This window comes from Pinus tabuliformis, chromosome J, assembly GCF_031772625.1.
Source record: "Pinus tabuliformis cultivar Carrire ecotype Pingquan chromosome J, CPIR1, whole genome shotgun sequence".
Lineage (NCBI taxonomy): Eukaryota > Viridiplantae > Streptophyta > Pinopsida > Pinales > Pinaceae > Pinus > Pinus tabuliformis.
Genome location: NC_142295.1, coordinates 172,727,091 through 173,015,448, shown reverse-complemented (window position 1 = coordinate 173,015,448; position 288,358 = coordinate 172,727,091). Strand labels below are relative to the sequence as shown.

The 288,358-nt window shown below is 39.7% G+C and overlaps 2 protein-coding genes across 10 annotated transcripts; one reads left to right on the top strand and one right to left on the bottom strand.

Moving 5' to 3' along the window:
• The first annotated feature begins 7,682 nt into the window (after positions 1-7,682).
• Positions 7,683-15,163, top strand: LOC149226224 (uncharacterized). 4 transcript variants are annotated; one of them, XM_089377453.1, is made up of 12 exons: positions 7,684-8,284; positions 8,382-8,426; positions 9,252-9,540; positions 9,780-10,221; positions 10,320-10,380; positions 11,936-12,022; positions 12,160-12,216; positions 12,482-12,720; positions 12,830-13,236; positions 13,393-13,504; positions 13,777-13,939; positions 14,883-15,163. In XM_089377453.1, the coding sequence occupies exons 1-6, from the start codon at positions 8,051-8,053 to the stop codon at positions 11,954-11,956; spliced, it is 1,092 nt and encodes a 363-aa protein (XP_089233579.1). In that variant the 5' UTR covers positions 7,684-8,050; the 3' UTR covers positions 11,957-12,022; positions 12,160-12,216; positions 12,482-12,720; positions 12,830-13,236; positions 13,393-13,504; positions 13,777-13,939; positions 14,883-15,163. The 4 variants fall into 4 exon arrangements, with proteins under 4 accessions (XP_089233577.1, XP_089233579.1, XP_089233578.1 ...); XM_089377452.1 differs by lacking the exon at positions 14,883-15,163 and having other exon boundaries at positions 13,777-14,364; XM_089377451.1 differs by lacking the exons at positions 11,936-12,022; positions 12,160-12,216; positions 12,482-12,720; ... (2 more) ...; positions 13,777-13,939; positions 14,883-15,163 and having other exon boundaries at positions 7,683-8,284; positions 10,320-10,758.
• A 46,372-nt stretch (positions 15,164-61,535) lies between these two features.
• On the bottom strand, positions 61,536-241,940 carry LOC149226223 (uncharacterized). 6 transcript variants are annotated; one of them, XM_089375240.1, is made up of 7 exons: positions 241,662-241,934; positions 239,949-240,120; positions 175,161-175,315; positions 141,062-141,132; positions 137,969-138,181; positions 61,996-62,206; positions 61,536-61,775 (listed from the first exon to the last, which is right to left on the bottom strand). In XM_089375240.1, the coding sequence occupies exons 4-7, from the start codon at positions 141,080-141,082 to the stop codon at positions 61,540-61,542; spliced, it is 681 nt and encodes a 226-aa protein (XP_089231366.1). In that variant the 5' UTR covers positions 141,083-141,132; positions 175,161-175,315; positions 239,949-240,120; positions 241,662-241,934; the 3' UTR covers positions 61,536-61,539. The 6 variants fall into 6 exon arrangements, with proteins under 6 accessions (XP_089231366.1, XP_089231363.1, XP_089231362.1 ...); XM_089375237.1 differs by lacking the exon at positions 141,062-141,132 and having other exon boundaries at positions 175,161-175,306; positions 241,662-241,940; XM_089375236.1 differs by lacking the exon at positions 141,062-141,132 and having other exon boundaries at positions 241,662-241,938.
• Positions 241,941-288,358: the final 46,418 nt, after the last annotated feature.

Sequence of the window (288,358 nt, the reverse complement as noted above, 5' to 3'; positions counted from 1 at the left end):
TCAAGAGATGAGTTTTCATTCCTACTCAACCTCTGCTCATGTGTTATCAGTGATGCATGTAGCTCATCAATTGAATAGTTTGAGAGATCCTTTGTCTCTTCGATGGTGGTGACTATGGCATCAAACCTTGAGGGTAAGACCCTCAATATTTTCTCCACTATTCTTCTATCTTCAATTGTTTCTCCATGAGTTCTCATTTGTGTGATTACACCAATCACATGAGTGAAGAATGATTCAATGTTGTCTGATTCCTTCATGTTCAAGTTTTCAAAATCCTTTCTCAACATTTGCAATTTTGCTGTCTTCACTCTCTCCATGCCTTGATAGGTTGTCTTGAGGGTTTGCCATGCTTCATTGGCTGTCTTAGCTGCTGCTAACCTTGGAAACATACTCTGGTCTACTGCTAGATACAACAACACACGGGCTTTTGAATCTTTCTTCCTATTACTCTTCAGCAGATCTCTCTCTGCTGGAGTTAATCTATTAAACTCAGTTTCATCTGCTGGTTCTTCAAAACCATCTTCAACTATTTCCCATAAGTCTTGAGAGGCAAACAAGGCTGTCATGGTTATTGCCCAATAATCATAGTTTTTCCCATTAAACTGTGGGAGCTGGGTGTTAAACATACCCATACTTGTGCTTGCCATTCCTTGCATCTTGAACTATGGTTTTAAATCCTTGACTGTGATTTAAAAAAAAAAAAAAACAATTGACTGTCTTCAGCAATAACAAGAGAAATGCTTTTGGGGAATACCTGAATCCTTCGCTGTCTGAGTCTTCTGTCTGCCTGAGAAGTTTTGCTGCAGCAACAACCTTCTCCCTTCAGCTTCTTTAACTTCTTTAAAGAGCCTAAGCCAGCTCTGATACCACTGTTGGGTATTTTTGAATGGAGAAAATACCAAAAACCAACAAACTAACCACCACAGAGACAATGCTCTGTTTCCTCTGTCCAGGATCTTTACACAGGGAAGCTTTTAAAACAAATTGACTCAGAAGACAACACAGTCACAAAACATTTCTATTAATTAAAACAAACATTTTGTTACATATTTCTTCCTCTGTGCAAAGAGGGAATCACAAAAAAAACTCTGCTGCTCTCACAGATTTTCCACTGCTGTGGATATTACAAAACCAATTTAATGGTGCTCATGTGTTTTTAACAATACCCCATAACCATTACAGTCCTGTTTTCAAAAGACATCTCGCACTGCTGTGCGTTCTATACATATCTATGATATCCCGCACTGCTGTGCGTTCAAAACATACCACAAAAAAAATACACCACGCGCAAGCACGATACACATACAAAACTAATTCACGTTGGCTTACATAACAACGTATAAAAAAATATATGAAAAACATATAAAAAAAATATAAAAACATATGCCCATAACATATTAAAAGTCCTCCACCAAAAAACTACGACAAACATTAAACTCCATTGAATTCCTCCTACGGCGGTCAATGTATAAATTTTTTTTACTCCACGCAGAAACTTGATTTGACGCGGGCGGAGGGCAACTTCGGAAATCGACGGCTGAGATCGGGCGCCCTGATCACTTGGCTGATTCAACGAGGTTCGCACACCAACCTCGGGAAAACAAAACTGTCTTTAACCTCCGGGGAGCGGGCGGTTTTGTCGTTTGTACAAGGGACGCGTGGCACCATTTGATTGTGTCGGGGCCCCTCCGGCGGGTACAGCCTTTTGCCAAAGGCGGTGCGGGGAGACCGGGGCGGTTTTCCAAAAACCACCGCGCTGTTGAAATTAATAATTTAACAAAATCTATCCAAGAAATACTCAAATTGCAAGAAATGTTGTTCAGCGGTAACGTCATTGCTTTCTCCAGAAAAATTTGGCAGAAACTTGAAACTTTTTGAAGGATAATCCTGACGAATTGTGGGTAGTTTCAGGGGTTTAAAGATTTCCCTGGTTTGGAGCTGAAAAATAGTAAATTGCTTGATTGGCAAAGCAGTGACTGCCAAAGATGATGAATCATCTTCTTTATAATCATACTGTTACTGATTATCTTCAAGAATGGTAATGAAACAATCACTTCTCTTCTGAGATTCAAGAGATAAAGTTGTCCCAAGATCAACGATACAAGAAGGGTAGTCCTCTTTTTTCAACAAAGAATGTGCTTGATGAGTCTCACAATCTTCTAAAAATATAAAGGAGGAAAAAATCTTTTTGATATGAAAGGGAAAGTGAACTATAGAGCTGATAATAAAAAATAGAAATTCCTTGGAAACCTCAAAGTTGATACCTGGATTTTCCATGTTGTTTCCTCGTTTTATTGTGGGAAAAATAACTTCGTGTCTACATTCCCCGACAACAATAACAAAAAAATGTTGTTCCTTAGGAGACAGTACCTGGCTGTGGGGAACCAGTGCCCGAGACATTTAAAAAATCAATAAAACTTTTAGAAATCGTTGCCGGAGGGACAGGCCATGAATTCTGCAATGAATTCACTAATTCAAGAAACACAGTAGTTGAACCAGAATGGCGAGAAACAATTATTGCTGCAAAGCCTTAACTTAAAGATGTATAGTAGAAAGTGAAGGAGACATAGTTTTGGCATAGGCAATTAAGAATCTGTGCTTCAACTTTGTAGAGAGAATAGTGGATGGAGAAAGAAAATATGAATGAGTTTTTGGAACGATGTATAGTAGAAAATGAAGGAGACATAGTTTTGACATAGGCAATTAAGAATCTGTGCTTCAACTTTGTAGAGAGAATAGTGGATGGAGAAAGAAAATATGAATGAGTTTTTAGAATGTGGAGCACTCATTAAGGGTTTCAAACTTAAAACACATGAGTACAAAAATAAATTCCCGAGTTTAAATTGGAACATCCTGATCATACATTATTCCAAGGAGAAAAAATAGACATGAAATCACAGAGATTGAAAAAAAACAATGCTTGTAGCCATACTCACTACTGGGATCTAAATGAATTCTATTACTGAATTCATAAGAGACTTCTTCATTACAAAATAATAATAACTCCCTATGATTCCAACCTCCGAACCCCGTCCAAACCTAATCCCTGGGCCTCTTTGTCTAACTGAACTAACTCATTCTTGAAACGGTTTAAAGAACTACTTGTCTCTTTTTGTTAAAAGGTTTTTAAACAAATTTAAATTACAAAAAATAATTTTAACATATATATATATATACCCCGCCTCCTTTACAAATAAAAACCCCGCCTCCTTTACAAGTTAGAAGAGGAATATCAACTCGGCCTGGAGTATGCCGTAAAACTGCTTCTGCTTGGCTAAGAGCTCGTCTTCCTCGGACGTAAGGAAACAGGTTAACGGCCCAAGACCCAGAGGCATCTGGCAGGAGTGAAAGCCTGCTCCCTTACGGACCACCAGCGGGTTATTACAGGTGGCGTGGTTTTCCTTGATAACAGTGATGAGTCAAACCGACATTCGCGGATAGCAGCCAGAGATGGCTGTCCTCACTGTTGGTTTGACACCTGAGTTTGATAGGTTTTGCCACCTTCGGAAAAAAAAAAAAAAAGAAAAAAAGAAAGAAAAGAAGAAAGAAGAAGAGGAATATCAACACATTTCGGGTCCCACTGTTGTACTTATGCATACAGTTACAAAGCCACATATGATTCCTGAAAACCAATTACTGCCTATGGGACCACTTGTAGCAGTTTTTGGAGATGATGAGAGTGCTGCCGTAATGATTAATAGCCATCGATTTTCTAGATGGGTGGTTTGAGAATACTGCCTTGCCGGGGTTCCTGACTAGTTAACCTTTGGGCAGTTCGTGCCACCTGGAAACCATTGATTCTAGGCATAAGCACTATTGATCGTTCATCTTCATAGAAAATCTTTAGCTGTGATCTTTTACAATTTTGGAGACATTTCATCTACCATGGTATTCCAATGATATGTAACAAACCTGCTACAGGAAGGTAGGTGCAGTTTCGAAGAACTACAACTGAAGTTTTCACCCCTGCGCTCTGTAGCAGCGAGAGAATTTTGAATCCTCCAACAATGTAATCATTACGATATAAATATATAAGAGACATGAAATGTGGAATTTTCCAAGTGTGGTGAGCACCTTGCATTTTTCATTTATCAATAAGATAAACCTATGTGACAAATCGTACGAGTAATAGAGGATATATATATGAATAATGTTAAAACAACGCAGAGCCCGATTTCACACATTATCACTTCATTCCAGCTCGAATAAGATGCCATGATAGTCGATGCTCACTTTCGAAGTTGATTGGATGTTCTTATTTGCATTTATTTTCTGTCATTTTGTGCATGCAGGATTGTTTTAGCTTGCACGAGGAATAATGTGAGCCGTCAATTTCCTTGAGCAATTCAGTTTTTTTCAAGCGCCGTGCAATTGGTATATCATCTTCATCCTTAAGTATTTTGGCCGAGAAACTTCTCTTAGAGCACCGATTTGCTGCATAAACATGAAACATGTGCCATGTATTGCTGAGAGGTTGACATTCACATGGTGATTTTTTTTTTTTCACTGAATTCAATTTGCGTTCTCAAGCATGGAAGACAACTCAATACATAACTATACATATAGAAATGATGAGGGAGTGTAGCCACTAGAATATTGGGATCTACAAACTTATACTGCGATGTCATCCATATTTCTTTATTTTGAAGTTAAAAATTTTGGCCGTCCATCTAGTTTATTTAGAAACAAAAGATAATTTGTTGTTTCTAAAGATAATTTGTTGCAGACATTTTACCAATGCTAGGCATATACCTTCTGGAAGAAATTGTGACATCTCTTAAACTGCTTTGAATTTCCCGCAAAAAAGTTAATTGGGGCTATTCTGCACAAAATCCATATCCCGAAGTTTTGAAATTCGTCTTCATGTGTTCAAAACGTACATTTTAAATCCGCTGTCTTAAAACCCTACGTTTTTTTACTAGAGGTCAACGTACTTCCAACTCTAATATTTTTCCAAAGAGCAATCTTTATTAAAGAAAAGTATTGCAGTGAGAATTGTAGTGTTCACAAAGTTCCATGGAATTGAATTCTGGACAATTTACATTTTCTCGAAAATACCATGGTCTCACAATTTTTTTTAGTTGCTGGCAATATTGAAGCAAAGGGATCTGTGACCATATACCATAATCTAATCAAGATAATAGTATTCAAGGACTGATAATGTTCCCAGTGAAATGAAACATGCACACCATACTCCTCTTGTGTAGCTTTGATGTAGATCAAAGATATGTCCAAAATGGCAGAGTATCAATTCTTTCCAGCCCATAGAAACTCCACATCTGAGTACTTATTGTGTTCATTTTAATACTTTCACCAACTTCAAAATTTGTGGACTTGCACTTCTATCTGAAAACAATATACATATCTCATAAGCAAAATGAATAACCCACTTTCTAGTAATTTCAATGCTCATATCACCAACAAAGCACAATCACAATCTGCCTTTACAATTACTGCACTCTGTATTTTTGGTAGCTTTAGTAGTTATTCCAATATCTAGTTTGTGGATGAGAAAACTATCTTTCAATAATGCTCCAAGCTCTTGTTACGAATAATGAGATGTTGGCTTCAATTCCAAATGCATGTTTTTTTGCTTGCAAGGGAACACATAACTTGAAGAGAAACACACATTTTTTTTTAAATATCCCTGGTTTATACTTAAGGACTTCGTTCTTTCCAGCTGGAAAAATTTAGCTACAACAGCTGCCTCCAACCGGGGGCAACGTTTTTCCTGCAAAGCGCTGAGAACAACGGGCCAATAGCCTTCTCTATTGGGCTATGGAGTCAATTTTCTGAAAATCTTGAGAAATGAAATCTCCCAGAAAACCTTATTCACTAGAAAAACAATCCTTATTCATAAACTGAAGCACTGTATCAAAACATTTGTAATTGTAAATTAGATGCTCATAGAATTAACTTATTTATATACAAATCTTTAGCATTTACAAGCCAACTCCTTGGAAACAAATTTCCAACATAACCATGATAATTTTTGAGTTTAATTTCGGAGTATCCACAGTAATAAACATATTTTGTCAACGTTTCAAATCCCAACAGGGATCCATAATCAGCATTCAAAAATTGCCCTGATCCCTATTGGTATTTGAAACGTTGACAAAATATGTTTATTACTGTGGATACTCCGAAATTAAACTCAAAAGAAATGAACCACAAAATCTGTCTTAAATCTAACCATGATAACTTCTGAGTGTTGGAACCTATGTTGCACGGGTCCTGAACCCAGGGGTGGGGTTCTCGAACCCGTCCCACGTTCTGGGTGCTGGAACGGGTACCTCTGAGAGAAACCCTAAAGAACCCGGTTCTTCATGTAAGACCCTGAGACTTCGCAAACACAAATCGGGTTCTTTTCATGCATTGGGTACGACGAACCCCGAAAACGGGTGCTTGGCGGGTTCGTGTTTTTATTTTTATTTTTCCTCAATTGAAGATCATGGAACCTAAACGATGTGAGTTGACCCTTTATTATCACTGGTCGCAAGTGATTTGGCTCTGTTTTCCATTAGCGACAAGAACCCACGGCTTACATTTGGCTCCATTTCCGCAGCGGTGAGCACACCCACAACGTCGAGACTCCATTCTCCTAGCAGTGACCACGGCATCAATTTTGCATTCACAACAATGACCATAGGTTGCAGAAGAATCCAGACAGCGGCACCAACAACGACGAGGTGTTTAAGATTTACAGTTTGGGGGCAGCGTTACAACAAGAACGCAGGTATTTTTCAATTTTTGTTTTAGCATTTTTCCATTCTGGAGCATATAAAATTAAATATCAGTCCATCTCTGTGAGTTTGTAAGATTTAGTTCACTGAGGAGTTTCACAAACAGTTGGTAGGCAGTGTACTGTAGGTGTCTCTTTTACAACTTCGAATAAGAATGTCATGAATAGTGATAAACATACAAGAGAGGAGTGTTTGAGAAATGCCGATAGCCTGATATCCACTTCATATTAAATTTAAATGCATCCCCATCTCTAATACATACACTTAAGCAATAAAAGGAGGACTGAGATTCAAAATATCAGTGAATAATAGAAGATGTGACAGCTGTAGATGTATGTACAGGGCCAGAAAACCAACAACAAGACAATTTATTAATTTAAGGTTCAACAGAGGTTAAAACATGTATTCTTCCCTCAAAGTACCAAAATACCAGCAGTCCACTCATGTACAACGCTGAGATACTCGTGATTCTTCTAGCAGAGAAACCATTTACGATTTCACCTTCAAATGCCTTGGTACACTTACCAATTGACACACAGGTTCATCCACTAAGAAAGGGAAATTCGGCCTTCTGTAAATCAGTAATTCAACCTCTTCATTTAATTCAAAAAATTGTGCTCAACCCACCACTGAAATGAAATTTAAATTATAAATATTTTATTTTTCTGGTTTTAAGTTGGAAAATATATAAATTCATATAATATAATTTATAAAATAAAAATTATATATTTAGGCCGATAGGCCTTTCTTTGAAAGGGACCTTTCGTCGTCCTACTCCTTCTGACGCTGACACCTGGCGAAATTCGTCTCTGTTCAGGAAACTACTATAGGTTGACACCTGGCGAACTTAGTCTTCGTTCAGGAAACGACTACCTCAGACACCTGCCGCTCTTCGTCTTTGTTCAGGAATATCGGCCTCATCCATCCCCTGGACGCCTTCCCTTACAATCTTTTCTGAGCTGCTGGAGATCCGTTATCCGTTTCTTGACAGAGACTATCAGTTTCTTGACAGAGACGAAAGAAAGGGCCTGGATTTGTATAATAGATGGGATTTGAGCATCGGATTTACGTTAGATGACGATGTCGTGCCTGGCAGATCCGAAGGGTTTATTTTTGGCTGCTATTTGATATCAGAGTTCTGTTTTTGCAGGGTTGGGGTGTAGCCGTTTTAACAGGGGTCCCTCGTTCAGACGCAGTCTTTAAAACGAATCCTGTAAACTTTCTGAGCGAGAAAACGTTGAAAGGAACCTTCTTTGGAAATTATAAGCCTCGTACTGATTTGCCAGGCCTTGTAGAGATGTATTTGAATGGGGTACCTGCTGTTACTTTGGTTTGGTATTTGGATTGGAATAGCGATGAAGAAGCGGTACCAGGAGAGTCCTCCTCGGCATCACGCGAATGAGAGTGATGGCGGTTCCAACTCCAAGAAGAGGCAGAAGCAGCAGCAGCAGCCCTCCAATGGAAGAATTAGGCTCCCACCAACCAATTCAAAGCAGGCATCTTTTGAAGATTCATCTCTCAAATCAGCAACCCCAAGGGCGGTTAGTAGATTCAACTGCTCTCGTATTGTGTTTTTTTGGTCTCTCAGCTTTGTTATTCATTGAATACAGCATTAAACCGTTTTCTTGTATTTTGCAGAAGTCCAGCAATCACAGTAAGCACAGGGCTGCCAAAATAGCCAAGGTGTGCTTTGCCTTACTTTAACTACATTTGATTTTTGATTGTTCTTATCAAACATTTGCTTAGTGTATTGGGGCATTCGTGGATGATAGGGGAAAGGATTGAAATTTTAACTTTCATCCATTTACACAATAAAAATCATGTATTTGCATTGAAAGTGACTGCTAATGAACTTGATTGGAAGGACTAAAACTGGATGTCGGGGTGTAGACAACCAATCTACATTTTGTGCACAAAGATAATTTAATTTCTTCTTCCTTCTTGACAAAGAAACCCAGCAAATAGGCTTGTGCAGTGAACTGTTATAATCCCCACCCAACGGTTCATACTGGTCAAGGGAATCAAGTCTAGCAAATGATAAGTCCTAATGAGGTAATCAATGTTTTGGATTAATACTCCTTTAGCAACATAAAAAATTCCAGATTTTGAAGACTGATCAGTTACCAAAATTAGAGGAGATGCCCAAAATATTTCCTTATTTAATTATGAGCTGTTAAACTCATAGAAGCATAACAGTTGAGACAAAAGCAACACAGGATTAAGTTGAATATTGGTGGGACTGGAGGTTACACACGTGATACTCTGCGTAACACATAGAACTTGCTTTTGTTTGTACAAATGTTGACAATTTTATGGATCCTCCAGTAGAGAGGCATGAGTGATGTCGATATTCCTTTGCATCATAGGTGGATACTCAACAACTGGGAACCTGCCTTTTTACCTGCTTGGGGGATCTCAAGCTTACCATGATTTGTTCTACTACTAAAAGATGGTATGCCTGTCGCTCATGATCATGCTTGTATGCTAAGGTTTGATTAATGCATGCAGATATCCCCATCAAAGCAGGAAGTGGAAGTTGCAGAAACTTTATATGATCTTGCAAGGATGTTTGTAAATCAAGCAAGACCTAATGAGCCAATTCGTGAAGTTAAGGTGGATCCAAAGCTAGAGTGGCAGCCTGAGGTGAAACCTGAACCAGCAAGTGCTACTTCATTATTTCCTGCATCTGATGCAACATCAGCTCAATCTATACAGCACGCTCCATCATCTGGTCTTGGACCATCTGTTGCTGCTGCCAGCTCCCCATCATCAACTCAGACTCCTGTTCACTCAGGAGGTATGATTTTGATGCTTATTCCTGTAGATACTGAATCCACATTGTGAAGACAATTCTTTCTTAATCTACAATTAATTGAATTAGGTTATAATCCCAGCTTAATTCCCATGCTCTGTGGTCCCAACACTGCAAGTGCGGACTTGATACATTCAAAGCTATGTTTTAGCTGTGTTATTTTACTTCCAAAATCTTCTTTCATTTCACTTAACTACTTTCATTTCACTTAACTATATTGGCAGCACCCAAAAAGAAACAGCCACATGGCTCAAAGGTGAAGGTTGGGGGAAAACCAGTGGCATCAACTGCTACTAGCCCATGCATATCGGCCACTTCATTGGGAGTTGCTACAGAGTTTGTTGATGCCAAACAAGTTCAGCAACAGACACAGTCTACCGAAATACCTTCAGCAGGATCAATAGTAGTCCCAGAGATATCATTGGCAACTGGCTCCTCTACCTCAACTGCTGTGCCAGTATCATCTTTGCCAACTAAACAATTGCAAACGGTGGACAATAACTCTGCAACGAGTGATAAAAAATCATATAGAATTGAAGTCAGTGGCCATGCACTGGTGGACAACACAAGTACCAAAGAATCTGTAGCTGTTGCTGACAAGAGCGAGGATGTTGTTGGGAGCTCTGTTGCCAGAGAAGACATGACTAAAGTTGAAAATGAGGAAAGGTAAGTTTAATTTCTGGCCTTTGTAATTCTGAATATGTTGGTCTAGCATAAATGCCACTGATGTGCTATTCTAACAATGTTATCCATGTTGCTCACAGATCAATGCCATCACCCCCAGTTGAAGTTGCTTGTACTACAAAAGTTGAAATTGATTTGATGGTAAGCTTTAGGGTAGTCGCTTTTGCAACTTACGGATATATTCATGTGTGTTGGAAGTTAAATGGGCAGTCCTAAATGGGTTGCTTGTGTTTAATTTAAGAAAGGCCGGGAACAATCTTGTAGCTTCTGATCATGTATTATCTATTTTGAATTCTTTTTTGGACATATTGTACACATAATTGTGTCCAACCTGGATATTGAATTGTATTTATGTGACGATGGCTGTCTTTGGCTTCTTTGCTATTAGAAATAGCTGTTTTGATCACTTTTTTCATGAGAGTTAAAAGTTGTATGGTTTATTCGTTATTTTACAGGTCCTTGCAATTTTCTTTTACAGTTCCCTGCATGCATCTGCCCTTTTTTCTTAAAAGAATGTTCAAAATTAATTTTTGTAATTCTCAAAATTTCTATGATGTGTTGTACCAATCAATTTAAGTGTCATAGTTACACTTTCATTTGAGGGAAAAACTTTTTTTTTGTGATTTTTCCAAATTGTTGAAATGTTCATCTTTTTTTCTTTTAAAAATAGAAATATTGAGAAAATAAATTAAAAATATGTAACTACATATATGTAATTTTTTATTTCTAAGAAATATAGTGAAAATATATATATATATATATATATACTCTCACATGAAAATAGTGGCTGTAAATATCATTCCAATTAAAATTGGACAAAAAAATTTCACACGTTTTCTTCTTCACTCTAAACTTTCTATCATCGAGGGATCTGTTCTGTTTATATCAGCTTATAACTATTTCATGATAGCGGATATATTTTAGAGATTGAATTATATATTTTCAAAATTCAATCAATATAAACAAATCAAATAGTTGAATTTTGCAATATCAATAAATTGACTTTTCTTATATCTATAAAATGAGCACTTGATTTCTAAGGCGGTGGAGGCCTTTTATGAACTGGACGTGGATTCCATGAGGGCGGCGTCTCGGATGGAGAAGTTTAGTCATCTGCCAGAGGTCCATGATAATAATGACTGGAACTGCAATACTCCTGGGCATCCTCTACTATTTTGCAGATCCAGTATTGATTGCCATAGGGCAGAGTAAAGAAATCTCTGCTGCAGGAGGTATTTTTGCCAAAGGTCTTATTCCTCAGTTGTTTGCTTTTGCCCTCAATTGCCCCATGCAGAGGTTTTTGCAGGCTCAGAACATAGTGGCCCCTATTGCCTATATTGCTGTTGGGACATGTCTATTCCATACATTGATCACGTGGGTGGCAGTAGACAAGCTAGGATTTGGCCTGCTAGGGATAGCCTAATAGTGAGTTTGACTTGGTGGGTTCTGGTCATTACTACTGCCTTGTATATATTCTATAGCCCATACTGCAGGCATACATGGACGGGCTTCACCTTGAAGGCCTTCACAGGACTCTGGTCATACTTCAAGTTAACTCTGGCATTGGCTGTTATGCTAACGTATGCCTTAATACTCTTTGGAAGATACACAAACTATCTAAATTATATCTGGGTGTTTACATAATAGCTTAGCCTGTTTTGACAAGTTTTGTTTTGTTCCACACCTGATTTTGCAGTTTGGAAATATGGTACATTGAAGTATTGGTGCTTGTATCGGGTTGGCTGCCAAATGCAGAGGTCGCTCTGGATTCCATTTCTGTTTGGTATGAGACTTTCCCATTTAAAGCTAACTAATTTAAAGCCAAATACAAGCTCCATGCCTATGCATTGTCCCAACTTTGTTAGATAGCTATGCCAGTTAATATATCTCTAACGTGCCAGGTTTTGAACATATATGCAGCATGAATTATTACAACTGGGAGTTGATGGCAATGTTGGGTCTCAGTACAGCTGCAAGGTATACATTTATGATTTATAGTAATATATTGTTTTATTGGGGCATTTTTATGGCTATTGCAGATTTTGGGAATATCTTTAAATCTGACCATCGCCAGAGGGGTCAAACAATTGACCCCTCTCCTGGAGGTAGGATTCTCCAATATTGGGCAAAACTGCAATTCACATAAATTCAGCGGTTTTATATAGCATGGTATACCTTTTTTTTCCCATTTGCTGTATCTAGAAATTGGTTTTCTTTATTGTGGTATTTATATTATTTGCAGTATAAGAGTGGGTAATGAGCTGGGAGCCAGGAGACCTAAAACTGCAAGATTTTCAGTTATAGTTGTGGTGGTCACTTGCTTCATAATAAGTGTCATACTTGCCATTGGGATTCTGATACTGAAGAAAGAACTCGCCATGGCATTCACAAGCACCAGTGTGGTTATACGCGCAGTCTATGCATTGATACCTCTACTTGCAATATCTGTTCTCTTGAATGGCACCCAACCTATTCTCTCAGGTTGGAATTTTCAGTATCAACAATTTATTTGCAGCAGAAAGCTGGTAGTTGATGTTTGCTATATTTAGGTTATATTTTCGTTGACATCATAAAGGTATTGTGATTGCAGGGGTGGCAATTGGATGTGGATGGCAAGCTGTGGTGGCATATGTGTTACTTTCATGCTACGATGTATATAGCTCTTTACCTGATCTATTCATTGGCAGGTGGGCTCAATAACTGTTCCAGAAGTTATTGAAAATGCATCGTCAAACCAAGATAATGATAATCATGAACCAGTACCCAAAGCTAAGAATACCGAAATTTACGATGAAACTAAGGAATCTATTGTAGAGACAGGGCATGAGCAATGCAAAGATTGGTATACTCAAAATAACAATGAGAAAGTTGGGGAGACGGGAGAACCAACAGATTATTTGAGCAAGAGGGAAAAGGAGGATGTGGATAAACAAATGCTGGAGGGAGCTGCCAAAAAAGCTGTGGAAGATTTAATGGATCAGACAGTAGATGGATCTGGTAGGTGGAATGCATTTCAATAAAATTGAAATGGATTCTGTAACTTAATATATCTGCTCTTTTTAAGTTGCTAGCGGGGATTCACTTATTTTCCTTAATTGCTTTTGTTTCAATGCATATTTATTGTTTCTGTCATTTCTTGTGCTGTATAAACAGATTTAGCTTTATTGCCTTCCATGACAACCAGAACAGAAAGTAGCGCTACAAGTCTACCACTATCCGTTTCTTTGGGTGTCACTGGCTGGCCTGGCGGGGTTCCTTCATCAGGGTATTTGCACAAAACTTTGGTTGCCTGTTTAGTGTCTAGAGAAATTTTGATATGCTGCATCAAAGCAGGGTATATTCACATTTTATTTGAAATCTTTCACAGGTATCACTCACTTGCAAACCATAATTGTAGATAATACTGTGTGGTCATATTTCCCAGTTTTTTTTTTTTTTTTTGTCCGTACCATGACGGGAGCAATCTATGCTTATCATATCTAATTAGAGTTATAATTACGGTTTTAATCTTTCCTTCCTTGATTGTTAAATTTGCAGGAGCTTGAACTGGATAAATTTGTTACAGACAAGGTTTCTTTTGCTGACATCAACAAGGCATTTGATCACATGCTTAAAGGAGAGGGTCTGAGAACTGTAATTAAAGTCATCCAGGATTAGTGACAAATATGAACACAGTTGGAATATCTCCAATGTTATGAAGGCATGCTGAACTATTTCAAACTGTTATGTGATTAATGTCGTGGCTTTTATGTGTAACTATGGTATGCAATTAAAGTCCTGGAAAGCATGTAAACAGTTATAATAATTTTAGGTTAAGTATGATGTTTAAGTTTTGACACTGCTTCCAAAACAGCCATCCAAAAGGTCATTACTATAATAGCTTGATTAGAAATAGATTGAATGAGAAGGTCCAGATGGGGTATTCAATCATCTCCATCCATCTGTTCTGCATCCTCAGTGCTTACTTGAACAATATATCAGCCTTCATATTTATCCCTTGCAGACATGCTGAAAAGATAATGACATGGAATTTTTCCTTGCTTCTCTGATTCCGTCCAATGATGGGCCAGCTGCAAATTTTCCTGATTGAAATTTCCATTTGACCTCTCTGCAATGTGTTTGGAATCTCTTATCACCTGTAGACAATTTAAACCTTTCTCTATTGCTATTTTCAGAATCTACCAAAAAGCATAAAGTTCTGCTCTGTTGTTTGATCCATCTCCTACAGCTCTGCTTTGAAACTGATCTCGTAATTGTCTCTTAAAGTAATGCCTCATGATCCACAATCGCTGGGATTACCTTGACAAGCGTCGTTGAAATAACTCCACACTATTGTTATATATCTATTCTTGTGTCAAACTTGATTAGGAATAACATCTTTGTTTTGAATTCTTTTCATTTCTTGCTAGCCAAATAGCTTAAGTCACTGTACAAGGACAGTCTGATGCCCACATGTAGTTAATACAGAATGTATTTTGAAAACTAGGATTTAGCTTTGTAGTGCTTGAATCATCATTTCATGTTGGTTTTCATTTGTTAGTAGCCAGATCATTTCTCTTACAATATGATTGTAATATCTTTTGTTTCTCTTACAATATGATTGTAATATCTTTTGTTTCTCTTCTGTGGGAAATTTTGTACAGGAGTTCAAACAATGTATATAAATAGAAAGATGCAGAAAATGACAGTCAAATTTTGTACTCAGAATTATGACAAGAAAGCCCCTGCTGGGTTTGTGAGGAAAGAGAGCTTCAACACCAGTTCTGTCTCCAACCGCCAAGATGATCAGTGCGCTACTAACATGTTTAGTGAAGAATTTCTGCTATTCTCTTGTAATCTATAGGCCCCCAAAGCTCCTCATAGATGAGAATATTTGCAGGATGTTAATATTGTTGTAAGTTTGTAGTAGTTGTGGAATGACTTACTTTTGTGCTGCTTCTCATCTTCAACAACAAGAGTTTCTGTGGTGAATAAGCAGAATCCATGTCCTGCCTTGTGAAGCAGCTCTCCACTGTGATAGCGTTCTTTGTAATGTCTCTGATAAATCCTTTAGACTTCTATTTCATTCTGTAATATGATGGGATTCACTCTACAAGATTAGGGCATTCACTCTACAGAGTCCATGTCATACCTTCTGAATCAGCTCTCCACTTATGTTAATTTTCTCTGTAATGACCCTAATAAATCCTATATAATGAGATTTCATTTTGTAATATGATGGGATTTCACTCTACAAGATTGGTTTCAGTTTTACTTGTATTGTGGTATATGAAATTTCTCAGTTTTACTTGTAATAGGATGGGATTTCATTCTGTAATATCATGGGATTTCCCTCTGCAATATTTGCTACTAAATTTTACAATTCCAAATTAATAATCCTATCGGCCTCTCTTTGTACCTTTTGGGACAATTGCTAGTTATATATCTATCTATATATATACCCGAAGAACAACCCACGCACCTTATTTCAAAAAGTAACGTCCCCGTCCCCCAACCCAAGTTTCTTGACAACATAGGTTGGAACGCACACCATTCTGCCCCTGAATTTTGAGAATAAATATTGCTTTATATAATAAAGCATCTGGAGGAAATGAAATTGATACATACCTCCCTATAAATAGTGGTTGTTTAGTATATAAAGTTGCCATACAATTAGTTACAGGATCATGAAAACTATGAGAGTAGAAAATATCATTTTGATCAGTAGTTTCAAAATTTCCCGTGAATTTTGTAGTAGTTGGCTCCTTAGCGCAACCTAATAAAATGATTTTTGCCTCAGAGATGTGGCTGCGGCTCTTTGTTCAATGGATCACATTCTTTTGTTGAAGGAAAATTAACCTAAAAATAAAATTTTGAAAAATCTGACACATTCTTTTTTCCAGCAAATTGGTAGTATGATAAATGGATAGGAGAGGCCAAAATATTTTTACTGCTGTCAGTGAAATGTCCTGTACAAATTGACCCAGTGCCACATCTTCAATAAGAGAATTTTCAAGATACAGCCTGTCAAGACCATTCATCATTTCATGAGCAGAGTCTGCACATGTAAAAACATTTTTCTCGTGAAAATTTTTTGACTCCTTGGAGAAATTTGATTTGTTAATTATAAGATTAGAGGAAGAAGAAGGATTTGAAGATAACAAATTCTCATTTTTAAACCCATGGAAACTCAAATCTGATGGTGGTTGTTCAGATCCCTTCTTCTGCTGGCTTGTTTACAGATTTGAACGCAAATTTTGACATGGAAGCTTCCCACAAGCCCATAGATTATCCTCAATCTCTTGTGGATAGATAAACATCTGCTCCATAGTGCAAGGCTTCCTCTCCTTAAGATAAAAAGCCAAGTCAATAGGATGAGCCTTTGAATAGTACACCATGGCAACAACATTAGGAGGTTGAATTTCTTTTGACATATTGAAATAAAGTTTCTGAAACCTCTTATTAAATTCAATGACTGATTCATTGCTCTCCCTCTATATAGAATGTAATTCTAAGAGATGTTTGTCATACAACTTGTCCTCTCCCCAATATCTAAGAAGATGTCCCTAAAATCCTGCCATGAAGTTATTGAACTGGTCTTTAAATGCTGAAAACATTGTTGAGCATCCTGCTTTAACCAATGGCAGAACATCCTTAGAGCCGCATCTTCATAAGTTATTTCAAATCTATCCAAGAAATATTCAAATGGCAAGAAATGTTGTTCAGCGGTAACGTCATTGCTTTCTCCAGGAAAATTTGGCAGAAACTTGAAACTTTTTGAAGGATAATCATGACGAATTGTGGGTAGTTTCAGGGGTTTAAAACCTGGTTTTGAGCTGAAATTGCTTGATTGGCAAAGCGGTGACTGCCAAAGATGATGAATCATCTTCTTTATAATCATACTGTGACTGATTATCTTCAGGAATTGTAATGAAACGATCACTTTTCTTCTGAGATTCAAGAGATAAAGTTGTCCCAAGATCAATGACACAAGAAGGGAAGTCTTCTTTTTTCGACAAAGAATGTGCTTGATGAGTCTCACAATCTTCTAAGAATATAAAGTAGGAAACAATCTTTTTGATATGAAAGGGAAAGTGAACCATAACACTGATAATAAAAAATAGAAATTCCTTGAAAACCTCAAAGTCTGATCCCTGGATTTTCCATGTTGTTTCCTCATTTTATTGTCAGCAAAATTTCTTATCCAATAAAGCCTTCTTCAATGGAGTCGCCAGGGGAATAATAAGAAGCCAATTTTACATCTAAATCTTGTTCACCACCAAGAAATAGATATTAATACCTAGGGAAAAATAATTTCGTGTCTATGTTTCCCGACAACGATGCCAAAAAAATGTTGTTCCTCACGAGACAGTTCCTCGTTGTGGGGAACCATTGCCCGAGACATTTAGAAAATCAATAAAACATCTAGAAATTGTTCCCGGAGGGACTAATTCAAGAAACACAGTTGTTGAACCAGAATGCCCAGAAACAACTATTGCTGTGAAGCCTTAAATTAAAGATGTATAGCAGAAAGTGAAGGAGACATAGTTTTGACATAGGCAATTAAGAATTTGTGCTTCAACTTTGTAGAGAGAATAGTGGATGGAGAAGGAAAATATGAATGAGTTTTTGGAACATGGTGCGCTCATCAAGGGTTTCAAACTTAAAACACATGAGTACAAAAGTAAATTCACGAGTTTAAATTGGAACATCCTACTGCACCATACATTATTCCAAAGAGGAAAAATAGACATAGAATCACAAAGATTCAAAGAAAACAATACTTGTAGCCATACTCACTGCTGGAATCAAAATGAATTCTATCACTGAGTTCATGAGAGACTTCTTCATTACAAAATAATCACGACGACTCCCTGTACTTCCAACCTCCGAACCCCATCAAAATCTAATTCGTAGGCCTTTGCCTAACTGATTCTTGAAACCGTTTAAAGAATTGCTGGTCTCTTTTTGTTAAAAGGTTTTTGAAACAATTTTAAATTACAAAAAATCATTTTAACATATATATATATATAATATGTTAAAAAAAAAAACACCCTTGCAAATAAAGACCCCGCCTCCTTGACAAGTTAGAAGAGGGCGGGCCTGAAGTATGCCCTAAAACTGCTTCTGCTTGGCTAAGAGCTCGTCTTCCTCGGACGTAAGGAAACAGGTTAACGGCCCAAGACCCAGAGGCATCTGGCAGGAGTGAAAGCCTGCTCCCTTACGGACCACCAGCGGGTTATTTCAGGTGGCGTGGTTTTCCTTGATAACAGTGATGTGTCAACTGACATTTGCGGATAGCAGCCAGAGATGGCTGTCCTCACTGTTGGTTTGACAAACTGAGTTTGATAGGTTTTTCCACCTTTTGAAAAAAAAAAAGAAAAAAAAGAAAAGAAGAAGTAGGTTAGAAGAGGAATATCAACACATTTCGGCTCCCACTGTTGTACTTAGGCATACATTTACAAAGCCACATATGATTCCTGAAAACCAATTACTGCCTATGGGACCTCGTGTAGCGGTTTTTGGAGATGATGAGGGTGCTGCCGTAATGATTAATAACCATCAATTTTTTAGATGGGTGGTTTGAGAATACTGCCTTGCGGGGGCTCCTGACTTGTTAACCTTTGGGCAGTTCGTGCCACCAGGAAACCATTGATTCTGGGCATAAGCACTATTGATCGTTCATCTTCATAGAAAATCTTTAGCTGTGATCTGTTACAATTTTGGAGGTATTTCATCTACCATGGTATTCCAATGATATGTAACAAAACCTGCCAGAGGAAGGTAGGTGCAGTTTCGAATAACCACAACTGAAGTTTTCACCCCTGCGCTCTGTAGCAGGGAGAGAATTTTGAACCTGTGTGACAAATCGTTCAATGGATTTCGTTGGTTGGATATATATATCAATAATGTTAAAACAACGCAGAGCCCGATTTCACACATTATCACTTCATTCCAACTCGAATAAGATTCCATGATAGTCGATGCTCGCTTTCGAAGTTGATTGGATGTTCTTATTTGCATTTATTTTCTGTCATTTTGTGCATGCAGGATTGTTTTAGCTTGGACGAGGAATAATGTGAGCCGTCAATTTCCATGAGCAATTCAGTTTTTTTTCAAGCGCCCTGCAATTGGAATATCATCTTCATCCTTAAGTATTTTGGTCGAGAAACTTCTCTTAGAGCACCGATTTGCTACATAAACATGAAACATGTGCCATGTATTGCTGAGAGGTTGACATTCACATGGTGATTTTTATTTTTATTTTTTTTAATATTTCATTGCATTGAATTTGCGTTCTCAAGCATGGAAGACAACTCAATACATAACTATTTTTTTTATTTTTATTTTTATTTTTTTTAATATTTCACTGAATTGAATTTGCGTTCTCAAGCATGGAAGACAACTCAATACATAACTATACATATAGAAATGATGAGTGAGTGTAGCCACTGGAATATTGGGATCTATAAACTTATACTGCGATGTCATCCATATTTCTTTATTTTGAAGTTAAAAATTTTAGCCATCCATCTGGTTTATTTAGAAACAAAAGTTAATTTGTTGCAGATATTTTACCAATGCTAGGCATATACCTTCTGGAAGAACTTGTGAGATCTCTTAAACTGCTTTGAATTTCCCCCAAAAAAGTCAATTGGGGCTATTCTGCACAAAATCCATATCACGAAATTTTGAAATTCATCTTCATGTGTTCAAAACGTACATTTTAAATCCGCTGTCTGAAAACCCTACGTTTTTTTACCAGAGGTCAACGTACTTCCAACTATAATATTTTTCCAAAGAGCAATCTTTATTAAAGACAAGTATTGCAGTGAGAATTGTACTATTCACAAAGTTCCATGGAATTGTATTCTGGACAGTTTACATTTTCTGGAAAATACCATGGTCTGACAATTTTTTTTAGTTGCTGGCAATATTGAAGCAAAGGGATCTGTGACCATATACCATAATCTAATCAAGATAATAGTATTCAAGGACTGATAATGTTCCCAGTGAAATGAGACATGCACACCATACTCTTCTTGTGTAGCTTTGATGTAGTTCAAGGATATGTCCAAAATGGCAGAGTATCAGTTCTTTCCAGCCCATAGAAACTCCACATATGAGTATTTTTTATGTTCATTTTAATACTTTCAACAACTTCAAAATTTGTGGACTTGCACTTCTATCCGAAAACAATATACATATCTCATAAGGAAAATGAATAACCCACTCTCTAGTAATTTCAATGCTCATATCACCAACAAAGCACAATTTGCCTTTACTATTACTGCACTCTGTATATTTGGTAGCTTTCGTAGTTATTCCAATATATAGTTTGTGGATGAGAAAACTGTCTTTCAATAATGCTCCAAGCTCTTGCTACAGATAATGAGATAATGAGATGTTGGCTTCAATTCCAAATACACGTTTTTTTCTTGCAAGGGAACACATAACTTGAAGAGCACCACACATTTGTTTTTAAATATCCCTGGTTTATACTTAAGGACTTAGTTCTTTCCAGCTGGAAAAATTTAGCTACAACATTTGGCTCCAATTGAGGGCAACGTTTTTCCTGCAAAGCGCTGAGAACAACGGGCCAATAGCCTTCTCTATTGGGCTATGGAGTCAATTTTCTGAAAAATCTTGAGAAATGAAATCTCCCAGAAAACCTTATTCATAAACTGAAGCACTGTGTCAAAACATTTGTAATTGTAAATTAAATGCTCATAGAATGAACTTATTTATATACAAATTTTTAGCATTTATACGTCAACTCCTTGTCATTAGGTGGAAACAAATTTCTAACATAACCATGGTAACTTTTGAGTTTAATTTGGGAGTATCCACAGTAATAAACATATTTTGTCAACGTTTCAAATCCCAACAAGGATCCATCATCAAGACCATTTTTTATCAGCATTCAAAAATTGTTCTGATGATGAATCCCTATTGGGATTTGAAACATTGACAAAATATGTTTATCACTGTGGATACTCCAAAATTAAACTCAAAAAAAATGAACCAGAAATGTCTTAAATCCAACCATGATAACTTGTGAATGTTGGAACTTCCCAAACCCAGAGGTGGGGTTCTCGAACCCGTCCCATGTTTCGAGTGCTGAAACGGGTACCTCTAAGAAGAACCCTAAAGAACCCGGTTCTTCAGGTAAGAACCCGAGACTTCACAAACACAAATCAGGTTCTTTTCCTGCATTGGGTACGGCGAACCTCGAAAACGGGTGCTTGGCGGGTTCGTCGGAGGCACGGGGAGTAATTTTTTTTTTTTAAACCATAGAACCTAAACGAATGTGACTTGACCCATTATTATCACTGGTCGCAAGTCATTTGGCTCTGTTTTTCGTGAGCGGAAAGAACCCACGACTTCCATTTAGCTCCATTTCTGCAGCGGTGAGCACACCTACAACGTCCAGACTCCATTCTCCCAGCAGGGACCACGGCATCAATTTTGCATTCACAACAATGACCACAGGTTGCAGAAGAATCCAGACAACGGCACGAACAACGACGAGGTGTTTAAACTTTACAGTTTGGGGGCAGCGTTACAGCAAGAAGGCGGATATTTTTCAATTTTTGTTTTAGCATTTTGCCATTCTGGAGCATATAAAATTAAATATCAGTCCATCCCTCTGAGTTTGTAAGATTTAGTTCACTGAGGAGTTTCACAAACAGTTTGTAGGCAGTGTACTGTTGGTGTCTCTTTTACAACTTCGAATAAAAATGTCATGAAATAAACATACAAGAGAGGAGTGTTTGAGAAATGCCGATAGCCTCATATCCACTTCATATTAAATTTAAATGCATGCCCATCTCTAATACATACACTTCAGCAATAAAAGGAGGACTGAGATTCAAAATATCTGTGAATAATAGAAGATGTTACCGCTGTAAATGTATGTACAGGGCCAGAAAACCAACAACAAGACAATTTATTAATTTAAGCTTCAACAGAGGTTAAAACATGTATTCTTCCCTCAAAGTACCAAAATACCAGCAGTCCACTTATGTACAATGCTGAGATAACTCGTGATTCTTCTAGCAGAGAAACCATTTACAATTTCACCTTCAAATGCCTTGGTACACTTACCGATTGACACACCGGTTCATCCACTAAGAAAGGGAAATTCGACCTTCTGTAAATGAGTAATTCAACCTCTTCATTTAATTCTGAAAATTGTGCTCAGCCCACCACTAAAATGAAGTTTAAATCATAAATATTTTATTTTTCTGGTTTTAAGTCGGAAAATATACAAATTCATATATAATATAATTTATTAAATAAATTTATTAAATTATATATATAGGACGAACACCACGCACTCTGTTTCAAAAAGTGACGTCCTCGTCCCCGAACCCAAGTTTCCTGGCAACATAGGTTGGAACGCACACCATTATGCCCCTGAATTTTGAGAATGAATATTGCTTTATATAATAACCAATCTAGAGGAAATGAAATTGATACATACCTCCCTATAAATGGTGGTTGTCTAGTATATAAAGTTGCTATACAATTATCTACAGGATCATGAAAACTATGAGAGCAGAAAATATCATTTTGATCAGTAGTTTCAAAATTTCCCGTGAATTTTGCAGTAGTTGGCTCTTTAGCGCAACCTAATAAAATGATTTTTGCCTCAGAGATGTGGCTGCACAACTCTTTGTTCAATGGATCACATTCTTTTGTTGAAGGAAAAGTAAATAAAATTTTGAAAAATCTGGCACATTCTTTTCTCCAACAAATTGGTAATATGATAAATGAATATCAGAGGCCAAAATATTTTTACTGCTGTCAGTGAAATGTCCTATACAAATTGACCCAGTGCCACATCTTCAATAATAGAATTTTCAATATACATCATGTCAAGACCATTCATCATTTCATGAGCAGAGCCTGCACATGTAAAAACATCTTGCTCGTGAAAATTTTCCGACTCCTTGAAGAAAACTGATTTGTTGATTATAAGATTAGAGGAAGAAGAAGGATTTGAAGATAACACATTCTCATTTTTAAACACATGGAAACTCAAATCTGAGAGTTGTTGTTCAGATCCCTTCTTCTGCTGGTTTAACACATGGAAACTCAAATCTGAGAGTTGTTGTTCAGATCCCTTCTTCTGCTGGTTTGTTTCCAGATTTGAACGCAAATTTTTACATGGAAGCTTCCCACAAGCCCATAGATTATCCTCGATCTCTTGTGCATAGATAAACATCTGCTCCATAGTGCAAGGCTTCCTCTCCTTAAGATAAAAAGCCAAGTCAATAGGATGAGCCTTTGAATAGTACACCATGGCAACAACATCAGGAGGTTGAATTTCTTTTGGCACGCTCAAAAAGTTTCTGAAACCTCCTATTAAATTCATTGACTGATTCACTGCTCTCCCTCTATATAGAATGTAATTCTAAGAGATGTTTGTCATATGACTTGTGCTCTCCCCAATATCCAAGGAAGATGTCCCTAAAATCCTGCCATGAAGTTATTGAACTAGTCTTTACAAGCTGAAAACATTGTTGAGCATCCTGCTTTAACGAATGACAGAACATCCTTAGAGCCACATCTTCATAAGTTATTTCAAATCTATCCAAGAAATACTCAAATTGCAAAACATGTTGTTCAGCTGTAACGTCATTGCTTTCTCTAGAAAAATTTGGCAGAAACTTGAAACCTTTTGAAGGATAATCATGACGAATTGTGGGTAGTTTAAGGGGTTTAAAGATTTCCCTGGTTTTGAGCTGAAAAATAATAAATTGCTTGATTGGCAAAGCGGTGGCTGCCAAAGATGATGAATCATCTTCTTTATAATCATACTGTGACTGATTATATTCAGGAATTGTAATGAAACAATCACTTCTCTTTTGAGATTCAAGAGATAAAGTTGTCCCAAGATCAATGATACAAGAAGAAGGGAAGTCTTCTTTTTTCAACAAAGAATGTGTTTGACGAGTCTCACAATCTTCTGAGAATATAAAGCAGGAAACAATCTTTTTGATATGAAAGGGATAGTGAACCATAGAGCTGATAATAAAAAATAGAAATTCCTTCAAAACCTCAAAGTATGATACCTGGATTTTCCATGCTGTTTCCTCATTTTATTGTCAGCAAAATTTCTTATCCAATAAAGCCTTCGTTAGTGGAGTCGCCAGGTGAATAATAAGAAGCCAATTTTGTATCGAAATCTTGTTCACCACCAAGAAAATAGATATTAATACCCAAGGAAAATAACTTTGTGTCTACGTTCTTGTTCCTTAGGAGACAGTTCCTAGCTGTGGGGAATCATTGCCCGAGACATTTAAAAAATCAATAAAACGTTTAGAAATTGTTGCCGGAGGAATAGGCCATGAATTCTGCAATGAATTAACTAATTCAAGAAACATAGTAGTTGAACTAGAATGGCCAAAAACAATCATTGCTGCGAAGCCTTAAATTAAAGATGTATAGCAGAAAGTGAAGGAGACATAGTTTTGGCATAGGTAATTCAGAATCTTTGCTTCAACTTTGTAGAAAGAATAGTGGATGGAGAAGGAAAATATGAATGCGTTTTTGGAACGTGGAGCGCTCATTAAGGGTTTCAAACTTAAAACACATGAGTACAAAAGTAAATTCACAAGTTTAAATTGAAACATCCTGCTGCCTCATCATTATTCCAAAGAGGAAAAATAGACATGGAATCACAGAGATTGAAATAAAACAATGCTTGTAGCCATACTCACTGCTAGAATCAAAATGAATTCTATTACTGAGTTCATGAGAGACTTCTTCATTACAAAATAATCACGACTCCCTATACTTCCAACCTCCAAACCCCATCAAAATCTAATCCCTGGGCCTCTTTGCCTCACTGAACTAACTTATTCTTGAAACAATTTAAATAAGTATTTATCTCTTCTTGCTAAAAGGTTTTTGAAACAATTTTAAATTACAAAATGTAATTTTGATATATATATATATAAAATATGTTAAACAAGAAAAAGCCTTCCAAATAAAAACCCCGCCTCCTTTACAAGTTAGAAGAGGAATATCAACACATTTCGGGTCCCACTGTTGTACTTCTGCATACATTTACAAAGCCACATATGATTCCTGAAAACCAATTACTGCCTGTGGGATCACCTGTAGCGGTTTTTGGAGATGATGAGGGTGCTGCCGTAATGATTAATAGCCATTGATTTTTTAGATGGGTGGTTTGAGAAAACTACCTTGCGGGGTTTCCTGACTTGTTAACCTTTGGGCAGTTCGTGCCACCAGGAAACCATCGATTTTGGGCATAAGCACTATTGATCGTTCATCTGCATAGAAAATCTTTAGCTGTGATCTTTTACAATTTTGGAGTATTCACAAAGTTCCATGGAATTGAATTCTGGACAGTTTACATTTTCTGGAAAATACCATGGTCTGACAATTTTTTTTAGTTGCTGGAAATATTGAAGCAAAGGGATCTGTGACCATATACCATAATCTAATCAAGATAATAGTATTCAAGGACAGATAATGTTCCCAGTGAAATGAAACATGCACACCATACTCCTCATGCACACCATACTCCTCTTGTGTAGCTTTGATGTAGATCAAGGATATGTCCAAAATGGCAGAGTATCAATTCTTTCCAGCCCATAGAAACTCCACATCTGAGTACTTTTTGTGTTCATTTTAATACTTTCAACAACTTCAAAATTTGTGGACTTGCACTTCTATCTGAAAACTTGCACTTCTATCTGAAAACATTCAAGTGACTCTATTGATGCAAGACAAAAAGATGGATGATATCGTGCAGCTGCTCCAAGCGGGGGGATTGGGCATCAAGTTAGAGAAAGAACCAAAGGATGCACCGAAACAGTAAAAGTTGCAGCTGAGGCTTGGAGGTTTTTATATATGTTGCTGTTCTGTTGTTTTTTGCTTTGCATATTTAGATGTTACTGTCTCAGAAGGAAAACAATATACTGTTAGTAAAGATAGATGTATATTTAGCGTGGATAGATAGGTTGGTGACATACTTCTTCTGGATGGCTTTGAAAAATTTCAGATGGTAACGAAGCCCGGTTTCCCTTAAGGGTGGGTAGAGACCTGTCCTATTTTGTAATTTTCTTTTGGTTTTAGTAATGGAAAGTAGAGTACCACATTAGCTTACAAAAAAAACAATATACATATCTCATAAAGAAAATGAATAATCCACTCTCCAGTAATTTCAATGCTCATATCACCAACAAAGTGCAATCTGCCTTTACAATTACTGCACTCTCTATTTTTGGTAGCTTTAGTAGTTATTCCAATATCTAGTTTGTGGACGAGAAAAATGTCTTTCAATAATGCTCCAAGCTGTTGCTACGAATAATGAGATGTTGGCTTCAATTCCAAATACATGTTTTTTCCTTACAAGGGAACACATAACTTGAAGAACAACACATATTTTTTTTTAAATATCTCTGGTTTATACTTAAGGACTTCGTTCTTTCCAGGCTAAAAAATTTAGCTACAATATCTGGCTCCAACTGGGGGCAGTGCTTTGCCTGAAAAGCGCTGAGAGCAACGGGCCAGTAGCCTTCTCTGTTGGGCTATGGAGTCAATTTTCTGTAAATCTTGAGAAATGAAATCTCCTAGAAAACCTTTTTCACTGAACACACAATTCTTATTCATTCACTGAAGCACTGTATCAAAACTTTTGTAATTGTAAATTGGATGCTCATAGAATGAGCTTATTTATATACAAATCTTTAGTATTTACAAGCCATCTCCTTGTTATTAGGTGAAAACAAATTTCCAACATAACCATGATAACTTTTGAGTGCTGGACCGCACAACATTCTACCCGTGACTTTTAAGAATAAATATTGCTCTATATAATAACCAATCTGGAGGCAATGAAATTTATACATACCTCCCTATAAATAGTGGTTGTTCGGTATATAAAGTTTCTATACAATTAGCTACAGGATCATGAAAACTATGAGAGAAGAAAATATCATTTTGATGAGCAATTTCAAAATTCCCGTGAATTTTGTAGTAGTTGGCTCCTTAGCGCAACCTAATAAAATGGTTTTTTCCTCAGAGATGTGGCTGCACAACTCTTTGTTCAATGGATCACATTCTTCTGTTGAAGGAAAATTAACTTGAAAATAAAATTTTGAAAAATCTGGCACATTCCTTTCTCCAACAAATTGGTAATATGATAAATGAATATCATAGGCCAAAATATGAAATGTCCTGTACAAATTAAGCCAGTGCCACCATCTTCAATAATAGAATTTTCAAGATACATCATGTCAAGGCCATTCATTCATGAGCAGAGTCTGCACATGTAAGAACATCTTGCTGGCAAAAATTTTCTGACTCCTTGGAGAAAACTTATTTGTTAATTATAAGATTAGAGGAAGAAGAAGGATTTGAAGATAACACATTCTCATTTTTAAACACATGAAAACTCAAATCTGATGGTTGTTGTTCAGATCACTTCTTCTTCTGGTTTGTTTCCAGATTTGAACGCAAATTTTGCCCTGGAAGCTTCCCACAAGCCCATAGATTATCCTCGATCTCATGTGCGTAGATAAACATCTGCTCCATAGTGCAAGGCTTCCTCTCCTTGAGATAAAAAACCAATTCAATAGGATGAGCCTTTGAATAGTACACCATGGCAGTAACTTCAAGAGGTTGAATTTATTTTGGCATGCTGAAATAAAGTTTCTGAAACCTCCTATTAAATTCAATGATTGATTCACTGCTCTCCCTCTGTATAGTATGTAATTCTAAGAGATGTTTGTCATATGACTTGTACTCTCCCCAATATCTAAGGAAGATGTCCCGAAAATCCTGCCATGAAGTGATTGAACTAGTCTTTAAATGCTGAAACCATTGTTGAGCATCCCGCTTTAGCGAATGGCAAAACATCCTTAAAGCCACATCTTCATGAGTTATTTCAAATCTATCCAAGAAATACTCAAATTGCAAAACATGTTGTTCAACTGTAACATCATTGCTTTCTCCAGAAAAATTTCGTAGAAAATTGAAACTTTTTGAAGGATAATCATGATGAATTGTGGGTAGTTTCAAGGGTTTAAAGATTTCCCTGGTTTTGATTTGAAAAACAGTAAATTGCTTGATTGGCAAAGCAATGACTGCCAAAGATGATAAATCATCTTCTTTATGTTCATACTGTGACTGATTATCTTCAAGAATTGTAATGCAACAATCACTTCTCTTTTGAGATTCAAGAGATAAAGTTGTCCCAAGATCAATGATACATGAAGAAGGGAGGTATTCTTTTTTCAACAAAGAATGTGCTTGATGAGTTTCACAATCTTCTCAGAATATAAAGCAGGAAAAAAACTTTTTTATATGTAAGGGAAAGTGAACCACAAAGCTAATAATAAAAAATAGAAATTCCTTGAAAAACCTCAAAGTCTGATACCTGGATTTTCCATGTTGTTTCCTCATTTTATTGTCAACAAAATTTCTTATCCAATAAAGCCTTCATTAGTGGAGTCGCTAGGTGAATAATAAGCAACCAATTTTACATATAAATCTTGTTCACCACAAAGAAATAGATATTAATACCCAGGGAAAAATAAATTCGTGACACCATTCCATGTCAACGATGCCAAAAAAATGTTGTTCCTTAGGAGACAATTCCTCACTGTGGGGGAACCAGTGCTCGAGACATTTAAAAAATCAATAAAGGTGGGTGAAGGGACATGCCATGAATTCTGCAATGAACTACCTAATTCAAGAAACCTAGTATTTGAACCAGAATGGCCAGAAACAATGTGTGAAAATTCGATTACCCGAATCACCATTGCAACAACTGATTAAGTTCCTTGTATTTGTTAATCACTGAAAAAATTATTCACTGTTTCCTACAGTAAACATCTAAACTAATACTTTGCAGTCTTCACCAATTAAATTATAAGCGGAAACAAGAAAATGAGCAAGAAAGAAATACACAACACATTACACCCTCATTTGTGGACAAATGTCCCCAGAAAAACCCAATGCGGGAAAACCAGTGCAGCAGCTGAGGGTTTTATTATTAAGTAGTAGTAATTATGAGTACAATTCGTTGGATGCCCAACTGGCTATTCGATACAGAGAGAAACAAGGCAAAACAAATAGTGAGATGATCCCACCCTGTCACTGGAAGAACTGGTTTTGATCTCGCTGGAAAGGAGCCTCTGCGTAGAACTACATCAACCCCATGCAGTCTCTGCATCACCTCTGCTGGGACTGCACTACCTGTCCTTCTGATCCTTTGCTGGCTGGAAAATTAAGCTCTCAGCCTCTCGGTCTCACACCCTGACTCCCGACTTCTGAAACTTGATTTCCTCAGCAGGAATTTGATCTCCCTCTCAGGCTCTGTGCTGCCACAATGTAGCTCTGCGTGGCCCAATGTCAACCTCTTTGGACGTCATTCTGCCCTCTCTGCCTTGTACTCTCCGGCCCAGGAAAACTTCCCTCTGGATACTATCCCTGCCCCTCACTGCAAAATATCACTTCGAATTCCTCTTTTGGCAACTGCTGTGCTTCAGAAATTCGATCTTCTGATCTCCACTCGATGTATCTTCCAAATGCCCATCAAGCCTCCTCTTATAATCCTTCTGTTGATAACCAACGACCCAGATTAGATCCTAATCAATGGCTCAGATCATTTTGGCTTGATCCTCGTCTTCTTCTAGAAGTTTCACCCACAATTAGATTAATACCCTTTAATTATTTTAATTTCCTAAGTTTAGACTTAGGCAACCATTAAAAATAATTAATTATTTTAATAAAAATGTCTCTGGGTGGAATTTCCCAAAACAATTTCTGGGTATTGTGGAATACATGTGTCCAATCCTCCTTGCAAATTTTGAGGCTTAGAGCACATTCGATGCTAGCAGAAATCAACACTACCTCTTGGCAAGGAATGTGCTCTAGTAGTGCAACCTGCCAAAGTATCACCCTTCTCTATAACACCTCTCTCTACGCTGTTGATGTCTGACATCGCTGCACACCAACTACTACGCAAATGCTGCATCTGTACTGCTGCTGACAGTGCCACTAGCAACACTGCATCTGTACTGCAACTCCCTCTCAAATTTTGCATCCATGCTGCTGTTGGCACTGCCATTGCCAACACTGCATCTGCACTGCAACCTTCTCCAACTGTTGTTGCTACTGCATCAACAACGGAAAAGCATCCAAAATTATTGAACAGGTGTTCAACATGATGCATATGTTGTTGGAGTTCTAACTGCTGCTAGTCTCTGCATTGACCCTTTGAAGCCTCTGCGCTGCTGCTGACCTCTGCTTTGTGCCAACTGCACTGTTGCCAACTCTAGCTCTGCGCTGCTCAGTCTCTGGCGCTCCTAGCCACTGCAACTGTCACTCCGACACTCCTTTGCATCAACTGACATTGGTCCATCTTGCTACTACTGATTTGGGCTCCTGTAGCAAGGTATTGATCCGAGAGGTGGACTCCTCAAGGATCCTGCCCAACTGCAGTTCTTTCGAACTATAGTTCTATATCACCCCAACTCTGGGCGATCATGGAAAACTCCTCCTCCTCGCTCTGTGCGGATGCAACCTTTGGATCGTGGTTCTCATCCTTGTCCTTCTTCTTGAGAGGACATTGTGTAGCATAGTGACCAAGTTCGCCACACTAGAAGCACTTGATCTTCGAAATATCTTTCTTCTTCTTCTGCTACTCCTACTGCCCCTTAGATGCAGGGGCTGCATTCTCTTCCTCCTCCTTTGGCTTCATCCCACTGTTGCTGCTGCTACTATCAAGTTTGCACTTGAACAACTCTCTCCTCATCTCTTCCTGTTAAAGAGCGACCCACATTCCTTCCCAATCTAGAAATCTTTCTCTACCTAGGATACTCTGGACAAACACTTGCCACTCTTCTGAGAGTGAATTCAGGGCTAGCCTCACCATCTCAATAGGCTGAGGTGTTGAACCCACAGTTTCCAATGATTCTTGATTCTCCTGAAGCTTCGTAAGGAACAGATCAATGCGTTCCCCCTTTTGCATCTACGTGGATCTCATCTTCTGCTCTAAGTACATCTTCCGCTGCTCGAAAGATCCTTCGTATAGTGTGGCCAAAGCTTCCCACATTTTCCGAGTAGTATCCTTGTCGAAAATGTGACACACTACATGATCCCTCACTCCATCAAGGATCATCCTCTTGGCCTTCACTATCTCGGTCTTGTACTTCTTGAACGGATCTGGATCCGCGGGTACAACTACACACTATCGACGTAAGTTTTGAGCTCGTGCTCATCCAGAAGATATGATATCCTCGCCTTCCAGATCACATAGTTGGATGCTCCCTCCAATTGATCCTGATCTCACAACACATTTGCTGCCATCTCTTCCAATGAGTTGTCGAACTACCTGCTCTCTCCTCTGCGCAACACTGGGTTGGCCTACGCACTCCCTGCTGGAGTTAGTAGTACTGTTTCTCTCTACTGTTGCTCAACAATAGAGAAATCGAATTCCCTGGATAGGAATTCTCTGAGGAAGAAATTCCCTCAATAGTGTCTCCCTTCTTCCTTCTGATGATTTTATGCCCCAACAACCGCTGCAAAAAACTATGTCACACCAGAAAACTGCCTCTTTGCTGAAGCTGCTGTGTTGCTCCCTCTGACACTGGAAAACTTCGATTTGGAAGTCTTACCTCTCTGTCGACTCACTCAGAGAGAGACCTTCCTCGAAAATCTTTGTCCTCCTAGCTTGGACTGCGCAATCCCTCTGGGGATTTGATTTGCTACCTATGCAGCACTTCGACCCTCCTTCTCTTCAGCGCTAGGCTCTTCTAGCTCTGCTCTCTTGCTTCACCTATAGTTCTGATACCATGTGAAAATTCGATTACCCAAATCACCACTGCAACAACTGATTAAGTTCCTTCTATTTGTTAATTACTGAACAAATTATTTACTCTTTCCTACAGTAAACATCGAAACTAATACACTGCAACCTTCACCAATTAAATTATAAGTGGAAACAAGAAACTGAGCAAGGAAGAAATACACAACACATTACACCATTATTTTTGGACAAATGTCCCTAGAAAAATCCAATGCGGGAAAACTGATGCAACAACTGAGGGTTTTATTATTAAGTCGTAGTAATTCTGAGTACAATTCATTTGATGCCCAACTAACTATCCAATACAGAGAGAAACTGAGCAAAACAAATAGCGAGATGATCTCACCGTTTCACTGGAAGAATCAGCTCTGATCTCACTGGAAATGAGCCTTTGCGTCCCTTCTGCGTCAGCCTCTGCGCAGAACTGTGTCAACCCCACGTAGTCTCTGCATCACCTCTACTGGGACTGCGCTGCCCCTCCTTCTGATCCTCTGCTGGCTGGAAACTTCAACTCTCAGCCTCCCGGTCTCACACCCAGACTCCCGACTTTTGAAACTCGATTTCCTTAGTAGGAATTCGATCTCCCTCTCAGGATCTACGCTGTCACAACGTAGCTCTACGTGGCCCAGCATTAGCCTCTTTGGACATCGTTCTTCCCTCTCTGCCTTGTACTCTCCGGCCCAGGAAAACTTCCTTTCAGATACTGTCCCTACTCCTCACTGCAAAAGATCACTTTGTTAAAATTGGCAACTAGGGCCAAACTCCATGTGAGTCTACTTCTTTATGGCAGTTGATATTTTTCTTGGATTCCTCTCGTCGAGAGGTGTAGGATTGATCTAAAGATCATCCGATTCTGACACGTATTCATGGAGATATGAATTTATTTGTGTTATGTGACAATTCGTCAAGGTCGGCCAACAACCAAATTACCCCCCACTTATCCTCATCATTGCACTATAAATAGAATAGGTTTGCAAGTCATTTGAGACATACACTCACACCTCTTGTGATCTCTTCCTCTCCACTTGTTTGGGTTTTAGTGGAAGGAAGAGTCCCTAAGAGAATACACAACCCTAGAAGGTTTTCCCTAGCCCTAGACGTTGTCTAAAGAGATCTATATGCTGCCCTCATCTACATTCATGGAGGATGATTGTTACATTAGAGGAATCTTCGCTGCCCAAAAGGAGGCTCTTATAACGCAACAAGGAAAGGCTTCAATGCTGGTATGGAGGAGCCCTAACACTGCCCTAATAAAGAACCTAATGATGTCATGGAAGTGAACCTAACACAGTTATGGAAGCAGGTTTAACGCAAGCCCTAATTGCTGGCCTTAGTCCACTCTAATTCGCTGGAAAGAGGAGGTCTCTTCCACAAGTCAAATGAGGGTTCTATACAGCTAGAGGAGGATCCCTTCACGTTGTCCTAAAGGAGACCTTTATAAGCAGCAAGATAAACACTGCCAATGGATGCTCCAAAAGGAGCCCTAGCTGTAGTCTCTCACACAGTTAGACGCAGTCCTAATGAGAGGATATACCCTAGCTGTAGATATTAATGAGAGCTCTTCACTATCAATGAAGGAGCTCTAAGAACATTTTCCTAATGGAGGATGATCATCACATTGACCAGGAGGCTCCTACGCAGTCATAGGAGAATATTTATCACAGGTATGGAGATGACCTAGGGGCGGTCACAAACTCGGATGTATGGAACAGGTCTGGATACATTCTTGAAGCATGACAAGGAGCAGTATCCTATCTTGGCATATGTATAGACAACATCCCTGTAGGTGATGTCTTCTCACAATCATAATGAAGTGAAACATGGTGCAACATAGTGATGATGAAGTGCAGCATGGTGCAGCATAGTGATGATGAAGTGTAGCATGAAAGTGCAACATGAATGGTGCAACATAGTGATGATGAAGTGCAGCATGATGCAACATAGTGATGATGAAGTGTAGCATGAAAGTGCAACATGAATGGTGCAACATAGTGATGATGAAGTGCAGCATGATGGGTGCAACACAATGATGATTGGATGCAGTATGATGAGTGCAACATAGTGATGATGAACTGCAACATGATGGGTGCAGCACAATGATGATTGGATGCAGTATGATGAGTGCATCATAGTGTAATGAAGTGTAGCACAGTGATGGGTGGAACACAATGATGGGTGCAGCACAGTGATGGGTACAACATGGTGATGGAATCACCTGTGTTTAGATCTGCTACCTCATGTGTCATCTTCTTAGAGAAGATCTTTGTTCTTATTTTGAAAAGTCAAAATGCTGACTTCAGATGTATATGTACTATCTCTCTCTCTACTGAACTATTGAAGAACATAAGAAGAATTGATCAAGGGTTTCCCCACATTGGGGTTTGTCCCTGGCTAGCGCCACATCTTGTGTCCTCTTGTCTTGGCTTGTATTCTGCGATTTATGTATATGTTCTATCTGCATTTTACTATCATGCTAAATGTGATTGCTAATCTGGAATTTATATTAAGCTAACATGGAAAATTGAAGTAAATTTGCTCTCAGAATAGAACATACCTAAAATTAACACACTTTGAATTTCTCTTCCGGCAACTGCTGTGGTTCAAAAACGCGATCTTCTGATCTCCACTCGATGTATCTTTCAAATGCCCATCAAGCCTCATCTTATAATCCTTCTATTGATAACCAACGACCCAGATTAGATCCTAATCAATGGCTCAGATCATTTTGGCTTGATCCTCGTCTTCTTCTAGAAGTTTCACCCACAGTTAGATTAATACCCTTTAATTATTTTAATTTCCTAAGTTTAGACTTAGGCACCCATTAAAAATAATTCATTATTTTAATAAAACTGTCTCTGAGTAGAATTTCCCAAAACGATTTGTGGGTATTGTGGAATACATGTGTCTAAGCCTCCTTGCAAATTTTGAGGCTTAGAACACATCCGATGCTACTAGAAATCAACACAATCAGTGCTGCAAAGCCTTAAATTAAAGATGTATTGCAGAAAATGGAGACATAATTTTGGCATAGGCAATTAAGAATCTGTGCTTTAATTCTGTAGAGAGAATAGTGGATGGAGAAGGAAAAAATGAATGAGTTTTTTGAACGTGGAGCGCTCATTAAGGGTTTCAAACTTAAAACACGAGTACAAAAGTAAATTCACGAGTTTAAATTGGAACATCCTGCTGCATCATACATCATTCGAAAGATGAAAAATAGACATGGAATCACAGAGATTGAAAGAAAACAATGCTTGTAACCATACTCACTGCTGGAATCAAAATGATTTCTATCACTTAGTTAATGAAAGACTTCTTCATTACAAAATAATCATGACTCCTTGTACTTCCAACCTCCGAACCCCCTCAAAATCTAATTCCTGGGCTTTTATTTCTACCTCTTAGCCTAACTGAAATAACTAATTCTAGAAACAATTTAAAGAACTGCTTGTCTCTTTTTGTTAAAACGGTTTTTGAAACAATTTTAAATTACAAAAAGTAATTTTAACATTAATTATATATATATATATATATATATATAACAAAAAAAATGTTAGAGATAATGGAGAATATCTTAGAATAGTGAGTTGGTTCACAAGACCTCAGGATAGGAATTAGTTTCTATTTTTTAGGTTATGGTTCTAACTTCCCTAAATCTGTGATTACTATATATTGTGTAATGTACATGAGCAATGTAGAGCGTTCTGCAGAGCCAGACTCTCTTTCGTAGAGCTGACCAGTGGGTTTCATTTCATTTAATATACAACATTGCATTTTTATCATGGTATCAGAGCGTCAGGGCTGAGGAACCTGTATGCTGAGAGGAGGGTGCGACTAAACCGAAATCGTCGCAAGTTTTAGGAGAATAAACGCGACGATTGTGAAATCATACTTAACATCACCATCTTAGATATTAGGTGTATAACTGCGACGATGTCTCAGATAAGTGGTGTACATCTGCGACGACGTCTCAAATAAGTGGTGTACATCTGCGACGATCGTGTAAACAACAAAGAGGCTCCATGGAGGCCGAGAGAAGGCTGCATCCTGGAGAAGGCTGCAGAGGCTGAAAACATAAGGTTGTCTGGAGGCTGTGAAGGAAGCCACAGTGATCTGCGGGTGTGCTGTGAGATCAAACAACATTGAAGATCAATGATCTATCTTTGTCACAGATCTGGGGTAAATATAACATTTTTTTTACCTGTCAAATTTGTTTTAATCGCCAAGATGAATAATCAGATGTTTGAAGCATGCTTGAATGAGCATAACAAGCTCGATGGCTCCAATTATGCGAATTGGAAATTCAAGATGCAGACTCTGCTAGAAGTGCAGAGTGCTTGGACGATTGCAAATGGGGATGAACAGAAGCCAACAGCTGGATCCGCAACAGTCCTAGATTGGGAGAAGCGTGAGGGTAAAGCAAGGACGTTGTTGAAGATGTCAGTGAAACACTGCATCATACCACATATCAGAGAATGTAAATCAACAAGTGAAATTTGGGGAATTTTGAAGGATTTGTATGAGATCAGGAATACAAATCGTCTTTTGTTTCTAAAGAGCAAGATCTTATCCCTGAAGATGGAGGAGAATGAAACAATTGCTGCCTTCATAGCAAGGATCAAAGATCTGAAGAACAAATTGGCAGACATTGGTCATACAGTTGACGATACAGATCTTGTAACAATTACCATGAATGGTGTGACCGATGACTACCAAATGTTCATCACTAGGATAAATGCGAGAGAGAAAATCCCGAAGTTTGAAGAACTGACAGGAATACTGATGCAAGAAGAAGAAAGAAGATTGACTCTAAAGCCCCAGAGTGCTGATCTTGCATTGATGGCAAAAAAGAACTTCTACAAAGGAAAAGGAAATCCACAACAACAAAACGAAGGAAGCTCACAGAAAAGACCAAATTTGACCCAAGGTATGAATCCGAATAGAAACAACTCTGTAATTAAGTGTTTTTATTGCGGAAAACTGGGTCATATAGCTAGAGAGTGCAGGAAGAAGAAATATCATGAAGAACAACAGAAGCAGAAAAGACATGCAGGTCATCTCGCGAATGATAATCATGAGCGAAATTTCAGATTGTTCATGGCAGATCATGATGAGAATGTTGATGCAGACATCTGGTATGTAGATTCAGGAGCATCAACACATATGACAGGGAACAAGCAATGGTTTGAAGATTTTAAAGAAATCAACGACAGAGCACAAATCTACCTAGGTGATGATAGAAGTCATCAGATCAAAGGATGTGGGAAAATTTTTGTCATTTTACCTAATGGTAATATACGACAAATTTATAATGTTATGTATGTGCCCGGTATAACAAAGAACTTGATTTCTGTATCCATGATTACAGATCAAGATCTTAAAGTTGAATTTTTTAAATCTAACTGTTATATTAAAGATCTGCTAGATGGCATGAAGACAATTGCTACAGGAATCTGAACAGGAGGTCTGTACAAGTTGGATGTAAGACCTGCACCAGTTCGAGCCTTGACAGCTGCGAGTTTGACTACAGAAGAGCTATGGCATTAGAGATTTGGTCATATCAATTACAATGATTTGCTGTTACTACAGAAGAAGGAAATGGTAAGAGATCTTCCTATGCTAAAGTAAGTACATAATGATTGTGATGCGTGTACATTAGGAAAAATGCATAGAGAAGAATTCCCTGTTCGAGTAGAAAAGAAACAGAGGGATATACTTGAATTAGTGCATATAGACCTGTGTGGACCCATGCAAACAAAATCATTAGGAGGTGCACTATATTTTTTATTGTTTATTGATGACTGCACAAAGTTTTCTTGGGTATATTTCTTGAGTAAGAAGAGTCACACATTTGAATACTTTAAGCAGTTCAAAAACATGATTGAAAGGCAAACAGGGAAACAGATAAAAATTCTCTGGTCCGATCAAGGGGGAGAATACATGAAAGATGAGCTTATCGGGTATTGTAAAGACCATGGAATATTGCAGCAGTTCACAATACCCCATACTCCACAGCAAAATGGAGTAACTGAAAGAAAGAACAGAACACTGGTGGAATGTGCTAGGAGCATGTTGAAAGGTAAGAATCTTTCGAATGGTTTTTGGGTTGAAGCATTGAATACTGCAGTTTATTTGAAAAATAGGAGTCCTACAAAGAGTCTTGAGTTTAAAACTCCTTATGAAGCATTATATGGATTTAAGCCTATAGTAAAACACTTAAGAGTATTTGGATCTAAAGCATTTGCCCATATTCCAAAGGAAGATAGAAGAAAACTAGATTCGAAAGCCATCAAATGTACTTTTATAGGGTAGTGTTCACAATATAAAGCTTATAGATTATTTAATCCCTCTACTCACAAGATTTTTGTTAGTAGAGATGTCATATTCCATGAGCAGGATCATGAAGAATCTGATAAGCACAATGAGGAATGGGATATTCCGTACTTGGTGGAAGAAGAAGCAGAAAACAATCAGGATCAGCAACAGACAAAAGCAGAAGATGAACAGCAACAGCAACAACAACAGCAACAACAACAACAGCAACAACAACAACAGCAACAGGAAGAAAATAATGATCAAACAAGGTTTGAAGCTACCCCACCTCTTAGGAGATCAGGTAGGAAAGCTCAATTGCCTGCAAGATATAGGGAAAATGCTTTTATAACTAGTATGATGAATGTGGTTGAACCTTCTAGTTATAAAGAAGCAAATGAATGTAGAGAATGGAAAACAACCATGGAACAGGAATATGAATCAATAATCAGGAACAACACTTGGGAACTAGTTGAACTTCCTAAAGGAAAACAAACCATAGGTTGTAAATGGTTATACAAACCGAAGATTAATGCAGATGGAACCATAGAAAAATTAAAAGCTAGATTGGTAGCAAAGGGGTATTCATAAAAAGAAGGTATAAACTATGAAGAAACCTTCGCCCCTATAGCTAAACTAAACACTATCAGAATGTTAATTGCTTTAGCTACTAAGAAACATTGGATGATACACCAACTAGATGTAAAGTCTGCATTTTTAAATGGAGAACTAAAAGAGGAGGTTTATTTAGAGCAACCTGAAGGGTTTTTCCAGAAAGGGAAAGAACATTTAGTCTGTAGATTGAAGAAAGCACTTTATGGACTAAAGCAAGCACCTAGGTCTTGGTATGAAAAGATTGATTCATTTTTTCTACAATTTGGCTACAACAGAAGCAAAAATGACCCTAATCTTTACACCATGCAAGATGAACAAGGGCGCATAGTGATGATTTCTCTGTATGTAGATGATTTGATCATTATAGGTGATGCTACATATCTGATCAAAGAAATCAAGCAACATAAGTCACAAGTATTCGAAATGAAACACCTTGGTGAATTAAGATACTGTTTGGGTCTTGAAATCTGGAGAGAAACAGGAAAAACATTTCTATCCCAAGGAAAGTATGTCAAAGGCTGGTTAGAGAGATTTAGGATGGATCAGTGTTAGCCTGCAGCAATACCATTACAACAGAACATCAAAATACAGAGTGAAGATGGCTCAAAGGAGGCAGATGCGACACTTTACAAACCACTGGTTGGGAGTCTAATCTACCTAACCACCACTAGACCAAATTTGGCTTATGCAGTCAGTGTGCTAAGCCAATATATGTCCAAGCCACTTGAAAGCCATTGGAATGCAGCAAAAAGTGTTTTGAGGTATCTACAAGGTACTGTAGATTACGGTATTATTTATATTGATTCTTCTGATGTTAGATTGACAGGATTTGCAGATTCAGATTGCTCTGGAAATGTAGACGATCGCAGATCCATAACAAGTTATGCATTCAACATTGGATCCGGGGTGATCACATGGAGTAGCAAGAAGCAAAACACAGTTTCCTTGTCTTCAGCAGAAGCAAAGTATCAAGCTATGTGCACAACAACATGTGAGGCAGTTTGGTTGCGGACACTTCTCTAAGATGTTGGGGAAGAACAGAAAGAGGCAACAATGATCAAGTGCAGAGTTCAATCAAACTTGCCAATAATCCTGTGTTTCATAAAAACACTAAACACATTGATACATAGTTCCACTTTGTCAGGCAGAAAGTGCAATCAAAAGAAATCCATTTGGTATATTGTAATACATGTGATAATGTCGCAGACATTTTCACTAAGCCTCTTGGAAAAATCAAGTTTGAAATGTTTAGGGAGATGTTAGGCATATTTGTGAACCCCTTCTCCATTAAGGGGGAGTGTTAGAGATAATGGAGAATATCTTATAATAGTGAATTGATTCACAAAACCTCAGGATAGGAATTAGTTTCTATTTTTTAGGTTATGTTTCTAACTTCCCTAAATATGTGATTACTATATACTGTGTAATGTACATGAGCAATATAGAGCGTTTTGCATAGTCAGACTCTCTTGGTTCAAACTCTCTTTGGTAGAATTGACCAGTGGGTTTCATTTCATTTAATATACAACATTGCATTTTTATAAAAAAAAAAGACCTTGCAAATAAAAACCCCGCCTCCTTTACAAGTTAGAAAAGGAATATCAACACATTTCAGGTCCCACTATTGTACTTATGCATACACTAACAAAGCCGCATATGATTCCTGAAAACCTAGCGGTTTCTGGAGATGAGGAGGGCGCTGTTGTAATGATTAATAGCCATTGATATTTTAGATGGGTGGTTTGAGAAAACTGCCTTGCGGGGGCTCTCGACTTGTTAACCTTTGGGCAGTTCGTGCAACCAAGAAACCATTGATTCTGGGCATAAACACTATTGATCGTTCATCTTCATACAAAATATTTAGCTGATATTTGACAATTTTGGAGATGTTTCATCTACCATGGCATTCCAATGATATGTAACAAAACCTGCTAGAGGAAGGTAGGTGCAATTTCGAAGAACTACAACTAAAGTTTTCACCCCTGCGCTCTATAGCAGTGAGAGCATTTTGAATCCTCCAACAATGTAATCATTACGATATAAATATATAAGAGACATGAAATATGGAATTTTCCAACTCTGGCGAGCACCTTGCATTTTTCATTTATGAATAAGATAAATCGTTCGATGGATTTCATTTGTTTTAATAAGTCTTCTGAGTAATAGAGGATATATACATGAAGAATGTTAAAACAACGCAGAGCCCGATTTCACAGATTATCACTTCATTCCAGCTCGAATAAGATGCCATGATAGTCGATGCTCACTTTCGAAGTTGATTGGATGTTCTTATTTGCATTTATTTTCTGTCAATTTTTGCATGCAGGATTGTTTTAACTTGGACGAGGAATAATGTGAGCCGTTGATTTCCTTGAGAAATTCAATTTTCTTCAAGCACTGTGCAATTGGAATATCATCTTCATCGTTAAGTATTCTGGCCGAGAAACTTCTCTTAGAGCACCGATTTGCTGCATAAACATGAAAAATGTGCCACGCATCGCTGAGAGGTTGACATTCACATGGTGACTTTTTTTTCTAATTTCCCACTGAATTCGATTTGCGTTTTCAAGCATGGAAGACAATTCAATACATAACTATACATATTTTGGCACGTGAGTGCACGATGTGGTGGTTGGGGCGGTTGGCTTTCGCACCCCAGCCGCGTTCGATTCCGGAGGCCATTTCCGCGATTTGTATATCTGCTGGCTTCGGCCACATATGTTGTATGTTGATGATGCTCTTCACGCTTCGGCGATATGTATATCTGTTGGCTTCGGCCACATATGTTGTATGTTGATTCTTCAGAGGGGATCTCTCCCACTGAAAAAAGAAGAAGTATGTTGTATGTTGGTGATGCTCTTCACGCTTCGGCCATATGTATATCTGTTGGCTTCAGCCACATATGTTGTATGTTGATTCTTCAGCGGGGATCTCCCCCACTGAAAAAAAAAAGAAGAAGAAATCATGAGTGAGTGTAGCCACTGGAATATTGGGATCTACAAACTTATACCATGACGTCATCCAGATTTATTTAATTTGAAGTTAAAAGTTTTGACCGTCCATCTAGTTTATTTAGAAACAAAAGTTAATTTGTTGCGGACGTTTTACCAATGCTAGGCATATATCTTCCGAAAGAACTGGCGAGATCTCTGAAACTGCTTCGAATTTTTGGAAATTTCTAACGTTGAAGTCAATTGGGGCTATTCTGCACAAAACCCAGATCGCAAAATTTTGAAATTCGTCTTCATGTGTTCAAAATGTACATTTTAACTATGTTGTCTGAAAACCCTGCGTTTTTTTACCAGAGGTCAACAAACCTCCAACTCCAATACTTTTCCAAAGAGTAATCTTTATTAAAGACAAGTATTGCAGTGAGAATTGTAGTATTCACAAAGTTCCATGGAATTGAATTCTGGATAGTTTACATTTTCTGGAAAATACCACGGTCTAGCAATTTTTTTTAGTTGCTGGCAATATTGAAGCAAAGGGATCTGTGACCATATACCATAATCTAATCAAGATAATAGTATTCAAGGACTGATAATGTTCTCAGTGAAATGAAACATGCACAACATCCTCCTCTTGTGTAGTTTTGATGTAGATAAAGGATATGTCCAAAATGAGAGTATCAATTCTTTCCAACCCATAGAAACTCCACAGAAACTCCACATTTGATTACTTTTTGTGTTCATTTTAATACTTTCAATAACTTCAAAATTTGTGGACTTGCACTTCTATCTGAAAACAATATATATCTCATAAGGAAAATGAATAACCCACTCTCCAGTGATTTCAATGCTCATATCACCAACAAAGCGCAATCTGCCTTCACAATTAGTGCACTCTTTGTTTTTGGTAGTTTTAGTAGTTATTCCAATATCTAGTTTGTGGATGAGAACAGTGTCTTTCAATAATGCTCCAAGTTGTTGCTACTAATAATGAGATGTTGGCTTCAATTCCAAATACATGTTTTTTCCTTGCAAGGGAACACATAACTTGAAGAGAAACACACATTTTTTTTAAATATCCTTGGTTTATACTTAAGGACTTCATTCTTTCCCGCTGGCAAAATTTAGCTACAACACACCCCTTTTCTCTTTACACTATGTGAGTAAGAATAAGGTGTGATGTTTCGATTTAGTGTTTTTTGGTGCAGATCTTAATTATTGTTTAGAAATTATTTTAAAACTTTTCATGTTTAATTGATGGGTTTCTCACTATTCCCATTATGGATTAATTAATGCATATGATTAAAGAATAAAAGTATATGTAGTAAATTGAGATCCATGTTATTGAATTAAATTATGTGCATTTTGGCTACATGAAAGAAAGGAATAAGCATTAAGTAGCGGCCATATGAGTTTTGGTTGTAGAGGTTTATTTGGTGGTCATATTCTACCACCTTGCTTTAGAGATCTAGAAGGAAGATTGATTACCATTTCCTTATAAAATCTAAACATTTGCATTAATTGTTAAATTCCCTTGATATTTGAGTATGTTTGAAAAACATACATTAAGATATTTAATAATAATATCAAAGTTCAAATAATAAACCATTTAAAACAAAATAGTCTAAAAATTGAATAAACAACTCTTAGAAATCAAACAAACTATACAAACACAATATCAAAGAGACCACATCAAAATCAATCACTTTTACTAAAAATTCTAACCACACCTAGAATAAGTAATCTCCCCAAAGAGGGGAGAGGTGCAGGAGAGGTGTTTGGGGAGAGATGTTGTAGCCCTAAATTCTTCTAAAATGAGGCAATAGATATAATTCAAGTTAAGATAAAGCTTATAACACCTCTTTAAAGAGACCACATTAAAATCAATCATTTTAATTGAGAAACATAGTCACACTTTGAAAAACGAGTCCCCCAAAAGGGGGAGAGATGTAGTAGCCCTAAATATTTCTAAAATAAGGTAATAGATATAGTTTAAGCCAAGATAATTGTAAGGAATGTGTTATATTCTTTGCAAGGTTAGCTCCATGTTGTATGTTGTGCTAAGAGGGTCGTAGGGGCGCTAGTGCCTACCAATTATTATTTTTTTGGTATTTTTTGACCAATGGTTTTTAACCCATTTAATCTATTGATCGTAAACTATTGTGGATATTCCACTAGACAGTTCGTCACAACAAATCTGATAAAATATACTTAAAAATCCAGGATCTACACTATTACAATTTTATTTCTCTTTATATTTATAAATTTGTAGATTACTGTTAATAACATATGCATGTGAACTAAAACTATGTAGAAAATAGAGAACAAAGAAATAAAATCTCTCACACACATTTTGGCACAAGATATGACTTGGGAAACCCTTTCGAAAGAAAAACCTAGCTGGAAGGTGAGGTTTCTTTGCTCTCTTTCTTTGAATAGAAAATATCTACGAGTACAAAGAAGTATGGCCTATGGCCTGTGGCTACTACAATGCACAAATCCTCTTTTTGTGCTCTATCTCCTATCCCTCTCAGCTATTTTTGCTCAACTATGGAACAAATGCACTCGAAAGAATGAAACCTCTTTTCCTCCTTCGGAATTACATTCCTCGAGCCAATATTCTTAACACATTGATTAAACTCATCTGCTTTCTTTAATTAAGTTTTAACTAACATAATCATGTTTTAACAAAAGGATTAGCATTTAATCCCATGCATACATGATTCACTAGATATACATAGAAGACAAATTATTTCAATTACTTCGGTCATTTAATCAATTCAATGAAACTTTTAATAGACCACTGTCTATTCTTTGCACAACTTGTGATCTGGTTAAACTTTTTTAGAGGGCTATGATTATTAATTAACTACGCATGAACACATAGGTTCTCATTACTATACAAGAAGAGTTGTTGTCCATCTATTAGAGGTTGCTAATCCTCTGAACAAATTAAGTTACTATATTCATAAGCCATCCCTACAAAAAAAGAGAGCATAAACACAATTTCTCATATCAATCATGAACATAATGTTGAACAACACAATACAAACATTCATTAAAAATCATGGACACACAAGATCTCATACTAGTAATAAGTATAGCATTAAATATCACAGTTCATGATTCAAATATACAACTGTAATATACTTATTTGTATATCTTAAGTTGGCTAGAAACTGAAGGAGAGACTTCCACTTTCCACCCAACCTTAGGCTAAGTACACAACTTTCTTGCAATCGACCACCCCCGAGCTGGATCCAGTGTCTTAGGAAATGCTTTCTCAGGGAATTCACACCAAAGGCTTGGTTAAACACTCAAAATATGGAGCCCATTGTCCAAGTGGTTTATCAACTGCCCTCTAATAGCAAGCACCAAGGTGGTTTATTAGTTGTACCTACAGCAAGCACCAGGGTGGTTTATTAGTTGTACCTAAAGCAAGCACCAGGGTGGTTTATTAGTTATTTCCTAGCAGTAAGCACCACAATGACTCTTTCCTCTAAGTTCATTCATAGGGGTTCACCCAAGGTTCAAATGGGGTATTGCTCAGTCTCAAGAGTTGGAATCCATTGTCCAAGTGGTTTATCAGTGTCTTTTTATAACAAAGACCACAAAGGTCTGATGTCCACTATCCATGTGGTTTATCAGCTACTCAACAAGAAACACAATGACCCAAAACTCCCTGTCTAGGGGGTTTATCAGCTATATAACAAGCACCACAGTGATTCAATCATTAGGGAAATTTTGAGGTCTAAAATGGGCCTCCTAAGAAAAATGTACAACCAAAATAAACTTTATAATAACCAATAGGATTCAAGATGATGACGTCAACCATGGGGGATGATACACCATTTTTGGAGTAAAAAAGTAAAAATATTAAAAAATAATAAAATAATAAAACTACTTTTTCAACTTGTATTTTAAAATTATCTCCCTAAGGTTTTACTCAAATTTCGAATGGGAGTACTCGTTGGATGAAAAATTTAATTCCTCATCTGAGTACGCATGTTGCATACTTTCGATGGACCCTGCTACATGAATTCACATTTTTTCATGTATTTCTCATTTTTCGTGTAGCAGGGTCCATCGAAAGTATGCAACACGGGTACTCCTTGGGAATCAAATTATGCATCCAATGAGTGTTTCCTCTCAAAATTTGAGTAAACCCATAGGGAGATAGATAAGTTGAAAATACGAGTTAAAAAAATAGTTTTTTCTTTTTTCCCTCTAAAATTTGATTATGTAATCAAATATTATTTTATTATTTCCACTGTTATTTTATATTTTCCTTAGGAGGCCCATTTTAGACCTCAAAAGTCCCCTAATGCTTCTAATGAGCCTCCCAATGATCCACACAAATTTATATACACAGTCTAGTTGCCTCACATAGTTCATAGGGGATTCTCCCACAATTCACAAGAATTTAACCCATGGTTTAGATGGGGTATTGCTCAACCTCAAGAGTTGGAATCCAATGTCCAGGTGGTTTATTAGCTATACAACAAGCACCATAGTGATTCAGTCTTCCATTGAGCCTCTCATTGATCCACATAGGCTTATACAACACAGTTTGGTGGCCTCGCACACAGTTCACAAGGGATTTACGTAATCTGTCTTCTACAACCATTGCCCAACAACTTCCACGCACTCCAGCAATCAACTATAGCACTCAAAAGGGAGAAAAAATATGTCGAGGAGAAAACTTGGGTGATCTTGATCCAACATCCTTTTGCATGTTTGAGAGGCCATGAGATCTTTTATGCCCTAGGGGGAAGGGCACCCTCTATTTTCCTCCACCGCCTCCAATAACATCTCATAAATTGACTGTTAGTAAGTGGTTCAACCAAGTCCGAAAATAATAGTTCATTAACTTCAACATTTAAGTTTAGGGCTGATTTTGTGGCTTTCCAAGAAAGAAACCTCCATCAGACATTGGGGTTCCTAAAGGTTGTCCTCTCCTTTGCTCGACAATCATAATGTTTAAAACACATTGTATCAGCTAGACATGGTTCTTGTGCCCACACTAGCATTACAGTCACATTTTTGAATTACCGGAAAAGAAATTGGACTAAATGTGAGGGTTGTCATAAACCCCACCCCCTTAAAGGAAACTGTCCTCAGTGTTATATAAATTGAAACAAAAACTGAGCTTTAGAATTAAAAATTATTAGATCAATCTATACATTAAACAAAAATGGGTAAAGATCTCTCATTTGGTCTTCAAATTCCCAGGTAGCTTCATTGGGTCTAAAGTGTTTCTATTGCATTGTGACTTGTTCTATTACTCAATTTCGGAGCATAGCCTGTCTTCGGTCTAGGATGCACAATGGTTCAGGTTGAAATTCTCCCTCGGATTCCACCTGTATCACAAACCAATCAATCACATGATTAGTGTCACATACATACTTTTTAAGCAAAGAAATATGAAATACATTGTGTGCTTTCATTGTGGGTGGCAAGGCCAGTCTATAAGCTATTGGTCCCACTCTTTCCAAAATTTGAAACGATCCACAAAATCTAGGTGCTAATTTAGCACATGACCCCACTTTTAGTGAGATCTTCCTTGGTCTAATGTGGAGATATACATACTCTCCCACTTGGAATTCTTTTTGCATTCTTTGCTGCTCAACATAACTCTTTTGCCTATCCTAGGCTACTTTCAACTTTTGCTTGATATTAATCACTTCTTGCTCCATTTCTCTCAACATGTCAGGTCCAAGTACCACCCTATTCACTGGGTCATCCCAACTAATGGGAATATTGCATTTCTACCATACAATGCCTAAAAAGGACTCATCTTCAATGACTCTTGGTACCCATTGTTGTATGCAAATTCAATTAATGGTAGGAATTCTTCTCACCTCTTTGGTTGATGCATGGCATGCATCCTCAACATGTCTTCTAGGATATTGTTTACCCTTTCAATTTGACTATCTATCTGAATATGATAGGCTGTGCTAAAAGCTAGTTGAGTCTCAAAGCAGCTCAGGAACAAATTCCCACCTTTGGACAATCTTCCACTTCAAGGAGGAAGACCCCTACTAGCCCCTGGAAGAATTTAATTTGGTTAAGGAAAAATATATTTTAATATGGAAACCCCCATGTGCACAAAAAGGACAGGTCGACCCAAAAGAGAATTTGGACACCCTTGGATGGCTATAAATACAAGTAAAGTGACTCTCATTCGGGGATCATCAATCATTCTTGTTTCTTTGTTTTTGAGATTGGTTCGCTCAGGTCTGAAATTGCAAGATTCGAAGCTCGCACATGAGATTAGGTTTTTTGGTTCTCAACTGCAGGGATGCAAGCCTTGAGTGTGGTTGGAGGGTTTCAGCCGCATGCACATCTCTCTCTCCGTGCAGTTGGAACCTAGGGTTTGACTTTGACAGTTGATCGCATGCTTTTGAATTGGGGTTTTCATTATTAGCATTGATGGGTTCATCTCTTGGATGCTGTTTAGTTTTGTGATTGAAGATATGGATCATTGTACTCTCTCTTTGCTGAAACATTCAATGACAAGCTAATAAGAAGAAGAATTTGAAAGAGTTTCCCCCCTTGTGGGGATTTGCCCTGGTCTCTGACCAATCATGGTGTCTCTCTGTGAATGTTTTTATTCTATTGTTCCTTTATGTTCCACTGCATTGATGGTGATATTGTTCTTACCATATAGTTGCATATGTTGTTGAATAATGTTATAATATTGTTTGGTGAATTTAATATGTAAATAATGAAATGCAATTAACTGAAGCAAAGAGCAATATAGCCCTAAGAAAAATTAACACGGAATCAGAGCTAGGCTGGAGAAAAGTCATTGAAGATCACCCATGTTAAGACACCATTGATGAGAGCAAGAGAAGATGGAGGAGACCTAAAAGAATACTAGGGTTTGAAGGAAACCCTAAGCAATTTGGTTATTAGGATTTGATGGATATCATGAGGTTAGGGTTTAGAAGAAACCCTAGGATAAGATAAAGGCTTGAGTTTTGCAATCTAGAAACCCTAGCGTGATCAATGAGGAATTGTTCTAGCATAACCCTAGTTGGGCTAAGTCTCAATTAAGCCTTGGTTATTGATTAAGTCGATGGATATATTGAAGGAAACATTATTATATGGATAATGGACGGTAATGACTCTTGAACACTAGTTCAAGAGGGAGATGATCACTTCTCGTTAGAGATAAGTACCTTTCAGATTTATGTTATTTCTTTGTGACACTATTCTTGTTTTGATTATTGCTTATACTTCCTACATATTTGAGTATTTGAATACTTCTAACCTCTAGATGAAATGTGATAAGCAGATCCCTCTTGAGGATCATCTAAGGTGCAAAAAAAGAGAACTAGTACAAAAGAAGGTACCTGATGAAAAGGTTTCAAAGTAGCATTCAGAAATCATGATATGCAAGTAAGAGCTATAAGTTTCACAAGTATCTAAAGACTACAAGGTATGTATGGTGTATTGTTTCAATGTTGTGATTCAACTACAAGATTAGAAGGCATGTTAAGCCCTAAGGTATGATGAGAATATCACCTTCATAAATGACTCATGCATATATTGGTGTACTTGGCATTTGGCAAGTATCTTACATTTTAGACATGATGAATTTCGTAGATGCATTGATTTTGATATATTGTGACTTGATACTATTGTTAATGCTTGAGATAAGCATGGTAACCTTGGTGATAAGAGTGTAACGATAAGATTGATACTCATGATCTTCTTGATGATCTTGTTTAGTTTTTGATAAGCTCGAAAAATATGAATGGATGCCCCGACTTGATAAAAAAGTGATGTTACTATGATTTTTGTAGTAAGATGATAAACTTGTCACCTACCCGAATTATATGACACTAACCCTTGATGAAAATTTGATGTCATATGTGATGATGAAGTAACTGATGCTAAAATCTTATGACTATGATGCATATAGTTTAATTTCATGATCCAACAGTTATGCTAATGCATGGCAGTATTATGATAGATTGGTTGATGTCTTTATTAATGATGACTAAAATGGCTTCCCATTTAGAGGGAGATACTTTTCATGAGATTTTAACACCTATTAATATTTGAAAAGAAGAAACTTGACTATAGAAGGAAAAATTTTGGTCATGAATAAATATCTGATGTTGTGGAAAAGTTTTGTCAAGTTTTGATTTGAGCAAAGAAGGTTTCTCCTAGTCCAAGCCCCAACCGCTAGGAGAAAGGCTTAAGAGTGTGGTTATAAGCTTCCCAACCGCTCAAAAGAAGGCCTATGGGTGCGGTTGAGCCTGTAAGACACAAAAATTAAAATCTTATGCACAAAACCAGGAGCGCACCATGAGTATGTCAGACCTACATACATGGAACAAATGATGGAGAGTTTTATGAGCAGAGAAGTTTTTAAGATCTACATAATGTTTGACTTATTATAGAGAATGTGAATGTCTTGGCTAATCTTATGTTTGCAAGTGATTTAAATATGCATATCAATATGTTTTTTGCCTTAACTTGATCACTTGAGCTAGTATATGGCAATATTTGGTAACAATTGCAAGGGTTTGACAAAATTTGGCTTATTGGCTTGACAATTCATATATATTGTTTGGCTTTTGGATTGATTGAAGTCACAGTGATAACAAGTTAGGTTTTTTAATCAGATTTGGTTCTTGATAATGGTGATTTGCCTTGATGTGGAATAACAATGCTATGTAGACATAATTGATTATGTATTGGCATCATTGGCATTTGGCACATTAATTGAAGTGTAAACAGTTGTGATTCAATATGTAGTGAATTTAATTACAAAAATCTCATAATGAATGGATGGAATTTATACGACTTATCCTTGATGTATATAGTTCATATCATGATTATGTGGAATTTGAATGGCCTGATGAAGTTTGATATTGCTAGATGACAGTTGCTAACAAAACAAATAGATAAGGTTGTAACCTGGTATTTGGGTGTGAGCTCTTCTTGACACCTGGTCCGAAGAGTTTGTGATATTGGCAAAAAAATTTATGGCTTTGATATTAGTTTTGGTTTGATAAACATACTTAATTAATTTGTTTAAGGCTGAGTATATTGGTTTGGCCAATATTATGTTTACAGAAAGCATTGTATGATTTGAAGCAAGCTTCTCGAACCTGGCATGTTCGCATTGACAATTATCTAGTGAAGCCTGGAAGATGTGTCGATTCGAATCTCTCCTTCAAAAGTGGTCCAACATATGCCTTTGATTTTGGTTTTATATGCTGACAATTTATTCTTGACAGGTAATGAACCTCTGATGATCAAAGTAAGAGAGAGTTGGCCTCTGAAAGTTAGAGATGAAGAATCTTGGCATGATGAATGATTTTATGGGATTAGTAGTTTGGAAAAATAAAAGATGTCGTAAAGTTATTTAGCATGATGGAATACAAATCCTTGGACACCCCAATGGAATTAAATTTCAAGAAGTTATGCAAAGTTATTGTTGAACCTGACTTGGCAACCAACAGTTGATTGAAGCATTGATGTTCCTTGTAACACCCATCTAGACATATGTTGTGCAGAGAACACCTTGAATCAATTCATGATTAAGTCACTTCATACACATTGGGTTGCCACCATGCACATTTTTTATATTTGCATGGAACGATCAATCTTGGTTTGAGATATACTTCTAGGGATGTATGACTGCACAGATACACTAATGATGATTGGGCTGGAAAACATTATTGACAAAAAGAGCACATTTGGATGTTGCTTTAGCTTGGGATTTGCCATGACATTTTGATGAGTAGGAAATAGAAGTTCATAGCTTTAAGCACGACCGAGGTTGAGTACATTTTTTCGATAGCATGGGTAGCTATGGGGAAATTTGGATAAGGAATCTCTTTGGAGAGTTGTTTGCACAAGGTCTGGATGAGACTGATAAACTGCGACAATAAAAATGGGATATGATTGGCAAATAATCACGTATATAGCTAGGACTGAGATATTTTTCATAGATTGAGATAGTACTACTGTATGAGACAAGCTTAGGTTTGTGGTTGCTGCCTCTGTGAGAGGGAGGATGAATAAGGTATCATTTTGTGACATGTATTTATTCTAACCTAAGTTGCACGAAACGGGGAAACGGGTACGAGTTTCCGAAACCGGAAGCGATACGAAACGCGACCTCCCCAAATTTTGGAAACGGGGAAACGCGAATATATATATATATTGAAAATATTTAAATATATATATATATATATATATATATATATATATATATATATATATATATGTGCAATCATAAAGCATAAATGATACATTATAATTTATTACACTTAAACATTACGATTTAATTTACATCACATTTACTCATGAATGATCACATAATGAAAATAAAAATATCGGAATATCCAAAAGCAACCTTTATTATATATCCAAATCTCAAAATCAACCTTTATTTATATTAATATATGAGGCTGCAAGTACAATAAAGACTATAAGGTTGCAAGAGAGAGATCCAAATCAAGATTTTCTGCATCCACATCCCATTCTTCAGAAGGACCACTATTGTATTGGGAGTCTCCTCCTACATAGTCGAACAACCTTAGTGCTGACTTGATTAAATACACGTTTCATACCCTAGTACCCTACATGATCTTGATTATTGAGAGTTTCCCCTGCATAGAGAGCTTGGTTCTCTTGATTAAATACAAGTTCCATACCCTAGTACATGATAAAATCCAATGGAAACATTGCAATCCTCCAATCCTGAAATCCTGAAAAACAAACAAGTCTGCTGGATTTTGAGTGAGATCTAAAATTCTACTTTCTCCATATGAAATCCAATGAGGGCGAAACCACTCTCAAACATCCTGAGTCATTTCATGGTAATGTTAAAAATTTAAGTAAAAGGATGAAAATGAAAAATAAAGGAGAATATCACTTTTACTTTAAGAATTTAACATTACCATGAATTGCATATCCCTAAATTCTAGAACATCCTGGAAACCCTAAAAAAATTTAAAAACAAATTAAAAAAAAAAAATTAAAAAACAACTGTTTTTTTGGGGAAACGTGGCCCGTACGGCCTGGAAACGCGTTTCCGGCCGTACGGCCACGTTTCCGTTTCGGGAAACGTGGCCGTACGGCTGGAAACGCGTTTCCAGGCCGTACGGTACGGGGAAACGCGTTTCGTTTCGTTTCCCCTGGGGAAACGACCCCTAGGGCCACGTTTCCTGCAACTTAGATTCTAACATAATATCCTGCATGAACATGAAAACATAGGATTGCTGCTCATTGTAATATATGAGGCAATGTGATTGAGCTATCCAATGAGTTGTTTAAGCTAGTACTAGATATGAGCACATTGATATGTTTCCGATCTACAGAGAGCAGGGCTAATCGAGGACATTGAGCCAACTCTTCCCCATTGTTTGAGCTCTCAGGGCGAGGAATTGAGATGTAGGGCTCCTAGGGTTGAGGGATCTCAAGACAATAGGGTATTGCCCTTATTTGTCACCCATAGTGTGGAAGATGTTGCTCCCCTATCTTGGTCTATGCAAAGTATACCCCAATTGGCATTTGTCTTTCCCACCCATTTGGCCAATGGGTGTTGGCTGCTTGAGTTAGGCGTGATCCTTACTTCTTATGGTAAGTGGCATCCCGCTCCAGCTAGAGGTGCAGGTGTTCTACTACATGACTCTTGAGGTTCATTGTTGGGAAGATCAATAGGCAATAGGATGGATGATACATTGTATCTCGCCTATTCCCTGACATAGGGTGGAAGACGTATGCTCCCCTATGAGATGACTTGGGGTGAGAGTGTCCCATAGGACCTTCCCCACTGTCATAGACATGAGGTGAGAGTGTCCCATAAGACCTTCCTCATTGTCATTAGATTCTGGGTTGAGATGTGCTCCCTGATGTGGTTCTAGGTTGAGCAGGGCTCCCTAATGATAAGCTCTCTGATGTTTCCTAGGTAGTAGCATTGAGCTCCCCGCTGGCAGTGATTCCGAGTGGTAGCAGTGGCTCCCCGATGAATAGAGGGTGGTAGCTTGGACTCCCCTCTGATGTCAAATTCTTCTTCTTTTAGATTCGAGAGTGTTCATCATATGAGCAGATACAAGCAGAGATAAGAAGAGATAAGCAAAGATGAGCAGAGATGATCCGAGATATGCAGTGACAACGTTTGTTGACGAGATAGATGTGATTGGACATATGTTGCAGACGGTAATTTCTCCCTAGCTGAGAGGGAGTGTTAATTTTGGCAGCTCAGGGACAAATTCCCTTCTTTGGACAATCTTCTTCTTCAAGGAAGACCTCTACTAGCCCTTGGAAGAATTTAATTTGGTTAAGGAAAACTATATTTTAATATGGAAACCCCTATGTGCACAAAAAGGACAAGTCGGCCCAAAAGAGAAATTGGACATCCTTAGATGGCTATAAATACAAGTCAAGTAACCCTCATTTGGAAATCATCAATCATTCTTGTTTCTTTGTTTTGGCTCACACAAGTCTGAGGTTGGTTTGCAGAAATTGGTTCTCTCAAGTCCGAAATTGCAAGGTCTAAAGCTTGCACGTGTGATTAGGGTTTTTAGTTCTCTGCCACAGGGATGCTACAAGATATTTTTGGTTGCAACCCCAAGCACATAAGCCTATTAGTGAAGTTGAAGCGTTTCAGCTACACGCACATCTCTCTTTGAGTACAGTTGGAACCTAGGGCTTGATTTTGATAGTTGATTGCAAATTCCGACAGTTGATGATAGTTGACCACAAGCTTTTGAATCCAGGTTTTGATTATTAGCATTGTTGGGTTCATCCCTTGATGTTGTTTAGTTGATTTTGCTAGATAGTTTTGTGGTTGAAGATATGGATCATTGTACTCTCTCTTTGTTGAAACATTCAATGAAAATATAATAAGAAGAAGAATTTGAAAGGGTTTTCCCCCTTGTGGGGTTTTGCCCTAGTCTCCAACAAATCTTGGTGTGTCTATGTGTGAATGCTTTTCTTCTATTGTTTCTTTATGTTCCACTACATTGATGATAATATTGTTCTTTCTATATAGTAGCATATGTTGCTGAATAATGTTATGATGTTGTGGGGTGAATTCAATATGTAAATAATGAAACACAATTATCTAAAGCAAAGAACAATATAGCCCTAAGAAAAATTAACAAATGGTAGGAATTCTTCTCACCTCTTCAAGTGATGCATGACATGCATCCTCAACATGCCTTCTAGGATATTGTTTACCCTTTTAGTTTGACCATCTGTCTGAAGATGATAGGTTGTGCTAAAAGCTAGCTAAGTCTCAAAGCCTGCAAACAATGCTTTCCAAAATTTGAAGTGAACTTGGCACCCCAATTTGAAATGATATTTTTGAATATGCCATGCAATATGAATATTTCTTTCATAAAAAATTGAGCTATGCCAATAGCTTTGTGGGTGGAATTAACAACTATAAAGTGAGTTGTCTTTCTCGATTTTTCCACTACCACCATAATGGCATCATGTTGTTTGGATGTCTTTAGCGATCCTGTGATGAAGTCCATTGATGTGACTTCCCATTTCCACTCAGGGATCGGATTGGCTGTAGTAATCTTATTGTATGTTTGCATTCTACTTTGACTTGTTGGCATTCCAAGCACTTGACAATATATTCTACTATTTTCTTCTTCATTCCTGGCCAATAATATAATTTATTTACGGTTGCTATCATTTTCTAATAAACAAGATGACCTAAATAAGGTCTTTTGTGAAACCCATCCATTATGAGTTTCTTCAATTTGGTCACAGAATACATACCATTTGCTTTTAAACAACAACATATCATCATCAGTTAGCTTGTACTTCTTGCTTATTGTTCCCTCTAGTTCTTGTTGTAAGCATTCCTTCACATATTGCAAATGCTCATCATGTGGCAATGCTTCTTTAATCTTTTCTTTGGTGTCAATTTTGCAAGTTCTCATCGCTGCCGAGTGAGCTACTTGTAGACTTCTACTAAGTGCATCTGCTACTCGGCTTTCCCTGTCCTTAATATTCTTGATTTCAAAATCAAATTCACTAATCAAAGCCAACCACCTAGCTTGTATAACATTTGACTTAGGCAGATCAAACAAGTATCTTAGTCCTCCATAATATGGAATCAACACAAACCTTCTCTTAAGCAAGTAGTGCCTCCACATCTTCAGTGCATGCACAATTACTACTAGCTCCAAGTCATGAGTGACATAATTCCTCTCATGTTCCATTAGTTTCCTTAATTTGTAGCAAATTACATGTTCTTCTTGCGTCAAGACTCCACCTAGTCCTTCTTTGCAAGCATTTGTGCAAACTAAGAAATCCTTCTCTAGGTCTGCTATCCTTAAAATAGCTGCAAGTGTGAGCAAGTGCTTAAGTTGCTCAAAGCTAGTTGTGCACCCTAATGTCCATTAAAATTTTACTCATTTCTTCTGTAAAGTTGCGATTGGATGTCCAATCTTTGAAAAACCTTTTATGAACCATCGGTAATATCCGACCAATCCCATGAAGGATTTGACCTCCGTAACATTTCAGAGAGTGGGCCACTCCATTATGGCCCTGATCTTTTATGAATCTACAATTACTCCTTCCTTTGAGATGCCAAGTCCCAAATATTGTGCTTGTGATTGAAAGAAATCACATTTATTAAGTTTGGTATATAATTTGCATTCTCACAGTGATAGCAACATCACCTTCAGGTGCTTTTCATGTTCTCTAATATTTTAGTAAACCAAGATATCATCAACAAAGACGAGCATGAACTTGTCCAAATATTCGCTGAGAACATTATTCATCAGGGGCTAGGGCATTTGTGAGTCCAAATGGCACCACTACAGACTCACAGTGCCCATATCTCGTCCTAAAGGTTGTCTTATGAATGTCTTCATCTTTAATTATAAGTTGATTATAGCTAGATCTTAGATCTATCTTTGAAAACATAATGGCTCCTCTTAGTTGATTAAATAGATCAATGATTTTGGGCAATGGATATTTATTCTTCGTTGCAACGTTATTTAACTGCCTATAAACAATGCATAATCATGGTGTGCCATTCTTCTTTACAAACAACATCGAGGTTCCCCAAGGTGATACACTGGGTTTGATGTATCCTTTATCCAACGTTTCTTTTAGTTGCAATTTTAGTTGTACCAACTTTGGCGTGCTCATGCGATATGGGGTTTTAGAAAGTAGCACAAAACCGAGAATTAGTGCAATGGAGAAATCGATTTCCCTCTTGGGTGGCAATCTTGGCACTTCTTTCAGAAATATGTCGCTATATTGTTTCATAATTGGGTGATCATCAATTCTAAGTTCGTTGTTGTTTGTTACACTAGTTACTTGAATTATAAATAGGGCACACACTTTCCAGCGACATTTCTTCACTTGAAGTGCTGAAATTTGTCCTACTAAAAAAGCTTACTTATTCCCTACAATCTTTTTCCTCTCCTTCATCACTGAGGCATTCCAACAATTTACCATAATAGTCAACTTTGGTCCTGTGGGTCACCATCTAGTCCACGCCAATCAAGATATCATATGAACCCAATGACAAAATATTAAGTGTGGCTTTTGTGGGCATGCTACTTATTTCCAGGCAGCATGACTTCATCAAATCAGTCACTCTCTTTTTTACTCTCGTGGCTAGTTAACCCAACTACGATTTGGCATGTGGTTTCTTCTGCAAGGCACATGTCTCTACAATTTTGGAGCTACCATAATTGAAGTTAGAACTTGGATAAATTAAAATTGAAATGGGTTGATTGGAAACCATACCTTCCATTTCAATCACCGAGGCTTGATGATATGCTTCAGGGTTGCGGGGGAGCGCCCTCCCCCCCTCTTGCTCCCGCTCGCTCCAGAGCGCCTCGAGAGCGCACTCCCTAAAACAAAACACTCCCTGCCTTTTTGGGAGCGTTTAGCCTTTTTTGCAAAAAAAAAATTGCAATAATGTTCCAAATGCAATTTTTTTTCAAAGAAACAAATAAGTTTTGAGTGGGGCAGCTTAATGATCAAGCCTATGGCCCTAGTATTGATATGCGATTCATGGTAATGTTAAATTCTTAAAGTAAAAGTGACATTCTCCTTAATCTTCATTTTCATCATTTTACTTAAATTTTTAACATTACCATGATATGACTCAGGATGTTTGAGAGTGGTTCCGACCTCACTGGATTTCATATGGAGAAAGTAGAATTTTAGATTTCATTCAAAATCCAGCAGACTTATCAGTTTTTCAGGATTTCAGGATGGGGGGATTGCAATGTTTCCATTGAATTTTGTCATGTATTAGGGTATGGAATTTGTATTTAATCAAGAACACCAATCCCTCTATGTACCTTGATGTTAGTGACATTGGTTGTCGAATTCCTCTATCATGACCCTCCTAAAAATGTACGTATCACTCAAACAAAATCTTGACTTGACATGCTATGCTTTTTCTATCTTATGTTAATGCTTAGAGCGTGATATTAATGACAAAGATCCTGATTTTCCAACAAGACTTTAAAATTAGACATTTTTCGTGGTGGCAAGAGGCCCAAGCATAAGCAATAGATAATAGATTTATTTGTCTTTTCTAGTTTTTAGTAGTTTTTATAACTATTGACTCTTTCATATTTATTATGATATTTTTTTAAACAATATATGACAATTTAAGTTTGAAGTTGGCAATTATAACTCATTAGTAATGAATTATGAATATGATGCTTCATGAAAGTTGAAAGTTGTTTCATTTCATTTCATTTCATGTTAGATATTATTTGTTGTAATGGTTACACTTAGCTTACAAGTACAACTTTGGTGATCAATGATGATAAATGTTACATACTAAATTTTGAAAGCTTGAAACTTTAAGATTGATTAATCACGAGACTCAATATGTTGTATGTTACTAACTTGTGGACGTGGTTGATGAAGATTATAACTTTTAGAATCTAAATGATTGTTGTTATATGGTTCAATATATAATTTTATTTTATTTTTTTAGATATCTAATTCATCATTTTACATGTTTTTGTTGACATATATGTATCAAAATATAAAAAATATATATATTATAAAAAACGCTCCGGGATTCGCCCCCAAACCGGGATCTTCTGAAAATGTTGCTCTCGCTCCCGCTCTCGCTCCCAAGTAACACTGATCTGCTTACCTATTGTCCAATGCTGCATAAATATGAGGTATGCTTTGAGCCACATCAATCACTGTTGTTGCCTCTTGGACATTGTATAACTTGTTGCTACTCTATTGTATGTGAGGGCAATCTTTTAACATGTGATTCTCTCCACATCTCCAACACTGCAATGACTTCTTCCTGGGTTCCTCTGCCTCTTCCCTTGCCAATTTGATAGGCCAATCTCTATTTGCAACAGGGAAGTTCCGTTGGAACTCACTTTTAGTAAGTGTATTGAACTTGACACATTTTCCTGTTTGCTTGTACTCTAAGGGTTTCAAGAGCCAGGAAGCTAACCAATGAGAGTCCACCACCAAAACCCACACCAAATTTCTTCAGTTGTGCCTTCATATATTTCTTTCTAGTGTCCTTTTGTGTATTTGAGAGGTCACAGGCCTTTCTCTTCGATGCGCTAGGGGGAAGAGCACCATCTCTTTTCCTCCTCTGCCTCCAATCTCATCTCATAAATTGACTATCAACAAGTGGTTCAACCAGGTTTGCAAACAATAGTTCATTAACTTCACCATTTAGTTTTAGTGCTGGTTTCGTGGCTTTCCAAACGAGCAACCTCTATCAAACATTAGGGTTTCAAAAGGTTGTCCTCTCCTTCAATCGGCAATCATAATGTTTAAAACACATTGTATCAGCAAGTCGTGGCTCTTGTGCCCACACTGACATTACAGTCACATTTTTGAATTACAAAAAAAGAAATTGGGCTAAATGTGATTGTTGTCACATATGTTTACATACACAAACACAGTGTAGTTAAGGCAACACATACTTATACACACAGTGCATTGAATGCAATAAGAATTGTGGGACATTTACATATTTAGTTGTTCATTTCAGTTTTGAAAAATGAAAAACTCAGCAAGGGTCCACAAAACATCTTCTCGGAAACATCGGCAAAAAAATCAGCAAACTGTGGCACATATTAAAAAAATACAAAATATATTCATTTTTCAAAATCTGAAGACGGAAAAAAACATTAAAACTTTTTCGGGCCGAAAAAATCAGTTGGTTGGAAAAATTGTGATTTTTTGGGCGAAAAATCAGCGATTTTATCAACACTGGTTCATTTATTTATAAAAGAAACCACATAAATGCATACATGCAGTGCATTGACTGAAATGAGAATCATGGAACATTAACATATTTACGTGTTAATTTATTTATTTAAAACACAAAATAAAAACCGCGGAAATACTGAGGAATTGTGTACACAGTGCATTGAATGGAAATGTGTTCAAACCAATAAATTATTGTGAAAACCTTTCCAAATCTCAAACAAGGCATAGGCAAATTTTCGAAATATGAAAATTCTTAGTATATTATCTGTCCAACTGTAAAAAGGTGTTTTTTTTTTTTTAAACTGCCAAGCAATATAAAATTAATAACATCAACTCATTCAACCAATCATAAAATAGTAAATGAGATTACAATTCTTATAAACATTTTATAATTTAAATTTTTTCAATTTAAAATTAATTTTTCTGTGAACTTTGATAAACTGCATAAAAAATTTCCCATCAAAAATTTATGAAGTCGAAACAATAGGGCTAAGAAACGATTACAGTATACACTGCCGAGGTGATGGGGGAGTAATAAAAGGTCGGGAACAAAAGCCAGCACATTGATACTTTGAGATGTCCATGAAAGAAATTGCAAGGCATGCTTCTTGGTGATGGGCTGTACACGAGTATTCCAGTTGGCATTGGATTTGACGCAAACATTTCAGTGCATCTACACAAAAATAGTCTACGTACTTGTCTGATTATAATACACACACCGACAGAAGAAATCTACTCGACATTCATTCCCATGTCCAAATACGAAGATTTCTCCAGATAGTCAAATGAGAAGAAAAGATGCTTACCATGTTGCTATATATCCACTTAAAAGTCGCTAAACATGCACTAAATTAGCCGAATTAGATCAGTCTACCCTGTAACCAACACGTTATAGATGAATGGAAGATTGCAGGAGAAAGCAAATATTCAGCTTATGAAGTGAATACGGTCAATACATTTGACTATTAAGGAGACTTATCGATGCACTCTTGGGCGATTAGGTTGTGTAGTTGCTTTTAGGAATTTTTTTCTTTTTTATAAAGTGTTTGAGGTTTTGTACGGAAATGAAGTTGTCTGAGCCTGAAATGCTGGATTTGCATTTTCTTCTGTGGATACTGCATTTCCAAAAACAGTAACTGCCCTGAAATGTATCCAACGTCCAAGCTCAGTGGCATAAAACCCACTTCAAAAGCAAAACCGCGTTTCAGGGGTCCAGCCCAGACATTTCCAGTAACATGGAAAATTACATATGACGTATCGACAATAAGGATTTAGCACATTGGTTTTATTTCACAAAGAGACCACAACTTTTGTTCCAAGCAATAATTAGCATGTCACGAACAAACACTGCCCGAATTACAAAGAACTCCCTCAAGATGCAGATTTGGGCTTAGGAACAGAGGCAGGCACAGACTTATCTGGCTGTTTGTTTCTTAAATCAAGCAGACCCTTCTCCTTCATTTTGGGTTCAAACCGGAAGGTTTCTTTACAATTACGCTTTTTGTATTCAGCATCAAGCTGCACTTCTATTCTTCTAGCTACATTCTTCAGAATTTTTGCCTCGACAACCCCAGCACCAGCTTCTTGCAAATTCCGCTTTTCTTCATCTGAAAAATAAACATAAGAAACACCGCCTTCTTTTAACAGAATGCTTCTTACATCTTAATTGAGTTTTTCAGTTTAATTATTTCACCAAAGCTGTAAATAAGAGTTTGAACTGTATTAACACTACAAATGGATCGTTCATGGCCAAGAATGGGAAAATGATAATATAATCTCTTTTCTATGTTTGATCCTATTGATTCCACAAAAGAAACTGATAAATACCTGTCATCAAAACTTTGCAGTCTAGAGGATTTTCCCAAATGCTTTGTTGGGGACCATTGTCATTCCCACTTGGTACAAATCCATTCTCTGTTATCCACTTGTCCTTAATACACTCCAGAAGAACACGATTGGGCTGCTTTATATGCTGCACTTTGACAAAATGGCACTTTGACGGTACACGGGCAAAGTGAAGCCTCATACTCATGTATACCTATATGTCAATGTAGTAGTTTGCTTAGATAGTAGTAGGTATAGTACCGCTATTTTGTTAATTATAGCACCATATAAAAAGGTTCAGTAGTTCTACCACAAAATAGCATCCTAGAGACATACATATTAACTAATATCAGCAGCAATGGGAACATGGGATGACTAATAAACAGAATTTATGTTTGTTCCCTGAGCTTCACCAGCTCAGAAAATCTAATTAAAATTTTAATAATAATGACATTGCAACAGCTTAAATTTTCATTTGACTTTGCATTAGTAATAGATGAGTGACAAACTGACAAGCAAACACAAGAAAACAGTAGTTGCTAGGAAAAAAACTCATAGGAGATTAACAGTTGAGCAAGAGAGACAATGGACTACAACGTTCTCAGAACTTAACGGTCCAGAATGGTTCACACTGCCGAGGGGCTGAACTGATTGCTGAACCAGATCAACAGGTCAGTTCCATCCCAAGCTGGGAGGTTCATCCAGTCAGTTCAGCTGGCTGGTTCGCTGGCTGGTTTGACCAGTTCAGCTGGCTGGTTCGCTGGCTGGTTTGACCAGTTCAGCGGGCTGGTTTAGTGGGTTCAGCCTGTTCTGATTTGAAATGGGCCCCCAAAACTGTGTCCCACCCACACATCATCATGCTCAAAAAACTGAAAAAATCAAGCCAGAAAAAAGGTCTTGCATGCTATATACATTAGCAAACTTCATATATTTGATGTCTAACTGTTTGGATTCACATTGATGTCCATCAATATGTAATTTAAAAAATAAAACGCATATTTATGTATTTTTAGTCAACTGGTACTTCAACCCAGTTTTCTGAATGGTTATACTATGGTCTCAATCTAACCCTTGATTGATTTCAGTCCAATCCTGTTCTGAGCCTTGGCTGGTTCTGGTTCTAATATCATTGGTTACAACACTGTTTTAAGCCTGTAACTCTACAGGGTTTTCCCCCTTTCTTTGTTGATGTTAGTTATTACGGGTTTATAGCAATTGTTTAGAGTTTTCTATACTGTTTTTTTCGGAATTATTATATATATATTTGGCTACTATTAGTATTTCAGGGGTTTCAAGGCTGTTAGCATGTTTTTGCCTTGTCCATATCATATCAGGCACTAACCAGATAACCGTCCTTCCCAAGTTCCCACAAACTTTTTAAACAGTCATAAACCAAAACAGAAGAAATACAACAAACCAAAACTGTGAAATGCCAAGGGAAAAAGACCTTGTTTGGATTTGCTGTGAAAAGGTTCCGGTATCAGCTATCAAATGTGAATTTTGCCACAATCCTTATAGTGGCAGCATACACAGATTCAAATACCACCTTGCCCACATTCCCAGCTCTTGCCCCCAAGGCCCAATGGATATGGCTAACCATGGATATTGACAACAACAAATTATTTCACTAAGTGGGACGAAGCCATCCCTACGAAGTTTGCCACCAAGAAAGTTGTGATGGATTCTCTAGAAGATAAAATTATCACCAGGTTTGGAGCACCGGCGAAATCACAACTTATAATGTAAAGGCTTTCAGTTCAGCTGAGTTTTCGTCTTTTTGTTTCAAGTATGGCATTATCCTATCCCATTCATCCAACTATTACCCCCAAGGGAATGGTCTTGCTGAGTCTAGCAACAAGAACTTGATGACCATCATCAAGAAGATTGTGGGGGATAACAAGAAAGCATTGGATAGTAAAATCAAATCTGCATTGTGGGCAGATAGGATCACAAAGAAGAGTTCCACTGAGAAAAGCCCCTTTGAGCTTGTATATGGCCTTGATGTTACCCTACCAGTACATTTGAGATTTCCAGCATATCAGCACCTTCAAAATTTCACTTCAGATAAGGATGCGGTCCAACATAAGATTAATCAGATAGTCGAGTTAGATGAAAACAGGAGGAAGGCATTTGATCAAAGTTATAGGAATCAGGCAAAAGCGAAGAGGAATTTTGATAAGTCTTCTAGGCAGAGGTCACTGCAGAAGGGCGACATGATGTTGCTTTGGGACAGAAGGGAAAAGCCACAGAAGCATGGAAAATTTGACAGTTTGTGGCTTGGGCCATACATCATCAGGGATGTTGCTGGATAGAATTCATTTCACCTCAGTACACTTGACGGAGAACCACTTGATTTGCCTGCCAAAGGGCAAATGCTCAAAGTATTCTTTACTGAAGACACCTGATGCCCAAGGTGCACTTTGTAATGTATCTCTAACCTTGCTCACTTTACATATCTTGCTTTTCAATTTCAGCATTTTACTTATGCATTTCCTCTCAGTATATTTCTTCTTATACTCAGTGGATTTTTGATGATTTTCATATATCTAGTGCATGTGCTACTGATGCACTTTGTTGCGAGATGTCTTGATTGCAGATTCCAAGTTCTCGTATACTTTCCTGAAGATCTAGTACATGTCCCCATGTGAAGCCAAATGTTACCTGCTAAGTTGTACCTAACAAGATCTGTGGACCCTATTACCCACCTTTTTGTGGGTGATATCCCCAGAAGAATTTTTTTCTCCATGATGAGCCTCAACCGACAGCCCCTTGATGCCTCCTACTAGCTCCTTGTGCCATTTCTCTCTCACCTGAGCCAGCCATGTGGTCCTTCACCCACCTATATTGATTGTATGTTTAAAGGTGGGCCTCCCAAATCTAAAGGTATGTCTTGTCATTTGATAATTGAGTATTGGGTTTATTTATCATGGATACTTCTGGGTATGGATTGATGGGGGGATTTGGCGGAAAGAGTGGGCTTAGTTTGTACTCGTCTCCTTGATCTCTTTTGGTTGTTACCCTTGAATCTTAGTCCTGTGGGATCTCCTTTATTGACCATTCTAAGGTTGTACTACTTGAGAAACCTCGACTTTGGGTGTGTGGTCCCGCTCCTTTACCCACATACATTACTCCCTTCCCACTCATTATACCCCATTCATCATTTCTCCCACCTGGGCCCACATTCCCATTCTGGGTCCACATAGGGCAAGCCTCCCTATCCCCTTGCCCCCACCTTGGGTCAGGCCTAGAATGATGCCTCGGAGGTTGAAGCAACTAAAAAAAGGAAAAAAAAGCATAATTTGCCACATTTAAAAGAAAATTGTACCACAAAAATGCAAAAGATGATCGGGACAAAAATAATTAGCACGTGGGTAAAAGCCAATACATGAGCTCTACCCCAATCCATGGCCATCACCCCAGTTCCATAAGCCCTAGACGAGCATCCTTTATCATTCATGAACCCATGATTGTCCCAACCCCTAGAGGGCAATGAACCGCCCTACCTTGAAGGGGGTAATCACTACTATATCTTACAAATCATGCTCTTGTCCTTTGAGCCCCATGCAGTTAATTAAAGAAAATTCATAAAGGCCAAAAAGGGTGGAAAAGTCAAGGCCGGGGCACCTCATGTACCATGACTACTCCCTCCTATACATTACATACCCAGGTGTGGGCTTCCCCTTATCTAGCTACCCCTATGCCTCATTATGTGGCCCAAGAGTACCCCTCTCATTCCCTATTCCATCTCACTTATTTGTCACTTGTCACCCCCATTAGAGGGATGTACTTTGGACATACTATCCCCTCTAAGGGCTGAAACCACCTAATAAAGTACTTGGCTAACCCCTTCTGGAGCTTGGAGACACTAGCACATGCCAAAGCCCACTACAAAAAGGCATGCCATTATGAAGTGCCCACTTTGCTATCCATGATTTGTAAGCTCTTTTACCCGATTATTTTAATGACTGGTTGTAATGAAGCCTAGGGGACACATTGGATCTTATACAGGATTGCACGTGGTTTCCATTTGGGTTTGGTTTCCCTATATGGGATCCTAACCCCCAAAGGTCTACATTGGCACATGTAGGGTGTGCATAGAGAGCCATGGGCCTCCACAATAGCAAACAACACTCCACAAATTTGCATGGATGTTCAAAGACTACTAGTGATCCACTTTTGGGATGATGGTGATATGCCTGGCACACTATGCCCAACAGGCCCCCACAGGAGCCCCACACTCTTAACAAGTGCCCCAGGACTTGTATGATGTCATGGCAACATTCATCCCACCACTTGGACCCTTGCAGAGGATCTACAGGCCTCTCTGATTCATAAGGAGTCCCATGGGGTCATTTATGTGCCCTCAGACCCACTGGGAGCACCACAGGTCTACTACTTGGAGAACAAGGGGCCACCCCCTTGTCCATCATATTCCGAGGAATTTATTCCTCAATATGGCACTTCTAGATATTATTATGCCTTTGGAGGGCCCTACAACATGTACATATTATTATCGGCCCCTTGAGAGGCTTACTTTTACACTTGTGAGCTAGCTTGGTGGGCTTGTCACCAATAGGGGTTTTATTTGCACATTATTAGGGGCTAATGTAGGGCCATAGGCTAATTCGAATTTCTTAGTAGGCTATATATTTATGTTAGATACATTCATTTGTATCATCACTTGACTTGGGATCTCTCTAATCATAGAGACTTTCGCACTTTTTTCCTTGGTGGATTTTTTGGAGATGGATGAATTTTGATGTATGGATTTGGGCTATTTCTCTTGTCTTGGAGCTTTATTGAGAAAACGAAATGTTCGCTGGATATAATCTATAACGTTGTAAGTAAATTTTGATGCTATTATTCTTGTTGATGTATACTACTAAAATTAGGGCTAGTTGTTGCATTATTGAAATGTGGAATTGAGCATGTTTTAGCTAATTTAATGTATGGGCCAATGTTATATGAATGAAATGTCCTAGATATTTATTTATCTCAAGAAGCTTGCATCATTTGCTTTGAAGTATAAATGCTTGAAGGTCACTTTTATTTTCTTTGTCTCAACATTGGACGAAGTTGACTTTCTGGGCCTCCTTGATCAAGAAACCAAGTTCTTACTCATCATTATCCTTGACTCTATATCCCCAAGTGAACTAGGCACTAATCCCTCAAAAAGGGTGATCATTTCAACCCTCTTTTAACCATTTTCCCCTTTTTCCCCAAGTCTAGCCCCATTAGGTCACTGAGGGCATCAATTTCTCGAGAATTGACCCAAGGAAAAAATTCGATCTCCTATAGGGTACTTCGCTGGTGGGTTCCCTCCCTCTCCAAATTTGAGGCAATTCTAAGGGTGGAATCTCAAGCCCTAGCTCTAGGATCGAATTGTGCTTAGGCATCCCCAAGGCTAGATCTCAATAGGATCAATTCAACCTTTTGAAGAAAGTATTCTTGTTTGGTCCTTTCCCCTCACCTTGTCCAGAATAGAAACATCATTGGTTGCTACATTCCATCTCCGAACCTAGGCTAGGTCCACTTGGCCCCGTGTGGTCCCACTTCTCAATAAAGACTATTTGTCAAGGACCATTTGGGAATCCAAGTTTCCCAAGGATTATAAGCATTGAGAAACTTGTTCATAAGCCTATCCTTCCTCCCTTCCTCAACCCTCCAATCCTCACCCCTTATCCCTGGTGGACCAAGTCCCTTGCTTAAAGAGCAAGCAAGCTCCATTCTTCACTCCATCCTTGGGAAAGGGTTTTCAGGGTCACTTCTCACCTATCCATTGACATATACTTTACAAGTGAATCCCTACACTAACGAGACTCCTCCCATCAGTGAAAGTCCGTAAAGAGCAAGAAGACTTAGCTGTGGTGATAGTGGGCTAAGCCTCCACAATTGCCCTCTTAGGAACCCCTTTAGGTCCCCTGCTGGTCTGAATGGTAACATACCCCATGGCCCAATGTGCAGGGTACTCATCAATTTTTTTAGAAATTTAGAAGTTCGCAAGGCGCCTATGCCCTTTTGTCTCTCCTCTCTGTGCATTCTCTTTATCAAATTCCACGCGCATGTGGGGGAATTGTATAAAATGTTGTTAGCATGATGAATTTTATAGCAGGCTTAGGTGACTTGGGACCTGGTTAACAAGTGACTCTGCTCTAGAGTGTTTTTTTTCCACTTAGCTAATTATTCTCACTTTTCGGCGATGAATAACTAGCTGAGTTTTTTCACTAACACACCCCCAAAGCTGGAGCATGGCTTGATAATTGGGTCTTGGGTCTGTCATAATACCTAGAGTTGATGTATATTACCATGCTAGGTCATATCTAAAGTGTCGCGGAATTTGACTAGCTTTTTATAGGATTTTTTTAATTAATTAAAATTTCCCGCATGAAAGGTGTTGACCTCTCATGTGTCAACCACCCCTTCAGCAGAGTACAGAACAGTGAAAATTTTTGCAGATTTCATCATCATCTTCCTACTTCGGGCTTTTTGTTGTAATCCAAATTCTGTAGCGCTGTGGGCCATTATGTAAAAATGATTATGGTGTCTATAAAGCCATGTAACACATCTAGGTAAGCCTATGATTTTTACCAAAGAGTTTCACTCTAGGGAGTTTTTTTTCCTCCGCCAATTATTTGTGTTTTTCAACATTCTTAATTGGTTAGAGTTTTTCTCCCAAGCATGCCCCAAAGCTAGAGTGGGGCTTGATGGTAAGGCCTTAAGTGAGTCCTAGTATATCGAGTCTATGTAAATTGTCATACTAGATCATCTGTAAAGTGTCGCAAAATTTGGTTGAGTCTAAAGGTCATGTTTTTATTCCCCTTTTGTATGGGATTTTCTATGTAGTATATGATGTAACTATGTAAAAGGTGTTGTCTACAGGAATTCTAGGGGGTATGAGTACTTAATTTTACACCTCAACTCCTAAACTTTCTATCTAGACACACTTTGAGGGTGGAAAAATATGTCTAACCCCCTCTAGAGTCATTTTTATTATTATTAGAGTCCTTCACCCCTGTGAGCATCACCCGATGCAATGAGTGCTAAGTGAACAATTCAAAAATCATGAGAAATTAGTCAGTTACGACTACCTCTCATGGAAATGGTCATACGTTAATGACTTACTTAACGCAGTTGAATCCCAAAAAAACGATATCTAATATAATGCATTGCGTAAACCCCTAATACTTAAATTAGCTAGAAGTCAGTCAAAAATTAGAATGAGAGATAATAATTTTTTCTCCAAGTAGAAAAATAATTAAAAAGGGAATGTACACTTTCCAAAAAAGGGATCAAATTCAAAATGGGGAAAAGTCTCATTTCCAAAGCAAAAAAGGCCCACAAAAAATTTGTTGGACCAGAAGGAAAATACTTTCTCAAGAGAAATCATTTTTTTGGTCCAGGTGGTTATTTTGAATGAGGGAATTTCAAGAAAATTATTTTTGAAGATATTCCAGTTGTCCAAAACCACTCCAGGGTCAAAGATTTGTCCATCCAGCTCATCAATCAAGGAAATCGGATTTTTCTATGGATCTGCATAGCAACAATCAACGGTTTGAATTTTTCTAAGGAGAATCAAGCCATGGATCAAGTCAACTAGCCGTTTTTTTGACTTGGAGGCTCTCACACTCTCATTTTTCTATATAAGGAAGCTCTAGGCTCCTCATTTGGAATCATGAAAAATCCTGAGCTCTTGGCTAAGTGAAGCTCTACTATCCTTGTAATATTTTTTTCTAAGCAATATAATAAAAGTCTTTGGGGCAAAGCTATGGTGTTATTCTTCAGTGATATGGTATAATATTTTTGATCTATTGTGCTTAATGTTCTACTAGTGTTTTATATTGTTATTTCCATTAGCTCTTAAAGATTCATTGGTGTACAGTTACTTTGCATCATTGTTTAGATTTGGAGAAACACACTAGGTGGAGCAAATCTATTGGTTTTTGGTTAAACCCTTAGACTCCTCTATCATTGTGCTATCCAAATCTCTGTGGATCTAACAATTATCTTTCAAGTGTGTAGAAAATAATATTGTTCATCAAATCTTGGATACTTGGGGACATTCTCGGTTGAATTAACCAACTATTCAAGCATAGAAGCTGAAGAACCCATAGTGGGTCACTTGAAGACTTATCTTTCAAATCAATAAAAGGTGTTTTCCTTACCATTTGCTCTAGATCGAAATTTATCTATCTTTAAAAAATCTCTCAAATTATTTTTAGAGCTTTTAATGAATATATCTGCTATTGAAGAGCTTAATCTTGTAAATTTGTAAATAGATCTTGTATTTTATTTTGTAAATATTTACTAACCCTTGTAAAATAATATTTGTATATATATTTTTTTGGTTTGTGGCTTACAAAATTTTGTTAAAATTTTTTAGGCTAGCCGAAAGCCTTTTAGGACTTCATTTTGCTTCTGGTGTCATATATCTAAACCTTAACTTGTTTTGCAGAGAAAAATCAATTTGTCGAGGGGTTTTTTCAATCAAATTATTCACAAGAAATTCATCATTTGAAGGATAATATTTTTAAAGATCATTTGTTGGAAGAAGAGGCCATCTTTTAGTCCTTGATCTTAACACATTCACCTTGAAGGATAACCGAGAAAAATAATCAAATTTTTAAGGGCAGCCACAAGGGTTTCTATTTAGAAATTTTGTAAATAAATTTTTCTGATTTCTTTTGATAAGTTTTCCATTGCAGATCTGACTTGGGTTATAGATTGTTGCAGATCACACACACACACACACAGATACATATATATAATTTGGGCTCAGGATTTTATTTGCAATTGTTAAGCTAGCCGTTGATCATTCTAGCTCATTTTTGGCCTAGCCACAGGGCCTTTTAGGCCCTCGTCTTGTTTCAAATGTGAAGGTAACTAACCATTGGATTTTGCAGAAGAAAACAATACAACTTGAAGGTTTTATCCATCAAATTTTGGCTAGGAGTTAGCCTTTTAGGAGCTGATCTTTGGGGGCTATTTTTTGGAGACTAGCTGCAGACCCTATCTGACATGAAGTATATTCATTGGAGGGTTATCAAATTATTTTTGAGGTTAAAAGCTTTAAGAATTTGCAAATTTATCATAAAATTTTATAAATTTTATTTAAATTTTTTCCTAGCCTTTCTCCTAGTGCGATTGGGAGATCTTGAGGGTACTCATCAAGGTCATGGGATCCTGGAAGCTAAAAGCAAGTCATTTACCATCAAAGTTCATCATCTATTGACTTGTGGTTTAAGCATTGAGGATTTTTTGTGTCTCTAGGGTTTTATTTATCTTAGTAATTTTCCTCATGTTTTGAAGAACCTTTCCATTTGTCTAAGAGGGTTTCTTCTTCCTTTTGTAACATTAATAATAAATAGATCTTCTCCTTGAGGGAGCTTGGGATCTCAATCCCATGGTATCCCAGCTCCTTATTTAAAGAGAGACCTTTTCTTTCTCTTTCTCTTAGTCCTTAAATCTAACTTCCTAACTCATCTTGCATTGCATTGTTAGTTTAGATCTCATCTCTAAGTTGCATTCATTGACTATTTGATCTTTTGCATTTGGAATTGTCCTTGTCTTGGTTTCATTTGCAATTTAAAAATTTAAAGTAGTCTCTTTCTAATCATGTTAACAATCTCATTTTCCATCATTCACATATGCTTTCAATATAAAATTTTACTTGTTTCCATTATTTAATATAAGTAAAACATCTTTAAAAGCATTCCTTGTAAAAGGAATTGTGAGATATTGCTCTAACATCTAATCTAATTGCATCTCCCTTGTTTCACTAAGTAATCTTAAGAATTGCTTCATTGGAATCATAAGCTAATAATCTTGTGTTCTTAAGTGATCATTATAAATCTTGGTTATAAATTTTCTATTGAAGCATCTCATTATAATTGAATCTCATTAAAGCATTTGCATTTGCATCTTAGATCTAGATTGCATCTGAAATTTACCTCCAAGCATAAGCTTGGTTTATAGAAAGATAGGATAACCTTTTTCAAATCCAATTTGAGAAACTTGACCCTTAAACAAAGGTTAAAATGAGTTACCTTGCAGTTCTCTTGTGGCTGAGTCCTTGTAGGAACAAAGGCACTTGGGTTGCTAGAAGTCTTGGGTAGGTATCGTTAATGAAGCCTTAGCTTCCTTTCCCAGCAATTCTCCCAACAACCTTGTTCTAAGACAAGTTTTGATAATTGAGGAGAAGGCTCTCACCTTAGTCTAGGCATATAACTAAAATTAACCAAGACTTTGCATCTCACATAGATTAGTCTTGCACTCATTCATCTGACACTTCAATTGGTTATTGGAAATTGGAATTGTGGGCTAAATCAATTATTTTCTAGCAAGCTTTTCCTTATATTCTTGTACTTATCAATTTCATGTCCATTGCTCTTTATTGAAAGTACAAGTTTTCTTTCCTTGCAAGTTATATTTAAAGTCTTATTGCTCATAGTTTCAACTGCTTATAATCTCTTGATCTCTTGTACTAACATTCTCTTGCAGCATTGTCGATCTTGTAGCTTGATATCATTTTTTTACTTGCAAGTACTCTAATACATCTTTGAGCATTGTTATAAGGCACTGGTCTCTTATCTCTATATCTTGTTGAGTGTCACACTGATCTAATTGAATTTATCTTTAACATTCACATTTCTCAATAATAATCTTACTTGCTAATTCATCTTAAATCAAGTTATCTAGAGAGGTGATTGCCTTGTCCTTAGTCTCCTAGAGCTTGTTGTTCCAACAAGTTTTCCTTTTCCAATCATCTTTAGGGACTAACCCCCATTGCTTGTCTAGGAGACAACTTAAATGAAGTGAGTAAGAAATAGGTGATAGCCCCTACTCTATGTTAGTTTATGTAGCGTCGGATGTGTTCTAGCCACGAAATTTGGTGGAGAGGCTAGAATACATGAGAGCTCCAAAACCTAGAAACCATTTATGGAAATTCCACCTAGAGATGACTTAATTAGATTATTAACCAATTTTTAAATATTTTCTAAGTCTAAACTTACGGAATATGGTTAATTAATCATAATTAAGTCAAGGTGCGAATCTAGAAACTCACACGGATCGACTTCAAGATGATCCTAGCCACTGATTAAAATTTAATCTTGGTTATTGGTGCTCCAACAGTGGATTATAAGAGGAAATCGATGGGCACTTGGAGAAGATACACTAGCAGTTCATTTTTCTTGGTAGATCGATTTCTAAAGAGCAACAACAGTTGTCGGAGAGCCGGAGATTGAAGCAGAGACAGGAATCCAAAGGACATTTTCCATATTCGGAAAGGAACCAACAAGGGGCCAAGTTATTCCTAGTGAGGCAGCGTAGAGGACTGCACAGTTGCTTCAGTTGTTGGCATTATGATACAAGTGTTGTCCTTGATGGCAACTCACTCAGAGGTATGATACAGGTGATGGCAACTCAATCAGAGGACAAATCTTAGTACAGCAGGTCAAGAGAGAGATATACGCAGGTTAACCTTGATGAAAGTGCGTATACACGCGGGTGATAAGAACAAAAGGCGCGTATGCGTACACACGCAGGTTCACAGAAGGAAAGGCGCGTACATGTTGGAAAACTAAGTTTTGGTCCGCGGTATTTGATCCATGGTATTTTGGTATTGGTCCGTGGTATTTGGTCCGAAGTGTTGACCCCAGGTATTGGGTCCAAGGTATTGTTTCTACATGGTTTTGGACCATGGTATTGAGAGAAGCCTAAACCTATATAAGGAGAAGATCATTAGGCCAAGGGGTAAAGAGGAAGTAATGAATGTCTAATGAAGTGTGAAGATCTAGTATGTTGGTTATGGGTCTGTGATGCTTGGCTCGATCTGAATCAAGTTGGAAATGGCAGCGAAAGTATAAGTAATTATTTTTAGATCTGTATGCGGGTTCTCTCTGGTGAAAGCGCGTGTACACGCTATTTTGACACAGTCAAGTAGCGTATACACTATGAGATTTGATGTTTCAGGTTGTTGTTGGTTCTAGTGGTTGTTGCAGAGTTTTGGGCTCTGGTCTGTGTTCAGGTAACTGTATTTTGATGACAGGGTTTCAGTGATTTAGTATTGGGTGATTCAGAGATTGATGATGCAAGTATAAGTTGATGATTGTATTGCAGTGGTGATTATTTTGTATTTATGGATCCAGTATGAAAATTTATGAAACGTGGTCCCTGGAAGAAAAGAGAAGGTTGTAGCCTTCTGTAGGCCAGCACCTACGTACTAGTACTTCAGCTAGTACAAGAGCTAAGGGGGTTGTAGCTCCCTTCCAGGAGAGTCTGGAGAACGAGAGAAGGTTGTAGCCTTCTGCAGGTAGCAGCCTGCGTACTGGTATAAGACTGCACCAGTACAGAATCATTGTAAAAAGAAGTTTCTAATTAAAAGAAGATAGAGACGAATTGCAGCAGGTGGTTTTCACCCACATTGGGTTTCCACCTTATATCATGGTGTTCATGTGTGTTGCTTATGTGTGATGATCTGTTCTGTTATACTGCTCCTGTTTACAGTTCATATGGTTAATAATGTTCTGATGCACTCATTAAGGATCAACTAACTGAATCATAAGTTTACTTGATATATGCTTGTTACATTACACACAGTTGCGTATACACACGATTTGTCTTAACTGAAGTAGCGTATATGAATCTAAGTATGAAAATGAAAAAGTTATATTGATTTGATAATACTGATTCACCTCCCCCCCCCCCTCTCAGTATTATTTCCAACAATTGGTATCAGAGCCAGGTCCTTTAGAAGAAGCTTGATCGCTTGAAGGAAAGATCCATCAGAATGAGCAATCAAGAAAGAGAGGCATCCATCAGCCCACCAATCTTTGATGGGAGCAATTTTGTCCACTGGAAGATAAGAACCACAGCATATCTACAATCGCTTGGAACGGATGTTTGGGGAATCGTGGAAGGTGGATACACATATCCATCAGCAATTCCTACAGATACAACAGAGAGAAAGCAATATGAACTCAATGCCAAAGCTGTTACTGTCTTATTGGGAAGTTTGTCACAATCAGAATTTATGAAGGTCATGCATTTCAAATCAGCTAAAGAAATTTGGGACAAAATCATTCTAAGCTACAAAGGAGATGAACAGGTAAAACGAGCAAAGCTTCAAACTCTCAGAATACGGTATGAAAATCTTAAAATGCATAGTAATGAAAGCATAGCTAATTACTTTCTGCGTATAGATGAGATTGTCAATTGTATGAGGAATCTGGGTGAACAATTTAAGGAAGTTGTCTTAGTTGAAAAGGTTTTAAGATCCCTGTTTGCTAAATTTGATTCCAAAGTTTCTGCCATAGAAGAAAAGGAGGATCTGCAGAAAATCACTATGACGCAGCTTCACGGAATCTTAACTGCTTTTGAGATGAGAAAAGGAGGACCATCAGATATGAGAGAAGCTGCATTCGAAGTGTCAGCAAATGAATCAGGATACATTTCAGAAGGAGAAGATGAGGTAAATTTTGTCAAGAATCTTGAACGGGGATCTGGAAGGTTCAAAGGTAAGCTACCCTTCAAATGCTTTTCATGTGGTAGAGTTGGTCATTACGTTGCTAGATGTCCTCATAACAAAGGAAAGATGTCTGAAGAAGGTAATAGAAGTTATTATACCCATGTTAAAAGTAATGACTCATCCAATAGTGATGAAGACATTAGACTTCTCATGGCATATGAAAATAAGGACATAGAAACAGAAGAAGTTACCAGATTAAAGGAACAATTGGAGTCAGTAACCAGAGTAAGGGAGCAATTGCAGGATGTAGTAAAAGATCAGAGCATAACAATTCAGAGACTTGAATCGAAGATCCTCTCTCTAAAGGAAGATCTTAAAGAATCAAAGAAGCAAAATAGAGAAGCTCTTGAAGAACAAGAACATGAAGTAATCGAATTGGGGCAACAAGTGGAAGAAGGGAGAAAAGTTGAAGAAAACATAAGGAATCAGTATCTAGAAAAGGAAGAACAACATCAGGTTGAGGTAAATATCTTAAAAAGTAAATTAGAAGAAAAGGATAAACTGTTACGATTTCAAGATAGTACTAAGATTTTGGATGACATTCTCGGTAGTCAAAGATCCCCTACTATCAAAACTGGTCTTGGCTTTTATGAATCTGGTGAAGGTGAATCTAGCTCACAAGGTGAGGCAAGGAACTCTAATGAGAATTCTGAAATACCCAACAAGGAGATGAGAGGACAACCTCATCAACAGCCAAGGAAAGAAATTCCTCAAAGAAAATCCTTTACTCCTAACTATGGAAGTGATAGACGATTATTCCCTCCATTGAATAATGTTGAATGTTATGTATGTCATAATCTTGGACATGTTGCAGCCAGATGCAGAAGTAGAATGGTTCAAGACCGTCACATAAGATCATCACATTCCAGGTACTTCAAAGGATATTGTTTTGCTTGCAATATGTTTGGTCACAAAGCAATTGATTGCAATAGAAGGAACATAAAACATGTAAGATGTTATGCATGTAACAAGTTTGGACATAAAGCAAGGGAATGCAGGAGCAAAATTCAAACTCCAAAGCAAGAGGATTATACATCATCACAATTCCAGGTATTAAAGAAGACAAAATTAGAGACAGAAAGGTGTGACATAACTCAGTCAGCTGACATAACAGACACAGGGGAAACTGAAAGTGTAGACCTTCAGTATTCCGTCTTGCATACGCTGATATAATAGAGATAAGTCGCATATATACGCGATCTAGAGGCTGCAGAGTCACGTATATGAAGCTCAGAAGAAAAAGGCAGCAGAACAGACTCAGGAAATGGTTCGGACATGGTATATGATGGTTGGCACAGGCTCAGGGGGAGCATATACTTCAAATAATGCATTGTTGGCATTATGGTTAGAAGTCTTTGGTGATGATGCTTATGTGGCTAAATGATACATCTTGCTGTTTGATCAAAAGAATGTTATTGCAGGTTACAGAACTGGATGCTGATGCTTATGGTGCAGATCATATTTAGTGTATGATAGTGGCTAATGACTATCATGGTCTTGAATGGATTGCTGGTCTTTGTTATAAAGAACTTGCATGTGCTCAGGGGGAGCATGGACGGATTGGTACATCTTGGCATATACAAAGGGGGAGCCCAATCAGAGATTTCAGCAGGTACTCAGGGGAGTATGGACAGCAGAGGGAGAGAACTTCTTGGTCTGCCCTTTGCCCTTGATGTCAAAGGGGGAGAGTGACTTGGTGTGGTGGTTGCCATCAAGTCCAAAGGGGGAGATTGTTGGCATTATGATACAAGTGTTGTCCTTGATGGCAACTCACTCAGAGGTATGATACAGGTGATGGCAACTCAATCAGAGGATAGATCTTAGTACAACAGGTCAAGAGAGAGATATACGCAGGTTAACCTTGATGAAAGTGCGTATACACGCGGGTGATAAGAAAAAAGGCGCGTATGCGTACACACGCAAGTTCACAGAAGGAAAGGCGCGTACATGTTGGAAAACTAAGTTTTGGTCCGCGGTATTTGATCCATGGTATTTTGGTATTGGTCTGTGGTATTTGGTCCGAAGTGTTGACCCCAGGTATTGGGTCCAAGGTATTGTTTCTACATGGTTTTGGACCATGGTATTAAAAGAAGCCTAAACCTATATAAGGAGAAGATCATTAGGCCAAGGGGTAAAGAGGAAGTAATGAATGTCTAATGAAGTGTGAAGATCTAGTATGTTGGTTATGGGTCTGTGATGCTTGGCTCGATCTAAATCAAGTTGGAAATGGTAGCGAAGGTATACGTAATTATCTTTAGATCTGTACGCGGGTTCTCTCTGGTGAAAGCACGTGTACACGCAATTTTGACACAGTCAAGTAGCGTATACACTATGAGATTTGATGTTTCAGGTTATTGTTGGTTCTAGTGGCTGTTGTAGAGTTCTGGGCTCTAGTCTGTGTTCAGGTAACCGTATTTTGATGATAGGGTTTCAGTGATTCAGTATTGGGTGATTCAAAGATTGATGATGCAGGTATAAGTTGATGATTGTATTGCAGTGGTGATTATTTTGTATTTATGGATCCAGTATGAAAATTTATGAAATGTGGTCCCTGGAAGAAAATAGAAGGTTGTAGCCTTCTGTAGGCCAGCACCTACGTACTAGTACTTCAGCTAGTACAAGAGCTAAGGGGGTTGTAGCTCCCTTCCAGGAGAGTCTGGAGAACGAGAGAAGGTTGTAACCTTCTGCAGGTAGCAGCCTGCGTACTGGTATAAGACTGCACCAGTACAGAATCATTGTAAAAAGAAGTTTCTAATTAAAAGAAGATAGAGACAAATTGCAGCAGGTGGTTTTCACCCACATTGGGTTTCCACCTTATATCATGGTGTTCATGTGTGATGATTTGTTCTGTTACACTGCTCCTGTTTACAGTTCATACGGTTAATAATGTTCTGATGCACTCATTAAGGATCAACTAACTGAATCATAAGTTTACTTGATATACGCTTGTTGCATTACACACAGTTGCATATACACACGGTTTGTCTTAACTGAAGTAGTGTATATGAATTTGAGTATGAAAATGAAAAAGTTATATTGATTTGATAATACTGATTCACCCCCCCCCTCTCAGTATTATTTCCAACACATCAATTTCTAAAGAGCAACAACAATTGTCGGAGAGCCAAAGATTGAAGCAGAGACAGTATTCCGAAGGACATTTTCCATATCCGGAAAGGAACCAACAAGGGGCCGAGTTATTCCTAGTGAGGCAGCGTAGAGGACTGCACAGTTGCTTCAGAGAAGCAATTCGATTTAGCTGGAGAGAAATTTGTTTTCATTTCCAAAGGCCGGGAAGGGGGTCCAGAGTGCCGAAGAAGTGATTTCCTCAGCAAGACAGGTAGAACAACTTCATCATAGGCAGTTTAGAGGCTAAACATCATAAGGTATGCGTAAAGCAACACAGAGCATCTAGAAGGACGAGGCTCTGAAGAGAAGTTGTGCTGGGATTGCTTATGGAAGAAGGGTAATTCCCTCAAATAATTTTGCTCAGATTTTCTTGTTGTTTGGATTGCCAGTTGGGCATCCATAGATTGTACTTAGAATTTCACTGCTACATAATAATACAAACCCTCATTGCTGCACCGGTTTTCCCAAGTTGGGTTTCTCTGGGGACCACTGTCCAAAAATAACACTATCATTTTTATGTATGTGTGTGCTAGTATTTTCTCAGATTCCATCGCTATTTATTTTCCGTAAAATTTTATTTGTGAAGGTTGTAGTGTGTTCAATTCGATGTTTTCGTAGCAATAAACTGAATAATTAATCTATTAGTTAGAAGAATTAAAACCAATTGCTGCAATAGGATTTCAGTTTTGAAAATTTCACATGGTATCAGAGCACGAGTGATGAGTCGGCAAGCTCAAAAGCGGAGAACAGAATTTCGCTGCTCAGTGAGAGCAACAAGCCGAAATTCTTGAGGCAGCACAGTTCCTTGACAGGCAGGCCAAGTTGTTGGGGCAGGAATTCGATTTTCAGTTGCAGGGTTGTAGAAGAGTTGCCCGGGTTAGTGATTCCAGCAGTCAGAGGGAGCAACAACTCAGATTTCTGGTTAAACGCAGAGGGTTTTGCTACAGTTTGTAGTAGCAGAATCAACATCAAGTGGAAGAGAAAAGCACACACAACAAAGGGAAAATTTCTCTCAAGGAACTTCGAGTCTCAAAAGTACGATTTTTCTAAATAGATTGGGAGTAGCAGCTAGCAAATCTGTGCATTCCAGAAGGGAGTGCGAGTAGCAGCCAAGCAAAAGGAAAGAGACATTTTCGACAGTTTTTGAGATGGCCACAACAGGACATAGAGATCAAGATAGGTTGGAGGGTTCCTCCAACTATGTCATCTGGAAGGCCATGATGTCCTTCTTGTTGGATGAAGATAGCATGAAGCGCTACATAAATAGTGTTGTGCCAATTCCCCAAGATGCAGATCGGCTAAAACAATGCAAGAAGGAAATGGCGAAGGCGAAGCAGTCGATCCTGGATGGAGTCCGGGACCATATAGTTTCACACATAGCTGGCAAGGATACTACCAAAGAGATGTGGGATGCTCTCTCCACACTATATCAAGGTACTTTCAAGCAGCGGAAGATGTTCCTAGAAGAAAAGTTGAGATGCATCAGGATGCAGAAGGGGGAAGGCATAGATCCCTTCCTCACCAAGATTCAGGAGGTCTGAGACCAACTTGCAACTATTGGGGCAGCGCCTCAACCAACAAAGCTAGTGAGATTGGCATTGAACAATGTCTCTAAGGAGTGGCAAGTTTTTGTCCAAAGTATATTGGGCAGAGACAAGCTACCAGAATGGGACAGGATGTGGTCAGACTTGCAGCAGGAGGAGTTGAGGTGAACTCTGTTAAAGAGCTCCATCAGTGGCAGCAGTAATAGCGGATCGAAGGTGGTGAAGGAGGAGGAGAATGTGGCCCTCGCATCAAAGGGTCCCAGTCAGGGGCAGGGGGAACAGAGAAGGAAGAAGAAAGACCTGTCAAAGGTCAAGTGCTTCAGATGTGGTGAGCTCGGTCACTACAACATGCAGTGTCCTCTCAAGAAGAAAGACAAGTCAGAGAAGAAGAACCAACAGGCAGCGTCAGCTGAGATCGACAAGTTGTCCTCCAGGTTGGAGGAACACTTCGCGATGTTGGCAGCAATACCTCCAAGAGTGAAGTGGGGTGACCTAGAATTTTAGCCCCAGAGAGCTACAGAGATTGGGAAAGATCCTTGAGGTGTTCTCCTCATGGATCACTACCTTGCTATGGGGGCCCACTGTGTTCAGTAGCAGGATGGATCAGTGGCAGTTGATGCAATCAGTACCAGAGTGACAGTTGCAGACTAGTAGTAGTCAAATGCTGAGGAGCGCAATGCAGTGTTGACAGTAGAGCAGGTGGCTCAGTGCAGAGTTGGCAGCAGCGCAAATTCTTTAGTGACAATGCAGAGGCTAGTAGCAGTCAGGACTCAGGAGACAGATGCATCATACTGAACACAGTTGATTCAGTATTTTGGATGTTTCTCAGTTGCAGTAGTTGCAATTGCAACAACAACAAATGAGAGGGAGTTGCAGTGCAGATGTAGTGTTGGCAGCAGTATGGCAGTGTTAGCAGCAACACAGATGCAACATCAGAGTTGCGCAGTGGTTGGTGGGCAGTATGGCCAGACATCAACAGCGTGACAGGAGGTGATACAGAGACAAGGTGTTGTGGCAGGATGTGCAACACTAGAGAGAACACAGTCCTCGCTAAGAGGGAGTGTTAGTTTCTGTAGCATCGGATGTGTTCTAGCCACAAAATTTGGTGGAGAGGCTAGAATACATGAGATCTCCAAAACCCCGAAACTGTTTATGGAAATTCCACCTAAATATGACTTCATTAGATTATTAACCAGTTTTTAAATATTTCCCAAGTCTAAACTTAAGGAATATGGTTAATTAATTAGAATTAATTAAGTCAAGGTGTGAATCATCTAGAAACTCAAACAAATAGACTCCAAGATGATCCTAGCCATTGATTAAGATTTAATCTTGGTCATTGGTGCTCCAACAGTGGATTATAAGAGGAAGTTGATGGGCACTTGGAGAAGATACACCAGCAGTTTGATTTTCATAGCAAATTAATTTCTAGAGAGCAACAACAGTTGCCGAAGAGCCAGAGATCGCAGTAGAGGCAGTGAGGGGCAGAGACAGTGATCCAGAGGAAGTTTTACAGATCCAAAGAGGCAGCAACAAGGGGCCGAGTTATTCCCAATGAGGCAGTGCAAAGGACTGCGTAGTTGCTTCAGAGAAGCAATTCGATTTAGCTAGAGAGAAATTTGTTTTCAGTTCCAAAGGTCAGGGAAGGGATCCAGAGTGTCGGAGAAGCGATTTCCTCAACAAAGACAAGCAGAACGACTTCATCAGAGGCAGTTCAGAGGCTAGACGTCATAGGGTCTGCGCAGAGCAGCGCAGAGGGTTCAAAAGGACAAGGTTTTGAAGAGAAGTTGTCGGGATTGATGTGGAAGAAGGGTAATTCCCTCAGATAATTTTGCCCATATTTTCTTGTTGTTTGGATTCCCAGTTGGGCATCCATAGATTGTACTTAGAATTTCATTGTTGCATAATAATAAAAACCCTCATTGTTGTATCAATTTTCCCAAGTTGGGTCTTTCCAGGGACAATTGTCCAAAACTAACGGTGTCATTTTTATGTGTGTTTTTGTGTGTGTGTGTGCTAGTATTTTCTCAGATTCCAGCACTATTTATTTTTCGCAAAATTTTGTTTATGAAGGTTGCAGTGTGTACTTCGATGTTGTCGTAGCAATAAACTGGATAATTAATTTATCAGTTAGAAGAATTAATACCAATTGATGCAATAGGATTTCAGTTTTGAAATTTTCACTCTGAGAATTGTGCATTAGGTGTACACTTTGGGCCACAACAACAGGATTTTAATTAATTTTCTATGTAAAATTGTAAATAAGTGGATCTATGATATGTTGATGGCATGTGTGTACTTGAAATTTGTGCTCATAACCTCAACATTATCCTAAGACCACCTTTGGGGGATCAAAAATGACTATTAGCCCCTCAAAACCCACTTTCTCTAAAGTTAGTGGCAAAAAGTGGAGAAAATATTTTAAAAAGTAATAACTAGAGACAAATTTGATATGTCTCCGAGTCAAAAATGACATGGAAAATCAAAGACAAGTTGAGGATCAGTTGGTAGGTTGATTGGGCAGCCAAGTCATCAACAAGTTTGAATTCTTAATGAGGCCGAGTTGACTATCTCTTGTTGGCCCACAAATCTCCTAGTCAGCAGCTCGATTCCATCAAAAGATCATCAAAGATTTATGGGGCAGTTCATGTTTGAGTTATCTTAGTTTATAGTGGAGTATGTCTCCATTCCCATCTTCACTAAGTCCACCTGTGAGCTGCCAGCTAACACATAACCTTACACTTGTAAATTGTCAATTTAATGCCAAGGTTCTACCAAATTATTTCTTCAGAAAACAATTTGTGTTAAATACCAAAGTTTACACAGTCATCCAATGGAATTGCAATCTGATTTGAAAAAAAAAACTAAACCCCTTCATGTCCTTTCTATTTCCACAACAATTGATAGCTAAGCTTTGGTTTTAACAATACCAATTCAAAGACTTAACAACCAGCTGGAATCATCCACCATACTACATTCCAATGTTTAATTTTGCATGATATAATATTGAATTATAAATTATAAATTAACCACACTGGAAATTATTGAATTTCTTCTATGTATGGGTATTGACTGCAACAATATTATCACTCGCACCCAAATTTTATAGAGTAATCAATCAAAGGTTGGATCATATCAGTTCAATCGACTAGTACACAAATTTTAATTGTGGATATAACAACCTTTCATTCCATTATAACTCCATTAGAATGAACCGCTGGAAAGAGCAGCAAATGGTTGCTTGGAATATGCATCAAATCAACAAGTACACTCCCTGTATATTCATGTACAATACTCCACAAAAGCAAATTAATATCACATCTTGAAAAATATATTACAGCAAGATAGTTTTCATAATGATAAGAATTCGCTTTTTCCTCATATTACACTCATACTTCCAATCCTTGTCTAGTTCTCCACATACTTACTAATTTATAAAAGTCATTCTAAATATAAAATAGGATCAAGATCCATAATCAGTGGATAAGATCCATTATTTTAGTAACTAATTTGGAAAATCAAAACTACGACTAATTTTAGCTAGCCTAATCTGTAATATTCGATGATAATGTTTCTAGAGTCCAACTAATTATTACAACATTAAAATCATTGCATGAAGAATCCAACTTCCTCAAAAAATTATAACGTCTAATAATGTTTAAAAAAGTTTTCTAATCCTCTTGCCTCACAATTGATAATGTTAGAAAATTGGAAACGCAGAAAGATTTTCTTATCCTGATAATTACTTGTGATTTCTTTGTATTCTTATTATCTTCTTTTAACTTCTTATAATCAAGCAACTACCAAAACATAAATGCAAGAAGATCAAAACAAGAAGGAAACAAGATGTAGGCTCTCAACCAAAGCAAAACCCCTCTTCTAGGGGTAAACCCAAAATTCTCCTCTTCTCTAAGAACCAAATCAAATGAGACAACCAAGACCCTTTGACCAAGACAAAGAACTCCTCCAATCCACCAAGTCAGCCTCCCAACAAAGTCCTTCCAAGATGACAAAGGTTTGCTTCAAGTCCACGAAAGTCAATCCTCTTCAATACTGCATCAAACATAGATTTCAACCTCTTGCATCAAAATTTCGGCCTCTACTACAAACCTACAATTTTCGGCTTGTTACCGCTCAAACTAGCAGGGGACCTAAGGGGGATTCCTAAAGGGAAAATGCTAACAAATGGAGACTTAGCCCACTATCACCTCAACTAAGGCTCCCTTCTATTTATGGACTTTCACTGATGAGAGGAGACCCGATATGTATGGAGTCACCAATGAAAGATAAGTCAATGGATATGAGTGACCCAAATAAACCATTTCCGAAAAGAGTTTGAAGGATGGAGCTTGCTTGCTTTCTAAGCAAGGTACTATGTATTCTAGGGAAAGGAAGAGAGGATTTGAGGGTTAGGTTTATGGGATAAGACTTGTGAAGGAGTTCCCCAATCCCTAAAATCCTTGTTAGAATTGGTATCCCGGATGGTTCTTGAAGAATGATCTTTCAAAGGAGCGGGACCACACAAGGTCAAGTGGACCTGGTCTAGAGTATGAGGAAAGTATGTATCAACCAATGATATTCTTACCCTAGACAAGGTGGGGGAAAGGATCAAAAAAATAATTTAACTTGAAGATGTTGTTTTGACCCTATGAAGTACTAGCCTTGGGGATGGCAGGGCAAGATTTGATCCCGGAGCTAGGGCTTGGCTTTTCTCCCAACTCCATCGTCGGAATGGCTTCAAAATTGGAGGAGAGCTAGAGGAAAGGCCAACGTAGGAGACTCTAGGAAATCGAACGTTTTGGAGTGCTAGCTTGTTGGGAAATTGATGCCCTAGGTACCCCAACTTGGCTAGACCTAGAAGGAGGTGAAAGAATATGATTTTTAGTGACCACCCTTGGTAGATCAATGCCTTAATCTTTGGGAGAATGGAGTCTATGATGAATATGAGTAGGATTTCTTGGTTCCTAGTCAAGGAGGCCTCAAGATCACTTCGCTAGCCTTCTAGGTCAAGAAGAAGCAACCTTGCAGCTTTTATACTTCGATGTGCAAAGGAAATGGCTTATCAAGGTCAAATTCTTTGATAGAATTACCCCTAGGAGATTTCACTCATATTACATGGCCCATACATTGAGAGATGTTATAATAGAGACAAATTCCACAATTTTAAGTAGTAAATGCATGCAACAATTAGCCCTAGAACAACGAAAATCCCAGTCCAACGTATATGACAAAAGTAAACAAGAATAACATTAAAAATCATGTACTTACATGTAACAGAGTATATCCAACCATTCACAATTGACAAGAGAGAAGCTCCAAGAGAAGATAAACCAATATCCACACATCAAAACTCATCCATAAAGCTCCAATTCATCCTCTAGAAAAAGTGCGAAAATCTCAAGAGAGATAAGAGATCCAAACCAAAGTGATGATGAGCAAATGAGCTCATCTCACTTGTATTTATACACAACTTAGGAGTTCGAATTAGCCTCCTTGGCCTACATAAGCCCCAAAAATAAAATAATGTTCTAATAATTCAACTTTTGGTGACAAACCCACCAAACTAGCTCATAAATGAAAAAGGAAAGCCTCTCAAGAGGTCAAATAATAATCTATGCATGTCGTAGGGCCCTCTAAGAGGCCTAATGAGGTCCATGGGTGCCACAATGAAGAATAAGACCCTCAAAAGCAGTGGACAAAGTATTGGCCCCTTGTAATAACCTACGGTGCTCCAAATGACATGTGGGGGCACACAAGTGTCCTCTTGGGTCTCCAAACAAATCGAAGATGCCTGTAGATCGCCTGCAAGGGCTAGGATGGTGGTGTAAGTGATGCCACATCATCGTGCAAGTCCTAGATCATCTGCCAAGTGTATGGTGCAACTTTGGGGCCAACTGGACATGATGGGTCAGGTGCATCTCCCTAATCCAATAAGTGAACCACGAGCAATCTCTTAATGGCTCTCAACGCACACCCTACAAGTGCCAATGTATCCCTTTGAAGGATTAGGACCCCGTATAAGGAGTTCAAACCCAAAATGGAGACCATCTGCAATCCTGCATAAGATCCAATGCGTCCACTAGCCTTCTAGTACAACAAGTCATTATAGAAATCGAGTAAATGAGCTTACCAAAGCATGGACCACAGGTGGGAACTTCATAATGACCTACCCTTCCATAATGGGGTTCGGGATGTGCCAATGCCTCCTAAACTCCAAATGGTGTTAACCAATAATCCTATTAGGTGGTTTCTACTTCTAAGGGGGATGATATAGTCAAGGTACATCCTTCAAAAGGTGGTGGCATGTGACAGATAAGTGAATGAAGTAGGGGATGAGAAGGGGCAGCCCTGGGTCACATGCTGGGGTACACGGGTAGCTAATAAGAGGGAAGTGTGAAAAATCAGTTACTCGATTCCTATTGCAACAAATGATGTTAATTCTTCTAATTGTTAATTCGATTAACCAATTTACTTGATGTGTGTTACAACAAATATCGAATTAAATACACTGCAGCATACACAAATAAAAATTGTAGAAACTAAATACAACACAGGAGAGAAATAGACATCACACATCTACAAAATTATTTTTGGACAAATGTCCCCGGAAAAACCCACTGCGAGAAAACCGATGCAACAACTGAGGGTTTTATTATTATGCAGTAGTAATTCTGAGTAGAATTTGGTGGATGCCAAACTAGCTATCCGATACAGAGAAAAACTAGACAAAACGAAAAAGTGAGATGATCTCACCCTGTCACTGGAAGATCCGGCTCTGATCTATTGGATGTGAGCCTTTGTGTCCCTTCTGCGTCAACCACACGCAATCTTTGTGTCACCTCTGTTGGGGACTACGTTGCTCTTCCTTCTACCCCTCTGCTGGCTGGAAACTTCAGCTCTCAGCCTCCTGGTCTCACACCCCGGCTCCCGGCTTCTGAAACTCGATTTCCTTAGCAAGAATTCGATCTCCCTTCAGGCTCTACGCTGCCACTGCGTTAGCTTTGCGTGGCCCAACATCAGCCTCTCTGGACATCGTTTTTCCCTCTTTGCCTTGTATCCTCTGGCCCAGGAAAAACTTCCCTCCAGATGCTATCTCTGCCCCTCACTGCAGAAGATCACTTTGAATTCTCTTCCCGCAACTGTTGTGCTTCAAAAATTCGATCTTCTAATCTCCACTCGATGTGTTTTCCAAATGCCCATCAAGCCTCCTCTTATAATCCTTCTGTTGAGAACCAACGGCCCAGATTAGATCCTAATCAATGGCTCAGATCATTTTGGCTTGATCCTCGTCTTCTTCTAGAAGTTTCACCCATAGTTAGATTAATACCCTTTAATTATTTTAATTTCCTAAGTTTAGACTTAGGCACCCATTAAAAATAATTAATTATTTTAATAAAATTGTCTCCAAGTGGAATTTCCCAAAACGATTTATGGGTATTGTGGAATACATGTGTCCTAGCCTCCCTACAAATTTTGAGTCTAAGAGCACATCCGATGCTACCAGAAATCAACACTGCCTCTTAGTGAGGAATGTGCTCTAGTAATGCAACCTGTTAAAGCATCACCCTGCTCTGTAACATCTCCCTCTGCGCTTTTGATGTTTGACATCGTTGCCCACCAACTACTGTGCAAATGTTGCATCTGTATTGTTGCTGACACTGCCACTGCCAACTCTGCATCTGCACTGCAACCCTCATAATTTCTGCATCTGTGCTACTGTTGGTACTACCACTGCTAACACTGCATCTGCACTGCAATCTTCTCCAACTGCTGCTTCTACTGCATCAGCAATGGAAAAGCATCCAAAATTACTAAACTGGTGTTCAACATGATGCATCTGTTGTTGGAGTTCTGACTGCTGCTACTATCTAAGCTAAACCTCTAAAGCCTTTGCGTTGCTACTGACCTCTGCTCTGTGCCAACTGCACTGCTGCCAACTCTAGCTCTGCGTTGCTCAATCTCTGGCGCTTCTAGCCACTGCAACTGTCACTCTAACACTCCTCTGCATCAATTGACCGATCCATCCTGCTACTACTGATTTGGGCTCCCGTAGCAAGGTATTGATCCAAGAGGTGGACTCCTCAAGGATCTTGCCCATCTGCAGTTCTTTTGAACTACAGTTCTATATCACCCCACCTCTGGGCGATCATGGCAAACTCCTCCTCCTCGATCTATGCAGATGTAGCCTTCGGATCATGCTTCTCGTCCTTGTCCTTCTTCTTGAGAGGACACTGTGTAGCGTAGTGACCAAGTTCGCCACACCAGAAGCACTTGATCTTTGAAATATCTTTCTTCTTCTTCTGCTGCTCCTGCTACCCCTTAGATGCGAGGGTTGCATTCTCATCCTCCTCCTTGGCCTTTGTTCCACTGTTGTTGCTGCTACTGTCAAGTTTGCACTAGACTAAGTCTCTCCTCATCTCTTCCTGCTGAAGTGCAACCCACATCCCTTCCCAATTTGGCAATCTTTCTCTGCCCAAGATACTATGGACAAACACTTGCCCCTCTTTTGAGACTAAATCCAAGGCCAACCTCACCATCTCAGTAGGCTGAGGTGTTGACTCCACAACTGCCAACGAGTTTCGAATCTCCTGAAGCTTCGTAAGGAACAGATCAATGTGTTCCCCCTTCTGCATCTGCGTGGATCTCATCTTCTGCTCCAAGTACATCTTCTGTTGCTCGGAAGATCCTTCGTATAGCGTGGCCAAGGCTTCCCACATCTATCGAGCAGTATCCTTGCTGACAATGTGACACACTACATGATCCCTCACTCCATCAAGGATCATCCTCTTGGCCTTCGCCATCTCTCCCTTGTACATTTTGAGCGGATTTGGATCTGTGGGCTCAGCTACCACACTGTCAACATAGATCTTGAGAAAATGTTCATCCAGAAGGCATGACATCCTCGCCTTCCAGATCACATAGTTGGATGCACCATCCAACCGATCCTGATCTCTCAACCCACTGGCTGCCATCTTTGCCAATCGAAAAAGTCAAATGACCTCCTCTCTCCTCTACGCCACTGCTGGGCTAGCCTATGCACTCCCTGCTAGAGTCAGTAGATCTGTTGCCTCTTGTTGTTGCTCAGCAAATGAGAATTCGAATTCCCTGGCTAGGAATTCTCTGAGGAAGAAATTCCCTCAAGTGTCTCTCTCTCTCCCACTGATGCTATTCTGTCAGCAACTGTTGCAAAAATGTTTGCGTCCCAACTAAAGATCTTCTCTGTAAGGAAAATATGTTGCTCACCTCTGCCTCTAGAACGCTTAGATCTGGAGATCGAATTTCTTTGTCAACTCACTCAGAGAAATCGATTTCTCCTGAAAACTTCGACCTTTGGCCCAAGGACTGTGCTACCTGCTGGGGTTTTGAATTGTTGCCTCTACAGTAATTTCGAACTCCTCTTCCTTTCTACTTTTGAGCTCTTCTGCTCACGATTTGTGCTCTAATACCATGTGAAAAATCGGTTACCCGATTCCTACTGCAACAACTAATGTTAATTCTTCTAATTGTTAATTCGATTAACCAATTTACTTGTTGTGTGTTATGGCAAATATCGAATTGAATACACTGTAGCCTACACAAATAAAAACCGGGGAAACTAAATACAACACAGGAGAGAAATAGACATCACACACATCGACACAGTTATTTTTGGACAAATGTCCCCGGAAAAACCCAATGTGGGAAAATCGATGCAACAATTGAGGGTTTTATTATTATGCAGTAGTAATTATGAGTACAATTCGTTGGATGCCCAACTAGCTATCCGATACAGAGAGAAACTGGAAAAAATGAAATAGTGAGATGATCTCACCCTGTCATTGAAGATCTGGCTCTGATCTGTTGGAAGTGAGCCTCTATGTCCCTTCTATGTCATCCTCCGCGTAGAACTGTGTCAACCCCACGCAATCTTTGCATCACCTTTGTTGGGGACTATGCTACTCTTCCTTCTGACCCTCTGCTGGCTGGAAACTTCAGCTCTCAGCCTCTCGGTCTCACACCCTGGCTCCCGGCTTCTGAAACTCAATTTCCTCAGCAGGAATTTGATCTCCCTTCAGGGTCTGTGCTACCCCAGCGTCAACTCTGCGTGGCCCAGCGTCAGCGTCTCTGGACATCGTTCTACCCTCTCTACCTTGTACTCTCCGGCCCAGGAAAAACTTCCCTCCAAATACTATCTCTGCCCCTCACTGTAAAAGATCACTTCGAATTCTCTTCCCGACAACTGTTGTGCTTTAGAAATTCGATCTTCTGATCTCTACCCGATGTGTTTTCCAAATGCCCATCAAGCCTCCTCTTATAATCCTTCTGCTGAGAACCAATGGCCCAGATTAGATCCTAATCAATGGCTCAGATCATTTTGGCTTGATCCTCATCTTCTTCTAGAAGTTTCACCCACAGTTAGATTAATACCCTTTACTTATTTTAATTTCCTAAGTTTAGACTTAGCCACCCATTAAAAATAATTAATTATCTTAATAAAACAGTCTCTAGGTGGAATTTCCCAAAACGATTTCTGGGTATTGTGGAATACATGTGTCCTAGCCTCCCTGCAAATTTTGAAGCTAAGAGCACATCCAATGCTACCAGAAATCAACAAGAAGCCCACACTTGGGTTTATAATGTATAGGAGGGAGTAATCGTGGTACATGAGGTGCCCCAACCTTGATTTTTCCACCCTTCTTTATATGCCTATTGCTTTTTTATGATTTTCTTTGATTAACTTCTTGGGCTCAAGGGGTGAGAGCATGATGTATAAGATATAGCAGTGAATACCCCCTTTTAAGGTGGGGCGGTTCATTGCCCACCAGGGGTTGGGACAATCATGGGTTCCTATATGATGAAGGAGGTTCATAGAACCTGTAGGAACCAGGGTGATGGCCATGATGATGGGGTAGAGCTCATGTATTGGCTTTTGCCCATGTGCTAAATGTATTTGTCCCGACCATCTTTTACATTTTGTGGTACACTTTCTTGTTGAATGTGGCCATATATACTTTTGTGTTTCTTTTTAGCTGCATCAACCTCCGGGCTTCATTCCAGGCCATGACCCAAGGTGTGGGCAAGGGGAAGGGGCATGCTAACCCTATGTGGACCCAGTGGAGGAATGTGGACCCAGGTGGGAGAAATGATGAATGGGGTGATAATGAATGGAAAGAGGGTAATATAAGTGGATAAGGGAGCAGGACCATGCAACCAAAATCGGGGTTTCCCATGAAATACCATCCCTAGAGCCAAATGGTCAGTAAAAGAGATCCCACGGGACTAGAATCCAAGGTTAATACCTAAAAGGGGTCTAGGGGACAAAAGCATAGACCTAGCCCATTCTTTCCACCAAATCCCCCCATTAATCCATGCCCAGAAGTGTCCATGATAAGCAAACTACAATACTCAATTTCCAAATGACAAGGCATACCTTTAGATTCAGGAGGCCCACCTTCAAACATACGATCATGGCAGATGGGTGAGGGACCACATGGTTGGCTCAAGTGGCAGAGAAATGGCACAATGAGCTAGCTAGTGGCTGCAAGGGGTTGTTGGCTGCTGGCTAAGGACCATCTTGGAGAAAAAAATTCTCCTAGGGATATTACCCACAAAATGGTGGGTAACACGACCCTCCAACTCGCACTCTTGCTTTAGATTCCTTCGCATGTGTGGCAAAAAAAGAGCAGTTTTTCTGTTTCTTTCTTCTTCACTTGGACTCCTTTCTTGTAAACCCAAACCTTCTTTTCCTTGCTATCTTGCACTTCTTTTTCAGTTCGGATTGCAGATCGAATTCCTTTGATGGATGGAATCACAATAGGTCGAATGCACTTCTATATATATAGTCTCTTCAAGGTGGTCAAATCCCTTCAATGAGGCTGATTTTTCTTCTTTTGAGGTCGACTTGGTGGAGGAGTGACAAGTGACACCTTTTACATAAAAATTAATTTTCTTCTTTGATACAATGAGCCCAAGAAGGGTCTAGTACATAATGACAAGGACAATGACTCATGACACAAACCCTAGAAGCACTCAATGGGTGCTTTGACCTAGAAACAAAATAAATAAAGCATGAAACCCATGCTTATAAATAATTTTTCTTTGACAATAAATTTTCTTTTTCTTTCTTTTGACAAATACATAAGAATTACATTAGACAACAATTATGAAGACCGATACTAGTTACAACTCTCAACACTCCCTTTTAACTAGGGAGGTGTTCATAATTGTTCAACCGGTACATGGTTTGTTGAGAAATCAATGCATGTGGGTATTAGGTTTTCATTCCTCTTTTCTTGATAATTACTTGTGATTTATGTTGGCTTCTTTTACTTCTTTATTATGTTGTCTTTCATCAAACAATTACCAAATTAAATGTATATGAAGACCACAAGAACAAGAGACACAAGATGTAGGCACTCAGCTAGGGAAAAACCCCTATCTAAGGGAAAACCCAGTCCAACTCTTCCACTAGTAAATTCAAATCAAGATGAGGTAATCCACAACTCTTTAGACCTAGACAATAGAAAAAGGACTTTGACCCCCAGCTTCAGTCCAGAAACCTAGAGAAAGACCTCCTCCAATCCGCTCTTCAAATGCAACTTCAATCTAGAATTTTGGCCCCTGGCTTCAGATTTTCGGCCCCCAGGTTAAAAATTTCAGACCTGCAACTAATTCAGAAATTTCGACCCCTAGCTTCAATTTGAAAACGCTAGCAAACTTCACACGTGTGAGAGAGATGCCCAGAAATTCTTCTTTCTTGGATTATGTCTTCTTCTCTTGCACTTCGCTCTCCTTTTTGTCCTCTTTCTCTATGTAGATCGAACTTGTGTGAGTGTGCTTCCAAGCGAGTCGAGCTCCCTTTATTTATACTGCTTACATGAGGTCAAATTGCCTCCAATAGGGCCAACTTCTCCAAGACAGGGCCAACTTGGTGAGGAGGGACAAAATTACAATTTTGACTCAAAAATAAATTTCTTTACATGATACAAAAGCCCAATAAGGGTCTAATAAATGTGACAATGACTCTTCTAACCCTCGACAAAGCCTAGAAGCCTTCAATGGAGGTTATGACCTAGAAAATAAATGAAAGAGCATGAAACCCACGCTTCAATAATATTTTTCTTTTACAATAAATTTTCTTTTGACAAATACAATTATGAAAACCGACACTAGTTACATTCTTCAACATGGTTGACCTTAATTTGAAATGTTCCAAGAAGAGTACAACAACATACACAATGCTAGATACCATCAAGGCCAAACAAATTGCCAAGGTATCACATCAAAGATTCAAGTGTCAAGACACTATTTCAAGAATCCAGGTGTCATCACTAAGACACCAATTCAAGGATCCAAGTGTCATTTCCAAGACACTAATTCAAGGAGCTAAGACACTAACAGGGACTAAGGTGTCATCAAGGCATCATGCCACTATAGGTACCATCAGGCTACAGCCCTGGTATCAAATCAATAGGATATAGATACCATCTAAGCCTCCATGCCAAGACACCAACCCTTATAGGGATCCAGGTATCATCATGGTCAACACTAAAACAAAGCTCCATAAGACCAAGATACCCTCCCACATTGAGATTTAGACATCATCAAGGCCAAACTATAACTAAGATCTCAATATCAACCAAGCCAAGATGTCCTCACAAGTACCATCATATAGGCATGCCACTTAAGGTACTCATCTCTCCCTCTCAACCAAATCAATCCAAGCATGCTTATCAAATATTCAAACTTCTCAAGGAGAGATCAACACATCAACTATTTGTTCATTCATTTGAACATATTGTCGCCTCATGACCCCAACCACATCCAACATATTAGTTCTTATTATCGATATGCTAGCACAATCTACACGGTCCTCAACCATTCTGATGCTACTTAGGTCATCACAATATCCAAACAAATCTTGACGGAAGCTTCCTTCTCCAACTTCACCAGCAGCACCAAACTCAGCTTCAGCACTTCTCAAAACAACCAAATCTTATTCTCAACACATCAATACCAGCAGTGCCTTAGTTATTCTTCGATCTCATTTTCTCCTTACTATACGTATGGCTAACACATCATGTCCTCCCTCTCAATTATGGAGGATATACTTTCCTTCATCCAAGCTCTTTCTTAACTAGGGGGATAATTTTATCAACAACTTTATTCTTCCAACTACACAAGCTTTTTCTTTTGCATCATCATATCATTGGAGAACTTCGACCTTCCAAAACTTCTTTCTTTATCTTCATATGGCAACAAGGTTATCTTTCAAACATCAATGTAATCTTCAATGTTATCAGGGTTCTTACAACTCCCTCTTTCCATCATGCTCAACATCATCATAAGGTCATCATCAAGTATGAGGTAGGCATACCTCTTTACAACCTCTTGCAAACTATGTACCTACAAATCTTATCAACAAGTACGACCAAGTACAAATATACAAGAGCATGAAATTAACTTTATCAATGAGAGCATCTAGGGTTATCAAAAACTTCAAACAAGAAAATAAACCTTGGATATTCAAAACCTAAACCTTATTAAGGTTTCAATTGTACGAAAGCATCTAGGGTTTCTCTTTCAAGTCCTAGAATCTTATTTCAACTTTTACTAGGGTTTTTATCATAAACCCTAGATAATATCATCAAACCCTAAAAATCTAGGGTTTTATTGTATGCCCTAACAAACCCTAAAAATCAAAAGGCTAGGGTTTCACCAAAAATGAACAAATAGCAAAAGATAGTTATTACAAGGGTTAATTTAATCTAAACACCTTAACAAAAGAATCTTTACGATTCTATAGCAAAACCATAGACATGAGAGAGTTACTAAAGAAAATTTTAAAGACAAAATGATCATACCTTTTTTTATGATAAGGACTTGCCACAAATCTTGTGACCTTATACATACTTTGAGTTGCTCTTTTTACAAACCTTGAAGGGCTTACTTTGCAACAAAGCTTCTCAAGTCTTTCTCTGAATCTAACCACAATCCTTTCTTCTATAGAATATACCAGCAATTCTTTTTCCAAAGAAAACACAAGGAAAAGATTATAATCAATCATCAAAAATAAAGCTAAATATGTATAGAGGGAATCAACAAAATAATGAAAGAAATAAGGAATACTTATCTTTTGTGAAAAGGTGGAAGCTCCCTCTTGATCTTGCATCAATCTAGTTTTGTGAGGGATTTCTTCAACTTATCAAAACAACTCAAGAATTTTCTAACAAAACATATTAGATCTATAAACCCTATAAAGCAAAAAGAAAGATTGTTCCTAGAGTCAAACATAAGAGAAATTTTGCAAGACCTAAACAATAACCTATACTATAAGCAAAGGATATACAAGGGATAATATCCCTAAAGACTTAATAGAATAAGTCTTTGACTTCAGAGTCCTCAGTTTTGGTCTTCTTTAGAGGAGCTTCATCAACTGTAACTATAGCTTGGTCTCTTTCTCTCTTGTTCTTCAGATTATTGGGGCATTGGTTCTTATAATGTCCCATCTTGTGACAATGATAGCATTCTATTTTGGAAAGGTCAATCTTCCCATGATTTTTCTTTGACCCTTTAAACTTCTTATTTCCTCCTTTCTTCTTGAAATGAGCAGAGTAGGCATTTGAGGTATTTTCTTCATCTTCTTGCTTACCTCCTATCAAGGAAAGATGAGCTTCTTCTTGAATATAGGCAGACCACATTTCTTCAAAGGAGGGAGAATTTTTCCAACTACTAATTCCAGCTACAAAGGCATTCCAAGACTTTGGTAGTCCTAGAAGGGCAGCAATCATAAGTTCCTTATCAAGGATTATTTCATCAACTGCTTGTAGTTCATCTCTTATATGGGTAATTCTTACAAAATAAGAGGACATTGTATCATCTTTGGTCATTTTGACAGTTTGAAGTTCATTCATTAGACTTGCCACTTGTCCAATATTCTTGATTGAAAATAACTTGGATAGAGAATCATACATTTTCTTTGAAGTATCTAGAGTGGATATGTAGGGAATCAAGTTGTCTTTAGCTCCATCCACAATTAGGTTCATGGCTACTTCTCCTTTCCAGCGTCATCAGTGGGTTCTTTGACTTTTCCTTGTACTAATTCCAATACTTTATTCCTTAGAAGGATGAGGTCCATCATTGTCTTCCATGTTCTAAAATTAGAGGCTCCTTGAAGTTTGTTCTCAGATTTCATTGATGATGCCATAGGAATACTTGTAAATGTCACCCTTAATAGATATCTTTGAAGACTTCAAAAGGTTCTCTTCTTACAGTAGACAAAGACTAGTATATGATCTTCCCAAGACTTCCTTCCTTCTTGTAGATGAAATCCTTCAATAGATTTTCAAAGGTTTAAAAGATAAAACTTCACTTCTCCTTATGATCTACCTTGAAAACTTCTCTTGAATCCTTCCTTAAGATGATGAGAGCTATTGATCTTCAAGCTGCCTTTTTCTTCTTCTACTTCACCTTAGCTTTGATACCATGTTAGAAAATTGGAAAAGCAGAAAGATTTTCTTATCTTGATAATTACTTGTAATTTCTTTGTATTCTTATTATCTTCTTTTATCTTTTTATCATCAAGAAACTACCAAAAAGTAAATGCATGAAGATCAAAACAACAAGGACATAGGATGTAGGCTCTCAGCGAGGGCAAAACCCCTCTTCTAGGCAAAAACCTAAAATTCTCCTCTTCTCCAAGAACCAAATCAAATGAGACAACCAAGACCCTTTGACCAAGACAAAGTGTGAAAATTCCTAGATCTAACAATCTTAGGAATCTTACTACAGCCAACTGAATCTGCTTCACCTAGATTGTAAATTATATTACAAACTTATTTCAGATTTCTTCTTGGAACATTGAGGTAAATTACTGAAGCAACCTACACCAAATTAAATATGATTTTGAAACATAGAAACTGAGCAAGGAAATACAAACACATAGGACACCGTTATTTTTGGACAAATGTCCCCGGAAAAACCCAATGCAGGAAAACCGGTGCAGCAGCTCTGAGGGTTTTATTATTATGCAAGAGAAAATCTGAGTACAATTCTAGGATGCTCAACTAGCAATCCAATACAGAGAGAATATTGGACAAAAGATTAGTGAGATGATCTCACCCTGTCATTGGGAGAATCAGTGACTGATCCTGCTGAACTGGAGGCTTTGTGTCACCCTTTGTGTGGCCTCTGCGCAAAACTGCGTCACTCCCGACAGTTTCTGCGTCACCCCTACTAGGTATTACGCTGCCCCTCCCAGATCCTCTGCTGGCTGAGAAAATCGATCTTTAGCCTCCTGGACTCACACCTCACCTTCCGAAAACTGAAACTCGACTTCCCTGAGTAGGAAACTCGACTTCCTCTCAAGGACTGTGTTGCCTCTGTGTCAACATTGCCTAGGTCAATGTCAGCCTTTGTTTGGACATCTTTCTGTCCTCTCTCTGCCTCATACTCTCCAGAAATTCCTTCTTCCGGATTTTCACTGCCCCTCTGCTGCAAGAAATCTCCTCAATCGATTTTTCCTCCTGAGAACTTCTCACTTCAGAAAATCGATTTCTTGATCTCTCTTGGTGTGTTTTCCAAATGACCCTCAAGCCCCTTCTTATATCTTCCTATTGGACAACCAACGGCCTACATTAAATCCTAATCAAAAGCTCAGATCAATTTGACTTGATCTCCATCTTTATCTAGAAGATTCACCCACAATTAGATTAATACCCATTAATATTTTAATTTTCCTATAAGTTTAGACTTAGGAACTCCATTAAAAATATTAATTATTTTAATAAAATCGTTTCTGGGTGGAATTTCCCAAAACTGTTTCTAGGTTCTTTTGAATGCATGTGCCCAAGCCTCCTTGCAAAATTTGAGGCCTAGAGCACATCCGATGCTACCCCAAATCAACACTCCCTCTTAGCGAGGAATGTGCTCTAGCAATATACTGCTGCTGCATATTGCGCCAACTCTGAAGCATCATCTTCTGCGTTGTTGATGTCTGACATGTTGTCCACCAACCACTGCGATGTTGCTGCAATTGTACTACTGCCTTGGACACTGCCACTGCCAATGCTACATTTGTACTACAACTCCCTCTCAAATGTTGTATCTGCTATGCTGCTAGCACTGACACTACTAACACTGCATCTGTACTGCAACTCAATTGTTGAGAGAAGCAACTAAAAACACCCAAAACTAAACAAGTATCCAGTGGATACACCTCGGTGCTGAAAGCTTGACTGCTACTAGTCCCACGCTGTCTTCTGAAGCCACTGCTCTACTGAAGCTTTGCACTATGCCTCCACGTACTGCTGCCTCTCTGCTCTGCGCTCCTAACTACTGCATTTGTTGCTCCAACATTCCATGGCACCAACTGAAAACTCCTTCATCCCACTACGACTGATCATGGGCTCCTGTAGCAAGGTGATGATCCAAGAGGTGGATTCCTCAAGGATGCTGCCCATCTGTAGCTCTTTCGAACTACAGCTCCAAATCAGCCCATCTCCCTCCTGGAGGTATGTTCATTGTCATGGCAAACTCCTCCTCCTGTTCGATCTTTGCGGCTGCAACCTTAGGATCGTGCTTCTCATCCTTGTCCTTTTTCTTCAAAGGACACTGGAATGCATAGTGGTCCATCTCGCCACATCTTAAACACTTCACCTTAGAGGCGTCCTTCTTTCGCCTCTGTTGCCCCTGCTAACCCTTTGACGCAAGGGTTGCGTTATCCTCCTCCTCTACTTTGGGCTTCGAACCACTGTTGCTACTGCTTCCGTCAAGTTTGACCTTGACCAGGTCTCTTCTTAACTCTTCTTGTTTTAGAGTTGCCCACATCTCATCCCAATTTGGCAATGTTGCTCTTCCCAGGATGCTTTGGACAAAGACTTGTCATTCATCCGAGACAAAATTTAAAGCAAGTCTCACTAACTCTGAATCCTGAGGTGTATGCCCCGCAACCGACAACTCATCACGGTTCTCCTTCAACTTCGTGAGGATTGGATCCACACGTTCTCCCTTCTGCATCTGAGCATATCTCAACTTTTGTTCCAAGTACATCTTCTGCTGCTCGGAAGATCCCTGATACAATGTGGCCAAGGCAACCCACATCTCCTTTGCAATCCCTATGCTAGCAACGTGCCATACCACATGATCCTTGACTCCATCTAGGATCATCCTCTAGGTATTCACCATTTTAGATCTGTACTTCTTCAGCGAATCTGCATCTGCAGGTACAACTACCACACCATCAACATACGTCTTGAGGGCATGCTCATCTAGAAGGAAAGACATTATAGCCTTCCAGATGACGTAGTTGGATGCTCCGTCCAACCTATCCTGATCCCTCAAGCTAATGGTTGCCATATCCTCTGAACATTGTCGAACAACTCCCTCTTTCTCCCTACTGCGTAGCTTCTAGGCTGGCTTACGTACTCCCTGTGGAACTTGTAAGTCTGTTGCTCCTCTGCTGCCCAGTAAATGAGAAATATTGGTTTCCTCGGCAAGAAATCACTAAGGGAGTATTCCCTCACTATGCAATCTGCTTCCTTTCAACGACTTTTCTGCCCAACACTCAACTTGCAGAAAAATGCATCCCTCTAGCTCTGTGTTGAGGCTGTGCGTGGCTCCCTTTGCCTCGGCAAATTCTAGATCCGGTAGTCTTACCTCTCTGTCGGCTCACTCAGAGAGAGAAACCCACGAAAATATAGCCCTCCTGGCTAGAACTATGCAATCCCTCAGGGGATTCAAACTGCTGCTTGCTGCAGCAAGTTGGACCTTGCTTCAGTGCTAGATCTTCTCTTTCCTGTTTCACATCAACAGCTCTGATACCATGTGAAAATTCCTAGATCTAACAATCTCAGGAATCCTACTATAGCCAACTGATCTACTTCACCTAGATTGTAAATTATATTACAAACTTATTTCAGATTTCTTCTTGAAACATTGAAGTAAATTACTTAAGTAGCCTACACCAAATTAAATATGATTATGAAACATAGAAACTGAGCAAGGAAATACAAACACATAGGACACCGTTATTTTTGGACAAATGTCCCCGAAAAAACCCAATGTGGGAAAACCGGTGCAGCAACTCTGAGGGTTTTATTATTATGCAGGAGAATCTGAGTACAATTCTAGGATGCTCAACTAGCAATCCAATACATAGAGAATACTGGACAAAATATTAGTGAGGTGATCTCACCCTATCGCTGGGAGAATCAGTGATTGATCCTGTTGAACTGGAGGCTCTGCGTCACCCTTTCTGTGGCCTCTGCGCAGAACTGCGTCACTCCCAGCAGTTTCTGCGTCACCCCTGCTGGGTATTACACTGCCCCTCTTCTGGATCCTTTGTTGGCTGAGAAAATAGATCTTCTGCCTCACGGACTCACACCCCAGCTTCCGACAACTAAAACTCGACTTCCCCGAGAAGGAAACTTGTTAAAATTGTCAACTAGGGCCAAACTCCACATGGGTCATCTTATTTATGACAGCTGATATTTTTCTTGGATTCCTCTCTCCAAGAGGTGTAGGATTGATCTAAAGATCATCCAATTCCGACATGTACAAATGAAGATATGAATTTATTTATATTATGGACAAATTGTCAAGGTCGGCCAGCAAGCAAAACAGGTATTCAAACCCCCAGCTCATCCTCAACGTTGCATATAAAAGGAGGAGACCTCAAGTCATTTTATCATCATCTCATCTTCACTCATCTCTCTCTCCTCACTTGATTGGGTACGCAAATTTGGGCAACTGTCTCTCACACGTGCGAAGGAAGGAGGATCTGTTTCACTGTTTGACTGCGTTGACCAACATTGACCGAATTGCAGAACTGTTGTTTGCCCTCTAACATTGACCTGTTTTGACTGCGAATTGGGTGAGGTATCTTCTCCTTGGCAGGCCACAGATCTGGGCACTGAAATCGAGGTGATCTGACCTCTCATTTGACCAGCGTTGACTGCCCTAGGTTTGGCCGCAGTTTGACTTTCGTTGACCAATTTTTGACTAGACTTTTTTAGACTATTTTGGGCTGATTGGGCTTGCTGTTGGAGGCTGAAGTTGACTGGGTTTGATCGAGCTATTTAGAGGAAGTATTCTACCCTGTTTGACCAGCGTTGACTTTTCTGGTTAGGGCTTCTTACTGTTGTCATAAATTATCAGATTTGTAATTTGTACTATCTCTCTCTCTGCTGAACTATTGAAGAATATAAGAAGAATTGATCAAGGGTTTCCCCACATTGGGGTTTGTCCCTGGCTGGTGCCACATCTTGTGTCCTCTTGTCTTGGCTTGTCTTCTACTATTTATGTTTATGTTCTATCTGCGTTTTACTATCTTGCTGATGTGATTGCTAAACTAGATATTGATATTATGCTAATAAAGAAATTGAAGTAAATTGCTCTTAAGCATAGAACATACCATTGTTACCTAAAATTAACATGGTATCAGAGCTGAGGTGAAGACAAAGCCCAAGCAAGAGTGAAAGAGCAATCACCAAAGATAGTTGGACAAGGACAAAATGGCTCAATGGGTTCCTCATCCCACTTCCCAGCTAAAGACAAGCTCCGTGAAAAATCTGATTATCATGGATGGAAGATGTCTCTAGACTTGACCTTGGAAGAACAAGAAGTGTTGGACTATGTGAAAAGTAAAATCCCTGAGCCTCCTTCAAATGCACCAGCTGTTGCGAAGACCAAGTACAATAAGGCTGAAGTCAAAGCAAAGAAGATTGTCAGGGATTCCATTGACAAGCGTTTGGTGGCCTACATCTCCGATTTGAACACCTCCAAGGAGATCTACGACAGGTTGGTCAACATGTTCAAGGCTAGTGATGCAAATCAAATTTTATTTATCAAAAATAAATTGAAGGATATTAAGAAGGGCAAGGACGAGGATATACAATCCTACTTCTTAAGGATCACTAAGATCAAGAATGATTTACTTTCGATTGGAGAGGTCATTCCTGACAGGGAACTTACTATCACTACCCTTGGAGGACTCCCACCCGAGTGGTATATATATTTAGAACCACTATTCTCAATAATGATCGAATTCCAGGGTTTGAAGAATTGGTGTCGAGATGCATTCAAGAAGAAACAAGAATGGTGGAGCAATAAATGCCTTCTAATAGAAGCAACCCCACTGCTTTCTCCGCTCATGCCAAAAGGAGAAATAATGCGGGGTCTAAAATTCATTTCAATGGAAAGCCTAGATCTAAGGGTGGAAGGAAGGGCAAGTGCTTTGTTTGCAATAAGTTTGGCCACTATGCAAGGGAGTGTCCAAATAGAAGGGACACATCACATGATGATGATCATAATCATTCTAGGGGCAACTTCAACCACAACAATCAAAGGAATGGCAAGTTCAATGGCAAAGGAAAAAGGAATGTAGGACATCAAGGAAATGGTCAACCCTCCAAGAAAGCAAGGAACTCCAGGTATGAAGAATCAAATGTTGTTAATAATAAGCAAAAGGATCACTATCTTATATCGGCCCTCTCCACTACCTCTCCACCGGACACTTTGGGGAATTGGCTAATTGATAGTAGTGCCTCAAGGAACTTCACCGGATACAAGAAAGCTTTCTCTAATCTGATAGAGAAGGAGACAAACATGGAGATTATCCTTGGAGACGATGCCACCTATCCCGTGAAGGGAGTAGGGAATGTTACCCTTCAATTGAATCAAGGTAACACTATTCATTTACAAGAAGTTCTATATGTACCTGATCTCAAGAAGAACCTGGTGTCCATTTCGGCAATGGAAGACAAAGGATACAAGGTGGCATTCATCGATGGAAAGGTATGTGTTATGAAAAGGAATTTTAAAGATGCTTTTACTCTTGGGTTCAAGGTTGACACTTTGTATCAAGTTGGAGGAAGTCCATTGGGAGCCATGTCTTGCGACACATCTCTACAATTTGAACTATGGCACCGAAGGTTTTCCCATCTTCATTATAAGGCTCTACCCGATGTGAGACAAATGGTGACAGGTATGCCCAAGTTCAAAGTAGAGCATGAAGGTGTATGTCCGGGATGTGCCGAAGGAAAACTTACAAGGGGACCATTCCTCTCAAGTATTAGCAAGACCACAGATATATTGCAGTTGATCCACTCCGAGATATCTGGTATGATGCCCATAAACTCTTTGGGAGGATACTTATATTATCTCACCTTTACAGATGATTATTCTCGCAAGACCTGGATCTATTTCTTGAAAAAGAAGGATGAAGTGTTCACCTGGTTCCGTCACTTCAAAGCCATGATCGAAAACCAATCCAAGAAGAAAATCAAGATATTGAGGACTGATAATGGGACTGAGTACGAATCAAATGAATTCCATGATTATTGCAGAGAAGTTGGCATTAAGAGGGAGACTACAACACCATACACTCCTGAGCAGAATGGTGTGGCTAAAAGGAAGAATCATACTATTGTAGAAGTTGTTCGTGCCATGCTTCATGATCAAGGGCTTCCGAAGTTCCTATGGGCTAAAGCTACAAATACCGCCGTGTATGTTCAAAACCGATGCCCTCATCAAGCATTGGACTCCAAGACTCCTGAAGAAGTGTTCACTGGTAAGAAACCCAATGTCTCTCATTTTAGAATTTTTGGAAGTCTCGTATATTTTCATGTGTTGAAAGAGAAAAGAAGCAAATTGGGTGCATCAGGGAAGAAAGGAATCTTTGTGGGCTATAGTGAAAATTCTAAGGGTTATAGAATTTATGTGGCTGGTCAAAGGGAAGTTGAGATAAGTCATGATGTCACCTTTGACGAAGATATGGCCCTCAGCAAGATCAACAACCTTCCTATCCCAAGGAAGGACAAAGAAGCTGACACCGGAAAACAAGGTGCAAAAGAAGATGAAACGATGCCGAATGTTGATGAACCTATGGATCCTATTGATCCTCCTCCTCAAGAGCCCTCCTCCTCCAAGAGGAGACCCTCATGGCTTAGGGAGACTCTCGAAGATGCCGAGAGACATATTGCACCAAAGGGGACTTTCCGTGAGAGCAAGAAGCCGAACAAGTATCAAGGATACTTGACTATCATGAGCACTATCATTCAAAATGAGCCTTCATCATTTGAAGAAGTTGTGAAGCAACAAGTATGGAAGGATGCTATGAATGAAGAGTACGAGTCAATTATGAAGAATGATGTCTGGGATGTGGTCCCTAGACCCCAGGACAAATCGGTTGTCACCTCTAAGTGGCTCTACAAAATCAAGCATGGAGCTAATGGAAGTGCAGAAAAGTTCAAGGCTCGCTTTGTTGCTCGAGGCTTCTCTCAAAAGGAAGGTGTAGATTACAATGAGATATTTGCACTTGTTGCCCGATACACCACCATCCACTCGATCATAGCCTTTGTTGCCTCGCAAGGATGGAACCTACATCAAATGGATGTCAAGACCGCTTTCTTGCATGGTTCGATCAAAGAGGAAGTCTATGTGGAACAACCCAAGGGGTTTGAGGTTCATGATTGAGAATCTCATGTATGCAGGTTGAAGAAAGCTCTCTATGGCTTGAAGCAAGCACCCCGGGCTTGGTATGAGAGGATTGATAGCTATCTGATGAAGCTAAGATTCACTAGAAGTGAAGCCAATCCAAACCTTTACTTTAAGGTTGAAAATGATAAACCTCTCATACTGGTACTTTATGTGGACGATCTCTTTCTAACAAGTGCAAACCCTCTCATTCACAAATGTAAGAGGGAGTTGGCTTCTGAATTTGAGATGAAGGACCTAGGACTGATGCACTACTTCCTAGGGTTGGAGGTCTGGCAAAAGCCAGGAGAAATTTTCCTATCTCAAGGAAAATATGTTGTGAAGATATTGGAAAGATTTGGGATGGTAGACTGCAACCCTGTGACTACCCCGATGGAACTTAACTTCAAGAAGTTATGTGGTAGTGCTGCCGGACCTGAATTGGGAAATGCTTTTGAGTATCGTCAACTCATAGGAGCACTGATGTTCTTAGTGAACTCCTGTCCGGACATATGTTTTGTAGTTAATACGTTGAGCCAATATATGGTTGAGCCTCATCATATACATTGGATTGGTGCCAAGAATCTTCTGAGATATCTTCGGGGCACAATCACTCATGGACTGAGATACACTGTCGGAGATGTGAGGCTGCATGATTATTCTGATGCTGATTGGGCTGGCGGTATGGTGGATCACAAGAGCACTTCTGGATGTTGTTTTCTTTGGGCTCTGCTTCGATATCCTGGATGAGTAGGAAGCAGAAATCGGTTGCCTTGAGCACTATTGAGGCCGAATACATAGCTGCTAGTATGGCCTCCTGTGAAGCTGTTTAGTTGAGGAATCTCTTTAGTGAGCTGTTTGGACATGTGTTGGATACCACTGTGATCCTCTGTAACAACCAGAGTGGGATCCAATTATCAGAGAATCTCGTGTTTCATGATCACTCCAAGCATATAGATATCAGGTACCACTTTATTCGGGATATGGTACAACGAGGAGCAATAAGGCTCCATCACATTGGGACTGATGAGCAGGTCTTCAATATTATGACAAAGCCCCTGGGGAAGGTCAAGTTCTTGGCCTTCCGAGAACAACTTGGAGTCGTGGAGAGACCCTCTTATGAGGGTCTTGTATGAGATGGACATTGAGCTCTGGGAGCTCCGAGTACTTCTTGGAACGATGAGCAACCATAGGGTGAGTGGTTCAACCTTCCCCTAGTGGTTTGTTGTGTACACGGTGAGTGGTTCAGCCTTCCCCTGCGATACCCCTTGGCGACAAGTAGGCAGGATGAGAGGTTCATCCTTCTCCTGCTGAGACATCCTAACCATGCAGTCTGGGACTCATGGGAAGTACCTCTCATCTGGCGAATGAGTAGGGAAATGAGGATAGTGACCGTAGTTCTATTGATGGACGCATCGTGTACTACCGTACTCCCTATGCTAGGATGACCGATATTGGTCTGGGATCAATTGGAACTGACTTCGGGTCAGTAAGAGTGGTATGAGACACTCTCTTTTATCTGGGACTAACTTCGGGTCAGTAGAGAATAGTATGATACATTCTCGATCACTTCTTCTTCTTCATAGTTCAGCAAAGCAGAGCAGTGCATTGATGGCAGAGATAGTACAGATTGGCAGATGGATTAGCAGATGGAGTTCTCCCTAGTTGAGAGGGAGTGTTAAAATTGGCAACTAAGGCCAAACTGCACATGGGTCATCTTATTTATGACAGCTGATATTTTTCTTAGATTCCTCTCTATGAGAGGTTTAGGATTGATCTAAAGATCATCCGATTCCAACATGTACAAATGAAGATATGAATTTATTTATATTATGGACAAATTGTCAAGGTTGGCCAGCAAGCAAAACAGGCATTCAAACCCCCAGCTCATCCTCAATGTTGCATATAAAAGGAGACCTCAAGTCATTTTATCATCATCTCATCTTCACTCATCTCTCTCTCCTCACTTGATTGGGTACGCAAATCTGGGCAGCTGTCTCTCACACGTGTGAAGGAAGGAGGATCTATTTGACTGCATTGACCAACATTGACCGAATTGCAGAACTATTGTTTGACCTCTAGCGTTGACCTGTTTTGACTGCGGATTGGGTGAGGTATCTTCTCCTTGGCAGGCCGCAAATCTGGGCACTGAAATCGAGGTGATCTAACCTCTCATTTGACCAACGTTCACTACCCTAGGTTTGGTCGCAATTTGACTTTCGTTGACCAGCTTTTGACTAGACTTTTTCAGATTGTTTTGGGTTGATTGGGCTTCTTGTTGGAGGTCGAAGTTGACTGGGTTTGACCGAGTTGTTTAGAGGAAGTATTCTGCCCTGTTTGACTAGCGTTGACTTTTCTGGTAAGGGCTTCTTGCTGTTGTCATAAATTATAAAATTTGTAATTTGTACTATCTCTCTCTTTGCTGAACTATTGAAGAATATAAGAAGAATTGATCAAGGGTTTCCCCACATTGGGGTTTGTCCCTGGCTGGTGCCACATCTTGTGTCCTCTTGTCTTAGCTTGTCTTCTACTGTTTATGTTTATGTTCTATCTGCATTTTACTATCATGCTGATGTGATTACTAAACTGGATATTGGTATTGGGCTAATAAAGAAATTGAAGTAACTTGCTCTTAAGCATAGAACATACCATTGTTACCTAAAATTAACAAAACTCGACTTCCCCTCAAGGACTGCGCTGCCTCTGTGTAGGCCAGTGTCAGCCTTTCTCTGGACGTCTTTCTGTCCTCCCCCTGCCTCATACTCTCGGAAATTCCTTCTTTCAAATTCTCCTTGCCCCTCTGCTGCAAGAAATCTCCTCAATCGATTTTTCCTCCTGAGAACTTCTCACTTCAGAAAATCGATTTCTTGATCTCTCTTGGTGTGTTTTCCAAATGACCCTCAAGCCCCTTCTTATATCTTCCTATTGGACAACCAACAGCCTAGATTAACTCCTAATCAAAGGCTCAAATATATTTGACTTGATCTTCGTCTTTATCTAGAAGATTCACCCACAATTAGATTAATACCCATTAATATTTTAATTTCCTAAGTTTAGACTTAGGAACTCCATTAAAAATATTAATTATTTTAATAAAATCATTTCTAGGTGGAATTTCTCAAAATGGTTTCTGGGTTCTTTGGAATGCATGTGCCCAAGCCTCCCTGCAACATTTGAGGCCTAAAGCACATCTGATGATACCCCAAATCAACACAAAAAACTCCTCCAATCCACCAAGTCAATCTCCCAACAAAGTCCTTCCAAGATGACAAAGGTATGCTTCAAGCCAACGAAAGTCAATTCTCTTCAATACTGCATCAAACACAGATTTCAGCATCCTGCATCAAAATTTCAGCCTCTACTGCAAACCTACAATTTTCGGCCTTGCAACTCGCAATCCTGCTTCAAATTCCTTTGCACATGTGGCTGAAAAAGAGCAATTTTTCGGTTTCTTTCTTCTTCGCTTGGACTCCTTTCTTGAAAAGACAAGAATTTATTTTCCTTGATACCTTGCACTTCTTTTTCACTTCAGATTGCAGATCGAATTCCTTTGATGGATTGAACCACAATAGATCGAATGCACTTCTATATATATAGTCTCTTCAAGGTGATCGAATCCCTTCAATGAGGCTGACTTGTCTTCTTTTGAGGCCAACTTGGTGGAGAAGTGATAAGTGACACCTTTTGCATAGAAAATATTTTTCTACTTCGATACAATGAGCCCAAGAAGGGTCTAGTACATAATGAAAAGGGCAATGACTCATGACACAAAGCCTAGAAGCACTCAATTGGTGCTTTGACCTAAAAAATAAATAAATAAAGCACAAAACCCATGCTTAAAAATAATTTTTCGTTGACAATAAATTTTCTTTTTCTTTCTTTTGACAAATACATAAGAATTATATTAGACAACAATTACGAAGACCGATACTAGTTACATTTCTCAACAGATAAGACTCCTACGCAACCTTCTTTTGGAGACTTGATGCAGCACCGGATGAGACACTTGTTAAAGGCTCGATCACAAGCAGTTGGGGCTCGAATTGTGTGATGATTTGCTCCCTCTCATCTACACTTATTCTCCACATGGCAGAGACTAATCCACAGTGGTAACTCACACCATCCAGTTAAGGGAACACGCACAGGCAGAGAAGGATGTACGTTGGCCTTAAGGGAATCCTCCACAACAATTAGCAGCCACTTGGAGAACACGACCTCCTTGAGATCTTCACCTATTTTCCACTTGTTGGATTGATTTGCGTTGGAATGTGCTCCCATTTATTATATAAATAATCCCATTGGGCTCTCTATTTCCCATGGTTGGAAGCTCTAGTTGTGAAATTTACTTAATTGGAGCAACTGGAACTTTAATATTCTATCTACTAGAGATTATTTGTCGTCGAAAATTTAATTACGGTAAATAACAATTAATTCACTACTGCAATCTTCACAAATAAATACAGGATCTGAGAAATAATTCACACAAAAAAAAATTATTAACACTGGTATTTTTGGACAAATTGTCCCTAGAAAAACCCCGAAGGGAGAAACAATTTTGCAGATGAGGGTTCATATTATTCTTCACTAAAAATTGAGAATTACAATCTACTTGCCTCTCACTGGAAAAGCTTCGGAAAATATTTTTCTCTTCAAAAAATTAATCTGGAAACACAAATGTCTCCCTCTGCAGGTGTATTCAGCCTCCTTGTGCAACTCACACTCCTCCTGGCAACTCACACTGGCTACTCCATAAATTTGCACTGCCTCTGGGAAAATTCCTCAGCAAGTGAAACAACCTCCAACGCTTCGTCTGACCCACTCGCTCTACCTCTGAGTGATAGATCCAACACTGGCAAACTGAAACAAGCTCCTCTTTGTCACTCACACTGGCTAACTGGCTACTCGCACTATTGAATTCGACCTCCTCTTTTGTAGATGAAATCAATCTCCTTCCTCCCATTGGAAACTGGAAATCACTGAGAAAATTCCTCCGGAAATTTTCTCCTCAATCTTCTCTGTTGAAACCCTTATGTCGGTGTCTTCCTCGCTCAAACTGTGCCCTTGCTAATCACTGCAACTAGGTGATTCGAACTGCTTGATTTATTCTCCAAAGCCCCATCAATTTTCTCTTATAATGTCTTGTTAGGAAACCAATGACCATGATCTAATCTCAATCAATGGTTAAGATCATCTTCACCCCATCTAGTGACTTTTCTGGAAGTCTCTAGAGCAAAATCGATTTTCCTCAATTAATCTAATTTAATTAACCAGTTTTCCTAAGTTAGACTTAGGAAAATATTTAATAATTGGCTAACTAATCTTATTGAAGCATTTTACTTAGAAATAATTTATGGGTCTTGGAGATAATTATCCTCCCATGTTCGTTAGGCTCTTAGACACCATAAAGACTAGAACACTTGTCTGTTGCTACCACAAACTAACACTGGCTTGGGCATACTCTGTTGAAATTTCTTGATTTAAATATTGAAAGTCTTTGGGGGTTATATTGGCTTTCATGGTGGTGAATGCTCTTGGTGTATGAGGTAACATTGTACATTTCTTAATGGTTTTGATATTCTTATTCATATGAGTTTTCTATCTTGCTTACACTTATTTGTATCTCAGCGTGAAGGCAATATTGCCTAGGGAGGAGGAACTACAACTACTTGTAGTTCCTCTTAGATTTGTCCATCTTCTAGACGTGATTTAGGCTTGTGGATTCTCAGTTGAACCACAAGTCAAATCTAGTCATTAGAAGGGCAAGTGCTCTTGGTACTGATCATTGTATTGCAAGGATTCGATTTGTTGTGTGCAGGCTACTAAATACTTGGAGTTTGGGGACATTGTTGGCTAGACTAGCCAACTCCAAGTTAGCCAAGGAGTCCCACGTACAAGTTGCCTTGAGTTCACCCTTGGACCTTCAAGAGGATCACAAAAAGGGCTTCAAAGTGCCCACATTCCTTCTTCCTCCCATCCTCTTCAATTTGAAATTTTTGGTTACTTATTTTGTGCAAGTGTTGAAGATTTGAGCAATAGGCTCCATATTTAGACCGTTGTCCCAACAATGGTCCTATTTGTCCAAAGAAGAACCAAGTTTACTTGGTTCTCCTTGGGCAAATTAGGGTTGTGCTTCACTTATTTAAATCCACAGTATTTGCTGATTACTAACTCCAAAATAGGCTGAGTTTTGACACTTTTTCTTGAGTTTTTATTAGCTGATTTTTAACTTACCTCCCCGTTGTCTCCTTGGCAGATTCACAGGCAGTGAATGTGGCTTTGAGACTGTTGTATAGACTCTCATTTTGACTGTCCATTTGGGACAGAGTTTTTTTTAGCAGCAAGGATCAGCTTTGAGTGCCCTTTTGAGGCCGATTGCTGGGCTAATTTGCAGGAATCCTTGAATTTCCCTTTGCCAGATTTGGTGGGCAGCCATACCATTCGTTTAGACAAAGATTTGGGGCTGACTTTAGGACAGACTTTGACTGTCCCTTTTCTCACTGATTTGGGCACAGATTGTAACAAGGATTACACAGTTTTGAAGTGGGTAATTGGCACCTTTACAAACAGCTTGAAAACTACCAAATCTCCAAAATTGTAACCTTCTTCAAGAAGACCATTGTAGTTTCGATAGAGGAATTTGCCTCTTGGACTTATCCAAAAGGGCCTTTGTAATTTCATTTGATCACTTCTAAATTCAAGAAAGCAATTTTTGCTCTCTTCCTACAAGAGGAGACTTATTGTAGTTTTTGCTCTTTAAGTAGTTTGAGTTCCTCTTCAAGGGGAAAATTACTTGTAACATTCACATTGTATCTCACAAAATATTTGGAGAAGGCATTTGTTCCCTCAAGGGACTTCATTGTAAGCCTTTCTCCAAGCTCACTCCTCATCCCTTATTAAATAAGAGGGACTCTAATAAAATTTAACTTTTATTTGGGAGCTTGGGGATTTCTCCCCTTGGCATCCCTTTCCCCATTTGGGGAAAGCATCACCCATGGTTGCTTGAGTGGTTTCATTTTGTCTAACTAACATAGAATAAACCCATAATCTAACACATCTAATCTCTTTTAAGTTGTCTTTCATGCATCTAATTTCTTTACTTGACATGTAATCTCTCTAGTGATGCATTTTTATCTCTAGTCTCTTTAACATTGCCCATTTCATTTTACATGCAATTTAGTCTAATGTGTTGAATAATTTTCATTGGGTAGCTTAGCTTGCTAATTCCATTTGCTGTTGTCTCTTACGCAACTTTCTATTTCTTGCAATTAATAGCTTTACTTGTTCTTGCAACACATGTGCATGTCTTTTAACTTCATCTAATTTAGGTCATATCTAATTGGTTTAATTTTGCTCTTTCTTTTTCAAGCACTTTCATTTTGCAAGTAACATTTCATTAGCAATTTGACAATTTGTGCACTAATAATTTACCTCCAACTTAAGTTGGTTGAAGTAGACACTAGGGACCCTCCATTCCCTATTGTCTCCTTACTCTGAGATCCGGGCCCGAGCGAGGGTAAGGTTTGGGAAGGGAGTTGTTTTAAAACTTGCTTTAGATCCTAGGACTAACTTAAGCTAAAACTTACCAAGATAATTTCACTACACTACAAAGCAAGATTGATATTTGAATTTATGTTTCATATGCTCTCATTTGGCAAGTGTTATCTATTTTGAGCAATCCTTATTTATTTCAAGTATCATATTGAGCATTTATTTCATTCTCAAGCATCTTCCAAGTTATTGTACTTGCTAAGTATTCATTTGCCATTTTACTTTGAAGGCACTTATCTCTTGTGGCATCTTTACTTCAAGCTTTTCTTTCCAAGTTTTCCTTTTCAGAATCATTATCTTTACTTGGAATATCTGTTTAGCAAGTACTTATATCTTGGCACTGGTCTTATTTTGATTATCTTGAAATATTGTTGATGTATATGTTCATGAATGTACTTTAATGTTATATAGTGAAGTGTATCTCGATAATCCCTACTAACTCCTAGAACTTAACTTTTTAGGTTGAGCCTTAGATATCTTTTAGGATGCACCCCCCCTTGGCTTCACTAGGAGTAAGCCTAGACGAAGGAGTTGAGAATTGAGTAACAGCCTCAACTCGAGACTTGCCCCCAAGGCCACACCAAGTGGAGTTAAAGGTTTTCTCCACAATAATCCCAGGTGTGGATTAAGGCAGCAACACCAACGATAAAACTAGTCGTTGTCGTGGTGTTGACCAAGATGTTAATCAACAAGTAAGCAAACCAACTTGGCCATTGAAGCTCGCAACAAGGTTAAAAGCAACTCGATAATCCATACTAACTCCTAGAACTTAACTTTTTAGGTTGAGCCTTGGATATCTTTTAGGGTCCACCCCCCTTGGCTTCACTAGGTGTAAGCCTAGACAAATGAGTTGAGAATTGAGTTACAACCTCAACTCGAGAATTGACCCCAAGGCCACACCAAGTGGAGTTAAAGATTTTCTCCACAATAATCTCATGTGTGGATTAACGGGGCAACACCAACGATGACACTAGTCCTTGCCATGGTGTTGACCAAGATGTTAATCACCAAGTGAGCAAACCAACTTGGCCATTGAAGCTCGCAACGAAGTTAAAAAGTAAGAAACATTGACTACATGGAGAAATGGAAACACTCAGCATTGGCCAAAGTTCTTATATTAAGTCATTGTCATCTCCCTTTGTTGAACCTAAAATGTCAGGCCCAAGTTTTCCAAGTTTCTAACCACACCTCAAGCTCAAATTCAAATCCAAATGTTGCCTCCTATTCCCATTCCTACAATTTTAGTTGTGTAAGTGGACATATAAACACTTTTTGCTCCCCGCACACAACCCAATTCCCAACCTAACTTAGAAAGCATAGGTTGGAAAAAGAACTATTCATATGCAAGCAAAGAAGGTCATTGCTAATTTTCGGGACTATTCTAGCATTCCCTTAAACTGTGCATAATCGCTTACTATTAGTTTATGATTGATGTAGTTATTGTTAGAAGTCTAAGGTTCAAAGCCCCTACCTCTGAGAGTCTTAAAACAGATTTGTTGTCATAAATTGTTGAGGATGTCAATCTTGTTGAATATGATTTAGCATGTGGAGAAACAAGGTACGACCATCATGAGTGATAGATGGCCAGATACAAGGAACAATACTTCAATAAATTTCTTTATATCTAGTCCAAAGGGAACAATGTTTCTCAAATTAGTGAATGTCTCAAACAAAATTAAGAGTGGCCAAATGTTATATGACCTCAAGGAGAAAGTTATTCATAAGGTCAGAGAACAACATTATACATATTGTTACTGATAACACAACTAATTATATGGTTTGTGGGACATAGCTGGATAGCATCTAAACCTTACAAGATAATCCAAAGCATGGAAATCAATGCTCTTGAGTTTTATGATAGTTTTTGGAATGATGTGAGGAGATTATTGTTGTGACAAAGTCACTTGTCAAAGTGCTTAGATACTTTAAAAAAAAAAATCAATAATCATTTCATTTTCAAATTTCATTTATTTTGAAATTCCTAACCTACAATCAATATGCAATTTTAATTTCAGCTTTTAATATTTGAACTTTCAAGGAGGCCAATGAGGACAAATCTGCTTTGGGTCACATTTACAAGGCAATGGATATCACCAAGGAGGCCATCAAAATAATATATGAGGATGACGAGGCTAAACGTGTACCTTTATGGAAAATTATTGATGATTGTTGGGATAGGCAATTGTGTTCCTCTAACACGTTAATGGGTACTTTGTAAACTCAACATATTTTTATGGTAAGGAGAGATTTAATGGGGATGGGGAAATTACTAGAGGCCTTTTGTTGTGCATTAAGACGTGCTTTCATGATGAAGCAACCCAAAGTTGCATCATAGGTCAGCTATGGGATTATAGGACAACAAAAATGAAAAATGTTTTCCTATTCCAATGCTATTTGCGAAAAGAAGATATGTGTTGCTAGATATGCTTGATCAATACATTAAATTTTCTTTCCTTTGTCTATTTTTATTAAATTTTATTATCTTTTTGTCATCTCGAGTCTTGAACCCTTTCTGTTGATTTCTAGTAACATCGGATGTGCTCTAAGTCTCAAATTTTGCAGGGAGGCTTGGGCACATGTATTCCAAAGAACCTCGAAAGCGTTTTGGGAAATTCCACCCAAAAACAATTTTATTAAAATAATTATTTATTTTTAATGGGACCCTAAGTCTAAACTTAGGAAAATAAAATAATTAATGGGTAGTAATCTAATTGTGGGTGTAACTTCTAGAAGAAGATGAGGATCAAGCATAAATGACCTTAGCCATTGATTAGCTTCTAATCTGGGTCATTCAATGTCAACGAGGAGATTATTTAAGGAGGCTTGAGGGTCATTTGAAAAGACACACAGAGTGCGTTAAGAAGTTCGATTTTCTTAAGCATAGCAGCGGCCGGGAGAATTTCGATAGTGAGCTTTTGCAGTGAGGGGCAGGGATAGTTTGGCTGGAGAATCCTCTCCTGAGCCAAGGATACGCAGCAGAGAGGCAGAGAGACACCAAAAGGAGGCAGCGCAGTACCCAAGAGGGGTTGACACTGAGCCAAAAGGACTAACGCAGAGATAGCGCAGCCCTCCAAGCAGAAGTCCAAAAATTTGTTGGGGTTTGATGTTCCGAGCTGAGAGGGTTGACGTCAGAGCTCCAGGAGAGAAAATCGATCCAACGTTGAGGTGACATAGGGCCTTTGAGGCTGACACAAGGCCCACGCAGGGGCAGCGCAGAAGTAGCCAGGGAACTTGCAGTTCAGCTGTCGGATCAATCGGGACTTACCAGGTAGAGTGAGGTAATCTCACAAATTTCTTCTGCCAATAATATTTCTCTGTAACTAGATTGTCGGGAGGGCGTCCAGAAGTTGTATTCAAAAAACTATTGCATAATAATAAAAATCCTCAGATCTGCTGCACCGATTTTCCCGCATTGGGTTTTTCCGAGGACATTTGTCCAAAAACAACTCACTTGTGTGTATTTTTCTCTATTGTTTAGTTTCTTGTTTCGGCATATTATTTTTATGGTATAGGCTGCAGTGTATGTATTTCGATGTTTGCCATAGGAAACTGCAAATAACTTGTTCATGTAAATCTAACAAGTAGGAGAAATATCATCAGTGCTGCAGTAGGAATTCTTGGGTTTAAGGATTTTTCACATGGTATCAGAGCAAGTGCAGGTGAAACAAGAAGAACAGTGCCAGAGAACCCAGTGTTGAGCCGAAAAGGAGGTCGAAAAAGCTGCAGGAGGCAACAGTTCGAATCTCCAGAGGCGTTTGTGCAGTCCTAGCTGGAGGGCTGAATTTCGAGGCAGTCTCTCTCTGAGTGAGTCGACAGAGAGAAGGGCTTCTAGATCGAAATCTTGTCGTGGCAGAGGGAGCAGCGCTGAAGCCTCAGCGTGAGGAAGAGCTGGTGGGACGTAATTTTTCTGCAGGTTGTTTTGTTGGGCAGAAAGACGTCAAAAGAGAAGAGAAGTGTTGTGCGGGAATTTTTCCTCGGAAGACTTCCCGCCAAGAAGTCTGTTTTCTTATTGGCTGAGTAACAGTACTAAGAAGCAAAGAGGAGCAATTCGACAATTTTCGTGGCAGAGATGGCAACCAGTGGATTGAGGGATCAGGATAGACTGGATGGAGCATCCAACTATGTCATCTGGAAGGCAAGGATGTCATTCCTTCTAGATGAGCATGCTCTCAAGACATATGTCGACAATGTGGTGGTTGTGCCTGCAGATCAAGATCCGCTGAAGAAGTACAAAGCAGAAATGGCGAAGGCAAAGAGAATGATCCTCGACAGAGTGAAGGATCATGTAGTCTGTCACATCGCTAGTAGAGGGACTGCTAAGGAGATGTGGGATGTGTTGTCTACGCTGTATCAGGGATCTTCCGAGCAGCGGAAGATGTACTTAGAGCAGAAATTGAGATCTGCACAGATGCAGAAGGGGGAGCGCGTGGATCTGTTCCTCACAAAGCTTCAAGAGACCCGAGATGAGTTATCAGTTGTGGGGTCTACACCTCAAGATTCCAAGTTGGTTAGACTGGCCCTCAATTATGTCTCAGATGAGTGGTAAGTCTATGTCCAGAGTATCCTGAGCAGGGCGATTTTTGCCGAATTGGGATGAGATGTGGGCAGCTATCAAGCAAGAGGAGCTGAGGAGAGACTTTGTCAAGTGTAAGCTTGACGGAAGCAGCAACAGTGAGTCAAAGCCCAAGGAGGAGGATGAGAATGCAACCCTTACATCGAAGGGGCAGCAAGAGCAACAAAGGCAGAAGAAGGACGTCTTGAAGATAAAGTGCTTCAGGTGTGGTGAGATGGGTCACTACGCAACACAATGTCCTCTTAGGAAGAAGGACAAAGATGAGAAGCATGATCTGAAGGTTGCACCCGCGAAGATTGAGGATGAGTTCGCCATGACAACTGAGATACCTCCAGGAGGGAGGTGGGTTGATTTGGAGTTGTAGTTCGAAAGAGCTACAGATGGGCAGGATCCTTGAGGAACCCACCTCTCGGATCAATTCCTTGCTACGGGAGCCCAGATCAGAAGTAGCAGGGTGGACTAGTGTCGGATGGTGCCGAGGAGTGTCGAAGAGACAGTTGCAGTGGCTAGGAGTGCCAAAAGACTGAACAGCGCAGAGCAAAGTTGGCAGCAGTGCAGATGGCACAAAGCAGAGGTCAAAGGTAGCGAAGAAGATTTAGGGGGTCAGCGCAGAGACTAGCAGCAGTCAGGCTACAACATTCACATGGTATCATACTAAACACAGTTAGTTCAGTAATTTGGGATTTTTTTCCATCGCTGATGCAGTAGCAGCAGTAGTTTGCAGTGGCAGTGCCAGTAGCAGCACAGATGCAGAAATTCAGAGGGAGTTGCAGTACAGTTGCAGTGTTGACAGTGGCAGGGTCAGCGGCAGTACAAATGCAGCATGTGCACAGTAGTTGGTGGATGGCATGTCAGACATCAGCGGCACAGAGGGAGATGTTACGAAACAGAGTGATGCTTCAGCAGGTTGCATTGCTAAAGCACATTCCTCGCTAAGAGGGAGTGATGATTTCCAATAGCATCGGACGTGCTCTAAGTCTCAAATTTTGCAGGGAGGCTTGGGCACATGTATTCCAAAGAACCCAGAAAGCGTTTTGGGAAATTCCACCCAAAAACAGTTTTATTAAAATAATTATTTATTTTTAATGGGACCTGTTGTCGCACAGATTGTCACGACAACGCTCAGACTGGGGGCTGTCACTCTGATCCCCGATCTCTCCGTTTAAGCCTGTCTCCCGCGGCTAAGGGGGGTAGACCCTATGAGGTGATGAAGACCCACTGTCGACCAGTTGGGTTGGGAGACACGAAGAAACAAGCACTAGATTGATTTTGCTGAATTAATAGACCAGTGCCTTGTGGGATTAATGTTTAAACGATTATTTACTAGATGTTGCAGAGATGTAAACCATGTACAGCAATCATTTATCATCAAATAACTTGAACGATGCAAGATATCCAGTAAAACCACAATGTTCTTATAACGATTAAAGCTCAATAACAATATCCGGCGATTAAAAAAAAATTTGAAAAGATAAATGCTTGATACACAATCACGCAATTATGAACATTAACCAGATATGCAGTTAATCCTCAGATGAACATTGAATCATATTAAACACTAATTCCCACGTCAAAATTTTTAGCCTTAGCATAAAAGATGAAAACTAAAAATTTCCCGAGCTAAGACTGAAATTGCAAAATTTATTTTTTTATTTTTAAATAAAAATTAAAGACTAAGGGAAGCTTGAATTAAATCTAATACCACAAGAAAAAATTTTATGAAATTTTATGATTTAAAAAAAGGGAAACTTTTAAATTTAAAATCTAAACTAAAAAAATCATTTTTTATGCTTTTATGATTTTAATAAAAAAAAAAATCTAAGAAAATTAAAATATTTAACCAAAACTAGAGCTTAAGAATTTATAAAATTTTAAAACTATCAAACCTAAAAAAATTTAAAGACTTTATTCCTAAACTAAAGCAAAATTATTGAAATCAAAAATTAAAAATCTATTAAACTTAAACTAAAAGCTAAACTACAAAAAATTACATCTAAACTAAAGAAAAAAGGAGTGAAATTTAAATGAAAACAAACGATTTTAATGACTTATGAATAACACTATTTAAAAAAAAATGGAAATCTACGCTAAACCCTAAACTTACCATACCGCATACCTGAAGAGTCGAAGCTAAATTGCAGTCACGTTTGAAAGCCGAGAACGACTCTTCGTGCACAGGCAGAGAGGAGATCTCACTGTTAACGGCTCAAAAAAAAAAATTACCCGGCCAACGCACCGATACATAAAAAAAATGCCCAGAAGACCTCAATGCATGATTTGCGGCCTCAGATCAGGACTGCGTGAGGCGTGTAGAATGCAGAGAGTCGATAGAGGAATGAGTCGTTCGTTGGTGGCCCGTCAAATCCAAAAACGCTAACCCTGAATTTAGTTTAAAGTTTTGCTGCGTGTTTTCTTTGGGTGTATGTAGGCAAAACGCCGACAGCGTGGGAGAGAGCCTCCTGAAGCCTGCACGCACAGTCACTAAAAACCCTCTTACGCCAGGCTCGTGGCACCCTTGACCGCTTGGATTGCTGGACGGATAGATAAGGCGCGCGGAGAGAAATGCTGGGTGGCGTGGAGATGATACGCTGGCATCAGAAGGTTATGCAGCGTGAAAAGGAGAGGCCCACGCAAGCTCGCAGGCGGCCCAGAAAAAAAAAAAAAAACGATTTGCAGGTGGAGCGTGCTTGACAGGTTTGCTGGCCACAAAAAAATTTCGATGGGGATAGTGGAAAGTATGGAGACGGCTGAGCAGGTGGAAGATCAGAGAGCATAAGAAAAACAACCTGCTCTATGCAAATAACCTTTGAGCAGCAAAACAATTTCAACAATCCGCCCAAATTCCTTCAGAAATCTAGAAAATATGATGAAGCTTTTCCTTGCCGAAAACCCCAGAAAACGATGAAACCTCTCCAATTATGTCTAGATTTTCTCTGATCTGTAGCACCTGTGACCTGCAGAATAGCATAAAAACCCTAATATAATATATGCATAAAACAAAATTTGAAACCCCAGATCAGCTGAGTAATTTACAGATTTTGACCCTTGAACAGCCAGATTTAGCAATAACAGCAGTAATATTATCAGAATTTAATTTTAATATAAAACGCTTCAGAAAACCCTGCATGCATTCATAAAAAATATATTTCGAATGATAAGCCTGGGATCAAGAACTGGCTGGGCTCTTTCAGAAAACACAACCCGAGAGTTGGCTGGTTCAGCCGAGAACTTCCCCTAACGCCCGGTAATCTAAAAAAAGGATTTCCTGCACAGCTTAAAGTCAACCATCAACATAGAAGGAGAAAACAATAGTGAAACCCCAATCAAATGGAGATACCTGCCAATATATTTCAGAATCTAAACTATCATTCAAACCTCAAAGATCAAACAAGATACCTGTGCCTAGATCAATCTTCATTAAGCTATCATTAATGGCTGAAAATAAAATTATGCAGAAAAATAAAACAATCTTACAACATTTTCCGAAGAGTAACACCAGCAAGATTTTTAACCCCAAAGTCTTCTTTATTGCACAAAAAAATACACTACAAAAGAGCTTCTTCAGCACCAGACTCACCGATCTTCTTTCTCAAATGACCCCCTAGGACCCTATTTAAAGGAAAAAATCCCAACGGCTAGTTCGAGTGATCCATGTTGAAATGATCTCGACCGTCGATGAGAATCAAGATATCTCTTAATCTCATCCGTCGAATTAGTTAATTCATTAAAAAATGAAATTTTGCATTTATTTACTCAAAAATATTATTATTTTATTATTTTTAGGGTTTTTGCTTTATTTTATTATTTTTATTTATATTTTTATTTATTTTTTTATTTATTTATTTATTTTTATTTTTTATTTTTTTTTAATTTTTAATTTATTTTTAAATGGATCCTCGAACTTAGCCTTTGGAAAAATCACCTAGGACCTAGGACTTAGGACTTATGAGGGGATTAAAACATTTTCTAACCCTCAAGACACTTTAGATCATGACTTTTACAAATTTACATCTCAAGGGGGAAAACCCATTTGACATAGACCCTCATAAACCACCCAGTTCTGCGACACAACTATAATCTAGCAGATTAACACACTAGGATTCTCCTAAAATTCTAATGACAAAATCCATTCCGGCTTTGGGGTTAGGCTGAAGGAAAACTCTGCCGATCATGGATCGGTGAGACGAAAAACCTTCCGGAACATAGATTATCACCTAGAAAATTAGGTCCACCTAGGTAATTTACAGACATGACTCACATCTACTAAGATTATTTACAAATTTATACATGCAGACTGGGTTTACAAATAAATTGATCAAGCTGCTGATGACTGCAGAATGGCACGAACATGTCGATCAAGCGCTACCCCTTTTTGCAAAGAAAAGGGGGTGTACTGCTATGGGGCAGTTGACCGGTAGTGGTCAACAGGACCATAAGTCTAAACTTAGGAAAATAAAATAATTAATGGGTATTAATCTAACTATGGGTGTAACTTCTAGGAGAAGACAAGGATCAAGCAGAAATGATCTTAGCCAGTGATTAGCTTCTAATCTGGGCCGTTGAATGTCAACGAAGAGATTATTTAAGGAGGCTTGAGTGTCATTTGGAAGGACACACAGAGTGAGTTTAGAAGTTCGATTTCTGAACCAGCGCAGCTGCTGAGAGAATTTCGATAGTGAACTTTTGTAGTGAGGGGCAGGGATAGTTTGGTTGGAGAATCCTCTCCTGAGCCAAGGATACGCAGCATAGAGGCAAAGAGACACTAGAAGGAGGCAATGCAGTACCTAGGAGGGGTTGACATTGAGCCAGAAGGGCTCATGCATAGGCAGCACAGTCCTCCAAGCAAAAGTCCGAAAATTTGCTAGGGTTTGACGTTCTGAGCCTGGAGGGTTGACGTTAGAGCTCTGGGAGAGCAAATCGATCCAGTGTTGAGGTGACACAGGGCCCTTGAGGCTAACGCAGGGCCCACGCAGGGGCAGTGCAAAAGTAGTCAGGGAACTTGTAGTTCAGCTGCCGAATCAGTTGGGACTTGCCAGGTAGAGTGAGGTAATCTCACAAATTTCTTCTGCTAGTAATACTTCTCTGTAACTAGATTGTCGAGAGCGCATCCAGAAGTTGTATTCATAAAACTACTGCATAATAATAAAAACCGTCAAATTTGTTGCACCGATTTTCCCGCATTGGGTTTTTTCGAGGACATCTGTCCAAAAACAACTGTCACTGGTGTGTATTTTTCTCTATTGTTCAGTGTCTTGTTTCGGCATATTATTTTTATGGCATAGGCTGCAGTGTATGTATTTCGATGTTTGTCGTAGGAAATTACAAATAACTTGTTCACGTAAATCTAACAAGTAGGAGAAATATCATTAGTGTTGCAGTAGGAATTCCCCAATTTAAGGAATTTTCACACTTTCCACTTGCTGGGTCTTTGGTGGCAATACTTTGGCAAGCGATACATCAAAACTTAGGAGATTTTCCATTCAAATCTTAAGTCAAACTTGCAACACTTCCGATTGTGGGGGCAATTGGAGCATGTTTGAAAAAAAAGTATTGCAAAAAACGCAAACTTAGTGCAAAAGCACTTAAATGACTTTGTATATTTCTCATTAGAGGAATTTTGAGATCTGGAATGGACCTCCTATGGAAAATAATTAAATAAAAGTGATGAAATTGCAAAGGAAAAGAAAGAGATTTATTTTTTTAATTGTATTTCCAACTTGTCTCCTTATAGGTTTACTCAAATGTCGAGTGTAGGCAGCCACTGGATGCAAAATTAAATTTTGCATCCAACTGGTGCCTACACTTGACATTTGAGTAAACCTATAAGGAGACAAGCCGAAAATACAATGAAAAATATTTACCCCCTAGGATGACATCATCATCTTGAATCTTAATGGTTCTTTTAAAGTTGATTTTGCTAGTGCATTTTTTTTTTGCTTTGAGGCCCATTTTTTACCTTAAAATTCCCCTAATGATTACAATCTTCAACTTCACAACAAACAAATACAAGGTGAGAAATGTAAGACTTGTCTGAGTTTATCTCAAGTTTTAAACTTCAAGGTTTGATTTAAATTAACACTACTATGTTAAAATTACTAACTAGTGAATAGAGTTTAAAGTTTATACCTCTAAATAATAAAGAGTTAAAATTTCATGACTGTTACCTCCACACCACACCCTCACTTCTTCACATAAAGTCCTAAAGCTCAATTGAGAAATTGGAGGAACTAAAAGGGATGTCAATGTCACCTCACAAACCCTCTTCACACTTTAGTTTAGCTCTCCTCTGGTTCAAGGGGTCCTCCCCTAGAATAGGATTACTAGATAAGATAAGATAAGATATTAATCTCCAACAAGTGGCCATTAAAGTAAGTCAGAGGGACTGTTGGGTACAATGATGCCAATCCACCGTGGGAGCATTAAAAAAACTCCCATAAAAGAGAATTCATAAAGAAAGAATGTAAACCTAACCCAAACCATGCAGAAACAAAATCCAAACTCCATAGTTGAATGCCACTATGAGAGAAAGATGTACAATATAGGCAGATCTAGGAAATGGAAAATGGAAATAGGCAATGAGCATTATGTCTCAAAGTTTGCTATATCTGGATATGTCTCTCCTAGCATCCAATATTGAATGGAGGAAGCTCAAGATAGAGGATTACACAAAAGAAGCATCGGAAGAAGGGTTGGATGATGTGTTGTGCCATTGTCTAGAAGACTGGAAGAGGAGAGTCACTATTGGAGTTGGGACGATCTCCACTAGTTGTCGGTGCGAGGTCTAGACTGGATTAGAAGCTAAGGTCTTTGTGAAGTGTGGGTAGTCTTCCAAGGCCGTATTGATATATGGTTGTTTGTCTCTTGGTGCCTTAAGCAGGTGGGAGCCTCGTAAAGAAGGATGTGATAGTCTGAATGGAGGCTGGCTTGGGAAGTGATTGGATAGAATGATAACAGAGATGGAAGATCTCTTGCATCTAAAAGGCTAAACATCTCTGATTCGAGAATCTGAAGAAACTAGAGAGAGATTGGTACTCTCTGAATACGAAATGGAACCTCCCTATGATTTTGTAGTAAATGGGGCAACGAAAAAAAATACTCCTCAGTCTCAACCTCTTGAAGGTGGCAGAACTGGCATTTCCTATCTAATAAGTCAATATCGTGAATAGTCTCTACCTGAAGCTTATGAAAGCCTGCTCTAAACTCACCTAGAGGGATGTAAAGAGCGTGCATCCAATTGCAAAGGGTGTATTGCGATTGAATAAAGAGCCTATTTCTCAACTCCAAAAAGTGCTCAACATAGAAGGCCATCTTTGGATGTACCCCACCCAGGGGTTTAACCCAAGTGGTCTAAATAAACTAAATGTATTCATCCCTAATGAATTGGTTTAACTCTTGTCTGAGAGGGAGAAGGCGGCTTGGAGCACTCAAGGAGTATTTGAATGGAGGGAGTTGGTCTATTTGAATGCCTATAGACTCCAAGGGAATTGAGACCCCCCATAAACCACAACGAGCCAATCTCTGTTGATTTGGGGAAGCATCGGATGTACTCTAGCCATGAAAATTGGTGGAAAGGCTAAAGCACATGAGATCTCCAAGACCCAGAAATGGTTTGGGGAAATTCCACCCAGTTAAAGAGATATTAAAATAATTAATATTTTTAATGGGGTTCCTAAGTCTAAACTTAGGAAAATTAAAATATTAATGGGTATTAATATAAAATTGGGTAAAAAGGTTCTAAATGACATGGATCAAGCCAAATCTAATCTTAGCGTTGATTAGGGACTTAATCTCGGTCGTTGAAGACTCAACAGGAAAAGTATAAGAGGAGGCTTGAGGGTCAGTTGGAGACACACCAAGATTGATTAGTCAGTTCGATTTTCCGGAGTGGGGTTTGTTGAGAGAAATCGAACCAGTGATCAAAGTTGCAGCAAGGGACAGTGAGTGCATAGCAGAGAGGCAGAGATAGTGCCGAAGGATCAACGCTGAGGCAAAAAAGGCTATGCAAAGCCAGCAGGAGCCACGCAGAGGGCCAGAGGGATTGCACAGAGGCTACCAGGGCCTGCGTGAGTGACGCAGAGGGCCAAAGAGCCAACGCAGAGCATCAGAAGGCTAACGCAGAGGCCAGGAGGGCTGACGCAGAGCCTCAGAGAGGCATTGGAGAGTTTTTCGTGGAGTAGACTTGCCAAATATCTGCTTCCGAAGAGAGGTATTACTGCCAGATTGATTTCTTTGTTGGGTGAGCCAGTTTGGCACCCAGTTGTACTCAAGAAAGCTACTTAATAATAAAACCCTCAGAACTGCTACATCGATTTTCCCAAGTTGGGTTTTTCCGGGGACGATTGTCCAAAAATAATGGTGTCCCTTATGTGTTTGTCTATTCTTTCAGTTGATGATCTATAGATGGTTGAGACTGCATTTGTGTTTATTTTCAGTATTTATATGGTTAAATAACTTGTTAAGAAATTAAACAAGTAGGTGAAATAAACCAGATAGTGCAGGAAGAATTTCTAACGGGTTAGACTTAGAAATTTCAACATGGTATCAAAGCGTTGCAAATCACAGGAGAGCTGAAGGCACCAGCTGAAATCAGAAAATTTGTAGCGTAAAAAACTGTCCCGAGAGACAGAAGTTGTTCCTAAGCAAAAAGCAGCAGAGGAGGAGTGACGTAGAGGGCCTACGTCATCAGTTCGAGCCAGAGAGAGGGCCAACGCAAAAGCAGTGAGAGGTAGAAGAGGCTCACGAAGAGCCACGTCATCCTGCTCAGCCAGGTAGGAGTGACGCAGTTGGCCAGAGGAGCGATTCAGCCTTGCCGGGATTGCACAAAGCTAAGAGGCTCAATTTCTTCAGTCGCTGGGGCCTAGGGAGTTGTGGGCAGATTGTGGATTGTGAAGCTATTGGGGTGTTGTTGCTGTCGAAGCAGAACAGTACCTAACGGGACAAAACCAAGGTAGAGGGAGTCGCTACCTAGGCGGATTTCTAGCCAAGAAATCCAGATCAGTGTTGCAGGAGCAAAGGGGATCGGAGAGGAGCGATTCAACTGTTGGCAGAAGGATTTCTAGGAGGGAAATCGAGACTCAGAGGGAGTCTAGGAGAGGATTTCCAGGAGGGAAATCGAGACTCAGAGGGAGTCTAGAAGAGAACTTCCAGGAGGGAAGTAGAGACTCAGAGGGAGTCGAAGAGAAGAGCGGAGATGGCAATGAATGGACTGAGGGATCAGGACAGGTTGGATGGGGCATCCAACTTTGTAATCTGGAAGGCCAGGATCCTATCTGTTCTGGATGGACATAGCATCAAGGGCTTCGCCTTGAGAACCATGGCTATCCCAGTCGACCCAGCTGATAACGAAAGGTATGAGGATGCAATGGCCAAGGAAAAGTGCCTAATCCTTGATGGGGTCAAGGATCATGTAGTTCAGCATATTGCCGAGAAGAATACGACAAAGGAGATGTGGGACACTTTGACGACATTGTATCAGGGCACTTCCGTGCAAAGGAAGATGCTACTGGAGAATCAGCTGCAGTCATATCAGATGCAGAAGGGGGAGCAGATAGATCACTACCTCAGCAGGTTGCAGGAGATTCAGAACCAACTAACTTCCATAGGGGCCAAGTCGGATCAGGAGTTCATGGTGAGGATCACCCTGAACGCAGTCTCCGAGTGGGAGACATTCGTCCAAAGCATTTTGGGCAAAGCGACTCTTCCAGGATGGGAAGAGATGTGGGTAGCTCTTCGCCAAGAAGAGATTAGACGGTTGAACAAGGCGGGAAGTAGCAGCAAAGGAGGTCAAATCAAGAAAGAGGAGGATGCAGCTCTGGCATCTGCGGGACAGCAGGGGAAGAGAAAGAAGAACATCTCCAAGATAAAGTGCTTCCATTGTGGGGAGCTGGGTCATTATGCAACCCAGTGTCCCAGGAAGAAGAATAAGGGAGAAGCTTTTGACTCCAAGGCAGCTTCGGCAAAGGCGGAGAAAGAAGTTGAGACGGATGAGACTGTGCCATGAGTGCTTATACACCTCTAGAGAAAAGGTGGGGTGACATCGAGCTATAGTCAGGAGGACTACAGGAGATGTGGGGCAAAATCCTTGAGGTACCCAAACTCTTGGATCATATCCAGCTACGGGAGCCCCAAGTGATAGTAGCAGGATGTCGGATGTCGGTAGAAGCAAGATGCAGATGGAGCGGCAGAACAGTGCTAGAGTGCAGGGATCTGTAGCAGTGCAGTGAGGGTTGCAGCAATGCGAGAGGCATAGAAGAGGTTGCAGCAGTGCAGAAAGGCACAAAGGTGTTTGCAGCAGTGCGAGAGGTACATAGTTGTTGCAGCAGCGCAGAGGTAGCAGAGGGAGCACAAGATAGCAGTAGAGGGAGCTTCAACATCAAGAGGGCTTCTAGCCTGACAAGGATGTCAGTAGTTGGGTAGATCAGTTACTTACTTCTTAGTAACTGAGTTGCAGTGCAGCAGTAGCAGTGGTAGTGCTATGGACAACACGATGCAGCATGATGAGAGAGAGCTGCAGTGCAGATGCAGTGTTGGGAGGAAGGACCAACAGCAGCACGGATGCAAAGGGAGCTGTAGTACAGATGTAGCAGTGGCAATGGCAGAGCCATGGGCAGCAGTACAGGAGGCAGCAGTGCAGAGGATGTTGGGCAGCAAGCCAAGCATCAGCACAGGTACCGGTGTCGGATGATCAGGGTGATGTTCAGTGGTGGAGCATTACTAGAGCACATTCCTCGCTAAGAGGGAGTGTTGATTTGGGGTAGCATCGGATGTGCTCTAGCCATGAAAATTGGTGGAGAGGCTAAAGCACATGAGATCTCCAAGACCCAGAAATGGTTTGGGGAAATTCCACCCGGTTAGAAAGATATTAAAATAATTAATATTTTTAATGGGGTTCCTAAGTCTAAACTTAGGAAAATTAAAATATTAATGGGTATTAATATAAAACTGGGTGAGAAGGTTCTAAATGACATGGATCAAGCCAAATCTAATCTTAGCCGTTGATTAGGGACTTAATCTCGGTCATTGAAGACTCAACAGGGAAAGTATAAGAGGAGGCTTGAGGTTCAGTTGGAGATACACCAAGATTGATCAGTCAGTTCGATTTTCTAAAGTGGGGTTTGCTAAGAGAAATCGAACCAGTGATCAGAGTTGCAGCGAGGGGCAGTGAGTGCATAGTAGAGAGGCAGAGATAGTGTCGAAGGATCAGCACTGAGGCAGAAAAGGCTACGTAGAGCCAGCAGGAGCCACACAGAGGGCTAGAGGGATTGCGCAGAGGCTACCAGGGCCTGCGTGAGTGATGCAGAGGGCCAGAGAGCCAGCGTAGAGCATCAAAAGGCTGACGCAAAGCCTCAGAGAGGCGTTGGAGAGTTTTTTCGTGGAGCAAACTTGTCGAGTATCTGCTTCCGAAGAGAGGTATCACTACCAGATTGATTTCTCTATTAGGTGAGCCAGTTTGGCACCCAGTTGTACTCAAGAAAGTCGCTAATAATAAAACCTCAGAACTGCTGCACCGGTTTTCCCAAGTTGGGTTTTTCAGGGGACTATTGTCCAAAAATAACGGTGTCCCTTGTGTGTTTGTCTATTCTTTCAGTTGATAATCTGTAGATGGTTGAGATTGCATTTTTGTTTATTTTCAGTATTTATATGGTTAAATAACTTGTTAAGAAATTAAACAAGTAGGTGAAATAAACCAAATAGTGCAAGAAGAATTTCTAACGGGTTAGACTTAGAAAATTTCAACAATCTCCATGGACTAGACGAGGTAATGGCCTCGAGGGAATAACAAGCCAAGTATAGGTGCCTATCTCGCCCCTTCATCAAAGCACTGAACCCGGTGCAGAAAAGAGACCTATTGTCTCAAGTTGAAAAGGCCATGCCCCAAACTTTGCCAAGATAATAGGTTGAGGGATTGCCTGTTTGGATTCGATGATGAAATGGAGGAGAAGAATCTGTACCTACTCCATTCAAGCCTAGTTAGACTCAAATAAACAAGGCCCCAAAACCTCTAAGCCATAGAGCGTGGTGGCCGGATAAGAGAGCCCATGAGCGAGAACTTGGACAAGATGTTGTTAGGATATTCCGACACATAGGAAATAGTTAAGTATAACTTGGTCTAGTGTAGAGTTAGGTAAAGTGTGTTTCTTTACTATGTACTTTTGTAACTTACAATCCAACAGTCACGATATGTAGTGATCCGACGATTCATTCTCTCCTTAGTATTACCGACACTTAATCCGTGGCTTAACACCCGATTGGTCCATGATCTCTATTGAAAGAGCATGGAGGGACATTTGTAGGGTAACTGTTCATGAGAGAAGCTTATGTAAATTTTCATTCTTTTATTAATAAATTGCTTGAAGTGGCCACATTGGCTCAGGCCGTGGACTGTTTCCCTCTTTGAGGGTTTTAACCACGTCAACAATATTGGTGTATTGATTTGTGATCTGTTTGTGAGTGGTATCCTTTGGTGTTCTGTCTGAGGAACTTACCCTGTAAATTCCTACATGGTATCAGAGCTATTTGAGGGCCGCATCCGTTGGTGATCCAAATCTGAAGCCGGTAGAACTGCATCTGACTGCCGTTTCCTAGATCTACTGTTTCTGACTGCTTTCGGGCCGAGAGGACTGCTCTATTGTGTTAGGAGCATCTGTTCTAATGAGGAACCCCTTTCATTTCACACGAAAAGGTTTCTGGTAGCCCTAGCTACATCATTTTTAAGATCTGGAGGTATACAGTGTTTATTTGCAATTTCTAGTTATTTTCTCTCTGTTTATTTCGGTTTATTTAGCTCTTTGTTTTTTTTATTACCGGATCTATACCTTTCATTTCTACGTATGCTCTTTGCCCCGCGACTCTGTGCGATCTGGGCAAATCAGAAACAGAGAGGAAGGATTTTTCTCATGCATATGCTCTTTTCCGCCGCGCCTTAGTGTGATCTCAGAAAATCAGAAACATTGAGGAAAATATATAGTTTCCGGGTAAAGCTAACTTCAAGCCGTAAGGTTTGTTTTTTTTTTGTATGTCCGTGTTGGGTTTTGTGTTTTTTGTTTTGTAGGGAAAAAAAGAGCTTTCTCAAGTAAGCACGCAACCCAAAGCTTCAGTGACTAAAAAAAAAAAAAACCCTTCCTCTTTTCCAAAAATTACTAACCTTTTAATCTAGCTCACTTGGTCCAAAGCTACTTTATGAGAATAGAGGTCTTGAGTTCAAGTCCTTGGTCCAAAGCTACTTTATTAGATTAAGTTTGGAAAGGGAGCAAATTTTTTTTAATATAACATTATCATTCATTTCCGCACATTCCCGCACTTCGTCGGCATCTTCAACAACTTTTCTTCAAAAAGCCATAACTTCTTCATCCGGAAGCCTTTTTTTTTTTAATCAACCTAATTTTTCGAGATATTTCCATTGGAACACTTAGTTTCAGCATCTATAGCTTCAGTTTTTGTTAAAATGGAAAGTCCATGCCAAGTTATTCTTGACAGCACCAACTACTTCCAATGGTGGTCCTACATTGTGGATTTACTTAGAAGTAAAGGTCTTTACAGAATAGCCTCGAGCCAAGAAACCAAACCGAAAGATGAAGATAAGGCAGCCAAATGGGAAAATAGGCAAGATCAAGCACGTTGGTTGATAGGGATGTCTATTTCTCCAGATCCTAGATTCCATATTGCAGAACTTGATACTCCTGATGAAGCAATGAAACCGATCACTAAAGTTTTTGGAATTAAAAATGAACTTAGAGCCCATCAACTCGAAAATGAGTTGCTTACATTGGACCCCAATAATTTTTCTTCCATTGAATATTTTTTGTCCAAGTTCAAGACCCTTAGACTTCTCTTGGAAGGTGTTAAGGTTAAGAAAGAAGATACTAACCTCATCTATTCCATTCTTACTAAGTTGGGACCAGCCTACTCTGTGTTTGTTTCCACCTTCCATTCTACAAGAAAAGCCTTCATTTCTCAAGGACAAGCCTACAAGTCCCCTTCTTTTGATTCTTTTTGTGATTCTTTAATAAGAGAACAAGAAAAACTCTTACATCTTGGTCTTCCTAATCTTGGAAACTCTTCTAAGAAAGCCTTAGCCGCTCAGCAGCAACCAAATTCAAAGAATCCTAAGAAGTCGTATCCTAAAAGGAATGGTCCTAAACAATTCCAGTCTCAAAATGAAAAATCATTTCAACAAAATGATAAGGCAAATAAAAGCAAAGGGAAGAAGACTGATAGACATTGCCACTTTTGTAATCGAGATGGCCACTTAGAATCCAAATGCTTTAAGAAGATGGAAGCCCTGGAAGCAGCAATGAAGAAGCATAACATCAAACAAGGGTCCTAAACAATTCCAGTCTCAAAATGAAAAATCATTTCAACAAAATGATAAGGCAAATAAAAGCAAAGGGAAGAACTCTGATAGACATTGCCACTTTTGTAATCGAGATGGCCACTTAGAATCCAAATGCTTTAAGAAGATGGAAGCCCTGGAAGCAGCAATGAAGAAGCATAACATCCATTTGGAGCACTCTTCAACTTCAACTTCATCTTCAGGAATAGCACTTTCTGCATGTGGTTGTCAAGCATCTCGATCTGGCTATGCACTAAATGTATCTTCTTCTTCTCATTCTCATGAGTGGCTCATTGATTCTGGAGCTTCTTATCACATGGCCAAAAATAAAGCCATGTTTTCTTCTTTAAATGATTGTAACACCAAAAATATATATGTTGGTGATGATAGATCTCTTAGTGTTGTAGGGACTGGAACTGTTCATATAGACAATGGTCAATTTAATGATGTATTATGTGTTCCAACCTTATCCTGCAACCTTCTATCTGTATATCAAATAACTCATTCAGGTGAAGGTAAAATCGTTGAATTTTCACCTCACGATGTTGTAATTAAGGACCTAAGAGATCCTAGACAGATTTTAGCTACTGACATTTTGATGATTCTACAAGGTTGTATAAGTTAAACAACTTTGGGTCATCAAATCTTCCCTCGGTATTTGTTGCTCATAACGATGAAGTGAGCAAACTTTGGCATGAGCGATTTGGTCACTTAAACTATCGCTCCCTTCAAAATCTATGTAAAGAAAATATGGTGACAGGTCTTCCAATGGTATCTTGCAAAGATGGTGTTTGTTCCGGATGTGTACTCGGAAAACATCATCGAGATACTTTTGAAAAACTTCTCAGCCCCTTTACAGCGTGTGCATAGTGATTTATGTGGTCCACTTCCAGTTGTTTCATTCTCTGGCTACAAGTATTTCTTAACTTTCATTGATGATTTCTCCAGACGTACTTGGGTATACTTCTTACAACTCAAGAGTGAAGTATTTAACATGTTTTGGCCTTTAAGGCCTTTGTTGAAAAACAATCTGGACATCAAATTCTTAAGCTAAGATCTGATAATGGCGGAGAATATGTTAACAACAAATTCATCAACTTTTGCACTGAGAATGGAATTCAAATGCAACATACTGTTCCATATACTCCACAACAAAATGGTGTAGCTGAAAGGAAGAATCGCACCTTAAAGGAAATGGCTAATTGTATGCTTCAATCTAAAGGACTTAGTCTTAATTTTTGGGCAGAAGTAATTAACTGTTCAAATTACATAATAAATCGCACTCCTACTAAGATTTTAAAGAATATCACTCCATAAGAAGCATGGAGCTCAATTAAACCAGATGTAAGTCACTTCCGTGTTTTTGGAAGTGAAGCATGGGCCCATATTCCAGATGAGAAACATAAAGCTTTAGAACCTAAGAGTGAAAAATGTATTTTTGTTGGATATTCTAAAGATGTCAAAGGATATAGACTTATTCCACTTAAGTCCAAAAATGTTATCATTAGAAGAGATGTAAAGTTTGCTGAAAATATATCGGCCTACGAGCCTAGTTCGGCGGATGTGCCACCTCTCTCTATCTCTTCTACTTTTGAAAATATTTCTTCTTCGGATGATGAAAGCAAGGATGACAATCCTCCCCCACCTTCTCAGGATCCTCCTTCAGCTCCTCAGCTTCCAAAATGGGTCCGTGCTACTCGGGATGCAGCAGGTGATCTTGCTGGTGATCCTACAGATCAGCGACGTACACGTTCTCAGTTCGATAGAGCCTCTTCTTTACTGGCTCAAGCTTCAGCGAATTATGATCCTGAAACCTTTGCAGAAGCTTCAGGCCATCCAGATTGGGATGCAGCTATGAATGAAGAATATCGTTCATTATTGGCAAATGATACATGGGATCTTGTTCCTCTACCAAAGGGACGAAAACTTGCTAGATGCAAATGGGTTTACAGAACCAAGTATGGACCAGATGGGAAAGTTGATAAACATAAAGCTCGTCTTGTTGCTAAGGGTTTTTCACAAGTTGAAGGCATTGAATATACTGAAACCTTCTCCCCTATTGCCAAAATGAACTCTATCCGCCTTGTTCTTTCCCTTGCTTCCTCTTTCAAATGGGAAGTCCATCAGATGGATGTTAAATCTGCCTTCTTGCATGGGGACTTGCATGAAGAAATCTATATGGAACAACCTACTGGCTTTATACAAACAAACTCCAGCCTTGTATGTCGGCTTAAGAAATCCCTTTATGGTCTCAAGCAAGCTCCTCGGGCTTGGTATGCCAAAATGGATAGCTTTCTTTTAGAATCTGGCTTTTCTAGGTGTCATTCTGATAATACTGTCTACACCAAGAAAGTGGGCAAGTCTCTTATCATTCTTGTTCTTTATGTTGATGATCTTATCCTCACTGGTAGTGATCCCAACCTTATCAACCATGTGAAGTCCAGCCTCAAAAAGAAGTTTGAAATGACAGACTTAGGACACTTGCATTATTTTCTTGGTCTTCAAGTCTTGCAATCCAAGGAAGGTATTTCCCTTTCCCAGTTCAAGTATGTCTGTGATCTTCTACACCATTTTCACATGGAAGACTGTAAGCCAGCCCCTTCTCCCTTTCAGCCTGGAGCCAAACTTTCAGTCACTTGTACTTCCCCTGAAGTTGATTCTACCTTATACCGTCAACTCGTAGGAAAACTTTTGTATCTGACCCATACTCGTCCTGACCTTTCCTTTGTTGTTGGCCTTATTGCTCGGTTTATGCAAAACCCACATGAAAGTCATTGGAAAGCAGCTAAAAGAATACTTCATTATGTTCGAGGTACAGTCCAGTTTGGGATTCATTACAGTGCAAAAGCATCTCCTCTATTGGTTGGTTTCACTGATTCTGATTGGGCTAGTGACCCTGATGATCGGAAGTCTACTGTAGGTTATGTGTTCACTCTTGGTTCAGGACCTATTACATGGGCTTGCAAGAAACAAAGTGCCATTTCTCTTTCTTCAGCAGAAGCAGAGTATCATGGTGTCGTAGAAGCTAGTAAGGAAGCCCTGTGGCTTCGTCAAATCCTGTCAGAGTTTGGCTTTCAGCAGCAGCATCCGACTACACTTTGGTGTGATAATCAAAGTGCCATTCAACTATGCAAAGATCCAATCCAACATCAGCGCAGCAAACACATTGAACTGCACATGCACTTCATCAGAAGCTCATTCACGACCATGTTCTTGAAGTGCAATATTGTTCAATAGAGGATCAAGTTGCAGACATCTTTACAAAGGCTCTCACAAAGGCGAAGTTTACTAAACTTTGATTTATGGTTGGAGTTCAGGAAGTTGTCACTAAGGGGGGATAGGCTCTAGTGCCTCCTTCCTTCTCCTGTTGTGTCATATTTGTACATCCTTCAATCCTATCCCAAGTTGTTCTTAAGGGGGGATGTTAGGATATTCTGACACATAGGAAATAGTTAAGTATAACTTGGTCTAGTGTAGAGTTAGGTAAAGTGTGTTTCTTTACTATGTACTTTTGTAACTTACAATCCGACAGTCACGATATGTAGTGATCCGACACTTCATTCTCTCCTCGGTATTACCGACACTTAATCCGTGGCTTAACACCCGATTGGTCCATGATCTCAATTTAAATAGAATGGAGGGTCATTTGTAGGGTAACCGTTCATGAGAGAAGCTTATGTAAATTTTCATTCTTTATTAATAAATTGCCTGAAGTGGCCGCGTTGGCTCAGGTCGTGGACTATTTCCCTCTTTGATGGTTTTAACCACGTGAACAATACTGGTGTATTGATCTGTGATCTGTTTGTGAGCGGTGTCCTTTGGTATTCTGTCTGAGGAACTTACCCTGTAAATTCCTACAGATGTCCTGAAAATGGCGAAACATTGTCTCTCAATGTAGGTTGCAGATCTGTGGCCCTTGTTAATAGAAGGTTGGGAGGCTTGCTGCAAACTAAATTGAGATCCTGAGAACTGCATTGCCAAATATGTGTAGGCACTGGCAATTTCAATCTCCTCCTTTTGAAGAAGAAATGTAGGTCCAAGAGGGTTTTCTTCATCCCATTGAAGATCATAACCTTGGTTTACCTAGGTTAGTTGTCAACTATTGATGATCACAAAAGAGAGCAAGGGCATCCAACTATCTCTACAATCCCATGGAGACAAGGCTAAGGGAACCACATCATCTACAAAAACTAGAATAGATATCAAAACATCCACAATCACACACAGTGTAGGAATTATAAGGTGATTTTGGAGAGTAAACCCTCGCAAAATGATTTAAAGGATTTACAAGGGAAAATGTGAGGGAGGATAGAAGATCAATGCCTTATATAGCTTGCAATATTTTTTGGGGAGCATATGGGGTCAAGGATCAATACACATGAAAAGGATTGTAGTAGAATTAGGCTAACTAGGCTAGAGTAAGTCCACTCACTACCCTACACTTTTCAATCTTCAAGGACAAAATAAGGGAAGGAGACCACTTGCTCCTTCCTCAAAGTCTTAGAAGAAGTGTTTGTTTAAGAGGGATAATGAAAATATACCATGCCCACCTGCTTAATGCCTAATGCCATCATCCATAAACATAACCAAAACAAAGAAAGTCCACTTACTTAGATTATCATGCATTCATTAAATCTTCATCAATAGTGAAATACACATCAACGAGGCCTCTCCAGGATGTCGCTAAACTCATCCATTCATAGCCAAATTATAAGAAGATAAAATTGCAGAAATTTCAGATTTGCTAAGAGATTTCTCCCCCAATCAAACCTTGATAAAATGAGAAGTACAACTCTAATTATCGAGGAGGTGCTCAACTTCCTTTACATCAAAATATTAATTTTCTAGGCTAAAAGCCCCTAATCTAGCCTATGTAGGTGCAAAAGATCCTCTTCTTCAATTAATTAATCTAAATTACATAAATTGAAGGGAGTTCATGCCAAATGTACAGAGCAAAGGAGCACAAGCCTTCAAAAAGTGACCCATCTCCATAAATGGGGGTATAAAAGGGATTTCGGAAAGTAATCCAGCTTCCAAAGGCCCTACTGCAATGTACCATTCTACAAGTGACCTTCTAAAGTGGACAAGAGGCATCCACAGAAGCACTCAGCTCCCAAAAGTGAATGAGTCATACAAATAAATCCCAATATGCAAAGCCCCAAACTCCCAAAAGGCTCTCCACACTGGATGAATGGGTTTTCAATTCAAGGCGTCAATCAAATTTATTTTAACATCAAACTTCATAAGGGTCGGCCCACTCCAACTTTTCAAAAGTATATAAATATGGAGTGAGCCTGCTCATTCTTTTCACATTATTTGGTTCACTGGGCAAATTCTCCATCTGCAACAGTCCTCAGGAAAGGTGAGACCATCCAAAGCCAATCAGTGTGACTTTGACCTTCTTTATCATGAAGATGTATAAGGATGCAGTTGTCACTAAGCATGTGGACCATTCATACATCATATCAGACCTTACCTTCAATTTCAGAAAACTGTTGAAAACACTGATTAGGTCACTCAGCTGGTATGTTTCCTCAACAATTATATTGCCACATGAGGTGAAGCAACCCACAAATCCAGCCCTTTGTTGCTCAGCTTTTGTGCCTTTCTTTTGTGATTACCTTGAGACCAACCCATTTGATGCAATATGCCATAATGAGGATGCAAAGGACCAGCTTTCAATCTGTTCCAAATCCTGATTTGTCACTGCTGCCGGTTATATTAAATCAATATTATCCCTCCAAGTGGAGAAACAGGTCAATGAGGTGCACAGCCATGCATTATGATAATTTCCAAGTACCCAGCAGCCCAGATTCTAATACTTGACCCTCTATAAACGTACAATATTAGGGCATGATTCCAACTGAGCATCATTCGTTTTCATACCTTGATAGAAAGGAATGCAAGAGCCGAGGGTTCAAACTCCAAGCATTTTCCTTTGATTCCCATTCAGTTCGCATTGCAACAAACCATGGTAGAACACATCCCAGTAATTTCAATGGCATCATTCGTAGGCTTTGATAAAAATTACATTGCTCTTTAAATAATGCTCATGTTCAAAAGGAGGCACCTCAATCTCCTTACCAAGAAAATCCTGTTGAGTTGTCTTTATTATTAGGTCTGCCTGTGAATAACTTACAATAAACTTCAGATGTATTCCAGCAATCGAAGCCTGCTCCATCATCCAAAGGTTTCTCTGGAACACTATCAATCTCTTAATATGCACAAAGAGCACTGTCTACCAAGAATGGAAAGCTTTAAATTTCAACGTCCAATGTCTTCTGTAGGCTGGAGTTTATGCACTATACTTTCTCTGAATGAAAATGTGCTGAGCAGAACCTAGAGAACACAAATTGATTATCAACGTATGCTGGCAACCATTGACCTGGAATCAATATTCCTTTTGTCATCAGAGATCCCAAACATATAATCAACATAACAATGCTCTGGAGTTTGCTTACCCAACAAAATGATGGCTAACAGGTTGCATTGCAAATGAGTAGATGAGCCTTGGACTTGTTATTGTTACATAAGAGTTGATCCACAACTGAAATAGGGAGCGCAATAGAAAAGAAAATTTGAAATAGGAAAAGGGCATTGCTTGAAAGAAATTGAAAACGTGACATTTCAATAAGATTGGTTGTATCTTACAACATCTTTCTAGATATCCACAGAGTTAGTTGAAGCAGTGAATCCCAATCACACATCAATTATAGAAGTTGCAGAACAGATGGACTGTACATTCAGGCATACAGGCTACTTGACCTATGAACAAATACAACTCAAAGATGATGGCCAGTATTAAAGCATTTATACACATAACAAAGCAACTATCATATCAAATAAGAGATGTATGAAAATCAATTGTGTACCTGTCTTGATATTCCAACATACTGTAGTATTTTGGTTTCATCAAAAACTGCATAGACACTAGCCTTTGCATCAGATGCACTGATGTCTCTGATCAAACCTTCATCAGTTAGGCAGGGAATGAAATCCAAGTCCTTGAGTAAATATGAATTTTCAGCGACTTGCAGTTTTTCTCTTTGCAGTGTTACTTGTTGTTTCTTATACTCTTCATGTACCTGAAAAAGATAAGAATTTCCCAGTGCTCTCAGAAGGATTGATGTAAACTCAGTTTAAGCAAAGAGACATGCTCCTCCTACGAACCAGTGAAATGTGTGTCTATAATTAGTGGAAACTTCAAATGTATCTTGCACATATAAGAACAAGTGTGAAGACATGTATTCCTATCCATAACCATTCTAGAAAAAGCCCTCCAGTTTCTTAAATTTTACATTTAAATATTCTTAAATTTTTTTCAAAAGGAAACCAGCAGTAAGATGTCAGTTACAAGCAATGAACGTTATCATTGTTGATGACAACTCTGATTTGACAGTTAAAATGTGTTGAAAAAAACATTGTTTTAGTAATCAAATTTGAAACTGGATTGCTAGATTTGAAAACAGGACTATTATTTAATGGACATTTTGATGGGAAAGGGAAGACGAGATATGGGAGCATATGCATTACTATTTCATAATCAAGTTGGAAATCCAACGTAGAAAATTGAAGACAAAAAAAATGAACATTTTAATGGATAGAGGAATGATGAGATATCCATTAGAGCATAGATCATCATATTTCAGATTCCTCTCTCATTTATCAATGCATGTTAATCCTCAACTTGTATATTCACAAGATGAAATCAATCACAGTGAAGTAGCGGGAAAGATCCTGTAGATAACTTGTCAGAATAATATGCTTTACACTCTTAGAAGTTGGGCCACCACAAGAAAAGGGAGAAATGCCCTCTAGTTCCATCAAAACTTTGTAAAGGAAGAATGTTACAGAGATGGCTAGTCTTCTATTCCTAGGGAAACAAGGACAAAGTTATCCATAAAATATCTAGGGAACCAAATCAGATCCACAAAATAGGCTAGATGCCTCTTTAAAACTCAACCACATTCAGGGTAGTAACAATTTACATTTTATTCTACTGACACAATATTATGCCACAGGAGTACCATCCTACAATTAGTGTGTGATTCCTCCACAAGGCTTCCTTAAATTCTTCTGTTGTCCCGTATGTCAGGTGTCAGATGAAACTAGCCCCGTTCTAGTTCTAGAGCTTTGCAGCAACAATTGCATTCACAAAAGCAAGTACAGAGTAAAATAAACGGTTGCATATACTTAATGGCTCCTGACCAAAATTGACCCAATCAAGCCTTCCAATAGTCAGAAACCACTGATCCAGAATTCAGGTGCAAATATCTGAAGCCGTTTCCCTGCCACACATGTGAAACAACCATGTAGAATTATGACAGTAGATTGGTCTCAAGTATCTCCCACTAAGATATAGCCCAATATTATGAAGAAAAACCAATTGTCTCTTTCCTTGGATGAGAGAAAAAATGTTTGACCAAAAAACTAATTACATATGACTAGATATAGTCACAAGTAAAGAAACTAAGGATTATGACCAGTCCAGAAATGGCCATAAATGTACCAACTAGCTGTAAGTTTGGCATTTAGTCTTCCAAGATCAAAGGTTGTACCCTAGATTCCACCATATGGATAAAGATAGATTTCAGAGAAAGTCCTATATTACAGTTGAAAGAGTGTCCAGAACTAGCCATATTTGCATCCTCTTTCTTTTCTACAGTAACACCCAAGTCATGAAATGTTCCATCACTATCCCTAAGAGTTCTCAGAATTTGTTCACCTTTTGCTTGGTTGTAAAACATAAACTTTAGACATAGTGAAACTGCTAATATAAAAGAAACGTGTTTCCAAGGTCAAGTGCTAATGCTTATCTTGAATTTCACCTCAGTAATTAAATATAGCTTATATCGCATTACAATACAATAGGGAAACACCTTAAAGTAACAGAAGCTGTAGCAAATCTAAAGTTCAAACTTCTATCGGGCCATGAGCTGAAGAATCTAGTATGCTTTGGTAGAAAAGGAGAGGCCACCAAAATTTCTCTCAAGAAAGCAAAGATATACACATATTTTGAGTTAAAAAAACAGCTTTAGTGGATGGTTAACAATAGTACGTGGGTGCCCTAGATGGGTAACTTTGTTCTCCTGTATCTCTGTTTGTCACGTGCAGTCAACCGGAAGAGAGAAATTTTGCTGAAAAAGACTGAAAAATAACCAAAATTGCACTGAAAAGGGGTTATGAAGGCATCATAGCAACTTGGTTGAGTAAATCTCAGGACTTGTGAGCCAATGTTGACCAAGTCAAACTCGGTCAATGCCAGGTTTGACTTGTCCAAGTTGGAAAAATTCATCTGCTCACAAATCCAATCAGAACTTCTGATCTGGAGGTTTAATCACAATTCCTCTGACACCGTAATGTCCTGTTGCTGGCATTCTACTAAATCTTCTTAATCTACAAGTTCGATAGATAGACCCTCTTTGGTTCAGTATAGGCTTCCACTATGAGGGAAAGCATGATGATATTAAGTGCACCATATGACAACCCAATGGGTAGTCATCTCCACAACAGACACATCTCACTCAAGGAGAAAATCAATATGCTTTCCTTATTTAAGTGTTAAAATGTTCTTTTCTTAAAGATTGAGGTCTTATCAGCTCCTTTTCCTAATCAAGTCATGATTTGAAGCATACTGAAAATTACTCCCAAGCCATATTGATGATGAGACCAATTAATCTAGACCTTTTTTTTTATTTCAACCATTTACCAGTCGAACAAAGGAATGTGATGAGAAAAGAAACTCCCCATGGAAACCCAGTTAGGCCACTTACTTGATGTGCAACAAGCTGAAATTTCTAATGCTTAAAATGGGAAGAAGCAGATGAAAAGTTTTGAGTAAATTAGATGCAATATTGGTTTAAAATCATACACTTTCTGCAGGTTCCCAATTCAAAATAAGAAAATGTCGAGGTTAAACAATCCTAAATATTCACAAGGAAAAATTATGACCTGATGTATATTACCTGCAAACTCTGTATGCGCATTCGATTTGAATTCTCATTAACAGCAGCAAGTTTCTCTTTCCATTTAGGTTCTGCACAGAAAATTGTAGTTATCAGTATATGTTTCCAACTTCTATGCACCATTACAGCAGGACAAGGTGCATAGTCACCCTATAGACAGGAACTTTCAAGTTTCCTCGTTTTGCTTTTTACGTTTTCCACCCTTTGCAGTCCCACATCTTAAAATGACCCCCTGCCGATGCACTCAAACTTTAGTCATGTTGTCCATATTTCAATTTTAATTAAATTTCTTTTATGTGAATATCGTTCATCCTGAGCCAATTAGGCTCCTGATTCTTCATGATGCAACAATATCCTTTAATTTAAGGTGAGCTTTCTACATCTAAACCAACGGCATTCTGAAGTCCTGCCTGAACTACAATGGTTTGTTGTCGGTGCTAAAAGATTTATTACTAGTTTTTCCCACATAAGACCCCTACTATACTACCTAGCATTTCAATAATTATCTTTTTATTTGATAGCATGCAAAGAGATAATATATTCTCAAACAGTAAATGATGCAGCAATGGAACAACACATTGCATACAATTGAGCAAAGGGTTATTAGACTTTCTTGGCAGTTTTACATGGGAATAATCTTCTAAAGTGAATTTCCAGTTCATCATTAGTGAGATTCCCACACTTTTGTCATGGGAGAACGTTAGAAGCCAAATGCAAAGTTATTGCTATGGTCACGTCAGTTATGAGATATGTGTTACCCACCAAAAAGTAGGTAACCCCTAGGAGGATTTTTTTCTCCTCACTTGTCAGCCAGCCAGCCAGCAGCCCTATGATGGCCCGCAGATAGCTTTACATCAGAACTCTCCTCTTATGCTCCTGTCAGTACTCTCCCATCTGACATGTTGAAGGAAGGTGGGTCATCTGTCAAGAAGGTACACTAACCATTCTTGGAGTCATGTGCTTTCGTTTGATGTTTTGGGGCATATTAATATCAAATATGGATCACAGGCCAAGCTGGAAGATTGACCACTCTTGATTGTACCCATGTTCCCACTCTTCGCCTGGGAGGTTATCATTTGCCCCTACTCTAGTGTGACCACCCCTAAGGTCCTTCCTTTAGGAGGGGCACTAATAGGAGGCATTGATTGAAGTAGCATGCCCAAGGTAATCCATACTTACCACATTCCATGTTTCCCTTATTATCCACATCCATTCTTTGGGTTGATTGTCATTTGTCATTGGGATTGGCACCTTATATCCTCATCTTTGAGTCAGGGCCCAAAAATTTGACATAAGAGGTTGATGCAACTGAAAGAATGATAAAAGCATATCAAGCCGCATCTAAAGAAAAAAAAAATTGCAAAAGATGGTTGGGACATAGTGTAGGAATTTATAGGGTAAGTTCCTCAGATAGAACACCAAAGGACACCACTCACAAACAGATCATAGATCAGTACACCAGTATTCTTGACGTGGTTAAAACCCTCAAAGAGGGAAACAATCCACGGCCTAAGCCAACGCAGCCACTTCAGGCAATTTATTAATGTAAAAGAAAGAAAATTTACATAAGCTTCTCTCATGAACGGTCACCTAACAAATGACCCTCCATGCTCTTTAAATAGAGATCATGGACCAATCGGGTGTTAAGCCACGGATCAAGTGTCGGTAATACCGAGGAGAGAATGAACCATCGGATCACTTCATGTCTAGAACATATCGTGACCGTCGGATTGTAAGTTACAAAAAGTACATACTAAAGAAACACACTTTACCTAACTATACACTAGACCAAGTTATACTTAATTATTTCCTATGTGTCGAAATATCCTAACATCCCCCCTTAAGAACAACTTGGGATAGGATTGAAGGATGTACAAAGATGACACAATAGGAGAAGGAAGGAGGCATTAGAGCCTATCCCCCCTTAGTGACAACTTCCCGAACTCCAACCATAAATCGAAGTTTAGTAAACTTCGCCTCTGTGAGAGCCTTTGTAAAGATGTCTGCAACTTGATCATTGGTTGAACAATATTGCACTTCAAGAACATGGTCATGAATGAGCTTTCTGATGAAGTGCATGTGTAGTTCAATGTGTTTGTTGCGCTGATGTTGGACTGGATCTTTGCATAGTTGAATGGCACTTTGATTATCACACCAAAGTGTAGTCGGATGTTGCTGCTAAAAACCAAACTCTGACAGGATCTGACGAAGCCACAGGGCTTCCTTACTAGCCTCAAGGGCGCCACGATACTCTACTTCTGTTGAAGAAAGAGAAATGGCACTTTGTTTCTTGCAAGCCCATATAATAGGTCCAGAACCAAGAGTGAAGACATAACTTGCAGTAGACTTCCGATCATCAGGGTCACCAGTCCAATCAGAATCAGTGAAACCAACCAATAGAGGAGATGCTTCTGCACTATAATGAATCCCAAACTGAACTATACCTCGAACATAGCGAAGTATTCTTTTAGCTACTTTCCAATGACTTTCATGTAGGTTTTGCATAAACCGAGCAACAAGGCCAACAGCAAAGGAAAGGTCAGGACGTGTATGGGTTAGATACAAAAGTTTTCCAACAAGCTGACGGTATAAGGTAGCATCAACTTCAGGGGAAGTACATGTGACTGAAAGTTTGGCTCCAGACTAAAAGGGAGAAGGGGCTGGCTTACAGTCTTCCATGTGAAAGTGGCTTAGAAGATCACAGGCTTACTAGGACTGGGAAAGGGAAATTCCTTCTTTGGATTGCAAGACTTGAAGACCAAGAAAATAATGCAAGTGTCCTAAGTCTGGAATTTCAAACTGCTTTTTAAGGCTGGACTTCACATGGTTTATAAGGTTGGGATCACTACCAGTAAGGATAAGATCATCAACATAAAGAACAAGAATGATAAGAGACTTACCCACTTTCTTGGTGTAGACAGTATTGTCAAAATGTTACCTAGAAAAGCCAGTATCTAAAAGAAAGCTATCCATTTTGGCATACCAAGCCCGACGGGCTTGCTTGAGACCATAAAGGGATTTCTTAAGATGACATACAAGGCTGGAGTCTGTTTATATAAAGCCAGGAGGTTGTTCCATATAGATTTCTTCATGCAAATCCCCATGCAAGAAGGCAGATTTAACATCCATCTGATGTACTTCCCACTTGAAAGAGGCAGCAAGGGAAAGAATAAGGCGCATAGAGTTCATTTTGGCAACAGGGGAGAAGGTTTTAGTATAGTCAACGCCTTCAACTTGTGAAAAACCTTTAGCAAAAACACGAGCTTTATGTTTATCAACTTTTCCATCTGGTCCAAACTTATTTCTGTAAACCCATTTGCATCTAACAAGTTTTCGTCCCTTTGGAAGAGGAACAAGGTCCCATGTATCATTTGCCAATAATGAACGATATTCTTCATTCATAGCTGTGTCCCAATCTGGATGGCCTGAAGCTTCTGCAAAGGTGTTAGGATCATAATTCATTGAAACTTGAGCCAGTAAAGAAGAGGCTCTATCGAACTGAGAACGTGTACGACACTAATCTGTAGGATCACCTGCAAGAGCACCTGCTGCATCCCGAGTAGTGCGGACCCATTTTGGAAGCTGAGGAGTTGAAGGAGGATCCCGAGAAGGTGGGGGAGGATTGTCATCCTTGCTGTCATCATCTGAAGAAGGAATATTTTCAGAAGTAGAAGGGATAGAGAGAGGTGGCACATCTACCGAACTAGGCTCGTAGGCCGATATATTTTCAGCAAACTTTACATCTCTTCTAATGATAACATTTTTGGATTTAGGTTGAAGAAGTTTATATCCTTTGACATCTTCAGAATATCCAACAAAAATACATTTTTCACTCTTAGGTTCTAAGGTTTTACGTTTCTCATCTGGAATATGGGCCCATGATTCACTTCCAAAAACACAAAAGTGAGTTACATCTGGTTTAATTGAGCTCCATGCTTCTTCTGGAGTGATATTCTTTAAAACCTTAGTAGGAGCCTGATTTACTATGTAATTTGCACAGTTAATTGCTTTTGCCCAAAAATTAAGACTAAGTCCTTTAGATTGAAGCATACAATTAGCCATTTCCTAAGGTGCAATTCTTCCTTACAACTACACCATTTTGCTGTGGAGTATATGGAATAGTATGTTGCAATTGAATTCCATGCTCAGTCCAAAAATTGATGAATTTGTTGTTAACATATTCTACGCCATTATCAGATCTTAGCTTAAGAATTTGATGTCCAGATTGTTTCTCAACAAAGGCCTTAAAGGCCAAGAACATGTTAAAGACTTCACTCTTGAGTTTTAAGAAGTATAACCAAGTGCATCTGGAGCATCAATGAAAGTTAAGAAATACTTGTAGCCAGAGAATGAAACAACTGGAAGTGGACCACATAAATCACTATGCACAAGCTGTAAAGGGGTTGAGGCGTTCCAAGAGGCACGTTTTTCAAAACTATCTTGGTGATGTTTTTCGAGTTTACATCCGGAACAAACACCATCTCTGCAAGATACCATAGGAAGAACTATCACCATATTTTCTTTACATAGATTTTGAAGGGAGCGATAGTTTAAGTGACCAAATCGCTCATGCCAAAGTTTATTCACTTCATCATTATGAGCAACAAATACCGATGGAAGAGTTGATGAATCAAAGTTGTTAAACTTATACAACCTTGTAGAATCATCAACAATGCCAGTAGCTAAAAAATCTGTCTAGGATTTCTTAGGTCCTTAATTACAACATCATGAGGTGAAAATTCAACGGTTTTACCTTCACCTGAATGAGTTATCTGATATATAGATAGAAGGTTGCAGGATAAGGTAGGAACACATAATACATCATTAAATTGACCATTGTCTAGATGAATAGTTTCAGTCCCTACAACACTAAGAGATCTATCATCACCAACATATATATTTTTGGTGTTACAATCATTTAAAGAAGAAAACATGGCTTTGTTTTTGGCCGTGTGATAAGAAACTCTAGAATCAATGAGCCACTCATGAGAATGAGAAGAAGAAGATACATTTAGTGCATAACCAAACCGAGATGCTTGACAACCACATGCAGAAAGTGTTATTCCTGAAGATGAAGTTGAAGTTGAAGAGTGCTCGAAATGGATGTTATGCTTCTTCATTGCTGCTTCCAAGGCTTCCATCTTCTTAAAGCATTTGGATTCTAAGTGGCCATCACGATTACAAAAGTTGCAATGTCTATCAGTCTTCTTCCCTTTGTTTTTAGTTGCCTTATCATTTTGTTGAGTTGATTTTTCATTGTGACACTGAAATTGCTTAAGACCCTTGTTTGGTTTAGGACCATTATTTTTAGGATGCTGCTTCTTAGGATTCTTTGAACTTGGTTACTGCTGGGCTGCTAAGGATTTCTTAGAAGAGTTTCCAATATTAAGAAGACCAAGATGTAAGAGTTTTTCTTACTCTCTTATTAAATAATCACAAAAGACATCAAAAGAGGGGGATTTGTAGTCTTGTCCTTGAGAAATAAAGGCTTCTCTAGTAGAATGGAAGGTGGAACCAAACACAAAGTAGGCTAGTCCTAACTTAGTAAGAATGGAATAGATAAGGCTACCATCTTCTTTCTTAACCTTAACACCTTCCAATAGAAGTCTAAGGGTCTTGAACTCGGACAAAAAATCTTCAATGGAAGAAAAATTATTGGGGTCCAACGTAAGCAACTCATTTTCGAGTTGATGGGCTCTAATTTCATTTTTAATTCCAAAATTTTATTGAGATTTTTCATTGCTTCATCAGAGGTATCAATTTCTACGATATGGAATCTAAGGTTTGGAGAAATAGACGTCCCTATCAACCCACATGCTTGATCTTGTTTATTTTCCCATTTAGCTTGCTTATCTTCATCTTGAGGTTTAGACTCTTGGCCTAAAGTTATTCTATAAAGACCTTTACTTCAAAGTAAATCCAAAATGTAGGATAGTTATTGGAAGTAGTTGGTGTTGTCAAGAATAACTAGGCATGGACTTTCCATTTTAAACAAAATTGAAATTGTATACGCTGAAACTAAGTGTTCAAATGGAAAGATCTCGAAAAATTAGGCGATTAAAAAAAACGGCTCAGAAAACGGCTTCCAGATGAAGAAGTTATGGCTTTTTGAAGAAAAGTTACTGAAGATGCCAACGAACCACGTGAATATTGGGAAATTGATGATAATGTTATATTTAAAAAAATCCCCCCCCACCCACCTTCCAAACTTAATCTAATTAGTTCATTTTAAAAAAAATATTACTTTATGTGACCCACTTTTATAAATAAGTGAAAGTCACTTTTACAATGGTACTTATGAACTATCCACTAAATTGTAACTTAAATAAAAGATAAAGTGACTTTCGAATTATAAGTGACTCACTTTTTATAATGAGTGAAAACACTTTTACATAAAGTAACTTTAAAACATAAGTTACATGTGCTTTTAGAAAAAGTAACTCAACAAAAAGAAATAACTCAACAAAAAGAAAGACTTGAACCCAAGACCTCTATTCTCATAAAGTAACTTTAAACCAAGTGAGCGAGTTTAAAAGGTTAGTAATTTTTGGAAAGGAGGAAGGGGGTTTTTTATTTTTATTTTTATTTTTTGTCACTGAAGCTTTGGGGTGTGTGTTTACTTGAAAAACCCCTTTTTTGCCTGCAAAACAAAAAAAACAACCACACGTACCAAACGAACAAGCAAAAAGTATCCAAGCCTTATGGCTTAAAGTTAGATTTGGCCGGAAACTAGACATTTTCCTCAATGCTTCTGGTTTTCGGAGATCACCCTAAGGCATGCAGAAAAGAGCATACGCATGAGAAAAATCATTTATTTATGTTTCTGGTTTGCCCAAATCGCACAGAGTAGCGGGGCAAAGAGCATACGCCGAAATGAAAAGTATAGATCCGGTAATATAAAAAATTACAGAGGACTATAAACCGAAAAAAACAGAGAGATAAATAACTATAACTGCAAATAAAGACTGTATACCTCCAGATCTTAAAAATGACATAGCTAGGGCTACCGGAAACTTTTTCGCGTGAAACGAAATGGGTTCCTCACTGGAACAGATGCTCCTAACACAATAGAGCAGTCCTTTCAGCCCGAAAGCAGTCAGAAACAGTAGATCTAGGAAACGCAGTCGGATGCAGTTGTACCGGCTTTGGATTTGGATCACCAATGAATGCAGCCCTTGAATAGCTCTGATACCATGTAGGAATTTAGAGGGTAAGTTCCTTACATAGAACACCAAAGGACGCCGCTCACAAACAGATCACGGATCAGTACACCAGTATTTTTGACGTGGTTAAAACCCTCAAAGAGGGAAACAATCCACAGTCTGAGCCAATGTGGCCACTTCAGGCAATTTATTAATGTAAAAAAAAGAAAATTTACATAAGTTTTTCTCATGAACGGCCACCTACCAAATGATCCTCCATGCTCTTTAGAGATCATGGACCAATCGAGTGTTAAGCCACAGATCAAGTGTCGGTAATACCGAGGAGAGAATGAATTGTCGAATCACTTCATGTCTAGAACATATCATGACCGTCGGATTGTAAGTTACAAAAAGTACATACTAAAGAAACACATTTTACCTAACTATACACTCGACCAAGTTATACTTAATTATTTCCTATGTGTCGAAATATCCTAACACATAGTAAGCACGTGGTTCAAAGCCTAGCATGAGCTCTACCCCCCTCATTAGCCATCATCCTGTTCACCAACATTCCATGCTACATCATAAAGGAACTCTTGAATGTCCCAACCGATGAGCGAGAAACTACTACATCTTTAAGGGGTATTGGAAAAGCATAAAGCAAGCTTGGTCTCCTAAGCTATGCAAGAAGAAAGATAAATCATTAAAGTAAAAGGCACACCAGAGGGGTGGAAAAAACAAGTTGAGGAAAGGGGTAACTCATGCCTCCATGATTGCTCCCTCTTCTCATTATAGTACTCAGAGATGTTGGACCCCCCTCTAGCTAGTACCATGGTTATGGCCATCTTCCTTGAAGTCTTGCCCACTCCATTACCATCATTATCACATGTACATATGGATTGATGGGTCTACCTATGACATGTCCTTCCCTTGGGGGCTAGAAGCACCTAATAGGGCTGAAGGTATAACCATCCCTAACACAAGTGTGGTAACTTGCTTACAAATCCTGAGCTAGAAAGACATTGGAAGGCAAGGTTTGTGTGAACTATTTTGTGCCCCTAACATTGAATATGGTCACAATGATACTTTAATGGTTTTTGTCCCTAATGATGTTGATCTCACTTGATCTTGAGGGTGTGTTTTAGGTGGTTCATTACTCATGCAGCAGAGTACCTTTGAAAGAAGACTTGACACATATCTAGCACCTTTCAAAGGACATTTTCCCCATTGTTGAGAGTAGATATGACCTTATGGCCCCCGCATTGCCCTCATGAGATGGATATTGGGCCTTGATGAGATTCTACATGGTCATATGCCCCTTGCTACACCTCCAGATGTTGAAATGTTGTGCCAAGAAGCCAAGGTATTGGCTTGTTTGATGATGTACCCAAATGGACCTAGGACACCCCTATACTGGCCTTGACCTATTTGATGGATATTCCCTTGTTCCAAAGCCCAGATGAGGATGGTGATCACTGCAATCACTTGGGAGGGCTAGTACATCATGCACATGTGCCAATGCTTGCCTCAAAGCATGCCACATCAACCCCACATGCCATAGAAGGCCGACGTAATGATTTCTTGGAGTGAGGAGCACTCATGAGCCTCTTTATCACTTGCTTGATGGAGATTGTCCATTTTGAGAGGATGATGTCATCATGGAGAGCCTTTATTCCCACACATGTGGGCTATTTTGATGTATTTATCATGCTTTAAGGTCGGCTTGTGACCTTTAGGCCTAGTTGAACACTGAAGTAAACTTTTAGGGCTTTAACTTGTAAATTAATGAAAAGTGACTTGGTTACCCTCATATAAATAGAGGGGAATCACTTTCATCTTGAATCATTACAATCACAACACTTCTCTCTCTTAAGAAGTGCGCACTAGCTCTATCTCTTTTCTCTTGAACGCAATGTGATCTTTGTGAAGCAAATTGTCTTGGGAGGGATATTTTTGCATGAGACTTGTCTTGGATTGAGGAAGTGATTCTTGATTGAATGGTGTAACTTTATTGTTGATTTTCATCAATTTTGCATGCAAAATTCTGAAATAAGGATTTCTTTGTGCCATATTAAAAGTGCAATATCTTTCATGAAATGTTGTTTCTTTATGCTTTGCAAAATTAGTCTTTTAGGAATCTATCACAGGAACTTTGTGTATGCCTCCTCTAATCTTGAATATCCACTTAGACAAAGTCGCTAGGGTTTCTAACTCTAAGAGAGGCTTCTTAGTACTCCACCCATCTCATCTACGTTCCTCTATCATTGACCTTGCCATCATTGACTTCATTGCCCAATCGAGAGAAGGCACTAGACTAGCTTGTGGTGATCATTTAAAATTTCTTCCTTTTCTATTAGATTTATGGTAACAAGGGTTAGGCTTAGCTTAAATTTGCATTTCATAGTAATTTATTGTTCATTTATTATTGTCCTATTGAAAGAGATTGTATTTAATAAATATAAAAAGGAAAAATCTAGCATTAATTGCATGTTTTCACCCCAAAATTAGGGTTGATGGCTCGATTTTAATTGTTTTCATATGCATCTACAGCCATTTAAAACAATTGTTTACTCAACAATAGCTTGCCTCCTTCATAGCCTTTTGTTCTTTGTTAATACTATCATTCATAGGCTATTTTATCGAGCTGCTATATGCCATTATGTGCCCTAAATCTGCATATTGCACAAACCCTAACTTATAGCACCTTTCTTCTAAGTCACAAAAGGTCTTAGGAAAGTGTACTTGAAGCATAGGCAGCCCTTATCTTAGCCTTTCAATGCTTGGCCGGTAACTTTTCCTTCAATTATTAGACCTTGTATCACCACTGAGACCTTAGTTGAATATCTTTCTAGTGATATTTTGTAGGGAACCTCCCTTATGGGGATAATATCCACCAATTAAACAGCTAGAGAGAAGCCACTAAGGTGACCATGGTGGCTGATCTTTGTTGATTTGGGTAGCATCGGATGTGCTCTAGCTCTAAAATTTTGTGGAAGGGCTAGAACACATGAGATCTCCAAGACCCAGAAATTGTTTGGAGAAATTCCGCCCGGATGAGGAGTTATTAAAATAATTAATATTTTTAATGGGTTCCTAAGTCTAAACTTAGGAAAATAAAAATATTAATGGGTATTAATAAGAATATGGGTGAGAAACTTCTAAGTGACGAGAATCAAATCTGTTTTAAACTTAGTCGTTGATTAGGGACTTAATCTCAGACTTTGATTCATCAACAAGAAAGTATAAGAGGAGGCTTGAGGGTCAGTTAGAGATACACCAAGTTGATCAGTCAGTTCGATTTTTCTGGGGTGAGGTTTGCTGAGAAAATCGAATAGGTGATCTGAGTTGCAATGAGAGGGACAGTAGCAGAGAGTTGGATCGGAAGGGAGTTCTGAGACAACGAGTACCAGGCAGAGAGGCAGCAATAGCATCAGAGAGGCAACAGCGCAGAGGCCTACGTAGCCCATGAAGGGGCTCATGTAGTGCTGACGCAGGCTGAGAGGGTTACTTGCAGTGGCAATGCAAGATAATCGTCGGAAGTTCGAGATTTTGCTGGGAGTTCGACGTTCTGAGCCAAGAGGGCTGAAGTCGAAGCTCCTAAGAGAAAATCAATCCAGCAAAAGGAGTGACGCAGTCTCCCAGAGGCAAGAAGCTGGCCCAGGCAGAGATTGTGCTGGGATTTTCACATTGCTTGCCGAAGTCAGCCACTCAGTGGATCAATTGTGACTTAGAGAACATGGTAAACCCTCGTATGTATTTCTTGCTACCGAGATTTCTCTGAAAGGTTAGCCGGTGTGAGAGGCAACCTATTGTACTGAAATTATGCTTAATAATACAAACCCTCTATATGTTGCACCGGTTTTCTCGCATTGGGTTTTTCTGGGGACGTTTGTCCAAAAATAACGGTGTCCCTTGTGTGTTTGTCTCATATCTATTTCAGTTTATGATTTGTATGTCAGTGTAGTCTGCAGTAGTGTTTTTCATCAGTGTTTAAATAATTAAATAACTTGTTGAATGTAAAAACAAGTAGGAGATGATAAACCAGTGATTGCAGTAGGATTTTTGATGTGTAGATTCAGAAATTTTCACAATCTTTTGTTGCCATAAGACCTAGGCTGCCTAGTAAGGCTTTGCACTAGGTCTGCTAGATTTTGCAGTGAAAATACTCTAGGGTTTCCGATGTTGTGAGTATAGTATTTGATTAGAAAACTTGTATCCTAAAATTTGCTAAATATCAAGAATGACGTATTCTAGATCCAAAGTCAACATAGGAATAAAGAAGAGAAGGAAGGAATGAACTCCCATTAAATTAGAATGCATGGCATAAAACACAATAGTTTGAAAGCTAAATCACACGAAACATGGAAAGTTGTAAAAGTTCTCGGAACAAGAATGCATTAAAACATGAATCCCCCAAAATCAATATGCAGAATAAACACAATATATAAAAAGTAGAAAAAATATAGATATATAGGTTTTTTTAAATAACACATTATCTTGCAAGAAAATAAGCAAAAATTAAGAAAAATACACATAAATGCAAATTTAAAAGGAAACACATGCCTATATCAACTCTCATAGATGATTACTAGATGCAAAATCCCATAGCTTGGTTGTCTTTATTAATGCCAATCACATGCCCTCATACATGGTAGAATCCAGTGGAAATGCTACAACTCTATCATCCTCAAAATAATGAAAACTATTAAGTCTGTTGAATTCTAGTTGAGATATGAAATTCTACTTTCTCCATATGAAGTTCGACGAGGTTGGAATCACTCTCAAACATCTCGAAGCAATTAACGATAATGTTGAATATTTAAGGAAAATGATAGAAAAGGTAAGTGAAAGGAGAATGCAAATAGAAAGGGTTAGATAAAGGAGAATGTCAAATTTAAGAATTTAATATTTGTAACTTATTGCAAATCTACAAGATTAAACTCAATATACCCATGAAGATAATGTGTTTGAAAGCTCAAATCAAAGTATATTGATCTCCTGGCTTAGATCTAAGCTTTATATTCAAAATCCCAAGGGTTAGTAACTGAAATTTATGATAAAACTTTAAATGCAAGCTAGTAAAATAATCTAACTAAAACAGAAATTTAAAAGTTTTTGGATTTTAAAATAAAAGTTTAGTTGTTGAGAAATCGCTTATCTTGGCCATAATTTTACGTTTTAGACGGTTGGGTTATGAATCACATTCACATTAAAGTTGACCATGCACTTTGAACAGTGAGGCGGGCTTGAACTCATCTAAGACAACGACATTCTAGATCCAACTACGAATGGCCCCTAGCAAGGTGTCTCCAATCATCAAGTCAATTATGCAACAAGAAATTATTTTCACCCAATTGAAGCTATGCCCTATAAGGATTGGTCCAACTTCTGGTTCCAACTTGCTCCAACCTACAACAAGATGAATGAAGAAGACTAACACCTTGCTCACCCTCTCCGCATGGCTATGTATCCCCTCATTCGATTTTCCCTCCAAAACTTCTATAAACCTTACTAATTGTGAATTATCTTATTAACCCCCTTATAACATGTATCAAGAAAACACGAAATAGAAAAAGCCAACCCACACAATAGAGACAAAATGTTTGCAAAACAAAAGTTCTAAATTATGGCATGTATTTATCTCACAATTCAAAAACTTTAACTAGAGGAGGGACTAGCCCTTTATAATTTTTCTTTAAATGTCTAGTTCAACCTTTCTTTAGGAAAATAATATTACTTGTCATCCACGCGTCAGAGACTAATAAATGTCTAGTTCAACCTTTCTTTAGGAAAATAATATTACTTGTCATCCACGCATCAGAGACTAAGTAAATTACAATAAAAAATATCATTACATTGTTTTTTTTCCCACTTAGGGAGTTCAATTTCGTTCACATGAACCTTGGTAGTCCAACGTTCCACTCGCATTAACCCTGCAAGATGAATAGATGAAGAAAGATGGTCCATGTTACCCACCACCTGTGGGTAGTGTATATGGGAAAAAAAATTCTCCTAGACGGTCCTCAGCCGATAGCCAGCAGCCACCAGATAGCTCGATGTGCCATTATCCCCGCCACTTGAGCCAGCCATGTGGTCCCTTGCCAAATTGTTATGATTGTATGTTTGAAGGTGGGCCTCCCGACCCCGAAGGTATGACTTTTCATTGGTATAGTTGAGTAATTTTCCTTACTTGCCATGGGTACTTTGGGGCATGTATTGGTGGGGGGATTCAGCAAAAAGAGTGGGCTAGGTCTGTGCTCTTGTCTCCACTTCCCGACTTCGTGGTTATCCTTGTATCCTAGTTCCATGGGATCTCCTTTATTGGCCATTAACTTTAGGGTTGGCACTACATGGGAAATCCCAATTTTGGTTGCATGGTCCCGCTTCCTGGCACCATATACATCACTCCCTTCCACTCATTTCAGCGTTCTTCATCTCCTTTCCCATTCGGGTTCACATAGGGTTAGTCGTCCCCCTCCCCTTGTCCACACCTTGGGTTTGGCCTCGAATGATGCCTGGAGATTGATGCAGCTAAAAAGAAAAGAAAAAGCATAGTTTGGCCACTCTCAATAGGAAATGTACCACAAAATGTAAAAAATGGTCAGGACATAAAAATTTAGCACGTGGGAAAAAGCCAAACATGAGCTCTACCGCTTATCCATGGCAATCACCCTAGTTCCTATGGGCCCTAGATGAGCCCCCTCCATCATGAAGGAACTGTTGGAATTTCTAAGTCTAACACGTTAGAAACCCTTCATGCACTTTACTGATTTATTCCTACCTACTTGTTCTGTTAATTAACAAGTTATTTACCATGTAAACACTGGAAATAAATACAAATACATGCTCAACACATTACAGATCATCAATTGAAGGAAATAGAGACAAGCACACAAGTGACACCGTTATTTTTGGACTAATGTCCCCGAAAAAACCCAATGGGGGAAAATCGGTGCATCTATCTGAGGGTTTGATTTATTAAGCAGTTTCAGAATACAATCTGGGTGCCAAATCTAGCTCACCCAACAGAGAAAAATCTCGGCAATAGTACCTCTCTACTCGGAAGCAGATATTCTGGCTGAAACCCCAGATAAACACTCTGGCAGCTCCACAGCTCCAATCTGCCCCACGAAACCCCAGCGTCAACCTCTCTCTGGCCCAGCGTCACTCTGGCTTGGCCTGCGTCAGCCTCTAGAGGCACTGCGTCAGCCCTCTGGCCCTCTGCGTCACCCACGCTGGCCCTCTGAGGCACTGCGCAGCTCCTGGCTGGCTCTGCGTGAACCCTTGGCTGCTTCTGCGTCCCTCTCTCCGACTACTGCGCTGATCCTCCCAGTGCTATCTCTGCCTCTCTATTTCTGTATTCACTGCCCCTCAGCTGCAACTTTGATCACTCTCTCAACTTTCTCGGCAAACTCAACCCCAAAAATTCTAAATCTTGATCTCTTGGTGTGTTCTCCAAGTGACCCTCAAGCCTCCTCTTATACTTTTCTCGTTGACAAATCAACGGCCGAGATTAAGTCCCTAATCAACAGCTAAGATTAGATCTGGCTTGATCCATGACTTTTGGACCATTCTAACACAGTTTTATATTAATTCACATTAATATTTTATTTTCCCTAAGTTTAGACTTAAGGACTCCATTAAAAATATTAATTATTTTAATATCTCCCAAACTGTTTAGAATTTGCCCAAACCCTTATGGGTATTGGAGATCTCATGTGCCTTAGCCTCTCCACCAATTTTCGTGGCTAGAGCACATCTGATGCTACCCCAAATCAACACTCCCTCTTAGCGAGGACTGTGCTCTAATAATACTCCTCACTGAGCATCACTCTGATCATCCGGCATCGGTCCTGTGCTGATGCTAGGCCTGCTGCACAACATCCTCTGCACTGTTGCATCGTCTGTCTCCACCTCCTTCTCTGCCCTTGTTGGCGCTGTCTTGTTCTCAGAGGCCTCTCCCTTACTCTTCTTCCTTGGACATTGGGTCGCATAATGACCCAGCTCCCCACAGTGGAAGCTGAGTACCTTGGAGAGGTCCTTCTTTCGTTTCTCCTGCTTTCCCTCAGACGCTAGGGCAACATCCTCCTCCTCCTCCTTGATTCTGATCCCCTTGCTGCTGCTTCCCGCCTTACTCAGCCTTCTGATCTCTTCTTGGCGAAGAGCAGCCCACATTTCCTCCCAATCTGGAAGGGTCGCCCTGCCCAATATACTCTGGACAAACACCTCCCAGTCTTCTGAGACTGCGTTCAGGGCTGTTTTCACCATCAATTTTGAATCCGGCATTGCCCCTATGGAAGTCAGTTGATCTCAGATCTCCTTCAATCGACCGAGGAATGGGTCGATCTATTCTCCCTTCTTCATCTGGTATGATCGCAATTGATTTTCTAGTAGCATCTTCCTCTACACGGAAGTATGCTGATACAACTTGGTCAGGGCCTCCCACATCTCCTGTGTCGTGTTCTTCTCAACAATATGTGGTACTATATGATCCTTGACCCCATCAAGGATGATACTCTTAGCCCTCGCCATTGCATCCTCGTACATGTCGTTATCAGCCGGATCAACTGGGATAGCTATCGTCCTCAAGGCGAAGTGCTTGACACGATTCCTGTCTAGTACGGATAAGATTCTGGCCTTCCAGACTACGAAGTTTGAGGCTCTGTCCAGTCTGTCCTAGTCTCTTACTCCGTGTAGTGCCATTTCGCTGCTCCTCTACTTCCCTCCTGGAAGTTCTTGGTGTGACTCCCTCTGAGCCTCGATTTCCCTCCTGGAAATCCTTCTGCCAATGTCAAGATGCCCCTCTCCAATCGTCTGTGCAACTGCAACACTGATCTGGATTCCTTGGCTAGAAATCCGCCTCGACAGCAACTCCCTCTACCTTGGCCTTGCCCTGTTAGGTATTGTTCTGACTACAATACCCCACCAGCTCCACTCTGCAACTTACCCACAGCCTCCTAAACCCCAGCAAACTGAAGGTTAGAGCTCCTAGTCTCTACGCAATCCCGGCACCGGCAATTTAGCCTCCTCAGCCAACTACGTCAACCATCTTGGCCTCTGCGTGAGCCTGCCTTTGCCTCCCTCAGCCTCTGCGCTGCCTCTTCTTGGCTCGAACTTGATGACGCAGGCACTGTGTCACCCCTTCCTTGCTGCTTCTCTGCTAGGAACAGCTTATGTCACTCAGGACAGCTGTTTTCTGTTGTTGTTGCTCTACTCAGCTGATGTCCTCAGTTCTCCTGTGATCTGCAACCACCCTCTCATTCCATGTTGGAATTTCTAAGTCTGACACGTTAGAAACCCTTCATGCACTTTACTTATTTATTCCTACCTACTTGTTTTGTTAATTAACAAGTTATTTACCATGTAAATACTAGAAATAAATGCAAGTACATGCTCAACACATTACAGATCATCAACTGAAGGAAATAGAGACAAGCACACAAGTGACACCGTTATTTTTGGACTAATGTCCCCGGAAAAACCCAATGCGGGAAAACCGGTGCAGCTATCTGAGGGTTTGATTTATTAAGCAGTTTCAAAATACAATCTGGGTGCCAAATCCGGCTCACCCAACAGAGAAAAATCTCGGCAGTAGTACCTCTCTACTCGGAAGCAGATATTCTGGCTGAAACCCCGGATAAACACTCCAGCAGCTCCACAGCTCCAATCTACCCCACGAAACCCCAGCGTCAGCCTCTCTCTAGCCCAGCGTTAGCCCAGCGTCACTCTGGCTTGGCCTGCGTCAGCCCTCTGGCCCTCTGCGTCACCCACGCTGGCCCTCTAAGGCACTGCGCAGCTCCTGGCTGCCTCTGCGTGAGCCCTGGCTGGCTATGCATGAACCCTTGGCTGCTTCTGCGTCTCTCTCTCCGGCTACTGCGCTAATCCTCACGGTGTTATCTCTGCCTCTCTATTTTTGTATTCACCGCCCCTCAACTACAACTCTAATCACTCTCTCAACTTTCTCAGCAAACCCAGCCCGAGAAAGTCAAAATCTTGATCTCTTGGTGTGTTCTCCAAGTGACCCTCAAGCCTCCTCTTATACTTTTCTCGTTGACAAATCAACAGTCGAGATTAAGTCCCTAATCAATGGCTAAGATTAGATCTGGCTTGATCCATGACTTTTGGACCATTCTAACACAGTTTTATATTAATTCACATTAATATTTTATTTTCCCTAAGTTTAGACTCGGGGACTCCATTAAAAATATTAATTAATTTAATGTCTCCCAAACTATTTAGAATCTACCCAAACCCTTTCTGGGTATTGGAGATCTCATGTGCCTTAGCCTCTCCACCAATTTTCGTGGCTAGAGCACATCCGATGCTACCCCAAATCGACATCAACAGGAACCCATTATTGTCCCAATCCCTGGTGGGCGATGAACTGCCCCACCTTCAGGGGGTATATACTGCTATATACCACACAACATCCTCTCATCCCCTGGAACCCCGAGCAGTTATGAAGAAAAATCAATCAAAGGCAAAAACGCGTATGAAAAAGGGTGGAAAAACAAAGGTCGGGGTAACTCATGTACCATGATTTGCTCCCTCCTACACTCATATACCCAGGTGTGGGCCTCCCTTTATCATAGCTACCCTTATACCATAACATGTGGTATGGATGATTCCCCTGATCCCCACTCTGTTCCATCACTTTATCATTTGCCACCTACCACTTGAGGGATGTACCTTGGACATGTCACCCCTTTAAAGGATGAAACCACCTAATAGGGTCCTTGGTTAACCCCCTTATTGAGCCTGGAGACACTTGTACATGCCAAAGCCCGCTATGGAAGGGCATGCCACCATGAAGTGCCCCATTGATTCCATGACTTGTAAGCTCTTTTACTTGATTATTCTAATGATTTGTTGTATTGGAGGGCAAGGGGATGCATTGGATCTTATGAAGGATTGCAGGTGGGTCTCCATTTGGGGCTTGGTCTCCCTATACGGGATCTTAGCCCTCCAGAGGGCCACATTGGCACTTGTAGGGTGAGCATTGAGAGCCATGGGCCTCCACCATAGCAGAGAGTACTTCATGGATCCCCAGTACCACTCATTGATTGCTCGTGTTCCACCTTTTGGATGAGGATGATGCATCATGTCATGGGCCATGTATGAATGGGTGAATGTTCCTAGAGATAATTTGTGTTAAATGCATCTCGATAAGTCATCAGTTATTGCAAGTCGAAGAATAAATTCCTTGTTCTCATGCCCTAACGCCATGTGAAGTTGTTTGAAGGCCTCCTTGATTGGGTGAACTTTTTCCGAACAATAAATTCTCCTTGACTCCATCTCTCCCAAAGGACAAGGCAGTAATCCTCCATAGATCACTTTCAAAGCTTATTTCTTTCACTTTCCCCTTTTTTCTAGGCCTAACCTCCATAGGTCTCCTAGGGCATCACTTTTCTCACGATTTAGCCATCAAAAGAATTTGATCTATTGTCCACAACTGCACTTGTGTGCTCTCTAGAGGCCCTCCAAGTTTCGCGAAATTCCGACGATGGGATCTTGAGATATTCTAAGCCCTAGCTCAAAGATCGATTCTTGCCCTTGGTTTCCCATTGGCTAGTGACCTCATTAGGATCATAGCATTAAATCATCAAAATAAGATTCTTTCTTTGATCCTCTTCCCTTCCCTAATTAGGTCAAGTACATCCTTGGTTGATCAACTCCATATCCTTGACCTAATTTTGGGTCCACTTGGCCCTTTGTGGTCCCGCAACTTGTTGACTCCAATTCCACAAAGACCACTTAGAAGCCAAGCATTCATAAGGCCTTTTGAGTCTAGGGGCTTCCTTGATAAGACATATTCTCAAACCCTAACCTCAAAATCCCTCTTAGCCCTTCCTAGAGAGCCTATCACCTTGCTTTTCAAGCAAGAAAGTTATAGATTTGAGCCTCTCTTGTGAATAGGCCTTAGGAATCACCTTTTTACCTTTCTAGTGACATATTCATCATTGTGGTTCCTCCTACTGAGTATCCTCCCATCGGTGAAAGTCCGTAAAGAGCAGGGAGCCTTAGCTGAGGTGACATTGGGCTATCACTCCATTGTTGCCCCTTGACCTAGTAATTGCTCTATAAGATCCCCTCCTAAGACCCTTGCTAGTTTGAGCAGTAACATTTTAACGTCATTGTCGGGGAGGAAGCAGATCTGCCTCCCTAGTGAATCATTGAGGAATTGATTCATAGACGACATTTCAAAAATTCCTCTGGCGACTCCATTCATTTTCAAGACCCCTAGTTTGCTCGAAGGTGACAACATTCCTCCTATAACTAGGGTCATTGCAAGAAGGGGAGAACGAACTCCATCACCTGTTAGAACTACCCTTCTCCCTGAATTTGAAAAGGTCGGTGATCCCACCCAAAAGATGGCAAATGACTCTAGCACTGACCAAAACCAAGACCAACCCAAAATGACTAGGAGTGAAAGGTGATTGGTTAGTGTCTTTGCCCCCTTGAACCTGAGCAATGACCCTAGACCTTTACCCGAGAAATACAATAACCAGTTGCCCAAGTTTAAGGGTGATAGTGCTCGTGAGTCGTGATCATATCGAAGAATTCTACTGGAATATTCTCCTAGGATGATATTCGATGAAGATAGAATCATGATGCTTTTTGCTTTGTCTCTTGAAAGACAAGCAAGAGAATGGTACCTATGTCTTCCCCCAGGATGCATTGATAGTTCTGACCAACTTGAGGATATGTTCATTAAAAGATGGTCATGTGATGCACAAGGAACCTTCAACATTGAGAAGTTCTCTCAAATAAATAGCGGAAGGGAAGAAATTAGAGAATTCACCCTAAAATTTGATAAGTAGTTAAGGATATCCCCGACCATGCTAACATACTGGATAAATTCATCAAAGTTTTGGGTGGCCACCTAACCTATGCATTAAGGGATAAGAAACCCAAAACTTTGGCCGAGGCTAAAGAGATAGCCATAGAAGTTGAACAAAACCTACGAATCTCCAAGATGGATGTGGATGAACACCCCAGGGCTAAGGTCGAAGTCAAAAAGGGAAAATCCAAAGATCAACATGAAGAAACCCTTCTGGTGCTTCTCAAGAAAATGGAAAAGCTGAGTGAAGAAATGAATTCACGTGATAGGCTCTACATGAACAAGCTCATTGCCTTACAAGGGCCCAAAAATCAAGCCATATCCCAAAAGGGAAGCCTTTCCCTAAGAAGCAAAATGAGGAGGATAAACCAAGCTCATCTCAAGTCCCCAACACTTTGGCTCCAACAAATGTTGTGGAGCAAGATTCATCCTTCAAAGATGAGTAGAGTGATGAGGATGGGAGTGATGACGAAGAAGTCAACGAGCAGGCTAATCTTGTAGAATCTGAAACCTTCAACATTTTGTTGGGGGGGGTCATATAGTCATCCTCAAATTGGTGAGGTCACTATTAAAGAAGAAAAGCAAAAGCCAATCCTTAACACTAATAATAGTGGAAGATTCAAAGGAGTCCGATATTCACGAAAGGACAACAACAAAGACCCTGCAACCTCCAAGGAAATGTTGATTTGTGGTAGCATCGGATGTGCTCTAGCCATGAAAATTGTTGGAGAGGTTAAAGCACATGAGATCTCCAAGACCCAGAAATGGTTTGGGGAAATTCCACCCAGTTAGAAAGAGATTAAAATAATTAATATTTTTAATGGGGTTCCTAAGTCTAAACTTAGGAAAATTAAAATATTATTGGGTATTAATATAAAACTGGGTGAGAAGTTTCTAAATGACATGGATCAAGCCAAATCTAATCTTAGTCGTCGATTAGAGACTTAATCTTGGCCGTTGAAGACTCAACGGGAAAAATATAAGAGGAGGCTTGAGGGTCAATTGGAGATACACCAAGATTGATCAGTCAGTTCGATTTTCTAGAGCGGGGTTTGCTGAAAGAAATCGAACAAGTGATTTGAGTTGCAGCGAGGGGCAGTGAGTGCATAGCAGAGAGGCAGAGATAGTGCAGAGAGTCAGTGCAGTGATTGAGGAGGCTACGCAAAGCTAGCAGGAGCCACGCAGAAGGCCAGAGAGACTGCGCAGAGGCTAGCAGGGCCTACGTGGGTGACGCAGAGGGCCAGAGAGCTGACGCAGAGAGGCAGAGGGCTGACGCAAGGGGTTCCAGAGCTACACAGAGGCTAGCAGGGCTGACGCAGAGCCTTGGAGAAGTGTTGGAAGGATTTTCGTGGGGCAGACTTGCTGAATATCTGCTTCCGAAGAGAGGTATTACTGCCAGATAGAAATCTTTGTTGGGTGAACCAGTTTGGCACCCTAGTTGTACTCAAGAAAGTTGCTTAATAATAAAACCCTCAGAACTGTTGCACCAGTTTTCCCGCATTGGGTTTTTCCGGGGATGATTGTCCAAAAATAACGATGTCCCTTGTGTGTTTGTCTATTATTTCAGTTGATGATCTATATATGAGTTGAGACTGCATTTGTGTTTATTTTCAGTATTTATATGGTTAAATAACTTGTTAAGGAATAAACAAGTAGGTGAAATAAACTAGATAATGCAAGAAGAATTTCTAACGTGTTAGACTTAGAAATTTCAACATGGTATCGAAGCATTGCAGATCACAAGAGGACTGAAGGCGCTAGCATAATCAGAAATATTTGCAGCAGTAGAAGCTATCCCGAGAGACAAAGCTGCTCCTAAGCAAAAAGCAGCAGAGAGGGAGTGACGCAGAGGGCTTACGTCATCACTTCGAGCCAGAGAGAGGGCCAGTGCAGAGGCAGAGAGAGGCAGAAGAGGCTCACGAAGAGCCACGTCATCCTACTCAGTCAGGTAGGCATGATGCAGTTGGCCAGAGGAGCAATTCAGTGTTGCCGGGATTGCGCAGAGCTAAGAGGCTCAGTTTCTTTAGCTGCTGGGGCCTAGGGAGCTGTGAGCAAATTGTGGATTGGGAAACTAGTGGGGTGTTGTTATTGTCGAAGCAGAACAGTACCTAACGGGACAGAACCAAGGTAGAGGGAGTCGTTGCCTTGAGGGATTTCTAGCCAAGAAATCCAGATCCAAGTTGTAGTTGCAAAGAGGAGCGGATCGATAGTTGGCAGGAAGATTTCCAGGAGGGAAATCGAGACTCAAAGAAAGTCTAGGAGAGAACTTCCAGAAGGGAAGTCGAGACTCAGAGAGAGTCCAGTAGAAGAGCGGAGATGACAATGAACAGACTGAGGGATCAAGACAGGTAGGAAGGGGCCTCCAACTTTGTCATCTGGAAGGCCAAGATCCTGTATGTTCTGGATAGACATTGCATCAAGGGCTTCGCCTTGAGAACTGTGGTTATCGCAGTCAACCCAGCTGATAATGAAAGGTATGAGGATGCAATGGCGAAGGAAAAGTGCATAATCCTTGATGGCGTCAAGGTTATGTGAAATCGCATATTGCCGAGAAGAACATGACAAAGGAGATGTGGGATACCTTGACGACATTGTATCAAGGCACTTCTGTGCAGAGGAAGATGCTGTTGGAGAATCAGTTGTGGCCATATTTGTTGATTTTGGGTAGCATAGGATGTGCTCTAGCCATGAAAATTGGTGGAGAGACTAAAGCACATGAGATCTCCAACACGCAGAAATGGTTTGGGCAGATTCTAACCGATTTGGGAGATATTAAAATAATTAATATTTTTAATGGAGTTCCTAAGTCGAAACTTAGGAAAAATAAAATATTAATGGGTATACTATTAATATAAAACTGGGTTAGAAGGTTCCAAAAGCCATGGATCAAGCCAAATCTAATCTTAGTCGTTGATTAGAGATTTAATCTCGACCATTGATGGACCAACGAGAAAAGTATAAGAGGAGGCTTGAGGGTCAGTTAGAGGACACACCAAAGTGATCAGTCATTCGATTTTCTAGAGAGAGGTTTACTAAGAGAAATCAAATCAGTGATCAGCAGCGAGGGGCAGTGAATACATAGCAGAGAGGCAAAGTTAGTACCAGAGAGACAGTGTAGAGCCCGGAGAAGTTGACACAGAGGCAGTTGGGTGCTACACAGAGGCAGTTGGGAGCAGCACAGAGCCAGGAGAGGCCAACGTGTGTGACGCAGAGGGTCTAGGGGCTGACACAGAAGCTTCAGTAGCTGTGCAGAGGATAGCAGAGCTGACGCAGGGCCAAGAGGCAGCGCTGGGAGGACTTTCGTGGGACATACAAGGTGCTAGTGAGCCGGGTAGGGTGATGCAGTCCCTATTAGAGTGACGCAGAGCAGTGGAAGCTGCAATTGTTGCTGTGGGACAGGATCCTTGAGGTACCCAAACTCTTGGATCATATCTGGCTACAGGAGCCCTGAATGACAGTAGCAAGATGACGGATGTCGGTAGAAGCAAGATGTGATGGAGCGACAAGGCAGTGCTAAAGTGTTGGGTTCTGTAGCAGCGCAGTGGGGTTGCAGCAGTGCAAGAGGCACAAAGGTGGTTGCAATAGTGCGAGAGGCACAGTGGAGGTTGCAGCAGTGCGAGAGGCACAGAGGTGGTTGCAACAGCGCAGAGGTAGCAAAGGGAGCACAGGATAGCAGTAGAGGTAGCTTCAGCATCAGGAGGCTTCCGAACTGACAAGGATGTCAGTAGTTGGGTAGATCAGTTACTTACTTCTCGGTAACTGAGTTGCAGTGCAGCAGTTAGCAGTGGTAGTGCTATGGGCAACATGATGCAGCATGTTGAGAGGGAGCTGTAGTACAGATGTAGCAGTGGCAGTGGCAGAGCCATGGGCAGCAGTATAGGAAGCAGCAGTGCAGTGGATGTTGGGCAACAGGCCAAGCATCAGAACAAGTACTGGTGCAAGGAGATCAGTGTGATGTTCAGTGGTGGAGCATTACTAGAGCACATTCCTCACTAAGAGGGAATGTTGATTTGTGGTAGCATCAGATGTGCTCTAGCCATGAAAATTGGTGGAGAGGCTAAAGCACATGAGATCTCCAAGACCCAGAAATAGTTTGGGGAAATTCCACCCGATTAGAGAGATATTAAAATAATTAATATTTTTAATGGGGTTCCTAAGTCTAAACTTAGGAAAATTAAAATATTAATGGATATTAATATAAAACTCGCTGAGAAGGATCTAAATGACATGGATCAAGCCAAATCTAATCTTAGTCGTTGATTAGAGACTTAATCTCGGTCGTTGAAAACTCAACAAGAAAAGTATAAGAGGAGGCTTGAGGGTCAGTTGGAGATACACGAAGATTGATCGGTCAGTTCGATTTTCTGGAGCGGGGTTTGCTCAGAGAAATCGAACAAATGATCTGAGTTGCAGCGAGGAGCAGTGAGTGCATTGCAGAGAGGCAGAGATAGTGCCAAAGGACCAGTGCAGTGGTTGAGGAGGCTACGCAAAGCCAACAGGAGCCACGCAGAAGGCCAGAGAGACTACGCAGAGGCTAGCAGGGCCTACGTGGGTGACATATAGGGCCAGAGAGCTGACGCAGAGAGGTAGAGGGCTGACGCAGGGGGTTCTATAGCTACGCAGAGGCTAGCAGGGCTGATGTAGAGCCTTGGAGAAGTGTTGGAAGGATTTTCGTGGGGCAGACTTGCTGAATATCTGCTTCCAAAGGGAGGTATTACTGCCAAATAGAAATTTCTGTTGGGTGAACCAGTTTGGCACCCTAGTTTTACTCAAGAAAGCTGCTTAATAATAAAACCCTCATAACTATTGCACCAGTTTTCCCGCATTGGGTTTTTCCGGGGACGATTGTCCAAAAATAACGGTGTCCCTTGTGTGTTTGTCTATTATTTCAGTTGATGATTTGTATATGTGTTGAGACTGCATTTGTGTTTATTTTCAGTATTTATATGGTTAAATAACTTGTTAAGGAATAAACAAGTAGGTAAAATAAACCAGATAATGCAAGAAGAATTTCTAACGTGAGACTTAGAAACTTCAACAGGAAACCAACAAAAATGACTATCTTCCCAAGCAAGTCCCTCACAAAGAACCTCTCCTTAAAGATCCTCCTAAAAAGGATCATCCAAAGAAAGCCAATCCCAATAAGAAAAATACCATCAAAAGGGATAAAGATAAAGAGGTTGGACTTGATATCGATATGGACGCTGCCATAGGGAAGATGACGATACAAGTTCCATTAAAGGAGATTGTAAAGCTTCCCCGACAACAATGGCAAGTCAAGAAATCCCTGGGTTTTGAAGAGGAAGAATTACCCGAAGCATTGCAAAATATCCACCTTCCTGATCTAAACCCAGGACATGAGCCATTCATGCTTACCTTAGCCATAAATAACCTTCTCTTACATAATTGCATGTTGGACTCAGGGGCTTCCACAAACATCATGCCATTAAAAGTCATGGAGCAATTGGGTCTTAGCATCACTCGAAGGTATAAAAGTGTGTGTGGTTTTAACTCCAAACCCATGGAAGTAGAGGGCCTCATAAAAGATCGTAAGGTTTCTTTGGCTATGCACCCCGATATATCATTACTTATGGATGTTGTGGTCATAGATATCCCTGATGTTTGGGGGATGTTGTTATCAAGGAAGTGGGGAGCCATTATCGGAGGTCATCTTCAAATGGACTTGTCATATGCCACTATTCCGCAATCTGATGGAACCCCCTTCATTCTTTATAGAGAACTTGCCTACCCCACTCATGTGGTCACGTCAGCACTGATCCCTTATTACAAGACACATGAGACTGAGAAGCTTTCTCCCATTATCCCTTCACAAGAAGTTTGTATTCTCAAGCGACCAAGTCACAAAGCAAAGAAAAAGTGGAAGACTAAAAAGGAATACAAGATTGGGGGTGTGGTCTTGTAAATAAAAACCCAATAACTGTAAAAAATCATGGGAAGGTTGGGGAAGATTATTATTACATTGCCAAAACTCAACGACAAACTTTGGTCGCAACCAGTCAAGTTGAGACGTATCACCCCTTTCCTTGACACTTGAAGTTGAACTATATGCATGTTAGGGTAGGATGCATTGTATGTCAATTTTCTCATTAGAACTAACATCATGTGGTATTTTCATGATAGATTAGTTGCATTTAGATTAAAATTGCATTTTTACTTTCTTGTTGATTTTTATGGCCTAATACTAAGCATGGGTGGTCATAAGACACCACCAAAACATGTTGCCCCGTGTGCTTGGTCTTTGACATGTGCAGGTAACAGGTCTACGGTACCAAGCGATTGCTAGTATTCTCATGACCTCCCGTTCGAGTAGCTTCACGCACCTCCCCGAGAGCTCATGTCCCAATTGGAGCCAAATGTTACCCACCACTTGTGGGTAGTGTATATGGGAGAAAAATTTTCTCCTAGATGATCCTCAGTCGACAGCCAATATCCCCTTGCAGCCACTAGATAGATCGATGTACTATTACCCCGCCACCTGAGCCAGCCATGTGGTCCCTCGCCCACTTGTTATGTTTGTATGTTTGAAGGTGTGCCTCCCGACCCCGAAGGTATGACTTTTCATTGGTATAGTTGAGTAATTTTCCTTACTATCCATGGGCACTTTGGGGCATGGATTGGTGGGGGATTCAGCAAAAAGAGTGGGCTAAGTCTGTGCTCTCGTCTCCACTACCTGACTTCGTGGTTATCCTTATATCCTAGTCCCATGGGATCTCCTTTACTGGCCATTAACTTTAGGGTTGGAACTACATGGGAAATCCCAATTTTGGTTGCATGGTCCCGCTTCCAGACACCATATGCATCACTTCCTTCCACTCATTTTAACCTTATTCATCTCCTTTCCCATTCGGGTCCACATGTGTCCACTGGGTCCACATAAGGTTAGCCTTCCCCCCCCCCTTGTCCACACCTTGGGTCTGGCCTCGAACGATGCCTGGAGGTTGATGCAGCTAAAAAGAAAAGAAACAGCATAGTTTGGCCACTCTCACCAGGAAATGTACCACAAAATGCAAAAGATGGTCGAGACATACAAATTTAGCACGTGGACAAAAGCCAAATATGAGCTCTACCCCTTATCCATGGCTCTTTTACTTGATTATTCTAATGATTTGTTGTATTGGAGGGCAAGGGGACACATTGGATCTTATGCAGGATTGCAGGTGGGTCTCCATTTGGGGCTTGGTCTCCCTATACTGGGTCCTAGCCCTCCAGAGGGCCACATTGGCACTTGTAAGGTGAGCATTGATTATGAGTACCACTCATTGATTGCTCGTCTTCCACCTTTTGGATGAGGATGATGCACCTGGTTCACCATGCCCAGTTGACTCCATAATTGCACCATAGACTTGGCAGAAGTTCCAAGATCCAGAGGATGTCTCCCGCTGTAGAGGGAGGGCTTACATCAACATCTTAGCCCTTACAGATGGTCTACAGGCACTTTCGATCCACTTGGAGACCCATGAGGATGTCCTTGTGCCCCCACACCCACTTGGGAGCACCACAGGGTCTTGCTTGGAAAACAAGGGGCCAACCCCTTGTCCACTATGTTTGGAGTCAATTTCTACATCATGGCACCTCTTGGACTTCATTCGGCCTCCTCAAAGGCCCAATGACTCACTTTGTTGATCATTCAACCCTCTTGAGAGGCTTATTCTTATGTTATTCAGCCATTTGGTGGGCTTGTCACCAAAAGTATTGTTATTATGCACATTATTTTATTTTAGGGGCATTATTAATCCAAATTAGGCCATTTGAATCCCTTAGAGGATTGTATAAATAGAAGAGAGGCGTTCTCTTTGATTCATCATTACTTGGATTGGGTTATTAACTCTTGTGAGATTTTCGCTATCCCTTTTGAAGGACGAGTTTGGATGATATGGATGAATTTTGATGTTTGGATCTCTTTCTCTTGTCTTGGAGCTTCATTATTGGCATAATTTGATGGTTGGATATGCTCTTTTGTACATGTAAGTGCTATTTTCATGCTTGTTATTTACTTTTGTCACATGAATGTTGCTGGGATTTTCGCTATACAACTCTGAAATTTACTGCTTTTCAATACGAATTGGTGGAAATTGTAATCTTTTATAGTGTTGCATCATGTCATGGGCCATGTATGAATGGGTGAATGTTCCTATAGATAATTTGTGTTAAATGTGTCTCGATAAGTCATCAATTATTGCAAGTCGAAGTATAAAGTCCTTGAAACAATTGTTCTCATGCCCTAATGCCATGCAAAGTTGTTTGAAGGCCTCCTTGATTGGGTGAACTTTTTCCGAACAATAAATTCTCCTTGACTCCATCTCTCCCAAAGGACAAGGCACTAATCCTCCATAGGTGATCACTTTCAAAGCTTATTTTGTTGATTTGGGGTAGCATCGGATGTGCTCTAGCCACGAAACTTGGTGGAGAGGCTAAGGCACATGAGATCTCCAATACCCAGAAAGGGTTTGGGCAGATTCTAAACAGTTTGGGAGATATTAAAATAATTAATATTTTTAATGTAATCCCTAAGTCTAAACTTAGGGAAAATAAAATATTAATGTGAATTAATATGAAACTGTGTTAGAATGGTCCAAAAGTCATGGATCAAGCCAGATCTAATCTTAGCCGTTGATTAGGGACTTAATCTCGGTCGTTGATTTGTCAACGAGAAAAGTATAAGAGGAGGCTTGAGGGGCACTTGGAGAACACACTGAGGGAGACCAGTCAGTTCAATTTCTGGAGCGGGGTTAGCTGAGAAATTGAACCAGTGGTCTGGAGAGCAGTCAGGAGGCAGCAAGTACGGAACAGAGAGACGGGAGATCAGCGCAGAGGCAGAAAAGGCAGACGCAGGGCCAGAGGGAGCCACGCAGAGGCAGCAGAGACTGCGCAGAGCCAACAGGGCCTGCGTCATCCATGCAGAGGCTGCAAGAGTGACGCAAAAGACCAGAGAGGTTGCGCAGAGGCTCAACAAGTTGACGCAAAGGGTTACATAAACGCAGAGGTCAGTAGGGCTGACGCTGGGTTCAAAAGAAGTGCTGAAGAATTTGTCTATGTATGGGTAAGCCAGTTTGGCACCTTGTTGTACTAGAAAATTGCTGAATAATAAAATCCTCCCTTGCTGCACCGGTTTTTCCACATTGGGTTTTTTCGGGGACATTAGTCTAAAATAACTGTGTCAATGTGTTGATTCTTGTGCATATGTTTGTTTCTGTATTACGGTGTGATATCTGCAACAGTATTTATTTTAATATTTATTGAAGTAATTTCATGAATAACTTATGGTGAAATAAGTAGGAAAAGTAAATCAGTTGCTGCAGTGATAGAATTTTCACATATTTCTCTCACTTTCCCCTGTTTTTCTAGGCCTAGCCTCCATATGTCTCCTAGGGCATCACTTTTCTCACGATTTAGCCATCAAAAGAATTTGATCTCTTGTCCACAACTGTGCTTGTGTGTCCTCTAGAGTCCCTCCAAGTTTCACGAAATTCCAATGGTGGGATCTTGAGATATTCCAAGCCCTAGCTCGAAGATCAATTCTTGCCCTTGGTTTCCCATTGGCTAGTGACCTTATTAGTATGATAGCATTAAATCATCAAAAGAAGATTCTTTCTTTGATCCTCTTCCTTTCCCTAATTAGGTCAAGTACATCCTTGGTTGATCAACTCCACATCCATGACTTAATTTTGGGTCCACTTGGCCCTTTGTGGTCCCACAACTTGTTGACTCCAATTCCACAAAGACCACTTAGAAACCAAGCATTCATAAGGCCTTTTGAATCTAGGGGCTTCCTTGATAAGACATTCTCAGACCCTAACCTCAAAAGCCCTCCTAACCCTTCCTAAACAGCCTATCACTTTGCTTTTCAAGCAAGAAAACTATAGATTTGAGACTCTCTTATGAATAGGCCTTATGAATCACCTTTTTACCTTTCTAGTGACATATTCATCATTGTGGTTCCTCCTACCGGGTATCCTCCCATCGGTGAAAGTCTATAAAGAGCAAGAAGCCTTAGCTGAGGTGACAGTGGGCTATCGCTCTAATGTTGCCCCTTGACCTAGTAATTGCTCTATAGGATCACCTTCCAAGACCCCTGCTAGTTTGAGCAGTAATAATCCAAAGATGCTCAATGTTCTCTAGATGCTCCAATGACGAACTTGAGTAGTTTGACTCGCTTGCTTGAAGCTCGACTTTGTCCATAAGAGGATTGAATTCCTTACTTGGATGATTCTTTGTTGTTACAAAGACTACTTTTGTGTCCACAAGGTATCAAATGGTCCTCTTAACCTCCCAATGTTCACCTTTTGACCTCCATCGTTCCTCCAATTGTTACCTCCTTGACTATAACAACTAGTTTGAAGGTCGACTTAGCCACCTTTGAGAGATCTTCAATGCCCTTAGGTACTTTTCCTTGATTTTTTATAACTTGCTGATTTTTGCCTTAATTTCACATGCCACTAGCCCCATTAGCTACAGAAAGCCCTACATTGCCACATCATCACCAACAGGTACCACAATGATGATCTCACCATGCCAAATCTCGAATGCCTTGGATAATTCGAGAAATCTGCAACCTAGGTCTTGTCCAACTAATTTTGTAGACCATTTTTTACATATTGCACGCAAAAATCTATCAAGTCATGCCCATGTTTTGCCACTTGTTGGCCTAGAACTCTCATGTACCATTAGACCAACTTTGACTACCTGTTTCTGATAAATGCCTTCATATTTTGCAAAACTTTCAACGTAGAATGTCATCTTATTTTCATTGTGAGCATTTTGAGACCAAGTTGACTTTTTTACTTCCGAGACCACATGCATCATGAAATGTGAACTATTGACATTGTCAGACTACCATGTTGTGAACTATCTGAGTAATATTGCACTAAGGCCAAGGACACATACAGACCCAATGACACACATAACCATGCGATAAGACATAGATGCACCTTCACGCGCACTAGACTGGCTCATACATTGGTGATCAACCCTACATAACCAAGGTTCCTATAAACCATGACTCCCAATGAGATTCATGCAAATTCCTTTGATCCTATCTAGGAAGAAAGGAACTAGGAATATCACCCAAAGGAACTGGCCATGGTCGACCATCACAAGGCCTAGGACACCTAAATACAAAGACACACATGGTTTCTACAAGGATTTGACTTATATCCTTGGGCTTACAACGATGATAACACAAAGTGGAAAAATGTATGTACCCCTATTGGAATGAGGGGTAACAAACCCATTCTCAATTTTGTTATGTTGGCATCTCAAATCTTCTAGCATATGTTGGCATTACAATGGATCACCTCCCCCCTTTTCAAATATTCTCTTGATGACCCTATTCACCTTTTACCTGCAAGGCAAGAGTTGAACATCATCATATTCACCTTTTACCTGCAAGGCAAGAGTTGAACATCATCATATTCACCTTTTACCTGCAAGGCAAGAGTTGAACATCATCATCAGAGAGAACACCTATAAGCAATTTGTGCAAGTCACTTGGTTCAACCCTAAGGGTCAGTTACGTCCAACGATGGCCTTTTATGTTGAGCACTTCATGGTTATGAAAGATGGATTTATTATTCGACCCCATTATACATGTCGCCACTGGATGCATGCTCTTTGAATACCCCTGTGCTAGTTCAGAGTTGGGTGTCATAAATTACATATCAAGATTGACCACTGGATTAGCTACTTAGATAAGATATACTAGTTGTGCCATCTCCAAGAGGTGAAGACTAATGAACACTTCATCTTCTATTGCCCAATTTACTATGAGATTTAAGGATGGTTCCACTGTCTTTTCCACGAGATACAAACACTTAACAGATTCTTTAGGTACCCCAACCAGAGATGCTTGGCCCTATACATGCAGGAGGCCCTTCATCTTCGTACCTCTATCCTTCAGCTACATCCACTCTAGAGATCAGCTTCTACTCAACAAATTACTTCCCTTTTTATGGTGCTCCCAAATTGAGGCATCAAGTGGTAGATGGAGATAAATGATTGCAGATCAATGAGGAGATGAGGCTCTATTCTCATTTCCATTAGACCCTAGCGGCACCACCAGATCAGGCCTCATTCCCATAACTATAAGTACAGTCGCCAGATGATATCTTCTAGACCTCAGAGATGGTCATTTCCTTCAAGACAACCACATAGGCTTAATTCGAGATCCTTGCCCCGCTATTCTCCTAGCCAGAGACTTATGTTGAGTTTTCTCCATTTGGCCTTGGATATTAAGAAAGAGAGCTCTAGCAGACTAGGGTCACCTACTACAGCTACTTCCATAGGCTAATGAGTCATCCATTTTGTACATCCCCCTCCTGGATTGCATCTTCATTCTTTGGAGTTGACCTTCTAGGGTTTTAGAGTAGAATGCTCTTTCACATCTTGGTTTTTGTCTTATATAGGAGCTGCTTTAACATTCTCACTTTGTATCGACATAATTGTACCTAACACAGTCCCATTGACCTATTTTTGTGGTCATCAGTTGGACATTAATGCATTATCTTATCTATTCCATGGATTCGTTTTCTTCAAGCCTAAATACTTGTAGTCATTGCATAATATAAATATTTTCTATGTGCACTAATGGCATTTATTCTGAATTGTTGTTTTCAAAGACCAGAGAACTTTTTACTTTCATGATCAGTCTCTTGATTCAGAAACTTCACTCGCCTGCACTTTGCACTCAATGTGGCTCACATCTGTCCACACCTAGTTTTGGCTGGGTTTTGAAGGCATCCTTTGACTAGTTCACATCAAAATCATTGCATGTCTTAAACGGTGTGAAACCACATGATGTTATATCAATTGGTATGAGACTCCATTCTGAACCTTACAGATTGTATGCGACAGGATCATAGTACTTGCATATTCATAACTACAAGAACATTGACTTTCCATCAATATGATGGAAATAAATGATCCAATAAATTTATTCACATGTTCAATTTTCAGTGCAGACAGACTACAACCCTTATAAGGGACCTCTATACTGTAATTGATTTCACTACCAAAAACATAACAAATATGACGTGCTTTTGCTTTAACAGCATCTCAGCCTAAAATTATTGCAAGCATGGAATTTTTCTCCTCTAAGCATGCATGGAATTCAGAGTATTTGTGCTACACAACAACACTCTTTTTTTCCAAGGAAAACCTCGCGGCGGAACCCAAGGGATGCTTCCCCACCTTGTGGAAGGCATCCCTAGTAAACTTGTCAGCAAAGACTAGTGTGTCTCACCCAGGGGGATTCAAACTGGGCACTTGTTGGCACAGAACTAGCCAAATGCCCAGCAACACTGACAACTACTGGTTGAGCCAACCCCTTGGCTACAACAACAAAACATATAAATAGCAGGTGTCTGAAATTTTCTAACATGTTTTAGCATCACTTGCTTTCTTAGAACATACAAAAGGAAATGATACCAATATGTGACTACATACAAGTTATAAGCAACATCAAGGATCACCATCTCCATATAAAATACTCATCCAAAACTGAGAACTATGGAAGCAGCTAAAGCACTCTGTTACAAGTGATGCATTTGATTCTTCAAGTTCTGATATAAACAGAACAGAAGTAATCTCCTTGAAACACTGCCCAAGCAATAAGCCCTAAGGCAAGAAATAATCCTTTGAAATGGGTATCTCTTGGGGACACTTAGATAGGCAGACAACATGACAGCTTGAATTGGAGTCCCATTCAACTTATGGAACTTTCCTATCTTGTGGGGCAGGCGCTGTAGTGGCAACCTTCAAGAAATATCTACCAAGTTACACGTTGAGGAAATACCTACCTCCAGAGCTGCATTGGTGAACCGGATCTCAGCCTTATTAGATTTAGATCTTTTAGGAAACAGATTGATTCTCTGGAAAATGCTGCTAAGGCTGGTATGTTGGCTCACCTCACCTCATTTAGGTGAGGAAGTTTTCATCGTCAGTCCTTAGCCATTTGATGTAAGATCTGATGTAATTATATCTTTCATAAGCAGAACATAAGATGCATTTGCTTTATTGAAAAAATGACAAAAGATGAGATGCATGATTGAGAAAGATACATGAAAATGAAAAAATCCAAATAAAGACCAATTCTTGCCTGTAGAGATGCTATTTTGTAAGCTATCATCAACTCCTTGACACTTGACTTGATAGAAATGCAGTGAGTTATTCCGTTGTGAGGCCAGGTGTGACCTATTTGACAATTCCCGAATTTGGCATACACCCAATCGACAACTCCAGAAACTGTCATATCTGACAGACAAACATTTCAGTATATATAAAATATGAATGAAAAAGGAAAAGAAAATGAACCATCAGTAATTACACAATGCAATTCATGATCGCTAAAAACGAAGCAGTTCAACAGTATCTCTATTTGTGAATATAGATTACAAACTCTCCTGGAATATCCTAAACAACTGAGCACAAAAACAATTGAAAGTCGTTCCATATATTGCCCATAAGCTAGGAAAGGACATGCCTTAGGCACTCCTATTTGAACAGCATGCTGGATATGCTTATACTAACAGTTCCATCTATTGGTTCTGCCCATTTTTAGACATTAATCTAATTTCTTTTTCTTCTTATTTTATTCTTCATCATGGACTGAAGGATATATAGATTTCAGTGCCACGCAAATTATCAGTCATCAAAGTCAACTATACTGCATTGTAATGCTATCCATAACGAAAGAACATGGGAATTCTCTAAGATAACAAATAGGACATTTTCTTAGAGATAAATCACTTGTACTCAAATATAAGGAGGATAAAATTTTATAACATCAACGGTTCTCATCGAAGTATCCAATTAGCAGATAACCATTCGAAGAGAGCATCTCATATGTCAATAGAAAGCCCATTGACTTAAGTATCCTATTGTGCAGAACTTTGGTAAATTATATAGCAAACAACTTTAGTTACAGCATTCAAAGTCTGTGCCAAGGCACATGAAAACAGTATCCAAACTTGTATCATTTATCCATAGAGCTTCACACAAATACAATGGCAGATGCCAATTGGGTCTGGTTAGGGTGGTTAAGAGGAGAAGTTGTTATCCTTCCCACTGAGTGTCAAATCCTATTTGTGGCATGTTTCCCCAAATGGGCCAACTGGGCAAGGAACCAGCAATCTCACTCAGTGTAGCACAACTCTTATAAGACCCACGAGTACCCGCGAGTCTTGACTCTCGACAGGTTTTATAGCGAGATGGGCCACTCGCATAGAACCTGCGGTTTCTACCCGTACCCGCCAAAACCCGCATAAAACTTGGCTACCCGCATTGAACCCGTGAAGAACCACATATGACCCGCATAAGACCCGTGGAGACCCTCAAAAATCGATTTATTTTTTAATTTTTCTTTTTGGTCCTTAAAATTTACCATATTTTAAGTTTTTTCTGTATTTTGCCAAGTCTTATACGAGTCTTATATGGGCCGTTCCCGAGTCTTATACGAGTCGCCGAGTCAATAGCCAGACGAGTCTTATACGAGTATGAGTCGTGCAATATTGATCTCACTCTCTCTTAAGCACTTGAGGGTGGGAAGATGCTTCCAAACATAGCCCAAAGGGTTAGCTCAATCAGTGATCATCGATATTGTTGGTCATTTGGCTAGTTTTGTGCCAATAGGTGTCTAGTTTGATTCTCCCCAAGTGAGGTACACTAGTCTACACCAACAATAAGGATTCCATCCACGAATGTGAGGAAGCATCCCTTAGGTTTCCCCATGAGGTTTTCCTTGGAAAAACAAACGGTAGATAATACAATGCAGACAAGAAAGGATAGTACTTTGATGATATTATTCAATGATATAAAGTCATAATACAAAGGATAGGAAGAGTGGCATGCATTACGGTTAGTGATGTAACATCTGAAAACTTCCTACTAATCACATGACTTAAGCAAAGACATAACTCATAATTATATTGTGACCTCATCCTAACTTTATTACACTAACATAGATCCATCTTAACTCCAGATTTATTAACCACCAAAATGATCAAAAAGAAATTGAGATGCATATCTCTCCGTACAAAAAAGATCCAAAGTTAAGATGGACCTAACTTTGTTTCCCTTTGTCATCTAAGAGACATAACACATGTTTGACAAGACAAATTGGTTTAAGTGGATGTTGGTAGGATACTTTATCTTTGTGTGTGTGTGTAGAGAGAGAGAGAGAGAATCTTCTAAATCATTTTGAATCATCAAACAAAACCGCCAAATTGAATCCCTTGAACCAAATTGCATTGAACACAAACACCAAGGTGAATTCCACGCCAAATTTAACAAGTGTTTGCTGTTTCCATTAATTAATTAAAATCAAAATTTAAAAAATAAACAAAAAAATGAAATATTAGAAACCCTATTATCGAAGTACAATTTACTAGTGCCCCGGATTCTGGAGCCCACTCAACTGACCAGAGCAATGATGATATCAATGCCTGCCAACCATAGTTTTAAAACCAAGTCGGTCTGAATCGGATTCGTCTTGGTTGACCGAGCCATACCCCTGCCCAGGTCGGCTCTGTAGAAAAAACAGTCAGGCAGTCGGTCAATAACTGAACCGGCCGAGCAGGTCACCAACTCGGCCTCCTCGGTAACAAACCGACCAGCTCGGCCGAACCCGTATTAAATTGATCGGCCTAGGCCGCAGGGAAAAAGGCCGGCAAAGCGGACTTCAAAGTGATTTTTTTCTTGGTTTTTAGTTTGTCTAAGTGCCTCTACTGCTCCCCCAAGCCTATAAAAGTGACCCAACCCCCTCGCATTTCCTCACAGCTATCTCATTGCATTTGTGTGAGCATTTGTGAGGAGTTTGTGAAGAGTTGGAGTTGGTTTTCTCACTATTGCTAGTGCTACTACTAATACAGTTGCAGTTGGAGATCTTAATGAAGAAGAGGAGCCATGGGTTTCCCCGTCTGACTCTAATTCAGAGTCTAAGCCAGATGATGTTGGCTTCTCTAGCAGTAGTGACTAGTGATGTTTTGTTGTAGAGGCCATTTAGAGCCTTTTTGGTTATGTGTTTTTGTTCTAATCTCTATATATTACATGTATTGGACAGTGCACTGGGTGCGATTTTGATATCATAGATATATGCATCAGCGTACTTTGATCATATGTTGTCTTCTCTCTATATTCTAATGCTTTGAGTTTGGAAACATGAATGAAAATCTTTAAAAATGTGTATTTTCATAAAAAAATAAATATTTAATGTATCTTTTACAAAGACCAAGTCATTGCAATCAACTAGGTTGAGTCGATACCGAGTCAAAGTCGACCCTCGACCAGTTCCGAGTCCGAGTCCAAGTTTTAAAACTATGCTGCCAAACTCAATGCATTTAAGGCCAAGTGCTAGCGACATACCCCTCTGGATATTTCCCTTGCTCCCAATCATTGCATGGGCAACACTGGCGAAACAACAAGAATTTGGCATTCAATGTTGGTCTAGATTTTGATACCCTATCTCATCTTGCAAGGCACTATTTATACCATTACCTGCAACTTGGAGGAGGGCTCTCAGATAGGAAACAACAACAATAGGGGGACAAAGGTAAACTGCAACTCTCACTCCTCAGACATGATCAGGGAACAAGGACATGCAAGGCGGGGTGGAAGATGAAGAGGTCGCCCACCTCTGACTCCTTGGCATAACTCTAGCCCAAACAGGTTTTACGTCAACCTCCCTTGTCACATTAGGCATCTGGTTGCCACAATGGAAGCTGAGGAAACACGCAACACTAGTAATGGACACTGGGGCTTACAGAACCTACTTGGTAGGCACCTGAGAGATCAGGAAACCACTCTACATGTGGCAAAGGAGCACATTTTTGATATGGACTTTCACCTTACTCACGCTTGATCAACTTTGCGGGTCTTAGCAAGTATGATGGGCATCCACCTCCCTCCGTGACCTCCGCCTCCAACCACTGCCACTACCACTGTCAATTCTAATCCTACATCCTCAAGTTAGCCTGCCTCTATCTCTCGAACCATTAAACCTCCCATCCCGACTACTCTGGGGCCCTCACATCAACAGATAAAGACTGCTAGCTTGCCTGAGGCTCAAAGAAAGGAATTGAGCGAGAGTGACGCAGCCAAACAAAGAGCAGTGGACATCAACCCCACTAATGAGAAACAATCCCTGGAAGCTGAGTCATATGAAGTGATTGTAGAATGGGAACCGAAAGGCGACAATGACCAGTTCAAGTAACTCATGGCTTAGACTATCAGGAAAGGATCCCTCTGTTTTTGTTGCTTCCTTGTTATCTTAGTATGCACAACTGTTATTTTGATGTTGAAAACTAGTTCAATGACTTTCGCGAAGACCATCCAGTTTCCCACCCATGGGCAGATGGCCTCCCCCCAGCTTGCTCTAGGCTAGACAGTTCTTTCTTACATCCTCAACTTGCTCATCTCAGACACAGTCCACAGTGTTTTGGCATGTTTGTATTCTATGTAAATCACCAATAATATAACAAAGTCTTGCTTACAAAAATAAAGTACAACTTACCAGCATGACTCCTAAGTCCTACTACTCAAATTCAGTCTCCCTCGGAAATATAAACTATCCGACAAGCATTATTGTTCTTCTTCCATTGGCACTCAACTCAACCAGTGTGAACTCACAGCCTCCTCCTCATGGTCGATCAATTTGTCATTCAAAGATTGGCATTGCACACAACCTACAATTGATTGAACTTGCACCCTCCTTCTTTCACTACCAATTTGTTCTACTTCTTGCAGTTGACTCAGTGTTCCTCAAGCTCCACTCTAGTTAGTCCCACAACTAGTGAGTGTTTCCACTATAACCTACATGAAACAATCATTCTCAATTTGGCATTAAACTGGAACCCACAACTCACATTATGACTATGTCTCTTATATGTTATATTTTACTTTAAAGTTCATATCTATATATATATATATATAGAGAGAGAGAGAGAGAGAGATTTGGAATATAAATATGGACAATCCTTATGGCGAATTTTATCCAATTCTCATTAGGAAATTCAAATTTTATTTCAATTCCATTGTCACCGAATTCGAACTAAAACCAAAACTTGCGCCCTCTTTTCACTACCAATTGGTTCTACTTCCTGTCGTCAACTCAATGTTCCTCGAGCTCCACTCTAGTTAGTCCCGCAACTAGCAAGTTTTACCACTATTACCTACATGAAACGATCATTCTCCATTTGGCATTAAACTGCAACCCACAACTCACATTATGACTCTGCCTCTTATATATATATATATATAGACACACACACATATATAATTCGAACTCAAACCAAAACTCACACCCTCCTTTCACTACCAATCGGTTCTACTTCTTGTGGTCGACTCAATGTTCCTCAAGCTCCACTCTAGTTAGTCCCGCAACTAGTGAGTGTTACCACTATTACCTACACGAAACAGTCATTCTCCATTTGGCATTAAATTGCAACCCACAATTCACATTATGACTCTGCCTCTTACATGTTATATTATACTTTAAAGTTCATATATATATAAATAGATTTTTGGAATATAAATATGGACAATCCTTTTGGCGAATTTTTTCCGATTCTCATTAGGAAATTCAAATTTTATTTCAATTCCATTGTCACTGAATTTGAACTCAAACCAAAACATGTGACATGGCATGTGTGTGTGTCCATCCTTTCTTCTCAAGCTTGCATAGAAATCATAAGCTTATACGAAAAAAAACCTGGGTATTGTTACCACAAAATCTAGTAAGTGTCGTGCAAAGCCTCACTAGGCAAATCTAGATCTTACAACAACAAGAGAAGGGAGGCTTCCCTATAAGATCACCTAAGGATATTCAACAAAAAGGCTTTACGGTGATGCAAGGTTTAATGATGGGAAAAAGGTACTAGCAGAGCCTAGAAGGCTAATATAATCCTTACCATGGTTCAAGTATCCTTTCTCCAAGACCTCTTAGATGGATTAGCGAGCTATTATAAGTTAGGGTTTGAGAGGTATTTAATGATATGGCATGCAATGTCATATAACCATAGATTTAAAAACCAAAATTGGGTTTTGAACTAGGCCACCTATCGAACCGAATTCGATGAATCGGATATGAAAAAAATACATAAAATAATTAATTTTTAACTCAACTCCCACGGTTTAGCCATCGTTCTATTTTTAAAGGAAAGATATAAGCTACCATACAATATTTATTTTACTAAAATTATTTTTAATTTTTATTTTATGTTTATTTGATAAAGTTATTATTAATTTTAAATTATAAATATGAAAAAGAAGGTGAAAAGTAACACTTTAAATAAATTACCTTCTCCTTCAAATTTGATTCGAGTTTGCATACAACCTCTTACACGATATAGCCATCAATGATAGTATGTGTTTTAAAACCCGAAAGCAATTTCATTAAAGTTTCATGCGAGGTTTATTTCTAGAATATATTCCAAATAGACTTCAGCTTTACACATCATTCTCCAACCAACCAATAATGTCATCAGTGATGCCTTTAAAGTTTAAACAATGTTGTCGTAAACTAAACATTATTCCCACTTTGCATGGCCAATCGAACTCATGCCATATAATGTGACACTTTAATAAATTACCACTTGGCCTCGACGACAAACCATATTTTAATAGTCATAAAAATTACTTGACCAAACGGGACTTTTCTACTAGATTGATGCTCAAGGCCAACAAACCGGTCGGTTTGGCCAGTTACCAATTTAGACTAGCATGTTTTTAAAACTATACATATAACAACTAGAAGAAATGGCCTTTCAAGCATAGATCAATAAAGGAACAAGGCTATCAATTAGGTATGCAAGGTTTAGGGTAGGCAAGAGATTTTTTATTGCTGGAACATGCATAAAACAACAATAAAAGAGATGACATCAGCCCTGATTATGAGATTTTACCATGCAATTAATGGTAGATTTTTCCCTTTTCAAGTTACTAAATGCAATCCCTATTAAAGGGACAACAACACATCAAATAAAATTGTTATTAAACACAATTTCAAGAAAAACACTAACTCTAATCCTAGCCCTAACCCTAGATACCTAGAAATTAGAGAGAAGAGAGAGAAAATGTGTGTAAAGAAGGGGTTGATCAACACCTACTAGACTAGTGCCTTGATCTAAATGGGAAATGGAGTCCTTTAGGGCAAACTTAATGAAGATGGTGAGAGAAAAAATATCTACTTAGAAACCCTATCAACTTCCTTACATGGGAGATTTTAAGTTCAAGAGAGGCATATATGATAGTTCTCTTGAAGGATTCAAGGAAAACAATTTCACATACCATGAAGAATCAACATTTCAAGAAAAATATTGCAATTTTGACATGGCACATATAGAAACCCTAATTCACATATAATAGCATGCAAAAATGGAAGAAGATTGACATTAAACTTACAAAATTCCACAGTGATCTCTTCACTCAATCTCAAAGGAGTCTCATGCAAAAATCCCTCCTCACTAGACAATTCGTTCCATAAATTTACATTGTGGCTAAGTAGAAAGGACAACAATAACTAGTGTGCACCTCTAAAGAAGAAGAAGTGCGATGAATGATGATGATGTCCCCTCTATTTATATAAGCGCAACCAAGTCTCATTTGATTGATAATTTTACAAGAAAAAGCCCTAAAACAAGTTTACTTGAGCATTCAACTAGGTCGAATGTCACAAGCAGACCTTGAGATAGCTCTAAAACATAATAATATGCCAAAACTAACCCATGTGTGTGGAGAAAAAACTGAACTCCACCATGATGTCACCCTCTAAGAACGGCCAATAATGCATCAAGTATGTGGGACAATAGTCCAAGAGTGCTTTTCATTCTAGCGGAACCTCAAAGTGCATGTGTACATCTCCAAAGGGCACGTCCTCCACCACGACATCATCCAAAAGGAGGACTATGTCACCCTTCCAAGGCATGTAGGAGTGATGTGGCATCATCTAGGGCAAGTGTTGGCATCAAGGAACGATGCGCTAGCCCTCCCAAGTCATCTTAGTGATAACAATCCTCATCTGGGCTCTAAAACAAGGCATTGTCCATCAAACAAGGTAAAGGCTAGCCTGGGTGTGTCTTGGGTCCATCTAGGCACATAGTCAAATAGTCCAACGCCCAAGCTTTCAAGTTCAGTGTTTCAACATCTAGAGGCACATCAAGAGGTGTAGAATCATGTAGAAGTTGCTCAAGGCCCAACGCTCATCTCTAGAGGGGCAATGTTGGGGCCACAAGGTCATATCTACTCTCAAAATGGGGAAAAGCACCTTATGGAAGGTGTTGGAGAGGAGTCAAACTATCCCTCAAGGCACCTTTGTTGCATGAGAGGCACTACCTGAACAAAACCTCTCAAGATCAAGTGAGATCAACATCATTAGGGACATAAAACCATTAAAGCATCATAATGGACCACATCTAATGTTAGGGGCATAAAAATACTTCACACAAAACTCACCTTCAAATGTCTAACTAGCTCAAGAACTAAAAACAAGTTAACTCACTTATGTAAGGGATGATTAGGTGAACAACCCTATTAGGTGTTTCCAACCCCCAAGGGGAGTGACATGTCCCAGATAGACCCATCAATCCATAGGTGTGTGCGATAAGGTGCTCATGGAATGGGAAAGATTTCAAGAAAGATGCCACAGCCATGAGGCCAAATAATGGGGTTCCAACATCCTAAGTGTAATGATGTAAAGAGGGAGCGATAGTGGTGGCATGAGTTACCCCTTTCCTTGGCCTACTTTTTCCACCACTCTAGTGCGCCTTTTTCTTTAATGATTTATCTTTATTCAGTGCATATTTTAGAGGCCCAAGCTTGCTTTGTGCTTTTCCAATAGCCCTTTAAGATAGCAGTTTATCCCTCATCGGAGTTGGGACATTTAAGAGTTGCTTATTTTAGATCAAGCATTAAATGCTTGAGGAACTGGGTGATGGCTAATGAGGGAGTAGAGCTCATGCTAGTCTTTTGCCCACATGCTAAATACGTCCCAACCATCTTTTGCATTTTACATATTCTTTTCTTTTGTGGCTTTATATGGTTTTATCGTTCTTGCAGCTACATCAACCTCCCGAGCCAAGTTTTTAGGGTGCCAATCCCGACGACCGGTGACTATCAACACAAAGAATGCAAATGAATAATCAAGAGAGATGGAAAGTAGTAAGTATGAATTACCCTTAACACGCTATATCAGTTAGTGCCTTCCCAGTAGTGCCCTTCCTAAACCCATAAAGCCTCAAAGGAGTTCCCACTGGACTAGAGTTAAAGACTAACCTCCTATGTGAAGTGTGGGAACAAGGATACACTTAGGAGCGATGAATCATCCAGTTTTCCCCGTGATTCATCTTAAAATGCCCATAACATTAAATGAAAGCACATGATTGATAAAATGGTTAGAGTACTTGTTGATAGAAGACCCACCTTCCTTCAAAATAATGTTAGATGGGTGAGAGCACTGATTAGAACAACAAGTGGAGAACTTTGGCATAATGTTATCTGAAGACCATTGTAGGGCTACTAGTTGGCTAGTTGTCAAATGAGGAGAAAACTTTTCTCCTATTGGTTACCCACTTTTTGTGGGGAATATCTAGCTCCAACTCGGGGACATGTGCTCACCATAGAGCACATGATCCATGTGCTCAAACAAGAAGTGCATGAGAATCCTAACAATCCCTGGTACTCTTAGACATATTACCTATATACTCACAATAACCTGTTGATAGCAACTGAGCAGGGTGTTGATTATCACCCTTGCAATATAGGATAAAAATAATATTAAAATAAAAAGTTAGCTAAAATAAAACATAATATCTAACTATTATGCAAGCAAATCAACATGCAAACAATCAAAGAAGGATGCACAAACAAGAATGCAAAGCACACAATCCTATTCTAACTATCTATCACTAAATGCAGCAAGTATTGTCAAAGAAAAAGGCATTTAGGAGTGTGTCCATTTGCCGACAAAGGGAGGGATTCTCCTTCAAGGCTCTGTAAGTTGTAGGAATTAACCCTCGCTTTCTTTGAAATTGTGTATGGTCCTTGTCGAAATTTATCAAACTTTATATGCATTCTTGGTTTTTCTTTCCTTTTATCCCACAATAGGACCATACTTCCTTCTTCAAATTCCCTAGGACCGAGGACATGCTTCCTACATTCCCATGACATGGGTACGCTAGTAGGAACCTTTCCCCATTTACCCCTCAAAAAATGAGACACTCCCTCACTTCCTTCGAACTAAAGCCTGTCCAGTAGGAACCTATTGTAGAAGTAGATGAGAAGGGACCCGATGAGGCAAAAAACAGAATGGTTGTTGTGCCATTGAGTATTATGGAGAAGGCAAATGATTATGACTCAACTAATAGAATTCCCATGATTGGTCTTTATTCCTTCACGCAGTAGCTAGATGCAGAGACTAGTGGGGTACTGCCTCATGCAATAATGCTCATTTATCATTTGACCTATTCTTAAATCAACTATCTTAAGACTTAGATCTATATCTTCCAAAATTTTACATATAATGAAAAAGGAAGTGGTGATAAATGAATTATGAATTGTGATTACCATGTTGCTACATCATTGAATTTATTATTTATTATTTATGATTTATCATGTTACGTGTAATGATGCATGTTGATGGAACAATATTATGTATAAGGTCTCAATGCTTTATGTTTTAGTTTTCCTAGATTCTAATTTTAATTTTTTAGTATTTTGAGCATGTCTGGGACCTCGACATCCCTAATGATGTTGTCTAGAATTTGGAGGTTGTTTCCACAGATCCCCTAGATGTGTTTCCCTACTCCTGCATCCTTGCATACCACAGTCTTGGTGGAACATTGTCTAGAACTTCTTCAAGTTCTTCTATGTCATTGAGCTCTCTCACCTCTTTGCTTGTGACAACCCCTAATAAGTATTGAAAAATGGCTATCACAACCCCTAGTGATGATGATGATCAACATCCACTAAGACCAACGATAGTCTATCAGACAAAAGACTATCATTCACTATTTCCACATACTTGAGTTTTGGTCACTAAACTCTTGAATAAATTCTAGCGTTATAGTTCACAAACTAGTCATGTTTCCCTAAACAAATACCAAGCACCAAACTTCTATTCCAACTACAAATACCTTATATGCTCTTTGTTGTCATTGCTATGACCCATAACCATTGATCACTACAATCCACACATTAATTCCACAGTACCACCAATTTGGCCCAACAAATCTACCAACCACATAGGATAACTTTGCCAACCAATCAACACAAGAAAATATGTTCTTTCCAACACAAGGAAATATGTTCTTTCCAACACAAAAAATATGTTTTGGGCTGCCTCTGTGGGCTTCTACTTGTGACTACAACCAACTTCTTACACATTTGTTCCCCATACACTTTTCTCTAGATGCAAGTTTTCTTTGCACTCAAAACACATTTCTCTGCCAAGGCTATTGGTAGCAGGCAATGAGAGCACAAAGGGCAATTTTCAAAAAGCTTCCAAGAGCGGAGAATTTCCAGAGCATTTTTTAGAGAATACATATTTTAATAATTTTGATCAATATATAAAATAAAAATAAAAACATGCAGAATACCAAATCAATTGCAAAAAACATGAAAACGTAGATTTAATTATTGGATTAATAATGACCATTAAAGCATAAACTATTTACTACACATATATCAAACATCTAGTTCTGGAGGTGACTTTCTTTTTTCCTTGACCTATGGTTTAAGTGGGGCCTAGGGTGAGTTAGGGTGAGTTAGGGGAAAGGTAGGATGAAGTTAAAAGGCCTTTTCCCCCTCTCTTTTTGTCATTATTGCATCTTTGGCTTGAGCTTGGAGAAGAGAGGAGATAGCAAGCTTTTGAGAACAGATTTGTGAGAGGTTTGAGAATAGAGCGAAGGAGAGCTTGGAGGAGTGAAGAAGGAGTGAAGGAGGAGGAGCTTGGAGTGAAAAAGGGTTGCAATCTACCTCAAGTTCTCAACTTATCAAGAGCTAAAGAGGTAAGTGCAAATCCCAATTAACTCCCTCATTTTCTTGTCATTCTTGTTTGTATTTTTTCTCCTCTCCTACTCTTTCCCATTCTTTATTCTTGCTCATTTTATTGCAAGTTGTCTATCTAAAATGGTGTTCTTTTGGATTATCATTCCACTTTTGGTTTGTATGGTGTTGGTGAGGGGTAGTCTTCGAAGGGAAGAAATGGAAGAAGAGGATAGTGGTCACACTTATAGTGACCCAGTGTATGATGTGGAGGAAGGGTTTGAAGAAGGCACTGAAATGCAAGGGGGAAAAGTTGCATTGAGACCCTTGTGGAATTTTGTGACAAAACTTGAGGGGGGAGAGGTGGTGGAACCTTCAAGTTTTTATGCCCTCTTGATTGTCATGGAGGAAAACCTTATAGTGATTCATATACTTGTGTGAGGAGGCATCTTTGTAGGGTAAGGGACAATGATGAAAAAAAGGGTCCCATAAGGATTTAAGTTTTCCCTAATGTATCAATGGAACAAAGGAAAAAATATATCCAAATAGAGGAGGTTGCACAAAAGAAAAGTAAGAAACAAAAACTTTAGTCCGATACAAGTGCAACCTCTAGATTTGGTGGCCACACCTCATCTCCTCTCGGTACTTCTGGAACCTTTGAATCTAGAAGAACAATAGCATATTTCCTGAATATTGGTGGGAGGGACAATGCGAATGCAAAAGTCAACTACTTTTATGGCACTTACTCCAAGTTGAAGCTACTTAAGCTTTCAAAAACTAGATTTGCAAGCTATTACCTCACTTTTAGGCGCCTAGTGAAGGTGAGACAAGCTTTAAGTGCTATGGTAACATGTGATTCATTGGGTGAGATGAGCATTGATAGAGATGGCGCTAATGTAGTGAAGAACATTGTTCTTTATAGTTACTTTTGGTCACAAGTTAAATATGTTTTGCAATTCAACAAGCCAATTTATTACATGATCAAGTTTGCAGATTCAGATTGGCCAATAATTGAGGAGGTGTATGAGCAAATGGATAGCATGTTGGGTGGGATTAAAGACATTGTTGAGCCTAAAGATATCACCTTGTACAACTATATTCGCGCAGAGGTGGAAAAACGATGGAAAATGCTAAACATTCTAATGCATTCCTTAGCATATGTTCTTACAGCTAAATACTATCATGCATCATAGCTTTCAACACTAGCACCTGGTGTGGGGGCAAAGAGAAAACCACACTCAGATCCAGAGGTTCTGGCTGGTTATATGAAAGCATTGGATAAACTATATCCTTGCCACTGATGCATTTGTGACCAATCATGCAATTAGAGATCAAGGGAATTTGTCTTCTCTTGAGTGGTGGAACATGCATGGAGGTGCTACTCCACATCTACAATGTTTGGCAATACAAGTGCTCTTGCAGGTGGTGAACACTTCTTCTGTAGAGAGGTGTTGGAGCACCTAAAGTTTCATCCACAATGTTAAAAGAAAAGGTTAAATGTAAATTGAACAGAGAGCTTGGTTTATGTTCATTACAACTTGCAATTGTTGTCCCATTACTGTGAGGAGGCAAAGAAAAATAAAGACTTTAAGGTTTGGGACAAAAATCCAAAGGAGGCCAATTTGGAGGATGGAGTGTTGCATTTAGAGCAATTGGAGGATGCTCTTATCTAGGATGATGATTGTTATGAGATGACACCCCCATCCAATGCCATGGTCCCCATGTTCTAGTCTTCAACAACAACAGCAAGGGCTTCATCTTCAGTTCCACGACCACCATCTTCTTCACTGCCACCACATGGAGGCTCACATAGTGGTCGTGGTGGTGTAAGGAGGAGAGATTAGTAGATAGATTCACAGTTCACTACTTTTTTTGTCATAGTCTATAGATGATAGATTAGAGTGTTAGACTTTAGTGTTGTGAATTTGAACTTTTCAGTCTTCCTAGTTCAGTGTGCAGTTGGTGGTGGCCAAGTGGCCTATTTTGTAAACATTATTATTTGGTCATGACTCATGTTGACAGTTGCTCACTTGCTAGATAAGTTATTTGAATGTTTTATCTTCTAAATGTCTACTTTCTATTATATGCTTAAAATTTTGATACTTTATAAGTTTCTACCTTCTATTATTTGTGATATGCTTAAAAATTTGATGTATGTTTGTAATTGCTAGAATCTAGATGGTTGATGCTCGAATAATTAATCATTGATGTACTATGGATGCCATATCTATCTTGATTTATGTACAAATATGCATGTTTTCATATTTTCTGCAACTAATTTGGCATTTTGGATTTTTTTAATATAAATGCAAAAAAATATAATATATAATATATATAGATGCTTCTGAGACGCTTTGGTTCCGAAGATTTTTGGAAAATCAAGCTTTCGACACTTCACTTCCAAAAAACGTCCTCACTTCGTTCCTGCTTCATGTAACATTGATATAATGTTTACAAAATAGACCAAAATAAACACAAAGTACTAAGTTAAAGAGACTACTTTTAAACAAGAAAAGAAAAGAGATCTACTATCTATTAGCTTTCCTCTTTCCATGAGAAACTTCTAGTTTCTTTTTTTGTGATCTATGAAGAAGAGGAGCACAAGTAGGTGGAAGTGTTTGTGGCACACAACCAACAACTACATGAAGCTAAAGGCAAAGCTCTTGCATTTGGAAATGCACTAGTGCATGGAAATGACATGTCTACTCCGTGAATATGATCACCTAATTATACCCAAAAGTTCATTTTCCAAATGCTCTAAAATTATGGCTCCATCCACAACCTTAACCTCCTCTATCAAGGCTATTTCCACTTGGCCTACATTCAAGTTGTTTCTCTTCGTGCTATGGATGAAGCTACAGGTGCTCCAACACCTCTCTATAGAAGAAGTGTTAACAACTTCTAAAGCACTCCTACCACCAATTTATGCAAGATGTGTGGTAGAGGAGCCATACATGTTCCACCCTTCAATAGAATTCAATCTATATCAATCTTTAGTTGCATGTAGGTTAGAAAAGACTCCATGTTCATTGATGTACTTGTTCAACTGGTTTCGTACTTGAGCATAATGCTCTTCATTGAGGACCAACTTGTCTAATGTAAGAATATACCCATTTTGTACCTCTGGATCTGTGTGTGGTTTTCTCCTAACCCCACAACTAGGTGCTAGTTGGGCCCACCAAGATGGAGAATAAAATTTGGGTGTAAGGACATATGCTAGGGCATGGAGGGGAACATTTGGATTATCCCACCTTTTGACTTCATGTTTATGGATATGATCATACAAGATCACATCCCTCAACTCAACAATGTTTTTGATTTGGCCTAGTATGTTGTTCATTGCTCACACACCTCCCCAATCATCAACTAATATGTGTCTACAAACAAAATCATACTAGAAAGGCGCTTGGGTGAACTACAAACATACCTAAACTCTTGCCAAAACTCACCATCAAGCATCGCATCCTCCACCTCTTGAAATTCATGTCTATCAAATGCACATGCAGAGGTGTCTTTCAAACCCTACCATCAATCACTTGAGACCATACTAACCAAAGGATCTTACCTTCAAAAGGTACCTAAAGATGAGGTAATAGCTAGCAAATCTAGTTTTCCTTGGGGAAAATAGCTAGCAAATCTAACCTCTTGAAATTCATGTCTATCAAATGCACATGCAGAGGTGTCTTTCAAACCCTACCATCAATCACTTGAGACCATACTAACCAAAGGATCTTACCTTCAAAAGGTACCTAAAGATGAGGTAATAGCTAGCAAATCTAGTTTTCCTTGGGGAAAATAGCTATCAAATCTAGTCTTTGCAATCTTTAGTAGCTCCAACTCAGAGTGATTGTGAAAAATGTGGTGGACCATGCTATGATTGCTAATAAATTTGATCTATTCCTTCCCATTCTTGTATAATGCCCCAATCAATTTATTATCATGGTCCTTCATCATAACAATATCATGCATCAAGAGGTTCAATGTGTGAACCAAACACCCTGATAATAATATATTAAGGTACATATCCTGGATGATTGCTCCTATTTCCTTACAATTATCAATGATGACTCGAATGACAATGTACAACACGATCTCTTGAATTGTTTTGATTAATGGTTCTGTAGTATCAATACTAACCTTGTAATGCTTTGAGTAGTCATGGCCTGGAAGGAAGACCACAACATTAGTAGGCACACTAAGAATATTTATCAACAGTCTGACTTAACATTTGTCCAACAATCAAATATAATGGATACCCATATCCATTCCAAACATTTGTAAATTGCCCTAAAGCACTCCAGATTTTGGCTCTTTCCTATAAAGTCCCATGGTTCTACCTTTGTCATACATGGAGTTCTTGTATCCTTTAGGGGCACCTTTCATGGCTTGTTCCATTTCATGCCAATAGGGTGAGCAAAGAACATCAAATGATATGCCACATGCATAGAGAAACCTAAAAACTTTTGTATCCAAGTCATCCATACAACCTTGGTCAAAGAAATCTAATATTGTTCTATGATTTATATGCAAAGGCAAGAATCCACTAGGATGGAGGAAGGGATTTGAACATCAAACATTATTTGCGAACCTAGGTTTGAATTTCATATCCAACCCTTATTTTTGGATTTGTTTTGTGTGGCCTCCTCCTCCTCCTTTTGATTGGTGCATGCTCACAGATTTTGACTCCTATAATCTTACCTTCATCCCATTTAATAATCACATAAAGATTATTTTTCGCATGGGTAGATGAACCTGTGTAAGTTGTATGACAATGGAGCATATAAATTATGGTTCCACACCCTTTCCCTCCCCCAAATTTTGTCACATACTTCCACGAGCATATTAAGCTCTCTTTGGGTTCCTATCCATCATCTGTCAATTTCATTGTCATCATCCCCTTCCATTTCTTTCTCCTCTCCATGGTATGTGTTGCCTACTTCTAGTTCTTCCTCATCATCACCAATATTTTAAATTCCCAACACCACCACCATAATAAAAAATGGAACCAAATGGACAAACCACATTAACATACCCATCATGCTCGTTGAATATTGAGAATAACTTGTTGCTGACAATAGAATGATGGAGCAGCAAAAATGGGAAAGAGTAGAAGAAGAGAACATTCAAGCATTCAACATAATAATATAATAGTTTACTTCACATGGAAAAAAATTAAAAACAAACAAGTGGCCTTTACAACCTACCTATTTAGCACTCCAATGGTGCTTGAATGTAACTATGGTATTCTTCAATCTCCCTTCCAAGCTCTCACAAATGGAAGCCTTCAATCTCCCTCTCAAGCTCTCACAAATTTTCTCCTCAACAACTACCAAATAGTCCACTTAAAATTAAAAACAAACAAGTGGGCTTTACAGCCTACCTCTTTAGCACTCCAATGGTGCTTGAATGTAACTATGGTATTCTTCAATTTCCCTTCCAAGCTCTCACAAATGGAAGCCTTCAATCTCCCTCTCAAGCTCTCACAAATTTTCTCCTCAACAACTACCAAACAATCCACTTAAAATCCTAGCAAAGATGAGTGAAGTGAAATGAGAAATAGAATGAGAGTAAATGGAGAGAGTGAGTGAGAGTAAATGGAACATTGTCTCGGTTCCCACAAGAAAGAAAAACCAATTTTTCCCTCTCGCTCTAAAGCGCTTGGGGAGTGTTTTTTAAGCTCTCAATAGCATCTTGGAAGCACTTCCTAAATGAGCAACGAGTGTTTTTTCTCTGGAAGGGAGTGCACTCCCAAAAAGCTTTCCGAAAAGGAAGCATATTTTGGGAGTGAAGTACTTTTGTGTGTGTGTGGAGCAGGGGGGGTGGGGGTTGCGAGGGGCCACTCCCCAGCAACGTAGTTCTCTACACCTTAGGTTGAGGCTTTGATGCACAACCACACACTATGCATTGTCATGAGAATGAGAATTGCAAAGAGGATTTGTATCTAGCCATTCACACTCCTCTTTCCTTGGCATTACATGTAGCAACCATAGTTTTTCCTTCTTAAAAAATTTAAATTTTCCAAAACCATTAAATACTCGTCCATTTAATAAAATAAAATAATTGCCCACGGGGCTTTGGATTGACGGTGAATGGGTGTATTGTTAAGGCACTTTTTGCGATAGGTCATCGGTTCAAATCCCCCGTGGGTGCTTAGGTAGTATTATATAGAAAAATAAAATAAAATAACATAATTTATTTTTGTTATTTAATAGATAAATAATTGATCTTTTCTTCTACTTCTTAAAAAATTTAAATTTTCCAATATCATTAAATATTCATTCATTTATAAAAATAAAGTAAAATTTAAAACAAAAATTGCTATTTAATAAATAAAATAATTTATTTTTTCTTCTACTTCTTAAAAAATTTAAATTTTCCAATATCATTAAATATTCATTCATTTAATAAAATATATTTGTTATTTAATAAATAAAATAAATGGCATTACAATCAATAAATTACTAATCATTATATTAACAAGAAATCCCACTCTTTTATGGAATAAGCTAATCTTGTAGCAATTTTCCCTAGTTTTTGGCAAGTTATCTTTATAATTTCGACAAATTTTCAACAAATTGTTGGAATTGGAATATGGAGTTGTTCTAATGACAATGGCGACCTACAAATCCATTTGCAATATTATAATTTATGAAAACACAAAATTTCATTATCAAAATAATGATTTTCCATTAGGATTTTTTGTGGAAACAGAGCCCATTGCAGTTACAACATTGATGATTAGGGATAACTAAAACTTGGGAAGCAATCCCTGTGGTTGCAATTGGTAAAGTCTACCAGTGTGCATTCTAACATTGACTCTACTTTTCCTATGAGTGCATTGACTCTACTTTTCCTATGAGTGAAGTTATCATCAGGAATTATTTCAATAGGTGATAGGGACATAAGCCTCGATATGGCGAAACCTATTAGGAAGAAGTGATCATGCACATCAATCTAGATGATTTTCTAATAGGATGGACTTTATGCGTCCAATAACTGGTATATCAACATGGTTGGCATCGCTCAAGCTCCTCATATAAATAAAACATCTAAATGAACTAAGCATAACAGATCTGTAGCAACCCAAACACCATTATCGCCCCAATCATGTCCACCATGGTCAGACTACCAAAATGTTGTTTGGTGGACATTAAATAAGACATACGAGGGATCATTACATATTATAATATACGTTATTCTCCTAATTTGATTATGTTGAATATCCAATCTTCATAATCTAGTAATGCTTTTGAGGCGGAAATTTATCCCATACACTCTTATTTCTACTTCTTCTGCTACTACTTCCAATAGTACTTACCACCTTCATTACTTAACTCCTCGTTTGCCATCCATCTATCGATCCATCCATCCATGGTCGCTCAATGATTCCTTCCTATTATGTGATCCAACCTTTCTATGATCCAATTATAAGAAGTATTTTGTCTCCAACTTCAATCTTTCTGTTAAGTTGCTTGGTATTTTATCTTAACATGGTGATTTTAGTGTTTCCCTTCACTTTAGGAATTAATTGTATTTGGTTGCTTCCCCTTTACATACTATTTTAGGACCGGGTAATCTACAAAACTTCCCCTCACAAAGGGGGAGCAACCCTATTCCATCAAATAACTTGCCAAAGAGGAAACTTTGCTCCAAGATTAGATGGCTCCCTCTTTTATGATTGTCACCATAAACACAAAAATTATGATATATTGAAACTTATAAGTTACGGTAAATCGCTTTCTCAACTATTATAAGATACTTCTTATAAAAAAAAAATTATGTTACATAAGGAATAGTCAAAAGCTCAAGGATACAATTCCAATGGTCTTCATTGTTCCCTTATAATACCTAAGAATTGATTATCAATTATAGCAACCTTACGAATTGTTAATTTTTATGGTGTGTTCTATGCTTGCAACAGTTACTTCAATGTCTTATCATCATTGACAGTAATTGTAGATAGAACATCAACAATACGTACAAGACAATATGAGATGATTTGATTACAACTGAGGGTCCCAATTATATACCTAGGTAGGTACCCATTTACAAATGGTCTTGTCTTTGGAGACATGACTCTTCAACACTAATTATTAGTTAATTATTCATTATTTATGATTCTTATTATTATTATTATTATATTATTCATAACAAGGTTCTAGGAAAGGGAATTAGCCCCTAGTTGCACTCTTTAACACTCCCTCTCAACTAGGGAGGAATTCCACTTGTCAACATCCATCCATTGTTATGCCATCGTGTCCATCATGTGCCATCTCTACAACTTGTCTTGTCTCTGCTGAAGATTGAAATCATATTCCACTAAGAAAGGATTGAAAGAGGGTGGCTCACAAGACCCTGCCATCCTCGACACTCGTCAAAATGACAGAGGCAAGTCCTCATGTCCAGGGATAGAACCCCTACCAGACTTGATCCTTTAGTGATCAAGTTGTTGAACATCATGCATCCTAGTCATAAGGAATACAATAGTACCTGACGCGTCCATCGATAGTACTAATTAACCCTAACCACTTTTCCCAACTCATTGGCCAGATGAGAGGTACTTCCCAAGAGTCCCAGACTACAAGGGTAGGATGTATGTTGGGGTATCCACAGGGGAAGGTGAACCACTCACCCTGTGCTCATATAACTCCAAGAAGTACCCTAGGCCCCCAGGAGCTCCCAAAGCTCAATGTTTAACCCAATCAAGATCCCTCCATATAGGGAATGCTGCTCTCTGAAGGCTAAGAATTTTGCCTTCCCAAAGGCTTTGTGAGGATATCAACAACCTAACCATCTGTCCATGGGAGCCTCATTGCTCCTCCCAGCAGCATATAGATGATGGCACACAACTCACTAAAGAGCTTCTTCAAAACACATTGTCTTACAACTAGCCATTCTAGCAGCAGTGATTTTAGCAATCCTCTGTTTCCTGTACATCTAGGATACCAAATCAAAAATCATGTTAAAGAAAATATTTAACTAACCTTACTCCCTCTCACTCAGGGAGACCACAAGCCTAAGCTTGTCTAATTCATGAAGGTGCCCCAATGCCTGTTCTGCACAATTTTCTTTCATACAACCAGACTCTCTCTGGTTTAAGGTGCATGTTGTAATACAAAGGATCCACCTAGTAGCCTGCTCATCATGGGATCCAATAACCTGAAGAATTACCAATCAACATGCCATGCTTCTGACAGTTCACTTCCATAGGGAAGTCCTTTGCTATAATTACCAGGAGGGTTCAACAGACAACTCCCTCTGAGACTGATGAGATAAAACATTCTTCAATTTGTAACCATGAGTCCTACTCATCTTCTTCAAGACCCAAAGGTAGCTTCACAGTATGTGCTTCTTAATTATAAACATCAACAATTCATGCAAGGATCTTATCTTCCCTCTGAAGCCTCTTCATCAATCAGGGAGACTTCAAATACATCCTTCTCAATGAAAATTTGAACCAGTTCATCTCTTTGGTGTACTTGTTGTTCCAGTCAATGCAGGATCACACTTTGGTATATCATAATATTATGATGCAAGTCTTCAGACTTCTGACAAAGATTCTCTTATGATGATAAGAGATTATCTAAGAATACTTCAAACAAGATTGTAGTGATGATGCATAGTTCTCATTCCAATGATTCGAGAAGTCATTGATCTTTAAACTTAGTTCTCACATTATAGTATGTTATGCATGGAAACCTTTATCAAGCTAGGAACCAAGCAATATGTCAAGTTGAAAGCTCTTCAATCTTGTCACCTCTTTATTGCCAATGCCACTTAAGGTTTATGAAAGAGGGTCTTAACCAATCTTATTTGAGCAAACTGACTTCAAAAGACATATGCTTGAATCATAGACTTTCAATTATGCCTTATTCCATATTGACATATATAGTCTTCAAGAGCATTCAAACAAAAAATATTATTAGTAGATACATACTTTATATTTCAGTAATTAGACATATTTACCAATAGTTACTAGTACTACCCACCATAATTCATGGAATTCTTTGCATTCTTTAGGTAGGAGTAAAAAATTAAATATGTTGTACGTAAAGATTGTAACAACCCCAAAAATTTAACACTTCGTTGAGGCCTTTCTCCACCAAAGCTCTAATACCATGTTAATTTTTATGGTATGTTCTATGCTTGCAACAATTACTTCAATGTCTTATCATCATTGACAGTAATTGTAGATAGAACATCAACAATACGTACAAGAAGATATGAGATGATTTGATTACAACTAAGGGTCCCAATTATATACCTAGGTAGGTACCCATTCACGAATGGTCATGTCCTTGGAGACATGACTCTTCAACACTAATTATTAGTTAATTATTCATTATTTATGATTGTTATTATTTATAGTTATTTATATTATTTTTATATATATTTTATTCATAACAAGCTTCTAGGAAGGGGAATTAGCCCCTAGTTGCACTCTTTAACACGAATTCATGTCGACCAATAAGGCTCAAAACTAGCCTATGCCATGCTTTGTTCCCAATGGAAGTTATTTGATTTTGCAAGTCAGACAACTTTGATAGATTCCTACTTGAAGGTTCCACCTATGACCTTTTGTTGGACTGCATATTTGTGGAAATTCGTGATCATTAGTTTAGTTTGGTTCAATGTATATGTTAATATCTTATTCTAATTTCTTCTCATCGACATTACAACCTTGTGAATCAAATTTGTCAAAAATGTTTGAGCAAGGGAATAAAGTTGTTGTTTCAACCTAGCTTGTAAACAAGTAGCCATGTTGCTAATTTCAAAACAAATCAATAGCAAATTGTAGTCCTGAAATCATTTTTTTCAAATGCTTCATATATTACTTCAGAGAACAAATAAGAAAATAAAGATTTAAGGTGGCTACAACAAACAAAACGGTTGCCAAGAAAGTCCTAGTCTACAAACGCTAACAAGGCCAGCATATGGGCCACCACAAGGAGAGATTCAACATTGCAATAAAATGTATTGAGGTTAACTCTCAAGAGCAAAGCCAACACTTTCTTAAAGCTCCTCATTCTCCTAAATAACGGGTGAGGGTCCTCATTAAACATAACTTTACAATGATATTTCTACAAAAACAAAAGTGCAACCAATCAAATTGAAAGGCTAGAAATTTGCAATTGCCATTAACCATCCAATGTCCCCCAAGAGGAACCCATTCCATGTTAGTCGAGCTACAAAAGAGGAACAAAATTAAGGATAAAACCACGCTCAAAAAACTTTGGCAGTTTATCATTCCAAAAAACATGTTGAATTGTCTCATCCTTACCACATAATGCACATGTCGAGTTAGTAATGCCAACTTTATAAAGCCTAGTCTTAAATGCCAATTCTTGACAAAGCAAAAAACACCCCAAACTTTATGTTTGAAGGAAGAACAAGCCTTCCAAATGGTTTATCTTTTATTGAAATTGGTACCAAGGTTAGAGAAGTGCCTAATCAACTCATAAACATTCTTTGTCTCACATATGTAAATAGGCTTCCCAAGGCTTCCCACTCCTCCAACTCCAATCTTTCCATATTGGGACTTCCCCATGCATCTGCATTCTATATAAAAAATGTTCAAGAATCATACAATAAAGACCCTCTATCATAACCTCGTCAACACAAAATATTTTTTGAGCATGGAAGCAAATGGACCATTGTTAAGTGTTTTGATTACACAAGTCCTTCCAAAGAAAAAACCCTTTCCTAGCCAACCCTTTACATTCATAATTAGGTATGAGCACAATCTATCCTCCTAAATAGTGGAACAGCCAAATTGGTTGAAATGCTAGATCCCAAGCGTCACAATGCCCCTCAAACTGGCAACAAATAAAACCAAACACTACCTGTGATGTTGCTCACACCCTTTTAAGTGGAATTGAACTTGAGATCATAAATGCCTTCATGGTATCAATAATGTAACGAATCTAAAAACGAACTTTAATCCCTCCCATATGCCAACCTTGCTAAATCAAGGGACATGCTAAAACCTACCAAGGGGCATCACCTTCCACTAATCCTATCACCCATTTGCTACCCCACTAGGATTTTAAGTTAGGGAGGCCCAAAGCAGCTTGATCTCAAGGTATGGTACATATGTCATGTTACCGCTCAAACTAGCAAGGGACCTGTTGACCACTACGTGTCAACGACCCATAGCAGTACACCCCCTTTTTTCGCAAAAGGGATAGCGCCTGATCGATGTGTTCGTGCCATTCAGCTATCGTCATCAACCTGATATCCAAGATGTTATAATGTAAACCCTTTCTGCATGTACATGATGTAAATAATCTCAACAGATCCATATCGTGTATGTAATTGCCTAGGTAAACCTACTTTTCTGGTGACGATCTACATTTCGGGAAGTTTTTTGTTTCACCGATCCATTCTCAGATGGTCAGCAAAGTTTTCCTTCAATCTTACCCTAAAGTCGGGATGTCTTTTGTCGCTGGGATCTTAAATGAGTCCAGTGTTCTAGATCGAGTCTATGTTAAAGTGATTTGGGAATAATCCTAACTATTTGGTTAGGTTATTTTATTACAAATTACTTGGTCTGCTGGATTATATGTGTCGCAGAAATGGGTAGTCTATGAGGATCTTTTACAAATGGGTTTTCCCACTTGAGATGTAAAAAATATGAAAATCGTGATGTAAAACGTCTTGAGGGTTGGAAAAATAATTTATCCCCTCATAGGTTAATTAATTAAATTTTATGGCTAAAGATTAATTAAAATCCTAAGCCAAAAATTTAATTAATTCTAGATCCTAGGTAAATTTAAATTCTCCGAAGGCAAAATTCATCAGTCCTTAAAAATCAAAATTTAAAAAGTCCCGGGAATAAGGTAAATTAATTATTTTGCTAAATTTTAGGCCTTTGGTCCCTGGGGGTTAAGTCAAAGTCAAATTTTTGAGGAAATTAACTCAAAACTTTTATTTTTGAGTTAATTACAATGTTCCACCAAGGTTCCGAGACGAGGGGGCGAAGGAGCGAGGGGGCGCGGGAGTGGCCTATGCAAAAGCTCCCTACCATTTTTTAGGAAACGTGGGGCAGGGTCTTAAAAATTTATAAATATAAAATATAATTTATTAATTGAGTCCACTATGACAATTTGGTTTGAATTGAAAAGCTGCAAAGCATGATCATTGATATGAATATCATTTGACATTATCCAAATTTATAATATCATATAAAATAATAAATTTAAAATTCTAATTCAGCTTGGTCAAATTCTAATTTAGATTTTGGTCAGACAGAGGGAGAGCTTCAGCTTGATAAGGTAGCCACTGAATTCTATGAAAAGGTAAATGAACAGATCAGGAACACTGCATTGGCAGTAGAAGGGGCAACTACAATGGGTTGTCCAGCTGTATTGGATCCAACAGCTAGAAAGTTTGTTATATTATATATAATATAGACAGTACACCATATGTTGAAAGAAGAGTTTTAGTTCAAGGAGAGATGAGAAGATCACATGAAAGAGTTTTTGACAGTTTACTATCAAATGACATTGACTGCAGGATGACCATCTGCGAACCAACTTGGGTGACCAACGATGGCATGGATAATTTGTCTACCTTATTAGAGCAATGCCATGCAGTTCAAACTTCAAACTAGCAGTGTATTTCAGGGGTGAAAATAATTTTCAGACCTGAGAATTCAAGCTGAGCAACTGTGGTCTGTGTAAATTTTGTAACTGTATAAATTCATATATAACGACAGTTCCTGAGATTTCTTGCTGCCCATAGTATTTTGTCATGCTTGCAGTAAACGCATGTTAGTCTATAGTCCACCCAATTATTTCCCACATGACATAGGTGCTGCTTCCATAGTTTGTATGTCAAATGTCATGCAAATTAAAAACACAAACTGAATGTCTCATATTCTTTGCCTGTCACTCCAGTTATCTCCCCACTGTAATCCAGCCATCACTTGAGAAAAAAAGGAGAAGTTTTAAAAGGGAAAATTCATGTACGTGCTATATGGTCCAACAAATTTCCATGATACTGACCCTCTAAAATAACGCTCTTTGAAACCAAAAGACAGCACAAGACGTTATCCCCATACAGAACATGAGTAGCTTTGTACCACTTTAGGTCTATTAAATCATAAACTATAAGCAAGGCCATTTTTTTGGGAGCGTGGGGAAACGTCCCCTCAGGGAAGGGAAACGTTTCCCTGGCACGTCCCCCTGAGTTTCCTCCATTTTGGGAGCGTGGGGAAACGTCCCCTACTCGTCCCCAAGTCCCTAGAGCGCAGGGGAGCGAGGAAACTAGACCCCTAAGGGGGGGGCGAGTCCCCGTGGAACACTGGTTAATTAAAATGCATTTAATTGAAAAATTCGAATTTCCTCAAGAATTTAAAATTTTGACGGATGAGATTAAAAGAAATTTTGATCATTATCAATAGTCGAGATTGCTTTGACGAGGATCACTCGAACTAACCGTTGAAGGATTTATCTTTATATAGGAGGTCATTTGTCAGTTGATCCATCCGACCTTTGAATCATGTGCTAAGCGAAAATCTCTCGTGTAATTTTTTTTTGAATAATAAAGAAAGGCTTTGGGGTTAATCTTCATCGGTGTTACTCCTCATGGAAACACTGTAAGATGTCTAAATTTTCATGCGTAAATTTTTTTTTAACCATTAATAATAGCTTCTGAAGAGTGATTTGAGTACAGGTATCTTGCTCAGTCGCTGGGGTTTAAGTGATAATTTAAATTTTGAATGTAATAACAGGTATCTCTATTTATCTGAATTTTATTATCATTTTCTCGCTCTATTTTAATGGTTGAATTGAGTTTTGCAGGAAAGTCTTGATTTTTAGATCATCGGGCGTTCGGGGAAGTTTTCAGTTGGACCAACCAACTCCCGATCCGTGTTTTCTAAAGAGCCCAGCTTAATTTAATCCCAAGCTTATCATAAGATTTTTTATTTGGTGATGCATGAAGGGTTTTGAGCTAAGCACCTCCTTTAAAATTCAAAAAAAAAAATTATGTGCAAAATTGATAGATCTAGTTGTTGAGAGCCTTAGACTATCAGATCTGGGAGCGGAGTTGGACTCATACTCCTCAGATCTGATAGATCTACCATTATTGTACATAGATCTGTAAATTATTTTTGGTTTTCTGACTTGGGTTTTGCTGGGTTTTAGTTTTATCATTGTACATATCGTTTGGGTGTTTTTTTTTGTTGCCTTGCAGCTACAGATCTAAGGAAGAAATCCGTGTAGAGTCCAGATCTAAGCCCTGGAGGGTAAGATCTGCATCTCTGGGGTTCATCAACACCATTTTGGGGGGATAGATTTTGCAGTCCAAGGTTTTCAAAAGATTTTTTTTGGAAATAATTTAATTTTTTAAGGGTTTCACTGGTAAATCTTAAGTAGAATATATCGATGTAATCAGAGATTTCTGGAAATTTCTCTTGGGTTCTTGGGCTACCATTTTGTCTGTTGTCTAGGGTTTTTTGCATTTTTTCTAAACAGAAATTTCAAAATTTGTTTTCTAAGGCGAGGCCCACAGGGACAGCTCTACATTTTCCATCTGCAGCTCTCTTCTTAACCCTCCATTCACCCTCACTCCCCATGATCTGCATATCTCCCTGTTGCGTCTGTCGGCTCTTTCCCTCCTCACAATCTGCATATCTCCCTGTTGCTTGCTTTCTAAGCAAGGTACAATGTCTTATAGGGAAAGGAAAGGACAATTTGAGGGTTAGGTTTATGGGATATGATTTGTGAAAGAATTTCCCAATCCCTAAAATCCTTATATGAAATTGGTATCCTAGATGGTGCTTGAAGAATTGTCTTTTCAAAGGAACGGGACCACACAAGACCAAGTGGCCCCAGTCTAGGGTAGGGAAGAAAAGTATGGCAACCAATGATTATCCCTAACCTAGACAAGGTATGGAAATGGATCAAAGAAAGAGTATCCACTTAAAGGTTTGAATTGATCCAATAAGGTACTAGCCTTTGGGGATGCTAGGGAAAAGTTTGATCCTGAAGCTAGGGCTTGGCTTTTCTCACAACTCCACCGTCGGAATGGCCTCAAATTTGGAGGAGGGCTTGAGGAAACACCAGCGCAAGAGACCCCCAGAGATAAAACTACTTGGATGGGTAGTTTACTAGAAAAACGCAGCCCTAAGTGACCCAACTAGGCTAGACCTGGAGAAAGGTGAAAAATATATGTTTTTAGGTAACCACCTCTTGGTAGATCAGTGTCTTTGTCTTGGGAGAATGGATTCTATGATGAATATGAGTGAGGATCTTTCATTCCCAGTCAAGGAGGCCTCAAGACAACTTCGCTAGCCTTCTAGGTCAAGGAGAAGCAATCTTGAAGCTTTTATACTTCGATGTGCAAAGGAAATGGTTTATCAAGGTCAACTTGTTGATAGAATTACCCCTAGGAGATTTTGTTCACATTACATGGCCTATACATTGAGAGATGCTATAATAGAGACAAAAATCCACAATTTTAAGCAATAAATGCATGCATCAATTAGCCCTGAAAATCCCTATGACAAAGTAAAACAAGAATAACATTAAAATCACGTACTTACATGTAACAGAATATATCCAACCATCCACAATTGACAAAAGAGAAGCTCCAAGAGAAGATAGACCAATATCCACACATCAAAATTCATCCATAAAGCTCCAATTCATCCTCTAGAAAAAGTGTGAAATTATCAAGAGAGAGAAAAAATCCAATCTAAAGAGATAATGAGCAAATGAACTCATCTCACTTGTATTTATACACAAATTAGGAGTTTGAAATAGCCTCCTTGGCCTACATAAGCCCCAAAAATAAAATAATGTTTTAATAATTCAACTTTTGGTGTTAAGCCCACCAAACTAGCTCATCAATGAAAGAGTAAGCCTCTCAAGAGGTCAAATAATAATCTATGCATGTCATAGGGCCCTCTAAGAGGCCCAATAAGGTCCATGGGTGCCATAATGAAGAATAGGACCCTCAAAAGCAGTGGACAAGGGGTTGGCCCCTTGTAATAACCAGTGTTGCTCCAAATGACATGTGGGGGCACACAAGTGTCCTCATGAGTCTCCAAACAAATCGAAGATACCTGTAGATCGTCTGCAAGGGCTAGGATGATGATGTAGGCGATGCCACATCATCGTGCAAGTCCTAGATCATCTACCAAGTGTATGGTGCAACTTTGGGGCCAACTGGGCATGATGGATCAGGTGCATCATCCTGGTCTAATAAGTGAACCATGAGTAATCTCTGAATGATTGTGGGGATCCATGGAGTGTTGCCTGCTGCTGTGGAGACCCGTGGCTATCAACGCACACCCTACATGAGCCAATGTAGCCCTCTGGAGGATTAGGAGTCAGGACCCTGTATAGGGAGACCAAACCCAAAATGGAGACCATCTGAAATCTTGCATAAGATCTAATGCGTCCCCTAGCCTTCCAGTACAACAAGTCATTAGAGAAATCGAGTAAATGAGCTTAACAATCATGGAACACAAGTGGTGACTTCATAATGGCCTGCCCTTCCATAATGGGCTTCAGGGTGTGCCAATGTCTCCTAAACTCCAAATGGGGTTAACTAAGTATCCTATTAGGTGGTTTCTACTTCTAAAGGGGATAATATAGTCGAGGTACATCCTTCAAAAGGTGTGGTGGCATGTGGCAGATAGGTGAATGAAGTAGGGAATGAGAAGGGGCAGCCCTGGGTCACGCGCTGGGGTACAAGGGTAGCTAATAAGAGGGAAGCCCACACTTGGGTTTATAATGTATAGGAGGGAGAAATCGTGGTACATGAGGTGCCTCAGCCTTGATTTTTCCACCCTTCTTTATATGCCTTTTGCCTTTTTATGATTTTCTTTATTTAATTGCTCGCGGCTCAAGGGGGAAGAGCATGATGTATAAGATATAGCAATGAATACCACCTTTTAAGGTGGAGCGATTCATTGCCCACTAGGGGTTGGGACAATCATGAGTTCCTGTATGATGAAGGAGGCTCATAGAACCTGTAGGAACCAGGGTGATGGCCATGATGATGGGATAGAGCTCATGTATTGGCTTTTGCCCACATGCTAAATGTATTTGTCCCGACGATCTTTTGCATTTTGTGGTACATTTTCCTGTTGAATGTGGCCATATATGCTTTTATCTTTTTTTTTAGCTACATCAACCTCTGGGCTTCATTCCAGGCCATGACCCAAGGTGTGTGCAAGGGGAAAGGGTGTGTTAACCCTATGTGGACCCAGTGGAGGAATGTGGACCCAGGTGGGAGAAATTATGAATGGGGTAATAATGAATGGAAAGAGGGTAATATAAGCGGATAAGGGAGCAGGACAACACAACCAAAATCGGGGTTTCCCATGAAATACCATCCCTAGAGCCAAATGGTCAGTTCCCAAGGGACTAGAATCCAAGGTTAATACCAAAAAGGGGTCTAGGGGACGAGCACAAACCTGGCCCAATCTTTCCATTGAATCCTCCCATTAATCCATGCCTAGAAGTGTTTATGATAAGCAAACCAAAATACTCAATTTCCAAATGACAAGGCATATCTTTAGGTTCGGGAGGCCCACCTTCAAACATACGATCATGGCAGATGGGCGAAGGACCACATGGTTGGCTCAGATGGCAAAGAAATGGCATAATGAGCTAGTCGGTGGCTGCAAGGCGCTGCTGGTTGCCAGCTGAGGATCATCTTGGAGAAAAAAAATCTCCTAGGGATATTACCCACAAAATTGTGGATAACATCTAGCTCCAACTGGGACGTGATCTCTCGAAGAAGTTGTCGAAGCTACTCAAACGAGAGGTCACGAGAACTCCAGCAATCTCTTGTCTACCGTAGGCCTATGACCTACACATATAATGGATGGAAAAACACAGGGCAACATGCTTTCGCAACGTCTCATGATAGCACATGCCATATGTTAGGCCATAAAATCAATAGACAATAAGATATGTAAATATGCATCTATCTATCATGAGAAATATCATATGATGTTATTTCTAATGCAAAAATCAGCATGCAATGCATCCTACTCTACCATGCATATGATACAATGTCAAGTGCTAGGTATAATCATAGACCCAATGCAACCAACATGTCAATCGATCAATACAAGAATGCATGCTTCCATGATTATTTTCGTAGTGGACCTGACAATGGGAATAATAATATGAGGGGTTGCGAGGGAGGGAGGTGGGAAAACAAGAGACCCATATGCCATAGAAAGGGATCCTGGAAGAAGGAAAAGACACTAGTCGAGAGGATTGGATTTGACCCTTCAACCAGGAGATGGAAATGTCAATAACCAAGTATATGAATCTTTGATGGAGAACTATCTCGAGGCTATCATCCTTAGGGTAAGAAGGAGTGAAAGACTCAGACATATTTAGGATGATACTGTTTTGGTCATTGGGAAAACAAGAAGTGGACTCATCATCGTATTTGGGGAAAAACCATGATTCCTGGTTCTTCATAGGGGAAATCAACTCTTCATCAAGACTAGGGGAATGAACATCATCACAAACATCTATTTCTAGGGTAGGGGAGGAACGCTCAAACATGGAGAAAAACCCTTTATCGGTGGCATGGCCTAGGGAAGCATCCTCCTCAATTTCTTCTATATTAGAGTCATCATAATTTCCCACAATCTTGGAAGGCTCTTCTTTTATTGAATCATCTTGGAACATAAAGAAAAGACCTTTCCAATCACTAGGAAGGGCTTCATAAGGACCAACATTATTATTCGGAAGGGGCGGAGCATTTTCTTCTTCCCCGAGCTCATTCTTATAGACTTGAGGAACCATGGGGTCTCCATTTCTAATATCATACCTAATTCCCCAATCAAAAGCCACAAAGTCACTTGTAGATTCTCCGTTTATTTGACCATCATGATCTTCCTCAGAATCCTCAAATTATTCACTATATATTTGGTGTTGGTTAAGATGACATTCATTCTCTTCTTTAGACAAGGAGAATTTTTCCTCCTTCATTCATTCCCGAAGAATGATCTCCAAGGTATTTCTACATGATTTTGATAAAACGCCTCAAAAAGAAGGTCATCGGTGGGACTCTCTTTATATTCACTCTTCGTGTTATGGAGCCTTTTCGATTGCTCACAATAGTGGGAGAAAATCTCTTGGGAGTTATATGTGGCCATCAGTTTCTTGCAAGAGTTTTCATATTCCATCATCTATTCTTGTAATGTCTGAGGGCTCTCGGGGTTGAGATCTTCCTCATTATCCTTAGAGGACATGCTTTCCAATTCATGAGTCTCTCCTTTGGTAATATCATTAAAGTATACATCAATAAGAGGTTCTTCCTCAAGCATAAAATGTAGGAATTTACAGGGTAAGTTCCACAGAAAGAATACCAAAAGGACACCGCTCACAACCAGATCTCAAATCAATACACCAGTATTTTTGACGTGGTTAAAACCCTCAGAGTGCAAGGAGGGAAACAGTCCACGGCCTGTCCCAACGTGGGTACTACAGGCAATTTATTAATCAAAGAATGAAAATTTACATAAGCTTCTCTCATGCATGGATTACCCGAACAATGACCCTCCATGCGCTTTAAATAGAACTCATGGACCAATCGGGTGTCAAGCCACGGATCAAGTGTCGGTAATACCGAGGTGAGAGTGAACCGTCGGATCACTACATATCGTGACCGTCGGATTGTAAGTTACAAAATGTACAACGGTAAAGAAACACACTTTACCTAACTCTAACCTAACTCTATACTAGACCAAGTTGAACTTAACTATATCCTATGTGTCGGAATATCCTAACATCCCCCCTTAAGAACAACTTGGGATAGGATTGAAGGATTTACAAATATGACACAATAGGAGAAGGAAGGAGGCACTAGAGCCTATCCCCCCTTAGTGACAACTTCCTGAACTCCAAGCATATATCGAAGTTTAGTGAACTTCGCCTCTGTGAGAGCCTTTGTGAAGATGTCTGCAACCTGATCATCTGTTGGACAATATTGCACTTCAAGAACATGGTCATGAATGAGCTTTCTGATGAAGTGCATGTGTAGTTCAATGTGTTTGCTGCGCTGATGCTGGACTGGATCTTTGCATAGCTGAATGGCACTTTGATTATCACACCAAAGTGTGGTTGGATGCTGCTGCTCAAAGCCAAACTCTGATAGGATCTGACGAAGCCACAAGGCTTCCTTACTAGCTTCCACGGCACCACGATACTCTGCTTCTGCTGATGAAAGAGAAATGGCAGCCTGTTTCTTACAAGCCCATGTAATAGGTCCTGAACCAAGAGTGAAGACATAACCGGCAGTAGACTTCCGATCATCAGGGTCACCAGCCCAATCAGAATCAGTTAAACCAACTAACAGAGGAGCTGCTTTGGCACTGTAATGAATCCCAAACTGTACTGTACCTCGAACATAACGAAGTATTCTTTTAGCTGCTTTCCAATGACTTTCACGGGGGTTTTGCATAAAACGAGCAACAAGGCCAACAGCAAAGGAAAGATCAGGACGAGTATGGGTTAAATACAAGAGTTTTCCGACAAGTTGACGGTATAAGGTAGCATCAACTTCAGGAGAAGTACAAGAGACTGAAAGTTTGACTCCAGACTGAAAGGGAGAAGGGGCTGGCTTACAGTCTTCCATGTGAAAATGACGAAGAATATCACAAGCATACTTGGACTGGGAAAGGGAAATACCCTCCTTGGATTGCAAGACTTGAAGACCGAGAAAATAGTGTAAGTGTCCTAAGTCTGTCATTTCAAATTTCCTTTTAAGGATAGACTTCACATGGTTTATAAGGTTGGGATCACTACCAGTAAGGATAAGATCATCAACATAAAGAACAAGGATGATAAGAGAGTTGCCCACTTTCTTGGTGTAGACAGTATTGTCAGAATGACACCTAGAAAAGCCAGATTCTAAAAGAAAGCTATCCATTTTGGCATACCAAGCCCGAGGAGCTTGCTTGAGACCATAAAGGGATTTCTTAAGTCGACACACAAGGCTGGAGTCTGTTTGTATGAAGCCAATGGGTTGTTCCATATAGATTTCTTCCTGCAAGTCCCCATGCAAGAAGGCAGATTTAACATCCATCTGATGGACTTCCCATTTTAAAGAGGCAGCAAGGGAAAGAACAAGGCGGATAGAGTTCATTTTGGCAACAGGGGCGAAGGTTTCAGTGTAGTCAATGCCTTCAACCTGTGAAAAGCCCTTAGCAACAAGACGAGCTTTATGTTTATCAACTTTCCCATCTGGTCCATACTTGGTTCTGTAAACCCATTTACATCTAACAAGTTTTCGTCCCTTTGGTAGAGGAACAAGATCCCATGTATCATTTGTCATCAATGAATGATATTCTTCATTCATAGCTGCTTCCCAATGTGGATGGCCTGAAGCTTCTGCAAAAGTGTCAGGATCATGATTTACTGGAGCTTGAGCCAGTAAAGAAGAGGCTCTTTCAAACTGAGAACGTGTACGTCGCTGATCTGTAGGATCACCGGCAAGATCACCTGCTGCATCCCGAGTAGCACGGACCCATCTTGGAAGTTGAGGATCCTGAGAAGGTGGGGGAGGATTATCATCCTCGCTTTCATCATCTGAAGAAGAAATGTTTTCAAAAGTAGAAGAGATAGGAAGAGGTGGCACATCCGCCGGACTAGGCTCGCAGGCCGATTTATTTTCATCAAATTTTACATCTCTTCTAATGATAACATTTTTGGACTTAAATGGAATAAGTCTATAACCTTTTACATCTTCAGAATATCCAACAAAAGTACATTTCTCACTCTTAGGTTCTAAAGCTTTATGCTTTTCATCTGGAATATGGGCCCATGCTTCACTTCCAAACACACGAAAGTGACTTACATCTGGTTTAATGGAACTCCAAGCTTCTTCTGGAGTGATATTCTCTAGAACCTTAGTAGGAGTGCGATTGATTATATAATTTGCACAATTAATTGCTTCGGCCCAAAAACTAAGACTGAGTCCTTTAGATTGCAGCATACAATTAGCCATTTCCTTTAAGGTGCGATTTTTCCTTTCAGCTACACCATTTTGTTGTGGAGTGTATGGAACAGTATGTTGCATTTGAATTCCATTTTCGGTGCAAAAGTTGATGAATGTGTTTTTAACATATTCTCCACCATTATCAGTTCTTAGCTTAAGAATTTGATGTCCAGATTGTTTTTCAACAAAGGCTTTGAAGGCCAAAAATGTGTTAAATACTTCGCTCTTGAGTTTTAAGAAGTATACCCAAGTGCGTCTGGAGAAATCATCAATGAAAGTTAAGAAGTACTTGCAGCCAGAGAATGAAGCAACAGGAAGAGGACCACATAAATCACTGTGCACAAGCTGTAAAGGGGCTGAGGCGTGCCAAGAGGCACGTTTGTCAAAACTGTCCCGATGATGTTTTCCGAGTACACATCCGGAACAAACACCATCTCTGCAAGATACCATAGGAAGACCTGTCACCATATTTTCTTTACATAGATGCTGAAGGGAGCGATAGTTTAAGTGACCAAATCGCTCATGCCAAAGTTTGCTCACTTCATCATTATGAGCAACAAATACTGAGGGAAGATGTGATGACCCAAAGTTGTGAAACTTATACAACCTTGTGGAATCATCAGCAAGACCAGTAGCTAGAATCTGTTTAGGATCTTTTAGATCCTTGATTACAACATCATGAGGTGAAAATTCAACAATTTTACCTTCACCTGAATGAGTTATCTGATAGACAGATAGAAGGTTGCAGGATAAGGTTGGAACACATAATACATCATTAAACTGACCATTGTCTAGATGAACAGTTCCAGTCCCTACAACATTAAGAGATCTATCATCACCAACATATATATTTTTGGTGTTACAATCATTTAAAGAAGAAAACATGGCTTGGTTTTTTGCCATGTGATAAGAGGCTCCAGAATCAATGAGCCACTCATGAGAATGAGAAGAAGAAGAAGATACATTTAATGCATAACCAGACTGAGATGATTGACAATGACATGCAGAAAGTGCCATTCCGGAAGTTGAAGTTGAAGTAGGCTCCACATGGATGTTATGTTTCTTCATTGCGGCTTCCAAGGCTTCCATCTTCTTAAAGCATTTAGATTCTAAGTGGCCATCTCGATTACAAAAGTTACAATGTCTATCAGTCTTCTTCCATTTGTTTTTATTGGTCTTATCATTTTGCTGAAATGATCTTTCATTTTGAGGCTGAGATGGTTTAGGACCATTCTTTTGAGGATATGACTTCTTAGGATTCTTTGAATTTGGTTGCTGTTGGGCGGCTAACGCTTTCGTGGAAGAGTTTCCAAGATTAAGAAGACCAAGGTGTAAGAGTTTTTCTTGTTCTCTTATTAAGGAATCACAAAAAGAGTCAAAGGAAGGGGCCTTGTAGTCTTGTCCTTGACAAATGAAAGCTTCCCTTGTAGAATGGAAAGTGGAAACAAATACAGAGTAGGCTGGTCCCAACTTAGTAAGGATGGAATAAATAAGGTTACCATCTTCTTTCTTAACTTTAACACCTTCCAAGAGATATCTAAGGGTCTTGAATTTGGACAAGAAATCTTCAATGCAAGAAAAATTATTAGGATCCAAAGTAAGCAGCTCATTTTCAAGTTGATGGGCTCTAATTTCATTTTTAATCCCAAAAACTTTAGCAAGTTTTTCTAATGCTTCATGAGGAGTCTCAAGTCCTGCAATGTGGAATCTAAGATCAGGAGAAATAGACATCCCTATCAAACCACGTGCTTGATCTTGTCTATTTTCCCATTTTGCCGCCTTGTCTTCATCTTTTGGTTTCTTCTCTTGGTCTGTGGCTATTCTGAAGAGACCTTTACTTCTAAGTAAATCTTCCATGTAGTCTACCCATTGGAAGTAGTTAGTGCTGTCAAGAATGACTTGGCATGGACTTTCCATTTTTTTTTAAAAACTGAAGCTGAAGATGCTGAAAGTAAGTGTTCCAACGGATAGATCTCGAAAAAATAGGCGGTTTTAAAAAAAACGGCTCTGAAAAAGGCTTCCGGATGAAGAAATTATGGCTTTTTAAAAAAAAATTGTTGACGTTGCCGGCAAAGTGCGCGAATGTGCGGGAATGAAAAAATCCGCCCCCACAAAATGGAAACTTGAACCCAAGACCTCTACTCTCTTAAAATAGCTTTGAACCAATTGATCTATACAAAAAATTTGAGAGAGAGAGGGGGGAGCCTTGGTTTGCGTGCTTGCCTTGAGAAAGCTCTTTTTCCCTACAAAACACAAAACACAAAACCCAACACGAACATGCAAAGAAAAACGAACCTTGCGGCTCGAAGTTAGCTTTAGCCAAAAAACTAGAAATTTTAAAAAAAATCTCAAAGTTAGCTTTAGCCGAAAAACTAAATATTTTTCTCAATGTTTCTGATTTTCCGAGATCACACTAAGGTGCAGGGAAAAGAGCATACGCATGAGAAAAATCCTTCCTTTCTGTTTCTGATTTGCCCAAATCGCACAGAGTCGTAGGGCAAAGAGCATACGCAGAAATGAAAGGTATAGATCCGGTTAAAAAAAAAGGCTAAATAAACTAAGACCGAAATAAGCAGAGAGAAAATAACAGTAAACTGCAAAAAAAAACTGTATACCTCCCGATCTGAAAAATGACGCAACTAGGGCTACCGGAAACCTTTTCGCGTGAAACGAAAGGGGTTCCTCACTGGAACAGATGCTCCGAACGCAACAGAGCAGTCCTCTCGGCCCGAAAGCAGTCAGAAACAGCAGATCTAGGAAACGACAGCCGCATGCAGTTCTACCGGCTTCAGATTTGGATCACCAACGGACGCAGCCCTCAAATAGCTCTGATACCATGTAGGAATTTACAGGGTAAGTTCCACAGAAGGAATACCAAAAGGACACCGCTCACAACCAGATCTCAAATCAATACACCAGTATTTTTGACGTGGTTAAAACCCTCAGAGTGCAAGGAGGGAAACAGTCCACGGCCTGTCCCAACGTGGGTACTACAGGCAATTTATTAATCAAAGAATGAAAATTTACATAAGCTTCTCTCATGCACGGATTACCTGAACAATGACCCTCCATGCGCTTTAAATAGAACTCATGGACCAATCGGGTGTCAAGCCACGGATCAAGTGTCGGTAATACCGAGGTGAGAGTGAACCGTCGGATCACTACATATCATGACCGTCGGATTGTAAGTTACAAAATGTACAACGGTAAAGAAACACACTTTACCTAACTCTATACTAGACCAAGTTGAACTTAACTATATCCTATGTGTCGGAATATCCTAACATAAAACCATATTCGATAACTTCCTCCTCCCAAAGGGTCATATCTAACATTTGGGATATGTCTTCATGAGATTGGAAACTCGACCCTTCATGCAACAAAAAGTGTGTGGTCAACAGTGAAAGAGAATGAATGCTTTTAGGTTTACACGACTCAAGCCAATCGGTACTTGGGGCAATGGATAAGACAAACAATTCCATTTGGTCACAAGGTTGAGTTATATTTTGCTTTGAAAGGTACCTTATGAACCTTACCACGTGGTTGGTTGTGGAATGTGGATCCCCATCGAACATTGGCATATTCTTCATGGATTTCAATGAAGGATATCTTGGGGTCCCTGTCATATCTATGGCGGGAATATATGTGGTCAACATGTTGTTGGGTCCTTAATGACATGGGAGTCGCCAAGGTGAATGAAATTGCCTTAACAAATGCTTGCTTCACCCTACAAGCATTGACTTTGAAGTTCAATGAAGAACTACAGCTTCGTTCTTCCAATGGAGTCGTCAATAATAATATGTCAATATGTTGTATGGGGAACAAAACACACGTTTCGTGTCCCCGGCGACGGCGCCAAAATGTTACCGCTCAAACTAGCAGGGGATTCCTAAAGGACAACTGCTAGGCCAAGGGAAACAAATGGAGACTTAGCCCACTGTCACCTCTGCTAAGGCTCCCTTTTATTTACGGACTTTCGCCTATGGGAGGAGACCCGGTATATTATGGAGTCGCTGATGAAGGATAAGTCAATGAAATGATGTGGAGTGACCCAAATAATCTCTTTCCTGGAAGAGTTAAAAGGATAGAGTTTGCTTGCTTTCTAAGCAAGGTACATTGTCTTCTAGGGAAAGGAAAGGACGATTTGAGGGTTAGGTTTATGGGATATGATTCGTGAAAGAATACCCCAATCCCTAAAATCCTTATATGAAATTGGTATCCAGGATGGTTCTTGAAGAATTGTTTATTCAAAGGAACGGGACCACATGGGACCATGTGACCCCAGTCTAAGGTAGGGGAGAAACGTATGGCAACCAATGATTATCCCTAGCCTGGACAAGGTATGGAAATGGATCAAAGAAAGAGTATCCACTTAAAGATTTGAACTAATCCAATAAGGTACTAGCCTTTGGGGATTTTAGGGCAAAGTTTGATCCAAGGCTAGGGCTTGGCTTTTCTCACAACTCCACTGTCGAAATGGCCCCAAATTTAGAGGAGGGCTTGAGGAAACACCATTGCAGCAGACCCCCAGAGATCGAACTTTTTGGTTGGGTAGTTTGCCGAGAAAACGATGCCCTAGGTGACCCAACTTGGCTAGACCTGGAGAAAGGTGAAAAAGATATGTTTTTAGGTGACCACCTCTTGGTAGATCAATGCCTTAGTCTTGGGAGAATGGAGTCTATGATGAATATGAGTGAGGATCTTTGATTCCTAGTCAAGGAGGCCTCAAGGCCACTTCGCTAGCCTTCTTGGCCAAGGAGAAGCAATCTTGAAGCTTTTATACTTCGATGTGCAAAAGAAATGGCTTATCAAGGTCAACTCATTGATAGAATTACCCCTAGGAGATTTCGTTCACATTACATGGCCCATACATTGAGAGATGTTATAATAGAGACAAAAATCCATAATTTTAAGCAATAAATGCATGTGGCAATTAGCCCTGAAAATCCCAGTCAATGTATATGACAAAATAAAACAAGAATAACAGTAAAAGCATGTACTTACATGTAACAGAATATATCCAACAATCCACAATTGACAAAAGAGAAGCTCCAAGAGAAGATATACCAATATCCACACATCAAAATTCATCCATAAAGCTCCAATTCATCCTCTAGAAAAAGTGTGAAATTCTCAAAAGAGAGAAAAGATCCAATCCAAAGTGATGATGGGCAAATGAACTCATCTCACTTGTATTTATTGTTAATTTCTGTTAGCATCGGATGTGGTCTAAGTCTCAAATTTTGCAGGGAGGCTTAGGCACATGTATTCCAAAGAACCCAGACAATGTTTTGGGAAATTCCACCCAGAAACAGTTTTATTAAAATAATTAATTATTTTTAATGGGACCCTAAGTCTAAACTTAGGGTAATAAAATAATTAATGAGTATTAACCTAACTGTGGGTGTAACTTCTAAAAGAAGACGAGGATCAAGCAGAAATGATCTTAGCCATTGATTAGATTTTAATCTGGGGCATTGAATGTCAACGAGAAGATTATTTAAGGAGGCTTGAGGGTCATTTGGAAGACACATAGAGAGTTGCAGTCAAATCGAATTGTTGAAGCTACAGGTAGCACAGTGATTTCGTAGTGATCATGCAGAGAGGGGAAGAGAGAGTTTTGGATGGAGGATCTTCTCTGGAGCCAAGAATACTCAGCAAAGAAGCACAGAGACACACAGAGGAGGCAGAGCAGAGGCCAGAGGGTGACGCAGAGCCAAGAAGGGCTCACGCAAGCCCAACGCAGAGCAGCGCAGAGCCTCCTATGCAGAAGTCCGAATTTGCTAAGGAGGTTGACGTTTTTGAGCCGGGAGGGCTAGATAAGCTCCAGAGAGTAAATCGATTCCCAACAACGGTGACGCAATGCCTTAGAGGTTGACGCAGGCCCACACAGGGGCAACACAAAAGTAGTCGGGGAACTCGTTAGTTTAACTGCCGAATCAGCCAGGACATGCAGTGTAGAGTGAGGTAATCTCACTAATTTCTTCTACCGAGTGATATTCTCTGTACTGGATTGCCAGCAAGGCATCCAGAGGTTGTATTCATAAATAACTTCAGCTTAATAATAAAAACCCTCAGATCTATTGCATCGGTTTTCCCGCATTAGGTTTTTCGGGGACGTTTGTCCAAAAACAATTGTGTCAATTGTGTTGTATCTTTCTCTATTGTTCAATTTCTTGTTTCGGCATATTATTTAAATGGTGTAGGTTGCAGTGGATATATTTCGATGTTTGTCGTAGGAAACAACAAATAACTTATTCATGTAAATCTAACAAGTAGGAGAAATATCATCAGTTGCTGCAGTAGGGATTCCCGATTTAAGGAATTTTCACATGGTATCAGAGCAATGCGGGTGAAGCAAGAAGAACAGTGCCAGAGAACCCAACTCTGAGCAGAAAAGGATATCGAAATAGTTGCAGGAGATAGCAGTTCGAATCCCCAAAGGGTTTGCGCAGTCCAAGCCAAGAGGGCTGAATTTTCGAGGAAAGTCTCTCTCTGAGTGAGTCGACAAAGAGGAAGGGCTTCCAGATCAAAATCTTGTCGTGCCAAAGGGAGCAGCACAGAGCCTCGGCGTGAGGAAAGGGCTGGTGGGACGCAGTTTTTTCTGCCGGCAGTTTGTTGGGCAGAAAATCGTCAAAAGAGAGAGGAGAAGCACAGTGAGGGAATTTTCCTGTGTAGACTTCTCGCCAAGAAGTTTGTTTTCTTATTGGCTGAGCAGTAGCAGTAAGAAGCAGAGAGGAGCAATTCGACATTTTCGTGGCAGAGATGGCAACAAGTGGGTTGAGAGATCAAGACAGGTTGGATGGAGCATCCAACTATGTCATCTGGAAGGCAAGGATGTCATTCCTTCTAGATGAGCATTCTCTCAAAACCTATGTCGACAGCGTGTTGGCTGTGCCTGCAGATCCAAATCTGCTAAAGAAGTACAAGGCAGAAATGGCGAAGGCAAAGAGAATGATCATCGACAGAGTGAAGGATCATGTGGTTTGTCACATCGCTAGCAAAGGGACTACTAAGGAGATGTGGGATGAGTTGTCTACGTTATATCAAGGATCTTCCGAGTAGCAGAAGAAGTACTTAGAGAAAAAGTTGAGATCTGCTCAGATGTAGAAGGGGGAGCGTGTAGATCCGTTCCTCACGAAGCTTCAAGAGACCCGAGATGAGTTATCAGTTGTGGGGTCTACACCTCAAGATTCCGAGTTGGTTAGACTAACCCTCAATTCTGTCTCAGATGAGTGGCAAGTCTTTGTCCAGAGTATCCTAGGCAAGGCGACTTTGCCGAATTGGGATGAGATGTGGGCAGCTCTCAAGCAAGAGGAGTTGAGGAGAGACTTGGTCAAGTGTAAACTTGACGGAAGCAGCAACAGTGGGTCGAAGCCCAAGGAGGAGGAGGAGAATGCAGCCCTTGCATCGAAGGGGCAGCAGGAGCAGCGGAGGCGGAAGAAGGACGTCTCGAAGATAAAGTGCTTCAAGTGTGGTGAGATGGGTCACTACGCAACACAGTGTCCTCTCAGGAAGAAGGACAAAGATGAGAAGCACGATCCGAAGGCTGCACCTATGAAGATCGAGGAGGAGTTCGCCATGATAGCCGAGATACCTCCAGGAGGGAGGTGGGCTGATTTGGAGTTGTAGTTTGAAAGAGCTACAGATGGGCAGGATCCTTGAGGAGCCCACCTCTTGGATCAATTCCTTGCTACAGGAGCCCAGTTTTGTGGTAGTAGGATGGACTAGTGTCGAATGGTGTCGAGGAGTGTCGAAGAGACAGTTGCAGTGGCTAGGAGCGCCAGAGACTGAACAGCACAGAGCAAAGTTGGCAGCAGTGCAGATGGCACAGAGCAGAGGTCAGCAGCAGCGTAGTAGATTCAAAGGGTCAACACAGAGACTAGCAGCAGTCAAGCTCCAGCATTCACATGGTATCATACTGAACACAGTTAGTTCAGTAATTTGGGATGTTTTTCCGTTGTTGATGCAGTAGCAGCAACAGTTTGCAGTGCAGGGGCAATTGGCAATGGCAGTGCCAACAGCAGCATGGATGCAGAAATTCAGAGGGAGTTGCAGTACAGATGCAATGTTGACAGTGGCAGGGTCAGCAGCAGTACAAATGCAGCATTTGCGCAGTGATTGATGGACAGCATGTCAGGCATCAACAACGCAGAGGGAGATGTTACAGAACAAAGCGATGCTTCAGCAGGTGGCATTGCTAGATCACATTCCTTGCTAAGAGAGAGTGTTGATTTCTAGTAGCATCGGATGTGCTCTAAGTCTCAAATTTTGCAGGGAGGCTTAGGCACATGTATTCCAAAGAACCCAGAAAGCGTTTTGGGAAATTTCACCCAGAAACAGTTTTATTAAAATAATTAATTATTTTTAATGGGACCCTAAGTCTAAACTTAGGAAAATAAAATAATTAATGGCTATTAATCTAACTATGGGTGTAACTTCTAAAAGAAGACGAGGATCAAGCATAAATGATCTTAGCCATTAATTAGCTTCTAATCTGGGTCGTTGAATGTCAACGAGAAGATTATTTAAGGAGGCTTGAGGGTCATTTGGAAGACACACAAAGAGTTGATCAGTCAGATCGAATTGTTGAAGCTAGAGGCAGCGCAGTGATTTCGTAGTGATCAAGCAGAGAGGGGCAAAGAGAGTTTTCGCTAGAGGATCTTCTCCGAAGCCAAGAATACTCAACAGAGAGGCAAAGAGACACACAGAGGAGGCAGCGCAGTTGGCAGAGAGACACACAGAGGAGGCAGCACAGTTGGCAGAGAGGGTGACACAAAGCCAGGAAGGGCTAATGCAAGGCCCACGCAGAGCACCGCAGAAACCTTCCACGCAGAGGTCTGAATTTGCTGGAGAGCTGGACATCCTGAGCCAAGGGGGCTGGAATCAGCTCCAGAGAGAAAATCGATTCCTAGCAAAGGTGACGCAGTGCCTTAGAGGTTGACGCAGGGGCAGCGCAAAAGTAGCCGGGGAACTCGTTAGTTCAACTGCCAGATCAGTCGGGACTTGCAGTGTAGAGTGAGGTAATCTCACTAATTTCTTATGTCGAGTGATATTCTCTATACTAGATTGCCAGCAAGACATCTAGAGGTTGTATTCAGAAATAACTTATGCTTAATAATAAAAACCCTCAAATTTGTTGCACCGGTTTTCCTGCATTGGGATTTTCCGGGGACGTTTGTCCAAAAACCACTGTATCAATTGTGTTGTATCTTTCTCTATTGTTCAGTTTCTTGTTTCCGCATATTATTTAAATGGTGTAGGCTACAGGTATGTATTTTGATGTTTGTCGTAGGAAACTGCAAATAACTTGTTCATGTAAATCTAACAAATAGGAGAAATATCATTAGTTGTTGCAATAGGGATTCCCAGTTTAAGGAATTTTCACATTTATTAACAAATTAGGAGTTCGAATTAGCCTCCTTGGCCTACATAAGCCCCAAAAATAAAATAATGTTCTAATAATTCAACTTTTGGTGACAAGCCCACCAAACTAGTTCATAAATGAAAGAGTAAGCCTCTCAAGAAGTCAAATAATAATCTATGCATGTCGTAGGGCCCTCTAAGAGGCCTAATGAGGTCCACGAGTACCATAATGACGAATAGGACTCTCAAAAGTGTTGATTTTTGGTAGCATCGAATGTGCTCTTGCTCCGAAATTTTGTGGAGGGGCTAGAACACATGAGATCTCCAAGACCCAGAAATCGTTTGGTGAAATTCCACCCAGATTGTATTTTATTAAAATAATTAATATTTTTAATGAGGTTCCTAAGTTTAAACTTAGGAAAATTAAAATATTAATGGGTATTAATGAAAATATGGGTGACTTCTAAGAGACGAGGATCAAGTCTAATTTAATCTTAGCCGTTGATTAGAGATTAGATCACGGTTGTTGATATCTCAACAGGAAAAGTATAAAGGAAGACTTGAGAGTCATTTGGAGACACATCGGGCAAATACTTAGTAACCCGAGGGAAATCGATTCTCAAGGAGTAAGAGTTCGATTTCAGAGGGAGAGTTGCAGGGTGAAGGAAGAGGAGGGCATCGACATCAGTCAGAGACTGAGGAGGAGGTGACGCAGTGCATCAGAGAGACAGCGCAGCTAGGGACGCAGTCCTCACGCAAAGATGACGCAGAGGTGACGCAATGAAGGCTGGAGGGTCTCTGGGGTGTCAGAATTTCTCCAAAGGGAGGAGGAAAATTATCTTAGGTGTTTTCTCAGAGGTTTCTCTATGTTCTGCAAAATCATTCCTTGTAAAGAGATTGTTGTTGAAGAATAATAAATAAACCCTCATCTGCTGCACCGGTTTTCCCACATTGGGTTTTTCCAGGAACGATTGTCCAAAAATAACTGTGTTGATGTGATTGATTCTTGTGCTTGTATTTCTCTGTTCTTTTCTCTATGCTATTATGTGACAACTGCAGTAGAATTTACTTTGATGTTTACTGAAGGGTTTTGTAAATAACTTATTGTGGAAAATAAGTAGGAGAAATAAATCAGTTACTAAAGTAGAATTTCGTGTTTGGCATTTTCACATGGTATCAAAGTTGAGATTGGGCAACAGGATTAGAGAATTTGGAATGAGTCAGGAGCATGACGCTGGAGCAACAACTCAAAAGGACTCACGCAGTTCTCCCGAGAAAGAGGAAAGCATAAAGAATATGGATCACAACTATTCTATGTTAGCTTCCAAATTGGAAGAAGTCGCCTGCTTGGCAAGTTCTACTTCCTCTAAGGTTTGGTATATTGATAGTGGAGCTTCTGCGCACATGACAAGAATAAGAGAATGTTTCTCGAGCTATCAAGAAGAACAGATGAACTTCCAAATCTCCATGGGAAGTAAGTCAAAATGTACCCCCTTAGGAAGAGGTACTATAGTTTTTCAAACAAAAGCAGGGGATCGGCTTCAAGCTACCAATGTGTTGCATGTGCCTAGATTGGGGATGAACTTACTCTCTGTGTCTTAGTTACAAAACAAGGGCTATGATGTTTTCTTCATTGGGAAGAAAGTGTATGTCAAACATCCAAGTTGGAAGAAGAAGGCCCAAATTGGAGTTAGAAGTAACACACTGTATAAGTTACAACTAGTATCTCCAATGGCACTAATAGGCAATAGTGGAGAAAAAGATTTGAATGAACTATGGCACAGGAGGATGGGGCACTTACACCATGGGGCTCTAAGAATTCTCAAAAGAATCGTCACAAGAGTTCCAGAATTAAGTACCAAACAAGACGATGTATGCAGAGGGTGCGCCCTAGGCAAGTACGCCAAAGCAGCTTATTCCAGAAGTAACAATGGGGCTAAGAGTGTTCTAAGATTGATACACTCAGATATCTACAGACCCATGTCCACAAAAGCTCTTAGTGGTGACGAATTCTTCGTCACCTTCATTGATGACCATTCCAGGAAGACTTGGTTCTACTTTGATCGATTCAAAGAGTTTAAGGCTCTAGTTAAGAATCTGACAAGAAAGAGGATAAAATTGTTGCGCTCAGACAATGGTGGAGAGTATATTGATAAGGACTTCACTAATTTCTGCGCAAGGGAAGGCATCAGAAGAGAATGGACAGCTCCTTATAATCCGGAGCAGAATGGAGTAGCAGAGAGGAAGAATAGGACTATTGTTGAAGCAGCAAGGGCAATGTTGTATGATCAGGATATGCCCAAATTTCTATGGGCAGAAGCATGCAGCACAATAGTATATGTCCAGAACATGACTCCTCACAGGGCATTAGGTAAGATTACTCTGGAGAGTGTCTTCACCGGCAAGAAGCCTGAGGTGAGTCATTTCAAAATATTTGGGAGTTTGGCGTACTGCCATATACCCGAAGAAAAGAGAAAGAAGTTGGATCAAACTATAGAAAAGGATATCTTGTGGGATATAGCGAGAATGCTAAGGCATATAGAATCTATCTTCCGAGAAATAGGAAGATCGTGGTACGAAGGGATGTAAAGTTCATGGAGGACAGAGCTTTTAGGAAATCCCGAGAAATGCCTTCCGAAGAGCAGTCAAAAGATGATCCATTGGTCCAACCACTTTGACCAACAGAAATCAGCACCAGTATTTCTCCAAAAGACAAGAATCCAGAGGTATCACAGCAAGTGGAGTCTCAGGAGGAGGAGCAAATAGATCTACCCACTACTAGTGGAAGAACGAGCCGGGAACTTCGACAGATACTACAGGATGCAGAGGATTTCGTTGGAGCTCCTAGGAACAAGAAAAGGGAGCGTAGACAACCAGATAGATACCAAGCCTTGGTGGCTCAGGTTGGAGAACCCTCTAGTTTTTAGGAGGTTGTTCAACATCAAGTATGGGTAGATGCTATGGTGGAGGAATACAATTCCATAATGGTCAATGATGTCTGGGAAGTGGTGCCTAGACCTCAGGACAAGTCAGTTGTAGGTTCAAGATGGATCTACAAGGTCAAATATGCTGCAAATGGCAGTGTGGAAAAATACAAAGCCAGGTTCGTGGCTGAGGGGTATGCTCAGAAGGAAGGAATAGACTACGAAGAAACATTAGCCCCAGTAGCTAGGCATACTTCTATTAGATCCGTGATATCCCTTGCAGCATAGATGGGGTGGGAGATTCACAAGATGGACGTCAAGACTGCGTTCCTAAACGAGGTGATAGAAGAAGTATACATTGAACAACCAGAGGGTTTTGAGACACATGAGAAGAAATTTCATGTGTGCAGGTTGAAGAAAGCCTTGTATGGGCTTAAACAAGCGCCTAGAGCATGGTAAGATCAAATTGATGGTTACTTGCAGAAGATGGGATTCGTCAAGAGTGACGCAAATCCCAAACTCTACTATCTGATTGTAGAGAATGAGCCTCTAATTCTGGTGTTATATGTGGATGACCTTTTTCTAACTGGTTCATCTAGGCTCATCAAAGATTGCAAGGAAAACCTAGCTACAGAATTTGACATGAAGGATTTGGGACGGATGCATTATTTTCTAGGGTTGGAAGTTTGGCAGTAGAAGGGTGGAATTTTCCTTGGACAAGGAAGATATGCTACAAAGATTTTGAAAAGGTTTAGAATGCAGGACTGTAGACCTATGGCTACTCCAATGATTACCAACTAGAAGAAGATTGATGCGTCTGAAGATAAAGAAGTCGATCCCACCTTGTATAGGCAGCTCATAGGGTCCCTAATGTATCTGGTCAATACCAGGCCAGACATTTGTTACGCTGTCAACACCCTCAGTCAGTTCATGGTGGAACCAAAGAGGACGCACTGGGTAGCAGCCAAGCATGTTCTCAAATATGTACGAGGAACAGTCAAGCATGGATTAATGTACACCCGAGGCAATGACATTAGGCTGAGTGGGTTCACTGATGCAGATTGGGCTGGAAGTTCAGTAGATCGAAAAAGTACCACTGGGTATTGTTTCAACATTGGATCAAGAATGACCTCCTGGTGTAGTAGGAAACAGAAATCCGTAGCTCTGAGCTCAGCTGAAGCTGAATATATGGCAGCTAGCACAACATCGTGTGAAGCCATATGGCTTAGGAAGTTGCTTGTGAATCTACTCAAGAGAAGGATGGAAGCGACCAATATTTTGTGTGATAATCAGAGTTGCATCAAGCTCTCTGAGAATCCAGTTTTTCATGATCGGTCGAAGCACATTGACATCAGGTGTCACTTTATCAAAGACTGTGTCCAGCGAGGGGCAGTATAGTTACGGTACACTCCGACAGGAGAACAGGTGGCAGACATTCTCACCAAGGCTCTAGGAAGAACAAAGTTTGTTTATTTCAGGGAGAAGATGGGGATGATTGAGAATCCGTTTTAGTAGCAGAAGCGGATAGTGCAGGGAGTTGTAGTGCAGCAATTAGCAATGGCAGTGCTATGGGCAACATGATGCAACATATTGAGAGGGAGTTGTAGTACAGATGCAGTAGTGACAGTGGCAGTGTCATGGGCAGCAGTACAGATTGCAGCAGCGTAATGGATGAAGGGCAGCAGGCCGAGCATTAGCAACGCAGAGGACCGATGTTGTGGATTAATGTGATACTTCTACTGGAAGTATTGCTAGAGCACATTCCTCGCTAAGAGGGAGTGTTGATTTTGGGTAGCATCGGATGCGCTCTTGGTCCGAAATTTTGTGGAGGGTCTAGAACACATGAGATCTCCAAGACCCAAAAATCGTTTGGTGAAATTCCACCCGGATTGTATTTTATTAAAATAATTAATATGTTTAATGAGGTTCCTAAGTCTAAACTTACGAAAATTAAAATATTAATGGATATTAATGAAAATATGGGTGAGAAGCTTCTAAGAGACGAGGATCAAGTCTAATTTAATCTTAGCCGTTAAATAGAGATTAGATCACGGTCGTTGATATCTCAACAGGAAAAGTATAAACTTTAAAGGAAGACTTGAGAGTCGTTTGGAGACACACCGGGCAAATACTCAATAACCCGAGGGAAATCGATTCTCAAGGAGTAAGAGTTCGATTTCAGAGGGAGAGTTGCAAGGTGAAGGAAGAGGAGGGCATCAACGTTAGTCAGAGACTGAGGAAGAGGTGACGCAATGCATCCAAGAGACAACGCAGCTAGGGACGCAGTCCTCATGCAGAGATGACGTAGAGGTGACGCAGTGAAGGTTGGAGGATCTCTGGGGTGTCAGAATTTCTCCAAAGGGAAGAGAAAAATTATCTCAATTGTTTTCTCAGAGGTTTCTCTATGTTTTGCAAAATCATTCCTTGTAAAGATATTGTTGCTGAAGAATAATAAATAAACCCTCATCTGCTACACCGGTTTTCCCGCATTGGGTTTTTCCAAGGACAAATGTCCAAAAATAACTTTGTTGATGTGATTGATTCTTGTGCTTGTATTTCTCTGTTCTTTTCCTTATGCTATTATGTGACAATTGCAGTGGAATTTACTTTGATGTTTACTGAAGGGTTTTGTAAATAACTTATTGTGGAAAATAAGGAGGAGAAATAAATCAATTACTACAGTAGAATTTCATGTTTGGAATTTTCACAAAAAACAGTGGACAAGGGGTTGGCCCCTTGTAATAACGTGTGGTGCTCCAAATGACGTGTGGGGGCACACAAGTGTACTCATGGGTCTCCAAACAAATCAAATATGCCTGTAGATCGTCTGCAAGGGCTAGGATGATGGTGATGGTGATGCCACATCATCGTGCAAGTCCTGGATCATCTACCCAGTGTATGGTGCAACTCTGGGACCAGCTAGGCATGATGGATCAGGTGCATCTTCCTCGTCCAATAAGTGAACCAAAAGCAATCTCTGAATGGTTGTGGGGATCCATGGAGTGTTGTCTGTTGCTGTGGAGGCCCATGGCTCTCAACGCACACCCTACATGCGCCAATGTAGCTCTCTGGAGGATTAGGACCCTGTATAGGGAGACCAAACCCAAAACGGAGACCATCTGCAATCCTACATAAAATCTAATGTGTGCCCTAGCCTTCTAGTACAACAAGTCACTAGAGAAATCGAGTAAATGAGCTTACCAATCATGGACCACAGGTGGGGACTTCATAATGGCCTGCCCTTCCATAATGGGCTTCGGGATGTGCCAATGTCTCCTAAACTCCAAATGGGGTTAACCAAGTATCCTATTAGGTGGTTTCTACTTCTAAAGGGGATAATATAGTCAAGGTACATCCTTCAAAAAATGGTGACATCTGGAAGATAGGTGAATGAAATAGGGAATGAGAAGGGGCAGCCCTAGGTCACATGTTGGGGTACAAGGGTAGCTAATAAGAGGGAAGCCCACACTTGGGTTTATAATGTATAGGAGGGAGCAATCGTGGTACATGAGGTTCCCTGACTTTAATTTTTCCACCCTTCTTTATATGCATTTTGCCTTTTTATGATTTTCTTTGATTAATTGCTCGGGGCTCAAGGGGGAAGAGCATGATGTAGAAGATATAGCAGTGAATACCCTGTCTTAAGTTGGGGCGGTTCATTGCCCACCAGGGGTTGGGACAATCATGGGTACCTATATGATGAAGGAGGCTCATAGAACCTATAGGAACTAGGGTGATGGCCATGATGATGGGGTAGAGCTCATGTATTGGCTTTTGTCCACGTGCTAAATGTGTTTGTCTCGGCCATCTTTTGTATTTTGTGATACATTTTCCTGTCGAATGTGGCTGTATATGCTTTTATCTTTCTTTTTAGCTGCATCAACCTTCAGGCTTCATTCCAGGCCATGACCCAAGGTGTGGGCAAGGGGAAAGGGCATGCTAACCCTATGTGCACTCAAAGGAGGAACGTGGACCCGGGTGGGAGAAATGATGAATGGGGTAATAATGAATGGAAAGAGGGTAATATAAGCGAATAAGGGAGCGGGACCACGGAACCAAAATCGGGGTTTCCCATGAAATACCATCCCTAGAGCCAAATGGTCAGTTCCCACGGGATTAGAATCCAAAGTTAATACCTAAAAGGGGTCTAGGGGACAAGAGCACAAACCTAAACCATTCTTTCCACTGAATCCCCCCATTAATCCATGCCCAGAAGTGTCCATGATAAACAAACCATAGTACTCAATTTCTAAATGACAAGGCATACCTTTATGTTCGAGAGGCCCACCTTTAAACATACGATCATGGCAGATGGGCAAGGGACCACATGGTTGGCTCGAGTGGCAGAGAAATGGCATAATGAGCTAGCTGGTGGTTACAAGGAGTTGTTGGCTGCCTGTTGAGGATCATCTTGGAGAAAAAAAATTCTCCTAGGGATATTACCCACAAAATGGTGGGTAACGCGTCCCAAGCCACTAAGGGAAGCCCCTTTGTCCCTCCTTGTTTTCCTTAGAGAAAACTCTCAATGACACACTCTAGGACTTTATAAGTTGATCAAAAAGGAAAGACACATAAGTAATACAATGTCTTATTGTTAATATTTCATCCGCAATTGTAAATCTCCCACCAAGGGGCAAAAATTCACTGGAATGCCGAGATAAGTACAAAATACCTCAAAATTACTCATTGTACCATACGACATTTCATGATTTGGAAACATTATGCTATACAACTCAAGGTGCTTCTAGGGCGTTTCAATGTGAAAACCTTGAATTTAGTGCATTTTTAAAGTTCTCAAGGCCCACAAAGTGTCCATAGAATCCATAGGAAGTCTAATAACCCCTAATTTATGGAAGATGAAAACAAATTAACCTCTAATTCATTTTTAAACCTACCTACAAATTAACCTATCATTCTTATTTTCTTGCAAGATAATTTGCTATTTAAAATACAAACACAACCCCTACATTTCTAGGCATTCCAATTTCTGAAACTCGCACTCGTTTCCAAGTTTTGTACAACTTAGCCCATTATCCACCTCCAATGATTCAAAAGAGAACCTTGTCTGCTAAAGGGGATCCCCAAATATTGAATGATCACCCCCAAGCCTATTCACTTCTACTTCTAATTTAGCCAATGTGGTGATCCTCTTCCCCAATAAGAAAACCTATGTTTTCTCCTCACTAATGACTAACCTAACTAGTTCACCAAAAAGTATCCAAACATAACATAATACTCTTCATGGGTTGTTGTGTCAAATCAGTTGTCAAAATTGGGTCATCTACAATCTAAATATTAAGGAGTTGGTTACCATTTGGTAGGTAGATACCTCCAATTTGCCCTTGCATTCTTGTGCCTCCAACTGTTGATTTCTGGTAGCATCGGATGTGCTCTAATTCTCAAATTTTGCAGGGAGGCTTGGGCACATGTATTCCAAAGAACCCAAAAAGCGTTTTGGGAAATTCCACCTGGACACAGTTTTATTAAAATAATTTATTTTTAATGGATCCCTAAGTCTGAACTTAGGAAATTAAAATAATTAATGGATATTATTCTAATTGTGGGTGTAATTTCTAGAAAAAGACGAGATCAAGCAAATATGATCTTAGCCATTGATTAGCTTCTAATCTGGGCCGTTGAATTTCAACGAGAAGATTATTTAAGGAGGCTTGAGGATCATTTGGAAGACACACAGAGAGTTGATTAGTTAGATCGAATTGTTGAAGCTAGAGGCAACACAGTGATTTGTAGTGATCACACAGAGAGGGGCAGAGAGAGTTTTGGCTAGAGGATCTTCTCCGGAGCCAAGAATACTCAGCAAAGAGGTAGAGAGACACACAAAGGAGGCAGCGCAGAGGCCAGAGAGGGTGACACAGAGCCAGGAAGGGCTCACACAGGCCCCACGCAAAGCAGCGCAGAGCCTCCTATGCAAAAGTCTGAATTTGCTGAGGAGGCTGACGTTTCTGAGTCGAGAGGGTTGGAATTAGCTCTAGAGGGAAAAACAATTCCCAGCAGAGGTGACGCAGTGCCTTAAAGGCTTACGCAAGCCCATGAAGGGGCAGCGCAAAAGTAGTCGGGGACTTGTTGTTTCAGCTGTTGGATCAGCTAGGACTTGTAATGTAGAGTGAGGTAATCTCACTAATTTCTTCTATCGAGTGATATTCTCCGTACTAGATTGCCAGCAAGGCATCCAGAGATTGTATTTAGAAATAACTTCAGCTTAATAATAAAAACCCTCAGATCTGTTGCACCGTTTTCCCGCATTAGGTTTTTCCAGGGACGTTTGTCCAAAAACAATTGTGTCATTTGTGTTGTATCTTTCTCTATTGTTCAGTTTCTTGTTTCGGCATATTATTTAAATGGTGTAAGCTGCAGTGTATGTATTTTGATGTTTGTCGTAGGAAACTGCAAATAACTTGTATGGATTAACAAGTAGGAGAAATATCATCAGTTGTTGCAGTAGGGATTCCCGAGTTTAAGGAATTTTCACATGGTATCAGAGGAGTGCAGGGGAAGCAAGAAGAACAGTGCCAGAGAACCCAACGTTGAGCAGAAAAGGAGATTGAAATAGCTGCAGAAGGCAGCAGTTCGAATCCTCAAAGGGGCTTGCACAATCCAAGCTGGGAGGGCAAAATTTTCAAGGAAATCTCTCTCTGAGTGAGTTGACAGAGAGGAAGGGCTTCCAGATCGAAATCTTGCCATGGCAGAGGCAGCAGCGCTAAGCCTCATCGTGAGGAAGAGCTGGTGGGACGCAGTTTTTTTGCAGGTCGTTTTGTTGGGCAGAAAGACATCAGAAGAGAGAGAAGAAGCACAGTGAGGGAATTTTTTCCTCAGTAGACTTCCCGCCAAGAAGTCTGTTTTCTTATTGGTTGAGCAACAGCAGTAAGAAGCAGAGAGGAGCAGTTCAACATTTTCGTGGCAGAGATGGCAACCAGTGGGCTGAGAGATCAAGACAGGTTGGATAAGGCATCCAACTACGTCATCTGGAAGGCAAGAATTTCATTCCTTCTAGATGAGCATTCTCTCAAGACCTATGTCGACAGCGTGGTGGTTGTGCCTGCAGATCAAGATCCGCTGAAGAAGTACAGAGAAGAAATGGCGAAGGCCAAGAGGATGATCCTGGATGGAGTAAAGGATCACGTGGTTTGTCACATCACTAGCAGAGGGACTGCTAAGGAGATGTGGGATGCCTTGGCAATGTTGTATCAGGGATCTTCCGAGCAGCGGAAGATGTACTTCAGAAAATGATATTTGCACAAACGCAAAAGGGGGAGTGCATAGATTCGTTCCTCACAAAGCTTCAGGAGACCCGGGACGAGTTAGCAGCTGTGGGATCTACACCTCAAGGGTCCTAGTTGGTTAGACTAGCCCTCAATTCAGTCTCAGATGAGTGGCAAGTCTTTGTCCAAAGTATCCTGGGCAAGGCGACTTTGACGAATTGGGATGAGATATGGGCAGCTCTTAAGCAAGAGGAGCTAAGGAGGGACTTGGTCAAGTATAAGCTTGACGGAAGTAGCAGTAGTGGGTCGAAGTCCAAGGAAGAGGATGAGAATGCAGCCCTTGCATCCAAGGGGCAGCAGGAGCAGCAGAGGCGAAAGAAGGACGTCTCGAAGGTCAAACGCTTCAGGTGTGGTGAAAGGGGCCACTACGCAACACAGTGTCCTCTCAGAAAGAAGGACAAAGATGAGAAGCACGATCCAAAGGTTGCACCCGCGAAGATCGAGGAGGAGTTTGCCATGACAGCCGAGATACCTTCAGGAGGGAGGTGGGCTGATTTAGAGCTGTAGTTCGAAAGAGCTACATATGGGCAGGATCCTTGAGGAGCCCACCTCTAGGATCAATTCCTTGCTACAGGAGCCCAGATTAGAAGTAGTAGGATGGACCAGTGTCAGTTGGTGTAGAGGAGTGTTGGAGCGACAGATGCAATGGCTAGAACGCCAAGTCTGAGCAGCATAGTGCAGAGTTGCAGCAGTGCAGGGAGGCACAGTGCAGCAACAACAGTAGCACAGTGGCTTCAGAGGGATAGCGTGGGACTAGCAGTAGTCAGATCTTCAGCATCGAGATGCATCTATGCTGAACACTTGTTCAATAATTTGGGATGTTTTTCCATTGCTGATGCAGTAGCAGCAACAGTTTGCAATGCAGGGGCAGTTGGCAGTGGCAGTGCCAACAACAGCATAGATGCAGAAATTCAAAGGGAGTTGTAGTGCGGATGCAGTGTTGACAGTGGCAGTGTCAGTAACAGTACAGTTGTTGTAGCAGCGCAGTAGTTGGTGGGCAGCATGTCAAACATCAGCAGCGCAGAGGACGATGTTATAAAGTCGAGGTGATGCTTCAGTGGGAGGCATTGCTAGAGCACATTCCTCGCTAAGAGGGGGTGTTAATTTTTGGTAGCATCGGATGTGCTCTAAGTCTCAAATTTTGCAGGGAGGCTTGGGCACATGTATTCCAATGAACCCAGAAAGCGTTTTGGGAAATTCCACCCGGAGACAGTTTTATTAAAATAATTATTTTTTTTAATGGGTCCCTAAGTCTAAACTTAGGAAATTAAAATAGTTAATGGGTATTGATCTAACTATGGGTGTAACTTCTAGAAGAAGACGAGGATCAAGAAGAAATAATCTTAGTCACTGATTAGCTTCTAATCTGGGTTGTTGAATGTCAACGAGAAGATTATTTAAGGAGGCTTGAGGGTCATTTGGAAGACACACAGAGAGTTGATCAGTCAAATCGAAATGCTAAAGCTAGAGGCAGCACAGTGATTTGTAGTGATCACGCAAAGAGGGGCAGAGGTGTTGATTTGGGGTAGCATCGGATGTTCTCTAGCCACGAAAATTGGTGGAGAGGCTAAAGCACATGAGATCTCCAACACCCAGAAATAGTTTGGGCAGATTCTAAACAGTTTGGGAGATATTAAAATAATTAATATTTTTAATGGAGTCTCTAAGTCTAAACTTAGGGAAAATAAAATATTAATGTGAATTAATATAAAACTGTGTTAGAATGGTCCAAAAGTCATGGATCAAGCCAGATCTAATCTTAGTCGTTGATTAGGGACTTAATCTCGGCCATTGATTTTTCAACGAGAAAAGTATAAGAGGAGGCTTGAGGGTCACTTGGAGAACACACCAAGAGATCAAGATTTCGACTTTCTGGGGCTGGGTTTGCTGAGAAAGTTGAGAGAGTGATCAAAGTTGCAGCTGAGGAGCAGTGAATACAAAAGCAGAGAGGCAGAGATAGCACCAGGAGGATCAGTGCAGTAGCCGGAGAGAGGGACGCAGAACCAGCCAAGGGTTCACGCAGAGCCAGCCAAGGCTCACGCAGAGCCAGCTAGGAGCTGCGCAGTGCCTTAGAGGGCCAGTGTGAGTGACGCAAAGGGCCAGAGGACTGACACAGTGCCTCCAGAGGCTAACGCAGGCCAAGCTAGAGTGACGTTGGGCTAACGTTGGGCTAGAGAGAGCTGACGCAGTCCCTAGAGGCTGACGTTGGGGTTTCGTGGGGCAGATTGGAGCTATGGAGCTGCTGGAGTGTTTATCCGGGGTTTCAGCCGGAATATCTGCTTCCGAGTAGAGAGGTGCTACTGCCAAGATTTTTCTCTGCTGGGTGAGCCAGATTTGGCACCCAAATTGTATTCTGAAACTACTTAATAAATCAAACCCTCAGATAGTTGCACTGGTTTTCCGGCATTGGGTTTTTCCGGGGACGTTAGTCCAAAAACAACGGTGTCACTTGTGTGCTTGTTTCTGTTTCCTTCAGTTGATGATCTGTAATGTGTTGAACATGTAATTATATTTATTTCCAGTATTTACATCGTAAATAACTTGTTAATTAACAAAACAAGTAGGTAGGAATAAATCAGAGAAGTACATGAAGGGTTTCTAACAATTAGACTTAGAAATTCCAACAAGAGGGAGTTTTGGCTGGAGGATCTTGTCTGAAGCCAAGAATACTCAGCAAAGAGGCAGAGAGACACGCAGAGGAGGTAGCGCAGAGGCCAAAGAGGGTGACGCAGAGCCAAGAAGGGCTCACGCAGGCCCCACGCAAAGCAACACACGGCCTCCTATGCAGAAGTCTGAATTTGTTGAGGAGGTTGACATTTCTAAGCCGGGAGGGTTAGAATCAACTCCAGAGAGCAAATCGATTCCCAGCAGAGGTGACGCAATGCCTTAGAGGCTGATGCAGGCCCACGCAGGGGCAACGCAGAAGTAGCCAGGGACTCGTTGGTTCAGTTGCCGGATCAGCCGGGACTTGCAGTGTAGAGTGAGGTAATCTCACTAATTTCTTCTGTCGAGTGATATTCTCTGTACTGGATTTCCAACAAGGCATCCAGAGATTGTATTCAGAAATAACTTTAGCTTAATAATAAAAACCCTCTGATCTGTTGCACCAGGTTTCCCGCATTGGGTTTTTCCGAGGATGTTTGTCCAAAAACAACTATGTCATTTGTGTTGTATCTTTCTCTATTGTCTAATCTCTTGTTTCGACATATTATTTAAATGGTGTAGGTTGCAGTGTATGTATTTAGATGTTTGCTGTAGGAAACTGCAAATAAATTGTATGGATTAACAAGTAGGATTAATATCATCAGTTGTTGCAGAAGAGTTTCCCAGGTTTAAGGAATTTTCACACCAACAAGTAACCAAAAGCATCTACTACAATCACAGACATACAATGCCAACAAGTGCCCCTAATGAATGGAACACCACAATGAGATAGACTCTAATAGCACATTGTTCACCTTGACTCTTGTAGAGGTCCACGAGAAGAGTGTGCCTACATATTTATGATACACTGAGCCAAATCCCAATCAATCCAACATGATGAGGACGAAGTATCATTCAATTCTATCGTAAGGTTTACAAAATCAATTTCTAAAAGGAGGGTCTTTTGACCAATCTCATGACCCCACTCAAGCCATTCCTAGGTAGCTATAAAATTATCTAAGATAAATATACCCTTAATAAACCCATTTGCTCCTTGCAAACTATGCAAACCACCAACAATCTGACCCTCCTATCTAATGCTTTTGATAGAATTTTATATGAGACATTCAACAAGGTGATTAGGCACCATCAGCCCACAACTTCCCTTTTAACACCTTCGCAAATAAGTTTTAATGAGCCCACCACTAACAAACTCACCATACCAACTCCTTCAATAGCTTTTTGGCAAACTTCCAAGTAAGGCCCACCACATACCACATATGTTTGTAAAATTCCACTAGAAACCCAATGTCCTTGGGATTTTTCCTTCTTGAGTTCCTTCATGACTTTCTCCAATTCATCCGTCTCAAACTCTCTCAAACGATAGTTCCTCTCAAGGACCTCTACTCCTTAAGGAACAACATGATGGACAAGCTCCATAACAACACCCTACAAAGGGGTCTAATATTATGTAAGTCAAAACACTCTAAAAATGATCTTCAAATATCTATGAGATTCCATCTCATCTTCCATAAGGTTACCACTGGGATCTTTGTAAGGCCAAGGTCCTCTCCATTTTGCGTTTTTGCTTTAAGTGCTAAAAATAGAATTTGGTAGGTGCATCTCCCTCGGCCATCCAATGCATACACCCTCTAATACTAACCCCTTTGGCCTTATGCTTTTCAAACAGTAATAACTTTGATTCCATCTCACTAACCCCGAACTAATGCACCTCATTAAAGAGGTCCACCTCCATTCTTTGCCAAAGAACCAAAAGGCAACTCTGGACTTATGTTTAATTAACCTTCTTAAGTGTCACGACCATCTTAACTCACCTTCACAAGAACTTGATTATGTGGAGGATGGCTTCCCCCAACCATGAGATCTACCAAATCTCCCCTCATAAGGTGGGGAACAAAGACCAAACCCAAGTCATAACTCCATTCTAACATTCATTAGACTCAATTAAAGAAACATTGAGCTTGAAGGAAGATTGAGCCTTAAACTATCAGTCATAACCAATACACAAACAAGTTGAGATGGGGGAGTGATCATATCTGATAATAGACAAGTCAACCTACACTAAATGTTCGCTTGTAGAAGTGAACCTGGCTAGATGAGAATTTGCATAAAAGTTGTCAAGCCTAGCCTGTAATTAGTAAGTACCACCTTGTCTATTAGATCACATATACTACCATGCTTGTGTAACATTATTTTGGCCCCATATAATATTTGACACACCTAGTAATCTTTTACAATCATTCCAAGCTTGCCTTTGATTACCATGGATCCTAGTTTCATGTCCTCCAATACAACTTCAATCCCACTCAACCAAGTTGAAATCTTCGCTAAGGACCCACTAAGTGTTGGGTATCTGTTATATTTTTTGCATGACTATTGCCACGTGTTGTACATTGTGATAAATGCATTGGGGGAGGGGGCATCGCAAGGGGTGGAAGACAAAAAAAATTGGGCAGTTTTTTGTGTCTATTTTTTGGCGGTTTTCGGCACATGGTTTTCGCCTTTAGTGGTTTTGTGGCACATGGTGATTTTTCCCATGGTTTTGTAGTTTCGATTACGGAACTATGATTGATTTAATTCATGATAAATGGATTGGCGATTTATGGATGCCACGGGATATATATTATATTATAATATTGCACAGAAGAATATATTGAGAAAATCTTTCCGATTTTCCTAGTTTAGGTTTCCAGGATAAAATCTTTATGTACTATGCCATTGCATCATTTCTTCATTTCTGTTTTATGAAAAAATTATTTGCAACAATTAATTATACAAGGTTAAAACCTACATTAAGCAACAGGGAATGCTTGGGACAATCAATTTTATGATTGTGTTAACCTAATTGGATCATCGGGGCATAAACTAAACAGAAGCCCTACACCTTTAGAGCTAGCATCAATACACTCCAACAACAATGTCACATGGAGTCCACCCATCTTATGAGAATCTATTGGCTAATCAAGAGGCAACATCATGCATAGCCCCCCTTTACCCTCCTCATGATCTGTAGCAAGTATTCCCCATACCAATTATTAGTAGTTGGAGTTTGAATCCAATCACTTTAATTTCATGAAGAAGGACCACATCAAAATGTAGGTTGGCCATAATGCATTTTATAATGGCACATTGGTCATTCCCCGATGCTTCACTAACAATGTAGGTTAATAATTATTTAATATAACTTCATGTGCAATCCATGTCAAATCCATGTTTGAGGAAAGCAAAAGAGTTTTGAACAAGGAACTCCTTGGCAGGGGAGCCATCCAATGAGCAAGGAACAATTAACAAGGAAATATATTGATCAATAGTAGAACAAGAGGTGGATGTGCAGACCTACCAAGCATCAAGAGACTCTTGTGGATGAGACAGCGTTTCTTGTGTTGAGAAATCTAGGGGTAGCTAGATTAGGTGATTTCTCTTACTTTGATAACTGATGTGATGTAATTTTACTTAACTTGATTAGCTTCTTCTTACACTACATTATTATCAGTGTTCTTTATCATCAAACAACTACCAAACAATAAAATCAATGAGACAATAGGGCATAAGATGTAGGCGATTAGCTAGGGCCAAAACCTTTCCAATTGAGAGGAAAACCCACAAGAATTCTTCTCTTCTTATAGAACTTCAATTAACGAATTCCAAGACCTATGACCCTTGAACAAGACCCTCCAAGACCAAGTCAAACCTTGCTTCCAGCAACTTCTGCAATTTTGACTTACCCAGCAGATTCTTCTAGAACTTTGACCTGCCCAGCAAATTCTTATGCAAGTTTGACCTACCCAACAATTTCTTCTGTACAACAAATTCTTCTGCCCAACAAATGTAGAAACCCTAACACAAGAGAGAGAGAAAGGCCCAAAAACTTCAATCTAGTTATTCTCCTTCTTTTTCGTCCTTTTCCAACTTCTATCTTGAGATGATCGAACTTGCATCAATGGGTCTCCAAATGAGATCGAGTTCCTTCTTATTTATAGGCTTGTGAGGGGTACAAATTGCTATCTTTAGGCCGACTTGTCCCTTCATGTAGGCCGACTTGATCTTTGCATCATGACGAGGTCTTGGAGGGTCTTTTGACTCAAATAAATTCTATTTACAATATGTAACATGCCCAAATGGGTCTTCAATACATGATAATGACTCAATTGACTTGTAGACTAAATAACAAGCCCTAGAAGCACTCAATGGGTGCTTGACCTAAAAATAAATTTCTCTTGAGCATGAAACCCATGCCTCAAGAACAACAATAATAAATTTATTTTTCTCTTCACATTAAATACATAAAATCATGATTACATATGTCATTATGAAGACCGAACCTAGTTACATATTTCAACATCTTGTAATATTTTTCCCTATCACTGTGGAAATGTGATGTGACAAGCCACTTAGAATTTACTTGAGAAGACACACTTCCCTGGAGTTGGAAAATGTAACTAGTTTCAGTCTTCATAATTGTCATTGTACTTATGTCATTATGTATATCTTATGTTAAAAGAAAAAGAAGAAACAAAAATATTATTTTAAGCATGGGTTTCGTGCTCCATTTTGTTGGTCAACTAGGTCAAACGTGTTCTTCATGCTTCTAGGGTTTGTCAAGTCAGAAGAATATTTTTCTTGTGTCAAAAGAGTCTTTATCATTTGTAGAAGACCCTATTGAGCAAGTTGTAACATGTAAAAGATATTATTTTGAATCTAGAAAGTCCTTATGAACCTCCAAGCACAAGTCGACCCAGTTTGAGGCTATTCGACCTCATGAGAAGGCTATATATAAGAACTCGACCTCATTTGAGATACACTTTTGTAGTTTGATCTCAAGCAAGAAAAGGAAGACAAGAAAGAGCAAAGACCTAGAAGAAGGGAGCATCTCAAGAAGAAACTGAAATCTGATTTTTGTGACCATCTTTCTCTCACACGTGCGAAGGATCTAGGGTTTTTGTTGTTGCTGCAAGGCCGAAATTGCAGACCTAATTACAGGTCCGAAACTTTGTTGTAAGAAGGTCAAGACTTGAAGCTAAAAAGGCTAGAAGCAAAGGAGCAAGCCAAAAACGAAGGAAGGAGACCTAAATCCAATTTCCTCTACTCAAACATGTGGTGTTAAGGTTTCTAAGGCTATTTGAAGGGCCAAGAATTGCAAGTCAAGATTGAAGATCCGAGCTAGGGGCCAAAGTTGAGACTTGAAGCAAGTTGAAGGGAATTTGATCCTTGTTGACTTGGTTGATCTTTGACCTATTTGGAGAAGATTCTTGGAGGGTTGACTTGGTGCTTGGAGGAGGACTTGTGTGCAAATTCGATTACCCAAATCACCACTGCAACAACTGATTAAGTTCCTCCTATTTGTTAATTATTGAACAAATTATTTACAGTTTCCTACAGTAAACACCGAAACTAATACATTGTTGTCTTCACCAATTAAATTATAAGTGGAAACAAGAAACTGAGCAATAAAGAAATACACAACACATTACATCGTTGTTTTTGGACAAAAGTCCCCGAAAAATCCCAGTGCGGGAAAACCGGTGCAGCAGCTGACAGTTTTATTATTAAGCAGTAATAACTCTGAGTACAATTCATTGGATGCCCAACTAGCTATTCGATACAGAGAGAAACTGGGCAAAACAAATAGTGAGATGATCTCAACTTGTCATTGGAATAACCGGCTTTGATCTCGCTGGAATTGAGCCTCAACGTCAGCCTCTGCGTTGCCACAACGTAGCTCTGCGTGGCCCAGCGTCAGCCTCTCTAGACGTCATTCTGCCCTCTCTGCCTTGTACTCTCTAGCCCAGGAAAACTTCCCTTTGGATATTATCCCTACCCCTCACTGCAAAAGATCACTTCGAATTCCTCTTCCGGCAACTGTACTGCTTCAAAAATTCGATCTTCAGAATCCTTATCTCCACTCGATGTTATTTTCCAAATTCCCATCAAGCCTCCTCTTATAATCCTTAAGTTGAGAACCAACGGCCAGATTAGATCCTAATCAATGGCTTAGATCATTTTGGCTTGATCCTCGTCTTCTTCTAGAAGTTTCACCCATAGTTAGATTAATACCCTTTAATTATTTTAATTTCCTAAGTTTAGACTAAGGCACCCATTAAAAATAATTAATTATTTTAATAAAACTATCTCCGGGTGGAATTTCCGAAAACGATTTCTAGGTATTATGGAATACATGTGTCCTAGCCTCCTTGCAAATTTTGAGGCTAAGAGCACATCCGATGCTACTAGAAATCAACAACTTGTTCTAGGGTTTTGAGTCTTGGTTTTCTCATTTGATCAAATCCTATAAGAAGAGAAGAAGTTCTTTTGGGTTTTCCCCTTGAAGGGGTTTTTCCCTGGCTTGGAGCCTAATTCTTGTGTCTATTGTCTCTATTGTTTTTGCTCTTGATAATTGTTTGATGAAATGAATCTAACAAAGAACATAAGAAGATAACAAGTTCACAAGTTTTTATCAAGGATAAGGAGAAACCTAGTAGATTCTCCAACACCTGGCCCCCTTACAGAGGACCCATTTTTGCTTCATGTCAGCACATGAGCTACATTTTGTTTTGAACCCTACTTTTCTTCAGCCTCTTGTTTTGAACTTGCTACGATTGGGAGTCATCAGATTGCTTTGAACAGAGGTTGCCAACCGTAGGAGTCTTCGGATTGCTTTGAACCAGGGTTGATAGCATTGTGTTTCAACACCAGGATTTTGAGAGTAAAAAGAATTGGAGGTTTCTCATTCGTGTAAAGTACAATGTTTAACAAAATGCATAGGGGAGAAGCAAGAAAAAACCACAGTTTGTAGGTCGAGATATAGGGCCTTTTGAATATGAACCTTATCATTAAACATCATGCAGATCTCAGAAAAAAAGATCCCTTGAAATGTCCATGAAGGTTGCAATGTGGGAACCATGGTTGTCTCCTACAATCAATCAACCAAAAGGCTGCGGTTCCATGAATATTTGGAAGTGCTTAGGTATACATGGAAACTCCATCCACAATGGTTCTTTATGTTGAAATGCATACTTTTGATTGAAGGTTTCTTACCAAAGTTGCACATAAGCTAAGGCACAAAAAATAATACCTACTCCATTCAAAAACACTGCTTGAGGCACTTCCTCTTTGTATAACACTACACAAAGGAATCCCTTGCCAAGCCCCAAGGAGGATTCCACCTTCCAACCTTTGGGTCCACAAATTTTGGCATACCATTTATAGAGGCAGTCAACGTTTTACTCCTGATAATCTTACTATGGTGCTCATGAAGAATGCTCTGTTCCACTAACAAGAAAAATGTTTTAATATACTCCATATGTGTCTCTATGTTCTTAGTGCATATTATATATTTTTATTATAACACACACAAAAAAAGAGAGACTTAAGCTCCATGGCTTTATTTTATTACCATCTCTTATCAAGTTATCTCACCGTGAAGGCATATCTCTAAGATTGGATTTCATTCTACATTAATACTCTCCTTCTGACAACAATCAAATAACACCAGGAAAGAGAAATATTTCAAGTTTCAACACAAGCAGACAAAGTAAATAGCATTACAAGTGAAGTACAATAAGGTGCAGCGTTCAATGGTAAAATACAGACACAGACAAATGCAGAGAAGGTAAAAATTACTCGTCACTTCCCATAATCTAGAAACAATATCAATAGGAAAGAAAGGGCCCAGAAAAGTGAAGGGTGTAAACATCATACAATCTGATTGTACGTGCCTGAAATCAAGACCAAACACAATGCTTGAGGACTTAAGTACTTCCATCCGTGCAGGAAGAAGACAGTAACAGGAAGTCATCCACGAGAAGCAGAAACTTATCTGTGTTAAAGAGTATGGACTCAAACTCCCTACTGAACAGCACTGTGTGGTAACCTGCAACCATCATTGTCAGAGACACAAAACCTTGTTATGAGTTAGCTCCATCAGATTTGGCACCACCTTTTACAATTCTTTGAAAGTAATACCTAAACATTACTACCAATCAAAGATCTTCAGATTGCAGCAAAAAATGAACTTTTATCCTTGAGCTTTAAATTTATTACAGCTCCATAAGTAGATGTCAATGTTGCCCTTTTGATTCATCCACGCAACATTTAGATCATGCACTAAATTATGTTCATATTGTACATTGCTACAAAAAGAAAGTTATTGGAATTTCAATATCTATTTCGTTGCACTGTAGAAGACTAGCAAATCCCCAAGAATTCAGTCTCACCCTTCCTTAAAATCTGTGTCTTTTCACATGAAAGTTCAATTGTGCTAATAATTACCATCATTCTTGATTATAATTCGGTCTGTTACTAAATCAGCAGAATTGTTTTGCTGATAAAGTCCAGGTATTAGTCACGGAAAGAAAGAACAAAAGCACATTATGATACGAGTGCAAATATACTCTTCACTTTAAAGGCACCAAAGCCTACTTGAAGAGGCATCAGAGAACTATTTATCAGATCATCTAAGGCTTTGTTAACTATTGGCAGATAGGCTCTAGGAGAATGACTGCCAACTACATTTTCCACCCTAGAAGGAACGAAGCATACTTGAGAAATTGATAAGCATCAATTAGTTATATGACCTCTAAGCCTCTCTTTAAGATTTGCTTTGATATGAGAACATAAGTTACAATGGTAAGACTGCAACTCTTTTGGGCTACAAAGCTAAATTGCCAGAAATTTTGACGCTTCTTGGATCCTCTTGAAGATTTGATGGGGTATTGAAAGATAGCTCACTGTGGCATGACTAAACTACAAATTTTCAGTTTAAGAGCAACGGAGACTGCTTAAAAGCCAAATCTGCCTCGCTTTTATGCACTCCTCAAATTATCCAACGATTGGAAAATTGGATTCGATGATGTGCCTGCAATGAAGGGCCTATTTACACCTCCCAAGCCACAGTGAGAATGTGGAAAATTAAATTTGATGATGAGCTTGCAATGAAGAGCCTATTTAGACCTCCAAGGCCACAGTGAAAATGTGGGTGCTTATGAAGAATAGAGTTTCATTGGAAGCCTGAGTTTTGCCAGCTCAAAATTTACCCCAAAAAATCTACAAAAGCTTACATTTTCTGTCACAGTAAGACCCTGTTTTATATAAAATTGCAGGTAAAGCTCCTCAATGAAGGGCAGAGTTTCCACGAATGTAAAAGCTAACACGTTTGGCCCCTGTTGTGAATCTGAGACTAAGCTAATGCTTTCCACGAAGCCATAAATTTTCAAATGGGTGCAGTTTCTAGAATAGTCCATACCGTATCAATAACCATATCTATACAAGATCATAACTAAATGCCTAGTTGCAGAGATTATATATATAGAGAGAGAGAGTGTGTGTTCCATGAGATAACCATTTTGGATTTTATTCCAAATTGTAAAATGTGTAGACAATTTCGAAAGCAGGAAATGCATTCTGTATAATTACCTCTAGCAATGCATAGTTCCCGTTGAAAATCGAATGTGTGAAATTACATTTGAGGTGGGAACTTCAGTCAAAATGTGCAGAGGTTGGAGGTGCCCAGTATTAAGTGAGGAGTTCTGAACATGATAAGGTGTGTACTGTAATAATGTGCAGATGTTAGAGGTGTCCACTATTAATTGAGGAGTTCTGAACATGATAAGGTTTGTACTGTAATGTGAGAAATAATAATTAAAAAAGGCGGGGCTCCTTTCTTTCCGGCGTTAGTGGCGATCGCAATTTAACTTTGTTTTGGAATTTGCCGCTCTTTGGCTCAGCGGCGGTTGCAATGGTATGATATGTTTTTATACTTCAATAGTGCAAAAGAGCGAGGAAAAAAGATAAGTAGTTTGGAACAAATTGCTTTCAAAGGAGGGAGAAAAAAAATAAGAAGTTTGAAACAAATTGCTTTCATGTTAATGTTTTTTTAAAAAAATGTAAAAAGGTAAGGAAAATGTTGAAGTTAAACAAGGATAAGATAAATCTTAAAGTTTATAAGCAGATTTTAAGAAAGAAAAAAAATTGATCTCATGGTTTCAAGGAGGGAAGAACTAGTCTTCTTTGGGAAAAATAACCCCAAATTATTTTGGAAGGGGCTTCAACCAAGAAAGAAGCAAACTGAAAATAGTAATACAGCTTCTCAATAGTTTGATTATGCAAGGCAGCTTTATGAGCAGGATCTCAAGGTTGACCCTCTAATCAACACTACTACTAAGCTTTTCACTGTGGAAGAGATCGAGATGGGTATTAAAAAGTTGGGTGTTGGAAAAGCAAAAGACTTAGAGTATCTGAAGTGGGGTTTGAAAATTCTTGCACCTCATATTACAAAAAAAAATTAGCAACATCGTGCAGTAGGGGTTCCCCACAGATTGGACAACTAGTCTAGCAATACCTATTTTCAAGAGTGGTGACGTCAATAATCCCTTCAATTCTAAGACCATAATGATAAACCCCTTGTTTGCAAAGCTATTTGGAAGCATGCTAGAAAATAAAATTAGCAGGTGGGTAGAAGAAAGAGATAAACGTGCCAAAGGGCAAGCAGGCTTCAGACCTAAACATTCCACAGTTGATCATGGTATAACTTTAAGACAAATCATTGAAAAAGTTTGGGAGAAAAAGGAGGAAGCCTTGTGTTGTTTTGTTGAATCCAAAAAAGTTTTTGACATGGTCCCTAGGGATAAGCTTTGGCACGGAATGGAGGAGATTGGGGTTCCTAGGCATCTTAGAGCAGTTGTTCATAGGTTGTATGAGGAGGTGAAAGTCAAAATTAAAACTTTTGTTGGCATCTCTGGAAGTTTTAGAAGTGATGTCGTGGTCAAGCAAGGGTGTCCATTATCCCCTACCCTTTTTGGTTTATATATTGACATATTTGAAGAGTGGTTAAACTCAAAAGGTGGTGATGGTGTCCATTTGAGCGAGTTTGTTATAAGGCTTCTTTTGTATGCGGATGACTTTATTTTGATTGCTATATTTACTCTTGGCTTGCAAGAACACTTACTTTCCCTTAAGCATTTTGTAGAATGGGTGGAGATGCAAGTCAAAAGTGGTGGCTTTCTCTAACAAAAAAAAACATAGCCAACATAAGTTCCACTTTGAAGGCAACACTCTTGAAGAAGTTGCAGATTACAAATACCTAGGAATTTACTTCAATATGAATCTGATGTAGGAGCATCCATACTTAGCCAGCAATGTGAAAGTTTGGTCACATGTTGTGGCTAAACAAGTTGAAATTCATTGACCTGATGAGTCAAAAGGCAGTTTTACTGAGAGGGTTTGATCTCTCAAGAAATGAGTTGTATTTCATTATTGTAATAAGTTAGGAATTGTCTTATTTAGGCTAAAAGATGATTTGTTAGCATAGGTGTGAGATAGAGCTAGGAATTAGAAGATTTGCTGTTAGATTTATTAAAAATAGGGATTGATTTGTTAGATATAGTTAGAGTGGTATCCGACTTATAAAAAGGAGGAAAATGTAATGAAACAGAGAGAGGATTGAGGAGTGGATTTAGTAGAGCGAGAGCCATATTGTGTGTGGATTTCATAGGAAACAAAGGTCTTTCATTTTGTTGTAATCAGGCCCAAGGCCGAGACCCTGTAAGTAATTTATTATGAATAAATCATATTGTGTGTAAGACTGGTTATCGAACTTGTGGAAACTTTTGTTTGATTGCAAATCCTTTGTATTCGGGACAGAGTGATATTCCTTTGTTATTCTGTGTTTCGTGTCTAAATCGCATGTTTCATAGAAGTCTGAGGCCTTTTCTTTAAATATCATTGTTTGATCTGCTTAAATCATGACCGTCGGATCACCTTTATCGGGTCGGCAGAGTTTATTGTGTTGTTTCAACCCCGCAAGTGTAAAACCCAGTTTACACTAAAAACGAGCGCAAAACATAGTCGGAATTGGAATCCAGACTTGAAACAATTATAGGCGAGGATCTATACCATATCAAGTCCGTAAGACCGATATCGGATCGGCGCTTTGAAGTATAGGAAACCTGGCAATTAGACATTACGACTTGCGATCGAGCGATTAAATCGCAGCCGTTGGATCGCAATTAATCGCGACCGTTGGATCGCCAAGTGGTTTTTGCTACAGTGGATGGTTATCGGGCGCGTTAAAGGTGGTAAGTGGTTTTGAAGGCCTGACCCCTGATTCCATTGAAAGGTTGACATGTAGCAAGGCGGAGAGGGAAAAAAACCATTTATCAGGCAGTTAAACCCTGATCTAGTGTTCCACCTGAAATCTCTGATAATCATCAGATCTCACTGATCCAGATCGACGGTTCTGAAGCATCGACGCGTTGACTTCTGGCATATGGTAAGCGCGCCAATAGTAAAAGGTAAAACTTCAGTGTTTCGGCTTGTTTTTATTGTATTTCAATTCAATTGGAAAACAGTCGGGTTTATAGTCTAAAGGGGATCCGCGGGGTGATTTTGGGTTTATGTGAGTTCTGCTTCCGTGCTACGTCATTTGTGGTATCAAAGTAGAAGAAAGGGTTGTTTGCAACGAAAATTCCGCCAAGGAGAGGCATTGGTCAAGGAAGACCTGAACCAAATGCAATTCTACTGGAAGAGGTACGGAGTCTGTGTACGAGAATGGAGACAATTGAGACTGCCCAGAGAAGAGCACCTGATGAAGGAGATGAAATTTCTTCAGAAGAATCTCCTGCAGAGGAGGTAGTAGACGAAGACAATGAAACTGCCAAAGTCATTAAGATGTTGGCGAAAGTAGGAGGAAAACCTAAGGCGGAAATCCCTATGTATGAAGGGAGTCTAAATGCAGAAGAGCTAACAGATTGGATCAGATCCTTAGACTAGTACTTTGACTATGAAGAGGTTGATGAGGGGAAGAGGGTGAAGTTTGCAGTTACCAGATTGAAGGGTCATGCAACTATCTGGTGGGACGAGTTACAGACATCAAGAACGAGGAAAGGGAAGTCCAAGATCAAGCTATGGGACAAAATGGTAAGTAAAATGAAAGCCAAGTTTTTGCCTAAAGACTATCATTTGAATCTTTTTAAGCAATTGCAAAATTTAAGGCAAAAAGGAATGTTTGTTAAAGAATATACAAAAGAATTTTATAGATTGAATATTAGAGCAGGGCATGTAGAGGATGATGTGGAAAAGGTAGCTAGATATATCAATGGCTTAAGGTATGACATACAAGATGAGATTAGCTTGTTAAGTCTGAAAACTGTTGAGGATGCCTATCAAGCAAGTTTGAAGGCAAAAGAGAAGATATTGAGGAAACAGAGTCAAAGGAATAGAGGAAAAAGCTTAGTAAGAGGTAGGGGAACTACCAGACCAAGGGGACAACAACATCAGCATGAAGCAGGAAGCTCAAGTAGCAGACCACCACAAAGGGGAGAATCTAACAGAGGAATATTTGTGCCCAGAGGAAGAGGGCGAGGAAGAGATGTTCGGTGTTATACATGTGGAGAATGGGGACATATGTCATGGGATTGTCCTCATAATAAACCAACAAGCCAGTGGAATGCGAATGTGGCTGAGGCAAAGCCAGAACCACCTTGACTTATGGAAAAGGAAGAACCCCCTGAGGTAGGTGAATCTATGTTATTGAGAAGGACTTTGCTTAGGGCAGAGCCGAAGATTGGAGAACCAGCACAGAGGAAGAATTTGTTTAGAACTACCTGTAAATCCAAAGGTAAGTGTTGCAAAGTAATAATTGACAGTGGAAGCACTGACAATCTTGTTTCTACAAAGATGGTGGACAAGCTCGAATTAGCAAAGACCATGCACCCTACTCCTTACAAGGTATCATGGTTACAGAAGGGACATCAGATTATTGTGACTGAACAATGCAAGGTGGAGATACAAATTGGTACGTATAAAGATGTGATATTATGTGATGTAATTCCCATGGATGTATGCCATGTATCGCTGGGAAGATCGAGGCAATTTGATCGAAAAGCTATTCATGATGGAAGGAGAAACACTTATACTCTGGAGAAGGATGAAACTAAACACACATTGCTGCCATTGAAGGACGATGCTGACAAAGGAACACCTAGAAGTAGTATTATGTTGATAAGTGGAAAGCAGCTGTTGCAGGAAGTAGTGAAGAATGAGGAGTTGCATTTTGCTATTATGGGAAGACCAAAGGTAATTTTGACTTCCACAAACTTGGATGATTTGCCTGAAGAAGTTAAAATGTTGTTAGATGATTTTGCTGATATTATTGTGGATGAGTTGCCAAATGCATTACCACCGATCAGGAGTATTAGTCATCATATTGACCTAATACCAGGAGCAAGTTTGCCAAATAAAGTAGCATATAGATTAACTCCTCAAGAGAACGCAGAAGTTGGAAGACAAGTGCAGGAGCTGATGGATAAGGGGCTAATCAAAGAAAGTCTTAGTCCATGTGTTGTACCAACAGTACTCAGTCCAAAGAAAGGAGGAGAATGGCGCATGTGCACAAATTCCAGAGCCATCAACAAGATCACTATCAGGTACAGATTTCCTTTACCACACATGGATGATTTAATGGACTGTTTGAGTGGATCAAAATACTTTACTAAAATAGATTTGAAGAGTGGATATCATCAAATAAGAATCTGAGAAGGCGATGAGTGGAAGACTGCATTTAAAACAAATAGTGGATTGTATGAGTGGTTAGTGATGCCTTTTGGACTCACTAATGCACCTAGTACATTCATGAGATTAATGAATGAAGTCTTGAAGGAATATGCAAGCAAGTTTGTTATTGTTTATCTTGATGATATTCTAGTTTTTAGTAAAAGTAAAGAAGAACATTTAGAGCATCTTAAGTTGGTCCTAAGAACTCTGTAGAAAGAGAAACTACTGATAAATCTGAAGAAATGTAGTTTCATGAAGGAAGAACTGGTTTACTTGGGATTTGTAGTTTCTAAAGAAGGCTTGAAGATGGATCCAGAGAAAGTCCAAGCAATTTGGAACTGGCCTACTCCCAGAAATATATTTGAGGTAAGAAGCTTCCATGGTCTTGCAAGTTTTTACAGAAAGTTTATCAAAAGCTTTAGTCAGATTTGTGCACCTATTCTTGAAACAATCAAGGAGATCAATCAGCCATTCAAGTGGACAGAAGCAGCAGACAGAAATTTTAATTTGCTGAAGAAGAAAATCATAGAGGAACCAATTTTGGCTTTACCTGATTTTGAAAAAGTCTTTCAAGTAGAAACAGATGCCAATGGAGTTGCCATTAGAGTAGTTTTGAGTCAGGAGCAAAGACCGATAGCATACTTCAGTGAGAAATTGAATGATGCAAAGAAGAAATATTCTTCTTATGATAAAGAGTTTTATGCTATTGTGTAGGCCTTAAAGAAATGGAGACATTATTTGTTGCCAAAAGAATTCATATTGTATTCAGACAATCATGCCTTACAGTTCATCAATAACCAGCCGAAGCTGAATCAAAAACATGCCAAGTGGGTAGAATTTCTACAAAGCTTTACTTTTGTAATAAAGCACAAGAGTGGTAAGTCAAATAAAGTAGCAGATGCATTGAGCAGGGTAAGTTTTATTGTGCAAGAATTCAAAGTGGGTGTTGTAGGATTTGAGGAAATGATTGAAATGTACAAGGATGATGCAGATTTCAAAGATATCTATACAACAGTTCAAAATCCAATGATTCATAATAGAAGTCAGTGGTTGGACTATCTCATTCAAGGAGGCCTATTGTTTAAAAGCAACAAATTGTGTATTCCCAAATGTTCTATGAGGGAAAACATAATAAAGGAGAAACATAGTGGAGGATTATCTGGTCACTTTGGACAGGATAAAACCTTTGCTCAGGTGAATGTTTTTTATTATTGGCCAAAAATGCAGACTGATGTTAAGAAGTTTGTTGAGAAATGCAGGATATGTCAGCATGCTAAAGGAAGGAGTTAGAATACAGGATTGTATCAGCCATTGCCAATACCAGACCGACCGTGGGATGCAGTTAGCATGGATTTTGTTTTGGGATTACCAAAAACCCAGAGAGGGAATGATTCTATTTATGTTGTAGTAGATAGATTTTCCAAAATGGCACATTTCATTGCTTGTAAGAAGACTAGTGATGCAACACATATAGCTAATTTATTCTTTTCAGAAATTGTAAGATTACATGGATTGCCTGTAAGTATTGTGTCTGATAGAGATACAAAGTTTGTAGGGCATTTTTGGAGAACTCTTTGGAAGAAACTAGGAGCTAACCTCAGTTTTAGTTCAGCATACCATCCTCAAACAGATGGACAGACCGAAGTAGTAAACAGGAGCTTGGGGAATATATTGAGAAGTTTAGTGTATCAAAATCCTAAGCAGTGGGATTTAGCACTAGCTCAAGCTGAGTTTGCTTATAATGATACTCCAAACCGAAGTACTGGAATGAGTCCATTTCAAATTGTTTTTGGAATGAATCCAAGAGGTGTGTATGAGCTCAGAGATTTGGGTAAACAAGAGACCAAAAGTGCAAAAGCTGAAGAGTTTGCAGAATAGATGCAGAGACTACAGGAAGAAGTCAAAGGCAAATTACAGGAAAGCAGTAACAAATACAAACAGAGGGTAGATCTGAAAAGAAGAGAGAAAGAATTCCAAGTGGGAGATTTAGTGATGGTATATTTGAGGAAAGAAAGATTTCCTATTAAAACTTACAATAAACTGAAAATGAAAAAGATAGGACCATGTAAAATTGTAAGAAAATTTTCAGCCAATGCATATGAAATTGAGTTGACATAAGGGATTGGAATATCACCCATATTTAATGTTGCAGCTTTGTATCCATAGAAAGAGGCAGAGACAAGGCTACAGGAGGAAACTACAGGAGATGAAGTTCAAACTGTGAACTATGAAGAACAAATGCCAAAGACAACTAAGAAAGAAGTGGAAGCTGTTTTGGAGAAAAGAGTATCCAAAAGAACCAGAGGACAAACTTATTTCCAATGTCTAGTCAAATGGAAAGGACAGCCAATGGAGGATGCTAGTTGGTTGACAACAGCAGAATTACAGAAGTATGGAGTAAGTCCTGCAAGTTTGAAGGACGATTCTTTTCTTCCCCGAGAATCTGATGCAGGAGCATCCGGACTTAGCCAGCAATGTGAAATTTTGTTCACATGTTGTGGCTAAACAAGTTGAAATTCATTAACCTGATGGGTCAAAAGGCAGTTTTACTGAGAGGGTTTGATCTCTCAAGAAATGAGTTGTATTTCATTATTGTAATAAGTTAGGAATTGTCTTATTTAGGCTAAAAGATGAGTTGTTAACATAGGTGTGAGATAGAGCTAGGAATTAGAAAATTTGTTGTTAGATTTATTAAAAATAGGGATTGATTTGTTAGATATAGTTAGAGTGGTATCCGACTTATAAAAAGGAGGAAAATGTAATGAAATAGAGAGAGGATTGAGGAGTGGATTTAGTAGAGCGAGAGCCAGATTATGTGCGGATTTCATAGGAAACAGAGATCTTTCATTTTGTTGTAATCAGGCCCAAGGCCGAGACTCTGTAAGCAATTTATTATAAATAAATCATATTGTGTGTAAGACTGGTTATCGAACCTATGTAAACCTTTGTTTGATTGCAGATCCTTTGTATTCGGGGCAGAGTGTTATTCCTTTGTTATTATGTGTTTCATGTCTAAATCGCAGGTTTCATAGAAGTTCGAGGCCTTTTCTTTAAATATCATTGTTTGATCCGCTTAAATCCTGACCGTCGGATCACCTTTATTGGGTCGGTGGAGTTTATTGTGTAGTTTCGACCCCGCAAGTGTAAAACCCAGTTTACACTAAAAATAAGTGCAAAACATAGTCGGAATTGGAATCCGGACTTGAAACAATTATAGGTGAGGATCTATACCATATTGGGTCCGTAAGACCGATATCGGATCGACGCTTTGAAGTATAGGAAGCATGACAATTGGACATTGCGACTTGCGATCAAGCGATTAAATTGCAACCATTGGATCGCGATTAATCGCGACCGCTGGATCGCCAAGCGGCTTTTGCTACGGTGGATGGTTATTAGGCACGTTAAAGGTGGTAAGTGGTTTTGAAGGCCCGACCCTCGATTCCATTGAAAGGTTGACACGTAGCAAGGCAGAGAGGGAAAAAAACCATTTATCGGGCGGTTAAACCCCTATCTAGTGTTCCACCTGAAATCTCTGACAACCGTCAGATCTCACCGATCCAGATCGACAGTTCTGAAGCATCAATGCGTTGACTTCTGGCGTACGGTAAGCACGCCAATAGTAAAAGGTAAAACTTCAATGTTTCGGCTTGTTTTTAGTGTATTTCAATTCAAAAGGAAAACAATTGGGTTTATAGTCTAAAGGGGATCCGCGGGGTGATTTTGGGTTTATGTGAGTTCCGCTTCCGTGCTGCGTCAAAATCTAAGTTGGGAAGGTTGTAGAAAGAAAGGACCTTTGGGAGGTTGGAAAGCATTTTATGCTTTTCAAATTAGGTGGAGAGAGGTAGAGCTATGGGATTGGAAGACCGCTCAAACTATTTTTTGACTTTTAGTGATTATGGTGATTCTCTACAGTTGTGAATTGTGGCCCAATCTTACATTTGACTTACAATGGAGGCAAATTGAGAAAATTTGAAAACGTTTGATTACAAACAAGTTCAAAATTAGAAGTTCAATTCCTTATGATATCTTGTTAAGTGAAATGGGGGCTACTCCTATTGAAGCAATTGCTATGGTGCGACTCATAAGATATTTGAAAATTTTGAGCAAATGGCCTAAGGTTGTCTTCAATGACATATTGTGCAAAAGAAAGAAGACTTGTATGCAGCAAAATAGCAAATGGTTTAATAAATGGCGTATTTACTTGAACACATGTCCCACAAATAGTAAAAAAATAAAGGCTTTTGATATGGATAAGTTCCACAAACGTACTTGGGATAAAGAGCTAGGGAGAAAGAGAAAGTACTATATTGAAGAGTTTAAGTCCACTCATAATCATCATTAAAAATCATACATATAGGTCAATATTTCACAGAAAGCCAAAAAAAATTATTTCTCAATTAAGAACTAACTCTCATAAACTCTGTTGTGAAATAGGGCTTTGGAAAAGACCAAAAGAAGTGTGGGAAGAAATAGTGTATTTTTTGCACTTTCAGAAAAGTGGAAACATAAAAGCATTTCATTTTAGAATGTGAGGCCTTCAAAGATAGCAGGGACAATTATGTAAATATCCTAACAACTAGCTCTTTGGATAATTTATTCAACGAGGGGACTGTTGAGAAGTTGGGGCACTCACTGTCACGATGCATAGGAAAATGGCTAAATGTATAAATCAGATGGCGAGGCGGTCTGTCCCATAAAATATCTTTAGCTTCATAGACTTTAAAATAATTTATTCTTTTTTCTATATTGTAATCGGTTAAAAGTTAATTTATTTTTATTTTTATTAAAAAAAATGTTGAATAAAGTTTTTTTTTTTTTTTTACAAGATCGTCTACTCATATATTATAAAACTGCGCTATGCAAAAGCTATTACATCAGATTTAAGGAGAGATAGTAGAGGAGAAGTCCAAAACCGGGACGCAGCCCTTGACTTCTGCAAGTTTAACTTGAGGAGAAAATGTTGAAATAGATATCTACTGTACTGTCTGACGAACAAGCCATCTATAAGACTTACTTTGCTATTCATAAGATTAACACCAGAATTGATTTACTGTGTCTTCCATCTGATCATCCTTCTGCTGGTCCTCTTGGCTTGCCTTTGTAGAGGCCTCCGCCTGCATGCTCTCCGTGAGGTTCTTGATATGGCTGATGGCCTCCTCCAAATGCTGACACTTCTCCTTCAGATCCTCGATTTCCTTCTTTTGTTTTTCAAGCTTTTTTCGTTTGGAACGACTGTCGGCTTGAAAATCTTCTTTGAGAGCATTATGGTGCTTTACAAACCGAGCAATAAGGAAACAGTGTTCCTTGCAGAGGGTGCAGGTGTCATTTCCTAGCACCCTATCCAGAGGATTCCCTTGAGGCGCTGCTCCCTCCTGCGCCGCTGGCTGCTGTCTGTTCTCTGCCATTACTGAGAAGAAACTGGTTAGCGAACAAAGAGTTGAGTGAAAACTTGAGTTATACCTGAGGACTGCTTGGATGGTCTGCTGATCGAGGTAGCTCTGCTTTTCGCCTTGATTGTTGCTGAAGAGGAGAGCAGAGGAAAGGAACCGCAGTGAAATGAGGATGCTCTGATTGCTTCCTCTGTGGTGAACTGTGTTACAACACTCAAGACGCCCGACTTTTCCACTCTGAGACTGAGAATGCAATGCGTTTCTGATGAAGTCGGGGACGGAAGAGGGGATATAAAGGGAAGGGGGGGACCATTCATGATGAGAGGGCGGGATATTTTCTTCAGCAAGAACTGGGATCGTATCCTGTTGCAGATTCGAAGTGCACTCTCCGGTTGGATGGAAGTGATGTTTACCTGAAGAGTCAGTGAGGAGATCACGAGAGGATTGAGGGTGCAGTGCTTTGGGATCGAAGGGAGGGAAGAATGACGGCGGTGAGGAGGGGAAAGGAGGATCAGAGGGTAAGAGACCAATGAAGTGATTGTTGATGTGACTCAGTTCTGAGAGGCTGTTCTGATGAGTTTTCTGCCCATTAGAATCCTTATGGTATCGCCTTTTCATAAATTTCTTCATTCTCACGAACCTGACCATGCTGCCGGTTGACTGCCTTACTTGCTAAGGAATCCGCCTCTATGTTATTTTCTCTAAGCACGTGCCTGAAGGTTACTTCACCCATACTTCTGATGTGATCATTAATCCTTATCCTTATGTTATTGAGGCTTGCTTTACTGAATTCTTTGCCTGTGCTCATAGCTGAGATGATGATAGACGAGTCCCCGATAATGATCGCGTTCCTTAATCCCAGTCTGGAAAGAATTGCGGAGCCGAGAAGTAAGTTGTATGCTTCTGCTGCGTTGTTCGATGCCTTTCCGAGTCCCCATTCATAGCTGCAAATGAGATTCCCCATATGATCTTTAATTATGCCTCCAGCTCCCGCATCCCCGGGATTTTTCTTTGAAGCGCCATCGAAGAAGAGCAGAGGGCGATTTTGATTGGAGATCCATTGACTTATCTCTGCTTTTGTTCCCCTGAGTTTCCAGTTTGGATGCTTCTGAGGTGCTTTGCTCTGGATGGGGGGATTCTGGGAGTGGGTGATGTTGAAGTTGCTGTACCAATCCCTTTCTTCTTGAACCCAGCTCGACTGATCTGGGGAGGCCATGAAATTTGCGCTGACAGCTTCAGAAATGTTAGCAATTGTTTTTGCTATGACATTGTCTAGTTTAGGCATTTTGTTGTTAAAAACGTAATTATTCCTTGCTAGCCAGAGGTTCCAGCAAAGGGATGCAGGGATGCACTTCCACACCCTGATTAAATTATTTTTGCCTTTTCTAGAGTATGGGAAATCTTTCTTCCAATTCTTCTGAAGATTGTGCATCTGATCGTGGGTTCCTCGGGTCTCCAAAGGGCTTGTTAACTGTTTCCAACATCTTTTAGCGAAGGGGCAAAGAAGGAAGGAGTGCTGAATAGACTCCTCCTCTGCTCGACAAAAACAGCAGATCGATGGGCCTTGTATTCCTCTCTTTTTCAGATTCTCAGCTGTGAGAATTTTCCCTTTTAAGAGGGTCCAGTTGAAGTGTTTTACCTTTGGAAGGCATTCTGTCTTCCAGGCAGCTGAGTGAAGGTTCCAGTTTGCTACAGGAGTTGTATTTTGTAATGATTTATATCCTTCTTTTACTGAGAAGAACCCTCCACTAGTGTCCCAGATGTATCTATCCTCGATCTCCTTGTAGGTTGGTGCTGATCCAGATAGTGAACGCTTCAGAGTGAGCCATAGCTCTTCAAGGTCCGGAGGGAGATGCAGATCTTTCCAAGCCAGCCAACGATTTTGGTTCCACTGTGAGATATCATACAGGGTGATTATATTTCGTTCCTCCATCCAATCTTGCAGGGACCTGAGCTCTTGAAGAAGGTTTCTTGGGCTGGAGTTCATTATTCTATCGGACCATACCTTGGTGTTCTTTCCGTTGCCTGGGAGCTTGGAGACATTTTCTCTGAAGTGAGTCAAAACTTTCTTGATGAGGCGCCACATTGGAGTGCAAGGCCTGTCTACTATAGGATCATTGAGGATGTTGGAATTTGGACCCCTGAGGTATTTTCTTTTGATTGTTTCCACCCACCACGAGCCACTTTCTGTGAGAATCCTCCAGATCAGCTTGAGCCCCAGCGCCTGGTTGGAAAGGCTTGGAATTTTTATGGCAAGGCCTCCTTTTTCATATGGGAGAGTGACTTGATCCCAGTTGACGAGGCTGAATTTTTTTGTGTCCTGTTTGCCTCCCTGCCAGAGGAAACTTCTCATCATGATTTCCATGTGTTTGTGGATGCTAGCAGGAGCCATAATAACCGCATATTGATAAATAGGGAGGCCTGAGAGAACAGCCTTTATAAGAATGGTTCTGCCAGCTAGGTTTAACCAGGAGGCGCCCCAGCTTTGGAGTAAACCTCTCATCTTTTCGATGTGGTTTGTCCAGACCTCTGCTTTAATGTGTTCCTTTGCCAGAGGCAGACCCAAGTAAGAGAAGGAGTTCCAATTTTTTTGAAGTGGAATGTCGAGAATTTGGGCTATTCTTTGCTGGGTCTGGTATGGCACATTCCAAGTATACAGTTTACATTTCCTGTTATTTAGTTTACCTCCGGAAGCTTGGAGGAATGCGTCCAGAACTCTTTTGAACCTCCTTGCCATCAAACTAGAAGCTCCCCCAATTAATAAGGTGTCATCCGCGAATAACGAGTGATTTATCTCCTTTACTCCTCTTTCAATGCGGATGCCAGTGATTTCTTTTTTGTTGCGAAGATGTTCGAGATGAATGCTGAGAGTCTCCGCCATGATAATGTAAAGGAAAGGGGAGAGGGGGCAGCCTTGCCTTAGCCCCCTAGAGCTTCTGAAGGAATTGCTGGGGCGGCCATTGATCAGTGGGGCAGTCCATGAGTTGGAGATGCACCCGCTGATAATGTTGATAAAGTTGGAGGCGAAACCGAATTTTTTTAGGACTGCACATAAGAAGGAGTGTTCCACTCGGTCAAATGCGTTGGCCATGTCTAGTTTTATGATCATTCCACGATCTCCTCTGTTGTTGCTGCTATGGATGGCTTCCTGAATTAAGATAACATTATCTGTGATCTGCCTCTTTGGGACAAAGCCGCCCTGATTCTCTGAAATTAGAAGAGGCAGTAATTTCTTCAACCTGTTGGCGATTATTTTGGTTATGATCTTATATGAAACATTGCAGAGCGAGATGGGCCTGAACCTATCAAAAGATTTGGGGTTTGCTTCCTTGGGAATCAAAGCTATGTGTGAAGACTTTGTGTTGTCCCCCAACTTGTGATTTCTAAATGCATTTTTGACCATTCTCACAAAGTCCTTCTTTATGGTTTCCCAATGCTGCCTGTAGAATGCGACTGTGAATCCGTCCGGCCCCGGGGCCTTGTCTTGCTGCATGCTGAAGGTGGCTTCTTTGATTTCTTCTACTGTGGGTTCTTGCTCCAAGTTGTTGTTGTGGTCCTCTGTTATTCTGGTATCTATTACATTTAGAAAGGCATCGCTGTCATATTGTTGGGGGTCTGCCGAGAGCAGTACCTTGAAATGGTTATATGCTGCGTTTTTTATGTCTTCTTGGTCCTTCAGTTCTCTCCCTTCCACTTCGATTTTGACTATCTGATTGTTAGCTCTTCTGATCTTAACATTGTTGTGGAAGAATGAAGTGTTTTTGTCCCCAGCTTTCAACCATAGGCAGCGGGATTTCATTCTTTGCTCCTCTTCCTCCATTCGATTTTGCCGATATAGTTCTTTGTACATATTTTTTTCCTTCTCTAAGTCCTCTGCTGTATATTGCATCTGTTCTTTCTCTTTGTGCCAGCATTCCATCTCAGCTATCAGCTCCGTTTTCTTTTCCCTTTCCAATGTTGCCTTGTCCCTTGCCCATTGCTTTATAACTGTCCTGAGATTTTTTAGCTTTGATTCCCATACGAAGTGTGGAGAGCCTAATACTTCGTTAGCCCACTGTCTTCGAACTAGGTTTCGAAAATCTTCATAGGAGTCCCAGGCTTTGTTATATTTGAAAGGAAGGGGGCCTAAGTTTATTCCTTTGTCCAAGGTGAGGACCACGGCCTTATGATCCGAAGCTGTGCCGTGAATTATATGACTCCTGATTGCTTGGAAGTTACCTGCCACACCTTCCTGGATAAGGAACCTGTCCAGCCTCTCTTTTATATTGTGAGATCCTGTTCTCTTATTAGTCCATGTGTATTTACCATTCGACAAAGGGGTGTCGATCAGATTGAAGAGCTGGATGATGGCTTCTAACTTGTCTCTCGATGGATCAGCATGGTAGTTTCCACCGTATTTTTCTTCCACCTGCCTAATTAGATTCAAATCTCCCCCAAGGATTATCAAACTGCTGTTGATAGTGGTGAGATCCGCTTCTATGGAGTTCCAACAGCTGGCTTTGTCTCTGTAGTGATTTGGTGCATATATATTATAAATGTAATAAACTTCTTGAGTGCTCTTGTTCTTTAGATCTGTTCTGATCCACCAGTTACTTAGCTGTGAGTTGATGATTTCCCACTTATTTTTGCTCCATAATGTTCCTATACCTCCTGAAGCCCCCTCTGAGCCTTTTGATATGCCTGTGTAGTTTTTGAATCTTTGAGTTTGAAGCAGGAAATCCTGCTCAGTGGTTTTGGTCTCCTGGATTAGAAGTATATCTGGTTGTTCCTGATTTATGAGGTCCTTGATTGCTTTCAGCTTTAAGGAAGAGCCGATCCCCCTACAGTTCCAAGAGACCAAGTTCATTATTTACCAGTTGTGGGGTGGAATCCTGATTTCTCCTTGGCTTTTTCGCCACTACCTTTTAGCTTGCCTAGGAATGAGTCCATGGGTTGTTGAGTACCAGTTGCCATCTCCTTTGCTGCTGTTTCGTCCCTTAGCTCTTTGTTCGATTTTCGACCTACTTTTCTCGGGGGGTCGGATGGCTGATTTGCTTCTTTAGCTTTGTTTCTAGTGAGAATTCTTTCAATGGTGGGAGGAGGGGAGGGAGGAGGGTTGGAGCACGGAGAGGCTGGGCGAGGAGATTGAGGAGGGGAGGGCGGAACTTCAGCTGTCAGGGATTCGAAAGGGTTGGGGGAGGAGGGGAAAGCTGAGCCGGGAGGGGGAGGAGGGGGAGGATGACTGGTTGCCGGAGGGGTTGAGGAGCTATTGCCCGGGTTGAGGGAGGGCTTTTTCCTTTTTACTTGTTCCCATGGAACTTCAGCGTTTTCCTCATTGTGTTCCGCTTCATTTACTTTTAACTTGCTACATCTATTGGCAAAATGACCATACTCATGACATACCTTGCATTTGAAGGGCAGTTGTTCGTAGTCCAGCTGCTGAATGTGCATCCATTGATCCACCTTTAACTTAATGGCTTCTGGCAGTCCTTTCCCAAGATCAACTTCAACGCAGATCCTTGCGCATGCGTGCATATTCTCCCTTGGCTCCGATCTGTCTATATATTTTCCAACTGCGTTGCCGATCGCTTTGACCGATTCGTCCCCCCAGCAGTGCAGGGGCAAATGGGGGAGGCGCACCCAAACAGGAACCGCGTTGGGAATGTCCATTTCCGGGTCGAAGTCCGGGGTCCATCTGTTCAGGTAAAGACCTCTTGTATCCATGAAGTAAGGTCCATTGCGAAAGATGAGGTGCTTGTCTTCTTTAGTCTCGAACAGGAAGGTGTAGTATCCTCGCCCGCAAAATCTGATGGCGATCTTCCCTTGGATCATTGTGCTCCAGTTGCGTTCCACCCATTTTTGGACCGTTCTTGGAGATGGCCAGAGGCCCGTGAACTGTCCAACAAGACCTCTTTCTGATAACGCTATTGCCGATTTCCTTGGGAGGGAAGGAGGCAGGTTTACCTCAGGGATCTCATCAAGCTTTTTTATGAACTTTGTTAAAGAGGGCCTAGGTCTGACTTCTGAAGGTTCTGACAGAAGAGAGGCAAAAATTTGTTCTGGACTATCTGAAGCTGGAGGAGGGGAAGCGGATCCTGCCATTGCAGGCCCGCTGAAAACAACAGGGAGGGCAAACCGTCAGGCCGCAAGAGCCCCGTGAGAGGGGTCCGCACTAAACGGCGAGCACGCAGCGGGGGCCCGACCAGGCAGGGCCTGGGGGCGAGGGCAGAGGCGCAGGGCAAACGATCAGGGCACCATCGCAGCGTCGCAGTCCTCCGTGCTCTTCAATCCTCACAAAGAAATTTTACTATATGTTGAATAAAGTTTTTTAATATGGTTAATATAGTTGTATTAAAATAATTTTTCGAAAAAATAAATTTATTTTATTTTATTTATAAAATAAATTTCATTTTTTATTTAATTAGTTATTTTATATGTTCTTCATTTTCTCCTTTGATGTTTGTATTATTCCTTCATTTTAACGATAATGGGTTGTTATATTTTTAATTTATTTATTGGGGTTGATCTTGATTTCCCCCCTTTCTCCTCTTTGATTAGTTGTTAATTCTCACTATTATAGGCCATTTTGTCACATTCGATCAGTGAACCTCCTAATGGGATCAATCAACATCCTATTCCCCATTGTCACCATCCTGCACAAAGCCTTAAGCATATTCCCTTCATCCCCCATAATTTCGGCCCTAAGCTGCTTCATCTAAGCCAGTTTGAGGACCAATGTACCCTGGCCTCTTGTTGGACAACATTCACCAGCAGGTTGCTCCCCTTTGCACCTGCATTGGTTCTAGAAATCTGGGAGAATGATCGGGATTCCGAAAGCTTCCCCTTCTAGGAGTTTCTAGAAGTTGTTTCAACTACTTACCTTAGATAAAACATTCGGATCCTATCCTTCCCTACTTTGGAGTTTTCACCACTTATCCTTTGATCCTATCCCTCCATCAAAGGTGGATCTCTTACCCTAGATTGGTAATTGGATAAGAACTCCCAACTTACCCTACTTCTCTATATATTCCTGTCCTTCTATGTGGTTGGGGGTTGGCTTTTAGAGAGTGATTCTACCCTTATGCTGTTGTAGTGAGTGGTCATCATCTCATGCATTTAGGGTGATTGGAGGTGCATATTGTGACAAGGAAAGGACAAGTCAACAACTTGGAGGAACTATTCTACAAGATCAACTGCTACATATGGTTGTAATATCCTTCCATTTATATTAATGCAAAGAATTCATTGTTTTCCGATATGTGATGTTGTTATTTCATATATTCCAATACCATGTTGATCTATTGAATGAAGTACTTAGATTATATTTCATAGATCTCGTAGTTTCTTGGCTCGTGTTATCTGACTGTGCAGGTTCTAATTTCGGCATTCGGAGTTGGAATTGGAGCTTCCAAGTTAAAGAAGGAGCGAAGTGTGCGAAGGATTCCAGGTAGGCCTCACTCTGTCATCTATTTACTTTAAGAAAAAGCATTGTGTTCCTTGTCTCTCCGTTGTTCTAGGTTAATCACCAACCTAGGGGAGATACATTTGTCCGCAATTGTAAATCCCATATAAAAAGTTGGCGACCATAGTGAGGGAGAATGGACAATTCCCTTGGTGGTATCATTGTCCATTGTCTTTGATTACCTCCTTGACAGACCTTTGTTGTATCATCCAACCAAGAAAATACCTAGGAAGTGATTTTATTGAATCTTTTTTGCATTTTTTGTGTCGGAATTCTCTTTCCCAGGCCCAATGCACCCCCTGTGCCTTTAACAGAGCGTTGCACCTCACCCTGGGCCACTATGTACCAGCATTGCAACTCATTGGTGCCTCTTCTGCACCAGCATCCCTGTTTTTGCATGAATTTTGCCTTGGTTCTTGAACCTATCTTTGGCCGACCTACTTCTAGCTGAACTTCATTGAGCCTTCAATGTCTTGTGGTCTCTCTAAAGCATATGTTTGGTTTGCATTTGTGTTGTTTGCCTTTGGTAAGAATTGGTTTTGATTTTTCTTTATTCTTATCATTTGGTCGCTTGCAAACCGACTTCGTTTGATTGTTAGTCGCTTGGATGAACTGTTGTTATAGTCCTCATTTTGAAAAGTGTAATTGAATCAATAATTGAACATTTGCATCTAAGTTTTCTTCATTTCGAAAATTAAGTGTGGTTAAAAGAAAAATTTTGCATCGGCATTTAGGGTTTTGCATGTGCATTAGCATATGAACAGTTGCATCGAAAAGGAAATTGCATCTTGCATCTTGATTTTTCCTTCCCTCCCTTAGCTAGATTTTCATTGAACGAGAAAGGATTTCTATTTTCTTATGCTAGATTTTCATTTTATGATATTTAGGTGACATTCATAGTGAACCCCAAAATTGAAAAATAATCAAAGATAAATAGTAAAATTTATTGAATCAACCTAAGGAGCATTTGTAACATTAACGCAAACATTAAGAGGTCTAGGCTAGAGATGTGTTCCGACGTCGTTAAACATAGGAGTTATCATTGTTTTCCACCGTTGCATCCCGAGGGTGAAATCCCGTTCCATGTATGTGAATGTATAGGATCATACTCCGCGTACCTTCGGGTATATTAGTGGCGCTCCACACACATAAAGTATATGGGAACGATCTCATCGAATGGTTACGCATTAGACAACACTACCATAGATTACACTCCACGTATTGTCGTGTATATTTTGGGAGTCCCCAATAGGTTTATATCCATCCATAGATAATTGAGTTTGTCGCCTTGTATATCGTGATACACCAAACATAACATTCAAGGAGATTGATTGTCGTATGTTAAGTCCTTGGTTCGCCAAGGTGTATATTGTAGTTCACGGTTGCTTAGTAATCCCTTATGCCTAGATCACCCTCTTTTTGATTTAGTTCTTTTTGCGTTAATAAAATTTATTTCCCAACATGGAAGAATAAAATCCCCCTCCTCGTCGTTCGCATAGAATGCAAAATAAGCCTCCACTTCCTCTAGAGGTTATTCCTAACCATCGTCCAAGGCATAGGCAAATGCAAACTACCGAATCAAGAACATCGGGAGCTACTTCTGGCCCTCCTCGTAATATTGATTAGCCAGAATCATCTGTCCCTTTGAGTTCCGAACCCAAGATTGCATATATTCTTGTTGGTGACACTGCCACAATTGAAACAAAAGTCCCTAAAACTTTGTTACCTGAGGTCATTAAATCTAATCTCCCTGAGTCTGAAACTTTGTTTCCTGAAGTTATTGAACTTGAGGAACCTCATCCATCTTTAGCTGAGTCTTTGGGACCTTCCTCCTCTCTTCCTTTGTCTCGGACATAACCAATATGTCTTGGGCTTGACAGTGAACCACTTCCACACGGACTTCTGAGTATTGAAGGTATCCCTCAAGAAGAGCCTTGTCCTTCTACTCCCGTTCATTGGGAAGGACTTTATTTTTATCAAACCAATTCTTTTTCGTCTCCTCAACCTCAGACACAATCTCCTTTACTTGATTCTTTGGCCTACCTGTAGATCTCTCACAACAATCTTCATTGGGATTGTTAACCATGAATGTAACTTATTCAAACTCTCAGTTTGTGTCCACCACTATGGTTGAGACATCAAGCGTCACATCCTCATCTATGTTTGTAACATCACCATAAGCTCATTTATATGGTGGCCTGTATGTCTCGCCTGGCTATCAGTCATTATCTAGTACCTTTTCTGGTGTGGCTTCCAGTCCTTGGACCTCTCCCATGTCATCTAATTCGGGAATAATGTCTGGTACTTCTCTTATGAATGCCACATAATTTTCTCCTCTTCCTCCATCCACACCTACAATAGAGCAGCAGGCTGGCCCTTATATCAGTGGGAAAAGCTATCCTCAACAGCGCAACCCTCCTTATGTTGGGTACACTCCATCTAGATCGCAATTGCCTCCATCATCCCCACCTCCCATAGCAGGGGTGCAACCTGTTGTTGGTATAACTCAACATGGTAATTCGCCTAGTTATAATCATCCTTATCTTGGAATGGCTTCCAATGTTTGGCAACCTACTTTACCCGTTCAACCTGGTTCATTTTGGGATCGATTGTTGAATCCTCAAACTGTACCGTCTTCATCGCAAATTCCTACCTATCCATCAGCACCTCAACAAGCTCAAATACATGTGAGCCAACCTTTACAACCCATTCCAATGGTGTCTAGTCCCCCAATATCCCGATTCATCAACCTGTACAAGGTCCCTCACCTTCTCAATCACTTGCAAAAGGTACTCCTCAGGTTTCGGTAGGTCAAATTATTCAAAATTTGGCACAGTCTAAGTCGAACCCGTACCAGGGGGCAATGCAAACCCCTATCGGGCAATAGTATGGATCACATCAAGTGCCTTTTCAAGGCCAGCAAATCCAAACCCAACCATTCCAGCAGCTTTATTGCCATCCTGGGGTTGGGAAACAAACTCACTTGTATGTTGGTTATCAAAACCCTCCATATTCTGGTAACCAGGTTCCTTATTATCAGAACCCTCTTATCCAGGAATGCAAGTTCCTATTGCCCAGGCTATCCCTTCTTATCTAGGTCATCTGCCTCCGAACTTTAATCGACAATTGTCTTTTGTGGCTACTCTTAAATTTCCATCTAGATTTAACTTGGCTTACTAATGATCTCAGCTCATTCACCATGGTGGTCAATTATTCCCACTAAGTTGCCTTCTGATATCCCAAAGTTCAATGGGAATCTTGGAGAAGACTCGTCGACGCATGTTATGACATATCATCTATGTTGTTCATCCAATTCACTGAATGATGATTCCATTCGACTCTGTCTTTTCCAACGAACGCTTACAGGTACCACAGCTAAATGATATATTGAGTTACCTAGAGTGTCGTTTCACGACTTTAGCACTTTAGCCACTACCTTCCTCACACATTTCCAGTTGCCCATTAGATATGAAACTAGAACGAAACTATTGACTAACTTTAAACAATCATACTCTACTCACATTTCGGATCACATTCATGAGTGGAGGCGTCGTCACCGGTTGGTTAAGACTTATATTCACGATCAACTGTTAGCATAATGGTTTGTCAAATCTCTGTTAGCTCCCATAACAAAATATGTGGCCAAAGGTGGAGTCGTGACTGGAGAGCAATTTATTGCTCGTGCTCAATATTTAGATCTGGTCTACACCTAATTAGGCATACTCTATGATAAGATACCAAATGCTCCGAGACCTTCAAATATTATTCCTCCTCCACCTGGTAAAAAATCTCATGTGTCAATGGAATTATAGGTTCTACCAGACCGCAGTAGGCGAGTAAACCATCGGGTATTTCTCTTATTACTTCTACACAAAACCCTCCATCCCATCCTCCTGCGGCTTCTACTTCCAAAATAAATGTCGTCTCATCTGATAAAGGAAAGTCTCAACAACAACCTGGAAGTAAGAAGAAATGTAAATGTAAGAAAAATAAAGATTCCTCACCGCAGGATAAACAAACAAATTTGGCTTCCGATGAGAAATGAAAGCCTCAATACCTATGCTTGATTTGTAACAAGGATCACTTTACACGTGATTGTCTGCACCGTGCCAAAGTGAATTAGTTTCTTAAATCATCCACTTCTCCCGCTGTGCTGAACAACCCATTTCCCAATCAGGAGACCCATATGGTTGCCCGAGATGCCTCTTCGTATAACACAGTTTTGATGCTTCCCTCCTCAAAGTTGAAATTCGATCTCATGGTGGCCACTCAAAATAAGGACTATGGTAATGTGAATCCACCAAATGGTCAGGTTACTGATCAACCTACTAGTTCGCCACTGCCTTCATTTGATCATGTTCCACCTCTTGGTTCCTATGGAATTGACTATCAAGCCTCCGAAGGGTGTTATCTATAAGTCTGCTTTCAACCCTCATTTGAGAGCCGCTCAAAATTACAACAAAGTTGAAGACTTGGCTTAGTCTCCAACAGTTATGTCGACTCTTGAGGTGTTCCAAAATTGCCCCAGCCAAAAGAAGGTCATATTTTCAGCTATTGGATGTGTAGATCCATATGATTCCAACATAGTGGTTTTCTCTCATGAAAACTATACCCCTCGACTTCCGGATCAGTTAGCTTTTATGATTCAGGTCATTGTCCATGGCAAGAACATTCATCATCCTATTGTAGATGAGGGAGCCTCGACCCACATCATGTCCTTGTCTTGCTGGAAGGCGATTGGTTCACCCCAACTAATTAAATTGACCACCACATTAAAAGCCTTTGATGGAAGGACATACAAACCTTGTGGGATTTTGAATTCCCTCCAAGTGGAATTAGGGGGAAAATCAGTCTATGTTGAAGTAGAAGTTATCGACGGACCTCTGGATTACAATCTTCTACTAGGACATACATGGGTTTATGCTATGGCTATCATCATAACTTACTTTCACATGATCACCTTTCCTCGTAAAGGCAAGATCATGGCCATAGATCAACTCACCTTTTTCACCTCAGATTCCAATGTTACTGGAAGTGTCCCTTTTGTAGGGGAATCCCTACATTCCTATCAGCATGTTGGAGTTGGTTTGTTGAAGGATTCATCGCTTATTGGAACCTTTTCACTCCCTCCCCCTCTCCTTCCCATCTCCTCCCCTTCAGTTGCTTATATCAACATGATATCATCATTTATGATCCTGGCCGATCCATGGATTGTACCTGATGAAACTGGCACCAAAATTTTTGGTGACCGAATGCCGCTTAGCCCAGTTGAGAAAGATCATGAAGTCTTCTACTTGACTTGTGTGGCTCATACTTTTCTTTGATCAATTGGGTAGATCGATCACTAGATTATGGCACGCCATATGATCCTTTCTCGCGTACATTATCTACCAACGAAAGCATCATGTATATCATGATGTTAGACGATGCGTCGTGGGACGAACATCATCATCGTTCCTCCTTCCTAGATACCATTGAAGATAATCTCAGTGGTGTGTACCTACCTGATTTTGTCGAACCCTTTACGAATTCCATTTCCATTCATGAGATCGACTCTAAAAAGATACTTTCGAATATTGAAGAAACCATTCCTCTTGATATTTCGATTAAACTAGGAATAGTCGAAAAATTATACATCAAAGCATCTTGTTCTTCATCTGAAATCAAGATTTATCAAGCCCTTTTTCGTGAGTTTAGAGATGTCTTTGCCTGGACATATGAAGAAATGCTAGGTATCGACCCAAACATAGTAGTGCATGAAATCAAGATCCTAATGCCAAACCCTTTCGACAGCGCCTCCGTCCAGTCAATCCCAAGAAGGTTGCTGGGATAAAAGTTGAAATTGAAAATCTTCTTCAAACTGGTTTCATATACCTCGTTCCTTTAACTGATTGGGTTTCGAACGTTGTCCATGTCATGAAGAAACAAGGTATCATCTGAGTATGTGTCGATTATCAGGACGTAAATCGAGCTTATCCGAAGGACAACTACCCAACCCTGTTTATTGACCAGATTGTTGATGATTGCGCTAGCTGCGAGATTTATTCATTTATGGATGGATTCTCGGGCTATAATCAAATCAACATTCTCTCGGTAGACCAACCTAAAACCACATTTATTTGTCCCTGGGGTACTTTTTCTTATAGAAATCTCCCTTTCGGTTTAAAGAACACAGGGGCCACATTTCAACGTGTGATGGACTACACTTTCCACGACATCAAGCATATCGTGCAACCTTATCTGGACGATCTCCCTTCTCACTCCAAGCATCGGGTTGATCACCCCATGCATTTACGAGCCATTTTTCTCTGTTGTAGACATTATAACATTCAACTTAACCCACACAAATGTGTGTTTTGTGTTGGTTTTGGTTGACTCCTTGGTTTCATCATTTCGAAACAAGGAATTCGTATCGATCCTTTAAAAGTCCAGGCAATCATTGACTTGCCTGCGCCTTCCTCCCTCGTTTAGTTACAAAGAATCCAAGGGAAAACCAACTTCCTAAGGAGGTTCATCCCTAACTATGCTAAACTGGCTAAAGGATTTACTCGTTTACTCAAGAAATGGATTCCCTTCCATTGGGATGACACTGCACAGAAGGTGTTTGATGCCTTGAAAAATGTACTGGTTCGGGCATCTCTTTTATATCCCCCCAGCTATCAGCATGACTATGTCTTGTACCTTGTTGTTGCCATCTCTACTATAACTATGGCATTGGTCCAAGAAGACGATATGGGTACTGAAAATCCCATTTTTTATCTGGGTCAGAACCTCAATGACACCGAGATCTGGTATACTCATGTGGAAAAGTTAGATTTGGCAGTCATTTAAGTCATCCAGGTATTTCGCCATTACATCTTGCTTCACAAAAGTACAGTTGTTTCGGATTGAAACCCCAAGACATACATATTATCACATCAATTGCTGGGGGGGAAATAATCTAAGTGGATCGTTATTCTCCAATAGTTCGACCTGGAATTCATCAAATCCAAAATGAAGAAATCCTTAGTTTTTACCGAGCTAATGTGAGATCTCCCTTCCCTTTATGTTGAATCTACATCTAAAGATTCCATCCCAGATGAGTCGTTGTTTCTGATCTCATCATATGACCCATGGTATGGAGATTTTCTGATCTATCTCCAAACCCAGACTTTTCGACCTAATACCTCTCACTCAGAGTAGCGATGTATCTAGTACCAATCCCAAAATTATGTGATTATCGAAAACACCCTTTACCGTTGTGGTATCGATACGATTTTACGGAGGTGCCTCACTCTCGAGGAGGTCGATAAAGTCCTGAATGAATGCCACTGAGGGACATGTAGTAGACACTTATCTGGTTACGCCATCGCGCAAAATATCTTACGCGCCAGTTACTTTTGGCCCACCATTTTCCATGGTTGTATCCTCGCAGTCAAGAAATGTCATGCATGCCAGATCTATGATAAAAAATTGTGCACTCCGCCTGCTCCATTGCATCCCGTTGTCATCGTTGGTCCCTTTGCGAAATGGGGTATTGAGTTTATGACATGTATCTCTCATTCGGTCGGGGGGTGTGGCTATATAATTGTCATTATTGACTACTTTACTAACTGGGCCGAAGTGATGCCTACATTCAATAACACCGATGAAACAACTGCTTACTTTTTGCTCAAACACACGATTTCTAGGTTTGGTGTTCCGCAAGCAATAGTAATGGATCACAGGGAGCACTTTTAGAATCATATGATCACCAAATTATCTACCAAATTAGGACTTTCACATGAAAAATCCACGCCCTATTATCCTCGGGCTAACGAATAAGTTGAGGCGATTAACAAAGTTCTTAAGACTATGCTTCAATGTATGATAGGGGTCCACAAATCAGACTGGCACTTGCTTCTCTTTGCTACCTTGTGGGCATATCGAACCTTAGTTAAGACTGCTACTAGATTCACACCCTTCCAGTTGGTGTATGGTCTAGAAGCGATCCTCCCCATTGAATGTGTAATTACATCATTGAAACTAGCTATTGAACTTCTTCCTGCTACTTCTGCGGAGGATGAGTGTCTTTTACATCTAACTGGTTTGGATGAAGCGTGACGTGATGCCGTGTTAGCCAATGAAGCCCATAAAAGACGCATCAACGCGCAATATGAAAAAAGTGTCAAGGCTAGAGTCTTTTGGGAAGGAGATCTGGTTCTCTTATATGACCAAGAGGCCGACAATTTAGGTCGAGGAAAGTTCTAGCCTATGTGGTTGGGCCCATACATTATCAAGTGTGTCCTTATGAAAGGGGCTTATGAGTTAGTTGATCAGGGGCTCAGGACCAAGTGTCGTAAAATGGTCAAAAATGAAAGTGCTCAGAACTGATTGGAACCTGAATTACTAGATAGAGCTCATCTTCCTGATTCTGGCGTCGCAAACGGTTCGAAAAACGGTCACCGTATGAGAAAGTTATGCCAAAAACAAAATTTGCCCAATAACCCTTAGTTTTTGGAATTTAAAAAAAAAAAATTTAAAAAAAAATATTCCACGGAATATTCCTTGGAATATTTTAGAGAATATTCCTTTTGGCCAGCCAATCACAGATTGCCATGTGGCAGGCCCAGAGGGCGCCACGTGGCCCATGATGACGTCAGCAAGGTATGTGCACTTTATTAAAATTTTGGTTGAAGCGTGGTTTGAACCCACAACCTGCTAGAACCCAACGTAATGCCTTACCAACACACCACGGGAGCGGGACTTGAATGTGGTGGCAACCAAAGTTTATTTAAATTTTGAAACAATGGATGGGCGGAAAACGAAGGGGGCCAGCCCCCGCATACCATATGACCTCAGGCCCAGAACTGTGGGCTAAACCCCTAACCACTAGCACGGAATCCTATGCAAACAGCCAGCGCGAATTTTTGGTCACATGCATTTATTAAAACTGCAGTTAAGATGGCGGAGATTCTGGCAGGAGCGCCAAAATTGGCGGGCCCGCCATATTTGGCAGGCCTATCTGGCCGTAACTAAAGTTAACTGAAGTTTTTTTAGGCCAAGCTGGCAGTTGGGAGTAAATGGCCATAACTTTGGCTAGGAAAGTCCGTTTTGGACGAATTTTTATTTTATTTTGGGTCTCTTCGACCTTCTGAAGCCATTGGCACAGGTTTCACAGCCATCTGAGGTCATTTGCAGGTTTTTTTTTCTTCGTGGAAGTTCCAGGAGCCACCAGGGCCAAATCAGTTTGGGAGCTGCATTGGGAATTGTGCAGCCAGTGAATGTGGAACGAAGGTCATTCCTGAAGGTTTTCAGCATTCTGAATCCATTTATACAGCTCGTTTTTCCTTCTGAGGCATTCTTCTCACTGTTTAGCTTCAGGGAAGCTTTCAGGGCCACTAGGGCCATTTCAGTGATTGAGCTGTTTGGGGGCTCTGTTCATCTGTTTTTGGTGATTCAAAAGCCTATGTCTGCTATTTTCGACCTTCTGAGTCTAATGGCAGATGTTTCAGAACCAATTGAGGTCATGTTCACCTCGAAATTCTCCATGCAAGTTTAAAGGGCCACCAGCGCCAATTGGGGAAGGTACTGTAAAAAGGTACAAATTCACTGTTTAGTGTTTGGGAAAGAGCATGTTTGGCTAATTCCTATCTTCTGATTCTGTATTTACAGTCAGATTTTTTCTTTGAGACACCCATATTCTTGTATTAGCCTTTGTAGCAATTTTAATACAAGAGGACAAGCCTAGTTGGAGAGGCTTGGTCCAGCAGATGTAGCCCAGGAGGGGGTGAACTGCTTTATCATTTTGATGTCTTTATTTACTGAAGATGATATGGTAAACAAAACTGATATAAAGTATTAAACAACAAATAAATATAACTTGCATACACACATAATCACCTGTTCAGCTGCAGAAAGTTACTTGTCTTATTCCGCAAGACCTTAAACTTCAAGTATGTGTATGTCAAAGACTTCCAAGTGTTTACTTTGTTATTTCATTAGGAAGAGCCTGTAGAGGGCCAGGTAGCCTCTGGAACTCATCCTCTTTTTAGAGGTGACATGTCCGGTGAATGCCCCTACAGTCTATCTCTGTATAAGAAATAAGAAGTTTATACATTATTAGAGGTCATTTGGAGTGTCTAGCTCACAGTTGAAATTATTGGAAATGGATACCTTGCACCCTTAAACAAGTACATTCCATTTTCAGATCATTAGTAGACCTCGATGGAGTTCACTGGTGCAACCTAGAAATGGGTTATACCTCAAAAAATGCTATACTTGATCCCATGCGTAGTACACTGTGTACATACTATCTATAGGTGTGTTGAGTGTGTTTTTCAAAGTTTCCCATGGCTTATGTTGATTCTTTTTACTTTTGGATTGCAGATGTCGACCTCTCTCGAACTATATATTGGTTATGCTGATGGTGCTAGTCATAGTACTCGAAACCTATCCTCCGCAGTGTGGGCTATATTTGCTCCAAATGGTGAGCTAGTGAGTATGCAAGGGATTTGCATTGGTCACTCTACTAACAACATCGTTGAGTATAGCACAGTGGTTGAGCTACTATCTGATGCTATTTCACATGGTATCTGTCGTATAGTCATTAGGCTTGACTCACAGCTCGTAGTACTACAACTCGCTAATATCTATTCAGTGAGAAATCCCACCACCCTTCGCATGGTTTTGAGAGTGCGTCTTCTGGAAAGACATTTTGATTTCATATGATATGAACATATGTTTAGCCCAAGTATTGATGTATATATGCGAAAAGCAAATAACCCATGAAAAGCATTATACTTTGTGTATTTCCCCTTTCCGCATCATATTTCATATATTTCCCCTTCCCGCTCATATTTTATATATTTCCCCTTTTTCGCTCATATTTTCATATTAACACTAACCTATAGTATTAAACCCCTAAAAAACCCTTTTCCCGTATGTTATTAAGTCCCTTTATTAAATAACCCGAAACCCTTAGTTTTATTATAAAACTATATATTTAATAAAACATCGCATCGGCGGATCGCAAGCCTTTCAACATGAATGCACCCTCCCCACATTGCGATATGCAATTGCGATGGGCCCGGACCCGACGCAATATATATCACAACCCCTTGCCATATCACATCTGCCCCTCATCGTAAGTCCCGACTGAAGCAATAATCCTCCGCCATTGCGATCTCCGATTGTGATGGGAACCCAGACCCGACGCAGTATTAACCATGTTTTATTCCACGTCGCGTCTGGCCCCTATCGCATTTCTTTGCAATGGACCTTTCCTTCGCTAAACTGCGATTGCGATATGCAATGGGAGCCCGGACCCGACGCCATTTATTTGCCCACATTCATATTATTTCAAGTCCGCCATATGTGTTTTGCAAAAGTTTTCTTTGTTAAACTGTTTTTATGTTTTAAACAAAGAATCAACCTAAACCTTTGTTTAAACATAAAACCCCGCTAATCTCAGTCTTTAACCCATAATAAAGCGCCATACCGCCATAATAGCTCCATATTGCTCCTTCGCTCCACCACCGTCCGATCTAATGCTTTCAAATCCAACGGCCCTCGACAATTTTGGGTTGGCTCTCTGTACGAGCGTTAACCACCCGAAATGCGGTATTCCATTGACCTCCCTTTGCTACATGTCAGGCTTAGATTATTTCGGGTGACCCCCTCCCAAAACCGCCCACGCCTTATAAGCGGTGCGATGAAAACCAAAATCGCCTCCCACATAACGACAAAATAGCCACTGTTCATTTTGCGCCATAATTTAAATAGAAGACTGTTCTTCCGTTTAAACGCAAAAATTACCATTTTCCTTTGTTTTGTCTGTTTTCGCAATAAACCCTCCATAAGCCTCTGCGACCAATAAAGCCATTGTTTTACTTTTCGATTCACTCTGGACTCCTTCCAATATCCTCTCAAGCTCAATAAAACCATTGATGTCCTCCTCTGTCACCTAGGTTTTCTTAACAATTTATGTGTTTTGTAGGTAAAGACTTTTGTTCCGGGCTTACAAAGAAAAAACCTGCATACAGTTTGAAGACAAATCTAAAGGGATTTACTGTTGAAAAACACAGTAAAAACTTGAAATGCACAGTAAAGGAAAGAAGGAACACAGTCAAGGTTTTTTTTGTTGAATTAAGCGTCGGACCTTCTATTCAAATAGATAATAAAAACATATTACAAAATGTACAAATGAGCTGTGGGCCACATATAGCCTTGGAAACCGAGCCTAAGGCCCAGGGTCCACAAAACAAGACGTCGAAACTGCAAAAGTTAATCGAACTCCAAGACCATTCGATCTATCATCAGAGATCTAAAGGTCAAGAACAATATCGGAACACTAACAAGCACACCCTTTAATTCTTGAATCGGACCTGATAAGCATTTAAAGACCGCACTATAAAAATTTCGGGTCCGTTTGGGCTGATAACCCTTGCGCATGTAGTCAGCCCAAAATCCACCGGATGCAAGCGATCCACGCCAGGTTGAGTAACTTGTTTGATGTTTAACACTGCTTTCGGACCTGAAGCCTAATAAAGCTACCGTTAAAGTTGATTTTAGGTCCGTTTGGCTTGGTAACCACCTTGCTATTTGCCACACGGAATTGATAAGATTGCTGCTATTTCTCCTATCTGCTCGCACTTTAACCAAGCTCCCTGAATAGCTAATGAAAAGGCGATCTATAGTATAATTCAAATTCATGTAAATACTTGTGTTGTCTATTGAAACCTGCTTGAGAACCTTGGGTTTGTAGAGTTCTGGGCACATATTCCGGCCTAAGGACCGGACATTCTTTTCGTATATATCCCTGAACTGCTGCTTCATGTGGACTAAAATTCAACTGTTTCCAGAAGTCTACAACCTGCTAGTATCCCTTGCTTTGATAGAGCTCCCAGTCCGCATTCGCCTATCTAAGACACTCTTCCCTCAATCTACCCTGGGGGGTCTCTATCCATTTATATTTATTGTTGCTTTTAGCATAAAGTACGCCTTCATTAGCTAAGATGTCCGCTAATTTGTTGGTTGTTCGGCGCACATGAGTGAAACTCAGGGTTCTCATGTTCTGTAGGTGGGATTGAATCCTTTGATAGACTTGCAGAAGCCTCCAATGTCTCAAAACTTTTTTTGGAGCTGAGCCATAGCAAAATTTTCTTGACCGAATTGATAATCAATTCGGAATCAGCTTCAATTATAATATTATGAAGATTTGAGTACCTCAGGATTTCTAATCATTGCTCAAGGGCCATGAGCTCTGCCATATTGTTTGTGGCTTTCCCCAAATTACTATGAAAGATGATTTCTATACAACCCTTTTCATCCCTTATCACTCCTCCATAACCAGCCATGCCCGGGTTTCCTTTTGAGGCCCCATCTATATTGCATTTCATAAAACCTTGAGGGGGAGGTTGCCAAAAATCCTTATCAGCAATTATATGATTTGCATTTTTGTTTTTTCCCTGTGGGATAAGCCCCTGCATACCCAACTGTAGTAGTATCTGCACATCAGTATCTTTAGGGTGATCCTTAGGGGGGTTTTTAATGAGGGTTCCCACAGTCTCATTGAGCTATCTTAAAATCTGTGCCATGATGCTCTAGGAAGAACCTTTCTTGTTTTTGAATATTTTGTTGTTGTGTTCTTTCCAGACATCCCAGATTAGAAAGATTGGAGCTAAAGCCCAAGCTTTGTTGACTGTTTCATTATCAGAGAAATTTTTCCTCCACTTCTTTAAGGTGCTGGTAATGCTACCCATGTCCCTATCTGTTTGTTTGAATATTGGAGCTATCCAATTCCATAATGTGGATGTGAATGGGCAGAGGTTGAGAAGGTGATCCATAGTTTCTTCTTGTAATTCACATAGCTGGCATTTAGATGGACCAGATACCCCTCTTTTTCTAAGGTTTTCCCAGGTCATAATTTTTTTATGCTGCACTAACCACATGAAAAGTTTGATTTTCATCTAGCTTTGGTTCTGCCATAGGTCCTTCCATACCCAATCAAGGTTTGGAAAGTTAAGTGCAAGGGCTATGCGCTTGGCCTCTTTGAGGTTAAAGGTGCCTTCGTTGTTATTTCCCCATCTCAGCTGGTCTGAATCTGCTGATGTCAGAATCTTTCTCTGTTCTAGGATGGTTATTAGAGCTTCTGCCTATGCCTTTAAGGGGGAGTTATCACTGTATACCAGGTTCTTCCATATCCTCCATTTTCCTTCGCTTTTTTCCTGATCCCAGAAGTCATTTACTCTGAGTAACCTTTTGTTGTCAGTATCGTTCTTAAGATTTGCAAATTCTTCTCTTAAAAATTTAGGTTCTTATTTCCACTTATCCTCCCAAAACCAAGCAAGGTTTCCATCTCTAATTTCCCAGAAACTATGTTTCTGAACAATGGCTCTATTCTCCCAAGCTTTGTTCCAAATGTGGGAGCCTTTGATGATCCTAGACATTCTAATGTGATCCCTGTCTTGCCAATTGTTTGCATATTTCTGTTTCCAAATTTGGGCCCAAGGGGAAGCTGAATCTTTTAGCCATCTCCACCATAGTTTTGCCCCCAAAACTTTGTTTAGCACTTCAGGATCATCCAGTCCCAAACCTCCATGTGTCTTAGGTTTATAAATTTTTTCCCAGGCTACCAAGGCCCATTTTTTTTTCTCTTCCCCTTTGCCCAAAGAAAATCTCTTTGGATATTTCTGCATAGTTGCATGACTCCTTTAGGAGCTGGAAGGGTTGAAAACATAAAGATGGGGACAATTTGTAGGACAACTTTTGTGAGCACTAGTCGTCCTGCTAAGTTCAAAGACCTACTTGTCCATTTCCGTATTTTTTCTTGTAGCTTATTAATCACAGGCTCCCAAACTGTCTTGCTCAGAGGTTTGTTTGTTAGCGGTACTCCCAAATATTTAGAGGGTAGCATATCTCTTTGAAAGCCTAGAATTATGGATATATTTCTCTGAATAGCAATGTCAGTGTTAAAAAAGAAAATCTTTGATTTGGTAAGGCTTACCTCTTTTCTCGAAGCCATTGCAAAGTCTTTCAAGATTTGTTTGTAGGCTAGAGCTTCCCTGACCATAGGAGTATCCTGTAGCATAGTGTTGTCCACAAATTGTTGATGGGTCAAAGCATCTCTGTTCATGGTGAGTTTGAGACCCTGGATTTTGCCTTCTGCTTTGGCAGATTTGATAGCTTTGCCTAGCCCTTCCATCATGAGAATAAATAGGAAGGGTGAGAGAGGATCTCCTTGTCTGAGACCTCTCATAGGATTAAAGGGCTTGGATGGTGAACCATTTAACAAGATTGAAAACCTAGAGGTAGTTACAAGGGCCATTACCCATCTTACCCAGTCATGGTCAAAGCCATATGCTATAAGAACTCTCCTTATGTAAGCCCAACTTAGCTTATCATAAGCCTTTTCTAGTTCAAGTTGCATAATCATTCGTGCCTGCCTATTGCTCTTAGGTGAGTGAACCACCTCGTGTGCTTGAATGATATTGTTGAGAATTTGTTTGCCTTCCACATACCCAGTTTGTTCCTTAGATACGAGAGTTGGAAGAAGGGGCTTAAGCTTGTTGGCAATTATTTTGTACACCACATTGCATAATGCTATTGGTCTGAATCTGTCTGGTGTCATAGCATTATCTTGTTTTGGAATTAAGGATATGAAAGAGGTATTGAGCGCCTTCAAAACAATTCTATTTTTCCTAGAGTCCTCCACCACATCGAGGATATCCTGCTTGACTATTCCCCAACATGCTTTAAATAAGTCAACATTAAAACCATTCAGACCTGGCACCTTCCCATTTTGCATTTCTTTGATGACTTCACTGACCTCCTCTTCATTCACAGGCTTGTTTAGATTATAATTGTCTTCTCTTGTCACAAGCTTAGGAATGTGCTTTGTAAAGTCATTGATGAATTGTGATATGTCTAAGAGAGGTTCCTCTGCTATGCCTTGGAAATGTTGAACCAGCACAAATTCTATTTCTTTGTGGGTATTGAGTTGATTTCCTTGAGAATCTTTGATTTTTGAGATCCTGTTATGAGACCTGTGATCCATGGTAGATTTGTGAAAAAACCTTGTGTTCCTTTCTCCTTCTTTTAACCATTGTACCCTTGATTTCTATTTCCAGAATATTTCCTCTTGTTTTCATAATTCTTCCCATTCCTGTTGATGGTAGTCAGCTTATTCCTTTCTTCCCTCGTTGAAGCCATATGTAATGAGGATTTGGTTAATTTCAAGTAGCTTCTGTTCAACAACTTTTTTGGCTTCAAAAATGTCGCCAAACTCATTCTTATTCAAATCTTTAAGCCTGATTTTGATATCTTTCAATATTTTATGTAGGAGGAACATTTTAGTGCCCTGAACTTGCATATCCTCTGTCCACCATTTTTCAATATTGCTGATAAAGTCTAGATCGGTGAGCCAAATTTTTTCAAACCTAAAAGGTTTGTTTCTTGGAGTTCCTATAAAGGATGCTTCAAGTTGAACAGGCCAATGATCCGAGCCACCAAAAGGGAGTATCATCGCTGACAAGTCAAGGCTTGTAAGGATAGGTCCTCCGAGATAATAAATTTGTTTAGTTTTGAGGCCACTTGTGACTCTCCTCCCCTTTTGTTATTCCAGGTAAAGATGCCATTACTTGTCTCTGTGTCTACTAGCCTCATATTGTTTATCAAATTCTGAAATGCTATGGATTCTCTGCCTAGTGATCTGGTTCCACCTTTTCTTTTCTTTTTTCTGACAGAGACCTGATCATGTTAATGTCCCCTCCCAAAATCCAGGGGATGCCCGAATATTTGTCTCTTAGATCCTCCAGTGAAGTAAGAAGCCTAAGTTTGTCTTCAGGCTTCTGTGGACCATAAACATTTGTGATTAAATAAACTTCCTTGTCCCCCAAAGGTTGAATAACCATTGATAAGTAGTTCCTAGATGCTTCAGCATCTAGGATTCCTAGTTTCTGAGGGTTCCAAAGTGTGAGAATTCCTCTTGCTGTTTTGTCTGCTTTAACTTATAGATATTCATATTTAATCAGCCATTTGCTGTGTATTTCTCTTATTTTTTCTACTGAACATTTTGTTTCCTGGATAAAAATTATATCTGGTTTTTCTTCTTTCATTCTATTGCTAAGATTCCTTTGTTTCCTTTTACTCCCTAGACCCCTAATATTCCATGTTGTGAGCTTCATCAAGAAAGATTTGTAAATGAGTAACTAGCTAGGCCTTTCATCTTAACTGAATCGATCATGAGTTTTCCACACTCTATCAGCAACTCATTCTGTTTTTTCCTACCTCTTTTCTTGCCTGGGTTCCTAGGAGCTAGTCCCGATGTTGCCTTCATTGTTTTCACCCCTTCATTGTCCTGACTATTATGGTTTCTTTTGACTCCCGAACCTTTTGCCTGAGTTATCCATAGGAACAACTATTGCACTCTATTGAACTCCTCTTGTGGTAGCAAATCCATTCCTTTGGTGGTTCCCTGCTCCAGGAACTTTTCCAGATCTAGATGCTCCCTATCAAGAATATCCTGCAGTTCATGATCCTCTGTTCCCACCTCGCTCGGGGTCATCTCTTGGTCCCTATCAAGTTCCATAGTGTTCAGCAGATCCTCCTTTTGTTGGTTGTTGTCATGTGTGTCCTCCATACTCTCTTCCTTTTCCTTCTCCACAGGGCTATCCTCCAGAGTCTGATTTGCTTTATTGTGCTCCTCTTCTTCTTCTAGTACCTTGTACCTATTCTGACTTAGCTGCTTTTCCTCGTTGATTTTCTTTTGGTACTTTCTCCCTCCTTTACCTCTGTTTCCCACTTTGTTAAAGCTTTCAGTTTCTTTCCTGAGGTAGCTTTAGTTCTGCTTTCCATTTTGTTTAAGGGGAAATCCCTGAATAGATGCCCATGTTCATGGCATTTGCGGCATATGAAAGGAACATGCTCATAGTCCACCGCTTGTACCCATTCTTCATCAAAAACTTCTAGAATTACTTCATCCGGTAGAGCTCCAGAGAGGTCCATCTCTATGCATATATGAGCAAAGGAGGTATACTTTCCCCGCCTAGTGGCCTCTAGTATTTTTACAGAATTCCCTAGTTTGTTTCCTATTGCTTTTAATGATTCTGGCTGCCAATAATCTAGTGGTAAGGAGTAGAGCCTTACCCAAACTGGGACCGAAGTGAATGTCTCGTGCTTGGGTACAAAATTCATCACCCAAGGCCGCATATAGAGGCCTGCAGCAGCATACAGATAGGGCCCTCCTTCAAACACCATGCCTTTATCCTCAATGTTAGTAAAAACTACAGTGAAGAAACCCTTTGATCCAAGGTGCAGATCTATATCCCCCTTAGGTTTCCAATGATTCTTTATCCATGCCTGTAAATCGTTCTCCATTGGCCATAACCCCATGAATTTACAAATGACTGCGTAAGTCGCCATGTTTTCCGTATGCGCCTGTAGCACTGGATCACTTAACACCACTCTGGGTGTGATGGTTGCCCTAGGCTTACACGGTCTAGTTCAATTTCTGGTGTCCGCATTCTAATTTTCTCCTTCTATTTGCTTTTCTCTTCTGATCTCTTCTTTCGTATTTTCCTGCCCCTGTGTACCTCTGTTGTCCTGTTTCCCTCCTCCTAAAACCCTGGTTTCAACCTCCAGAGGTTTCTTGAATTGATTAGAGACTGCCTGACTATAGGAGGGAGTGGAACTCCCCCCCTCTCGCCTCTCCATGGTGCCCAACACTGAACTTCTGCTGCAAACCCTAGCTCTCTCCACTGGAAATCTCTCAGGAACACAGTAAAGGTTAATCAGCAGGGTCAAATGATTTTTACAGAGTTTAAAGAGTATCAGAGAAAAGATCAAATGAAGAAATCAACCAAGCGTAAAGGATTCAAACAGTCAAGCAGCTTAAAGGGGCAAAATATCAAACAACAAATCCAACACAACTTGAATAAAAGGGACAGCAAGAAGCAGTTCAATAGCTGCCCCTATCTTCTTGTATGAAGATCTTTCCTTTCCTAGAATAAATCTTAATCAGTTTTAGGATATTTTCCTAGTTTCATTATTGTATAAATAACTCTCTTCTCGAGTTGTTATGGGTTCGAAGTTCAAGGTTCATAGTTCATTGCTTGTTAAGTTGTGACTGTTTATTCTATTTTGAACCTGGAAGCCACCTTTGAAGGAAGCTTTTGTAGACACTTGATGTACTCAATCTTTCTAGAACCTTAATACAAAGCAGAGGATTTTGAATTTGGTTTTACACAGTTTGTGTTATCCTGTAAGTTTTTCCAGTTATCAATCATTATGTTTTTCTTCATATGCTTATGACTTATAGAGATATCTAGGTAGGAATAATTGTGTCTCAATTTATTCCTATAAGCTCCTGAAGTGATCATCTATTAAGAGAATGGATTAATGAACTGTCTGTTTAGCTAATCCCCTCTAATCAATAAATCATCAGCATCTTATGTAAGATTAAGTATACTGCCTTGAACCTTTGGAACATAGTTTAGAAGGTTTTCCTACTTATGATTGTTCTGTTTTACAGTATGGAAACTGTGATAATCATATTATTTGCTGTCTTCTTCTCACCACTATTTTTGATCTATATCATTGTGTAAAGCTTTATAGCAGCCCTTTGCTGAGATATTAATATAACCCAAAGGATTAAGTATTTCAATTCTACATCTGTCTTCATTCATTGGTCTTCCAAAACTAAAACCAAAAACCCCAAAACAATTATTTTAGATGCTCTGGCATTGGTAGCTGACCTATTACTATCTCAGAGGTACAACATTAGACTGGCGCCGCTGCTGGGGATTCGAATTTCATTTAAGTTTCCCTTGGGACAACGATATTCATTCATTCTTTTCCTTTAAAGGTGATTAAAGGGTTAGAAAGGTTAAAATCATTCACCTAGGCAACTCCAGACTCCCAAGCTGGCACCTTTTAAACATACCAGATCTCGTTCAGAAGCTGACATAGTTAGTCCTCTGTCAGATCTTGAAAGGCTTCTGAGAAAAGCTAGTTCTAAAAGGGGACACCAACCATCTTCTTCTTCCTCTTCAGTCCTACAGTCTGAAGAATTAGAATCATTTGACCCCTATAGTAATATCACATCTAATCCTGATTACTCCCGTTTATCACCTAGGGTTGTTGAACTTCTAGGTAAAGGAGTTGATTTTAAGTCAGCATACCTTATTCATTCATTAGAATCTCATCCAATACCCACACTACCACCAGGATCACCAAAAACTGAATCTGATTTGGGTGTTAATCTACCAGAATATAAACCCACATATTTCATATCCCCTACCACCTATCATTTTCCTTCCATTTTTTACCGACCTGAAGCTTCTTCTTCTGAAGGTATTAAGACTCCTTTGAAGTCTTTCAGGAGATATCTTCCTTTACCTCCAACTAGTTCATCAACCCCTAATTCACCATCTTCTTCCTCTACTTCTTATTCATCTTCTACATCCACACAAGCACCTCATACACCACCTGTTGTCATGGCTTTTCGACCTATTGTACATGCTAGATATGCTACTTTAGTCTTACCTAATAACCTTGATGCATTCCCAGCTGGATACTTAAAATACCTTCCCAAGTACAATGGAGAAACTGGTCCCTCAGCTGAGGACCATCTTCAAGCTTTCCTAGATTTTGCAGACAACATGAATATTGAACAAGAAAACGTTTATATGAGATTGTTTGTGCAGTCACTTGAAGGAAATGTGAGGATTTGGTTTAGGCAGTTACCAATAGCTACCATTAGAAATTGGGAAGAGCTTACAACCATATTTAAAAATCAATGGGGTGTGAAAAAGGATCCTCTTTACTTCCTCACAGAATTTGAAGAGCTTAAAAGGAACTTCGGTGAACTAGTATCAGATTTTATCAAAAGATTCAACAAACTCTATCACAAAATGCCTGCTAATTGTAAGCCCCCTGTAGCAGCAGCTAAGTCTAGATTTTCTAAAGCTTTTGATGATGACTTTGTTGTTATGCTACGAGAGAGAACTTCAAGAACTCTTGAAGATATGCAAACAAACGCTATAGAAGTAGAAGCAAATAGGGCAGCCTCAACTTCTTTAAAACTTAAGGAAGAAAAGGCCCAAATAAAACTCAAATCTATTCAAGAAGCCTCTAGTTCCTCTAAGACTAAATCAGAAGACTCAAAAATAGATGAAATAACATCTCTTCTTAGAAACCTATCAGATAGGATTTCAAAGATTGAGACCTAACCTAGGACAATACAACAAATAGTTACTAGACCCCAAAACCAAAATCAAGGTCAGCATAAAAGAAATCCACCACTACAAATTCTTCAGAGAGCTAGCAATGATCAACAGATTCCTACTCCTCTGTTGATAGATGATCAACAACCTGATGATAATACTATGACAATTACTAAAGATATTAATAGTCTGGATTCTTCTTCCAATCAAACAGCCATCATTCCTCTCTCACAACAAAATCAGGTTCAAGAAGATTAGGGAGCTTCACAAGTCTCTAAATATCACGCTTTCTGTGGATTTTTAATTGCAGAGTTAAATAAGAGGTATGATCTTAGGCCTAGGCCCGGTCCTGGGAGACATCCAAAGGAAACTCCAATAATTGAATCACGTACCAAAACTGCTGAAGCTCAATTAACTCTTATTCAACCCTTAGATCAGTCAATTGATACTACCCAAACTGGTAAAAACATTTTGACTGCATTTAATGTTGAAAAAGAATTAGAGAGGGTTAAGATCCCAATTCCACTGTCAGAACTTTCTAAAAACCCTGGTTACAAAATCCAAGTCACAAAATGGATACAAAATACCTTGGTTGATGCTGAAGGTGATGTCATAAGTTTGCAAGATGAAAAACCAACAGTAGTTTTTGGCCCTAGTTCAGACATGATAGATGAGATAGTGCCTCCTTTCTATGTAACTCTTAAAACAAATGATTCCATGTTGTATAATTGTATGCTTGATTCAGGAGCATCACACAACCTTATGCCAAAATCTGTCATGGACCATTTGAAACTCGACATAACTAAATCCTACCATGACCTGTACACCTTTGATTCTAAAAGGGTGCCCTGTTTGGGATTGGTCAAGGATCAAGTGGTTACTCTTGCCCAAATTCCAGTGAAAAGTGTAGTACTTGATATTGTTGTTACAGATATCCCTCCCAAGTTTGGAATGTTCCTTTCTAGGTCTTGCTGTGCCAAATTAGGGGGAACTCTACAGATGGATATGTCATATGCTACTATTCCTGTTTATGGAGGAGAGCAATTAAGATTGTATAGAGAGGTAAGGTTTTTACATACTGTTTGTAAGACTGACCAGCCAAGGAACCATCCAATTTATGCAATAGATCAAGACTTTGGTTGTTTTCAACTCACTTCAAACCAACATAAAACTGAAGTCAAAATTGAAGAGGTAGTTGAAAGTCCTGAACCAAACCAAACTGATATTTGGAAACTGTTCTTTGATGGCTCTTGCACGAAAGATGGGGCAGGAGATGGAGTAGTTTTAATTTCACCCAAAAAAGAAAATATAACCCAATCTTGTAAATTAGACTTCGAAGTTACAAATAATGTGGCTGAATATGAAGCTTTCCTTTTAGGATTACAATTAGCCAAAAGCTTAAAAGTTCAAAACTTAAGTGTCTTTACTGATTCAGAACTTATTGTTAAGTAAGTAAGAAATGCTTGCCAGACCAAGCACCCTAGACTTAGGTCCTACCAAAATGAAGTATGGGATTCAGTTGAAAACTTCTTTGATGCTTTTAATTTGACTCATATTCCCAGAGATCAAAATATTCATGCAGATGCCTTAGCTGTCTCTGCTAGCTCTTTTAAAATTCCTGATCATATTGATGTACTCTATCAGATACAAGTCAAATATAGGCCATCTATCCCAGATAATTTAAAACATTAGCAAATATTCGAAGATGATGAACATTTGAAATCATTTATGCAGGTAATAGATGATTTTTCATTTCTACAAATTGATGAAGATAGAACTGAAATAAATGAAAATGCAGATGGAAATGATACTTCAGATTTTAAAACCCAAATTGCTAATCATGACATTATTCAATTATCTAATAATTTCATTCCAAAAGGACTCATTCCTTTAGAGAAATTGTTTGATCAAAATGATGTCCTCCAAAACCCTCAGTCCATTTCTTCAGAAGATGACATAGAAGAGATTAACATTGGAGCTGATGAAGATATCAAAAAAATCAAAATATGTGCATCTCTAGACCTTGAGATCAAAGCTCAATATCTTAAGTTACTACAAAATTATAAGGATGTTTTTTCTTGGACTTATGCTGATCTAAAGACCTATGATACTTCATTAATACAACATAAGATTCCTTTGAAGCCAGAAGCAAAACCTTATCAATAGAAACTTAGAAGGATAAATCTAGCCCTTCTACCAACTGTAGAAAGGGAAATTAAGAAAATGCTAGATGCTCAGATCATCCTCCCTCTTAGATATTCTAATTGGGTTGCAAATCTAGTTCATGTTAGAAAGAAAAATGGAGAAATAAGACTCTGTGTGGATTTTAGAAATTTGAATAAGGCATCATTAAAAGATAATTATCCTTTGCCCAAAATGGATCAGTTACTTCAAATGGTTTCAGGAGCATAAAGACTTTCTATGCTTGATGGTTTTTCAGGTTACAATCAGGTGAATGTTGATACAGTAGACAGAGAAAAGACAACCTTTACTACACCCTGGGGTACATTCATGTATGCTAGGATGCCATTTGGCTTAACCAATGCTGGAGCAACATTTCAGAGAGCTATGGACATAGCTTTTATGGGTCAGGTAAATAAATTTGTGGTTATTTATCTTGATGACATAACTGTTTTTTCTAAATCTGATCAGAAACATCTAAAGCACTTGATGAAGGTTTTTGACAGGTGTAGAAAATTTGGAATATCATTGAACCCTGTTTGCTGTCAAAGAAGGAAAACTGTTGGGCCATATAATTTCAAAGGAGGGAGTAGTAATTGACCCCAAACAAGTATCTGCCATTGAAACATTGACCTTACCTAGAAACAAGAAGGAGATTCAAGCTTTTCTAGGCAAGATTAATTTTCTAAGGAGGTTTATTCCAAATTATGCAGAGATTGTAAAAGATATAACTGAAATGCTCCAAAAGAACCATGAAGTCAGATGGACTCCCTCTTCTAGGCATGCATTTGAACAAATAAAAAAGGCTATCTCTGAAGCTCCCACCTTGGCAGCCCTGATTATACTAAGCCATTTAGTATTTTCTCTTTTTCCTCTGAAATAACCCTTGCTGATGTTCTATCACAGAAAGATGAAGATTCCCATGACCAACCCATAGCCTTTTTCAGCAAGGTTATGAGAGATGCTGAGCTTAAGTATGACATCATTGAGAAGCAAGCCTATGCCCTCATTCAAGCCCTGAAATCATTCAGAATGTATGTCTTACATTCACCTATTACTGCTTATGTCCCTAATAGTGCTGTGAAAATTGTCCTAACCCAACTAGACACTGATGGGAAAAGAGGTAGATGGATCACTCAAATTCTAGAGTTTGATCTAACTATCAAGACTACCAAGCTAGTAAAAGGTCAAGGATTAGCCAAGCTTCTAGCTGAATCCAACTGCAAAGTACTTGGAATCAATTCTATTTTAGAAATACAAGGGAAGAATACACAAGAACCTTCCCTTCATCCTAAAGGGGAGAATCCACAAGAACCTCTACCTTCAGAGTAGATTAGTCCTATACACATTGATGAAAAATTCTTGTTGTCAAACTGGTATCAAGATATTGTAAATTTCTTGATCCATTTTGAGTGTCCAGCATCATTCTCCAAAACCCAGTGTAAAACTCTTAAGTTAAAATCAGTCAAGTACTGCATTATAAATGCAAATTTATACTAGAAAGATCCACTGAATATTTTGTTATTATGTTTAACAGAATTAGAAACTGAAGGAATCATTGATCAGTTTCATACAGGATTTTGTGGGGGACATTATGCTTGGAGAGCAACAGCATACAAGATTCTGAGGGGAGGATTTTATTGGTCCACATTGTTCTTACAAGTAGGGGAAAAGGTCAGAGGTTGTGTTCCTTGTCAAATGTTTGCTGGTAAACAAAAATTAGTAGCTCTTCCACTCGTTCCATCAATAGTTTCAGCACCTTTTTCTCAATGGGGATTAGATTTTGTTGGAGAGATTCACCCCACTTCAAGTAATCAGCATAGATGGATCCTCACTGCAACATACTACTTTATTAAATGAGTGGAAGCAATTCCAATCAGAAATGCTATTGATTCGGTAGTAATTAAGTTTATTGAGGAGAATATTTTATCTAGATTTGGTTGCCCAACTCAAATTGTCACTGATAATGCAACATATTTTTCTAGTGTTAAAATGATTTACTTTTGCCAGAAATATCAGATTCTGTTACATCATTCAACTCCATACTACCCTCAAGGTAATGGCCTTGTAGAATCATCAAACAAAAGTTTGGTAAAGGTAATAAAAAAGACTCTAGCTGATCATAAGAAGAGCTGGGATTCACATTTGATTTATGCAGTATGGGCAAACAGAATTACTCCAAAGAGATCAACTAGCAAATCTCCATTTCAGTTAGTCTATGGGAAAGATGCAATTTTCCCTACCAATTTGGCCTTCCCTGTTTTAAAATTCCTGCAGGATTCAACAGATGAACTTGATGATTTTTCAAGAAGAATAAATCAGATTATTGAACTTAATGAAAACAGAGATGAAGTTCAATACAAATTGAATAAATATCAGAATAAGATGAAGACCCTGTTTGACAGAAGAGCCAGGGAAAGGGACTTTAAGGAAGGTGATCTAGTTCTAAGATGGGATGCCAGGAGAGAAGAGAAAGGAAAGCATGGAAAATTTGACAATCTATGGTTTGGACCTTTAGCAATTGTTGAAGTCAAGGGTAACAACACTTTTGTGCTGCAGAATCTTGAGGGGCTATATTCCACTTATCCTGTAAATGGAAGGTTTCTCAAACATTACATTCAATACTAAGAAGTTGAAATAGTTTTCATTGTAAATACTCTGGTTTTATTTTACCTTTCAAGATGTCAGTGTGATTTTTCTTACAGCAAGGACTCCATAGCTCGAGGAGAAGGCACATGGATCTGCAGGTTCTCTGCATTCTACAGGAGAAAGCAGTCCCCAGATGGAGCCAATGTTGTAGCATTTTTTGGTTTTGATAAGGTCGAATGAAATAGTAAAAAAATAAAAAATATTTTGAAAAAATGCTAAGTTAGGATATGGACATAACAATAGTAAATAAAATGTTTTTGAAAAAAAATCTTGATGATGATGTCCATATCAAAGAAAATGTTAGGTTAGATGTCCTAAAAAATAAAGACAAAAAGAAAATGTTAGGTTAGAAAGAAAAGAAAACAAATAAACTCTAAAAGTGAGCAAGTCTAAATGCCACTACTATTTTTCTGCAAAATAATGGTTGTGTGCAGCTTGTCATAAATGCCACAACCCATGACAGTCAAACTGTTTAATCTTGACTGCTTCATGCTTTAAATTTGATGTTATAGTTAGAGAATAAAGATCTGGCCAAACTGTTTAATCTTGGCAGATCAGTAGTTAGGTAGAGAATAATAAGGTGCTCATTAGTTTAATTTGAGCCCTTGGATGTTATAAGGTTAGAATTAGATAGTTTTCTTTTGTAAAATAAAAAGAAAGGAAAAGGGTTTGCTAGCTTAAATGCACCCATTAAGTGAAGAAAAATGATAGGATAAGCAAAGGGTAAGTAGAAGAAAGGTTGTAGAAGTTTGATTATTGATTGGACAAAATGTACATTTATCATGTTTCTATGTCCATGAGGCAATTATAAAAAGGAAATGAAGGTCTACAAGATCAATTAATTAACTTCCCATTCATCTCCATTCATCCTTATATTCACTAATTTCCCCTTCCCATCTTCATACATTCATATTCATTCATTTTCCATAAAAAACCCTTTTCCTAAGGTCAAAATCTCTTTTGCCTAGAAAAAGTGAAAACCCCATGTAAAATCCCCTTTTACCCAAAAAACCCACAAAGTGATGTTTAGCCTAAGTATTGATGTATATATGCGAAAAGCAAATAACCCATGAAAAGCATTATACTTAGTGTATTTCCCCTTTCCGCATCATATTTCATATATTTCCCCTTTCCTCTCATATTTCATATATTTTCCCTTTTTCGCTCATATTTTCATAGTAACACTAACCTATAGTATTAAACCCCTAAAAAACCCTTTTCCCGTATATTATTAAGTCCCTTTATTAAATAACCCGAAACCCTTAGTTTTATTATAAAACTATATATTTAATAAAACATTGCATCGGCGGATCGCAAGCCTTTCAACATGAATGCACCCTCCCCGCATTGCGATATGCGATTGTGATGGGCCCGGACCCGATGCAATATATATCACAACCCATTGCCATATCACATCTGCCCCTCATCGCAAGTCCCGACTGAAGCAATAATCCTCCGCCATTACGATCTCCGATTGCGATGGGAACGCAGAGCCAACGCAGTATTAACCATGTTTTATTCTACGTGTCCGACCCCTATCACATTTCTTTCCGATGGACCTTTCCTCCGCTAAACTGTGATTACAATATGCGATGGGAGCCCCAACCCGACACCATTTATCTGCCCGCATTCATATTATTTCAAGTCCGCCATATGTGTTTTGCAAAGGTTTTCTTTGTTAAACAGTTTTTATGTTTTAAACAAAGAATCAACCTAAACCTTTGTTTAAACATAAAACCCCGCTAATCTTAGTGTTTAACCCATAATAAAGCGCCATAATAGCTCCATACTGCTCCTTCGCTCCACCACCGTCCGATCTAATGCATTCAAATCCAATGGACCTTGGCAATTTTGGGTTGGCTCTCTGTACGAGCGTTACCCACCCGAAAAGCGGTATTCCATTGACCTCCCTTTGCTACGTGTCAGACTCAGATTATTTCGGGTGACCCCATCCCAAAACTGCCCACGCCTTATAAGTGGTGTGATGAAAACCAAAACCACCTCCCGCATAATGACAAAATAGCCACTGTTCATTTTGTGCCATAATTTAAATAGAAGACTGTTCTTCCATTTAAACGCAAAAATTACCATTTTCCTTTGTTTTGCCTGTTTTCGCAGTAAACCCTCCATAAGCCTCTGTGAGTAATAAAGCCATTGTTTTACCTTCCGATACGCTCTGGACTCCTTCCAATATCCTCTCAAGATCAATAAAACCATTGATGTCCTCCTCTGTCACCTAGGTTTTCTTAACAATTTATGTGTTTTGCAGGTAAAGACTTCTGTTCCAGGCTTACAAAGAAAAAGCCTGCATACAGTTTGAAGACAAATCTAAAGGGATTTACTGTTGAAAAACACAGTAAAAACCTGAAATGCACAGTAAAGGAAAAAAGGAACACAGTAAAGGTTAATCAACAGGGTCAAATGATTTTCACAGAGTTTAAAGAGTATCAGATGAAAGATCAAATGAAGAAATCAACCAAGTGTAAAGGATTCAAATAGTCAAGCAGCTTAAAGGGGCAAAATATCAAACAACAAAGCCAGCACAACTTGAATAAAAGGGACAACAAGAAGCAGTTCAATAGCTGCCCCTATCTTCTTGTATGAAGATCTTTCCTTTCCTAGAATAAATCTTAATCAATTTTAGGATATTTTCCTAGTTTCATTATTGTATAAATAACTCTCTTCTCGAGTTGTTATGGGTTCAAAGTTCAAGGT

Bases quoted from the DNA above. Each gene is read 5' to 3' on its own strand.
- LOC149226224 (XM_089377451.1), top strand. From the start codon at position 8,051: ATGGGGTACCTGCTGTTACTTTGGTTTGGTATTTGGATTGGAATAGCG. The intron at 8,285-8,381 runs GTTAGTAGATTC...TGTATTTTGCAG, and splicing joins AATCAGCAACCCCAAGGGCG to AAGTCCAGCAATCACAGTAA. The intron at 8,427-9,251 runs GTGTGCTTTGCC...TAATGCATGCAG, and splicing joins GGGCTGCCAAAATAGCCAAG to ATATCCCCATCAAAGCAGGA.
- LOC149226223 (XM_089375236.1), bottom strand. From the start codon at position 240,045: ATGACTTCCTGTTACTGTCTTCTTCCTGCACGGATGGAAGTACTTAAG. The intron at 138,182-175,160 runs GCAAGAATTGGT...TATCTTTTTCAG, and splicing joins ACAAAATAGCATCTCTACAG to GTACATGAAGAGTATAAGAA. The intron at 62,207-137,968 runs GTACACAATTGA...ATTGACATATAG, and splicing joins ATGTTGGAATATCAAGACAG to GTATACATGAGTATGAGGCT.